The 268641-nt window shown below is 35.1% G+C and overlaps 1 long non-coding RNA gene across 7 annotated transcripts; it reads left to right on the forward strand.

Annotated features, from left to right (window-relative positions):
• The first annotated feature begins 6471 nt into the window (after positions 1–6471).
• LOC105499100 (uncharacterized) lies at positions 6472–182057 on the forward strand. Of its 7 annotated transcripts, none has more exons than XR_011610302.1 (4): positions 6472–6596; positions 12830–12926; positions 155750–155830; positions 182000–182057. It is a non-coding gene; the product is annotated as an uncharacterized lncRNA (long non-coding RNA). The 7 variants fall into 7 exon arrangements; XR_011610304.1 differs by lacking the exon at positions 182000–182057 and adding an exon at positions 173943–174029; XR_011610301.1 differs by lacking the exons at positions 155750–155830; positions 182000–182057 and adding exons at positions 23045–23263; positions 33179–33563.
• The last annotated feature ends 86584 nt before the right edge of the window (positions 182058–268641 follow it).

Raw genomic sequence — 268641 nt, forward strand, 5'->3', positions numbered from 1 at the left:
TTCTGTAACTATTACCCAATTCAAGATAAAAAAACAACAACAACAAAAAAAAAAAACATTTCTTTCACTTCGGAAATCTCCCTTATATTTCTTATAATTTCCATTTTATGCCTTTGTCCCAAAGAAGTACTCACTCTTCTGACTTCTATCAGTACAGGTTAGTATTTTTAGCTCTGAACTTTATATAAATGGAATTACACAGCAGATACTATTTTGTGTTTAGCGTATTATCCCACCAGACATAAGTCACCAAAAATCTATTTTTGCACTATTTTTATTAATTATTGACAATTTAAGTTATATAGTTATAACAACAATGACCAGTAGCAAAAATAGTTATATCATTAAGTGCAGATGAAATTTGGCCAGCACCTATGACTTAGGTTTATTTAGATAATGAGATTTGGAACATTTTGAGTTGATGATATTTAGATGAGATTTTGTAATTAGCTAAAAAAAAATGGGGATGTTAGGATTAGGAGAATAAATTTGGCACACGAGCAAATATAAATTTTGGGAGAGACATAGGGATGACTACAGTAGGTTGAATAGCACACTCCTCCAAATATTATGTCCACACAGAACCTTAGACTATAATCTTATGTAGAAGTAAGGTTTGTGCAGATGTAATCAAGTTAAGATTGAGTCTTACTGGACTAAATTAGGCCCTACATCCAATATGTCAAGTGTTCTTACAAAAAGAGGAGAAGAGACACAGACATAAACACAGGGGAGAAGGCCATGTGCAGATTGGAGATTGGAGTAATGCTAATGGTTGCCAGGTATTGCTGTGAACCAGCAGAAGTGAGAAAGAAACAGGGAAGAATTCATCCCTAGAATCTTCATTGGGAGCATGGTCCATGGACACCTTTATTTCAAACAGCTAGCTTCCAACACTGTGAGAGAATAGACTTCTGTTGTTTTTAGCCACTATTTGTGGCAATTTGCTACGGTAATCCTAATAACTAATACATATGTTTTTAATTCTGTTGTTAATTTTTTTTGCCTTTGCTACTCATGATGCTTTATATCCCAATACAATTTAAACACTGTCAGAAAAGTTAGTGTCTTTCTAGAACATCTGTTTTGAGAATAACTTTATCTAACTTAAAAGCATTTCATTTCTTAAAGCAAAGTTCATTATTCTGGAGCAAAGTCTTTTAAAATCAGGAATCAATCTACTGTGTTATTCTCATTCCGTCATTTACCTACTTCTCACTAAATCTGTGTCTTTCCCTCACCTGCTCTCTCTCTTTCCTCATTGCTACCTGTGCACATGCTGATTATCTGCCCTGCTACCCATCTTACTTTTCTATACCAAGGCCCAACTTCAAAGCATCTATACCATGAAAATTTCTGTATCACTTGCAATTGGTTTTAATCTCTTTGGTATTTCTGTTGTGATTTACACATGTTATTTCAGCACCTGCTATATTGCATTTTAATTCTTTATGTAGCACAGCAGGTTTCTTTATTCTTTATTTCTGCCAGATCATGGTATCTGCTGAGATTAAAGCAACCTAGTAGGCTTTGTTATTTAACTAAAGGCACACTGTCTCTGCTTTTTAAAAATCATATGACGTTTCAATTTACTAGCTATGCTAGTAGAAACAAAAGTTCTGGGTGAATTTTTATACAGCTTCCCTCAAACAAGCCCACTGGGGTCATACAACCTTCCTTCAAGCTGTACATCTGAAAGGTTGTCCTGCTTTCCTTTCTCCCCCATCCCTGCCCGAGATCAGAATATGACTATCACCCTCATGTCCCATTCTCCTAGGTTTTTATATGTGCATTATTCAGCCTCCTCAGACTCTCCCTCAGGACTGTAAACATAGAAATATTTTCATAACTATCAGTTATTCTACCAATGACGTTCTTATGAAGACCTCACCCAGGTTTCCGGACTACTCTCACCTGAATGGGTGACTGATAATATCCTCCTCAGAGCTGATGTCCTTGGATTTTCTTTTCTACATCTTCCTAGAATTTATCCTTCATGTCTCCCTGTCTTGAATTCCCTGTTTCTTGGGCCTCTGCACATTCTAGGAGCTCATTAAGTTCCTGGCCAAAACCTTTTTGTGTATTTTTCTCATTTAATTCACACAGTACAATCATATGTAGTAAATTGTCCTATTATCACAATTTTACAGATGAAGAAAATAAGGCTTATATAAGAGCCTTAATACTTTGCCCAAAGCCACACAGCCAGTACACTTGGAGTTAAATATAAATCAATTTCACTTCAATGTAATTCTCTTAGTCCCTATAATTGTATCAACAACAATAAAAGCACTCTCTAGAAAGGTGTTTGTCTAATTTTTAAAATTCATATTGTCATGGCAACTTAGTGAACTATGCCAAAAAATAGTTCTGGTACAAAGAAATCATGACCTAGACTCAAACATACCAATGAATACAACTTCAGCTCTTTTCTAGAAGATCTATTGCAGAATACTCATAAGAATGTGAAAAAATGAGAAGTTGCTACTTTTATAGCAGTTTTGACAGCAAAAAATGCACAGAATACATTTTTTATAATTTGCTAAACATGTTTGAATGTTTATTTTTATGTTTAAAATATTAATGTCAAAACACCATTTCTAAATCATTAAATTGCTTGAAAGCTTGAGTAATAGGTAAAACATATGTAAGACTGAATTTGCTGTTGACATTGTCTAAAAATTTGAAACATTTTGCTTATATGAAACATTATTTTTACTAATACAAAAATCCACTTTTGTTTTAAATTGTAGGACTAAAATTTGTTCAGATTGAGATGTAAAAATAAAAAATAATGCATATGAAATATATTTTTTTCTAAACAATGATAGGTCTTGTATAGTAATCCAGTAAGTGATGCATTAACTGGAAAATGCAGAGAAAAGGAAATATTAACCTATAAAAAATGACTCCACTCAGTAGAAACATGTGTTTTATTACTTTCTATTTTTATTTGTGTAGAATGGCAAACCATTAGAAGACTATATGTGCTGTTGTCTCAACATTATAGACAGCTGCATTTCCATCCCAGATGTGTATCTATCAGCTGTGTGATCTTGGTCATTTCAACTCTTTGCATAGGCTTTTTATTTGTCAAATAAATGATAACTACTTTTTTTCAGGGATGATAAGTTTAGACTGCAGTAAAATAATAGTGAAATTAACAGAGATCATGCATGCAGAAATTTATTTTTCTCATTTACAAATTTCTAGAGGTATATCATCAGACATTATAGCAGCTCTGCTCTGATTCCTGGTGTGTGACTCCAATTCTCATAGTCCAAAAAGGCAGCCCCCACATTTTATAATTGTGAAGATTTCATGAGTAATAGCTCATAAAGTATATATTACATTTAAATAAATGTCAATAAATGTTAGATTTTCATATACATCTTAAAATTCCAACTTGCAGTAATCTACTTATTAATGTGAGTTGTTAAACACAGTGAAGACTTTTTCTTCTATGAAATGACCAAATGTGTGTAACATTTAAAAAATATTTTGTTTTTCAAAAGGTCGGTGAAAACATCTTTGATCCTCCATTGACCCATTGGCCTTTGGGAGCCACCAAAATAGACCAATGAACCCCTGATGATATCCACAGATGAATTTTATTTAATTTTTATTCACTATAAAGTGTATTGTTAATTCTATATTTTTATTTGTGCAATAATCTATAGAGAGATTATATGCTAGAATTTTGTAAATATATCTAATAATAGAGAATGTGGGCATTTTGTTTACATTCATGATTACATTCATATTAAGATATATCATGATTTATGTGATGGTTAATTTTAGGTGTCCTAATTTTAGGTGTTAATTTTAGAGTCCTAATTTTAGGACTCTATTAAGGTACCCCCAAGTAGTTGGCAAAGCATTATATCTGGGTATGTCTGTGAGGGTCTTTCCAAAAGCGATTGTCATTTGAACTAGCAAACTGAGTAGAAGACCCATCTTCGGCCTATGTGGGTGGGTACCATCCAATTAGCTGAGAGCTCTGATAGAACAAAAAGACTGAATAAAACAAAAAAGGCAGTGGAAAGGCTAATTCTCCATCTGTCTCTGGAACTGGGACTCTTTTCTTCCCTGCCATTGAGAATTAGAACTCCAGGTTCTCTGGCCTTTGATATCCACAATTTATACCAGTGACGTGCAGAGTTCTCAGGCCTTCAGCCTCAAACTGAAAATTTGATCATCACCTTCCTTGTTTTGAAGCATTCAGACTTGGACTGAGTCACACTACTGGCTTTCCTGATTCTCTGGCTTGCAGATAACATATCATGGGATTTCTCAGCCTTCATAATTTTGTGAGAGAATTCCCTCAATAAATCCCTTCTTATCTATCAATCAATCTACCTATCTATCATCTATTATCTATTTCTCTATCTGTCCTGTATATATTCTATTGGTTGTATCTCTTTGGAGATCCCTAACCAATACAATTGGCAATGATTTTACAACAGTTGAGCTAGATATTGCAAAGGTGTATGTATACCCAATTAAACAAAACAAAGACAACTCTCTTGTTCTATAGCACTCAAGCCAAATACAAGCTTTGAGATCTTGTTCAAGTTATATAATTTCTATATGCCTCAGTTTCCTCCAAAGTAAGGATAATAATGTCTACCACATGAATTTGTAAAGCAAACAGAACAAGTTGATATGTTAAATGTATAAAAAGATGCGGATTTTGTCTTCTTATTTAACAATTTGCTTTACTCCATCAATTGTAGTAATTGTGATAACAACGCAGACATTTATTTTTTATTATTGGTTCTCAATGGACAGTTACATATGTTGTAATGCTAACCTTCTCTTCACTTAAAAAAACAGCTTTAGAGTGTTACCAAGACTTGTCTACTTTACACAAGCATTTGCAACTGCTCTCTGGGAGATTTTAAAGTATGAGAGCTATCACTTCCTAAAATATAATTATTAGAAACCTTATTCTCTGCATCATATTGAAGTCATAATAGAAAAATATGTTTTCTATATAATAGCATCAGAGACTTTGTTTATATATTAAAGCAAAGCAAAATTGTTTATCATATTAAAATATCAGTATGAAGCTTATTCCCTGCTAGTTTTTCTAGTACTTCCCTCTTATACTGAATTTTTAATGAAAATTGTATAATAAGTAAAATGTTAAGGAAATTATACTGTAGTAAATTAAATTTTCTACTCCCAGAAACATATTTACAAGCCTTAACTCTCAATACCTGTGAATGTAACCTTATTTTGAAATAGAGTCATTGCAGATATAATTAAAGAACTTGATATGTGATCATCTTGGATTTAGGGTGGACTCTAAATCTAAAAAACAGAATCCTAATAAAAGAAAGAATAAAGATATTTGAGACAAATCAGGACACAAATTAGAAAGCTATGTGAAGATGCAGGTGAAGATTGGAGTGATGTATCTATGAGCCAAGGACCCAGGAATAGTAAAAGCTATTAGCAATTAGAAAAGTGTAAAACACATTCTCTCTTAAAGCCTTTAGAAGAAACTAACAATGTCAATACCTTGATTTTAGACTTCCGACCTCAAAACTGTGAAAAAATAAATATATGTTACTTTTAAGTCACCAAGTATATAATAATTTATTATGGCAACTCTAGTGAACTATTACATATATCTAATATATATTAATATTTATTTACTTTTGTGGTCATAATTCAAATTAACACTGAACATTGTGATAATTTGTTTTATGATCATTAAATGGAGACCATCTTTTAGTTTGGGAACTACTGGTATGAGAAAAAAAGTACTTCTGGAAAATGTAAAATAAGAAATTATAGTAGGCTGGAAGAGTGGAAAATGGGGCTGGAAGGAACCTGGAGAACATCTCTTCCAAACTTCTTGTTTTATAGATAAAATATGCAATCAGACTTGGGATATGATTGGTTTTTACTTTACTGCCACTTAATTTGCATGGTCCCTTGCTTAATAGTTCCAAAGAGAGGTTAAAAAACTTAAGAAGCAAAGGAATGGAGTGACTGTTTAATCCATAGACTAAGTGGTTTCTTCCTCAATATCAGTTTAAACCATATCTTAATGATCACAGAAATCATTTCTTCAAAGTTTCCATAACATACAAAACTGCATTTTAAAAGAAGGAAAACAAAAAACCAAACATCTTCCTTGTCACATCAGAGGTTGCTAGATACAATATAAAAAGATCACTAATTTTTACTTATAGCCCAAAAATGCTTGTGACTTTTGTAACTGGTAAAGTTTTCTTTATTGAGATCTTTGTATACATGTGTTTCTGAAAGAAAAGATATAAGGAGAGGTATTTTACAGTAGTTTTACCCTGTAATACCCAAATACTCAACATTTTCATTTTTTGTCTTCATTTTTTTGTCTTTATAATTGATCTCCAGGCTAGTTGATCTTGGCACTAATGCACTGTGGAGCACGGGTGGCTGGTTGCTAGGCAACCTCACTTGAAACAGCAACATTGCTGGGCCTCTTACCTATGAGAGTCTTGTCTGGGGAGAATCTAAGGCATTAAACTACTTCTAATGCTTTTCTCCTTAGGTCTCGAAACAAAACCAACAAAAAACAGAGATTTGAATGAATACTGAAGGTATTTAAAAAGATTATCATGATTTTTTTTAAACTCAGAATATTAATGTCTTATTCTCAAGCTTTAGGCGATATCTTTAGAAACTTCCTTTGGCAGTTTTTAAATATCAGATTAATGTTCTATTAAGGTCTCAAAATACGAGCCAAGCCAAGATAATTTTTTTCTACCCTATATTCAAAGAGTTCTTTGAAATAATGTATTGAACAAAGTAAGCTACCTGCTTACTGTGAATAGAAATAAAATAGTTCTATTGAGATAGAACATGCCCCGTAACAGTGTTAGTAAATGATATTAATTTAAAATATAGTATAATTTACTATATTTAAGGAACAACACATTTGATTCTATTTTGAGGTTTCACTGACTATTCTAAACCACATCTTCATAATTGTTTATGTAAGTGTTATACATTCAAAGTCCATTGTGAATATTAAGAAATATTACAGGGCTGTTGTAGCATTTGATGATTCAATTTTATTGCTATTTCTATTAGGTAAATACTGATTATGATCTAGTTATGGGGAGAGAGGAAGGCTAAAAATTTGCCATTAGATTCGGTTCATCATGAAGGTAGTAAACTTTTATTCTCAATTAGAGGAAATTATCTCATCAAATAGGAGATAATTCCTCTGGGAACACATGGACACGATTTTATTTTCTTTAAAATCATTGTGCATTTCCTCCTCTTCTAGTGCCATCTCAACACAAGAGAGTTGATTTGCTAGGAAATGTAAAACACCTTTTTAAAATGTGGTCTGCACTACTAAAACAATTCTCTTCATTTGTGTGTGTGTGTGTGTATGTGTGTGTATTTTCCTGGAATCCAGGAGGTGATGAAGAAACATTCACTTTTTACTAGTAATAGTAAATCATTTACTAGTAATAGTAAAAAGTACTACCATTTATGAGTAGCAGCGAAGGTCAAACAATGGTACATATGTGATTCTACCAGGGCTTTCCCCAGAAGGATATGTGTAGATAACAGACAAACGCAATTTTGTCTATTTGTATAGCATATATATTTTTTTCTTGTGCTCATATGTATTTTCATACTCTGTTAAACTTTTGTATTTTTATTATGTACATATTTGAGAGTAGCCTTAAAATCTAGTTTATTAATATTTGTAATGGAAAGGTAATATGGGCCCTTAGTAAGGACATTTGTCCCAGTAATGGGATGGACATTTGGGTTGATTCCAAGTCTTTGCTATTGTGAATAGTGCTGCAATAAACATACGTGTGCTTGTGTCTTTATAGCAGCATGATTTGTAATCCTTTGGGTATATACCCAGTAATGGGATGGCTGGGTCATATGGTACTTCTAGTTCTAGATCCTTGAGGAATCGCCATACTGTTTTCCATAATGGTTGAACTAGTTTACAATCCCACCAACAATGTAAAAGTGTTCCTATTACTCCACATCCTCTCCAGCACCTGTTGTTTCCTGACTTTTTAATGATTGCCACTCTAACTGGTGTGAGATGGTATCTCATTGTAGTTTTGATTTGCATTTCTCTGATGGCCAGTGATGATGAGCATTTTTTCATGTGTCTGTTGGCTGTATGCATGTCTTCTTTTGAGAAATGTCTGTTCATATCCCTTGCCCACTTTTTGATGGGGTTTTTTCTTATAAATTTGTTTGAGTTCTTTGTAGGTTCTGGATATTAGTCCTTTGTCAGATGAGTAGATTGCAAAAATGTTCTCCCATTCTGTAGGTTACCTGTTCACTCTGATGGTAGTTTCTTTTGCTGTGCAGAAGCTCTTTAGCATTGCCAAGACAATCCTAGGTCAAAAGAACAAAGCTGGAGGCATCATGCTACCTGACTTCAAACTATACTACAAGGCTACAGTAACCAAAACAGCATGGTACTGGTACTAAAACAGAGATATAAACCAGTGGAACAGAACAGAACCCTCAGAAATAATACCACACATCTACAGCCATCTGATCTTTGACAAACCCGACAAAAACAAGAAATGGGGAAAGGATTCCCTATTTAATAAATGGTGCTGGAAAATTGGCTAGCCATAAGTAGAAAGCTGAAACTGGATCCTTTCCTTACTCCTTATACGAAAATTAATTCAAGATGGATTAGAGACTTAAATGTTAGACCTAATACCATAAAAACCCTAGAAGAAAACCTAGGTAATACCATTCAGGACATAGGCATGGGCAAGGACTTCATGTCTAAAACACCAAAAGCAATGGCAACAAAAGCCAAAATTGACAAATGGGATCTAATTAAACAGATTTGAATTTTTAAAAACAGCTTCCTTTGCAAAGTCTTTTCTTGAAAATTCAGTGAGTATTTATGATGTAGTAATTGAAAATATTTGACCATAATTTTGTTTTATCTGCATTGCACAATTCTTTTTTCATACAAAGTTGTACATCTCCTCTCCTTGTGGGGTTTTTTTTTTTTTTTTTTTTTTTTTTTTTTTTGACTAGAGTGATTCCTTGAGTAGTAGAATCAGTAGAATATCTGAGGTGTAGTCAAGGAATCTATCAATCATCCGTCAATCTATCCATCCATCCACACCCACATACATACTAGCTACAAGTTATTCTTCTGTCCCAAAAGGTTTATGAGTCATAGTTTATATCAAGTTAAATTAGGCATACTTTCTTTACTAAAAAAAAAAAATCACTTGGGTTTTATAGAATGGAATGAGAATTATGCAAATCTCAATAACTGGTGGTGAACAAATTAGAAGTGAGATGTAAGACATATATAATATCGAAATTCTGCTCAAAGTTGAACTATTTCAACTTTTGCTTCCAAATGGGTCCACTGGTGTTATGATGCATTTCACTTTGAAATTCTATTCTCAGTAGCATTTCCTTTGAAATTTCAAGAAACATGCTGGATAGAAGAGCCTTATGTATGTGTATTTATAGGCAAATAGAGTTCTACTTGTATTTATAAATACGGACGTTAAAATATATAGGTATGCCTAAACAGAGAAAGACAGTACTTACTATAGACACAAACACACACACAAATATAAATATACATGACTTCCCTGTTGACATAAAATTTAAGCATGCTGTTCAATAAAATTTTACTATTTATATCATGGTCAGTCTACCATCAAAGGTTATTGCATGCCTTATAGCTCCCCTTAAAACAATAAGTAAACAAATTAATGTTAACCTAATTATAAGTGGCCTATACGCTTTTCACATGTTTAACTGTAGAATTCAGAAATACATAGTTTTCTGTGAATTTCTGTATCATTTATTTTAACTCAGAACTATCCAAATATTTTTTTAAAAAAACTGAGCCAAAGTGTTTATTTTGAAACTAGAGCTGTTACTTGATTGCATTCCTCTAGAACTAAACTTGAAAATTTTAATTTGGCAAAACAATTCAGATTTCCACAAAGAGGTTTACTCAAACCTGATAAAAATTCTTCCAGGGAAGTGAATCAAAAATTATATTATGATGGATTTTCAAAACATAACATCTGAAATTATTCTCCTTTAACTCTCTGGATTTGTTGATAATATCTTAAGATGAGGGGTTTTTATTTTATAAATTATCTACTAATTACAAGGCTGTATACAGTTTGGGTTTTCAATACATTTTAATTATTATGAATGTTTTTAGTGAGCAGATATACATCCCTTGAAACTCTCTTATCTTTTAATATGTCATATATATATATATATATATATATATGCATCATGTAACTCCCCTAGCATCAGAAAAGCATATTTACTTACAATCTTTGAGTTTGTTTCTACTTATGAAAAGTGGTTTTATAGAACATTTGTGCTGAAAGTGTATTGCTACTGTCTGAATGTGTTTCTCCAAAGTTTTATGTTGAAAACTAATCTCCTAAAGTGTTGGTATTAAGAGGTGAGGTCTTTGGAAGGTGATTAGGTCATAACGGTGGAGTCCTTGTGAATGGTATTGATGCCCTTTTAAAAGGGGACTGGGGGAGTTTGTTGCCACCTTTTGCCATGTGAGAACGCACGTTGAAGTCACCGTTTTTACAAAATGATCCCTCACTAAACACTGAATCTACTGGAGACTTGATTTGGGGCTTCTCAGATTTGTGAATTTGGGAGAAGTAAATTTCTGTTGTTTATTAATTACTCAGTGTCAAATACTTTGTTAAGGTAGTTTGAATAGACTAAGACAGTGGTTAAAATCATATTTTAAGTTCTCCACTTCATTGTATTATTTTAGTCATTGAAAAAATATTTATTCTCAAGATGTCAGGAATTGAAATGCCAAGAATATGTCACTAAAACTATACTGAATGTAGTAGAATAAAAATCATGAAGGAAATAAGACCAAATGCTGTGAAGTGAATTGCTCATTGCCTTGTGATGTCAGAACAGTGGTATGTTTTATTTAGTACTGTATCTCAGTGTCTAGGCTGGAGCTTTTGTTGAATAAATGGTAAAATAACTGCAAAGCTAGAGTAAAAACCTAGGCCCAGCCCCAGTCTATTACACTTCCCACTGCCTCGTGATTGCCTTGCAGATTAAAGTATAACAGATATGAATAAAGAATTCAATGACTATTTAGAAGACAAAACAAAGCTCTCTGAAACCCATGGAAATATCCAGACGCTTAGAATTATTAACCTTTTACTACAAATTAAAGATGTTCACTAATATTATCTTGTTGTCAATCTGATTTATACTGCTAGATTGAAATAACATATATATATATATAATTATATATATATATTTTTTTCCATAGCGAGATATACAAATCTGCTAGTGTTTAAAGAATACATTTCTCTCATGTAATATAGTGGTTTCCTAACTGAGAGTTTACATGATGATCCCTTAAGATGCATGAGGAATATTTTATTTATATTTATTTTTATCTACATTATATAAAATTAAACATATCTAATAATATTTATATAGAGACTGGCACTCTCATACCCGCATGTTTTCTGCAGACAGTTTTATTATTGTCAATTTTGTTCCTATGCAAACTATGCCTACCATTGCCCCTCTTCCTCTAGGTTATGAAAGTACTTAATAATTCTGCAATGTGAGCCCAGGCTGAACCATAACTCACATATATTGTTGTTACAATGGGCATGCTTATGGTTCTCTTTCATGTCTCTGAAGCAAAACACTGCTGAAAAATGTTTTTGTCTTTTCTTTCTTCTTTCAAAGACGTTATAGTAGGCTTTAGATGCATTTCTGATTCTCTGTCACAATATAGACTGTGGAGAGTTTGGGTGAAATGATTGATCCTGAAGTAGGACCCCGTCAGTTAACTTGTCGTATGTGATATCTATCTTCAGAGCTGAAAATTCACAGGGATGACTATATAACTATTCTGAGATGCAATAGAATATTCAAATATTCAATGAAGGAATTTTCCTAAAAGAAGCACCTGGGAATAGAGGGATATTTACAAAAATTTTGTGTTTGTTCAGTAACCATATAAAATTATTCAAAATGTATGTCAAGCTACCAAACTTTGAAATTTTACTTGAGAAACATAGCCCCAAAATTATTCATTCTATGCTCTCAAAACATTAGGATTCGATAAAATATAACTTGTATTTATAAAAGTATATATATATATATTTTGTATGTCCTAATATGTGATTGTACTAAGAAGACAATAAGAAATGATCTCAATGTTATCAGTTATGTCAGCAGATATTTGTCATGCTAATGAGTTGTGGTAAGCTTGGAAAATAACATTAATATTGTTATTCCTTATAAAGCCATAGTTATCTAGAGTGAGATATAAAATCTCACACTTGGGTACATCCTTGTCCTACTAGGACTGCTAGGACTTTGACTTTTTAAAAAACGTTTTCTTTCTATATCAAGTATATTATTAATTTTTTTTTCTTATGATAGTTTTTTCCTTTAATTGTATGCCAATGTGCAATAGGGGTTCTCTCAGATTTAAGTATACGGCTGGCTACATTTTAAAAGTATTAAGATTAGATCATGTGGCATATTTAGTATATTTAATAAATGTAGAAAAACTTACCTTATTATAACATTTATTACTAGATTTACCTGTTATGGTTACAACTGAAAATTTGTTAAAATCCCACAAAGTATTTGCAAAAAGATAATGATTTAAATAAAATGGATAAAATGTAAATTAGGTCCTATTGCTCTATTTCTCTTGGAGAAGAAGTGCTAATATTGAATTTGTTCTTTATTAGTATAAGGTGCTTTCAGCATTCTTTATTTGTATATTGTGTCTGAATTTTCCATGTTTTAAAAATAGGCATTTCACAACCCAAAAACAGTAATGCCTTTTGAAGAAATACAACTCCCAGTAACAGCACAGAGTCTGCTAGACTGTACCCACCACCATCAGTGGGGTAAGTGCTTTCTAAAGAATTTCTAGAAGAGGTTGTGTGCTTTTACTACACAATAAACAGCACTGGTTTCCAATAAAACTTTATGGGCAGGTTGGATGATTCCTGGCCTTTCCTGTGGAGACATTAAGCATCTTTAGGAGAGTCACTTTGGTGCCCACTACACAGAGCTGCTGAATAAGCAGCAACATGACTTCAAAATTGATCCCAGAAAATCCAAAGAATTAGTTCCTGCTATAATTATTTGACATTCTTATTTGGAACCACTTTGGTCTTCTTTATTTATGACATATTAATGCTAGGTCAGGTCTCCTGGAGTAAGCAATTTCATGGATCTTTCTTGTTTGACTCTGTCTTTCAAGGTTGCCTAGATTGATGATGGCCTGTTCTTTGACAAGCATCCAAGGTCCCTGGATTTCTCCAGGCACTCATTAGTGTGACTGCTAATCCCTCTCAAGGCCCTGAGGATAGTTCTTTAGAGATCCAAAGTGATTATCTGGTATTCTATCTAAGCTACATTCTAAGCCAAACCATTCTAAGTACACTCAGAGTTTATAAAAATTCATCTTGTCCTTTTTATGTGATGTAATAATGGACAAACAGAAACACTTATTTGTTCGTTATCTGATTTGATTTATATACAAAAAGGATTTATATACAGACAGAAATGATATGCTTTTATTTAGGTTAGGGATCACAGAAGTTTTTCTAAATAATCAAAGTACCTTACTCAAAGGAAGTATGTCTAGTAGATAAAATTATACTTTCTTTATAACCTTGAAGTCTTAATAATATGACAATGGTTTGGGAAGTGAACACCTTTCACAAAAATATCCCAAATTATAAACGTGCTCACTCTTCAGGTATTGGCTGTTTTCTGCGTAGGATCATCTTCTCTCACCAGTTATTCTTTCTTTCAATTGTGCATTTACTCTTCCCTTGGGGTGATCTGCATATTTAATCTATGGCTGAGAACAGTCTGGTAAACAAATTATGGGGAATACGAGTTTTAAACACACAGGCTCAGGAGTAATAAGCAAGTCGGTTTACTTCACATTTGGCCTGAGTTTTAAACTAAGATTGACTTAAAATCTTCCTTCAGGGACTTACTTTATTGGAAGTACATTTAGCGTGTGGAGAGTGCTATTGGTTCAAAGGCATGGTCTGTTCAACTGACTGGAGGAGGGAGGGTATGAATCTTTTATCATGAGTGTTCCTTTCTTCTTCATTGAGAGTAGAAATAGAAAACATGAATACTAAATAGAAGAAAATATATACCATGTTATTTGTTTATTTCTATTCACCTTTCAAACTAAAATTTTCACAGGTAAAAAACCTGTTGCTTCAAACTAGTCTTTATAAAATGTTCTCAAATCACTTGAGTATATTTTGCATGCATATTTCATAGTAATGCCATGGAAAGTATTTGAAAGGAATAAATTCTAGGGAGACACTGCACAGCACATAGTTTCATATACTCAGGCCTTTGCTAAAAAATATACTGAAGAAAAATATTAATAGAGAGTCAATATAGCTTATTCATAGAATGTTATATTGCCCGTATTCAAATCACAGCACCACGACTATCTGTGTGTCCCTGGCAGGATATTCAAGCTCCGTTTGTTCCTGCATCTGTAGAATGGGATAAGAATAGCACCTACCTTAGGATTGCTTTGAGAATAAAGTATTTAATGTACAGCCCTCAGAAGTGTGTCTGCCTTACAGTAAGCACAGGTCTATCACTTTGCACAATAGGGCACCATTTGGGTTGAATTCTTTGTGATTTGTGCCTGGTGGAACACAGCATATTATGTGACTGGTGTCTTTTAATACTCTGCTACAAAACAGTCTTGTATAGCATGATGTAAATTAACTGTTATTATCATTTTGGTTTATGCTGGGGTGACCTTATTTCTAGGTTTGGTCATGACAAGTCTTGGTTTATTTCTGTCTTCCTGATTAAATTGTTAACAACCTTTTTCATTTTCTGAATCCATTTATTCAAGCCTGTTTGAAATAAATTTGCTAGCTCATTTGTTTAGAACTTTAATATACAGTATTTTACTTTTATTTAAACCTCAGTATCTCTAGATTCAGACTACAAGCCTGCATGACCTATTACACAGCAATTTTCTAAAAAGATATTCACTTGGTTTGTAGCAAGTGAATGTTTGTTTCCATTGTCGCTTTTGGTTTTGCCAAAATATTCATATTCTTATTTTATAAGGCTCAACAAAGGTATTTTGACATAATTTCTTCATTGCTGATCAATTTAGTATCCCATATATAATTATCATTTCTAGACAATTGAAAAACAGGATACACTGTTTCAGCATTACTCAAAGTTTTCAAATCATTACCCCTATGAAAAGTAATATTTGCATAGAAGATTTAACTGAAATAAAAGGAATTTGGAGGCATATAAGAAAGCTGATATGACCCCTTCAAGAAGAGCTACAAACCACCACTCAATGAAACAAAAGAGGACACAAACAAATGGAAGAACATTCCACGCTCATGGATAGGAAGAATCAACATCATGAAAATGGCCATACTGCCCAAGGTAATTTATAGATTCAATGCCATCCCCATTAAGCGACCAATGACTTTCTTCACAGAATTGGATAAAACTGCTTTAAAGTTCATATGGAACCAAAAAAAGAGTCCACATTGCCAAGACAATCCTAAGCCAAAATAACAAAGCTGGAGGCATCATGCTACCTGACTTCAAAATATACTACAAGGCTACAATAACCAAAACAGCATCATACGGGTACTAAAACAGAGATACAAACCAATGGAACAGAACAGAGCCCTCAGAAATAATACCACACATCTACAACCATCTGATCTTTGACAAACCCGAAAAAAAACAAGAAATTGGGAAAGGATTCCCTATGTAATAAATGGTGCTGGGAAAACTGGCTAGCCATAAGTAGAAAGCTGAAACTGGATCCCTTCCTTACACTTTATACAAAAATTAATTCAAGATGTATTCGAGACTTAAATGTTAGACCTAATACCATAAAAACCCTAGAAGAAAACCTAGACAATACCATTTAGGACATAGGCATGGGCAAGGACGTCATGTCTAAAACACCAAAAGCAATAGCAACAAAAGCCAAAATAGATAAATTGGATCTAATAAAACTAAAGAGCTTCTGCACAGCACAAGAAACTACCATCAGAGTGAGCAGGGAACCTACAGAATGGGAGAACATTTTTGCAATCTACTCATCTGACAAAGGACTAATATCCAGAACCTACAAAGAACTCAAACAAATTTACAAGAAATAAACAACCCCATCAAAAAGTGGGCAAAGGATATGAATAGACACTTCTCAAAAGACATTTATGCAGCCAACAGACACATGAAAAAATACTCATCATCACTAGCCATCAGAGAAATGCAAATCAAAACTACAATGAGATACCATCTCACACCATTTAGAATGACAATCATTAAAAAGTCAGGAAACAACAGGTGCTGGAGAGGATGTGGAGAAATAGAAACACTTTTACACTGTTGGTGGGACTGTAAAATAGTTCAACCATTGTGGAAAACAGTATGGTGCTTCCTCAAGGATCTAGAACTAGAAATACCATTTGACCCAGCCATCCAATTACTGGGTATATACCCAAAGGATTACAAATCATGCTGCTATCAAGACACATGCACATGTATGTTTATTGCAGCACTATTCACAATAGCAAAGACTTGGAATCAACCCAAATGTCCATCTGTGACAGACTGGATTAAGAAAATGTGGCACATATACACCATGGGATACTATGCAGCCATAAAAAAGGATGATTTCGTGTCCTTTGTAGGGACATGGATGCAGCTGGAAACCATCATTCTCAACAAGCTATCACAAGAACAGAAAACCAAATACCACATATTCTCACTCATAGGTGGGAATTGAACAATGAGATCACTTGGATACAGGAAGGAGAACATCACACACTGGGGCCTGTTGTGGTGTGGGGTGAGGGGGAAGGGATAGCATTAGGAGATATACCTAATGTAAATGACGAGTTAATGGGTACAGCACACCAACATGGCACATGTATGCATATGTAACAAACCTGCACATTGTGCATGTGTACCCTAGAACATAAAGTATAATAAAAATAAATAAAAAAAGAAAGTTGATAACATAATTTATCATTTTCTTAAAATTTATACCATTATAAGAAAAATAAATATTAAAGACATTAAATATTGATTTACATAAAACTTCCAAATGTCGTGAATGGTACTACCTAGGTTTTCTTCTAGGGTTTTTATGGTATTAGGTCTAACATTTAAGTCTCTAATCCATCTTGAATTAATTTTCGTATAAGGAGTAAGGAAAGGATCCAGTTTCAGCTTTCTACTTATGGCTAGCCAATTTTCCCAGCACCATTTATTAAATAGGGAATCCTTTCCCCATTTCGTTGTTTCTCTCAGGTTTGTCAAAGATCAGATGGCTGTAGATGTGTGGTATTATTTCTGAGGACTCTGTTCTGTTCCATTGGTCGATATCTCTGTTTTAGTACCCGTACCATGCTGTTTTGGTTATTGTAGCCTTGTAGTATAGTTTGAAGTCAGGTAGCATGATGCCTCCAGCTTTGTTCTTTTGACTTAGGATTGTCTTGGCAATGCGGGGTCTTTTTTGGTTCCATATGAACTTTAAAGCAGTTTTTTCCAATTCTGTGAAGAAACTCATTGGTAGCTTGATGGGGATGGCATTGAATCTATAAATTACCTTGGGCACTATGGCCATTTTCACAATATTGATTCTTCCTATCCATGAGCATGGTATGTTCTTCCATTTGTTTGTGTCCTCTTTGATTTCACTGAGCAGTGGTTTGTAGTTCTCCTTGAAGAGGTCCTTTACATCCCTTGTAAGTTGGATTCCTAGGTATTTTATTCTCTTTGAAGCAATTGTGAATGGAAGTTCATTCATGATTTGGCTCCCTGTTTGTCTGTTACTGGTGTATAAGAATGCTTGTGATTTTTGCAATTAATTTAGTATCCTGAGACTTTGCTGAAGTTGCTTATCAGCTTAAGGAGATTTTGGGCTGAGACAATGGGATTTTCTAAATATACAATCATGTCATCTGCAAACAGGGACAATGGCATGGGCAAAGACCTCATGTCTAAAATACCAAAAGCAATGGCAACAAAAGCCAAAATTGACAAATGGGATCTAATTAAACTAAAGAGCTTCTGCACAGCAAAAGAAACTACCATCAGCGTGAACAGGCAACCTACAGAATGGGAGAAAATTTTTGCAATCTACTCATCTGACAAAGGACTAATATCCAGAACCTACAAAGCACTCAAACAAATTTACAAGAAAAAAACAAATAACCCCATCAAAAAGTGGGCAAAGGATATGAACAGACATTTCTCAAAAGAAGACATTCATACAGCCAACAGATACATGAAAAAATGCTCATCATTGCTGGCCATCAGAGAAATGCAAATCAAAACCACAATGAGATACCATCTCACACCAGTTAGAATGGCTATCATTCAAAAGTCAGGAAACAACAGGTGCTGGAGAGGATGTGGAGAAATAGGAACACTTTTACACTGTTGGTGGGATTGTAAACTAGTTCAACCATTATGGAAAACAGTATGGCGATTCCTCAAGGATCTAGAACTAGATGTACCATATGACCCAGCCATCCCATTACTGGGTATATACCCAAAGGATTATAAATCATGCTGCTATAAAGACACATGCACATGTATGTTTATTGTGGCACTATTCACAATAGCAAAGACTTGGAATCAACCCAAATGTCCATCAGTGACAGACTGGATTAAGAAAATGTGGCACATATACACCATGGAATACTATGCAGCCATCAAAAAGGATGAGTTTGTGTCCTTTGTAGGGACATGGATGCAGCTGGAAACCATCATTCTTAGCAAACTATCACAAGAACACAAAACCAAACACCGCATGTTCTCACTCATAGGTGGGAACTGAACAATGGGATCACCTGGACTCGGGAAGGGGAACATCACACACCGGGGCCTATCATGGGGAGGGGGGACGGGGGAGGGATTGCACTGGGAGTTATACCTGATGTAAATGACGAGTTGATGGGTGCAGCACACCAATATGGCACAAGGATACATATGTAACAAACCGGCACGTTATGCACATGTAGCCTAGAACTTAAAGTATAATAAAAATAAAAATTAAAAAAAAAACTTCCAAATGAGATCTTTTTATTTTTGAAAGGAAAAACTGGGACTTGTTTATATGAACATAATTTTATACAGATTTTATTTTTTTAATGGTTAAATGTAGTTCTGATCAAAGTTGCTTAAATAATCCTTTCACTTTATTTCCAGTTGTCATCAGTGATAAATTTAACATTAGCATGTAGCAAAAATAACAAAAAGAAAAACAAATTATTTATAGTCGGGGATATCTTTCTTACCATTAATCCAAATATGGTTAAGTTTACTTCTTTAAATTATGTGTCAGGCTATAATTTTTCTTTATATGTAATATTTCATTAAAATGTTATGTTGAAATTTTTTATGAAGACGGATTTCAGAATCAATTGAACTTCTTCACGTCAATAATTTGAAAGTAATTATGATTTTGCTAAAGCATACAGTTGTTCTACTAGTCTCTTTTTAAAAAATTAATTTCAAAGTCCCTTCTTCAAAATTAGATTTCCCCCACATCTGAATTCATAAATTTCATTGGCGTATGTTAGTCTATTCTCATGGTCTTGTTTATTTCTGTTAAGTTCATGCATGCATTCAAACATGTAATTTGAGTAAATTATTTTCTTTTTTTTTTTTTTTTTTTTTTGAGACAGAGTCTCACTCTGTCACCCAGGCTGGAGTGCAATGGAGTGACCTTGGCTCACTGCAAGCTCCACCTCCCCGGTTCAAGCGATTCTACTGCCTCAGCCTCCTGAGTAGCTGGGATTACAGGCACTCACCACCACTCCTGGCTAATTTTTGTATTTTTAGTAGAGACAGGGTTTCGTCATGTTGGTCAGGCTGGTCTTGGAATCCTGACCTCAGGTTATTCGCTCGCCTCGGCCTTCCAAAGTGCTGGGATTACAGGCGTAAGCCACCGTACCCGGCTAAAAATAGCTTTATTGATGTATAATATACAATAACTACACATACTTAATGTATATAATTTTATGAGATTGGGCATGTGGATATATTCCTAGAGCTATCACCACATGAAGTTAATAAACATATTCATCATCTCCAAAAGTTTCTTCATGTCTTTTTGTTTTTGTTTTTTTACGGTAAAAACAATTAACATAAAATCTACCCTTTTAACAAATTTTTAAGTTTGCAATACTTGAAAGTACTGTTACCTATAGGCATATGTTGTATAGCAGACCTCTAGAATGTATTCACTTTGCATAATACAACTTTATACCATTGAAAACAACTCATTTTTCCCTTTCTTCAACTTCTCATAACCACTACTCTATCTGACTATTTGAATCAGAATCTTAAGGAGATATCTGCACAACACCATGTTTACTGTGACATTATGCAGAATAGTTAAGATTTGAAAGTAGCCTAAATGTCCATTTATAAATGAATAGATAGAGCACATAACTCTTGAGTATCTTTCTTCTGGAAGCAAGCACTTTGCATGAAGCAGTAGAGTGCTCATTTTGAGCTTATTTTCTGACACCAAAGTTGAAAAGAGGTAAGTCTAGCTCTTTTGGCTTTATATATTAATCAATTTCATATATTTATTAATATCTACAAGGTTATATTTACATATGAGAGCTTCTCTGTGACTAAAACTTTGTTTTATTTGCAACTCCATGTTTTCTGAATAAAACTGTAAAGACATATCTCCCTCCTCTCATTACAGCAACACTGTCATTACACACACACATCCAGATTTTCGTAATAACTCATTTTTAAAGGATTTATTTACTGCTTAAAAATTTTTGGCATATTTCTGTTGAACAATCACATTGATTTTAAATATTTCTTTTCTGGGATTCTAGCTAGCAGTATTAATTGTGCTTAGGAACTAAAAGCTGTAGATTCACCAACATGCAATGTAAGCTTTTTAAATCTCATAATCATCTGGATTTGTGTTGTCTTTATATAATTTGTCATGTTGTTGCTCCATATTATAAGAGTTTGTTTCAACAAGAAATGTATTTCTTTGCTAAATTTGTCCACAATGACTCATGCCTCTAATCCCAGCACTTAGGGAGGCCGAGGTGAGCAGATCGTGAGGTCAAGGAATCGAGACCATCCTGGCCAACATAGTGAAACTCCGTCTCTACTAAAAAAAAAAATACAAAAACAAAAAAATTAGCTAGGCGTGATGGCACGTGCCTGTAGTACCATCTACTCAGCAGGCCGAGGCAGGAGAATCAGAGATTGTAGAGATTAGATTCAACCCGGGAGGTGGAGGTTACAGTGAGCCGAGATTGCACTACTGCACTCCAGCCTGGTGACAGAGCGAGAGACTCCATATTACCAAAAAAGAAAAAAATATATATATAACATATATTGTATATTATATTTCATATATATTTAATATATAGTATATTATATATTTCATATATAATATACTATATATTTCATATATAGTATATATTATATATTTCACATATATTGTATATATTATATATTTCATATATTGTATATATTATATATTTCATATATATGAAATTTTCTTATTTATATATAAATAAGAAATTTTGCAACCAAAACATTTTTTATCTGTTGACTGTAGTATTTTCTAAACAGCTTCTTGAGTTTGATCTGAAAATGACATAACTGATCTCATAGAATTATAGCGTTTTAAATTTGTGCTTACAAAAAAACCCTGAAATAATCTCAGCCCTAAGTTTTTGAGAGGATCAGGTGCTGGTGGCCTGGGTGCCACCCTTGTTTTATTTTATAACTTTATCATATAGACAAAGTATTTTGGCTGAGGAAGAAAAGCACACTGAGAAATACAAGTCCAAATTGAGATGCTCCTCATTTATCGAACCATTATCTTGCTTAGAAGGATAGAAAATATTTTATATTTTAAAAATGTACTTAAAAAACTAAAATTGTTAAAAATGATATATATTTTATGTTCATATAATGGCTACAATTATTTTAAAAAATAATTTTCTAGAGATGTTAAGGTTCTTTATGTAAATTTTTAAAATTAATCATTTTCACATATTTTTTCAAATAAACATTAAGTGGTATTTTGAAAATACAAATGTAATTCATAATTCCATCATAAACAAGAATCTGAGTAATTGTTAATACCAATTGGCAAAATTCAGTCATCCAATATGTTCAACATACTCTATACAGAAATATCCAACACTAAACATTACTATTATTAATAAACATATAAACCATGCATTCTTTACAAACATACTGTGAAAAATTAGAGGGATTTAAATAAAACTAACCAATAGACTTTGTACATACAATTATAATAAAGAAGTTTGCTAACTGAAGTGCATCTAAAATAATAATCATACCATTTGATTGTTTCAAGGAAAAGGTCAAGTTGAAGTTCTGTGAGACCCCAGAAGAGTGTTTTCTAGATGCTAGTGCTATGACTTAAATTTTTTATGTCCAGATAAAACAAAAATTATTCAATGTAGACATTTTACAAAGGGAAGCACACAATATTGCCCAAATATTATTATAACTGTTACAAAATTTTGGTGGTTCTTAGAATCATTTAAAATATATTACTGTAAAAGTTTACATTTATATTTAATTATTTGTGGCTCACCTGAAAGTCATATCATACCCAGTTTGAGAGCTTTATGATATTTATCATTTTACATAAATAAGAAGTAGCTTAAAAGAGAAAAGTGATGAACCTTTTACAAGCAGGATATTTTAAATGTTGTATGGAGAATTTGGGTATACACAGACATCCTCAATGAACTACTGTTTCCACTGGAGTTTAAGAAATATTTGCTTTGAGTGGTTGTTTGTCACACTGAAAAGGAAAGTAGCAAAAAAGGTAGAGTATCTTTAAACTCTACTAATTATAACATGGCCAATATATGTTCATCCTGCTTTAATGTTAACAAAGTGGTTTTATTGTTATTGTGGTTTTGTTTTGTTTTGTTTTTTTGAGATGGAGTTTCGCTTTTGACTCCCAGACTGGAGTGAAACGGCGCGATCTCGGCTCACTGCAACCTCCTCCTCCCAAGTTCAAGCAATTCTCCTGCCTCAGCCTCCCGAGTAGCTGGAATTACAGATGCCTGCCACCATGCCCAGCTACCTTTCTTTTGTATTTTTAGTAGAGGCGGGGTTTTGCCGTGCTGACTGGGCTGGTCTCCAACTCCTACCTCAGGTGATTACACCCGCCTCCGCCTCCCAAGCGCTGGGACTACAGGCATGAGCCACTGCACGCGGCCAGTGGTTTGTTTGTTGGTTAAATAACATATAGGAGCCCTAGAAAATTCTTGTGAGGCAGGTGCTTGCTTTATAGAAGAAGAAATAGCCTTAGAGTAATAATTTCACTAAAATTGCATAACTTATAAGATTAAAAAATACTCTAAAATCTTAAAGTTGTCTGAATTCCATGTAACTTCAAGTTCGTTAAATACAGCTTGGTGGATTATATAAATTATCAATAAATAAGCAAAAATAGTACCAACTATTAAGTATAGAGTATTCTGAAAAAGACACTTTTTTTTTTTTTTTTCGGAGACGGAGCCTCGCTCTGTCGCCCAGGCTGGGGTGCAGTGGTGCGATCTTGGCTCACCGTAAGCTCCGCCTCCCGGGTTCACGCCATTCTCCTGCTTCAGCCTCCCGAGTAGCTGGGACTACAGGCGCCCGCCACCACACCCGGCTAATATTTTGTATTTTTAGTAGAGACGGGTTTTCACCGTGTTAACCAGGATGGTTTCTATCTCCCAATCTCGTGAATCGCCCGCCTCGGCCTCCCAAAGTGCTGGGATTACAGGCTTGAGCCACTGCGCCCAACCGAAAAATACACTTTTTAATATTCAACTCATAGGGAAAAGCAGAGTGATTTTGGTTCCAATTAAACAATATATTTTCTAGTAGATAATACTATATAATAAATAGCTCTCACCTACATACAATAGGTCCCACAATTTAGGAATATTTCATTGTACATTGACTGGTGTATTGCCCTTTCCTGAAATTAGTCTAGATAATACCTAAAATATTTTGTTGATAGACTGAGTGATAATACTACAGAAAAGTTAGCATTCTGTATATACGTGTAATATACATGAAATACATATGTATTACACACTTTAAATCTTATAAAATAATGTTAAAATCCAAATACATGTTTTGTTCTGATTTGTTTTAGACAAACTACTCAGCATTTTCAACCATTGTACAGGAAAATAATGGAATCTTGAGTTCATCTTGTCAAATTTCCTGTTACAATTCTTTCTGCTTTACCTTTAGTTACTTGGATTAAGCATCTTTTAGATTTGTCTTTAAATTAACAGACATTATCTTCCTTTCCATATTAATGCATCTAACGACAGGAAATTCATTCTATTTCTTTCTGAGCGCTGCCACATTCTCTGCCCTGACTATGGTTTTCCAATACTTCCTTCTTCACCCAAAAGGGGAAATATTGCCTCTCTGAGACAAGATGAAATATTCTTCCCTATCAATTCACGGAATCATAACTTCTGATAACTTCCTAAATCATTCTTCATCAGTGAAAACAGTCACAAAACACACACTATTTGCTCTTTCATGCCTACTTGTACATGTGTGTCATGAATTTTGAAAGTGTAGCAGTTTAATGGCCGGTAAAATATTCAGGTTCTCAAAAGAAGATAAATAGTACATGAAATTTAAACACAAGAACTCATATAATTTTTATTAAAAGCATATTTCTAATTTAAAAATATTTTATATTACAGTTCTTATTTTCAAAATAATGATTATCACAGTTGCAACCATTATCATTTTTTATTCATTTTTAACTTATCAAGTTATATAATCATTTATACCTCCATTTCTTTTTGTGTTGCTTTTTATTACCCTACTGCTTTCTAACCATAGTTTAAATACAGTCTTCCAATAGTAAAATAGAAAAATTCAGAAGTTGCAAATTCATAAGTCCCATATTTTAAAAGAGGACTTACATGGATCATAAAACATTTCACAGGTTGTACTGAAATACAATAGTATGTTTATGTTTGCTAGTGAAAGAAATTTGAAGGAACACAAAACCAAAATCTAGAAGTAGAAAACAAAATAAAAAAGGAAGATAGTACTTATATGGACATTGATAACTATTTGTGGTTTTTCTCAAGTTTTGAGCTTTAAATTATTCATAAGAAAGGCTTTTAGTAAAGATTCTAAATGGAAGAGTGTTTCTGAGGATGGCCAATACTTTTTAATTTTTGTTTAAGAAGGGTCATTATGTCATCCTGACATTATTATTCTAGCTGCAGCATTTCAAAAATAAACAAAGAAAGGACATTTTTTAACAGCTTTCCAGAAAAGGAAGTTTGAAAATCCCAATATAAGGTTGTGTTTTTCAATGGCAATACCTTTTTTTCCAGAAGTATTTTGTCAGTTATCTTGTGCTATACACAGATGGCCAATTATTCATAGGACTTGATAAAGCAATAGATTATGTAATGTGAAAATAAAGACAAAAAAAACCAAGTGTCTAAATGTCTAAGTTTTTAGGTTGTATTGGCAGATAGCAGAAATCAAAAGAAAATTAAAAAAAAAATAGTAAGAGAAAGCCTCACTCTGGATACAGGGAGAAGGACATAAAATTCCATGTAGGTAATGACCAATACAGATATCAACATAACGAGGTTTATTACAGTGAAGATTTCTGTCTGGTTTCTTCATTGTCATATCCCGTGTACTCAGAGCACAGACCATACAATATTTATTGAATGAATAGGTAAATAAATAGATAATGAATAGCTGCTGAGCCTGCTTGATATGAGCCAGAAGATAAAACTAAAAAGAACGAAGGAAATACAAAAATAGGAGACAAAGGTGAACCAAGGTAACAATGATTCCAAGATACCTAAAGTGAACTGAACAAAACTAGGCCATGAAAGAGGAGAAGCTCTGTGGACTCTGAATATCATTATCAGATGATTTTTAGTTACTTCATCTCATTAACATTCAAGTTCAGTTGTGCCTAACTCAAGATCAGCTTTAGTTTACTTGTAACTCCTAAAACAGTCTTGTGGGTATCGATCGTATGGAGGGAAGAGTAGACATAGAAAATATTTACTTTCAAAGACTAAGTATGATGACCCAAATTGACTATTTTCATTTATAGCTCCAGGGAAATCAAAACCATTCACTGTTTTTTTTACCTAATGAAATGTTACATTTGCGGCATCTCACATACACTGGAAAAAGCTCAGGTTTACTTAAGGGCTCACACATCTTCTGTGGCATTTCTGGAGTTGAGTAGGTTAAGCAAATACGGTACTAACTACCTGCCATCTTAACCTTTCTGAGATAAACCCTTTGTTTCCGTTACAGAAAGGTTACAGAAGCCTTTGAGTCATAGTTCTCTTACGGGGGCAAAACAAGCTCCAGGAACACAGAACAGTAGTTACTCTCAGGTCACAAAGAACAGCCCCAAAGGGCAAGCTTGGAAAACATACTCCAGCCACTGTGACATGTGGGGAATGACATTTGAGAGGTTTCCCTAAACAGAAAGCAACTCAGTGATTGCTTCTTCCTTCTATTCTGCACTCTGCTTTTCTTCAGGTCAGTGTTAAACTATCTCAGTTTTTGCAGTCATTGAGAAGGAGACAGTATGCCAAGTCATAATACTTTGAAATCTGTAGCTATCATTATTCTATTCTTTGGAATTATTTCTTAGTCCTCTGCAGTGGATGCTGGCCGGGTCCAGTATAGGCCCAATGAATAAGAAATAGAATGTGGATTCTTACAATTTTGGCACAGCTAAGGATTTCTTCAACTATAATGCAAATTCCCTATGGGTGAGACTTGTTAATTCACTTGTATAGCCCTTATTTTTAAAACAATGACACATACTATATATCAAGAAGTATCTGTTGAAGAAAGGAAAGTAGGTAGACCCTTGTGTACTCACAGAACCTTAACTCACAATGGTAAGACAGTGAGGTTGTTTTGACTACATGCTTCATGTTTTACAGTTCCTTACTGCACGTTATTGCCCCTCCCTATCTATTTTGTTGTTAGATAGGCAAACATATTTGCAATTCCTCTAACTGGTCACTTATAATTGTGATGTTGAACATCTGCTTGCGAAGAGAAGAAACTCACTGCATCTCAAATGCCTACCATAGTGCCTAACAGAGATGGTGCTCACAAACATTTGTTGAGAGAATAGTCAAATGTGTACTGTATATATTTAAGATGTGTTATTAATGACAATTCACAAATCTGGCCAGTATGGTTGAAAACCCAGTGTTTGCAAAGAATTACATGTGCCATAAGCCAGAGAGTAGTACATGAAAATGCAGGAATGGTGACAGTATGAGTGGGGAACTAAATGTAGTTAAGACAAACAGTTAAGTAAAAATATGAGGCTTTCTATGCAAACACTTCAGAACGAGAAGAACAGAGAAAAACTGTTAGAAAAATGTAAAGATGGACTGATCATGTTGGGCCGAAGCAGACAGAGACACCTGATTGAAAGTGAAATAATTTAAACTCACCTTCAGCGATTGTGTGGATTTGCATGCAGAGGGAGAGGAAGGGAATTGTGTAATAACAGGATACATTAGTGCCATGCTTTTTGTAGTTCAGCATACCCCAGGAAAACTTTTCTTTTTTCAGATACTCCAATAAACCAAGTTTTTTTTTTTTTTTTTTTTTTCTTTAACTTACCTAAGGGCCTTTAGCATGCAATTTTTTTTTTTTTTTTTGACCTGGAGTATACATTGCTTCTCTCCCTTCTCTGCAATTCAACTAGTTTACTTTCAGTTCTCAGCTGAAATTTTCTTTATGAAAAACTTCCCTCTTTTACCTCCCCCTCTTTACTCCAATCACTGCCATCACACTCACTAGGCCAGCTTCTTTTGTAACAAACCTTTGTAGCATTTCATAAATCTTTATGAGACATTTGCCATTACTGTAATTAAATAAATCAATTAATTTTTAATTTGCTGTTTACGGTCTTAATTGTTTTATCACTGGACTGTTAGTTCCACCCTTGAAAATATTTTATCACTCAAATTGGCCACTAGAATAAAAATACTGACATAGAGGCGACTCATTAAATTCTTATTAAGTTACTAAATGAGCATGAGATTTTCTTAAATATAAGTCCAAAGATGTCAGTGTCCTAAAAATGTTAGACTGATTTGAGTCCCACAACATCTGGGGTAAAATTTGACAGTCCACTATGGAAAGCCCTGAGCCTTGTGGCCCCTGTGATGGCCATAACAACGAACACTGAAAATGCAAGAAACTAAATTAACCTATCCATATCAGTGTCTTTTCTCCTTTGAGAACAGGCCTTTAACTTCACTCTGTCGCATATGAACAAATGCTAGTGAAGGCCTGAGGTGTGTTTGAATGAAACCAAGCCAAAGAGTCTCTGAGGAAGAAACAGTGCAGTACAATGGAACAAATAGATTTACTTCACCAGAAATAATTTAACTTTCCTCATTTCCCATAGAGCAATGCCTGGACACTTATTTGCTTTACATATAAAATACCTCAAGCTTTCATACAAAGGGTTACCTAAATCAAATAAATAATTTTGATTCCTTCATCAAAGAGAAGTCTCCAGCTCTAGTAAAGCAGACTATTACAACTTGAAAATAACAGCTTACTTGCTTAATTCATAGAAAATTTTTTTTAATAGAAAAATAAAGAAAACAGAGGAACAGAGAAAGTCAAAGTAAATAAAAAGGAAAAGCATACATTTATACTTACATTTGAAAAGCCTCCAGCAACTAACTAGGAAAGTGAAAGGAAGAGACAGGAGCCCGTGTCGGTCCAGCTGTGTCCTTCAATCCTACTTCCTGCCTTATCCCTGTACCTGCTACACACTAGACCAGATATAGAATACACATGTTTGTGTTGATGAAAATCTTCTATTATCTGTACTCTCCAATGTAACAAACCCTAGTAACGTGTCTAACAGCACTTGAAAGTTGTCTATTATATAATGAAACAATTGAATTTTAAATGTTATTTTAGTTTAATTTGAATTTAAATTTATATATCCACCTGTGGTTAGTCGCCACCATATTAATAGCATAACCAGAAACTTTTTCTTCAGGTTTCAATGCTTTTCCACTCCCACTCTACTGACTATTTACACTAATGAAATTTGAACTTTTCTGTTTTATCACCTCACCCCTGCATCATGAGCTTTATGTCATTTTCTTTTGTATCTCCAATATTTACTATAGAGTATGAAAAATACTAAATGCTGAAAAATATTTATCAGATAAGTGCTGGAGTAGATAAACTAGAAGTTACAACTTCTCTAATTCTTAAATACATTTTACTTTACTCAAAAATGTCATTGAGAAAAGAGAATGATCATGTTAAGGCAATAGAAATCTTATTGCCTATTCAAAAACAAAAGATACAATTTTGTTGTATAGCTGCTGCTTTAAGGATTATTTTGAAAATATTAGTAAAATTCCCTTAATGTGTTAAAATTAGATATTAAGATAACATAATTTTTAGAGTAAAAAATAAATTTTAAAAGATATCATAGTGCTTACTTATTTAGGTTGAGTCTATATATTTATTCATCTGTCAAATAATATTTTATGGATCATGTGTGCACCAAATTGGATAAATTGTAATCCTTCACCTAGTTGAATCCTTCAATCCAGTTGAATTGCTGGATAACTGTAATTCCATCTTTAGGAATCTATCCTAAGGAAATCATAAGAAAAAAGACAAAAATCATAGCCTACTTGATACTTATTTTAGTGCTATTTAATTATTAAATTATTATAGGTTGCATTTAGATAACAGTGAAATAAATTATTCTAACACTATGTTGAAAGATAATTCAGTCATGATATTTATAAGCTAAGGTAATAGCAAACCTTATGAATCAACTTGACTGGGCTAAGGGATGTCCAGATAATAATAATAAAACATTTCTGGGAGTGTCTTATAAGGGTATTTCTGAAAGCCTTTGAAGAACCTCATCATTGCGGGCAGGCACCGCAGCATACAATCCATTGAGGGATATTGAATAGAATAAAAAGATGAAGGAAGGGTGAGTTCTCACTCTTCTAAACCTTCAAATATTTGAGCTGCTGGTTCTTGGGCTTTTAGACTTGAGACTCTGGGATTCATCCCAATTTACCCTCATCCCACTGTCTTCTTGGGCCCGGGAGTTATATCATGGGCCCCAATGGCAACCAAGCCTTTGGACTCAGACTGAATTGCACCAATGCCTTACCTGGTTATTCAAATTGCAAAAGGCATATTGTGAGATTTCTTGGCCTACTTGCATGACCCAATTCCCATAATAAATCTCCTCTTACATATGTATTGTTTCTGCTTTTCTTTTTTTAAAGAACTCTGACTAATACATATAATGTCAACAAAATATTAAATAACATGTATAAATAAACTAAACAAATATAAAGTTAAGCCATTGCCAACATTACGTCTTGTAAAAATATGTTTCTCTTTTTTGACAAAAGCCTGGAAGATAATATGTGTTGTTAGGTTAAGAAACACGTGTTCTTATGTTAAGAGTACATTTAGAAGGGAAGTTATTTTTCCTTTTATGTATTTGATATGTTGGTAAATATATATATATATATGTAAAATAAAATAAGTCAAAGAAAAATAGCATGTTGAAAAATAAAAAGGACAATAAAATCAAATTTGTGTCAGAAATCTTATGTATGACAGATAGTAATAACATGTTTAATATAAAAATTATAAGTATCAGATTTCACTCACTCAGCTGATTTTTTAGTGATGTTTTTCTTTTTTCTATCATATGTTTTTGTAAAAATCTGAATTATTAGTTTTTGGGTCATTTTTAGAGGTAGTGTTATTTTAAGTGTGTTTATACTAAAAATTGAAATACAACCAATCCACAATTTTACAGTAACTGCTGTCACCTCAAGCTCACTATATAAAAGAAACTATAACAACACAAAGACAACATGAAATTGACTCTATAGTGTTTATTCACTATACCAACCATAGTGAATAAAACAAATGTTGCGTTCTTTTATCTAAATTGCTAATAGCATTCATGAATCATAATTTTGTTTTGTTTAGCTTTCTAATCTGAAGTTATAATTTAGTATACAAAACAGTTTCATAACAAGTGAGATATGTAAAACCAAGAATCAAGCTTTTAAAGACAGACTCCACTAAGAATTATTTAGTATAACAATTTAAGTCCATAGGCAATGCTACTCAGTGATGAGGAAAATTGATAAACAAGCATAGATGAAGTAATAATAAACAGGTTTTTAATTATTATATTAGTTTATCTACTCTCTAGTATGGAAAGAATGTGCTCCTTAGATGTAGTTCCATTTGTGGTTAACATTTGTGATTTAACATAACTGATAAAATATCTCCATCATAAAAATCAGAGTTTAATTATAGGTAAGCTTGCATAAAAGGAAGTTCATGTTCAATAGGCAAGAAATTAAACATATCATTGCAGAGATTAGGGGCAACAAATTGTACTAAGAGGAAAAAAGGAATTTCAGTTTAAAAGGAAAGAACAAATGCACTTTTGCTTATTGAGTGTAGTTTTGTATCACAATCTTCTCAATATGTTAGGAAATTCCCAGAGAGACCATTTATGATGGAACAGACTGAGCTTCACTGAGTTATGTAGGAACTCAGAGATTTGAATGCTGGCTTGATACAAAGACGGGTCAGGTAGTGCTCTTCCTGGGTTGCATTTTCAGGGCTGGGACTGAGATCAGCAAGAATAGAGCATTTATTCAATTACAGTTGCAAAGAAGTGGCAGGTTCTGAAAAATCATACTCAAAAATAAAATGACAATCAATGCAATGAGATATAATTTTGCATCTGCCAATTATTTGTTATTGTTTTATATGAACATTATTTATCACCTATTTTACTCTCACCTTCTCTCTGCTCCTCCATCCTTCAAACCCACTCAAAAACATGCACAATAATGTAGGCTTTATAAGAGAAAAGAAGTCTGCTCGATTTGCTCAGAACCCAAAACTGTGATTAAAATGCATTTAATGTCACATAAATCCCAAACTAGTTAGAACTCTACCAGGAAGCAGGAAGTTCACAGAAGTCATCTTTCTCCAGAGGCTCTAGCCTCTTATGATATTGTTGGGAACCTTTTCTCTCTGGCTGAAAACTACTAAATTTTACTATTTCTTATTCAGAAAAGGTTACCATATGTCTGTATTTTCATCTCTGGATTAGGTGCCTTAAAGGCACACTACCTCATCTAAAATGAGCTACACAGATATAAAGTTTATTTTTTCTTCTTTTGAAAGAGGAAATTTTATATTTACTGTTAAAAATGTATTTGAATTATCATAAAATAGAAATAATAGGCTTTTTTTAATCATGAAGAAATTATCTAGGGCATCTCGATTATATTATCAGGGAGAAAGAGACAAAGAGAGAAAGAGGCAATATAAAAATATGTGAGATAGTATTGGCATGTAGTTGAAACTTAGTTTTATTTTCCCTATTTAAAATATCATGTTTTTATAACAAATAGATTATTTTTTGTAATCATTTATGAAAACACAGTTATGTTTTCTCAAAGAAATACATTGAGAAGGCATAGCCCTTCAGAGCTTTCATTTATTTCCAAGGAGAAATAAAAAATGATACAATGAGATTTAAGTTAAAAGCATATTTAAAGGGTATGGATTATTTGTAATGCTACATATATTTATTATAATGTTCATTCTCTGTGTTTTCCAATAAGTGATAGCAGAAAAAAAAGGAAAAGGTAAAAATGAAAATGAAACATCTACATATACTCAGGGAGAAAAGTCAGGAAGATAGTGCTAAATGATACTAAGCCATGCCACAGTAACAAATGGATAAAATACAAGCCATTTAAATTCATCATCCAAATTAGTGTAATAATGTAATTTTCCTGGCTAGCCTATTTGAAGTGATGAGTAAGGGACTCTTGCAAATATTTCTGGGAAATAGAGTAAGTGCAGCACCAAGCACAGCCTTTATTTGTCTTATTGTCAGAACAGCTAGCCAACAAATGTCTCATCAGAGATGGCTTCTGATTTTCTCTTAAATTCTACGTTTTGTTTTTCACAGGCTCTAAGAAGATATCAACGCACATTTACTTAAATAAAATTACACAGAAAAAGAGAATAAGAAAAGAAATCAAAACTCTACAAATTACTACTATATTCTTTCAGTCTTCTGTTAGGTGTTCATTTATTTCTTAATGCTAACTTTTGTTCTGTTTAAGTTGTTTATGTTGCCTGTGTGCCCCTTTTATTCTCAAATATTCTGTGGCCAAAATTCAGTCCAAGTGACCACCATGTAGAAGGCCCTGTGCTCATTTAGCCTTTCACAACTTTAAAATGTATTTATTTTAAATTTGATTTTGGTTTCTAATTTTAGAACAAAATTTTGTAACCTTCACATAAAACATAGTATTAATTTGCTGTCTTAAGTCTAATTTGTTTTTTGTATCTGTGTAAAAGACCTTTTATTATATTTTTCTCAAAAGAAACACAAGAATATTTTCAACTTTCTATTGTACCATTTTCCTCTATTCCCACATCATTCTAGCCACAATGGTTTCCTTAATCACACCAGGCACGTTCAACATCAGTGTCTAGCACATGCTATTTCCCTATCTGGAATGCTCTAGCCCCAAATATCCACCTGGCATTTCCCTTAGCAGCTTCAGACTTACACAAATGAAAACCTCTTAGTGATACCTTCCTGGACCAATCTCTTTAAAATTGCATCTGGTATACTTCACATCCTACATAATATATTCTATTCCTCATTCTGTTTTTGTTTTTTGGGGTTTCTTTTTTGCAATTTTCACCATGATTTTTTTTAATGAACTGTGTTCCTTTATTGGAAAATAAGTTTTATAAATGCAAGAATTTCTATTTGATTTATTTATTCTGTTTAGAAGAATGCCTGAAGTTGCTCAATAAAACATATTTAAATGGCCGGGCGCGGTGGCTCAAGCCTGTAATCCCAGCACTTTGGGAGGCCCAGACGGGCGGATCACGAGGTCGGGAGATCGAGACCATACTGGCTAACCCAGTGAAACCCCGTCTCTACTAAAAAATAAAAAAAACTAGCCGGGCGAAGTGGCGGGCGCCTGTAGTCCCAGCTACTCGGGAGGCTAAGGCAGGAGAATGGCATGAACCCGGGAGGCGGAGTTTGCAGTGAGCCAAGATCTCGCCACTGCACTCCAGCCTGGGCCACAGAGTGAGACTCCATCTCAAAAAAAAAAAAAAAAAAAAACATTTAAATGAATGAACAAACTTTACTGTGAAATATGGCAATGGAAACAGTTGTGATTTAATGTAACAATCACCTGAAATCAGATGAAGAGTCACATCCTTCATATGCCATTGACTATTTTTAAGACTTCAGACAATCTATAATTTTCATTTTTTTTCTGCTATAAAATTCTTAGTTTCCACCCAGAATTGTGGATATAATTTATTTTAGGTTAAAAATACAGTCCAGATATTTCTAAATATCATTCTAAAGGGTCATTAATTATTTTGAAAAATGATTAATTTCAAGGCTAACACAAGGAAAATACAAGATGACTATCTTGTCATGTTAGAAATTAAAGGAGTTCTAAAAAGTATTAAAGGAGTACTAAAAATTAAAAGAGTACTAAAAAAAAAAAAAAAAAAAAAAAAAAAAAAAAAAAACAGGCATAGACATGATGACCCAGAATTTTCAATGGCCAAATCTGAGACAATATGACCTTAAAAATTAATAAACCTACAAAGCTGTTGAGTAAAATAAAAGCACACAGGTTTATACTGCAAGGTGGAAGGAAGGAAGGAAGGAAGGAAGGAAGGAAGGAAGGAAGGAAGGAAGGAAGGAAGGAAGGAAGGAAGGAAGGAAGGAAGGAAGGAAGGGAGGGAGGGAGGGAGGGAGGGAGGGAGGGAGGGAGGGAGGGAGGGAGGGAGGGAGGAAGGAAAGGGAGAGAGAAAGATGTAATTTTAAAAATTTGTCTCTCTCTTGTTCAATCACTAGTCATTAATTAACCTTATTATGGGTCATGAACTTTGAAAAAGATGTGACTTCTGTCCTCAAGTAGATCAATGTGGATTTGGACTGAAAATAATTCCCAGATAATGTGTTCCTATTATAGAAAATACATACCAACAAAAGGGAGTACATTTGCTGATTCCTCTGAAAAACTGACTTCAAGGTATACCAAAAAACATTGGCTTGCCTAATATCTCTTCATTTATAAAGAGAACAGAACAATTGAAAAGTACAATAATAGCAGTTTTAACTTTTCAATATATTTCAAAATGCTCAGTGATGCAAGCAGTGTTTTGAAATAACAAAGTCAATAAAAATTGATGTGCCAAAATTTTAATGTTAAAGTGAGTCATTATAAACATATTCGACATGGTTTGACTCTGTCCCCACCCAAATCTCATCTCAAATTGTAGTTCCCATAATCCCCATGTGTCGTGGTAGGGATCTGGTGGGAGCTAACTGAATCATGAGGGAGGGTTTTTCCCATGCTGTTCTCTTGATAGTGAATAAGTCACACAAGCTCTGATGGCTTTTAAGAGGGCAGTTCCCATGCACACACTCTCTTGTCTGCCACCATATAAGATGTACCTTTGCTCTTCCTTTGCCTTCCACCATGATTGTGAAGCCTCCTCAGTCATGTAAAATTGTGAGTCCATTAAACCTCTTTTTCCTTATAAATACCTAGCCTTGGGTATTTTATCATAGCAATATGAAAACGGGCTAATATAATAGTATAGCAAATGTCTCACTAGCCTCTGTAGACATCAATAGAGCTAAAATACCTTGATTAGTTTGAAATACATTTTCACAGCAAAGTTTTATTTAACAACTTACTCATTATTCAGTGATATATAGATTTAATTGCACTCACCAATTAGTCATCAATAATTATAAAATATTTTAAGGTCTTTAAGCAACACTTTATTTTAAACTTTTCCCAGTTTTAATACTGAAAAATATTGTTAAGTCACCAAAAAATTCAATGCTATAATATTTAATTTAATTATGTCATCACTAATTTATCCAACACTTAAGTTTCATAAGTACATTTATGGAAACCTTAGCTTTGGATTCTTAATCACATAAATTATAGTTAAAACGTCACTTCCCTTACACATAGATGTTTTAAGCAAGCAGTTTATCAAACTAATTTGACAGAAAGTTATCAGAAGGAAATACAGCAAAGAAAAAAGAGTAAACTGGGAATTGAGAGGCCTAAATTTTATCTTTGTTCCATTTGCATAACATTGGAAAATCAAATTTTCTCTACTTCAGAGTTTAAAGGAAATTTAATTAAAATTGTCAAATACCCAGCAGGTATCTAGTTAGTTGTATTTACTATATATATGGTTTTGCTATACAACTATAATATAGTTTTTCCTCCATTGAAGTATCAGCTTTATAATCATTTTTAACATAAAACTTCACCTGGTCTCTAACAGTGAAGTAGATTTGTCACTTGAGATAAAATGTATTTGGCATCGAATACTGAAATATTTCCAAGATCTTTCCTAATTCTAAAATTTAATGTTCTCTATTGTTCAGATTGTATAGTTTTGAGAAAACATCTAAAACAATTCTGTTTGCATTCTTTCAACTAAACTTCGAGCTTTCTGATTGATGTGAACAGAAGTCACTTTATAAGCTCAAATGCCATGTTCTCTTTTAATGATACTTAGGAAATTGTATTCTACAGTTGTGTTAATTATGTTTCCTCTCAATGGGATTAACCACAAGAAGTCAAGAGCATCTTACACGTCCTTGATTTAAATGATATTGCTTTAATGGTGGATCCGGAGACTCAATAAATGTTAACAATTTGTTAAAGTCAATACAGAGACAGAGATAATTCAATACTTTGTATAAAAAGAGTTCAAGAGTTAACTGTAAGAGTTCAAACTATGTGCTCTTGTGACTAACTCTAACCTGAAAATACTAAAACCAGATAATTTAATAAAATGTATTATGTGTAAAAAGTAAAAGAGCTAAATATTTCTTAACACTATGAACACTTGCTAAGAGTCTCTGTTTTGCTTTTCCATTTGAAATTGTATAGATACTAGCCTAGAGCTATTCCAGTATGAATCCTGGGCAAATGGAAACTGAGCACATTAAAGATCCTTTATTCTATGTATTTCACCTTCACAAAGGAAGAGACTTTTATCATAAGGCCAATTAGGTAAAAATTCAAAAATAAGGAACAGAAGATGCTATAATTTGGGCATCATATCTGTTTCTGAGGTTCGTTAAAAGGCAATATGAATAAAGAAAATATTAAAGCTAACATACATCTTTTTATAAAAATGGAGGAACTGTACAGGTTACTTAAGGAAATGCAGTAATTTACCTTTTATTAATTTTAGAAAAAGTATCATAAATATTTAATATAGTGTCTTCCTACTTGTACTATATTTTTAATATAATGAAAAATGCATTTGAACTAATTCTCATTAGAGACTAATTTTTTCAATAAAATATTAAAATAAATTTCATTAAAATATTAATGCTTATTTTTCTGTAGTGATATTATGGTGATCCCATTTAAATAAGTGTGTTACATTTGTAATCAGTAAAATAATATTACATTTTAAATCAAATATAAACTTAAGAAGTAGCTAAGATTTTAATTTAAGAGATATCAGTACAGTAATGGAAGGAAGTGAATTAAAATTAAAATGAGTCATTATTTTTTGAGTTCACAATTAGGAATATTAATTATGATGAAGATTTACTTGGAATATTTTTATCTAAATAACTTTAATTCAGTATTGGACTCATACAGAGAAAAAAATAAAAATAAATTGTAGCCACAACCAAAAAAGTACAAACTGAGCCTGTCTTCCAACACCATTTATCCTCATTTATATGTAAGCATTTATTCAGTCAGCACATACTTATTGAATGTTATTTATTGTTAGGTATTGCCTTAGGTACAAGAGTTTAAATACCTAAATCAGATTTTTTATCTTAAACTGTTGACAGCAGAAGATTGGTTGAAAGAACAGTCTCAAAAATTAAAGTGATTGATTGATATAGGAAGTGCTCTCAGAGCCTAGAATGAATAATAGATGAAAAACTTTACTCACGAGTTCTCTTTGATGCATATCCTGTGGGATGCCACTTCATACAGTTCAAGCCCTATTTCTGGCCCTTTCCCAAAGAAACTAAGGTTTTGCTTTGACTGTTCCCCCCCATTGGAATGCCTGCTCACTCTTTTCTTCCACATTCAATCGCATCCCTCTTTACATTAAGTCCCATTTCCAGTGCTACCAACTTCATGAAATATTCTGTAGACTTCACTTCCTCCCAAACTATTGCTTCCCCACAGATCTATCATCAAATAATTTCTGCTTCTCTAAACTGGCATTTCATTTCATCTGTACATCCCTTAGGTTTCCTCACTGTGTAGTTGAAACTTTATTTGCATAAATAACTTCATCTATGTGACGACCATGAAACTGTGTCACTCAGATCTACTGCAGGGAGAATATTTGAAGGCTCCACCTGCTGCCCCCCTAAATTTACCAATGTGTCCATGCAATGACTGTGCTTCCCACCTTCTTTTCCCAACCATTGACTGGGCAGAGCACTAAGAGAGGTTTGTTCCTGCAAGATGGGGAACTGTTCTGGTAGGAAACAAGCTGGAGAACTACATTCTGCCCTCTCTGAATCTTTCTCAGAACTGTGCTGCAGACCAAGATTCTTCCTATACAATCCTCCTTCACCTCACCTTTTCTTCACAGCTATCAGCACTGCAGTGTGGTGTAAAGATTTTCCCCTCCTTCTCACGCTTGCTCCCCTTTATTCCTCATGAGCCTTTTCCTCAATATAGTTCTTGCCTGTATAATTTTATCTTATCATTGGCTTTTCAGAGGACCTGAAGTAAAATGAGTGGAGCCAGGAGTGACACAGGAAGATAGGCAACAAGATGGGATTTGGTGACTTGCTCACATACCAACTCCCATGCAAAGAGGGCAACATCCTGAGTCATATAGCCCCTGAAACAAGGTGACAGAGCAATTGCAGTCACTGCTGGGGACATGGAAAAGAATGACATACATTTGATGAATCCTATAGTTAAAATATATGAAGACACCAATACAGACAAAGGCAAAAAAGTTATCTGGTTATTGCTAAATTGTTTTGATAAGAGACTGAGGTATTTAAAAAGAAGTCAAGACCTAAATGCGAGAGCCAGAGGAGCTCTTTGACAGCTTAAAGTAACTCTTTATTTCCTGAAGTAGAAAATCCAGAAAAGGTGAGCAGCAGATCAAGGATCTAATAGAGTCCCAGCGCTCTAGAGATGTATAAATGTTCAGCCAGGGTAAATCTTTTATTATAAGTTCAGGACTCTGTTTGGGAAAACCAAGGACCCTGAAACATACAAATACCTGGGTGGAATCCCGATGATGCTAGCTCAGCAGGTCTCCTTGAAATCTCAGCACGGAGAGGCTGGCAACCCTTCCCTAATAATCACTAGTGCCACTCTCTGCTGAGAGACCCTGAGAGACCCCTCTGCAGAAATCTCTCCATTGTAACAGATGTCTCCCTCAGAAACTGCCCAGATCTTCCCCACTCCCTGCAACCAGGCTGATCTGGGCAAAGTCCCAGCATACGCTGGCCAGGAACAGGCTGGCTGTAATTAGAGAAGAAATACAATATACAACAAAGGAACTGAAGAAATTAGTTTGCGTGCTTTGGCAGAACCAGGAAAATATCCTAGGTCTGGATTTTCCGAGTGCTTAATTAAGTGGGCCAGCAGTAGCCAGAAGCCACTGACTTTTGTGCATGTCTCAGCATACAGGATTTAAGCATCCTGGCAAAACCTCAAGGAACAGAGAATTTTTTTTTTCCTTGAGTGAATCTTAAAAGCCTGGAGAACTGACCAACAATGAGTGAAGTAGTATCTAAATCGTCCTGGCATACTCTAGAAGGAGAAATGAAGAGGCTGAGTGGCCATGCTGGAATGAGTACATTATGCAAGAAGAGAAGACGCACCAGAGTAGTATATTCCATTGAAGAGTTCAAAGAACACACCCTTCACTGAAGCCATCAGGAATGCTCTGTTGATAGGAGGATCAGCATCAGACAAATAAAAAAAAAAAAAAAGAATGTTTAGTGGTAACTGTCCAGTGTAGACCAGTGCTCACAGCAGGAGAGGTGGCTCAGAGTTGGGCTCATTTATATCCAGTGAAATTGTGGGACCCCATGTAATAGAGGTCACATGGAAGTGCTTAAAGGCCAGAAGCCTGGAGGCCTCAATTATCAGCAATGTTAAGCAGCAGCTCAGGGGCCTTGATCTGCAAGAAATTGTGGAAATGATTAATACAGCATGTCCTCCCTAGGGGCAAAATAAATGAGCAGCCAGCTAAGATCATACTTAATATCTACAACTAGAAAAAGAGAAGAATGATAAAACAGGAGGCTTTGAGGATAGCTCCAGTACACAATTATGGGCTTTTTCCAAATTTTTAGATCTAGAATCCATTGATTGGAGAGAATGAGAATAATTTGTACCTTAAGACCAATAGCAGTGATGAAAGCTATTTGCCCCATTACTCTCTCCTCTCCCTTTTCCAAATTTCCCCTAAGAAAAAGAGGCCAAAAGAAATCATGTAGGAGCTTTACACTCAAATATATGGAGACAATCTACATAGTTCAAGGGATAAAAGACAGTGGTCATGAAAATACACTCTTTAGATCTACATGAGTAGTTTCATTGACTGAGAGCTCCAAAAGATTCCCATGTAAATTCAGAATGGCATTTGTGACAGGATCATCCTTCGAGGACTGAGCATGTTAGCGATACTAATTCTGGACATTCCTGCATATGTAGGGTACTTTTGACATGTAACTCTGACTCAAAAACTATCCATTTGCCTGGTCAAACATTCTTAGAACTCTGGAGCAGACTGTGATCCTTTCTATTCAATTTTTCTTCCTTTTCTTTCTTCTTCAGAATTGTCAGACATATACAATGGTCTGAAGGCTCCTCTTGTGTTTTTGAGCTTTCTTCCCTTATCTTTGAAAATATTTTCCCCAATATATCTTTTGCGTATACAATTTTGTCTTGGTTTCTCCTTATCAGAATACTTTGCAGCATAAATTGTGTCTTAAATCCCTTTATATTGAACTGAATATCATGTACAAAATTTAATAAATTAACTCAAAAACATGGATATAAAGTTAAAATATGTGTAATTATTGTAACATGTGTAATTAGTTCTATTATCATTACAAACTGTGAGGTGACACAGGAGAACAGTAAACCCAAAAGTTATAAGGTAAATGAATTAAATATTCATAGAGTTCTCGCATTTAAACTATTGGAAGAAGTTAGGAGAAAATTCAGAAATTACTTTAAAAGTGGTAAATAGTTTAGAATGTAATCAGTGCTACTTAAAAAATATATAAAAATCAAGAATTGACTTTCTGACACTGAGGAAAATTATGTTAAAATATAGATCTCCTAGAGACATAAGACATTATACATGGAGTTATTTCGATAAAGTCTAAAAGGATGTCCGTATGATAACATCCAAAAAGATCTGTACCTATGGTGTCATGAATTTATTAGCAAATGTTTCTTCAACCTCAAAGATTTTGAAAATGGAGGAAAGAAATTATTACTGAAATGACACGCTCAGCAGCTCTTTATAGAAGAGGTTTTAATGCTGCAAAATCTGTACTGCCATAGCTACAGGGTACTGCCAGGCAGAACGTGAAAAATTGCCTTCAGCAATTAACAAGTATTTATTAACTTCAGCAACCCTAGTATGCATAATTATAATTTCATAGATATTGAGTGCAGCAAATTTAAGTGTGTTATTTCAGTATAATACACTGTATATTTATATATTACTATTTTTTATTGTTAGACTATTATTTAGTAAGGTGTTTGAGAGATTTTTATTTGTTTTGTGTTCATGTGTGATACAGTAAACCATCTGAGTAGTGTATTACTCTTTCTACTAATAACATGAAGTTTAATTCTAAATAGATCTTGATAATGCCAAATAATGACATATCTTATAATTTCAAAGTAGATACTTCCAAAAGATATTTGTTATTACAAAAATAATTTAGCTGAATTGAAAATAAAAAATTTCATTGACTGAGAGTTAAACAAGTTTTTAAATATAAATTACATATAAGGAATTACATCCACTTGAGGTAGATGACATGATGAATTTTGACATTTGTATATATTCATGAAACTACCACCACAATCAAGATATACTATAATTGCATCATCTACAAAAGATTCTTCATTCCACTTTGAAATCCAGTTGTTTCCCCATTCCAGCCTCAAGAAACTACTAATCTGCATTTTGTCACCATAGATTATAATATTTTCCATTTTTTTAAATGTATATAAGTGAAAATATACAGTATATATTCTTTCATGTGTGACTTCTTTCATATTGTATCATGATTTTGCGGTTCATCTATGTTTCTGTATCAGTATTGTCTTCCATTCAAATTGTTGAGTAGCAGATAATTGTATGGACAAATCAAGTTGAATTTATCATTCACCTTTAGATGGACATCTGAGTAATTTCTAGCCTTGGGCTATTGTAAATAAAACTGTAAAGAATATTAATACATGTCTCTCTCTATATATATACACACATGTATATATACATGTATATATGTCTACACACACACACACACACATATATATATATAATTTCTCTTGGTAAATAGCTAAGAATAGCTGGAAAGCCTAAACTGTGGTGTAGATATGTCTGAAAACTTTAAGAAGCTAATGATATTATCTTATATTCTTACCAATGATGTACAATTGCAGTTGCTCCGAGTTTTGATAAACACTGGATATTTTCACTCAAGAGTTTGAATTTGCATTTTTCTGACAACTATGGATTTAGAGTATGTGCTTATATGCTAATTGTTCATTCATAGATCCTAATTTGCAGAGGGTCTGTTCACATATTTTGCACATTTTTTTGTCTATGTTTGGTTGTTTTTCATGTTTAATATGCCTTACTGAGTGGTAAAACATATATATATATATATATATATATATATATATATATATATATGTACAGATATTCTGTATAGAAAACCCATGTCAGGTATATATTTTGTAAACATTTTTTTCTAAACTGAATTGTCATTTTTGTTTCCTTACAGTGTTTCTGGAAGACTTTTTTATTTTAATAAGGCAAGATTCATGCATTTTTTGTTTTCAGTTTATGATCTCTGTGTCTGTGGCCCCATCGAAGAAGTCTTTGCTTTCATCAGTGCCATAAAGATTTTCTATTTTTTTTTCTCTAGACATTTTACAGTTCTAATTTTTGCCATTAAGACTATTATTCCAACATAATTTGTGAAAAAGATGTTCTGTTTCCCATTAAGTTAACTAGATAGATACCTTTGTTGGAAATTATTTGACCATGTATATGTGAACCTGGGTTTAGAGTCTATTTTCTTCTCTATAGATTTATAGGTCTATCTTTATACCATTAACAGAGCCTTGATTTTTGTATGTTTTTATTAAATCTTGAAATCAAGTGCAAGTTCTTCAATTTTGCTCTCTTTTACACTGTTTTAGGACTTCTGGAAAATCTGTATGCACATATAAAATTTAGAATAGGTGCCTGAATCCTATAGCTGGTTCTTGGCTCCAGACAGCACTTTGAGAAGGGGTGAGTGAAGAGTTTGAGGGACTGCTCATGCTCACTGCAGGGCCTCTGGGATCCTAGCTGCAGGGACCTCATACCCCCATGGATGTATGAGCTAGCAGGGAGAGTTCCCAAGAGATTAGACAGAGGTGGAGCTGCAGCAGGCACAGAGGCAGGGACCTTTGAGTACAGGTCAGCTCTAGTGAAACATAGTCTTAAGTGTCCACACCCTAGTACTTCTCCTCTCACTCTGAGAGGCTCTGGGTTCAGCTAACCACAGGGAAAAAGCTAGCTTGTTTCCCCATGGGACTGGGGCATCTGTCCTGCAGGACTGCCTGCCCATCAGCCCCCCTTAGGGATCTTGCCTGGCCTCCCCTTGGGTGCATGTACACAGTACATCATTGGCTCTCTCATTGCAGCCTCTCTTAGGGATCCTGCCTTAGGAGCATGTACACAGTACATCCACCCCTTAGGAACATTTACACAGTACAGCGTCTGCTACCCAGCCTGGGTGCTTTGCTACACACCTCAATGCATTTGGATCTCTCACTGCACGGGAACCCAACCCTGTGCAGCTGAAGGAGGAACCCCAAGGCTATGGCCTGTGACTCAGGAGTGCTGAGCTGGGATCTGGCTCCCCACTGAAATGGATGAGGATCTCACACTCAGAAAACTGAAAAGGTTGAATTGCACAGTTTCACAGGCTGGTGTGGGATCCTAGCATGCCTCCTTTCATAGCGTTAGTCTAGTGAGAGTATGGCCTATCTCCCTACCAGACCTCTTCCCACAGGACACGGGGCCCAAAAGACCTAACAACAACAACAAACTGTGGGAACAGTGCCAGTGATCTCAGGTGGCTTCCACAAGGTCCATGAACAAACCTACTTAACAGGTCACCTATCTCCCCTTTGTACCACAGAGCACAGCTGCAAAGGGGAAGATACACAGACGAACCTCTTGGCTAACAGACTAGCTACAGCCCATTGCTCTCAAGCGCCACCCACTGGATCGCAGCCCAAATTACACCAAAAAAATAAGTGCTAATTTGCCCCTCTGAGAAACCATGAGCAATAATTCAACAACAAAGACCCTGAGCAGAGCCTTTGCTCTCTGAAAACTTCCAGAAATGAAGCCAACTGACAATATTCAATTTATACCACAATTAAAGGTATACAAGCCATCCCAGATAAGAAAGAATCAGCACAAAAACTCTGGCAACTCGAAAAGCCAGAATGTCCCTTTACCTCCAAAGGAGCTCAGTAGCTCCCCAAACAATGCTTTTTTAACCAGTCTGAACTGTCTGAAATGACAGACGTGGAATTCAGAATCTGGATGGCAAAAAGCTCATTGTGATCAAAGAGAAAGTTGAAACTCAATCTAAGCAATTCTGAACAGTTATTCAAAGCTGAAAGACAAAATACTCATTTTAAGAGAGACTCAAATTGAACTTCTTGAGGTAAAATATTCACTACAAAAATTTCATAGTACAATCAGAAATATTAACAACAGAATAGAACAAGCTAAGAATCTCAGAGCTCAAAGACCAATTTTTCAATGCAACATAGACAAAAATTTTAAAAAATAAGGAAAATTAGCAAAACCTCCAAGAAATATGGGTTCATAAAGAGACCAAATTTATGACTCATCACCATTGCTGAGAGTGATGAAGAGAGAATAAGCAACTTGAAAAATATACTTGAGAATATAGTCCATGAAAATTTCCCCAATCTTGCTAGAGAGGTAAATATGCAAATTAAAGAAATACAGAGAATCCCAGCCAAATACTACATAAAATGAGCCCAAGGCACATAGTCATCAGATTATTTTCAGTGCAAAAAAAGAATCTTAAAGGCAGCTAGAGAGAAGGGGGCAGGTCACATACAGAGATAACCCCATCAGGCTAGCAGAAGACCTCCCAGCAGATATCTTACAAGGCAGAAGTGATTGGGGGCCTATTTTTAGTGTTCTTAAAAAAGAAATTCCAACCAAAAATCTTATAACCTGCCAAACTAAGTTTCATAAGTGAGGGAAAAATAAAATCCTTCTCAGACAAGGAAGTGCTGAGGGAATACATTTCAACTAGATCAGCCTTACATGAGGTCCTTAATGGAGTGCTAAATGTGGATTTGAAAGAATGACACCTGTGACCACAAAGGCACACTTAATCACGTACCCCACAGACACTATAAAGCAATCACACAATCATGTCTATGTAACAACCAGCTAACAACATGATGACTGGAATAAAACTGCACCTATTAATAACTTTTAAAATAAATGGGCTAAATTCCCCACTTAAAAGCCATGGAGCAGCAGGTTAGATATAAAGACATGATCAAACCATTTGTTATCTTCAAGAGACGCATCTCATATGGAATGACATACACAAGCTTCAAGTAAATGGGTGGAGTAAAATCTATTATGCAAATGAAAAACAAGAATGTGCAGGGTCACTATTCTTATATCAGATAAAACAGACTAAAAACTAATGAAAGTTTTAAAAACATAATGAAGATTATTATATAATGATAAGGGATGCAAGCCCAACAAGAAGCCTTAACTATGCTAAATATATATGCACCCAACATTAGAGCAGCCACACTACTAAAGTAACTTCTTCTTGGCCTACAAAAAGACTCAGACAACTACACAGTAATGGTGAGAGACTTTAACATTCCACTGACAGTGTCAGACACATCGTTGAGGTAAAAACTAACAAAGAAACTCTGGACTTAAACTCAACACGTAACAAATTGAACCTAATAGTCATCTACATAACATTCCACCAAACACCTACAGTATATACATTCTTCTCATAAGCACATGGAGCATATTCTAAGATTGATCACGTGCTTGGTCATAAAGCAAGACTCAATAAATTCAAAAGAATTAAAATTATACCAAGCACAGGCTTAGACCACAGTGTAATAAAAATAGAAATCAATACCAAGAAGATCTCTCAGAACTACACAAATATATGGAAATTAAACAAATTACTCCTGAATAATTCCTTAGTGAATATCAAAATAGATGTAGAAATAACAAATTATTTGAAAGTAATGAAAATAACAACACAACACATCAAAATATCTGGGATACAGCCAAAGTAAGTGTTAGGAAGAAAGTTTATGGCCCTAAATGACTTCAATCCTGAAGCTAGAAAGATGTCGAATTAACAATAGAACTTTGCATCTCAAGAAACTTGGATAAAAGAACAAACCAATCCCAAAGCAAGTAGAAGAAAAAAACCCTAAAATTAGATAATAACTTAATGAACTTGAGATACAAAAATCCATTAAATGGACCAATGAAAGCAAGACTTTGTTCTTTAAAAAAATAAATAAGATAGACCCCTAGTGAGATTAACAAAGAGAAAATTCAAATAAGCAGAAATGACAAAGGTGATATTACAGCTAATTCCACAGAAATATAAAAGATCCTCAGAGACTACTATAAACAACTCTATGCCCCCAAATAAAAAAAAATACATTAAATGGAAAAATTACTGGAAGCACATAATCTCCCAAGTTTGAATCGGGAAGAGATTGAAACATTGAATAGACCAACATCAACTTTCACGATTAAATCAGTAATAAAGAATCAACCAAAAAAAGCTCAGGATAGATAGATTCACAGTCAAATTCTACAAGAACTGATGCCCATATTATTTTATGATTCCAAAAACCTGAGGAGGAGGGGCTCTTCCTTAATTCATTTAATGAAGCCAGCATTAATGTGATATCAAAATCTAACAGACATAACAAAAAAAGAAAACTTGAGACCAATATCCCTCATGAACATAGATGCAAAAATCCTCAACAGAATACTAGCAAATTGAATACAGCAGCACATTAAACAGTTAATACACGATGATCAAGTGGGCTGTATTCCAGGCATGCAGGCGATACAATTGACTTTTTAATATCGAAAATTCAAACTTGCTAAATTTACTTATTAGTTGTAGTAATTATTTTAATATGAGTTTATATTATAAACAATCATAACATCTTCAAATAAAGCTAGCATTACTTTATTTTTTCTAAACTTTATTTCATATATATATATATATATATATATATATTTGCTTTATTCACTGACTAGAACTTCCATTATATGATTAAATGGAAGAGATAGTGTGGACATCTTACTTTGTTCCTAATATTAGGAGAAAAGCATCCAACATTTTATCACTGGTTTTGTTATTTGTTGTAGAAAAAGTGTTTTCCAGGTAAAGTAATGAATATATTCAGAAGTTCAGAGGTAAGAGAGAATACACTATGCTGGTGAATCTTCAAAAGGTCTAATAAAGTCAGAGCAGAGAGCATAAAGCAGGGATTGGAGAGATGTGAGGTCAAACAATATTTCCAGACATCAGGGGACTGCTTCAGCATTTGTTCCCTATACAGTCTCTCTACTCACTTACTTGAATTGTCCCTATTTTTAGTCCCTGCCTTAATTGCTGAACATAACTTGCTTGAATTACTGAACTTACTTCTGGTTCACTAGTTCCTACAAATTCTCCCTTTGTTGATGAACCTTGTCTTCACCTATGATCTTTTTTGTATATCTTAGTCCTACCTTGTAAGGTTCGTTCAACCACACAGCTGTTTTCAACTTCTGATCAGTCTTTTATCTTCCATTTGTCCCCATGATGCAGATGTAGCCTATGGTGAAACAAAAGAAGTATTAATAAAAAGGAGAAGTAATTTGCTTCAAACATATTCTATGTCCTGTATTTTATGCATTGGCTGGTTTTCTAGGCACACCTTTTTCTGGACTCCCGTTAGACAAAATATTCAATGGTAGGCCCACATATTTTGCAGTGTGATTCTGTAGTGTAGACAGGGTCAGAGTAATTAATTAACTCCAAATAATCTGCAATGAGTCCCAACGCGAAAGCCATTCTGTCACAACTGGGTAGAACTACAGCTGCTGCCGCACTGAAGAATTCAAATATATTATTTGACAGCTCCAGTAGTGCACTAAATGCATTGACTTTGAAATGATTCACACCTGAGTCTAATAACTCAACTTTTCCACTTATTAGCTTTGTGACTTTGGAAAATATGCCAAGGATTTCTAAATCTGTTTTCTTTATCCTTATAAGACAAGTATAAATCATACAGAATACCTGTAGAGCTGCTGTGAGGACAAATGAGATAGTGCTTATTAAGTTATCATAAATGATTCTGCCAATAACCCATATACCTTTGTGACTGCACCCTTTCTGTTCAGGTCACTTAACTTCCATCTGCCAGCGGTTTTGTCTCTTTGCCAGAGGTGTTTATCTTGCATCTTTGTCTATAGATGTGGAAGGTCAAAAGACCTGGAGAATTATTCTTGGGAGTTACTGGGGTGATCAGACCCAACACCAGGTTGTGAGGGTGATGAAGTCTGGTGGAGTCAAAGGATTGAGAAAAAGACATTTTGAGAAGTAAAGTGGGATGCGGGGAGCCATCACTAGTGTATGGAGGCTGCGAAGGCACCAAGTTCTAGGAGAGCACGCTATTTATTGGTAATCCAACAGAAACAGGTGGTGAGAATGTAGAGGTCCAAAGGGCAAGTTACATTAAGCACACGATTTACAGCTATGATGGTATAACATTTGGTCTGTTACTTGAGATTATGGAGAACAGGTTCTTTCAACTCAAGATACAATCAATCCTGGGAGAGCAAGGAGCAGGAGCCAGCAAGTCTAGACCCATTCCAGAGCCACGAGCCCTGGATTCTATCCAAGCCATGAGGGATTTTATGCCCTGGGCTTAGATTACAGTGCGTCAGGGTAGCCTTCCACCCTTTAGCACAGAGCTTGATGTTCCAAAGGCCACAAGAGGTTTTAGACCCTGGACCCCGGACATGTTCCAAGACTCTTTTACATTATGTCAGACATGCAAGTCCTGCCTCAGCTTCTCCCAACACGCCCCCTGCTTATCTTTTTTTGTAAAAGAGAAGGTATCATTATTACTAGCTAATATTATTACTAGCATAAAAGGTGGCCTTTTAACTGAGCAAGGTGATTGCAGGCTGTGAAGCCCTTAATTGCCGGTTGGTGATCCAGCTTCATTTTTCGTAGCCCTTATTCAAACTGGAGTCGCTCTGGTTTGAATGCTTCCCACATATTTCCCCTTTCTCTTTTACAACAGGACCCTTCATCCTAGGAGTTGCAGAAGGATGAAGGTCCGTCTTCTGTAACTTCTTCATGCTGATAAGGGCGATGATATTCCTGCCTAACTATTAGGGTCTCTTGTATTCAGGATAGAGAGGAGCTGAGTCAAAAAGTACTGGTCCTTTAAGCATCGTGACTCTGGTCAGTCTTCGTTCCATCTTCACATTCAGATTCAACTGGCTCATGGCTTGTACTGGGGGAACCAGGTCATCATTGGGATCCATGGGTCCCTCCAGTCTCCTGTTCCATAGTTGTGCACATCTTGAGGGTATCCACACGGTTCATTCACCTCCTGCAAAAACACAAGCATACCTCCACCCCCATGTTAGTAAGTCTACTGAAACAGAGGCAAAAATGTTTGTGGCTGTAGCCGGGAGGCCACTGATGAGAAACAGGCCCCTTCTAACAAGGCACAGAGAAAGCAAATTGAAAGCCTCAATTTGTGGGTCCACTAGATGTTGTGGCTTGTGATAGATCTTCAGATGTTTGGTGGGCACCCATATAGGCGCCTGATCATCACCTGGAGAGTCACAAGCAAATCCTCATCCCTATATAATTATGTTTCCTTTTTCCCAGCTCTCTGTATGTGACTACATCTTTTTCTAAGGCCTGTGGCATTACTATGAGTTAAAGAATGGAATGCTTGTGCTTCAACAAAAGCTGCAGACACCAGTGCATCCTCCCTTCCTTCCATTAAGTTTAAAGGACCAAAAGGTCCTGTTGGAGAGAAAAGAAAGAGCATTTTTATCCTTACCTCTCTCCCCTCTATTCCTTTTATATTTGCCCTTTGAGCCATAGCTGATTTCCATAATTCAGAATGTTCTTGTCCCTGCAAATCTCTTCTAGTCTTTGCTAGTCTCTACTTTTGTACCTCTTTAGGGCACTGCCCTTATATTGCTAGTCTTCATCTACCCCTATCTGTCCCTGTCTTCTCCTATCTATCTCTATTTGTCTCTAGCTCTACTTACTTAGCTCTAGCTCTACTTACTTAGCTCTAGCTCTACTTACTGCCTAATGGAGCTGTGAGAAGAAGGCGACCATCCTCCAGACCCCAGAATGGTAGATCCGCTGACAGCTTGCATTGTGCACCTGAAAAAGATTCAGACACTCAATACCAGCCCATGAAAGCAGCTGGGAGGGGAGCTCTACCCTGCAAAGCCATAGGGGTGAAGCTGCCCAGAGCCATGGGAGCCCACCTCTTGCATCACTTGACCTAGATGTGAGTCAAAGGAGATCGTTTGGAACTTTAAGGTTTAATGACTACCCTATTGAGTTTCAGACTTGAATGAGGTCTGTAGCCATTTTGGCCAATTTATCCCATTTGGAACAGGTCTATGTACCCAATGCTTGTACCTCCATTGTATCCAGCTTGCTTTTGATTTTACAGGTTCATAGGGAGAAGGCACTTGCCTTGTCTCAGATGAGACTTTGGAGTTCAATTTTTGGGTTAACACTGGAATGAGTTAAGATTTGGGGGACTGTTGGAAGGGCATGATTGTGGTTTGAAATGTGAGGACATGAGATTTAGGAGGGGCCAGGTGTGGAATGATATTGTTTGGTTCTGTGTCCTAACCTAAATCTCACCTTAAATTGTAATAATCCCCATGTGTCAATGATGGGACCAGGTGGAGGTAATTGAATCATGGGGGTGGTTGCAATAATCCCCATGTGTCAATGGTGGGACCAGGTGGAGGTAATTGAATCATGGGGGTGGTTGCAATAATCCCCATGGGTCAGCGGTGGGACCAGGTGGAGGTAACTGAATCATGGGGGTGGTTGCAATAATCCCCATGGGTCAATGGTGGGACCAGGTGGAGGTAATTGAATCATGGGGGTGGTTGCAATAATCCCCATGGGTCAATGGTGGGACCAGGTGGAGGTAATTGAATCATGGGGGTGGTTGCAATAATCCCCATGTGTCAATGGTGGGACCAGGTGGAGGTAATTGAATCATGGGGGTGGTTGCAATAATCCCCATGGGTCAATGGTGGGACCAGGTGGAGGTAATTGAATCATGGGGGTGGTTGCCCCCATCCTCTTCTTGTGAAGTGAGTGAGTTCTCATGAGATCCGATGGTTTTATAAGGGGCTTCTGCCTTCACTGGGCACTAATTCTCTCTCCTGCCACAGTGGAGTGGCATGGTGGAGTGCCTTCCACCATGACTGTAACCTTCTTGAGGCCTCCCAGCCATGCAGAACCGTGAGTCAATTAAACCTTTTTTCTTTATAAATTACGCAGTCTCAAGCATTTCTTCGTAGCAGTGTGAGAATGAACTAATACACTGCCTTTCTTTCCTTCCGTCTCATGAGTTAGGGTGTCATTAAGAAGGTAAGACCACTCTGAGTCTTATCTTCTCATATGAAATAAGGGATTTTTTATTTTAAAATTTACAACCTTGTGAAAACTGGTTGAAAAGTCTATGGAACACTATTGCTTTTGTATTGTGTGATGGGTCTGAAGTTGTCCTAGTTCAGCAGGTCTGGAAGTCAGGAAAAGAAACCTGATAGGACGTGAGAGAAAGAGGCTGATTGGAACCCATGAATATAGATGGAAACCCACATTTGTCTCTCATTGTCTCTGTCCCCAGTGCCACACATTATCTTTAGAAAGGTTGGAACTATTTGCCATGGAAGTGTACATGTGCTCATCCAGGAAAAACCTGGCTGTTTTCACACACTCAGTGAGTCAAAAGATCAATGAAATGTGCTTGAGCGACATAAATTTCTGGCATTCTAACCTGACCCCAAGCATTAAAGCTGCAGTTTCACTTCTGCCTTCACCATCTTGTAAATATTTACCTTGTGGCCAACTTTAACATGGAAACACACAGAAGATAATTATGGGAAGTGTTGTTGACATGGTACAAAATCACCACACTTTGTTTACCCTGGCTAGTATTTCTTTCGCTGTCAAAATAAGTTATTTGTGCTGAAATCTTTGTTTCCGAGTGTAGAGCCTGCTTAAATAACAGTACCTAAGGTGTAGTAAAAATGAAAAAAAAAAATCATAGAGCAATCTTTCTTGATGATTGTTAAAATAAATATGTGGTCCTTTATCTTCCAAACACTAACTTTTCTGAAACTGCGATGGATGTCGTTTAGGACACATACAAAAATTTTAATGAATGTATTTTATATATATATATGTGTGTGTATGTGTGTTAGATGTGTATATATACACACATATACACACATTTTGATGTGTATATACACACACAAATATATATATATATATATATATACACACACACATATTTAGGTTTTTAACATCCCTTATATTGAGAATATGATTCAGGAAGGGCTTTGAGGTGTAGAAACATCTGAATGTTAAATAAACTAGATGGTTCTGATGAAGATGCTTTAGGTGCTACATTTTGAGGATATCTGATCTAGTATACACAGCTTATGTTCTCTGTAGGCCTTTTAATTTTTATTATATATAATACAATAAATGCTTGAAGTTTCTGGTCTTGGATGAGATATCATTTTTATTTCAACCTAATTCAAAGGATAAGAAGGTAGAAGAAATGAAAATAGGAAAAAAACTTTCATATTTTTCTTGCCAAGAAACATTGGTATGAATTATCTCAATGGACAAACAAATGCACTGTTATCATGTTTAAGTGTTTCATAGTGTTATTTTAAAATATTTACATGCAACAATATTTAAGAGGAAATCTGGGGTCTAACAGTAAAATACTTGAAATTGTTTAGTTCAAAATATGCACACAAACATAAACATAGCAAATGCATTATTTCTGCATTTGAGAAATATTTTAATTGCTTGGCATTGACAATGTTATTGGCAAGTTTAAAGAGAGAACCCACAAAGCTCTGCAAATTTTGGCAGTCTTCCCTCTCCCTCCCCATACTATACAAATAACCATTACAATCTGTAGAAGACAAGTTCCTGGAAGGAGGCTATAATTAAAACGGATCATTGCCCCTCTCTAAGAGACTTTAAAGGTGAATTTATTCTGCTTTATATTCATGCTAATCATAGTAGCCACAGAAAATTCATTGCTTATAGTTCATGCTTTATTCATCTTTAAAAACTTTTTGTTTTCCTATCCCATCTCCTGATGACCCAAACTTTTCCTATGTGACCCCTGGAACTCACAATAGAGCTTCATCAAAGTTATCTGTATCCTAATGTCTTTTCTGAATCTTTCCTTAACTTTATCTAACTGGAGTCTAGCTGTCCTGTGACAATACTGCATTGCATAATGGTACACTTGATAATCTTTTACTGCAAGGAAAGTGCCATATATTGTCCTTAGTTACATTTGTGTAGTACCATTATTCTCTCCTCCCTAACATCTTCCTTTCAAGCTCATTCTGTCAGGCAATATCGCCTACTATCCCACCTTGTTGCTGGATAGCGACCACTTTGGCTTCTCTTTAATTTCTGAATATTTATCTCCCTCTCTTTCCAATCCTTTGGTCTTTTAGGTCTTCAGGCTTTCCACCTCTTATGTACTTCACTTGCCTCTCCTCAAACTACCATGCTTCATTTTTTATTTCCAATTATTTTATAACTTCCAAAATATTAAATTATCTGTTTTTCAACAATTGCTTATTTTATTTTACTCACTACCTTAATTCATTTAGGCTGTTAAAATACCACAGACTAGATGACTTATAAACAACAGAAAATTTTTTCTCATAATTCTGGAGGTCAAGAAATGTCAGAGCAGGATGCCAGTAGACTCAGTGTTGGTGAGGGTCTGTTTTTGTTGTTTTTTCCAGCCTATTTTTTATTGTTTTCCATTGTAATTTTTATTTTAAGTTCTGGGATACATGTGCAGGATGTGCAGATTTGCTACATAGGTAAATGTGTGCCATGGTGGTTTGTTGCACCTATCAACCCATCACCTAGGTATTAAGTCCATCATTAATTAGCTATTTTTCTTAATGCTCTCCCTCCCACAACCACACCCTCCAACAGGCCCCAGTGTGTGCTGTTCCCCTCCCTGTGTCCATGTGTTCTCATTGTTCAGCTCCCACTTAGAAAGGAGAACATGCAGTGTTTGTTTTCCTATTCCTGCATTAGATTGCTGAGGTAATGGCTTTCTGCTCCCTCCATGTCCCTGTAAAACACGTGAAATTGTTGCTTTTTCTGTCTGCATAGTATTCCATGGTATATATTTACCACATTTTCTTTTTCCAGTCCATCATTGATGGGCATTTGGGTTGACTGCATGTTGCTATTGTGAATAGTGCATCAATGAGCATACACATGCATGTATCTTTGTAATAGAATGATTTATATTCCTTTGAGTATATACCTAGTAATGGGATTTCTGCATCAAACGGGTATTTCTGATTCCAGATCTTTGAGAAATCACCACATCTTCCACAATGGTTGAACTAGTTTACATTCCCACCAACAGGACAAAAGTGTTCCTATTTCTCTGCAACCTCTCCAGAGTCTGTTGTTTCTTGACTTTTTAGTAATCACCATTAGACTGGCATGAGATGGTATCTCATTGTGGTTTTGATTTGCATTTCTCTGATCAGTGATGCTGAGCTTTTTTTCAGATATTTGTTGGCTGCAAGAATATCTTCTTTTGAGAAGTGCCTGTTCACATCATTCACCCACTTTTTAATGGGGTTATTTGTTTTATTACTGCAAATTGGTTTAAGTTCCTTGTAGATTCTGGATATTAGAACTTTGTCAATAACTACATTGCAAAAATTTTCTCCCAGTCTGTAGGTTGCCTCTTTGCTCTGATAATAGTTTCTTTTGCTGTGCAGAAGCTCTTTAGTTTAATTGGATCCTATTTGTCAGTGTTTGCTTTTGTTGAAATTTCTTTTGGCAATTTTGTCATGGAATCTTTTCCTGTGCCTATGTCAGGAATGGTATTACCTAGATTTTCTTCGAGTTTTAAGAGTTTTGAATTTTACATTTAACTCTTTAATCCATCTTGAGTTAATTTTTATATAAGGTGTAAGGAAGGGGTCCAGTTTCAGTTTTCTGAATATGACTAGCCAGTTCTCCAAGCATCATGTATTAGATACAGAATGCTTTCCCCATTGCTTGTGTTTGTCAGGTTTGTCAAAGCTCAGATAGTTGCACCTGTGCAATCTTATTGCTGAGTTTTCTATTCTGTTCCATTGTTCTGTGTGTCTGTTTTTGTACCAGTACCATGTGGTTTTGGTTATTGCAGTCTTACAGTATAATTGAAGTTCGATAGTGTGATGCCTACAGTTTTGTTCCTTTTGCTTAAAGTTGTCTTGGATATATACGCTTTTTTTTTTTTTTTTGGTTCCATATAAATTTTAAAGCAGTTTCTTTTAATTCTGTGAAAAATGTCAACAATAGTTTAATGGGAATAGTGCTGAATCAATAAATTACTTTGGGCAGTATGACCATTTTCACAATATCGATTCTGCCTATCCATGAGCATGGAAAGTTTTTCCATTTGTTTGTGTCCTCTTATTTCCTTAAGCAGTGGCTTGAAATTATTCTTGGAAAGGTCCTTCACTTCCCTTGTTAGCTGAAGTCCTAGGTATTTTATTCTCTTTGTAGCAATTGTAAATGGGAGCTCATTCATGATTTGGCTCTCTGCTTGCCTGTTGTTGGTGTGTAGCAATGTTTTTGACTTTTGCAAATTGATTTTTTACCCTCAGACTTTTCTGAGGTTGCTTATCAGCTTAAGATGCTTTTGGGTTGAGACAATGGGGATTTCTAGATATAAGATCATGTCATCTGCAAACAAAGACAATTTGGCTTCCTCTCTTCCTATTTGAATACCCTTTCTTTCCCTTGCCTGATTGCCCTAGCCAAAACTGCCACTACTATTTTGAATAGGAGTGCTGACAGTGGGCATCCTTGTCTTGTGCTGGTTTTCAAGGGGAATGATATTACCAGCTTTTGCCCATTCAGTATGATACTTTCTGTGGGTTTATCATAAATGGCTCTTATTATATTGATTTATTTCCTTTCAATAGTTTATTGACAGTTTTTAACGTGAAGCGATGTTAAATTTTATCAAAGGCCTTTTCTGTGTCTATCAAAATAATCATGTGGTTTTTGTCCTTAGATCTGTTTATGTGATACATTTCATTTTTTGATTGGCATATGTTGAACCTGTCTTGCATCCTGGCTGTTAAGCTAATTTGATCATGGTGGATAAGCTTTTTGATGTGCTGCCATATTTGATTTTCCAGTATTTAATTGAGAATTTTTGTCTCAGTGTTCATCATGGATATTAGCCTCAAGATTTGTTGTTGTTGTTGTTGTTGTTGTTGTTGTTGTATCTCTGCCAAGTTTTGGACTCCTTCCTTTTCAATTGTTGGGAATAGTTTCAGGAAAAAGGTACCAGCTCCTCTTTATATTTCCGGTAGAATTCAGCTGTGTATCCATCTGGTCCTGGGTTTTTCTTGGTTTGAAGTTTAATTATTACTGCCTCAACTTCAGACCTTTTTATAGTCTATTCACTTTTATAGTCTATTCAACTTATTCCTGGTTCAGTCTTGGGAATGACTGTATATGTCCAGGAATTTATCTATTTCTTTTAGATTTCTTTAATTTATTTGCATAGAGGTCTTTATAGTATTCTCTAATGGTGGTTTGTATTTCTGTGGGGTCAGTGATGATATCCCCTTAACCGTTGTCTATTGTCTATTTGATTTTTCTTTATTTCTTATTAGTCTAGCTAGCCATCTATCTATTTTACTATTTTTTTCATAAAATCGTCTTCTGGATTCATTGGTTTTCTTAAGGGGTTTTGGATGTCTCTATCTCTTTCAGTTCTGCTCTGTTCTTGGTTATTTCTTGTCCTCTGCTAACTTTGGTGTTTGATCTTGGTTCTCTAGTTCTTTTAGTTGTGATGGTAGGGTGTCAATTTGAGATCTTCCTAGCTTTTTGATGTGGGCATATAGTGCTATAATTTTCTGTCTTAACGTTGCTTTATCTACATCCCAGAGATTCTGGTATGCTATCTCTTTTTTATATTTGTTTGAAATAACTTCGTGATTTCTGCCTTAATTTTATTGTTCACCCAGGAGTCATTCAGGAGTAGATTACTCAATTTTCAAGTTATGTGGTTTTGTGAGTTTTTAAATATTGAGTTCTAATTTCATTGGACTGTGGTCTGAGATTGTTTCTGATTTTAGTTGTTTTGCATTTGCTGAGAGATTTATTTCCAATTATGTGATTAACTTTAGAGTAAGTGTCATGTGGCACTGAGAAGAATGCATGTTCTTTTGTTTTGGCAAGGAGAGTTCTGTGGAATCAGTTTCACTTGATCTAAAGCTGAGGTCAAGTCCTGAATATCTCTGTTAATTTTCTTGCACATCTTTAACTTTCCTGAATATCTTTGTTTACACACACACACACACACACACATACGTACACACCCAACTATCCATATATATATACACACACACACACACATAACAGTTAACTTTCATTGTTGAATTGGCCCTTTTACCATTATGTAATGCCCTTCTTTGTCCTTTTTTATCATTGTTGGTTCAGTCTGTTTTATCAGAAACTAGGATTGCAACCCTTGCTCCTTTCTGTTTTCAAATTGCTTGGTACACCTTTTTCTGTCCTTTTTATTTTGAGACTGTGTGTGTCCTTGCATGTGAGATGAATCTCTTGAATACAGAACACTGGTGGATTTTTACTTTTTATCCAACTTGCCATTCTGTGTCTTTTAATTGAGGCATTTAGACCATTTACATTTAAGGTTAACATTATTACGTGTGAATTTGATCCTGTCATCATTATTCTAGCTGGTTATTTTGCAGACTTGTTGATGCTTATGAAGTTTAGTTTAGCCAGATATAGAATTCTAGGTTGGAAATTCTTTTAAGAATGAGAAATATTGGCTTCCAACCTCTTCTGGCTTGTAGGGTTTCCACTGAGTAGGCTATTTCTCATGGACTTTCCTTTATAGGTGACGTAGCCTTTCTCTCTGGCTTCCCTTAACATTTTTCCTTCATTTTGACCTTAGATAATCTGAAGATTGTGTCTTGGGGTTGATCTACTCATGGAATATCTTACTGGGGTTTTCTGGATTTCCTGAATCTGAATTTTGGCCTTGCTAGGATGGGGAAGTTCTCCTGGATGATATCCTGAAGTGTGTTTTCAAACTTGTTTCCCTTCTCCCCATCTCTTTCAGGTACTCCTATCAGTCATAGGTTCAGTCTTTTAACATAATCCCATAGTTCTCAGAGGGTTTTTTCGGTTTCCTTTTATTCTTCTATCTCTAATTTTGTCTGCCTGTCTTATTTCAGCAAGATAGTCTTCAAGTTCTGATTTCCTTACTTCCACTTGGTCTATTTGGCTATTGATAGTTGTGGTTGTGTTGTGATATTCTCATGTTGTGTTTTTTAGCTTCATCAGGTCATTTATGTTCCTCTCTAAACTTGTTATTCTGGTTAACAGCTCCCGTAATGTTTTATCATGCTTCTTAGCTTCTTTGCAATGAGTTAGAACATAATTCTTTAGCTCAACAAAGTTCATTATTAACCAACTTCTGGAGACGACTTTTGTTAAATCATCCATCTCAACCTCAGCACAGTTCTGTGCCCTGCTTGGAGACGTGTTGTGATCATTTGGAGGAGAAGTAACACTCTGGCTTTTTGAGTTTTTAGCATTTTTGCATTGTTTCTCATCTTCATGGGTTCATCTACCCCTGATATTGAGGCTGCTGAACTTCAAATGAGGTTTATGTGGGGTATTTTTCATTGATGCTGTTATTGTTTTCTGTTTGTTTTTCTTTTAGCAGCCAGAACCCTCTTCTGTAGATTTTTTTAAGTTCTGGAGTACATGTGCAGGATGTGCAGGTTGGCTACATAGGTAAACCATGGTGGTTTGCCGCACCTATCAATGCATCACCTAGGTATTAAGCCTAGGTGCTGCAATTTGCTGGGGTCCACTCCAGGGTCTCTTTTGCCTGGGTCCCTCCCTTCCCTGGAGGTATCACCAGTGGAGGTTGCAGACCTGCAAGGTGGCAGCCTGCTCCTTCCTCTGGGACTCTGTCTCAGAGGGGCACTGATCTGATGCTCACTGGAATGCTTCTGTATGAGTTATCTGGAGACTGCTGTTGGGAGGTTTCACCCAGTCAGGAGAAGCAGGGCCAGGGACCTGTTTCAATAAGCAGTCTGGCTGTCCCTTGGCAAGAGCAGGTGTGCTGTGCCCTTGCCTGGGATACAATACTGCAGCCACCCCTCCTAGGGGCTCCTCTCAGTTATATCAGAGTTCTGCCCATAGATCCCTGGCTGGGGAATGCTGAAATTCCCACAGGTGGGGCCTGCTTGGTGAGGAGGGATGGATCTGGTCTCATTTAAAGAAGCAGTCTGGCCACAAATGGGCCCAGCTTCTGTGCTGTGCTTAGGGGGAATTGCTCCTGGTCCAGACCACCCAGTGTCACTGGACCAGCAGCAGGGGAAAATGGCTGACTGGAGCTGCAGTGATGGTGGCTGTCCCTCCCACCCATGAGAACTTGGTCTTCTTAGGCAGTCACCAGCCTGCTGAGCTGGCCAGTGAGGATTCCAAGCCAGTCGTTTTTAGCTTGTGGAGTTCGGTGGGAGCAAGACCACTTGGCTCCTTGGCCTCAGCCCCCTTCCCATGGGAGTGGATGAATCTCCTGCTTCACAGAAGTTCTCAGAGCTAGAGGATGCAAGTACTCCTGTGTCTCAGTGCCTGCCCAAACAGCCACCCACCTGAGCAGCTGCTAAGTCTTCCCAACTCTGTTCTTGAGACACAAGGCCCAGTGGCATGGGCTTAGGAGGGGACCTCCTGATCTACTGGCTGCAAGGATCCATGGGAAAAGTGTGGTTTTCATGGAGCCGTATCACAGTCTCAGTGAGGGTCTGTTTTCTAGTTCACAGGCAGATGTCCTTTCATTGTAACCTCACATAGTAGAATGGGAAGAAAGCTCTCTCTAGCTTCTTTTATAAAGGTGCGAATTCCATTCATATGAGGCTTCCACTCTCACCTCTCAAAGACCCCATCTACTATATTATGACATTAGGGGCTAGTCTTCCACATATTAATGTTGGGGATATGGAAACATTCAGTTCATCGCACTCGTTTTAATAACCCAATTCTAAAAAAGTTTCTTGATTGGCACTTTCTGGTTAATGATTTTTCTATTGCCTATTATCTTTCTCATAATCTTATTTTATATTGTGGTTTACATTCAATGATCCTTTAATAACGTGAATTATATTCACCTATTTTTCTAACTCTGTTGCCTCACTCTATCTGAAAATTCACCTAACAAACCTCTAATCCCAGTTCAGTAGTGGTACTCTTTTTTTCCCCCATGGACTTAGAAAAATACACAGTCCTACCAACTGATTTGAATTTAAGCTGATGACCATACAGGCCATCAGAGGAGCCCATAAATTCTGCTATAATTAATCTGGTCCTCTTGACTATTCAAGGACGTTACACTAATAGTTATTCTACTTTCTCTTTATCACCAGTTTTTACTTGTTTACTAATTATCATTACTCTATACAAACACTATAATTGTTACCAAACCCTTCCGTGAATGTGTACCCCTGCCTACCTCCTACCTTCTGTCATAACCATACATCCCCACTGACTCCCTCACAAATACCACAAAGTAAACAATTTGTCTTTTCCCATAAATAGCTAACTAGTGATGAGTACTTGAAATCAGATATGGTGGTAAAAGTAGAGGGGGAGGGTCTTCATTCACAAGTTTTATGACTGCTAAGATATTAATGTTGACAGGTCAAGAACAACCCTATAGGTTTTTGTTTATATGTTTGCTTGTTTTTTCCGTTTTTAATATTACTTACAATAACAGTAAAAGAAATATTAGAGTGCACAACGTGTGGGAATTTTGTACTGTATAAATTACATTTCCCACAATTACCTTCCCTGTATGTTTCCAGGTTAAATTTGGCCACATGGTAAATATTAACAAGACTGTGAGGACAGAAGGGAAGCAGCAACTTTACTTTTAATTTGTAAGATAGTGGATAGTGATGCTATTAATTGAGACTAGAAATCATGAAATTGGAGTTGGGAATGCTAAAGGAGTTTGTTTCTGGAATTGTTAATTCTTACATATCTGTGCAACATCCAGATAAAGATACCAAACATTACTTACCAAGATAAAAAGTACGTTTTACTTTTAGGATAAACAACTCTTAATTTTCCAGAGACTGTCTTACTGAAAGTTGATCTCAGGAAGCTCCTTAGTCTTGGGCAGATGAAGAGATGGTCATCCTCGTTATCATTTTTAACAAATATAATTTTACAGGAGAGGTCACATTGCCTAATCAGTGTCCCAAAAGTATTTCTATTGAACAGAAAGTTCTAGAACAATGCTGCTATTCAATGATATAATGTGAGCCATAAATGCAAGCCACGTGTGCAAATGTACATTTTCTCATAGCTTCATTTTTTAAAAAAAGTTTAGAAAATTCAATTAGTTTTAACATATTTAATATAAATTTGAATATTCAAAATATGATTTTGACATATAATTAAAATAAAATCAATGTAATATAGATATATTTTCATAAGTCTTTGAAATCCAATGTGTATTTCACATTTATGTATCATCTCAATTCTGATTAGATACATTTCAAGTGCTTAATAATCACTTGTAGCTAGTGACTATTAGCATAAAGAACATCATATTTCTGGAGAAACCTATGACAACAGGTGTGTTCAGTATGAACTAATTGGTCTATTTGGGGCACTGAAGTAGAGTACTTAAGAGAATGGGGTATAAGATTAGACAAGTATATTTAAGTTCTACCTTACTATTTTCTGGCTGGAAGATTTCAGGTGAACATTTTAAACTTTTCCAAGTTTCAGATTGTACATGTTATGGTATATACTGTGCCTAGCACTATAAAGCATATCATTAATAGCACATGTTAGATCCTATTATTTTTGCTATTATATTTTAAAAATTGTTTGTGGAAATGGGAAGAAAAAGAAAATCTGGTTGATCAAGGGGTGGTCAACATTAAAGCCAATACTTCACAATGATAGTACAATAGCAGGCCTGTTTTACTGAGCCTTATTTCCAATGATTATGTGAATTAACTAGGCAGTAAGGAAAATATTAAACATATTGTACTCTCACGTTGGAAATTTAATTAAAATATTTGGGTTGTAAGTAGAATTCATTTTGAGCCTCTCTCATTTTCTCTCTCCAAAAATGTGAGACTTGATTATTACTTAAAACTTGTAGATATCCATGAAACAGTGTACATACTGGGTAGCAGCAACCATCATCACACATAATTGCCAATTAATTTATAATTTATATTAGTATAAAATGTGTATTATGAAGCAGTTAATAGATTATTTTAGTGATAAACACATGTATACAGACTTGTCATATATTTGTAGAATTTCAAGGGTCCATAAAGTGGTTACTTGTTTTCTTTATTCAATTTCACTGCATTTTTGACGCCATCAACTATACTACAGTTCTGTGTGGATGTGAAATTCAAAAGTATTTTTGGATATCTTGCTCTTTCCGTTTTTTTATTTGTAAAAAAAGCTATGAGGTATATACATTATTTTTTTTACATGCAATAATTACATAGTGGTCAAGTCAGGGTTTTTAGGGCATCCATCTCCCAAATAACAGTCATTGTACTGATTAACCATTTTCTAATCATCCTCCCCTCCTCCAAGTCCCTACCTTCACTTTTCCAAGTCTTCAATATGTTATTCCACTCTCTACATACATCTGAACACGTATTTTAGCATCCATTTACGAGTGAGAACATGAGGTATTGGTCTGTCTGTGCTTGGCTTGCTTCATTTAAAATGATGATCTTCAGTTCCATTCAAGTTCCTGCAAAAGACATGATTTCATTCTTTTATTGACTGAACAGTATTCTATTGTGTATATATACCACATTTTCTTTTTTTTTTAATTTATTTATTATTATTATACTTTAAGTTGTAGGGTACATGTGCATAACGTGCAGGTTTGTTACATATGTATCCTTGTGCCATGTTGGTGTGCTGCACCCATCAACTGGTCATTTACATCAGGTATAACTCCCAATGCAATCCCTCCGCCTTCCCCCCTCCCCATGATAGGCCCCGGTGTGTGACGTTCCCCTTCCCGAGTCCAAGTGGTCTCATTGTTCAGTTCCCACCTATGAGTGAGAACATGCGGTGTTTGGTTTTCTGTTCTTGGGATAGTTTGCTAAGAATGATGGTTTCCAGCTGCATCCATGTCCCTACAAAGGACTCAAACTCATCCTTTTTGATGGCTGCATAGTATTCCATGGTGTATATGTGCCACATTTTCTTAATCCAGTCTGTCACTGATGGACATTTGGGTTGATTCCAAGTCTTTGCTATTGTGAATAGTGCTGCAATAAACATATGTGTGCAAGTGTCTTTATAGCAGCATAAATTATAATCCTTTGGGTATATACCCAGTAATGGGATGGCTGGGTCATATGGTACATCTAGTTCTAGATCCTTGAGGAATCGCCATACTGTTTTCCATAATGTTTGAACTAGTTTACAATCCCACCAACAGTGTAAAAGTGTTCCTATTTCTCCACATCCTCTCCAGCACCTGTTGTTTCCTGACTTTTGAATGATAGCCATTCTAACTGGTGTGAGATGGTATCTCATTGTGGTTTTGATTTGCATTTCTCTGATAGCCAGAGATGATGAGCATTTTTTCATGTGTCTGTTGGCTGTATGAATGTCTTCTTTTGAGAAATGTCTGTTCATATCCTTTGCCCACTTTTTGATGGGGTTGTTTGATTTTTTCTTGTAAATTTGTTTGAGTACTTTGTAGGTTCTGGATATTAGCCCTTTGTCAGATGAGTAGATTGCAAAAATTTTCTCCCATTCTGTAGGTTACCTATTCTATCTGATGGTAGTTTCTTTTGCTGTGCAGAAGCTCTTTAGTTTAATGAGATCCCATTTGTCAATTTTGGCTTTTGCTGCCATTGCTTTTGGTGTTTTAGACATGAAGTCTTTGCCCATGCCTATGTCCTGAATGGTACTACCTAGGTTTTCCTCTAGGATTTTTATGGTATTAGGTCTAACATTTAAGTCTCTAATCCATCTTGAATTAATTTTCGTATAAGGAGTAAGGAAAGGATCCAGTTTCAGCTTTCTACTTATGGCTAGCCAATTTTCCCAGCACCATTTATTAAATAGGGAATCCTTTCCCCATTTCTTGTTTCTCTCAGGTTTGTCAAAGATCAGATGGTTGTAGATGTGTGGTATTATTTCTGAGGACTCTGTTCTGTTCCATTGGTCTATATCTCTGTTTTGGTAACAGTACCATGCTGTTTTGGTTACTGTAGCCTTGTAGTATAGTTTGAAGTCAGGTAGCATGATGCTTCCAGCTTTGTTCTTTTGACTTAGGATTGTCTTGGAGATGCGGGGTCTTTTTTGGTTCCATATGAACTTTAAAGCAGTTTTTTCCAATTCTGTGAAGAAACTCATTGGTAGCTTGATGGGGATGGCATTGAATCTATAAATTACCTTGGGCAGTATGGCCATTTTCACGATATTGATTCTTCCTATCCATGAGCATGGTATGTTCTTCCATTTGTTTGTGTCCTCTTTGATTTCACTGAGCAGTGGTTTGTAGTTCTCCTTGAAGAGGTCCTTTACATCCCTTGTAAGTTGGATTCCTAGGCATTTTATTCTCTTTGAAGCAATTGTGAATGGAAGTTCATTCCTGATTTGGCTCTGTTTGTCTGTTACTGGCGTATAAGAATGCTTGTGATTTTTGCACATTAATTTTGTATCCTGAGACTTTGCTGAAGTTGCTTATCAGCTTAAGGAGATTTTGGGCTGAGACAATGGGGTTTTCTAAATATACAATCATGTCATCTGCAAAGAGGGACAATTTGATTTCTTCTTTTCCTAACTGAATACCCTTGATTTCTTTCTCTTGCCTGATTGCCCTAGCCAGAACTTCCAACACTATGTTGAATAGGAGTGGTGAGAGAGGGCATCCCTGTCTTGTGCCAGTTTTCAAAGGGAATTTTTCCAGGTTTTGCCCATTCAGTATGATATTGGCTGTGGGTTTGTCATAAATAGCTCTTATTATTTTGAGGTACGTTCCATCAATACCGAATTTATTGAGCATTTTTAGCATGAAGGGCTGTTGAATTTTGTCAAAAGCCTTTTCTTCATCTATTGAGATAATCATGTGGTTCTTGTCTTTGGTTCTGTTTATATGCTGGATTATGTTTATTGATTTGTGAATGTTAAACCAGCCTTGCATCCCAGGGATGAAGCCCACTTGATCATGGTGGATAAGCTTTTTGATGTGTTGCTGAATCCGGTTTGCCAGTACTTTATTGAGGATTTTTGCATCGATGTTCATCAGGGATATTGGTCTAAAATTCTTTTTTTGTTGTGTCTCTGCCAGGCTTTGGTATCAGGATGATGTTGGCCTCATAAAATGAGTTAGGGAGGATTCCCTCTTTTTCTATTGATTGGAATAGTTTCAGAAGGAATGGTACCAACTCCTCCTTGTACCTCTGGTAGAATTCAGCTGTGAATCCATCTGGTCCTGGACTTTTGTTGGTTGGTAGGCTATTAATTATTGCCTCAATTTCAGAGCCTGCTATTGGTCTATTCAGGGATTCAACTTCTTCCTGGTTTAGTCTTGGAAGAGTGTAAATGTCCAGGAAATTATCCATTTCTTCTAGACTTTCCAGTTTATTTGCGTAGAGGTGTTTATAGTATTCTCTGATGGTAGTTTGTATTTCTGTGGGGTCGGTGGTGATATCCCCTTTATCATTTTTAATTGCGTCGATTTGATTCTTCTCTCTTTTCTTCTTTATTAGTCTTGCTAGCGGTCTGTCAATTTTCTTGATCTTTTCAAAAAACCAACTCCTGGATTCATTGATTTTTTGGAGGGTTTTTTGTGTCTCTATCTCCTTCAGTTCTGCTCTGATCTTAGTTATTTCTTGCCTTCTGCTAGCTTTCGAATGTGTTTGCTCTTGCTTCTCTAGTTCTTTTAATTGCGATGTTAGAGTGTCAAGTTTAGATCTTTCCTGCTTTCTCTTGTGGGCATTTAGTGCTATAAATTTCCCTCTACACACTGCTTTAAATGTGTCCCAGAGATTCTGGTATGTTGTATCTTTGTTCTCATTGGTTTCAAAGAACATCTTTATTTCTGCCTTCATTTCTTTATGTACCCAGTAGTCATTCAGGAGCAGGTTGTTCAGTTTCCATGTAGTTGAGCGGTTTTGATTGAGTTTCTTAGTCCTGAGTTGTAGTTTGATTGCACTGTGGTCTGAGAGACAGTTTGTTATAATTTCTGTTCTTGTACATTTGCTGAGGAGTGCTTTACTTCCAATTACGTGGTCAATTTTGGAGTAAGTATGATGTGGTGCTGAGAAGAATGTATATTCAGTTGATTTGGGGTGGAGAGTTCTATAGATGTCTATTAGGTCTGCTTGCTGCAGAGATGAGTTCAATTCCTGGATATCCTTGTTAACTTTCTGTCTCGTTGATCTGTCTAATGTTGACAGTGGAGTGTTGAAGTCTCCCATTATTATTGTATGGGAGTCTAAGTCTCTTTGTAAGTCTCTAAGGACTTGCTTTATGAATCTGGGTGCTCCTGTATTGGGTGCGTATATATTTAGGATAGTTAGCTCTTCCTGTGGAATTGATCCCTTTACCATTATGTAATGGCCTTCTTTGTCTCTTTTGAACTTTGATGGTTTAAAGTCTGTTTTATCAGAGACTAGTATTGCAACCCCCGCTTTTTTTTGTTCTCCATTTGCTTGGTAAATCTTCCTCCATCCCTTTATTTTGAGCCTATGTATGTCTCTGCGTGTGAGATGGGTCTCCTGAATACAGCAGACTGATGGGTCTTGACTCTTTATCCAGTTTGCCAGTCTGTGTCTTTAACTGGAGCATTTAGTCCATTTACATTTAAGGTTCAGATTGTTATGTGTGAACTTGATCCTGCCATTATGATATTAACTGGTTATTTTGCTCGTTAGTTGATCCAGTTTCTTCCTAGCCTCGATGGTCTTTACATTTTGGCATGTTTTTGCAATGGCTGGTACCGGTTGTTCCTTTCCATGTTTAATGCTTCCTTCAGGGTCTCTTGTAAGGCAGGCCTTGTGGTGACAAAATCTCTAAGCATTTGCTTATCTGTAAAGGATTTTATTTCTCCTTCACTTATGAAACTTAGTTTGGCTGGATATGAAATTCTGGGTTGAAAATTCTTTTCTTTAAGAATGTTGAATATTGGCCCCCACTCTTTTCTGGCTTGTAGAGTTTCTGCCGAGAGATCTGCTGTTAGTCTGATGGGCTTCCCTTTGTGGGTAACCCGACCTTTCTCTCTGGCTGCCCTTAAGATTTTTTCCTTCATTTCAACTTTGGTGAATCTGGCAATTATTTGTCTTGGAGTTGCTCTTCTCGAGGAGTATCTTTGTGGCGTTCTCTGTATTTCCTGGATTTGAATGTTGGCCTGCCCTACTAGGTTGGGGAAGTTCTCCTGGATGATATTCTGAAGAGTGTTTTCCAACTTGGTTCCATTTTCCCCCTCACTTTCAGGCACCCCAATCAGACGTAGATTTGGTCTTTTTACATAATCCCATACTTCTTGCAGGCTTTGTTCATTTCTTTTTCTTCTTTTTTCTTTTGGTTTCTCTTCTCGCTTCATTTCATTCATTTGATCCTCAATCGCTGATACTCTTTCTTCCAGTTGATCGAGTCGGTTACTGAAGCTTGTGCATTTGTCACGTATTTCTCGTGTCATGGTTTTCATCTCTTTCATTTCGTTTAGGACCTTCTCTGCATTAATTACTCTAGCCATCAATTCTTCCACTTTTTTTTTCAAGATTTTTAGTTTCTTTGCGCTGGGTACGTAATTCCTCCTTTAGCTCTGAGAAATTTGATGGACTGAAGCCTTCTTCTCTCATCTCGTCAAAGTCATTCTCCGTCCAGCTTTGATCCGTTGCTGGCGATGAGCTGCGCTCCTTTGCTGGGGAGATGCGCTCTTATTTTTTGAATTTCCAGCTTTTCTGCCCTGCTTTTTCCCCATCTTTGTGGTTTTATCTGCCTCTGGTCTTTGATGATGGTGATGTACTGATGGGGTTTTGGTGTAGGTGTCCTTCCTGTTTGATAGTTTTCCTTCTAACAGTCAGGACCCTCAGCTGTAGGTCTGTTGGAGATTGCTTGAGGTCCACTCCAGACCCTGTTTGCCTGGGTATCAGCAGCAGAGGCTGCAGAAGATAGAATATTTCTGAACAGCAAGTGTACCTGTCTGATTCTTGCTTTGGAAGCTTCCTCTCAGGGGTGTACTCCACCCTGTGAGGTGTGGGGTGTCAGACTGCCCCTAGTGGGGGATGTCTCCCAGTTAGGCTACTCAGGGGTCAGGGACCCACTTGAGCAGGGAGTCTGTCCCTTCTCAGATCTCAACCTCCGTGTTGGGAGTTCCACTGCTCTCTTCAAAGCTGTCAGACAGAGTCGTTTGTGTCTGCAGGGGTTTCTGCTGCATTTGTTATTGTTTACTGTGCCCTGTCCCCAGAGGTGGAGTCTACAGAGACAGGCAGGTTTCCTTGAGCTGCTGTGAGGTCCACCCAGTTCGAGCTTCCCAGCAGCTTTGTTTACCTACTTAAGTCTCAGCAATGGCGGGTGCCCCTCCCCCAGCCTCGCTGCTGCCTTGCCGGTAGATCACAGACTGCTGTGCTAGCAATGAGGGAGGCTTCGTGGGTGTGGGACCCTCCCGGCCAGGTGTGGGATATGATCTCCTGGTGTGCCTGTTTGCTTAAAGTGCAGTATTGGGGTGGGAGTTACCCGATTTTCCAGGTGTTGTGTGTCTCAGTTCCCCTGGCTAGGAAAAGGGATTCCCTTCCCCCTTGCACTTCCCAGGTGAGGCAATGCCTTGCCCTGCTTCAGCTCTGGCTGGTCGGGCTGCAGCAGCTGACCAGCACCGATCGTCCAGCACTCCCCAGTGAGATGAACCCAGTACCTCAGTTGAAAATGCAGAAATCACCGGTCTTCTGTGTCGCTGGCGCTGGGAGTTGGAGACTGGAGCTGTTCCTATTCGGCCATCTTGCTCCGCCCCCTCCACATTTTCTTTATTCATTCACCTGTTGATGGATGTTTAGGTTGATTCCATATCTTTGCTAGTGTGAATGGTACTGAGATAAACATAGGAGTGCAGGTATCATTTTAATGTTTTGATGTATCTTACTTTGTATAGATAAGCAGTAGTGAGATTGCTGGGTAAAATGGTAGTTCTAAACTTACTCTTGAATGCAAGTTAAAGTATGTATTTAATCAAATTTAGAGCATCCTATAGAGTACATTCTTACCAAAATTTATTAAATGCTTTCTAATTTTTCTACATTTGTTATATTCTAGAGTTACTTAAGGATGTCATAGATGAGTAAAGAAGAAACATCCATAAAATGCAGTCATATATACATATGAATATACACAGACACACACACACACACACCCCCAAAATCCTAAAACCTGTAATATCAGGTTACAAATGCTTAATTAGAAATGCTATGTGAAGCACAATGGTTTGCTGCAACCTCTAACTCCCAGGGTCAAATGATTCTTATGCCTCAGCCTCCCAAGTAACCGGGATTACAGGCATGTGCCACCACACCCGGCTAATTTTTATATTGTTGGTAGAGATGAGGGGATTCACCATGTTGACCTGGCTGGTCTCAAACTCCCAATCTCAGGTGGTCTGTTCGCCTCAGCCTCCCAAGTAGCTGGGATTACATGCATGAGCCACTGCACATCGCCCAAACTCTACAGTTTTATATAAGAAATGTTTTCCATCTACTCAGTCTCACTATTCAAGAGGTACTCACTCTTGACAGTTTTCTGATCTCGTACTTCCACATATTTCCTTTAAGTGTGTATAGTCATATGAATATAAATAAATTGAAGAATTTTTAAATTGAGTTATTTAGAAATTTGTATAGTATAGGGCGCTTAAATTATTTCATTTTTCAGGCCAATTGTGGTGACTCACACCTGTAATCTAAAAACTTTGGGAGGCCGAGACTGGCAGATCACCTGAGGCCAGAAGTTCGAGATCAGCCTGACCAACATGGCAAAATCCCATCTCTACTGAAAATACAATTATTCGGACTTGTTGGGGCACATTTGTGGTCCCAGCTACTCGGGAGGCTACTCAAGCCAAGAGAATAGCTTGAACCGTGGAGGCAGAGGTTGCAGTGAGCTGAGATCATGCCAATGCACTCCAGCCCCAGGCAACAAAGTAAGATTCTGTCTCAGAGAAAAACAAACAAAAAAAACTGTTTTGTCTTTCACCATTACAATCAGTGTGGAAAGGAAGCAACACAGGTGTGCATACCCACATGTACCCATCTAGACACATCCAACTTCCATATATATAGATTGAACATATATGTATTAAAAATATTATCAATAGAGAAGGACAGCGACCAATCAGAATATACGCTTTACTATTAGAAAAGATGCCAGGCCGGGCGCGGTGGCTCACGCCTGTAATCCCAGCACTTTGGTAGGCCGAGGAGGGTTGATCACGAGGTCAGGAGATCGAGACCATCCTGGCTAACAGAGTGAAACCCCGTCTCTACTAAAAATACAAAAAATTAGCCGGGCATGGTGGCGGGCGCCTGTAGTCCCAGCTACTTGGGAGGCTGAGGTGGGAGAATGGCATGAACCCGGGAGGCGGAGCTTGTAGTGAGCGGAGATCATGCCACTGCACTCCAGCCTGGGCGACAGAGCGAGACTCCGTCTCAAAAAAAAAAAAAAAAAAAAGATGCCAAACCAATTATAAACGATGACACTACCTACAAACAACCAATGTAAACCGCTTATGCATAACAAACTATTGTCAGCCCTCCTTCTATTAACATTTAGGGTCACTAATTCCTAGAAGTAAAACTGCTTCTAAAAATTTATGTGTATTAAATTTTTTACATATATGTCTGCATTGCTTTTAAAATTGTAACTTTTTGCATTACAAAAATAGAGTGATAAATATAAAGTTGTGAAGTATTTTGGCCTTTTTTTGAGTGAATGAATTTTCACTCATTCCATATCTTTTGTAAGTCTCTTATATTTGTTTCTAAATTTAGTTTTGGATATCTTTTTAAAATGAAGTTTTAGATATTCCTTGCACATTTAGCATTTGTGGATGATATAAATTAGTATTCATAATTTTTTACTTCTATATGTTAGCTTTCCCAGGAAGGTACATAAAATAGTTGATCATTTCCCTACTAAATTGATATGCCAACTTGATCATGTTCGTTTTTTTTTTTTTTATTTGTGGATAGTTCAGTATGCTTTAGTTTCATGGGACCAATTATCCATTACTACTGAATTGGCCACGTTTTACTAGATATTTGATCTAAATATAACTTAAAATCACACTAAAATTAAGTGTTCTAGTCTACGGACAGTTATTTTACAAACTTGAGTTTTCAACACAAAATTCTTCAGCTCATCATTAGTTGGGATACCCTGGTCAGAGGATTTATGTTTTATTCTAAGAACACTAAAGGTTAAAGAGGTGATAGTGCTGCACTGTAATTTCCAGTGTAGTTTACTAAAGAGATATGGATTTCATAAGAGTTTGGCAAAGGAAGTATGTCCTGACCTAAAGCAAATAGTCTTGGATCTCCAGCCAGTTTATTCTTTATTTGCAAGTTCTTCCCCTTCTGCCAAGATTTCAAGAGATCATACTCCAAAGATAGTCCTGCTAAGGGTTAGTGGTCTTAATTTCTCAAGAATAACAATCTTTCATATTTTCTTGTTCATGTAGTGTACAGTTGGCCATTTTACTTTTGAAGAATTCCAAGACATGTTGCATTTTTACTTCTGATCCTAGTATGTGTTTTTATATTCCCAATTATTTTTGCACAAATTTAAATATGGATAACTTGTCTTACAAAATGATCCTTGAAGGATATGATCAGCATCCAACACTCAGAACTGATAGAGGCATGAAGACTCATGCTGCCACATATGTACCCAGAGCACCCTCTAGAGAGTTTTCTTACTCACATTTTAAGATTTTCTGGAGAGAGCAAATAGGCACTCAACCTAGTGATTAGTTGTAGAAATAAAGTGAGTTTCCAGGTAAGAACCAGGGTTTATGTGGTTTGAACTTCTCCATCTGTGTCAAGAAAGGAAGTACCTGAATTTTAAAATGTTTTTCTAAAAAATATTTTTTTATTTTTAATTTTTGTGGGTACATAGTAGGTGTATATATTTTTGAGGTACATGAAATATTTTATACAGGCATGCATTGCATAATAATCACATCATGGACAATGGGGTATCCATCTGCTTAAGCATTTATCCTTGGTGTTATAAACCATCCACTTATATTTTAGTTATTTTAAAATGTACAACTAAATTATTTTGACTATAGTCATTCTGTTAGGATATCAAATACTAGGTGTTCTTTTGGCCTTTTTTATTGGCTTGCTAGATGTGAGCAAAGAGAAAAGGAGAGGAATGAGTTGTAAAACTGTTACCTCTCAGACATCAAAAATAGAATCAGAATTTTATTACTGATTCTTCTCAGTGATTTTGCAGAAAACTATTAATTACCTAAAACAAAGATTTATTGTGAATATAACACAATATAACCAATACTATAATCTAGCAGCGTATATTTTCATCATGTTAACATTAGAACAATGTACACATTGTATACTTACATAATCTAGGAGAAAAATAAAAAGAAAACTCCCCCAAAAAGTAGCCACTTAATTCCTCCTGAAGATCGTCAAAAAAAACTATGATAAGATATTTATCCATCTTTTAAGTGTTCCTTGCATCAAAGATTGGGCATTATACATGCAATTCATCAAATCTGAGGATAATTTTGGATATTCCCATATTCTGTAAACTAGCTTGTGTTCCTCTGAACTTCACTTTATATCATTCATAAAATGGATTGATATACCAACATGCAGAAAATAGATAGCGAATGTAAATGTAACCAATGCCAGTTTCACAAGTTAAATGGATATTTAGCAGAAATAATATCATGTGAAGCTATAAAATGTGTCAAATTTTCCAACTTGAAAAAATTATGAGAAGGATCTGGTATTCAGAACTGTAGGTTAATGCTACATTCTTTCAACCCTGGTCATCTGTGTTTTCTTATGTCATATTTCATATGTTTTAGTTTTTCACATTTGGCTTTTAAAAATGCACATGATGGGGAGAACATTAGGAATACTCTAAACTTGAACACTAAATACCTTCTTGTTTATTCCTCTATACTTCTCTGCAATGAAGATCCTAACACGTGTTAGCAACTTTTAAACTGGTATAAACTGAAACAGTAATTCATATCTATGATTAGAGGCAACCTCCCTCAAATCATAGGTTTCAAATCCTAGTTGTACCATAAAGATAACAAATTGTGAATACTGACTCAAGAAAAAATTGATAGTCTGAATAATCCTGTATCTATGTATCTCTTATCTAGCTATCAAAATATGAATGTACAGTTAAAAAATCTCCCTGAAAAGAAAATTTCAGGACCAGGTGATTTTACTGGGAAGTGCCACCAAACACTCGTGCAAGAACAATAGGCATTCAACACAAATTATTCCCATAATTTGAAGAAAAGTAAATAATTTCAAATTTATCTGAGACATTATTCTAATACCAAACCCAAACCAAAAAAAAGACTATAATAAAATACAGAGTAATATTCACCGTGAATATAAATACAAAAATTCTTTACACGTTTTTAGAATATAGAATTCATGAATATATAAAATAATGTATATAATATGACCAAATGGGGAGTGCCCCAGTAGTTTTCTTCTGAGATACAGTCAACAGTACATTTTCCAAAGTATTTTAGAAGATTCTGGACTCTAAGTATAAGGTAGATGCTCAAACTTTTAGCTTGTATTTTATTGTTCAGATAGTCTTCCACTACTACTGTTTCCATTACAACTTCTTAGATTTCTAATAGTTTATTTTGTTTTGATGCTATGCTGTTTGCTGCACACACTTCTCTTGGCATGTCAATATTCAATGTAGAGTTTTTCCCTTTGTCAAAAATAAGTGACCCTCTTATTATTTAATGGTTTCCACACTACGTGCTACTCTGATTAGAATATTGTAAATTAAATATTTTAAATTATAAATAAAATATTATAAATCACTTCCATATTTTAACAAATATTTCTATGGTATATCCTTGAATTGTCTTTTTTTAAACATTTATCCAATTAAGTTTAATACATGCCAACAAAAAATTGTAGCATTTTTACTAAGATATTTTTAAATTGGAAATGTAGAGCTAGAATTGAATGGGGAATTAGAAATATTATTGTTCAGAAGCCTACATCTTATTAAATCCTTCCAGATATAAGTTATGAGGAGCAGAGCCTTGTAGGCAGTGGTGGCTCCATCTTGCTTATGCCTGGATGGTGAGTTTAATTTTGTATTTTAGTAATATGAAGTCTGTTGTTATCACACTCTAAACCGTGCCCTCCAACCTAAAATAAATTTGTAAGACAACTGATATCACGTTTTACTGACCTTAATACATTTATATATTTTCACATTTTAACAACACTTAGTGGATTTCATTTTACCACCCAAGAATCATAATTATTCTCACACAGGTGGTGATTGTTAAGTAGTTGTTGTTGCCTGCACATGTGTGAAATTGGTCTGAAAATTTTCCATTGGCATCTTCTGGTAAAATAAGTAAAGTAGCAGCATCAGAACTTGCCAGAGCTTGGGAAGTAATCCTGGAGATGACAGTGAAACAACACTATTTCAGGAAGCAGGGTATATCGATATTCTTGACCACACAAAGGATGATATCATGTGAAAGGGTAGACATCAATAGCCCTTGAGTCAGAAAAAAAACTAGAAAAGTTGAACCCTGAATATGAATAAATTTCAGAATATTAAACAATTTTATTTCATACACACATGAGCAACTGTGCCATCCTTTACTGTCCTGCTTTCCTACCAAATTGTATGTACTATCTATTCTTCTCTACCCTTCTTCAGGCCCAGGAATGCTGACTTCTGTGATCACATCACCTGAACTCCTTTGCTTGGTATCTGTCAGCCTGTTCTCAAGCTGCTAATAAAGACTTACCTGCAACTGAGTAATTTATAAAGAAAAGGGGGTTTAATGGACTCTCAGTTCCACATTGCTGTGGAGGCCACACAATCATGGCAGAAGGCAAAGCTGGAGCATGTCTTATATGGTAGCACGCAAGACAGAAAGAGGAAAAGTCCCTTATAAAACCAGCAGATCTTGTAAGAACTCACCATCATGAGAACAGCATGAAGGTAACCACCTCCATGATTGATCAGCCTCCTACCAGGTCCCTCCCATGACATGTGGGGATTATGGGAATTACATATCAAGATGAGATTTGGGTAGGCACACAGCCAAACCATATTAGCACCTTTTGACTGTATTTGTCCACAGATGCCATTACTAAATCACTCCTATCTATCTCATGGTGGACACTCTTCCCTCCAGAGCTCTAGCTTTCTTTGACCTCTTTCATCATTATTTCTTTCTCTTTTCATCGCTATGGGTGGAAATACTTTCTAGCTTCTACTATCTTTGGTGTCGCTTCATTTGTTTGTACCTTTTTACTATTTCCATAGGTTATTTTTTTTTTACTATCTCCATAGGTTATTTTTTACTTTTTACTATCTCAGTAGGTTATTACTAATTATCTTCACTGGAATAATTTGAGGTAAAATAAATGTTCTGCCAGAATTCTGATTGATAATAGAATATATATTAAATGTATGTTAAGCAATTCTGTCAAAGTTTATCTAAAAGAGTTTCAATAAAAGTATCATAAAATCTAACTGCTATAAACATTGTATCATAATTTGATTGCCATTGCTTTACTAAAACAAATTATAATGCTGTATATTATGATTTGACATTTTAGATTTGAGGAAATATACTATTTTGATTCCTAAATACTTGACTATTTTTATCTCTCAAATATTTTGCATCTTGGGGTCATAAAATGGGATGTGTATAATTTATTGGCTCTACTTAATATCTAAAGGAAATTAAACCTTGTAATGAAAGACACATAATTCCACCTAGATTTTGCCTACCTGATCTTTTTAATAAAACCACATAAACTTGTCCAGTTAGCCAGCTATGTTTTAACATCATTTTTAATTCTTTAAAGCAACTTGTTTTTAATGCTGTGCTTTCCATCTGTAACATTTTTCAGTACAGCAAAATCCAGTCAAGTCAATTTATTTGGTCTTTTCTGTATTTATCTTACCCATCTTGTAAGCCTATTTTTAGTCTCTCTTATCAGAAAAGCTTTGTTTGAATATTCTAGCCCACACTGTCCTTTTAATTCTAAAGTCATTGTGAAAGACTCTTTGTATCATACATTTCATAAAATATTTAATGACAGGCATCTAATCACAATTGTTAAATATATAATAATTTGGCCCTAAGTCTTATGGAACTTAAAATGATTAATTGACATTATATCAATTCCACATAAAAAAATGTAAAATTGCAACTGTCAGAATTGCTGGAACAAAACTTCTGTCATGCAAGAACAAACATTATGCTGAATGCTAAGAGCTAAGCTGAGGCATTCCCACAGAATAGAAGATACCTAAGTGAGAGAAGGGGGTTGGAGAGTTAGGAGGTACAAGATTTTTCATGACATTGTTCCAGGATAAATGAAGCATGGTGTACTTGAATAGATAAAAAAAAGTTTTTATCTTTTTTAAAACTCCTTATTTATAATAAATTTTCTAAAAGTAGAAAAGTTCATATATTTGTCTGTTGTTTTTCTTTTTAATTTAAACCCCTGTAAAACATAAAACTAGTCACTTGGATATGTTCTTTAGTTAAATACAAGATGAATGTGATATAATTTAAATATACACATGATGTGTGAAGCCAGAAAAGCTGTCATCCAATTCTTAAGGTTCTGTCTCATTTACTATTGCTGTACATGAATATTTATGGTAACAGTTTTCACTCTTTCTAATCTCAATATTGTTAGGTGGTTGAAATCTGATAAGGTATATAAAAGTGCTTTATAAATTGCAAAATTCTATGTAGTTATTTGACATGTGTAACAGTTACTATATAAATCAGTGGTACATTTGAAGGCAGAGCTGAACTTCTGGTCTATGGGAGCTAATCACTTGAGTTCAAAAAAAGATGAAGATTAATCTTAAGTGTTATATGTACTGGTTTAATAATTCCTGCTAACTAATTAGCAAAATTCATGTGCTGCTCCCTTTAATATGGGCTCCTTTGTTGACAGAAGAAAAAAAATGCAGTTCTCAACTAGGTCTAGAAATGAACATTGAAAAGCATGGTTTTAAATTTTAACAGACTGATATTTACAACAAAGTTCCAACATTTGTAAGCTTGATATTTTTGCTAAGTTATTTTACAGCAATAAATCTCACTCTGATCTATGAAAGAAAAATAACTTTTATCTTACAGATAAATTTCTCCATTTATAAGAGGGCTCAGCCTTAAATAGTATATGCTCAATAAACTTTTAATGGTTGTACAGTTGTAAATTTGATTTTTGCATTTACGTATTGCAAATCTCATCTCAGCAGCAATTATTCTAGGACCTTATGTGAAACTTAGAACCAGCTAACCCTTTGTTTCCCAAAGGCTGATAACTATTTCTTAAATTGGAAATACATATATTCAGTTTACTTAAAACTTCAAATATATTCTTCAAATGTGTCAATTATTTAAGTCAAGTAACATTTCCTTGATGCTCAAAACATGTATGTAATTAAGTAAAAAAGAGTGGATGATTTGTAGATATAGATGGACAGATAGGATAGATAGGTAGGCAGATAGATAGGTAGATGATAAGAAAATAGAGTGGAACCTCCATTGACTGCATTGTAGAAATCATATAGTGAATATTTTATTCTACTTTGTGAAATAAAGTACAGTAAGTATCTTTAGTGATTTTTAAAATATTAATTTCTTCTACCTATAGCCAAAGGAGAAGACAAAATTTTGAGTTTAAGACTTGGCACAATTCATTAAACTTTTTTTTTTTTTTTTTTTTTGAGACTGAGTTTCTCAGGAGTCATGTGGTACGATCTCAGCTCATTGCAAACTCTGCCTCCCGGGTTCAAGAGATTCTTCTGCCTCAGCCTCCTAAGTAGCTGAGATTAAGGTGCCACCACCAAGCCTGGCTAATTTTTTATATTTTCAGTAGAGACGGAGTTTCATCATCTTGGCCACCTGGCCAGGCTGGTCCCAAACTCCTGACCTCAGGTGATCTGCCGGCCTTGGCCTCCCAAAGTGCTGGGATTACAGACATGAGCCACCGTACCTGGCCCCATTTAATCTTTTAGGCCACCTCATTTAATGCATGCCAGAGTTGGAAGGGACTATTGTTTTATTCATTTCTCATTTAGTCTGATAAGCTTAGCCTTGTATCTTAACCCATGTTAAGATAAACCTATCTCTTTATCTGTGATCTACATTTTATCCAAATAACTTAACTGTAAGGAAAATGAAACAAGTTGATGTATTTTTTAAAACCTCCTTTATAAAGGGCTTATTGTCTGCAGAAAATCAGAATTTTCTATTGCATATTATTCAATCTTTAAAACAACTTTATATTGTTCACTTCAAAGCTATTTACTAATTTCTTTCTAATATTTTAATACAATCTATTAATTTAATCTAATTTTAAATCTACTAATTACTTTTTTAAACCTATACTCTTTTCAAATGCTCAGGGTCAGCTTTTAGTGCACAACATAGTACATAAAATAACTTTTAATATTTCAAGTTAAGATGCATATATATTGAACTAAAAATGGTATACAACTTGTGATTATGGCTATGCAGAATTGTAGATGCATATATAAAAAGACTGAAACAAAAGCAAAAAAAAATTGATTTGCAATGAGATAAAACATCTACTGATTTTTTTTTTGTTTTTACTGTTGCTATGATGTCCCTAGAATATTTTTGAAATTAAACTCTATAAACGTAAATACCCATAATATACAATACTGTTTTTATACTCCCTCGGGCTCATCTAATAGGAGATTACACTAGGCTTAGAGTAGAGAAATAAATGGTAAAATCAGCAGGAAACTCATAAGCAATCAGCAAGTGATTTTTGAAAACTGCTCACCGGGCTAGGCATAGTGGGGAATATGCAATGGTGAAGAAAAAACATTTCCTTGACTTAACAAGCCTAATTCTTCAAGAACTTACAGACTTTATTACTTTAATACATTCACTTTCTTTTTACAAATATTTAAACTCATCTGCCACCTATATTTTGATTTCCACTGAAACATAAGAAGGATTAGTCATACATATAGCATTGTAAAGCTAGTAGACATGACAGAAACTGTTTTTAGTTTATCTTAGATACAATTCCCAAACCCAAAATAGCTCAGTCTTCTAGTTTTAACACCGTTGCCCTAAAGGTAATTTAATACAAGCTTTTACTTTTGAATTATCAATAATTCGCTGAAGAGCAAGTTGTTCATTTCTCGGTTTTGAACAGGACACCTTCTACCATAGAGTACAGCTTGAGGCAAAATTTAGTGTCCTTTTATCATTTGTAGTCTTGGATTTGTCTATTTAACACTTCTGTCACTCTATATTCTTATCTGGATTAATTACAATATAGTACATTAACAAGTTAGATAGCTATGCAGTTCTATTTAAGACAACTTAGATGTTAATGGTGACATTTAAATTTGTGATTTCCAGGAACAGCAGATTTTATTACTGTCATGATCTTTCAAATACAGCACAATATGCCCATAAGAGTGTCTGAAGGAAAAGAAAGTGTACATTGTTAATTTAAAACTTTCTAGCTTAGTTTACTACATAGCTGGAAAGCTTACTGACATTATAGATATCATTCTTCCTCATGTCAGATTGCCTTTTCATACCAGGACAGAGATTGATATCATTCTTCTTAAGTTTCATAATATTCCATTGTATAGATTTAATGTAATTGATTTCACTGGTCATCCACTGAAAAATCATTGAGTTGTTTCTAGCCATTTGTTATAAATTACACTGCACAACTTTTTTTGTGATTTCATGCACTTTCTCAATTTTTATCCATAAAATAAATTTCAAGAAGTAGATGTGGATGTGCATTTTAAAATTTTAAAGATATTATCATTTGTACTCTAAAAAGTTGAAGAATGTCTGATTTTACATGTTTTTCAATTCCCTTATTAATAGTAGGCAATATTAAGCACTGTGCTTTCTGTCAATTTGACAACTGGAAAGATTGGTCTTGAGGTATATTTTATTAAGTAGTTGTGAAGTTTGTTTGAAGACTCCATCTAAGAGCCCTGTATTCACATTTACCTTTGGTGCAATCTCTCAAGTTGGCTATTGTTAGCAGAGAATTTGGCAACTTAGTGTGCAATAATATGCTTTTATATTACTATAGAGATCTCATGAATATCACCCATTGTTCCCTTAATAAAAGTCCTATAAGAAATCAAACTGTACGGTATTTGTAGCTTCTGTAAAATCTAGCACATTCTGAGGAAAAGTTGTCTTCAGTGCTGACGATAGGTCTGTTGGCTTCTGGGATATAAATTCTAAATGCAAAGAACATCCTGCCTGATAAGAAAATCGGCTGTATTTAAAATGAATTTGTGGTTCTAGATAATTGAAGCCTTAAGCCATGATGCACCAATTTGACCAAATAAGATTATCTGAATAGTGACATGTATGGTGAACACCTACTTTTGCTGAGATGGGAGTGGTTGCAGAGGGAGGCTGGAGTTGGAGTTGCTGAGTCATGCAGCATTGCAAGCCCATATGACAGACCCCCAATAGAAACCAGACATCAAGGCTTAGAGCTTTTCTGTTTGACAACACTTAGCATGTGTTTTTACACATCATTTTTAGGAGAACTAAGCATGTCCTTTTGTGACTCCACTGTGAGGAGACACCTGGAAGCTTAAGCCTAGTTCTCCTGGACTTTGTGTGTCTTTTCACTTTGCTGATTTAATCTGTATTGTTTTGCTGTAAAAAAAAAAAAAAAATCATAGCCATAAGTAAAGCCACTGCTGAGTCCTGTGAGCCTTTCTAAGAAATTAGATTTGGAGGTGACCTTGGGACACTAAGAAAAAGGGTCTAAATGGAAATATTTGGTGGGTACTAACATTGTTTCTTAATCTTCAGGTTAATAAAATTACAGACATTCACTTTGTAAAAAAAGAATCATCCTGCAGTACACTTAAGTTTTATATACATTTCTGTGTTAATTATATGCTTTGATAAAAACTTTTTCTCTAAAAAATGTTTTGTTCACTGCATGAATGTGTTTTTTTTTTGTTTTTTTTTTTGTTTGTTTGTTTGTTTGTTTTTTTTTTTGAGACGGAGTCTCACTCTGTCGAACAGGCTGGAGTGCAGTGGCCGGATCTCAGCTCACTGCAAGCTCCGCCTCCCGGGTTCACGCCATTCTCCTGCCTCAGCCTCCCGAGTAGCTGGGACTACAGGCGCCCGCCACCTCGCCCGGCTAAGTTTTTGTATTTTTAGTAGAGACGGGGTTTCACTGTGTTAGCCAGGATGGTCTCGATCTCCTGACCTCGTGATCCGCCCGTCTCGGCCTCCCAAAGTGCTGGGATTACAGGCTTGAGCCACCGCGCCCGGCCCATGAATGTCTTTTTTGAGTGTTATCTGTTCATTCACATATACAGCCAACAAACATATGAAAAAAGTTCAACATCACTTATCATTAGAAAAATGCAAATCCAAACCACAATGAGATACCATCTCATGAAGTCAGAATGGCGATTATTAAAAAGTCAAACAATAGATGCTGGTGAGATTACAGAGAAATAGGAATGCTTTTACACTGTTGGGTGGGAATGTAAACTACTTCAACCATTATGGAAGACAATGTTGCGATTCCTCAATCTAGAGCCAGAAATACCATTTGGCCCAGCAATCCCTTTATTGGGTATATACCCAAATGAATATAAATCATTCTATTACAAAGGGGTGTGTGTGTGTGTGTGTGTGTGTGTGTGTGTGTGTTTGTTACAGCACCTCCTATTTACAATAATAAAGACATGGAATCAACCCAGGTGTCCATCAGTGATAGACTGGATAATGAAAATATGTTGCATATATCCCATGAAATACTATGTAGCCATAAAAAAAGCAATGAGATCATGTCCTTTGCAGGAGCATGGATGGAGCTGGGAGCCATTATCCTCAGCAAACTAATGCAGGAACAGAAAACCAAATGCTGCATGTTCTCCCTTATAAGTGGGAACTGAACAATGAAAACACATGGACACAGGGAGGAGAACACACCCTGGGACCTGTCAGGGGGTAGAGTACGGAGAGAAATAGCATTAGGAATGATAGTTAATGCATGCTGGGCTTAATACCTAGGTGATGGGTTGATAGGTGCAGCAAACCACCATTGCACACATTTACCTGTGCAGGAAACCTGCACATACTGCACATTTATCCCCAACTTAATAAAAATGTTAGAAAAATTGTGTATTTTAAATTATGTATGTATGGAGTATCTATTTGTGTCAAGAAACATACTTGATCTAGGGAAAAAGACATAATCTCTTTTTTTACATTACTCACAGTATAAGAGTAAAAGGAAATAAGGTGGACAAGAGAAATTATTCTTTAGCTAGGTTGTAACATTGTAGTCTTTAAGCCTTAAAATATGTGGTGCATCATACGAATACTGTAGCTCAGATATGATGCTGAAGGTCTAAGTTTTGACAGTTTGGCAGGCAAAATCAGTAATCTTGATTGGTTGGTTGATTGGTGAAGGAGAGTAAAGTGTCAACAATGTCTATGAAGTTGAAAGCCTGATGAATGGTGGTTATCCTAACGAGAGTAAACGCAGTTCAGAGAAGAAAATTATTTCTATCTTGAACATGTTGAAGACACCTGACTCTGTGCCATTCAAATGGAAATGTCCAGAGAAAAAATGAATGTATGGCTATGAAGCTTGGAGAAGATGTTGAAACTTGAGATCTCTATTTGGGCCTCATCAATATCCCTGTGGTTACTGTCTAGAGAATGAGGGAGGGATCCCCACAGAATATGTATGATGAAAAAAGCAGTTAACTGAGTATAGAAGCCAAAGAAATAGAAAAATAAAAAGGAGCTAAAAAATGATACAACAACTAAAGATAAGGTGATCAAGAGTGTTTTAAAGTCAAAGTAAGTGCAGAGTTTCAAGAAGGTCAGGATAGTCAATAGTGCTAAATTCAGCGGAGAGTTGCAAAGAGACGAAGTCTGAGTAGTGTCCATTCAATTTTGTAATTGGAGTGTCATTGGTGACATGGAACACTAGAAAAGGAAGCAACATTACTTTGAGTTCATGACTGACTGTGGGAGGGCACACTGTTTTTGAGCAGTGTAGATTAGAAGTGGTAAAGAGAGAATGAAAGAGCCAGGGGAGTTTGGAAAGCTGGGATAACAGAGAATGAAGATACAGTATAAGTGTTGAAAACGTTAAATGAAAGTATATAAATTAAATAGAGACAAACCCTAGGAAAAATATTGGAGAATGTGGAAATGCAAAGATAATTCAAAATTAGAGATAACAACTGAAAAAATAAAGGCAGTAAGATCTGATAATATAAAGGTCTGATGTTACTAGCAATGGAAATAGCATTCATAATCTTTCAGACAATGCATTTCCAGGTGAAAAAAAATTTGAACAGCACATTCCTTAAGTTCACCATGGACTTCTTTAGAAAAACATTCATGAAGAAAGGTGAAGAAAATGACTCAGTCACAGAGAGCTATCCCATCTAAAATATTATCAACCATTTTGAGAGAATGGTTAAAAAAAAAAGTAGTAATAATAACCCCTATTTGTTTTTTGAGATAGTGGTGATTATTTGTAACTATTTGCCTAGTGTATTTTATAACATAATGATTTTCCTCCTAAATGTATTTGTAATTTAACTCCAACAATTATAAATTTCATACCATGCATCTAGGGTCATGTACCATAATGTAGATAATATTCCTTTATTAGATATATAACTACAGTTAGGTCAGACTCTTGTGCCTTAGCTTTCTCATCTATAAAATGGTGAAAATAATACTTTACCTTTCTAACACAGAAGGCTGTTGTGAGAATCAATTGATGTAAAGATATGCAAAAGTATTCTATAAATTGTTTTCAATAGTCATTAGTTTGATAATTATAATTTTTATAAATTGGGATATTGGAATAAGAATATCTTTGCCACCTTTCATAACAAAATGGATTTTTAAACTACAACAAAACTATGTATTTTGCAATTCACTTATGTGTTAGGTTTTCCTATATGAAGTAGCTGGGAATAATTACCACACAACAGTGTTAGATCCTGTAGAAGAATCCGCCATTATCATTATGTGAATGATTAAAATTTTCTTTCCTAAATGTGAAACTCTGAATGACAATACAATCATTCAGTCCAGTTCTTTCCTTATAGGTAAAGTACTACAATTCCTCCATGTAATAAAAAAGGTATTGAATGATTGAAATAAGCATACAAGAAAAGCTATATCATATAATTTTTTTATTTAATAGGAAGTAATAAAATTTGTAGTTGGAAAACTAGAAGACTTTTTTTTTCTTTTTTTTCTTTTTGAGACAAGGTCTCACCCTCTCACTCAGGCTGAAGTCACTGCAGCCTCGACCTCCTGGGCTTAAGTCATCCTCCAGCCTCAGCATCCCAAGTAGCTGGGACTACAGGGATGCACCACCAAGCCCTGCTAATATTTGTTGTTATTGTTGAGACAGGGTTTCACCATGGTGCACAGGCTGGTCTCAACTCCTGGGCTCAAGTGATCCATCCTCCTTGGCTTTCCAAAGTGCTGGGATTACAGCCTTTAGCCACCATGCCCAGTCTCCTTTTTTTAATGAGCAGTTTTAAAACAACATGTATAAAATGTAATTTCGTCAAACATCTTGAAATACATTTTAACAGTTAAAGTACATTGCTTTGAGTAATATCTTTTTTATTTATGGTGTTTATTACTCAGGTTATTAAACACACTAGCAAAATAATCTTCATCTCATTACCTTTGTGAGTTTTTAAAATGTTTTTGTCTCCCTATGCTCATCCAATAGAAAATTCCCCACACCAATACATTCCCAGGAAAAATAATGGTTATTTTTAATTACTGCTTTGAGGCAACTCTGATTTGTTACATAATTACTTAAATGTTCATTGTCCTATCAGAATAATTACACTTCATTGAAACATGTTTGTGTGTGTACACTATTCTGATATTCATATAGACATATTTGGTCCCATATTTTCTCATATTTGTATATATTCATATTTTTTATATATTTATCAAAGGTTTAACAAATTTTTTTTGACTTTGCCTTTATATTTTCCTTTGAGAATTACAATACAATCAGGTGTTGCTGAACAACAAGGATATATGTTATGAGAAGTGCATCACTGCTAGGCAATTTTGTCATTGTGTGAATATCATAGCGTATACTTACACAAACGTAGATAGTACAGATTACTACATAACTAGGCTATATCGTGTAACTGATTGCTTCTAGGCTACAAATCTGTGCAGCATGTTGTGCTATTAAACACAATAGGCAATTGTAACACAATGGTGAGTATTTGTGTATTTAAAATGCCTTAACATAGAAAAGGTTCAGTAAAAATTTAGGATTGTAATCTGTTAGAACCACCATTATATAAAACATTGTGTTACGTGGCACAGACTGTATACATTAAATTATTTGGGTTGTAATAACAGGAGATAAGAAAAGAAAAACTTATTTTGCATAAAGGGTGAAATATTTTCTTTAAAGGCCAAGAAATTGCATAGCCTGGTTCATATTTATATGGTTAAACTAATTTGAACACAACAATTAAATATAAAATTTGTACATTTAAATATGTATAAATGAATATGTATACTGCTTATATTGGACAAAATTTGGCTCCTTTATCCCCCCATGACAAAAGCATTCTTATGGTCTATTTCTTTCATTGTTCGGGAATGCCTAAATTATCCATTTTTGTTTGGACTGTGGTCTATTGTGTCTGGCCTCTTTTACTTAGCATGTTTTCAAGGTTCATAAAATATTGGTATTCTAGAAAAATGTGAGTTGCATAAAAAAAATGAAAAAGCTCAATATCAGTAATCAGAGAAATAAAAATTAGCAATATGAGACACTATCTTATATCAGTCAAAATGGCTATTGCTAAGATATCAAAAAACATCAGATGTTTGTGTGGATTCAGAGAAAAGAAAACACTTCTACATTGTTGGTAGGTATATAAATTAGTTCAACCTCTATGAAAAACAAGGTGACAATTGCTCGTAAAACTAAAAATAGAACTACTATTTGACCCAGAAATCCCACTACTGGCTATCTACACAAAAGAAATCATTAGATATTAAAAATACACCACTACTCATATTTATTGAAGCAATATCTACAGCAGCAGAGTTACAGAATCAACCTAAGTGTCTATCAACAGTTGACTGAATATGCAAAATGTGGTATCTATTTCTCTATTTACCTATCTATCTACATATATACATACATACACACACTGTGGAATACTATGCAACCATAGAAAGAATGAAATCATGCCCTTTGCAGAAACATGGATGGAGCTGGAGGCAATTATTGTAAATAAACTAATGCAGAAATGACAACAAAAAATACTCTTTATAAGTGGAAGCTACACAATGGATACACATGGACATAGAGATTAAAATAATAGACTCTAGGGACTGCAAAAGTGAGTTAGGGTAGGAGGGAAATGAGTGAAAAAGTTACCTATTGAGTATCATATTCACTATTTGGATAATGAGTAAACTAGAAGCCTAATTCCCAACAGTGTGGAACATACTGATGTAGCAAACAAGCACATGTACCCTCTGAATCTAATTTTTTTTTTTAAATAGAACTCTATAAAGAAAAATATTGACAGGAACAAAACAAAACAGTATCAGAGTTTATATTAATTAGGTTATTTGGGTATTAATTAGACAATTAGTTTCTGCTTCAGAATTCTGGGGACAAAAAATAAGTTGAACCACTAAGTAAGTAAACAATAAGTAAGCTAGTTGTCCCCCAATATTTGTAAATAAAAGGTTTTATATTTTATGTATGAACCTTTGAGCTAATGTTACTTTGTAAATGTTATAGGTTAAAAACAGTCTGTATTGGGAAGCATTCTCTTCCTAGATCTGATTAAGATAAATGAAAAGAAAGTTTTAAAATGTAAATGCGGTAGGCTTAGTGGTGGCTATCACAAAACTCATATTTTCTCTTTAATGAATTGTCCTAGGACACTGGGTCATGTTTTAGAAGAGACTCAGTAAGAACATGCAAAAATCGAACATAGCCAATTTCACTATTCCTTAACCCACTTACATGTTTTGACTCAGTGTTCCCATCCAAATCTCACCTTGAACTGTAATAATTGTTATGTGTCATGAGAGGGACTTGGTGGAAGGTAATTTAATCATGAGGGAAGGTTTTCCCATGCTGTTCTCATGATAGTGAATAAGTCTCACAAGATCTGATGGTTTCCTAAAGGGAAGTTCCCCTGCACATGCCCTTTTGCCTGCCACCATGAAAGACATGACTTTGTTCCTCCTTTGCCTTCTGCCATAATTGTGAGGCCTCCCCAGCCATGGGGAACTGTAAGCCATTAAATTTCTTTCCTTTTTAAATCACTCAGTCCCAGGTATGTCTTTATTAGCAGCATGAGAACAGACTAATCCAGTAAATTGGTACCAAAAGTGGGGTGCTGCTCTTAGATACCTGGAAATGTGGGAGTGACTTTGAAACTGGGTGACTTTGAAACAGGTAGAGGTTGGAACAGTTTGAAGGGCTCATAAGAAGATGTGGGAAAGTTTGGAACTTCTTAGAGGTTGGAGGGCTCAGAAGACAGGAAGATGTGGAAATGTTTGGAACTTCCTAGAGACTTGTGGAATGTCTTTGACCAAAATGATGATAATGATATTGACAATAAAATCCAGGCTGAGGTGGTCTCTGATGGAGATGAGATACTTGAAGGAAACTGGAGCAAAGGTACCTCTTGTTGTACTTTAGCAAAGAGACTGGCAGCATTTTGCCCCTGTCCTAGAGATCTGTGGAATATTCAGCTTAAGAAATGATTTAGGGCATCTGGCAGAAGAAATTTCTAAGCATCAAAAACGTTCAAGACGTGACTTGGGTGCTGTTAAAAGCATTCAGTTTTAAGCATTCACAAAGAGATGGTTTGAAATTGAAACTTGTGTTTAAAAGGGAAGCAAAGCATGCAAGTTTGGAAAATTTGAAATCTGACCATGAGGTTAAAAAGAAAATTCCATTTTCTGGGGAGAAATTTGAGTCAGTTGCATAAGTTTGCATGAGTAACGAGGAGTCAAATGTTAATCTCCAAGATAATGAGGAAAATGTCTCCAGCGCATGTCACAGACCCTCATAACAGACCCTCCCATCAAAGGCCTAAATACCTATGAGGGAAAAATGGTTTTGTGGGCTGGGCCAAGGGCCCCCTGCTCTTTGTGCCGCCTGCAGACATGGTACCGTGTGTCCTAGCTGCTTCAGCTCTAGCCATGGCTAAAAGTGGCCAACGTAGACTTCAGGATGTTTCTCCAGAGGGTGCAAGCCCTAAGTCTTGGCAGCTTACATGTGATGTTGAGCCTGTGGTTGCACAGAAGTAAAAGCTGAGGTTTGGAAACTTCTGCTTAGATTTCAGAGGATATGTGAAAACAGCTGGATGTCCAGGCAGAAGTTTGCTTCAGGGGTGGAGACCTCATGGGGAACCTCTGTCTGGGCAGTGCAGAAGGAAATATGGGATCTGAGCCCCCACACACAGTCCCCACTGGGGCACCACCTAGTGGAGCTGTGAGAAGAGGGCTACCATCTTCCAGACCCCACAATGGTAGATCCACCGACAGCTTGCCCTGTGCACCTGGAAAAGCCCCAGACACTCGACATCAGTCCATGAAAGTAGCTGGGAGGGGAGATGTACCCCACAAAACCACAGGGATGGAGCTGCCCAAATCTGTAGGAGCACACCTCTTGCATCATCACAAATGCTATGTGACACACAAAGGAGATTATTTCAGAGCTGTAAGATTTTTTGCCCTGTGTATTTTGGACTTGCATGGAGCCTGTAATTCCTTTGATTTGGCCACTTTCTCCTGTTTGGAGTAGATGTATTTACACAATGTTTGCTCCCCCCATTGTATCTAAGAAGTAACTAACTTGCTTTTGATTTTACAGGTTCACAAGCAGAAGGGACTTGCCTTGTCTCAGATGAGACTTTGCACTAGGACTTTTGGATGAATGTGGGAATGAGTTAAGACTTTGGGGACTGTAGGAAGGCATGATTGGTTTTGAAATGTGAGGACATGAGATTTGGGAGAGGCCAGGGGCAGAATGATATAATTTGGTTCAGTTTCTCCACCCAAATCTCAACCTGAATTGTAGTAATACCCACATATTATGGGACAGACCTTGTGGGAGATAATTGAATCATGGGGGAAGGTTTTTCCTTTCTGTTCTCTTGATAGTGCTGTTCTCATGAGAGTTGATAAGTCTCATGAGACCTGACAGTTTTATAAAGGGGATTTCCCCTGCACATGTCCTCTTGCCTCCCACCACATAAGATGTGACTTTGCTCCTCCTTTGCCTTCTGCCATGATTGTGAGGACTTCCCAGTCATGTGGAACTATGAGTCAATTAAATCTCTTTCCTTTATTAATTAACTATTCTCAGATATGTCTTTATTAGCAATGTGAGAACAGAATAATCCACCCACATTATGTTTTGATGGGACACTTTTTGTCAGTTACTTAAAAGAAGGAAAGGGGTCCAATATATTAGGGTTTGTGAAAAAAATAAAGTAGAATTGACTCCACCTATCTATTTTCCCACACCTGAGTAGTCATAGCACCAGGCATTATTAATGCATTTGTGGTATACTGGTATAACAAACCTAATCAGTTATATAAAAGTATAACACATACAATTAGATATAGTACATAATACTTGATAATGGTAATAATTATGCCACTGGTTTATGTATTTACTACAGTATACCTTTTGTTATTTTAGAGTGCACTTTTTCAACTTATCACAAAAAAAGGAGTAACTGTAAAACAGCCTCAGGTCCTTCAGGAGGCATTACAGATAAAGTTGCTATTATCATAGGCAGTGACATCTCATGTATGTTATTGCACCTGAAGACCTCCAGTAAAGCAGGATGTGGAGGCAGAAGACAGTGATTTTGATTATTAGAACCCTGTGGAGGTCTAGGTTTATGTATGTGTTGTGTCTTATTTTTTTAATTTTTTATTTTTGAAATGGAGTCTTTGCTCTGTCGCCCAGGCTGGAGTGCAGTGGCGCTGTCTCGGTTCACTGCAAGCTCCGCCTCCCGGGTTCACGCCATTCTCCTACCTCAGCCTCCCGAGTAGCCAGGACTACAGGTGCCCACCACCACGCCTGGATAATTTTTTTGTATGTTTTTTAGTAGAAACAGGGTTTCACCATGTCAGCCAGAACGGTCTCAATCTCCTGATTCGTGATCCACCTGCCTCGGCCTCCCAAATTGCTAGGATTACAAGCGTGAGCCACCACACCCAGCCCTTGTCTTAGTTTTTAACAACAACAACAAAATTAACATGAAAACAATTAGAAATATAAAAAAATACATAGACCAAGAATATAAAGAAAGAAAATATTTTTTGTGCAGTTGTACAAGGTATTTGTGTATTAAGGTAAATATTATAAAAGAACCAAAAAATTAAAGCCAGTGAAATAGTTTAAAAAGTAAAAAAGTTACAGTAAGCTAATATTAATGTATTGTTTAAGAAAAAAAATTGTTAAATGTAATGCAGCCTAAGTATACAGTGTTTATAAAATCTACTGCTGTCCAATAATACTCTAGGCCTTCACATACACTTGTTACTGACTCAACCAAAGCAACTTTCACTTTTGTAAACTCCATTCGTGATAAGCTGTACAGGTGTATCATTTTTTTGTCTTATGTCATATTTTAACTATACCTTTTCTATGATGAGATATGTTTAAATACACAAATATTATTTTGCTGTAATTTCCTACAGTATTCAATACAGTAATATGCTGTATAGGTTTGTAGTGTAGGAGCGATAGGCTGTATCATATAGCCTAGATGTGTAGTAGGCTTTAATGCTGAGGCTTGTGTAAATGTAACTCTATGATGTTTGCATAATGATGAAATTGCCTAACAATGCATTTCACAGAATGTAAATTTGTCATGAACTGATCTATGACTGTATTAATATACTAAAAACATTTTTCAAAAGTTAAGACAGCAGTGTAATTTTGTCAGGCTTTGTTCGATCACAATGCCACTTTATAATTTAAGCTTTCTAGCATTTTAGTGTTAGGAGAATCTATAAAATATATATGAAATTGAGAAATGAAATCATTTCAAATCACTTCCTATTAGTGTCTTCAAACTCTTACCAGAGCATTAGTTCTTAAAAATCAATTACATTTTTTATAAGTATTCAGATTTATGGAATCTCCATGATAACTCATTATTCTGTCATTTTGTTTCCCTACATATTGAAGCTACATATATGGTAGTCCCTGTGTAACAAAGTAGCTTAGATTCAAAATTCATTTTGAAACTTTTTTTCCCTTTCTTGCTTTTACCCATGAAACATTCTTAAAAGCCCTTTGTTTCCCTCCTTTCCCACCAGGTGCTTTTGTGTACTCTGTTTGTCTAATTATGGGCTTGCTTAGAAATTCAAGGGGCTAATTTTGAAACAAACCAGACATGGAGACCCAGCTGCAAAATTCACGGAATTACCAGTCCATGCTTTGGATGGACCATGAGTCCAAATAACCACTGGAAGAAAACACAGACCTTGTACCCAGCACCACTCCCGCATGCCTCCCATTTCATGTTCCCTTTTTTAAGCCCGTCTTCCCAGTCTAATGTTTGGAATGGTCTCTCACTGACACGAGCCTGGCCATTTCTCAACTGCTAACATCTGAATAAAGTTGCTTTTCTTTCACCACACCTCTCTTCTGTTGTGGCTTCCAAGCAATAAGCAGCTGCACTTGAATCAGTTACACCTGGACTTAAACTACTAAATCATTAGTGGTGTCCTTTTGTGGTTAGTACAAAAGTTATTGTGATTTTTGCCGTTTAAAAGTAATGACAAAAACCAGTTACTTTTACACCAACCTAATAGTTTTTGAAGAGGTAAAAATCAACAAACTCTAAGCAACTATTATTCATACATACATTTTTAGGGCCTAGGATTATGTTGAGTGAAAAAATACTATTTCCAAAGAACAGAAGCAGCAATTTTAGATCTTTAAAGTTCATGTTAGTAACATAATTTTTTATTTTAAAATACCTTTCACTTTCATTTTTATTTGCTTAATTTAATTAAGCAAGGCATTTGAGTGCACATGAAGAATATTTTTGCTTTTACTCATATATTTTAAATTTTATAAGCTATCTATTTTATTATCACTAAAATGAACTAATTTTCAACAACATTTAACAAAACTATTTTTCCTTTGTAGAACTCAAACATGCCAGAATACGTTGGTGGCTAAAGACTTAAATATGTTAAATTATATTAGTGTGTATTACCTGCATTAAACACCTATCTTTAAGGCTGATTAAAATTTATTTGAATGTTTTACCACAGTTCCCACTAACAAGAGCAATTTTAAAAAGATACTTAATTTTTCTAAACTTTGTACACTGTTTGCTTTTCCCAAATAATCAATTTTGGGAAGACTAAGCAAAAAACCACCCAGAGATTATGCATGTTAATTTTAGAGTAAATTTTAATGTCTTCTTTTCGTTGAAACAGTTTTTCTGATGGAAGTATTTATTGAGAGTAGCGTGTGCTCAGAGAATGTGTTTAGAACCTTTTCCTCCACAATATAGCCATCAGTCATGAAGAAAACAAGCCATTAAAAATAAAAGTTTCTTTGAGTATAGCTTATAAATATAATTTTTTTCTTCATCTCTAAATTAGTTTCTACAACTTATTATTAAAAAAAAAATGACTTAGGGCTGGGCATGTTGACTCATGCCTATAACCCCACCACTTTGGGAGGCTCAAGTAGGAAGATCAGCTGAGACCAGGAGTTTGAGACCAACCTGGGCAACATAGTGAGACCTTGTCTCTACTGAAAGAAAGAGAAAGAGAGGAAAGCAAGAAGGAAGAAAAAGAGAGAGAGAGAGAGAGAGAGAGAGAGAGAGAGGAGAAAGAGAAGAGAAAGAAAAGAAAGAAAAGAGAAAAAAGAGAAAGAAAAAGGGAGGGAGGAAGAGAGGGAGGGAAGGAAAGAAGGGAGGAAAGGAGTGAAGGAAAGTAAAAGAGAGAAAGAAAAAGAAAGGGAAATAAAGAGAAAGAAAGAAAAAGGAAGGAAAGAAGGAAGAAAGGAAGGAAGGAAGGGTTATCTAGTCTGTGTAGTGACATACACTTGCAGTCCTAGCTACTTGGGAGACTGAGGCAGGATGACAGCTTGAGCCCAGGAGTTTCAGGCTGAAGTGAGCCCTCCAGCTAAGCCAAATAAGTTAGACCATGTCTCTTAAAAAAATGACATGCAAATTATTATTCATCTTCCTATAGATTAGTGTTCATTAGAAATATTTTAAACTATATCCAGACTACATAAAAGTAATCTCAGTATTTTCAACAGTATAAATAGTTGGAAAACTATTACATACCTTAAGCTCTATGTTATATAGAACTTGACTTACATACCTTAAGCTCTATGTTATATAGAACTTGACTAAAATAAGAAAAAAAATGTGGAGGACAAATATAGGAATACGCCTTTGAAATAATATTGCTACCAGCAGTTATATTCAACATCACAAGAATCATATAACCATATGATAACATAGAGATTTTTTTTTTTAGTATTTCTTTGGTCTTATAAACCTGCTTTTCAATTCAATAAGAAAATCAATACTTTTCTTGAGACCTAACTACATGTCAGACATTGTACTTTATTGTATTATCTTACTCGATGTACCTCAAATTCTAAAAGATACATATTATTATCACATTTTATTGATGAAGATTCTTGGATATAGATATATTAAGTTAATCCAAGATCACACAGTTAATGAGTGCTAGAACACTGGTCAGTATATCTGCAAAGCCTGTATTCACCCTTAGAATGAATTCACTTAACAAAAAGCGTTACATGAAAAATATCCTTTATTGTTGATACATAAAATCATAGACTCACACACTTAAAAGGGAACTTAATGTTTACCTGATGAAATGCTACAAAATACATGCTTGAATTTTACCTAATAACATATACCCTTAAAAGGATGGACGAATATTTCCAAGGACAGATGGGGGTCCTTCTGTAGCCCTTTCCACCTCTGAGCATCTTAACTGTAATGGGAGGGACATTACTATTAGAGCCAGACAAAGTTTCAGCCCAGAAGTTTCAATGATAAACAGGAAAGGTCAGGTTGCCGTTCTTATGAAACTTTCATATTAATTAAAAACATATCACGAAACAACATACTCAATGTTTCTAATGGCTTTGAAGAATCCAAAAAAATAATGTAATAAAGAGTGAGTGTGGTTCTATTTTAAATTGGCTGGTTAGAGGCCTTTCTAAGAACGTTTATGCTAAATCAGAATTATATGGAAATTCTTAGTATATGAAGATAATTAAAAAAAAATCCATTCAGTGGGAAAACAGAAAAACAAAAGCCCAAAAGCAATTCATGCAGATTTCCTAAGGCAGGAAACAAGCATGAGCTATTGTAGGAAAGGAAAACGGGTGTTTCTGAAGAAAGGAGACTGTCAGGGAGCCATATGAGATGGGTGAGGGCTGGGCAAGGGCATATGGGGCTTTTGACATCTTGAAGAGGTAGGGTTTCTTTCCAAGAGTAGATGATTTTACACAAGGTAGTAAGATTAACGGATTTTTATTTTTAAGAAACCACCCTGGATGTAAAATGATGAGCCATTATCAGGCCAGAAGAGAACAGAGAAACTGGTTAGGAGGCTGTTGAAGTTAGACAGTGTTATTAGACAAAATTTTCAGCAGTAGCGATGATGTGTCAATGATACAAAACACGCTTTGGAAGTAAAGCTCGCAGGGCTTGCTCATAGATTGCATGTAGAAGGAAAAGGAAAACATAAGCAATTTGCTCTTAAGTTTTTTACTTGAGCAAAAGAATGTTGATTCCATTTACAAAGATAAGGGTTGACATTCTTAGTAAATTACTTTATTGATCAAGAAGAAAATTGAAGTTCAGTTTGGATATGTAAGATTGAAATATATGTGGGATACAGGAGATAAATATCTCTCATAATGTTTTCTATCCAATTTGTTCTATATCTACTCTTTTAGCACCAGAGTCATAAAGATTAACATCTGTTCTGAGTGGCAGCATTTCATATGTGAAGTTTTTTGTTTTGTTTTGTTTTGACCCACTACCATCGATCTTACTTCTACTCTTTATCTTAAGACATGTTTCTCACACCATTCTATTTTTTCTCCTGTATGTTTTAATTTGCTTGTATCAATACTAACTGGAGACCTAAAAACAGAACATAACTGGACAGAACACTGGACACTTTGGAGACACTTTACATAATTTTATTGCTCAAATCATAATGTTCCAAACTCCCTTTTCTAAGAAGTAACAGATGAACATATTCTAACATCAAAAAACTTTACCTTGTCTCATTTAAGAAATACGCATTACTTGACATTGTTAGTTTAGAACTGGGATAGGTTGGTAGGTGAACAGGCAGAAGAATACTCACCAAGGATGGTGTCTTGTAGTCGTGAACTGAAGAGAAGATCCTGAAGTGCCAAATTAGTCTGCGAGGCTACTATTAAAACATGACCCAAACTGGGTGACTTCAAAAACAAAAACAAAAAATTATTTTCTCACCGTTCTGGAGGCTGGAAGTTCAAGGTCAGTGTTCTTCAGAGGCCTCTATCCTTGTGTTGCTGATGGTCCTCTTCTTGCTATGCCCTCACATGGCTTTTTGTTTTTCTGCACATCCCAGGTGCCAATGGGACAATTTCCAGTCCTGAAGAGGCAAATATTTAAAAAATATGATAAAGACAAGTGATACTGTACAGCAGAAAGTTCCAGGTTTCTTTAGTGTAGAATAAAGTGGAACAATATCTACAGCTTCAAGACTAAAAAATATTTTAGTAAAACATAGTATATATTATCATCCACTCAGAATTTTAGTCTCCATTTTAAACTAAAAAGTTAATCTCAATATGAACTGGAAATTTTCAATTTTGGATGTTGATCTTTGTCTAGGCAATGGGGAAAGTTAGCGACATAGTGCCAGGGATAGAGCCCTGGTATCCGAATTTTTACACTCTCTCAACTGAATTTGTGCCTAATTCTAGTACCTTTCTCTAAGAAAAGTAATTGGAATTTAAGCACAGTTAAGTTTGACAAAATTACATCATAAAAAAAGACTCTGAAGCAACTGGAAATATTTAGCCTGCAGAGAATATACAGAGGAGAAATGATGTTTATTTTCAAATGTGCAGAATTTGCTCTATGAAAGAGAAATGAGCCATGTTTTGTGTGCAGAGGGTATAACTCAGACAATTTGATGGGAGACACAGGGAAATTGTAAAGAGGACTATTCTAATAATTGCAGTTATCCATCAAGCTAATGCATTGCATTGTAAGAATGAGATTTTCAAGTCTGCTGGGGTATTAGTAAGTTGGACAGCCACTTGGAGAAAAAAGCACTTTGGGAAATCAAACACTGAACAGATATTTGAACTGCATGATCTGTAAAGTTCGTTCCAGCTCTGAAAATACAACCTTCTAAAAGAAGTCCTTCATAGTTTAATTTGACAACTAAAAAAAGACATTGAAATACAGATTTATTGAGGCACTAACGAGGGACAGAGATTATATTATTCAGTCATTTCAGCCCATAATTGAGAACTTAAAGTTGTCCAATCTGCAATCAAAACAAGTTTTGTTCCGGTATCAAAAGATCTCTCCTGAAACTTAATAAAATATTACAAGAATATCATTATGAATTTTTTTCTTAAGTTTGAAAAGTAAGACTTTTAGCATATACAGATAGGGTTCAGAGACTATTTCAACTTAAAATATTTCATGAATACGGATACTTTTTAGTAGTTATAAATATGATTTGAATTATTAAACTTGTTTCTCTAAAACAAAGTAGTTTATCAAAAGTAATTAAAACTGTATTTTATAACATTATAGAATAAAATAAGACTATGAGAAATTACTTTCCTTCTCACCTCAGCCACTCAAAACTACACATATGTTAGAGTAATGTGGAAGAAGAAATAAGAGCTGCCAGGAGTTGGGGAAAGAGGAGAGAAATTTATGAAAATACCGCTGAAGCTTACACCTCTGACTGCCCACTGAATAGATGTTTTGCAGATATCAATGCTTTTGGATCTTTATCCATGAGGAAACATTACTCACTTGCAAATCCATTCTCACTTGCAAATATGACAGAGAACAAATTCCTTCCCTGCAAGTTACGCTGAAACTCAGGTGTGGGAACAAAATCTGAGGAAATTCATAAACACCAGACCTGTCTTCTGTGAAATGCTACAAGGAAGTTCTCCAATCTGAAATAAAAGGATCATATCCTGTAACAAAATATCTGAAGTTGTAAACTCCACTGGTAAATGTAAATATACAAAAAATTCAAAATACTCATAATACAGGGGTGTGTGTAATCACCAATATCTTTAGTATGAAGACTAAAAGACCAAACTACTAAAGAAAGTAACTACAACAATTGATCAAGAGGCAATATAAATGTACACTGAGACTTCAAAAAGTCAAAATGTGTGGGAAAATGTGTTAAAGCGTATTATGATTTTCATTAAAGAGCTGAGCTAGCTTTGTAACTAAAATGAATAAGCCACTTCAATTTTTGTGAGAAATTAGATGAGATTTCAATAAAGGAAAGTATTATCTTACATAAATAAGTGATTCATCTCATTTACACAATGGTTTACTGGCACTAAAATTAAAGATTTATGTGACTTTTATTGAATTAAATTATGCAGTATAAAAAATCTAAATTATTAACTAAATTTCCCCCTTAGATTTGCTGTATATGTTTAATGCACACAAGAGAAATATCTGAAAACATGAGCATTTACATAGATTCTATTGAAATTTGTGCTGTCTGCTTAACTAAAGAAAAGCTTACCTATATGAAGGCAAACAAATTAACAGCATATGCCTCAGCTTCTCCTGGGAACACAGAAATAGTTATCTCTGCCACTTTATAAGTGCTTGCTATAATTGAAAGTTGTTTCACTGCACATACATTTATTGGAAAAAAATTAACTTTTTAAAGGTTATCTTCAGTAGAATAGAGAAAATCTGACCATAAATACTGCTAAATGTTTCTGATCATAAACCTTGCAAAATAAGGAGAACAGCAAATGAACTGCAACATTGCCCTCTTGTAAAGGGTTGTCAAATTTTCATAAATTGTTAATATGGAAAAATCCTAGTGTTCACATTTTTGTGGATCATGTAAAAATATAACGTGATGGTTATCATTAATAGTAATTTATTATGTATTTAAAATGTGCTACGAAAATATATCTTAAGTTTTCAACCAACACAAAATTATAAGTATGTGAGGTGATAGATGTGCAAATTAGCTTGATTTAACCATTTCAGTGTATACACATGTCAAAACATCACATAATTTTTATTTTTAACTTTAATATAAAAAATATGTAAAAATATTGGAGATGATCTGTGACATGATTTCATCTATTTATTTTGTCTAATAAGTGGGTTGACTGAGATTCCTCTCCACAAATGAAACCTGCAAGTTAGAGGAATTATAGCAATAAACCTTGAATTATTTCCCTTTGAACATTCTATTATGCAATGTAGCCTACTTTCTGAAAATGTTTTATTACTTATTAAGGTACATCTAAAATATGTGCTATTCTATTTCAATGAAATGTAATGATATATTGTTTTAGATTATTTGGGTTTGTTCAAATCAGAAATAAATTCAATTAAATATAAATGTAATTAACACAAGAAACAATGCCAAATATTTTTATCATGTCATTCTTTCCTGAAACTATAAAATCTCTTTGAAAAATCATATCAGTAATATTAACAAAAATAGACATAATAGAGTTTTAAAAGATATGATTGGCCGGGTGCAGTAGCTCATGCCTGTAATCTCAGCACTTTGGGAGGCCGAGGCAGGTGGATCACGAGGTCCAGAGATTGAGACCATCCTGGCTAACACGGTGAAACCCCATCTCTACTTAAAAAAAAAAAAAAAAAAAAAAATTAGCCAGGCGTGGTGGCGGGCGCCTGTAGTCCCAGCTACTCGGGAGGCTGTGGCAGGAGAATGGCATGAACCCAGGAGGCGGAGCTTGCAGTGAGCCGAGATCGCACCACTGCACTCCAGCCTGGGTAACGGAGCAAGAAGACTCCATCTCAAAAAAACAAAACAAAACAAAACAAACACACACACACACACAATATATGATTAACCTGATTGTAATGAGTGAAAAACATTCAAAGCAGATCAAGTTAACTGGCATTCTTGTCAACACTTGGGGTTGTCAGGCTACTTTTCCCCCATGACTAACATACAAAACGTTTTAAATGTGATTTAGCTTTCTCTTGATTTAAACCATCAATAAAAATTAAAAAAAAAAAAAACTATTTAGCTTTTATCTTTAATGACAAATAAACCTCAAGTAGATACATGTCTGCAGATTTTCTTCTTAGCCAGTATGTCAAATTCTTACAAAAGTGGTGTGGACACATATGTAATCCTTAAATTCTACCATAAAAACAATGTTTATGGCCAAAAACTTTGACACTTTGTAAAATAAAAGTTGATATTTATGTAGATGTTACCACATAGATAAATCAAGAATAACTTTCGCCTCAAAATCACGTATGTTGGATACATTTCACAATGCCAGTTATATATGTCCATTGCTATGTATTTATTGTCTGAAAAAAATGATTGACTGTCATTGAAATAAAATTCTCACCCTGAGTAAAAGAACTAGGTAGTTCACTCAATCACAGGTTTGTAATATAATCTATATCAGAAAGATGTATTTATGTTTACTATGTATTTTGGAGTGGAAATACTACGTATAATTTCTTAAGATTATTGATAAAAAGTAACTTTATAGTAATGTAGTATAATAACTAACATAATAAAACATTGTATGTGGGTATCTATGTGTATGTATTATATATAATATTTGTTAAATACAATAACTGGCAATGATAGTCAAATGTTTACTGAGCACTCATAGTATGTCTTAAAGGTTCAGCAATTATGTAATGTTTGCTAGGAAAATAATGTAACTTAAATGGTTTATGTCATGTTATGTATGTTAAATTGTTATAAACAATCTTTTCAAAAATTTAGACAACTTTTATAAGACAAATAAGTTTCTTTAAAAAGTTAATTTACCTAAATTAACACTAATTACTATAAAATATAAATAAAATCATATTTATCACATAAATTCATAAGATCTTTCCATAAATAAAATTCTAGGCCAAAATAAGTGCCTCAGTTAATTCTACCAAATATTTAAAAATAAATAATAATTATCCAAATTATTTCAGAAAATTGACAAGTGAGAATAACTACCCATTGTATTTATGCAGCTGTATAACCCTGATACTGAAATCTGACACATATCATATTCAAAAAATTAAACCAATCATAAGCATGGATGCAAACTGACTACAACTGTAGGATAGACAGAATATCATAAACAAGTTGGCTTTTTAAAATCAGGAATGAATGACTTAATTAACATTCAAAAACAATTAATTATAACAAACCTGATATTAATACAAAAAAATAGAAATCCAAACCACTTCAATAAGAATTTGACAAAATTTATTACCATTTCATAAATAAATTTATGAACAGAAGAGAATTTCTCCAAACTGATAAAGGACAGCTTGCAAAAAACAACAATACAGAAACTTAACAATTAATATGCAGTATAGATTCAACAGAGTATTGGTATTCCAAGAGGATAATTTGAAGAAATAGAAAATTCCAAAGTTTATTTGAATATGCAAAGGATCTAATATAACCAAAGTAATCCTGCAAGAGAAGTATAAAGTTGGAGAGTTTAAACTACCTGGTATCATGACACACTCTAGTGCTACAGTTACCAGCAAAAAGGTGATACTGGAGTAAAGACAGAAAAATATATCAATGATACAGCATAGAGAGTCCACAGATAGACTCACGTGCTTCATTTTCAGCAATTTGCCAAGTCACTTTGATGAGACAGGAGACAGTCAAGGTTCCCCGGCGAATCCTGGCTTTCAAGCCTGAAAGACCCTGAAGGTTGAAAAACTGAGCTGATGGTCCGGGATGAAACCCACCTTTTCCCGGCTAAATTCTCTCTGAACATTTCCCACCTGGGGTCTGGGAGGACAAGGTGAAGCATTGGGGATTTTGCAGCATTTGCAGCAGGGAGGATCCTGGCCTCTTTGGTTCCTGGGTGGTCACTTGGGATTCAATCTTTGAAGTGGGAAACCTGCTAGCAGGATTCTTTCTTGCTTTGTTGAGAGTTATTTTTTCTTTTTCCTTTTTGCCCAGTAAATTCAATTTTCCTCACCCTTCTATGTGTCCATGAGCCTAATCTTTCCTGGTTGTGTGACAAGAGCCCAGTTTCAGCCGAACTAAGGAGAACGTTCTGCAACAACTTCAAGGGCGATGGGAAAACTTTCAAAAAAGATATATGTTGCTAGAATGACTTGAAAATGTTGTAGGAGGAAGGAGTAAACTTATAGTTGTACCTTATGATATACACATAAATACATTAGAGAAGAACAATGGACCTAAACATAAATCAAATTTCTGGAATATGTATGTTTTTTACACATTAGATACACAGGGCTTTTTGTCAGACACAAAAAGCACAAAACTTCAAAGTAGTGATTAATTGGATTTCTTGAAAATTAGAATTTATGTGTGTAAAAGACACAATAGATACTGAAAGAAAATCTTTGCAGTATTTAAATATGATAACTTGTATGTAGAAAATATAAATAACTCGTGTATAAAATGGATAAAAATTTAAAATGGGCAAGGTTTAAATAGATACTTTATAAAAGTAGGCACATATATGACTTATGTGAACTTTAAAGTTGCTTAACCTCATTGGTCACTAGGAAAATGCAAATGAAACCATTAATAAGTAAGCACTTTATAGCTGCTAGAATAGCTAAAATTTTAAAAACTAAAATCTGGTATCATCTATATTGGCAAAGATAGCAAAACAACTAGAACTTTTATCAGTTTTTGGTAGTGTAAAAACTGCTTTTAAACAGACATTTGATCATAACACTAGTTCTACTAGTAGTTTTTAACCCAAGGTTTAAAAGTATCATATACCCTCAAAAAAACACACAACAATATTTATAGTAGTCCTATTTATAAAAGCACAAACTTGGAACCAATCTAAATGTCTTTCAAGGGGAAAATGGGTAGAGAAATAGTGGTTTGTGCATTCAATAGCATACTTTTCAGTAATTATTAAAAAAGAACAAATCTCAAAACTGTATATTAAGGAAAATATGTCAAACATAAAATAGTAATACATACTTACAGTACATTTATATGGCTCCTATCTGCAGCCAAATTAATCTAAAACAAGACAAATCAGGATTTTTGGAAGGGTACCCAACTACAAAGGGACATGAGAAACTCTCCTGATGAGTTGAAAGTAGATTATATTTTATTATGGGTGACAGCTACAGAAGTGAATGCAGTTATCAAAAGTAAATTAACTAAATTAAAAACTATAATTTTGTTAAATATGTATTACGTATATCTATTTTTAAATATATTAGATAAAAAGCACTCTCTAAACCATTATATATCTTTTTGAAAGGTAACAAAATATATTAAAAATAAAAACAATTTCATAGGTAAATTTATATGGACAATTATATGGTTTTTCAGAAGGATAGATGCTATAGATATCAAAATTTAAAAAGGCAAATATGAAAAACATCTCGCCTCATTTTTGACACTGGTTTACTATGTAGTATTTTTAGCTTACAATTAGACCCAAGTGACTCAGCTAGTGTGAAATAGCTCTTTGGTAATAAGAATTAAGTTATGTGCTATTTTGCTGATATTCAAATTTGAGCCCAACACGAGAAGCTTATGTGCAAAAGCCACTAAGTTAGTGGAATGGTTCTTTACTGCAAATATGTCTTCATTTTGTCTTTGACCATTGCACTTCTCTTAACTACTGTGGCATATTGAATATTGTGATCTCTTTTGGCAAATATATTCCAAAAAGAAGGAAACTTATAGGCAGAAGTTGAAGAGAGAGAATTTAACAACATAATAGTCAATTTGTCTGGGTGATCTTAATATCTATCAATAGACCAATTTATCTTTCATATACTGTTGTAGCATTGTATGTCTTTTTAAAATTACTTAACAAAATTTTAAATTATAGTTTTTCAGGGTATGTTTTTGATTAACCATTTTGAAGACATGACTGCCTCTTTTTCCTTCATCATTAGCATCCTAATCACTGAACATAGTATCTGGCACATAATGAGAAAACAGGAATGTTTTCGAATAATTTTTAATGAATGAAAACTACTGCTTCTTAGGGAGCAGCAGGGATGGAAATGTCTCCCCCTCCTCTCAGCTTCATATGTTGAACTCCTAACTTCAATAATATTATATTTCTATTTAGAGCCTTAAAAAATTAAGGTTAAATAAGGTTTTAAGAGTAGGGCCCTAATGCAATAGAATTGGTGTTCTTATAAGAAGAGAAAGGTTTGGGCACATTCACAGAGGAAAGGCCACGTGAGGACACCATAAGAAGGTGACCATCTGCAAGCTAGAAAGAGACGCCTCACTATAAACTATCTAGCACACCTTTATTTCAGAATTCCAGCCTCCAGGAGTGTGAAAAAAATTATTCAGTTTAGATTACTCAGTCTGTTGTATGCTGTTATGGCAGCTCCAGCCAACTAATATAAGGAGAAAACGTATGATTAATTTACAAAATAGATGCTGATTTTATCTCAGAATTTTGAGAGTAGAAAATGTGGTATTTATTCCTCAAACATCAAGTATATTGATTTTGTATTAGGAGCTAACATCACTTTTCTGTAAACGTTTGTTACATGTAGAGTTCAGACAAAATTCTACATAGCCCTTTAATTGTTTTCTTCCTTTATTAGTATCAGATTGAGCTACGTAAATGGGAGAAAATTGTACTGTTAGCAAGAGTAAAACTACTATTCTCACCATACATGTTTCAGAAGACAAAGGTATAAGACAAATAGCTTGTTACTTCTCATAGAGAAATGCAGAGGTTTATATGTGTGTGAATAAATGAAAGTATTTCAGTCAACATTTGTTTACCATCTGTCTTTGGACAGTGATTTGTAAACATTGATGGTTCAGTGCAGCAATAAGAGTTTTCTACCACTTTAGAATAATAAATAACAAAAAGATACCTCTACGATTATTGAAGATACAGAGGAATAAAGAAGGTCTTGACTCTATTTTGCATCTGAGATGACAGAAAGCATCCTAATGCCTATTCTTTCTTCCTATTTGTATATGGATATTTTATAAATAAAATATTCATGTTACCAATATCTATGTGTTTTAGATGAAGATCAAGGTTTTAGACAAAAAACAAATTATTGTTTTTCTCCAATAATAACTGAAGTTTAAAATCTATGTCTTCTATAAGTGAAAAAGAGAACTGCAGGTAACCACAAAATATTTGTATTCAAATGCTAAATATTTCACCTGGTTTGGAAATATTTCTAATACACATGAAATTTTAATTGCTCTCCTAATGCCTTAAAAACAATGATGTTTTCACAAAACAATGGTCATTTTTAAAATGCTTTTTGAGTCACCTTCTCTAGAATTTACAGCTAAAGAAACACTAAATAATGCATGAGGTACAATTTAACATGATAGATTATTTATTTGGAATTATTTATTTGAGGAGATATAAAAGGTTTGTATCTAGATCCATTTTGTGCAAAGTTAACATATTCATTTCAATCTTGTGTGCATATTTCTGAGATTATTTTGAAGCTTTCAATTTTCATGCCAACATAAAAATAATTTTTACATTGTGATGAAAATAAATTGTTAGATTACCTTGATGCTCTTTAATTCTATCTATATGGAAATTTACTAATGTATTTTAAATTTGTTTTCAGAAAATGGATATAAGAAGATAATTTGGGCACTTTGTACTTCTCAGAATTATGAATATTGGTATATTTTATACACACTTTGCTTTGGCAGAATTGAATTGAATGACTTGATATAAATAATTATATATAATGGCCTCTTGAAATGTGTTATTGTAATTTACCTAGGGTGTTCATTTTGACAGTGTTCATTTTAGCACATTTTACTATGATATTTACTATGATTGTTTGTTTTGTTCATTTTTTCTCATATTTTAGAGTAGATATTTTATAAGTATTAAATGTAAATTATTTTGACTTGTATAGTTTTTTACATGCTCTAAAGGAACCCATCCTGTCAAAAAGACAGAGCATTCAGAAAAATATGGAGAAACAATTTTTAATCTGTGTGAACTGCTGAGGCAACCAGAAATAGAAGACTAAGAACTGGAAATATCCTTAACAATTAATCTAAGAAAATATGCATGAACTCTACATTTAAAGTAATAAAAGAAGACCATTTCACTTAATATTTCCTATAAAAATCCCTGGATATAATACATGAAGAAATGATTAAATGACTCTGAAAGATGCAGAGAAGAAGGTAGTCTGTCTAGGGACTCTGGGATTTGAGGAATGACCCAGTCAAGTTCTTGTTTGTTGTTCATTTTGTTGTTTGTTTTCTTTTCGGTTTGGGGTATTTTTGCATCTAATATATCCAACAATAAACTGAGTCAGCAAGTAACATATTAAATCACATAAGTTGCAATATCCCCTATTTATAATTTATCAAAAAATTATAAAATGAAAATTATTCACTAGAAAAAACTGATTATATAGACACTTCCTATAATAATCTTCCATATGATATCAATATGAGTAATTATTTGAATATGCTTTAACTCACTAACCATCAGGAAAATGCAAATCAAATCATCGTATGATGCTGCTCTACCATCTACAGAACAAAAGAGGATGCCAAGCATTGTTGAAGATGTGAAGCAATTTGCCCTCTCATAGATTTCTTGTAGAAGTGGTACAACCTCTACGAGAAAGCATATGACAGTATCTACTAAAACTGAGTGTCCACGTAAGGCAGAGCCCTGGAACTCTATACCTAAAGGGTACATATCCAACAAAAATGCATATGTATGTTCATCAAAACACATACCTTTGAATAACAGCACTACATGTAATGGCCTCAAACTGGAAATGAAACGCTCTTCAACAGTTTATGAATTATTACATTGTCATATACTTATATAATACTGTACAGCAATGAGAATGAATGAATGAATGAACTACCACTACCTGAAATAACATGAAGAAAGCTTCACACAACATCAGCATTCTATCATTTCAATTAAAGAAATATCAAGAAAAGCTAATAGCATTCTATGATGTTACAATTTAGAAGAGTAGTTAGTAGTTTTTTTGTTGTTGTTTTTTGTTTTGTTTTGTTTTTTTGTGTGTGAGAGGGAGTCTCTGTCGCCCAGGCTGGAGGGCAGTGGTGCGATCTCGGCTCACTGCAACTCTGCCTCCCAGGTTCAAGTAATTCTCCTGCCTCAGTTTCCTGAGTAGCTGGGATTACAGGCACATGCCACCACACCCAGCTATTTTATTTTATTTTATTTTATTTTATTTTTTTATTTTATTCGAGACAGTCTCGCTCTGTCCCCCTGGCTGGAGTGCAGTGTCGCGATCTTGGCTCACTGCAAGCTCCGCCTCCGGGGATGACGCCATTCTCCTGCCTCAGCCTCCTGAGTAGCCGGGACTACAGGCGCCCGCCACTACGCCCGGCTAATTTTTTTGTATTTTTAGTAGAGACGGGGTTTCGCCGTGGTTTCGATCTCCTTACCTTGTGATCCGCCCGCCTCAGCCTCCCAAAGTGCTGGGATTACAGGCGTGAGCCACCGCGCCCGGCCCATTTTTTGTAATTTTAGTAGAGATGGGGTTTCACCATGTTGGCCAGGCTGGTCCACCTCAGGTGATCCGCTTGCTTCGGCCTCCAAAAGTGCTGAGATTACAGGCGTGAGTCGCTGCATCTGGCCAATATTAATTCTTGAAAGCTTCCAGAATGCTGGTAATATTTATATTCATGATATGCTTACTGGTTACACGAATGTTCATTTGGGGATGTTTATTGAGTTGCATACTTATGATTTGTGCCATGTGTCGTTCATATGTTTTAATTAAGTAAAACCTATATTTTAAAATTTATTTAAGTTTTAGGTCTCCTCAACCAGTATAAAGTGTTGTCATTAGCAGAAACATTGAAATAATAGTAGTTTGAAAATCAGCAGAGTATCTCTCATTCTCAGTGAACAAACTACTGTGGCCATTTTAAAGGTAGCCCGCTAGTTATAAGCATTTAGTGAGTAGTGCGTATTAATTAGTATGTGTTTCTGAGGATATGAAGAACATTGGTTTATTAGCAAAGTCAGGGATGAGGGATTCTATTTAATATAGTAATAGTTGTAATAACTCTCATTTTTGATTTCCAGTTTGGGTATACTGAATAGTTTATGTATTAAGTTTTTCACACAAAATTTAAACTGGATCAAATCATGTATCTTGATTCTGATTTTGAATGATCTATTGATTTTAAATGTTGGATTTAAGGAGCCAAAATTTTTTGTTGATTTGAATGAAACAACAAACTGGTTCAGCCTCATGATACGTTAGTGAGAACATACTGAGTGTTTACTTTATGCTTAGCAAGAATAAACCTTCATGAAACAATTTAAAAATAAGTAATGCTATGCTTTTCTCAGGCAAACATTTTTAAAATTATAGGTAGAGAAGCATGGCTTGGTATGGTAAAAGATAAATGCTTCCTAGTAAAGATAGAAAATGAGGGGATGACCAAAAGATAGTTACAGAGCAAAGTAAACTAGAGGTGAAGAACATTCTTATGTGTTTTTGTGTTCCTTCGTTTATTTTTTAATAATGTGATAAAGGATAGGCAATATAAATCATCTAGTCTTCACATTCTTTAGTTACAAAATGGGGAATAAAACTAGTATCTATTCCATTTTGAATTATGATAGTTTAATAAGATAAACATATGAAAGTCATTTACATAGGACCTGCAATTAGTAACCCTTAAGGAAATTAGTCTAGTGAAGTCATCTTCTCATTATCTCTAACATAGAGATGTGTGTGTATATATCTGTCTCTGAAGAATAGTAGTAAATTTAGTTTGAAGAAGACCTCATAATGATGAGAAGAGTTATATTATAAAGAGACAGGCTATTCTCCAGGTTTAAGTGAATAAATGTTTGGAAAAGGAGAGGGAAGCATTTACATAAAAAGGTGTTAATTCCATTAGATTCTCTGATAACAAAACATTTATGTAGTTAATGCAATTTTTTTGTCCAGAGTCTGATCTCCCAATATCATAAGAATTCCTTTTTTAGTAATAAATGATGTCTATGTGAGATGAATAATATTAATCTTTCTAATATTCAAATAGAGAGGAAAACAATCACATACAATATTTATAGCACAATAGCTATAAACATGACAGCATACTAACAATAGTACGCTCTAAACTCTTTGTGTAAACATCTATTTTACTCACATCCACTTACTTAATAGAAAGATTAGAAGCACTTTTAATAGACCAGGAAATGATGTTTTGGCTAAACTTTTAAGAGAATTTCATGGAAACATTGGACAAATTAATGATGTTTGGAAAAAACAAAACAAAACGTATTTTCTGTTCTTTAACTTGTACATTTTTATACAATAAAATATACTGGAGGTTACATTGTTATTAATATTTTTTATTTTGAAAGTAACACAGAGCAAGCAAAGTACATTAAAATATTCTCACAACCAACAAAATTACTTATGAAATTTTATCTTCTGTTTTCCTGTTATCTCATCCTCATAAAAAGTATCAGTTTGTCTACACTGCTATGATAACACCTTTAAAATAAAGGACCAAACCTTCACTTCCAACAAATTTTCTAACCCTTTATTCCCTGCACTATTACTTGATGGATGGATGGATGGAAGGAAGGAAGGAAGGAGAGAAGGAAGGCAGGCAGGCAGGAGAGAAAAGAAAGAAATGTGAGGGAAGGAAGGAAAGAAGGAAGGGAGGGAGGGAGGGAGGGAGGGGAAGAAACAAAAGAAAACATGCATCAAAAGCTTTTCTTTGCATAACGGCTAAACTCAAAGCCATAGAGCATTGACTTTGATCTTGAATCCATAAAATCTTACCAATTCAACCCCAAGTCGTACATTCTGTCTTAGGTTATAGCAACGTGGAATACTCCTATTTCTCCGAACACTACTTTTTCTCTAATTGGTCAGAAGTTTAATTCTTTAAATCTGCAAGCATGCATTCTCAAATTCAGAAATTCCAAAGAGTAGACACAAGGTAAAATGAACCAGGAGGCTAATATTCATTTGGTTGCTGCTTGTCACCCTAAAAATGGGACTGGTATAACGTTTCCATTGCAATATTAGAGTTCTGTGTATTTGGTGAGTACTTAGAGTGGGGCCAGATTGCAGAGGGTTTTGAATGTCAAGCTAAAGTGTTTATGAAATGTTATGCATTTTTATGTTGTTGTTGGCAATGGGGAGATTTGAAATATTTTGATGAGGAGAAGGCAGGAAAAAAAAATTTACTCTTACAACCAGCTGAGGAACTCACTACTAACCAGAGTCTGTGTTTGGTTGCAAGGAACAAAAATAAGACTCATTCTCTGTCACTAACACTCATTCTAGCTTGGTACAGAAAGATACGCACTGATAAATTTGGAAATGATATTCTAAGTGCTATAAATGTGGATTAGCAACTATAACACACTAGATGATTCAATTCTAGTTTTCAAAAGGTATTCCTTATTTAAGATTAATTTGTATGCGATAGAAAAGATGGATTTAGAGAAAAAAATGAATAGCTAATTGTAGTAACACAAATGTGAATTAATAGCTGTGTGGATTTGTGGTATTCCAATTATAATTTGGCAAAAGATGTAAAATATTACTATTACAATCTTATTTGTATTTCCAAATTAAATTTACCATCCTTGTTTTTTTATTACATAAAGTGCATTTCTATTAAGACATCTTCAGTTTAAGCCTGGTAATTATTTAAAAACCAGGAGCTGTCCACAGAGGATACTATGCTTTGGCTAGGTGAACCGCAATGTTCTATTTCTTGTGGCTCATTTACTCAAGGGTTAGAATCACAGGTTATTGGCTTAAGACCTAACTCGTTATTCAGGTTCCATCACTGAAGAGCAATGTCTCAAGACCACACTTAAATAGTTTGCCACATCTTTCACATAGATCAGGCAACACTTGTGCAACTCATTCTTTATCTGATTTTTTTCCCAGAGTCTGCTATGTGCCAGATATCTGTTTAAGTTCTAGAGAAGCAAAATATAGTTTTTGTTTTCAATTAATTATATATTTTATTAGAAAAGAGAAAAATTAAACAAATTAAATCACAAATTCTACTATGAAAGATGCATATAGAAATCTTGGATCATTATTTTGGGTGTGAAATGGTATTAGATGGGATGCTCAGGAAATACAGCTATCAGGATGGGACATGTAAACAATGTGAATAAAAAGAAAACAAGCAACATCAGACAAAAATTTTATCTTTAAACAGTGAAAAAGAGACCCCTATAGTTGAAGAAGGGCAAGAAGATGAGGATGCGGTAGAGGTTTAAATATATAGACCAGATCAGGCCAACTCTTACAAGTAAATTGATTATATGATCCATTGTGTCACTAAGACTACAAGGTCATGGCTAGTTTACTGACATAATTATAAACAGCACCTCTTTTTAGTCTTACGGGTACCCTAATTTGGATTAAAATAATATGGTTGCATGTTGTGCACATGTACCCAAGAACTCAAAGTATAATAAAAAGAAAGGATAAAAAATATTGTCACTTCACATATGGGACATAATAAGATACTTGAAATGTATTTGACATAGAGCAGGAACCTACTGAAGTTTTCAACATATCTTTTAAGCAGATTGCTCTAGGAATTATGTTTAGATAATTAAAGGGGGAGGACAATCAAGATGGGAAGACAATTTGGAAAGAGTTTGTTGTCCAGACAAGAGATAATGGTCTGATTCAGGAAAATAGCAGTTAATATGAAAAAGATAACTGGACTTTTTACAATTTTAATTTTGTTAATTCAATTTTAATTTTAGATACAGAGAGTGTATGTGCAGATTTGTTACACTGGTATATTGCAGGTGGGTAGTGAGCATTGCACACAAAATGTAGTTTTTAATCTCATACACCTCTCGCTCCCTCCTCCCAAAAGTAGTCCAGAGTGTCTGTTGTTCCCATGTTTACATCCATGTGTGCTCAGTGTTGAACTCCTATTTATAAGCGAGAACATGTGGTATTTAGTTTTCTGTGCCTGTGTTAATTTCCTTAGGATTATGGCCTCCAACCCCATACATATTGTTGCAAAGGACATAATTATTTTATTTATTTATTTATTTATGGAGAACAGGGTCTTGCTATATTGCCCAGGCAGGTCTCAAACTCCTGGGCTCAAGCTATCCTCCCGCTTCCACTTCTCTGAGAGCTGGGATTACAGCCGTGATTTTTTATGGCTATCTAGTATTTGATGGTATATACATACCTCATTTTCTTTATCCAAGCTACCATTGATGGGCACCTAGGTTAATTTCATGTTTTTACTATTGTAAATAGTGCAGAAATGAACGTATGAGTGCATGTGTCTTTATGATATAAGGATTTATTTTCCTTTAGGTATATACCCAGTTAATGAAATTGCTGGATTGAATGGTAGTTCTATCTTAAGTTCTTTTAGAAATTTCTATACTGTTGTCTGGGCGCAGTGACTCACGCCTGTAATCTCAGCACTTTGGGAGGCCAAGGCGGGTGGATCCTGACGTCAGGAGTTGGAGACCAGCCTGGTCAACATGGTGAAACCCTGTCTCTACCAAAAAATACAAAAATTAGCTGGGCATGGTGGCAGGTGTCTGTAATCACAGCTACTCGGGAAGCTGAGCCAGTTGTATTGCTTGAAACCAGAAGGCAGAGTTTGCAGGGAGTGGAGATCGTGCCATTGCACTCCAGCCTGGGCAAAAGAGCCAAACTCTGTCTCAAATTAATTAATTAATTAATTAAAATTAAGAAATTCTACACTGTTTTTCACAATGGTTGAGCTAATTTACATTCCTACCAGCTTTGTATAAGTGTTCCTTTTTCTCTGAATCTTCACAAATATCTGTTGTTTCTGACTTTTTGATGATAGCCATTTTGACTTGTGTGTGATATCTCATTGTGGTTTTTATTGGCTTTTCTCAGATGATTAGTAATGTTGAGCAGTTTTCTATGTTTCTTGGCTGCTCAAATCTCTTCCTTTGAGAAGTGTCTGTTCATGTCATTGGCTCATTTTTAATGAGGTTATTAGCGTTTGCGTGTTGACTTGTTTAATTTGATTACAAATTCTGGATGTTAGACCTTTGTGACATTCATTGTTTGCAAATATTTTCTCCCATTCTGGAAGATGCATGTTTATTCTGTTGATAATTTCTTCAGCTTTGCAGAAGCTTTTTAGTTTAATTAGATGGTCCCACTTGTCAATTTTGTTTTTTGTTACAATTGCTTTGGGGACTTAGAAGCTTTTAGTTAAGGCTGATGTCAGGAAGGGTAGTTCCTAGGATTTATTCTAGGATTTTTATAGTTTGAAGTCTTACATTTAAATATTTAATTGATCATAAGTTAATCTTTTATATGCTTAAAGTTAAGGGTCCAGTTTCATTCTATTTTATATGGCTAACCAGTTATTCCAGCATAGATTATTGAATAGGGAGTCCTTTCCCTGTTAGTTGTTTTGTCAGTCTTGCTGAAGATCAGATGGTTGTAAGTGTGTGACTTTATTTCTGAGTTTTGTAGCCTGTTCCATTGGTCTATGAGTCTGTTTTTGTACCAGTACCATGCTGTTTTGGTTACTATAGCTTTATAGTAGCTTGAAGTTGGATAGTGTGATGCCTCTGGCTTTGTTCTTTTTCTTAGAATTGCTTTGACTATTCAGGCTCATTTTGTGTTCTATATTGTATTAGGGTTATCCAGAGGGACAGAACTAACGGGATATATATTTATATGAAAGGGAGTTTATTAAGGAGAATTGGCTCGCACAATCATAGGGTGAAGTCCCACAATAGGCTGTCTGCAAGCTGTGGAAGAAAGAAAGCAGTAGTGGCTCAGTCTGAGTCCAAAAGTTTCAAAAGCAGGAAAGTTGACAGTGTAGTCTTCAGTCTGTGGCTGAAGGCCTGAGAGTCCCCGGCAAACCACTGGTGAAAGCCCAAGATTCTAAAGGCCAAAAACCCTGGAGTCTGATGTCCAAGGGTGGCAGGAATGGACTGAAGCATCCAGAAAGGAAGAAAGATGAACCCAGAAGACTCAGCAAGCCAGCTCATCCCACCTTCTTCCACCTGCTTTGTTCTATCCACACTGGCAACCAACTGAATGGTGCCCACCCACAAGGAGGGTAGATCTTCCTCTCTCAATCCACTGACTCAAATGTCAATCTCCTCTGGTAACACCCTCACAGACACACCCAGAAACTATACTTTATCAGCTATCAAGGCATCCTTCAATCTTGTCAAATTGGCACTTAATATTAACCATCACAAACATGAATGTTAGAATAGATTGTTCTAGTTCTGTGAAGAATGACATTGGCAGTTTGATATAAATAGTGTTGAGTCTATAAATTGCTTTGGGCGATATGACCATTTAACCATATTTATTATTCTACTACATGAGTACAGAATTTTTTTTTACCACTTATTTGTGTTGTGTCTGATTTCTTTTAGCAAAGTTTGTATTTATCTTTGTGAAGATATTTCACCTCTTTGTTTAGCTATGTTCCCAGGTATTTCATATTATTTGTGGCTATTGTAAATGGTTTTGTGTCCCCGATTTGACTCTCAGCTTGGACATTATTAATGTATAGAAATGGTATTGATTTTTGTACATTGATTTTGTATCCTGAATCTTTACTAAAATCATTTATCAGTTCTAGTAGCTGTTTGGAGTATTTAGGATTTTCTACATATAGAATCATATCGTTAGGGAAGTGAGATATTTGACATATTCTTTTCTTATTTGTATGCCATCTTTTTCTTTCTCTTGCCTGAATTTCCTGGCTAGGACCTTCAGTGCAATGTTAAATAGGAGTAGTGAGAGTGGACATCCTTGTCTTGTACTAGTCCTCAAGGGGAATGCTTCCAACTTTTGTCCATTTGTTATAATGTTGGCTGTGGGTTTGTGATAGATGGCTCATTATTTCGAGGTATGTTCCTTCAATGCCTATACTGTTGAGGGTTTTTATTATGAAGGGATGGTGGATTTTATCAAAAATATTTTCCATATCTATTGAGATGAGCATATCGTTTTTGTTTTTTATTCTGTTTATGTGGTGAATTACATTTATTGATCTGTTAAGTCGGAATATCCTTGCATCCCAGGAATAAAGCTTACTTGATTGTGATGTGTTATGTTTATGATATAAATCTGGATTCCATTAGCTAGTATTTTGTTGAGTATTTTTGCATTTAGGTTAACCAGGGGAATTGATCTGAAGTTCTCCTTTTTTGCTGTGTCTCTACCAGATTTGGGTATTAGACTGATGCTGGCTCCACAGAGTGAGCTAGGGAGGAGTATCTCCTCAACTTTTTGGAATAGTTTCAGTAAGAATTTAGTACAACTTGTAGAATTCAGCTGTGCATCCATCTGGTCCAGAGCTTTTTTTGTATGGTAGGGATATATATATATGTATGTGTGTGTATATAAAATATATATAAAATATATATAATATACATAATATTATATATATTATACATATATATAACTGATTCAATTTCAGGGCTCAACATTGATCTATTCAGGGTCTCAATCTCCTCTTGATTCAATCTTAGAAGATGTGTGTTTCCAGAAATGTGTCTATTTCCACTAGATTTTCTAATTTGCTTGCATAGAATTCTTCATAGTTTTTTCTAAGAATCTTTTGCCTTTTGGTGGGATTTGTTGTAATATCATAATTGTCATTTCTGATTTTACTTATTTGGATTTGTTTTAATCTAGCTAACAGTGTATTAACATTGTTTATTTTGAATCAGCTTTTGATTTAATTGATATGCTGTGGAGATTTTTGCATGTAAATTTTATTTATTTTCTAAATTTAGTCATTTCTTTTCTTCTACTAGCTATGGGATTGGTTTTTTTCTCCCCTCTTAGTTCTTTTACGTCCAAATTGAGTTTGTTAATTGAAATTTTTCTAACTTCTTGATGACAGCATTTGGTGGTATTAACCTTCCCCTTAACACTGGCTTTAGCTGCATCTCAGATATTTTGGTAAGTTGTGTTCTTATTTTCTTTAATTTCAAAGAATTTTTTAATTTCTATCTTAATTTTTATGTTTAACAGGGAGTTATTCAGGAATAAGCTGTTTGATTTCCATGAATTTGGATAGTTTTGAGAGAGATTCTTCATACAGATTTCTAATTTTATTTCAGAGTAGTCCAAGAGTGTGCTTGATTTTAATTTTTTAAATTTATTCAGACTTATTTTATGACCGAGTATGTGGTTGATTTTAGAATACGTTGTGTGTGCAGGTGAGAAGAATATATATTCTGTTTGTTGGGTGGAGCTTTCTGTAGATGTCTATTAAGTCCAATTGGCCAAATGCCTAATTTATGTCCACAATTATTTTGTTAGTTTTCTGCCTTGATGATCTGTCTAATGCTGTCAATGAGAAGATGAAGTCTCCCACTGTTATTGTGTGGTTCTCTGTGTCTTTTTGTAGGCCCAGAAGAACTTGTCATGGGGTGTGTATATATTTAGAATAGTTATGTCTCTTGTTGGGCTATTATTAAGTAATGTCATTCTTTGTCCTTCTTCATATTTATTGGTTTAAAGTGTGTTTTATCTGATATAAGAATAACAACTCCTGCTCTTTGTTGTTTTTTATTTGCATGGTAGATTTTCCTCTATCCCTGTACTTTGGGCTTATCTGTGTCATTCCATGTGAGATTGGTCTTTTTAAGGTAACACATGGTTGAGCCTTGTCTTTTTATCCTGCTGACCACTCTAAGCCTTTTAAGTGGGGTGTTTAGTCCATTTACATTCGGGGTTAGAATTGCTATGTGAGATTTTTTCTTGATATTGTTAGCTGGTTGTTATGTAGAATTGACTGTATCGTGGCTTTATATTTCCTTTGGGAAATGTGCTTAAGTATGCTTTTGTGTTAACAGTTGGTGGTCTTTCAGTTCCATGTTTAGCATTCCCTTAAGTACCTCTTGTAAGACTGGTCTAATTGAAATCATTTTCCTCTACATCTTCTTGTCTGATAAAGATTTTAATTCTCCTTCATTAATGAAGTTTAGTTTGGCAGGATATGAAATTCTTGGTTATAATTTTTCTTTAAATATGATGAAAATATACTCCCAATCTCTAATGGTTTATAAAGTTTCTGCTGAGAGGTCTGCTGCTAGCCTGATGGCATTCCCTCTGTACATGACTTGACCCTTCTCTCTAGCTGCCTTTAATTTTATTTTTTTAATTTTATGTTTTTGCATTGTCCTTGGTGAATGTGATGACTACATGCATTGAAATTATCATCTTGCATAGTGTCTAGCCAGGGTTCTGTCTATTGCTTAGGTTTGTGTATCAATCACTGTAGCAAGATTGTAAACATTTTTATGGACTATATTTTCAAACGTAATTTCAATATTGTTTATCCTCTCTCCTCAGGAATGCCAATGAGTCCTAGATTTGAACTCTTTACATAGTCTCATATTTCTTGGAGGTTTTGTTCATATTTCTTAATTCTTTATTCTTGATTTTTGTCTGATCGAGGTAATTCAAAGCACTTGTCTTCAAGTTCATAGCTTCTCTTTCTTTGTTTTGGTATATTCTGCTGTTAGTAGCTCTAATTGTATCATGAAATTATTTTAGTATACTTTTTAACTCTAGAAGATCAGTTCAGCTCTTTTTTAAAGTGGCTATTTTTTTCTTTCAGCTCTTGGCATTTTACTGGATATCTTGAATTGGGTTTCAACTTTTTCCTGAATCTCAATGAACTTCCTTGCCATCCAGATTCTGAATTTAATGTCTGTCACTTCAGTCACTTCTTCCTGGTTAAGAACCATTGCTAGGGAGCTAGTTAACTCATTTGAAGATAAAAGAACACTGTTTTTATTTCTTTATTTTTATTACCAGAGTTCTTGTGCTGATTCTTCCTCATCTGAGAGAATTGGTGTTTTTTAAATTATGCTGTAACTTGAGTGTAGTCACTTGGCTTTGCTTCTGGATTTTTCAGAGAGCCAAGACTTTGTGCAGGGTCTTTATTCGTGTTTGAATCCTTGCCATTGGTTGCACAGGGGAAAATATTAGCAAAGCGACTTTGGGGTTGTAGTTTGGACTTTTATCCATTAGATGACACTTAAAAATAATGGATAATAGATAGTTCTTAGCCGCATAGCTCCTTTGTATTTCTGGTGTTCGCGGGCGCGCTCTGGAGTGCAGCAGAGAGAGTGGTGACGCGCCTCACCATGTTCACTCTTGGACCTTAAAGGAGCCCCCTCCAGTTACTGGCACTGCACTTGTGTGTCCTTTGTTAGGTGTTCCAGGCTATGGAGCTCCCTCGACAAGCCACCGCAGGGAGATAAGCCATACCTTTTCTGGGCCAGTCCTGTGGAGGGAGGCAGTTCTGGTTCCTGGAGCAGCCTGTGGACGCATGAGCCTCATCCATCTCAGTGCACTGAGAGTGAGGGCTCCTCTCCCATTTGAATGTTTGAGTGCTGGCCACAGATGTCAGCGCTGCAGCCCTGGGACGAGCTCAGACTTTTTGTTCCCCCCGACCACAAAGTTTGAGGCAACGGGGCAGTGACCTCAGCAGTCGCAATGGCAGTGGGCCTGTGAGTTTTCTCTGGGAGTTCTGTGCCATAGAAACAGATTCATGGCTGATCAAAGTGTGATCAGCTGGGATAGGACAATTACGCTGCGGGCCTAAGCCATGGGGCCCTGCCTGGTGAAGAACAGGGGGTCTGGGAGCTCATGGGGAGAGCAGTCTGTCCTCCTCTCCTTAGGACAGTGAAAGCACACTATATGAGCACAAAAACAGGGTGTTTGTTTCCTCTCTAGCTGGGGGAAGCAACAATGAGTACCACTGTGGCAGCAATGACAGACGATCCTTTAGTTGTCTTTGGGAGCTCCATCCCAGAGAAATGCAGGACTGCTACTGATTTAAATAATCAAGTGTGATGGGGCAGTTGTACTGGGGGCCTAGGCGATAAGGCCCTGCCTGGAGAGATATAGAGGAGGAGCAAACTGTAGTCCGTCTGCTTCTCAGCACCATAGATATAACCCCTATCCGGAGGTGCACACGAGAGCCTGGGCGCCCTTGTTGCCAGAGCTATTGCTGTTGGCACCAGGATACTTAGATATCCAAAGTCAATGGGGCTCCATGGAGGCTTGAGCGGTGGCTCTGTCCAGACTCCAGGCAGCCCTGCATGTGGTTCTAGAGACCAGAGGGTTCATGAGGGATCTTCTGAGCCAAGGATTACAAAGTTCCTTGGCAGAAGTGTGAGTCCCCAGGGACACTCACTCACCCCTTCCCTACAGCAGGGAGCTCCCCCGGGCTCTGTGCCAACACCTGTGGGCAGTTCTCCTGCCTTTCTCTTTTCTGCTCTCTGTGGGTCACTATTGCTTCCTTGATGAATTCCAACACAGCCTCCTGGGCGATCCACTTGAAAAATTAGTGCTTATTTGTCATTCTGTCTCTTCTCTGTAAGAACGGCATGCACTAGCTGCTTCTAATCAACCACCTTAGCTTTTCTCATCACTGGATATATTTGAAATATTATTTAACAGGCAGAATTATAGGCCTTGTTGTTGGATTTAATATGTGGAATAAACTCATAAATGTTTAATGTAATTTTCTTCACTCTTATGACATTCTTTGAAATGCATATTTCATTATCAGGTCATGAGAATAAATACCAGAAGAAAAATGTATGGTTTTAAGTGTCATATCAATGTAAGCAGGATGGGAAAGTACAATCCAGCATGGATTTTCAAAGCTAAATAATAGTCCTTCTTCAAAGGGCATGTTTTTCTTTTTAACGTCTGAAGAATGAGCTTGACCTAAATCACCAATGTGGAACTCCAGAGAATAATTTAAATATGAAGAAAATTTGATTAAACAAAAAGATTTTGTGTTTATTTCATAACAGAGGTGCAGGCAAACATTTTAATTAAGCCACTTATTTTCACTTTGTGCTTTCTCTTTCTTCCCTAGTCATCAAATAATTTTACTGATGCTTCATCTGTTCTGTTCATTTGATTTTTCCCCACACATGGTAAAGCAGGTGTTTATGCTTTCTTCGTCCCAATTTTTTTTCAGGTGACTGGATTCACAAGGAGTGTATTTGTTTTTGCTATGCCCAAGGCCCTCTTTTCTTACATAGAGTTTGATAAATCGTGGTTGATGCCTACCAGATGCTTGATTACATAGTATCTTCCTTTTTATATGACTTTCTTATTTGTGAAATGATTGTTATTAAAAATGCATATGCAAGACAAATAATTTGTTGTCCTGAATAATATTGAGACCCTGCGTTCCCTGCGTTTCATAAGTCTGAGAAAAGTCATTTTTAAACAAAGGCAGGTCACAAAATAAGAATTCAGAAGGCATTTTTTGAACCAGTAATAACCATCACTCTGATATTCAAGTTTTGGGGGACTAAATAGAGAAAACAAGAACACTATTCCTTAAAGACCTGATTGACAATTAAATAATGTGATATGAATAATATGAAAGGGCACCTCAAACTGTATTTTACAGGTGCCTCCAAATATGTACAGTGTCCTTATGCTGTCCTTGGAAGTGTTATAGCACACTAAGATATATGAAGTGACAGTATCACATTTATTGAAGAATCTACATAATATTGAACGGGATTAAAAGTAAGTTGCTAAACTACATTTTCACAAGAACTGTTTTATTGCACACTGCAGGAAGTATTATGGCATCTAGCTTAACTTCACACTTCTAACAGAATGGGGCTTTTAATTCAATTCTATATCCCCTTTTCTTATCAAGTAGAAAAAAGCTGACACTTTGAGTACAAAGCTGCTCAAGCAGTTATCATGCACAGAGTTTTGTGCTTAGAGTAGCACTTTTCAATCAGGAATGAATATCGGAATTACCTAGTAAGCTTCTCAGGCTGCACATACCATGGACACATCCCAAAGAATGTAGTGACAAAGAGGATAGTTTAATTATTAGGAATATGTTTTCTCAAACGAGTTCACCTAGTTTGAATCCTGGCTTTCTCATGATTGACCCACTACTCATGATGTATTGATTACTTAATGCAAAATGAATATGATCATGGCATCTATAGCACTAGATTGGCTGTTTTATTTCTTTCTAGCTATAAATAAAGGTGCCTTTCAATTAAACGTTTTTTTTAATAAAGTCATTCTGGGGACATTGCTTATAAGAAAAAATGTATATTGGCTCCTTGTATTAGTATTCATTTGTTATTGTGACAAATATCACAAAGCTAAGCAACACAAATTGTCTTCGTATGTTGTAGGTTAGAGTATGACAAAGGTCTTAAGGGGCAAATATCAAGGTGTTTTCAGGTCTGTGTTTCTTGTTTTCAGGTCTGTGTTTCTTTCGGGATCTCGAAACAAATTTTGTTTTCTTGTCTCTTCAAGCTTCTAAAGGTTCAGTTCTTTCATCTCCAAAGCGAGTAATATTGCCTCTCTCTGTCCCTTTTTGTCATACTCCCATGTCTCTCTGATTTTCTTTCACTTTAAGGCACTTTGTACTTTGTGATTGCACTGCATTCACCTAGATAATCCAGGATAATCTTTTTCCCTATTTTTAAATCTGCTGATTAGGAACGTACTTTTCTAACAGCAACCAGAATCCCCCTTTGCCATGTAAAATATCATATTCATCAACTCTAAATATCAGCATGTGAGCATTTTGGAAGAACAATTATTTTGCCTTCTTTTCTTTTTTTTTTTCTTTCTTTCTTTTTTTCTTTTTTTTTTTTTTTTGTTAAGAAGTCTCGCTCTGTTGCCAAGGCTGGAGTGCAGTGGCGCAATCTCGGCTCACTGCAAGCTCCACCTCCGAGGTTCATGTCATTGTCCTGCCTCAGCCTTCTGAGTAGCTGGGACTATAGGCTCCCACCACTACGCCCGGCTAATTTGTTTGTATTTTTAGTAGAGACGGGGTTTCACCATGTTAGTCAGGATGTTCTCGATCTCCTGACCTCATGATCCGCCTGCCTCAGCCTCCCAAAGTGCTGGGATTACAGGCGTGATCCACTGTGCCCGGCCGCCTACTTCATTTTTTAAGAAATGACAGGTCTTGGCATCCTAGGCAAACTCTCAATATTTAGAGGGCATTGTGAATTCCTGTGGCAGATTACACTATTGCAAAAACTGGCATTTTGTGGGGAATGTGAGTGGATAGCTGTGGTGAACAAAGTAGTCCTCACTCAGAGTATGGCTAAGACTCCTGCAGTGGTTACACTATATGAAAGTTTTCCTTAAAATTGTATTATCTTGGCTGGGGATGGTGACTCATGCCTATGATCCTAGCACTTTGGGAGGCCAAGCTGGGTGGATCACCTGAGGTCAGGAGTTTGAGACCAGCCTGACCAACATGGTGAGACCCTTCTTTACTAAAAATACAAAAATTAGCCAGGTGTGGTAGCGGGTGCCTGTAATCCCAACTACTGAGGAGGCTGAGGTAGGAGAATCACTAGACCCAGGAGGCAGATGTTGCAGTGAGCCAAGATTGTGCCACTGCACTCCAGTCTGAATGACAGAGCGAGACTCCAAAAAAAAAAAAGTCTTATGTGCTTCAGAAAGGTTCTTACAATGTGCACACAGTAACTTCAGAATGTATTACTCTTAAGTATGCATAATAAATTGCATGAAATTCTCATCACAGGTTCTTGTATTTTGTTCATCTCATATAATTAGAATTTAAATCATGTTTTAAGGTATTGGAAGAAGATAGATAGATAGATAGATAGATAGATAGATAGATAGATAGATAGAATCTGCAGGTATAATACTAATTTTCCTGATCACAAAACAAGTTCCAATATTCAGCTTAGAAAAAAACATGTATTCATTAATTTTTGTAGAATTTTAAAGAGGCAGTGTGTGATAATTAACCTACACAGTAATCAGAACTCCATGATAAATATGACAACCAGAAGAAAATCATAAAGGAATTGAGATATTGACTTCGTTATTAACTACAATGCAAATGAATTTACTCTTTGCAGAAAATGAGACTGTGAATCCCAGGTAGAGATATTCCTCTCCCTTCCACTCCATACTAATAGCTTGGTCAATTTTAATATAATGACTCATTCCATTGTTTAGTTTTACATACGTTTGTTCTCTTCAACTTCAAGGATTTTCACTTTGACCTCACTTCAGTAAATGATTACTATAGCCATACTTAAAACGCATAGCTCACAATATATCAAAAAGTTACCTCAAAATGAATTAAAACCTAAATGTAAGAGCTAAAACCATAAGAATCTTAGAAGAAAACAAAAGTGTTAATAACATATTTTAATTGAACATTTTTGTAATTATAATAAATAAAAATAGAATAAATGTTTCTGTTTATTGAAAAGGCACTCTGGATGGTATCTTGTCTCTACAATGTTGAAACCCTAACCCCCAGTGTGACTATTTGGAGACAGGACTTTTAGCAGTTAATTAAGATTAAATGGATGGAAGGAACCAAGATGGCCAATTTAACACAGCCAGGAAGAGCTTCACCCACTGAGACAACAGATCATTAAGAAGATGGGCACTCTCTGAACAGATCTTTGGAAAGAAGACGTTGAGAGTAGACAGAAGGAAGACACAGACCCTGGGCTGAAAGAGAAGGAGGCTGGAAACCCTGCACAGGATTGCCAACTAGCAGGAACAGTTGCAGCTGATCAGGCCATGGGCGCCCATCCCCTAAGGCTTACCATACTCCTCTAGAAAACTAGGGTTTGTTGATTGCCAGACCTGGACAGAGTAGGGCTATATAGCCTGTTAGATGGGGCAAGTCTGATCTGAGCAATCCCTGTCTGCTGGTCTATCTCTGGGTCCCTGCCTGGCCATATTCACTTGCAGTGAAACCTCAGATGCCTCAGAGAGGAGCTTGTTGGTAGCCACCCTCGTACCTCTTTTGCCAGCAGACCCTGCTTAACAGTCTGAGAGCTTTTGCAGGCAAGTGTCTGCTAGGGGGCACTTGCCCTCAGCTGGTCCCTGCTGCTTTACTGGTGCACACACACACTAAACCCATTGCTGTCCCACCACTGAAGTGCAAGCACACGTGGGACCCACCATCACCCCACTGGTGGTGCACACCTGCAGGAGGACCCATGCCATTCTGCCAGTGCTGCGCTGAGGCACTTTTGCTAACAGCCTCCCGTCACAGTGTTGTTGTCAGTGGTCTGGGAACACCTCAGCTCCTCCAGAGCAGTACGTATTTAACCTTGAGGGGCCAGGGGAAACAACAACAACAACAAAAAAAAAAACAAAAAACTGCAGGCCTGGTCACAGTCTCTTAGGATAGATCAGGAAGCCAAGGAATGCTGAGTTGAGCTTTAGTCCCTGAAATCACTTAGAAACAAAGCCAGTTGAAAACCTAACTTTTACCATAGTCAAACTCTCAAGGGCATCAAAGAATATAAAAGTGAAAAGGTCCCTTTATAGGACAGCAACTTCAAACTCTAAAGGAACATCAGCCCACACACATGAGAAAGGATCAGTGCAAGAACTCTGGCAACTCCGAAAAGCCAGAGTGTCTTCTTACCTACAGATGACCACAGTAACTCCTCAGAAATGGTTCTTAACCAAACCAAAATGGTTGAAATAACAGACGTAAAATTCAGAATCTGGATGTCCATGAATATCATTGAGATATAGGAGAAAGCTAAAACCCAATCTAAGGAGTATAAGCAATCCAATAAAATATAAGAGCAGAAAACTGAAATAGCCATTTTAAGAAAGAACCAAACTCACTTCTTAGAACTGAATAACCCACTACAAAAATTTATTAATAGAATTGTAAATTTTAACAGAAGAATAGACCAAGCAGAAAAAGAGCCTCAAAGCTCAAAGACTGGTTCTTCAAATCAACTTATTCAGAAAAAAAAATTTTAAAAAGCATCTAAAGCGTGAACAAAACCTCCTTGAAATATCTGACTATGTAAAGAGACCAAACCTACAACTCACTGGCACCCCAGAAAGAGAGAGAAAGAGCAAGTAACTTGGAAAACATATCTGAAAATTTATCCACAAAAATTTCCTCAATCTCACCAGAGAGGTCAACATGCAAATTCAGAAAATTCAGAGAACTCCTGCAAGATACTGTACAAAATGATCATCCCCATGACACATTGTCATCATATTTTCCAAGGTCAACACACAAAAAAATATTAATGGCAGCTAGACAGATATGGAAGGTTACTTATAAGAAAAATTAATAGCAGCTAGACAGATATGGAAGGTTACTTATAAAGGTAACTCCATCAAGCTAATAGCTGGCCTTTCAGAAACAAACCTTACAAGCCAGAAGAGTTTGGGGGCCTATACTCACCATTGTTTAAGAAAAGAAATTCTAACCCAGAATTCCATATCCATCCAAACTAGGCTTCATTAGTGGAGAAATACAATCCTTTTCAGAAAAGTAAAAGTTAAGGTAATTTGTTACCACCACACCTGTGTGTGGTCATAATAAAAGACCTGCCACCACAAAAACACACTTAAGTACATAGCTCTCTGACATTATAAAGCAAACATACAATCATGCTTACATAACAACCAGCTAACAACATGATGACAGTGTCAAATCATCCCATATCAATATTAACTTTGAATGAACCAGGCTAAATTCCCCACTTAAAAGGCACAGAATAGCAAGTTGAATAAAGCAGCAAGACCTAACTTTATGCTGTCTCCAAACACCCATTTCACATGCATTGACACACATACGCTAAAAGTAAACGGATGGAGATCTATCAAGCAGATGGAGATCTATCAAGCAATTGGAAAATGTAAAAGAGCAGAGATTACTGTTTTTATTTCAGACAAAAAATCCTTTAAATCAACAGCAATTTAAAAAACAAAGAAGGGTATTACATAATGATAAAGGATTTACTTCAACAAGACTTAACTGTCTTAGGTATATATGCATCCAACACGGGAAAACCCAGATTCATAAAACAAATTCTTAGAAACATGAAAAAGACTTATATAATCACACAAGTATAGTGGGAATCTTCGACACCACACCAACAGTATCAGATACATCATTAAGGCAGAACACTAACAAAGACATTTGGCACCTAAACTTGACACTATCAAATGGACCTAACATACATCTACTAAACAAGCCTCTATTAGTCCATTCTCTAGTCCTATGAATAAATAATCTGAGACACAGTAATTTGTAAAGAAAAGAGGTTTAGTTGCCTCATAGTTCGGCAGGCTGTACAGGATGCATGGCAGTATCTGCTTCTGGGGAGGCTTCAGGGAGCTTTTACTCATAGTGGAACGCAAAGCAGGAGCAGGTGTCTTACATGGCAGGAGCAGGACCAAGAGAGAGAAAGAGGTGCTACACACTTTTAAACAACCAAATATCATAACTCACTCACTATCATGAGAACAACACCAAGGGGATGGTGCCAACCCATTAATGAGAAACCACCCCCATAATCCAATCACCACCCACAGGGCCGCACCTCCCACATTGAGGATTACAATTCAATATGAGACTTAGATGGGGACACAGATTCAAACCATATCAATGCCACACAACAACATTTTTTCTCATCTGCACATGGCATATACCCTAAGATTGACCACACGTGCAGTCATAAAGCAATTTTCAACAAATTCGAACAAACTGCAATCATATCAACCCACAGTCCCGGAACACAGCACAGTAAAAACAGAAATCAATACCAAGATCTCTCAAAAACATAAAATTACATGAAAATTAAACAACCTGCTCCTGAATCACTTTTGGACAAAGAATGAAATTGAAGAAGTCAAAAAATATTTTGAAAAAAATTAAAGATACAGCATACTAGAAACTCTGGGACATGGCTGAAGCAGTGTTAAGAGGAAGTTTATAGTGCTAAATGCTTATATCAAGAAATTAGAAATACTGCAAATTAACAACGGAACATTATACCTAGACAAACTAGAAAAGCAGGAGTAAATCAACCCCAAAACTAATAGAACAAAAGAAGTAACCAAAATCAGAGCTGAACTGAGTGAAATAGAGGCAAGAAAATCCATATAAAAGATCAGTGAAAGTTCATGTTTTGAAATAAGAAATGAGATATATAGACTGCTATTCAGGCTAATAAAGAAAGAGAGAAGATTCAAATAAACACATTAAGAAATGACAAAGGTAACATTACCACTGACCTCACAGAAATATAAAACACCCTAAAAGCTATCAAGAAAACCCCTTGGTCTCTTTCCAAAGGCTCCTAGACCTGATAAACAACTTCAATAAAATGTCAGAATATAAAATCGATGTGCGTAAATCAGTAGCATTTCTAAATACCAGTAACATCTGAGCTGAGAGCCAAGTCAAGAACACAATCCCATATGCAATAGCCACAAAAATAAGAAAACACATAGTAATACACCTAACCAAGGATTTGGAAGATCTCTGGAATAAGAATTACAAAACACTGCTGAAAGAAATCAAGATGATACAGCAAGTTGGAAAAATATCCCATGCTCATGCTTAGGAAGAACTAATATCGTTAAAAAATAGTGACACAGACCAAAGCAATTTACAGATTTAGTTCCATTCCTTTAAAATTACCAATGTCATTCTTCAAAGAATTAGAAAATCACATTCTAAAATTCATATGGAACTTGAATTTTAGAGTTCCTCAAAACAGCCTGAATACCCAAAGCAATCCTAAGCAAAGAGAATTAAACTGAAAACATTGCATTACTCAACTTCAGACTATACTACAAGGCTACAGTCTCCAAAACAGCGTGGTACTGCTATATAAACAGACACATAGACAGCTTAGAGAAACCAGAAATAAAGCCACGTGCTTCTAATTATCTGATCATTGATGAAGTTGACAATATCAAGCAATGGAGAAAACCTATTCAACAAATGGTGCTGGAATAAGTGGCTAGCCATATGTGGAAGACTGAAGCTGGATGCCTTCCTTTCACTATATGAAAAAAATCAATACATGATGAATTTAAGATTAAATGTAAAATCTAAAACTGTAAAAACCCTAGAAGAAACCATAGGAAATTCCATTCTGGTCATTGACCTTGGCAAAGATTTCACGATGAAGATTTCAAAAGCAATTGCAATAAAAACAAAAATGGACAAATAGTATCTCATAAAACTACAGAGCTTCTGCACAAAGAAACTATCAACAGAGTAAATAGACAACCTACAGAGAGGGAGAAAATATTTGTAAACTATACATCCAACAGATTGTAATACCTACTATATATAAGGAACTTAAACAAATTACCAAAAGAAAAACCAAAAAAGAGAAAAAAAAAACATCTAAAAATGGGCTTGAACAGACACTTCTTAAAAGAACATACAAGCAGCCAAAAAGCCCATGGGAAAAAAATCACTAATTATTAGAGAAATGTAAATCAAAACTGCAATATGATACCATGTCACACCAGTCAGAATAGCTATTAGTAAAAAGTCAAAAAATAGTATAGCAGATGTTGGTAAGGATGCAGAGACAAGGGTATGCTTATAAACTACTGTTTGGAATGAAAATTAGTTCAGCCATTGTGAAAAGTGTTTTGAAAATTTCTCAAAGAACATAAACAGAACTAACAATCTTATTGTAATGACCCAACCATCTCATTACTAGGTATTTACCCAAAGGAACATAAATTGTTCTACCATTTATGTATTATAAAATTTTCTGAATTTGTCTATCATAATAATACAGAAATAAGAGAATAAGACAGATAAAAATATAGAAAGCATATCTACATGTATAAATATAGAAGCTCAGCTCTCAAATCATATTTTAAATAAAAAAGATGCATATGAGAATAATTTTCTTCTGTTTAAAATGGGGATGTGTATACATACATATATTTATATTTATAAGTGTAATATATTTCTTTTAAAAATTCATCTTTCAAAAAGATAAAGGTAAATAAAACCAAAGTAAAGTAACTACACACAGGCAAACTTGTGTTTTCAATTATTTCACTTCTTGTTACAGCTTCTGTGGCTTGATTTTGGTTTCTCATTATCTTCTGCCTGCATTATTATATGCTTCATTGTGTAACATGTTATAACAATATTACTCTAACCATCTCACTAAATCTAACTTTACTCTTCCTATATTTATGACACTGCTAACACTTTGACATACCAACAAAAACAGAAGAATGACTCATACTTTTATTAGCTTTTCTATATGAAAGACTTTAAGTGATTTTGATATATTAATTCGATTCTCACAACTCAACGATTTGGGCAATATTTTATTCATCATTTATAGATGTTAAAATTGATGCACAAAAAAATTATATAAAGTAAGGTCTGATAATTTGTTATTGGCAAATGTGGTTTCCAAATCCTGGCAGTGTGGATTCAGAGCCCATACTTTTCACCACTCCATCAAGGGTCATGCCACCAAACTGCTGAAAATCCTATTATGGTTTTCAATATTCACAATATAACATTCTTAAGCATGAAATACAATATTTTTCACATCATGGCCCATGCCTATCTCATAGAGCTAATTACCCATCAAAGCAGGAAAACACTTCCCTCACTTCAGTTGTGTTTCAATGATAATATACAGCTTCTTTATCACTCCAGATGCTCTTTTTAACTGTACCTTTATCAACAAGGCACATTCTATAAAGAATATCCAGGCTAAAGTAATCTCCTTAAATAATATTTCCCCTGTGAAATACTGTTAATCAGTCTTTTAAAATGCTATTTTGATAATCTTTTACATTAGTATTTCATTATTCTGTCATTAGGTATTACGATTTGTTTGCATAATAATTTCAACTAACAAATTATTTAAAAGGATTATTTCTTTTTAATTTGTTTCTGTATCTTGATTATTTAATATGAAGCCATGCATATAGTAGGCATATCATAAATGCTTTATTGTACTAAAAATAAGCACACCGGGAATTTTTAGAATTGTTTATTACCCTCAATATTAAGGTACTGCTTTAATATTTGTATCTGATTAAATGTGGACTGCTCTATAGGAAAATAGGTTGATTGCAAGAATAAATTCATTGTATTGATTCCCTTATCTATTGATACTTTTATGTTTATGAAATGTTTACATTGTTCAACCTAAAGTTATATAGATTTAAAAAGTTTTAGAATAAATTCAATTAATTATCATATAACAGAAAACAATGTAGGCTCTAAGAAATATCCAGTTTAAATTTTATGAAGCTTCAAATAAGAGAGTGTTTTTATTTAGCAAGTAGAAATGAGATAACTTCTTAAGTATGGTTTATTCTACAAAATGTTCTAAAGGTCCAGTCCAATGCTTAGGGCATAATATGTTCCCAATCATTGTGAGTAAGTTATTTAGAGACGTGGTTATATGGAACAACATTTCATTCAAAGAGAGAAAAGCATTAAAATAAAAACCTTCAGATGCAAACTATTGAGGTATGAATGGAAAACAAAGCTTTATTTATTGTAAGTGTGTATATGATGGGGGTAGGGTAGGATAGATAATGTAACGAGTGACAATAGGCAAAATACAATAGGAAGGGAATATACCTAGAAGAGCTACTTATTTTCTGTTGATGTATACAAGTGAGAAAATAAAAAATCTAATTTTCAATCCTTGTTTTGCTTATAATATTTTCCATCACTATTTTCCCATTACACTCTAAAATTTTGAGAATTAATAAGTAATCTTTAAAGGCTTCCCCTATCTCAGTTGTCTAATTTCTGTTAAAGATGCTTAACAGTCATAGCAGGGACATGAATAAATACCTTCAGGCTCAAACACACACATGTGCACAACATGCACACATGCCCCCATGTATTGCCGCACTAAAATATCTTATTTCTAAAAAATAAATAGCGGCCGGGCGCGGTGGCTCAAGCCTGTAATCCCAGCACTTTGGGAGGCCGAGGCGGGCGGATCACGAGGTCAGGAGATCGAGACCATCCTGGCTGACACGGTGAAACCCCGTCTCTACTAAAAAATACAAAAAACTAGCTGGGCGAGGTGGCGGGCGCCTGTAGTCCCAGCTACTCGGGAGGCTGAGGCAGGAGAATGGCATGAACCCGGGAGGCGGAGCTTGCAGTGAGCTGAGATCCGGCCACTGCACTCCAGCCTGGGCGACAGAGCGAGACTCCGTCTCAAAAAATAAAAATAAAAAAAAATAAATAAATAAATAGCAAAAGAAACATTAAAATCTTGGCCCCCTTTTACACTCAAATATTACTATTTGTGATCTCTAAATAAGATTTTAAGAAGACTTTTGATCCTCAAGTCACAGCATATACATTGCTGCACTCGTCTCCTCTTATATCCGAAATATGAAGACCACAGAGCTTTGCTAAGGAAGAGCACAGGAAGAGATTGTATTTTTGGCCTGTGACATGGCAGGACCGCAAGGGCACTTGCGACATCAGGAAGTCATGGGAGATTCTGAGAGCCTGTCTCCTCTGTGAGCTCCTGTGAGTTTTGAAAATGCTGGAGCAAAAATTCCTGGCAGTGAGCATTAGCCTGGCCCTTTTTCCTTGGGGATGCTGTCAATTCTGCTAGTTCTTTAGGTTTTCTTCCTGACTTCTACAGCCTCATTCTTGAAGGTCTTTTAGACCTTCTCTTAGAACTTGAGCTATTGTCAAGACGTTTTCTGAAATTATTGGTGGCATATGAATAGTACTAAACATAATGACTGTAGCTATTTGAGTTAAAGAACCACTGCAGGGAAAGTTCACATAAATTCTCTCTTCTAAGCTGCCTTCTATAAATTATTTGAATAACAGTACATGGCTCATATATAGCTATCATGAATTGAACAAGTGTAAAAGGAGCCAGATGCTGTACTGAGTCACTTACTAATCAGGAAATTGCTGAAACATTGCTATTACAGACCTTCTAATTGAAGGAAATGAGGCTTAGAAAGGTTAACTTGTTCAAGTTCACTCAGTTAAAATGAAAAAAACAAAACAAAACAAAACACTGAGACTATTGTGAAAAATTCATTGTGTAGGGATAATGTTATCACAATAATACCATTTTTATGATATTTATATAATTATTATTTTCCTCCAACTAAGATTTTATCAGCCTCATGATCATGGCTTCAGTAATGAGATTTGGTAGAAAGAAAAAAAAATAAAGAGTTTTTCTCGTTTTGGGTTTGAAGCCCTGAAGCCTTAAGAAACTCTAGGTAAGAGAGAGATTTGGGAGAAACATAAGAAGTGGAAATAGGACTCCTCCTCCTTCTATATGTGCTGCCGAAGCGAGCTTGGACTCCTCCTTCTAATGCCCCACTTCCTTAAAATAAAAGACTGCACAGGGCCGGGCGCGGTGGCTCACGCCTGTAATCCCAGCACTTTGGGAGGCCGAGACGGGCGGATCACAAGGTCAGGAGATCGAGACCATCCTGGCTAACACGGTGAAACCCCGTCTCTACTAAAAGTACAAAAAAAAACTAGCCGGGCGAGGTGGCGGGCGCCTGTAGTCCCAGCTACTCGGGAGGCTGAGGTTGGAGAATGGCATAAACCCAGGAGGCGGAGCTTGTAGTGAGCCGAGTTCGCGCCACTGCACCCCAGCCTGGGTGACAGAGCAAAGACTCCCTCTCAAAAAAAAAAAAAAAAAAAAAAAAAAAAAAAAAAAAAAAAAGACTGCACAGAGCTACAGAGAAGGGAAAAGAGATGAAAAGAGACAAGTCCTATCTGCTGTTTCCTAAATACGGCCCAAGGAGGCAGCAACACTTTGTGATAGAATGCCTGACATGAAAAGTGTGTAGACACAGTTTCGAACAGCCTCACAGATATTACTTATATTTATCATTTTGGATAGCAAATTAGACTTTCAGTAATGGTGGTACCAAAATCAACTCGTGCCTTGTTGAGGGAGTTCACGTTTGAAACTATGTTTGGATTACATTCCTGCCAGCTGGCTGTTTTGCTCATGAGAAAATTAAGTCCTGCGCTGAGTGGAGAAGAATACTCACAAGTATATGAAAATTGGGTTAGCTTGTCCACTGGGTTAGTAAGAACACTTTTATCATGGAAAATGATCTTGTATTCATTCAGAAAATGCATTAAAAAAGAAAACCTAACTTAAACAGGTAAAATGTTTTAAAATACTCACTGAAAAAGAGGTTTCCAAATTAGTGATAAATATAAGAAAAAGTGTTCAATTTCATTAATCACCAGAGAATGCAAATTAAAATCAAACTGCTATACATATACCAGTACAATCACACAAAAATGACTAAATGAAAATTCCTACTATGAACATCAGAGTTGAACAGATGAAATGTTCTGAATTTTCATACATGGTTTGTGGGAATTTAAATTAGTATAACCAATTTATAAAATGGGTTTGTCAAAACTGCTCAAATATTCTCTACCATAGAATGGATTAATGGTATTCTCATACAAGGAAATACTATAGTATACCGAGAGAGAATAATTTACAATATATACAACAATCTTGCTAAACTTCACAAACATAATATGTAGTGAAAGGAGACAAACTCAAAATAGTATATATTATATAGTTACATTGGTAAAAAATAAAAAATAGGCAAAACTATTATAAATTAGAATAACTAATTATAAGTGAGAAAATCAGTTAAGACAGGGAGGGAGAAGTAATTGGAGGGGAGCATAAAGGGAGATCCTGAGGTTCAGTTAATACAATATTTTTAATGAAATTAAGTTCTGGTCAATGACCATACTTGGTATCATATTTATTATTTCATGTGTATTATGATTCTCTATAAATTTAAAAACCCAATTCAGAGAGTATTTTTTCAGACAATGATGATATAAATATAAATTTTTTTAGTTCTAAATGGGACAAAAGTAGACTTAGTTGAGACTTTTATCTCTTGTCCTCCTATAATTTCTTTTATGGACCCGTCGGGACAAGTATTCCATGTTCTTTGGACTTAATATGGAACTGGATTAGGTACTCAATAGTTCTACATAGCTATGGGTTTTAATCTTTCCCCAGAACAGAAATACCCACCTTCAGTCAAGTTGTTCTGGGTATTACAGAAGATGGTGGTACCAAACCCTCTAGCGTAGGGACTGATGTCATAGGTATGCTATGTTAATCATATATTCTTATTAGTTTGCCTATTGACTTTATCATTTGGAATCACTAATTTAACAAGTTAAAACCTGACTCTTCTATGTAATAAAACAATTTTAGATATCTGATTCTTCTGCTAACTATGATAAGTACCGTTACTACTTTCCTTTTGGTGGAAAACTGTAGCCACCTCTGCTTGGCAATCCTTAGTCCCTTCCAGTACAATTGAAAATTGGGAGCCCATGTTTTAATTGAAGATCTCCCCACCAGCATACACAGTATGGTAAAACAGCATAGGACTATTAAGATTCTGACACACAAACAATTCCTCCAAATTAGAATGAAGGACAAGTCTTTAAAATCTCTCTCTCTCTTTTTAAATGAGTCATGTTTAGAGGGAGCATAAGCACATGATGAATCCAAAACATTTCCATCTCCCAAGTTTTTAAAGTAGCTTTTACTATATTATGTAAACACATTTCTGTCCTGCAATATCTGTGGTACAGATTTAGATCTAACTTTGCTTTAGCTAAGCCAGAAAATAAAACTGCAGATTGTCTACCAGAGCTAGATCGCTGCAAACATAACATTGTGTTAGGACATCTGTATCAATATATTCTGACTGAAGCAAAATTAAACTCAGTTTTCCTTGGTCCAGCACACTCGGATACTATTTGCAAGATTGTAGATAATACAGATGGACCAGTGCCTTTGGGGTATAATCTTTCACTTATCTACTATAATTTTCATTTTAATACCCAGACTATGTTAGGCTTAAAGTCCAGCAATTGTGTGAGCAACAAGAGGTTGTAGAAATTAAATTAGTTCAACCATTATGGAAAACAGTATGGCGATTCCTCAAGGATCTAGAACTAGATGTACCATATGACCCAGCCATCCCATTACTGGGTATATACCCAAAGGATTATAAATCATGCTGCTATAAAGACACATGCACACGTATGTTTATTGCAGCACTATTCACAATAGCAAAGACTTGGAATCAACCCAAATGTCCATCAGTGACAGACTGGATTAAGAAAATGTGGCACATATACACCATGGAATACTATGCAGCCATAAAAAGGATGAGTTTGTGTCTTTTGTAGGGACATGGATGCAGCTGGAAACCATCATTCTTAGCAAACTATCACAAGAACAGAAAACCAAACACCGCATGTTCTCACTCATAGGTGGGAACTGAACAATGAGATCACTTGGACTCGGGAAGGGGAACATCACACACCGGGGCCTATCATGGGGAGGGGGAAGGAGGGAGGGATTGCATTGGGAGTTATACCTGATGTAAATGACGAGTTGATGGGTGCTGACGAGTTGATGGTTGCAGCACACCAACATGGCACAAGTATACATATGTAACAAACCTGCACGTTATGCACATGTACCCTAGATCTCAAAGTATAATAATAATATAAAAAAGAAAGAAATTAAAAAAAAATGTATATTGAATTTCTTGTCTTCATTCATATGTACTTTTTAATACTATAATTTTATTTATATTCTTTCTGCAGGGGTATGATAGGAAAAGGGCTATGATTTTATCCATGGGAATGTAATCTTCATTCCCATGGTGACTCCCAGGTGCAAGGTAAGCAGAAAAAAATGACTTTATCAAAGGATTTAAAACCATCGTCATTCGTTTTCTAGGCCTAGAGACATGGCAGTTCTGAGTGAAATTGGGCTTTTCTGCAAAGTGGAAGAAAAAGTGTAGGGTAATATTATAGGCAATGAACAGTGTCTGCAATATCATGGCATTTATATTTATCATGTTCATACAAGGGAGGGAGAAGGCAATATTGAGAAATCTTGTGTAGAATTTATTATTCACTTATGTATTTAATTTCCCATCAATCATAACCTTCATTTCTTCATTTGATATAATGGATTTCAGTGAGTATTATTGTTATTATTATTTTTTTGAGTCAGAGTTGCAGTGGCACGATCTCGGCTCACTGCAAACTTGGCCTCCTGGGTTCAAGCAATTCTCCTGCCTCAGCCTCCTGGATAGCTGGAACTACAGGAACACACCACCATGCCCAGCTAATTTTTGTATTTTTAGTAGAGACAGGGTTTCACCATGTTGGCCAGGATGGTCTTGAACGCTTGACCCTGTGATCTGCCCACCTCAGCCTCCCAAAGTACTGGGATTACAGGCGTGAGCCACCATGCCCAGTCGAGTTAGTATTAAAATATTTTCCATCTTCTTTGAAACTACTACCCATGTACATGTTGCCAAAATTATAATAACAGGATATTATTTTTCTGTCCTTTTTACTGCAAGTTGAGTGTGAAGTTTGAGGACTGCATGATGTGAGTTGACAGATTCACTGATGGAGAATGCAGTTTGCTGTGGAATCTGGGCTCTGTGATGTCCCTGATTTTTGAAATGCCGTGTACTAGGAATAACTTCACAAATCTGATGATAGAGTTTACTGATTCTCCACTTCAGTGCTATTCCCTAAAAGAAGGAAAGCTTAATGGCCATTTTTATCCCTGATGAGGTACAATGTAGGTATGCAGAATGTTCTCAAAGGTTTGCCCTTGACTTATGTGCTAGTTTCTATGTTGATGGGGGAAATGTGATGATTCTGTTGACTTACCTTCTTTCCCAATTTCTGCTTGTTTGAAACCACAGCTTTTCTATATGTTAACCTTAAGGTTAACATACATTAACATTTTTCTGCTTCTTTCCTTGGCAAGAAGTTTAGGCATAGATTTATAAATATTTCTTAGTTTATAATATTCTTGCTCTTATTATTTCATTATTACTGTTACTATTTTGGTTAGTTTTAGTTACTTTTTTATTACATTAAATATTCAGGGAAATAAATGCTGTCAACCTGCTATACATCATCATCTTTGCAAAACTGTCTTCTGATCAAATCATTTTTCTGTGTATTTTAATGAATAATAGATTAAACAGAGTTGCAGATTTGTTGTTAAAATACTTTGAAATTCATCTCCTTGTATTCCTACTGACAACATTCTAAAAGACCCTTTAACTCAAAACAAGATATGTGCAATGACTTTCTGAGAGTGCTGCATGCTTTAAATTTTTTTCCATTATTCCTCAAGATCTGTAATAATTTTATTGTTCATCAACTAAATTTTTAGCTTGGAATTTATAGACTTCAATAGAACTTGCCTTCTCTTGCTTTATCTCCTGTTGTTTTTCCCTCCCAAGGAAGGCAAGAATATAGTAATTTGCATGTGAATTCAGCACACTTGATAAGGGTACTTTAAGTGCTGTGATAAATCAGAACCTAGGTCATATGAACAAATAGCAATAATGAGCACTGAAATACAGTTATAACACATTCTGCTGAAGCACTAAGGGGATATATGCATACTACCACACTTTTCACTACTGTTTGTATCTTAATTGTAAACTGCCTTTCATCCAAAGATCTACTTGAGTTGTTTCACTCATGAAACCTATTTGAATTGTTACAAATTCTGAGCCATTTTCTAAACTCCTGTAAACATTATGTGTCTAAGCCACTTATTTGATATTTATCACATGTTCTCTTTTATGAATATATATTGTTATAAATATACGTATAAGTATATAAATTTATGAATACATATATATTTGTGAGCTCTTTTTCTTAACATGTGCTTTTTTTTTTTTTTTTTAATTGCAATGCTATGTGTCTTAGAGCTCTGTGATATTTTCAGATTCTAACAGTAGACGTTGTACACAGTTGGTGTTTGGCCAGTATTTACTGATGATGAAGCTAATACATAGTTTTATTTTTCTTCTGATGGAGAAATGAGTATGTCCATAAATAAAAACAAAATGTCTCTAAAAACATATATAATATTCACATTAATGAAAAGGACTTGAGTGGGAACATTAAACTCTCAAATTCTTATTTTTTATCACTTTAACTTTTGGGACATCCTTATTCCTAAGGTACTCTAGAGTTAAGGGATAGTGGTTTAGTGGATTAGATGTATAACAAGGGCAGAAATCTTTATGCTTATAATAAGCGGAAAGAAATGTCATTTTTTTCCTATGATGGTAAAATCACAGATCTCATGATATTGTAAACTTAAAAATAGCATAAGAATTTTCTCAGGAAACTTTTATGAAGTATTACTTAAATACACTAAAATACGCCTTCAAAGGGGCTGAAGTAGTGATGAGTAAAAAGTCTCCCCCCCAACAACAAGAAAAAAAGAAAAGTGAGGGATGTGGATTTAAGGAAGGATTCAGCTATATCACAAACCCAATATGGAGAGAATAATCAGTGACTAAAACCAGAAAATAAATTATTTGGAAATGTGGTTAATCTTTCCATTTGCACAAGCAAAGCTACCAGGCATGGTAGTGCATATCTGTAATCCCAGCTACTTGGAAGGCTAAAGCAGGAGAATCACCTGAACCCAGGAGGAGAAGGTTGCAGTGAGCAAAGATCATGCCACTGCTCTCCAGTCTGGGCGACAGAGTGAGATTCCGTCTCAAAAAAAATAGTGCCTTCTTTTCCTTATCTCTTTCCTTATCTCTTTCTTATTGTCACTCTTATTTTACAACTCTCTCTTTTGTTGTTGTTATTTCTCCTTATCCTCTATTGAAATATTAGAAATATTACCTTTAAATAATTGTTCTATGAAGGGAAAAGAACACAATATGTCTCTTATAAAACAAATTTTCTTTAAAACAATTTTTTCCTTAATATTAAACCCATGCATTTCTGTTAAAGGGAAATAATCCTAAGAAGAGATGCAACTAATATAATCTTAGGGTTTAGAGAATGAGAGGTGTCATTTATTTGGATGGTGGGGAAAGAAATAGGGAGATCAGAAAAATTGTATAAAAGGGCATTATTAGTGGTTTTCCTTGAAGGAAAATAAAATTGAAATATGCAGAAATTGATTGCTACATAGAAAAAGGAAGGTCATTCCAAATAGAGCCATCAGTCTAGAAAAGGCAAAATAAAGGAAAAGTTCATGTCACATACAAGGAAGTATTCCATTAGGCACTGTTATGGGTTGAATTATGTCTCCCAAACAAGTCTTACACTGAAATCTTAACCACCAATAACTCAGAATGTGACCATGTTTGAAAATAGGGTCTTTACAGTGGTAATTAAGTTAAAACAAGGCCATTATTGTGGGACCTAATCCAATATGATTTGTGTCTTTAAGAGGATATTTGGACACACACATGAGCAGAAGGAAGAGGAACTTCAGGGAAAAGATGGCCATTTACAAGCCAAGAGGAAAGGCTGGAAACAAATTCTTTCTTCGCAGCCCTCAGAATAAGATAACCCTAGCAACAATTTGGTCTCAGGATTCTAACCTCCAGAATTGTAAGAAAATAAATTTATGATGATTAAACCACATGATCAATAGTATTTTGTTGAGACATCCCTACCAAATTAACACAAGCACCTTAGGAGATGATTTTAAGTGGTACATGGCTATCCATTTTTAACTCAAGTTTATGTGTTTATTAAAATGTATACTAAAAATCAATGAATAACTGTGATTTCAAACCCAATCTAAATTAGAATGTTACTAATGCTATTGATTTTAACAAGGCAATGGTAAATAAAAGTAGATGGAGGGATTTATCTAAAATCACATAAATACAAATATCATATAAACTATAAAAAATGTTACATAAATAGTAAAGCTCTTGAGGATGGTAATGCTAATAAAATGCTTAAAATTCTGGACACAGTTAAAAATATTAAGGGTAATTCAGTCTATATCCAGCAATCTTAGAATTAATGATTTTAATTTTGTATTTTAAAATAGCACTAAATGTCTACCACAGGTAAGGATTTGTAATTTGTTAACATACGAATCTGAGTCACATGTACTGTGAAGCCAGTAGGTACAAATAAGATAATAGACTAAAGAAGAAATATAACACGCTGACAGGATTGGCATATAAGGGTTGTTATAATACTCTTTAAGCCTCTTTAAGACTTACAATGTCATATAAATTTGTATGTAAGCTTTAATTAATTAGATGTCATCAGCATATTTGTCAATTTAGAAATTTAATGGATCCTTTGTTTTTCCTATATTCCACTGCTTAGCACAATGCGTAGCTTGATTCTTTTGTCTTAATTGAATTGAAGAAATATATCTAATTGATATGAGCATCTACTATTTTGATTTATAGGAATAGAAACTGTTACTGAGAGTAGCTTATAATGATGTCCAAATTATAAACTAGGAAGTTTGGAATTTAATATTTGTTCAATAAAATGGTTGAAGTTTCTTTTCAGCGAAGGAAGCACATATTCGCAGCTAATGCAGAAACTCTGATGCAATATGACCTGTGATGCAATATGTCAAAGATCACAGGGAAGAAGCTAAGTCAGATGATAAAAGGGCTGTTGAATAACATAGGTGAGGCAAAGAGTTTGAAATCATTATATTCTGATGAAAACATAGGCAAGAAAGTTTGGAGAGTGTCTTGAACTATATCCTGGTACTCTTCTGGGGTAGATGACAACAGAGTATAATAAAAGATCTATAGTATCTGTGAGCTGGGAGAAGGAATGGACAAGGAAAGAGAGCTAAGAAAGAGCCAAGGGAGAGTAGAGGTGCACTGTGGTTCAGCAAAATTTGTCTTTTGTCTGGAGCTGCTTCAAAACCTAACTGTAGACTGATAGAAAATAAAACATGGTTTATACACTTTAATACAAACTTAAAATACTTCTACTTCTGTGGATTCAATTTTGTCAAACTCAACAAGGAAAAAGAAAGTTCCAATAGAAAAATTTACCCTCTTTTTCTTTTCCTTTCTCTCAGATTTTAGCACGTGGTTCAGAGGAAAAATGCTGCAAAAAGTTACTTGGCATATTTAATTTCCTCAATCCTTCTATGTGGGTGGTTACTATGACTATCATTATGACATTATCTATTATAACTGTGATTAATGCAATTCATTTGAAATATAACCTAAGCTGTTATTAAGTTCAAAATCTCATTTACAATTGAAGTGGAATATTTAACATTTATTTAACGGGTTACTTACAATCTCTCAAGAGTATCATGGAGAAATAAAATGATAACATAGTTATTAGAATTCAGACTTAAAGTTATATCATTAAATATTACCTGATGATGATAAAAACTAATAAAATGCTACACATTTGCATCACACTTATAAAACATATTTTCATATTGAATATCTCAACTAATTCTCATAGTAAAACAGTAGTATAGTCCTCACGTCCATTTTATTTGTAAGAAAACAAAAGCTCAGGGAGATGTTGCATGTCCAAGGTAACACACCTACTAAGTGGCCAACAAGATTGAAATCCCTGCCTTCTTATTCCATAGAAGCTCCAACATCCTTACAGCAATAATGTAAAAACATTATTGCTTCAATAATTTTAAATTTTAAATTTAAACTTAAATACACAGGCAAATTTTGAAATACGTTTTTTGGCATTACACTATTTCCATTTCTCTTTTCTATAAACAATTTTCTGTCTATTTTTTCCAGGATTCATCTTCCTTTAATCTAACAAAGATGCATGCATTCCTATCCAAAACTTTCTAAAGTAACATAAAAATAATATTGGAACCGATAGCCACCTTTAACTGGCTGCAGAATTGATAGAGTTGAGGAATTGCTGTGACACATTTGTGCTTTCCTTCCTTGCTCACACTGATTTTTCAACTCTAACCATAAAAGTTTTTGGCCTGTTAATAGTATTATAAAAATATTTTGTTTGGATGGCTTTCCATGAACTTTCTTTTCTCTATTTCTTCATCTACATATGCTACATAAATAGTAACACGCTAATTAAGATTGTATTTGCATAGTTGGGTCACTAAATCTAACTAACCTTATTTTAGTTACTAAAAGACTACAAAACAGAAGCCCAAAATAAGCTAACCAGATACTCAAATACAAACACATATATTTGGAGCTGATTTCTGGGAAAACATCGTAATTAAATCAGAAACCAAAAAAAAAGTTTGACCAAATGAAAGTAGAGACATAACCTACCAAAATATTAGGAATACAGCAAAAGTTGTGCTAAGAGGAAAGATTATAGCACGAAATCCTGAATAAAAAGTTGGAAAGATCTCAAATTAAAAACCCAATGTCATACATGAAGAATCTAGATAAACAAGGACAAACAAAACACAAAGCTAGTGGAAGAAAAGAAACAATGAAGATCAAAGCAGAGCTAAATTAAATTGAGATCAAAAAATGTACAAAGAATCAATGAAATGAAAACTTGACCCTTTGAAAGGCTAAACAAAATTGATAATGCACTAACTAAATTAACGAATAAAAAAGGAGAAAAGATTCAAATAAGCACAATCAGAAATGGAAAAGGAAACATTGCCACTCATACCACAAAATTAAGAAAAAAAAAAAGATTTATCAGAGACGTCTATGAACATAACTATGAGCACAAATTAGAAAACATAGAGGAAATGGCTAATCTCCTGGAAACATACAATCCCTGAAGATTGAATCAGGAAGAAATTGAAATCCTGAACAAACCAGTTGTGAGTAATAAAATTTAATCAGTAATTTAAAATATACCAACAAATAAAAGTCAAACACCAGAGAGATTCACAGCCAAATTTTATGAGATACATAGTGAAGAGCCTTTACCATTCTTGCAGCAGAAATTCCTCCCTAATTCTTTTTTTTTTTTTTTGACTTTTATTTTCAGAAACTACGTCTTGCTTTGTCACCCAATCTGGAGTGCAGTATGCAATCATAGCTCACTGTAACCTTGAAGTCCTGGCCTCAAGCTATTCTTCCCTCTCAACTCCTGAGTACCTAGGACTACAGGCATGCACTAGCATGCCTGGCTCCCTGGAGGGTTTTTTGTTTGTTTGTTTTATTCCAGTAGTTTTTGGGATACAAGTGGTTTAGGTTACATGAATAAGTTCTTTAGTGACTCCCTAACTAATTCTTTAAAACCAGTATAATACTGATACCAAAATCTAGTAAGGGCACAACAACAACAATAACAACAACAAAAAAAAAAACAGAAAACTGCAGGCCAATATTTCTGATGAACATAGATACAAAAGTTCTTAAGGAAATACTAGCCAACTAATTTCAATAGCATATCAAAAAGATATCACAATAAAATAGATTTCATCCACTTGATCCATTATCAAATGGGATGCAAGGATGGTTCAACATATGTAAATCAATAAATGTTATTCACCACATGAACAGAATTAAAAACAAAAACTCTATGATGATCTCTTTAGATACTAAAAAGCATTTGATAAAATCCTACATCCCTTTGTGTCCAGAATTGGTTCCTTCTGGTGGTTTATTGGTCTCACTGACTTTAAGAAGGAAGCCATGGACCCTGGTGGTGAAGGTTACAGTTCTTAAACATGGTGTGTCCAGAGTTTGTTCCTTCAGATGTTCAGATGTGTCCAGAGTTTCTTCCTTCTGGTGGGTTCGTGGTGTTGCTGACTTCAAGAGTGAAGTCACAGACTTTCACAGTGTTACAGCTCTTCAAGGTGGCACAAACCCAAAGAGTGAGCAGCAGCAAGATTTATTGTGAAGAGCAAAAGAACAAAACTTCCACAGCATGGAAGGAGACCCAAATGGGTTGCCACTGCTAGCTGGAGTGGCCAACTTTTATTCCCTTATTTGGCCCCACCCACGTCCTGCTGATTGGTCCATTTTACAGAGTGCTGATTGACCCATTTTTACAGAATGTTTATTGGTGCATTTATAAACCTTTAGACACAGAGCACTGTTTAGTGCATTTTTACAGAGTGCTGATTGGTGCATTTACAAACTTTTAGCTAGACACAGAGCACTGATTGGTGCATTTTTACAGAGTGCTGATTGGTGCATTTACAAACCTTTTGCTAGACAGACAAGTTCTCCAAGTCCCCACTCGACCCAGGAAGTCCAGTTGGCTTCACCTTTCACCTTCATAATAAAAACCCTCGAACCCTAAACATAGAAGGAACATTTATTAAAATAATAAGAGCTGTCTATGAAAAACCCACAACCAACATTTTATGGAAGGGGAAAAGTTGAAATCATGTCACTAAGAACTGGAACAAGACAAGGATACCCACTCTCACCACTCCAATTCAACAAAGTACTGGAAGTTCCAGTCAGAGCAATCAAGCAAAAGAAGAGAAATAAAAAGCATCCAAATAGGAAAAGAGGATGTTAAATGATCTTTTGTTTTGCTGATAATATGATATTATGCATAGAAAACACTAAAGATTTCTCCAAGAAATATATGCTAGATTTGATAAACAACTTCAGTAAAGTTTTACAACAGCAAATCAACATATAGTAATAACTTGCATTTCTAAATGTCAACAGCACTCAAGCTGAGAACCAAATCAATAACTCAATACCATTTGCAAGGGTCAAAAAAAGAATACCTAAGAATACCTTTAACCAAGGAGGTTACAAAATCTATACGAAGAAAACTACAAACACTGATGAAAGAAATCAGAGATGACAGAAACAGAAGGAAAAAAAAAATACATTCTCATGAATTAAAGGAATCAATATCATTAAAACAATCATACTGCCAAAGAAACCTACAGATTCAATGCAATTCCTACCAAATTATAAAGGTCACTTCTCAAAGAATTAGAAGAAACAATTCTAGAATTTATGTGGAACCAAAAAAGAGCCCCAAAACCAAAGTAATCCTAACAGAAAAGAACAAAGCCAGAGAAATCACATATCCAACTCCCAACTATTCTACAAGGCAATAGTAACAAACTCAGCATGGTACTGGTACGAAAACAGACATACAGATCAATGGAGCAGAATAAAGAATTTGTAAATAAAGCCATATAACTGCAATCAACTAATCTTAGACAAAGTGGACAAGAATAAAGAATGAGCAAAGGACACCCTATTCAAAAAATTGTGCTGGATACATTGACTAGGCATATGCAGAAGAACAAAACTGGCCACTATCTTTACCATATTCGAAAATTAACTCTAGATGAATTAATGATTTGAATATTCTCACAATAATGGCACTAATCAATTCACGAAGGCACATCTGTCATTACCTAAATAGCTCTTAGAGATCCCCCATTTCAACACATTCACTTTGGGGATCATGCTTTGAAAACAGGATCTTTGGAGGACACATTCAAACCATAGCAGGGACCTTGAGAGTGCAAGACAAGACCTGATGGAAGTTCAGTGATTAACTTCTACTTCTAGGTGTCACCTTCTTCATATATTTTACAGGAATTGAGAGTACAGTTTGATTGATCTTTCTAAAATGGTAATTAATTTTGCAATTTTCATATCTCTGGGGTAATGTGTAGTTGATCCCACAGAAGCATGGGGAAACTTTATAGAAGTAGTTTTGATAAAAAGTATTACCTTTGAATATTTTTATTACACTTACTTTTCGCTTTTAATTAGACTTACAGCTAACAAGATCTGTTTTAGATATGCAACAGGTCACAATTTGAATCTCATTCAGAACATTTTTCGGCATTTTTCTCATGCAGCTATTAAATATAACAAAAACTCAGCAGATACATCTTCACCATAAATTAAAGACAAATCAACAGTTATCTGCCTCTAATTAATACACAGGTGATTATGCTGATTATGCTAAAGTTTTATTGTTTTAGTCATTTTTTTTACAGGTGGGGTATTATGCATGTGTAAAGTTTCTTTTCCTACTTTATTGTCAGATATCCAACCTAAGGAATCTACTAGATAAATTCAGCCCATTTCTAAATTGCTCAATGTGCTACAATGCACCTCCCATTATAAGTCCAAAAGCATTATGTTAAAACATTTATGTTGTTTTGAAATTATTAAAAACACTTGTATATCTTTATTCCACAATTATTTATTGAGGGTTTGTAAGTACTACGCTAGATTGTAGAGATATTATGTGGAAAAAATCCAGCCAGAAATAGTTCTTGCCTTCAAAAAATTTGCAGACTAGTGGAGAGTAACACATTAAGTAAATACTTACAAAATAAAGTATAATTACAAATTTATGTAACTGCAATGATAGAAAACTTCAAGAATTAAGTTAAATTGGGAAATATTGGGAGACAAAAGACAGGAAGACTTCTTTCCCTAAGTGACAAAGGAACTATATGTGTTTAGTAGGAGAAGAGTGATGGGGAAAATATTTCAGTTAAGGAGACTAGCGCATGCAAAGTTCTAGAAATTTAAAGTTCTTAACATTTTGGAGAAAATGGAAAAATTTTAGCCTAGGCTGATGTCTACTGAGAGATGTGGAAGGCACTGCAAAATGAGAATGGTGAACAGGCAGGTCATTGTAAAACACATGAAGAAATTTTAATTGTATCTTAAGCTAACATTAATGATATTTAGATAGGAAATGTTTGATCTTATTTCCTGGCTTTGGGCAGAATGGGAGAAGAGCCATTAATGTCATTAGGAGATATTCTAGGCAGAAAACAGTAGCTACCTATAATGGAGTAATAATGTGAGAATTATGATATATATGTGGATTTGAGAGGCATTGAGGATTATTCCTGGATTTTATGGTATGGACAGGCAAATCTTGGTGAAATTTATTAAGAAGAAACACTTTAGCACATCTCTTGTAATCTAACACAGAACAAATACATATCAGATAAAACTCTGAACTTTGATAATAAAAGATATATCTCCCTTTCAAAGTACTTTGGCTATGCATAAAAATGGACTGCACTGTAGGCCACATACTAAACCCTAATGAACTCCCTAGAAGAAAAGTAAAAAAAAACATTGTTCTCCACATGTAAAGATACAACTAAAAATAATAATAGAAGTAAAATAATCACATGCAGGTTTTCTTAAAAAGGAGATATTAATGAAAATGTACAAAAATTAAATTTCAAAATTTATGTTAAAAGTGATAATGAAAATCAAATAGAATCATGGGGTAAAGCTAAAGAACTATCAAGGAAAAATATAATTGGGTCCATAAAATAAAATAAAATGAAGCATTAATAAGTGCTCAATTAACAACTTTCAATTAAAAACAATAAAGTAAACTGAAAAAACACAAAACAAATGCTATAAAAAATTAGAAGCATAACATCAAATAATTGTTAAATGTTAAATATCAACAAAGATAATTCAGGAACAATTGAAAAATTACACATCATGACCAAGTGAAGTTAATTGCAGAATACAAGGGTACCGTGAGGTGAATATATTATAATTAATAAACTTCTTCATTGTAATAGAATAAAAAATAATATGATTATATAGCATTACAACAGATACTTGGCAAAATTCAGCATCCATTCAAGTAAAAGACAGTTAAAATAGAAGCTAATAATTTTTTAACAAGAAAACTATCTTTTAACACATAATATGCCTCTGCTGAAAACACAGTATCTTACTTAAAGAAGAAACATTAAATAATCTTTCACCAAACACAGGAAGAAGAAAAGGAAACCCATTATTTCCATGGCCTTTTAACATTGTTTTAGAAGAAATTGCCCGGCATCTAAAACAAATAATAATGTAAAAACCTAGAAGGAAAACAAAAAGTAAAAACTACTTTAGTTACAGATGATACAATCAGATACTTGTATTTTATTTTATTTATTATTATTTATTATTTATTTTATTTATACATTTTATTTTATTTTATTTTATTTTGTAGAAACTCCAAAACAATCTTAAAAAAAAAGCTAATCCTTTTCACAATAAGAGAATGTAGTAAAGTAGAAGGTAATAAAATTAGCATACAATCAATAGTCATTCTATATTCAAATGAAAATCAGGAGATATAATGGAAGAGAAAGTTTCATTTATGACAGAAGGGAAATAAAACACATATGGATAGCAAAACATATATGAGACAAAAATATAAAAGACTCCTGAAGTACTCAGAAAAAAGTTTATCAAATGGACAAATATGTAACACTTGTGAATAGCTGAAGGAAATGACATAAAGATGCCATTGTTTTCCAGGTGATATTACAGTTAAATCAATTCTAATAAAACATTAACCTATATTATATGATACTAAGATGAACATCTATGTTGTATAGTAGCCTGCAAATTATTTTACTTTTAATGATTAAACTCGAGAGTTCAAAGAAAATCTGTTAGAGATGTGGCCGGGCGCGGTGGCTCAAGCCTGTAATCCCAGCACTTTGGGAGGCCGAGATGGGCGGATCACGAGGTCAGGAGATCGAGACCATCCTGGTTAACACGGTGAAACCCCATCTCTACTAAAAAAATACAAAAAAACTAGCCGGGCGTGGTGGCGGGCGCCTGTAGTCCCAGCTACTCGGGAGGCTGAGGCAGGAGAATGGCGTAAACCCAGGAGGCGGAGCTTGCAGTGAGCTGAGATCCGGCCATTGCACTCCAGCCTGGGCGAAATAGCGAGACTCCGTCTCAAAAAAAAAAAAAAAAAAGAAAATCTGTTAGAGATGTGTTACTCCTGGCTCTGCCCAGGGACTTAGTAGGAGGGTACAGCTTCACTCATCTCTGCTGTTAGCAATACTTCAAGGGGGAATATATGGAAAGCACTGCCTTCAGTACTAATTTTATTTCCTTCATCTTTCTGCTCCCTCATTTTCATTTCAAAGTAGACCCTTTCAGTTTTTCTTTCCCTGAGCCGTGGGAGAAGGGATTTGTTTCCTCAATGGATGAATTGCTGAGAAGCCTGAGACTATTAATTGAATGAGTTAAGAGCAGGCATGAGCAGAATGTTGTAACTAATACAGGAAATACTCAGCGAATAATCAGAAAAATGAAGACCCTGCAAGATTAAACCAAGGGAAATTTCTATTTACAGAGGGTTTAATTCTGGGCAGAGAGGCAATAATTCCTTATTGACTAATTTAGCCTTACATATCCTCTGTGCATGTAAAGCCTACAGTGGCTTTATGTTTTTCCGTTGTCCCCTCTAAGTGCATTTTTTCAAATGTTCTGTGAACCACAAGAGACGGAAAGTGCAGATACCCCTAAGTCACATCAGAGTTTCTGGATATGAGAATTTCCAGCCACAGGAGTCATACAACAACATGGGTGGTTTGGTTCATGGTGATTTGTTTTAAATATAGCAAAAGAAATATTTTCGTGAAATCAATCAATCAGTAGTTACCAAAATCAAGTGAAGTTTTCTGTATATTTAATAAAGTAAAATTCTGGAGTGTACCAGCTGGAGGGAGATTTCCATCTTGGTAGGAGTGGATCCCATCTGATTTCACCACTTCTGTGTATAAAAATTCCTGCCAATTCCTTCTCAATCCAATTTTTCCCTTCCACTGAAAGTAGTTAGGGAACACGGCCTCCCTTCTCATATTGTTGATTAATGGGAAAGAGATTTAGAGCACTGATGAGCATTGGAGAATGGTCAATGCAGCTGAAACTAGTTAAGTGAAGTGGAAAGTGAAGGAATACATATGGGTTGTGGTTCGATCATGGCTGGAGAGAAGCAGCTGCCTTGGGTAGGTATACAAAAAATGGAATGTGTATTTATACTTTCTTTTGATATATTTGTTTAATGTGGTCTTAAGCATAGATACCTATACCATGGTATTTTAGCTGTAAAATATATATTCAAGAAATGGAAATACAGGTGATTCACAAGTAAATGGTCCTATTTAGTATATTTTAAGAATCAGAAAGGAATTCCTTTCTAAAATCCTACACTTCTCTCTTACATGTAGTTCTTAACTTTCTAGGAGATAATGTATACATTTATATAGTATAGAGATCCAAAGGCTAAATTTTATTTTGACTCTTTGTTGTTTATAGTTTTCCTTTAAGAGGTCTTACATTATTGTTGTATTAACTGTTTCTGTATCTCCAACTATCATTAAAAGTTGTAAGCTGGACTTGGTGGCTCATGCCTGTAATCCCAGCAATTTGGGAGGCCAAGACGGGTGGATCACTTGAGGTCAGGAGTTTGAGACCAGCCTGGCCAACATAGTAAAACTCCCTCTCTACTAAAATTAGCCGGGCATGGTGGTGGTTGCCTGTAATCCCAGCTAGTCAGGAGGCTGAGGCGGGAGAATCACTTGAACTCGGGAGGTGGAGGTTACAGTGAGTCGAGATCACTCCATTGCACTCCAGCCTGGGCGACAGAGTGGGACTCCATCCCCCTGCCCCCCACAAAATTAAAATAAATAAGTAAATAATATTTAAAAAGCGGCAGAGAAATACTGTTTAATAAATGTTGAATAAATACATGATTTATGGAAAGATGAGTGATTACATGAAGAACAGACAAAAGAATGGAAGTGCAAGTGCTCTGCAATTGCCAGATGTGTTCTGTTTCCTTGGTTCTCATTATATATTTTATCTAAATATCGTTAGTGAGAATTTTGCAATGATTCTGTTCCTTCTATACTGATAATACTTTATTTTAAAGCAAAGACATGGTGCAAAGCTACAGTAATCTTCCAAGTTGGATTCACCATTCAAAACCAGTCGCTATTGAGCTATTAAATTATAGAAAATAATAGATGCAGTGTAATCCGCTATTATTTTCTTTAAATTCTTCCTTCAATGAATATGTAAGTGCCCACTGTGTCCCAGGTCCGGTCATGGTTATGCATAAGCGAAAAGACTAACTTACTCTTCTTACTTTATGGAATAGCAGAGAAAACAATGCAAAACAAGCAGCTTCAACATAACAGAGTTGAAGTGAGAGTGAAGCATAGAATTGTACCCTTCTAAAAGTGGTCAAATGATTTAAAGTCTCAGGTTAAATATTAAAATTAGGGCACATAAATTTTAGGGAATGTATTTCTAAAGATATTTACACTGGAAAAACTTTCTTCTCTTGTCTCTATCTCAATTTCTATCTCATCTCTATTTCCATTTCTCTTCAAGTGTTTCTTCTCTAACTGAAATTACCATCACTTCTATTGACACCAACTGAGATGTCATGAACAAAAAGTTACTGATTCACAAAGGCATCATCTGTGGTGTCAGATAAGTGAATAAGGACCAAGAAGACATTTTTTTCATACAAAACTGAGAACAATGAACCAATGGATGATGAGATAGTGTCGATGAAGTATGTCTGCAGAAAAGCCTGTCCTAGGGGTTCTCCTCCAGGACAACTGTTAGTCTCAGAATAAAGAGGTGGTAGCAGTTCACTGTCAATAGTGCATGTAGAATATCCTAATATTAAATACACAAAAAATTTGCATTTTCAGCACTTCTTTACCAACATTGATATTTTAAATTAGCTACTCATTAAACTGAATGAAAGTTAACTTATTCTTTAGGTTTGGTTAATTTCATTGTGTATGTTTCTATCCGGTTATCCAGCCAAATGTAAAAAGTTCCTAATTATATTTTAGAACATTCACCAGCTCTATTACTTAATTTTGATAATAAAATAATTTACAAAATTTAAAAAGAAAGAAATGTTTCCTTAACACATTTCATTTATATTAAGGGCTGAATATAACATAACTTTAATTTGTTAATAATTCAATTATCAAAAATATACAATCTGTTTAAAATAAATTGTATATGTGTTACAAAAGAAATTTTCCACACTCTCAAGTTCTCTATCTAGATGGATATCGATACAGACACACATCTCTCACCCTCACATACACAAACAGATGTGGAAGAAAGAGTGGACAAGAGAGGAAAGGGGATTCAGAGAGAAAAAGGAGGAGAGAGAAGTAAAGATAAAAGATAGAAACATAGAGTAGAGAGAATAATAATGCAAAATAGGAGAACTTGGATACTAGAAGGACTTTAGGATATTTTCTCTCATTTTACAAGGAAGGAAAATGAGGCTCTGGAAGACTAAGTGGGTTATCAGAGGACACGCAGTGAAGTACTGGCAGAGACAGAGAACGAAAACTTTCTTATTTTTAGCCGAGTGTTGGAATTCTTGGAAACCAGGGATGCATTTTTGTTATTCTGGCACATTACTGTGTAATTATTCCCTACTCAATTTGTATTTTTTAATTTTTCATTAGTCATTCAAAGTACTGTGAATTTTGTCATTATTCAACCGAGTTTGACAATCCAACAGCTGTAGGAGACAATCTGATTCAAATTGATAAAAACCTATTACTTCATTTTGCCAACATTTAAGAAGACTTATTTTACCATTTTCACCATATATGGGTGATAATTTTTTTAAACATACAATAAACAATCAAGTTTTTCCTTTTAAAAATGGTTTCTTATTAAGAATATTCAGTAAGTCTTTAAATAATTCTTTTAAAAATTAAAAATTATTCCTCCATATCTCTATTTACATTTTATTTCAAAGAATGTAATTAGATCTGAAGAATTCTACTGTGACTAATAATCCTCACAACAAAATACTTTCAAGTTTTGTTGTTGTTTTTAACACATATGGTTGGATATGCTTTGCTTATCTTTATGTAACTGTATCTCCCAGGGATAAATATTAAGGAATAGTAAAGTAATGTATTTGGTACCTGGCTACCATAATCTTTCCAATTTAAGGTGACATTTTCTCCTCCAGGTTTGAATTATGAGAGGAGCACAGGGACAGTAAGCCAATAAGTGCATTTTTTCTGTTTTTATTGTCCTAAAAATCTCAATGAACTCATAGATATTTTAATCTGAAATTCTTGTAGCAAGATCTGATATTAGAAGTGATCTGTTCAGTTATCCAAACTGTTTCATTAGTATATCCTGTATCAGCAACCATTTAACTCTTTGCTGACAGTTCTACAGCATTTTGAGAGTTTGCTTTAAAAATATATGCCTGGTCAGATGCAGTAGCTCAGACCTGTAATCCCAGCACTTTGAGAGGTAGAAGTAGGCGGATCACCTGAGGTCAGGAGTTCTAGACCAGCCTGGGCAGCATAGTGAAACTCTGTCTCTACTAAAAAACAAAAATTATCTGAGCGTCCATAGTGTGAAACTGTAGTTCTAGCTACTCCGGAGGCTGAAACATAAGAATTGCTTGAGCCCAGGAGGTGGAGGTTGCAATGAGTCCAGATCACACTATTGCATTCCAGCCTGGGTGAAAGAGCGAAATGCTCAAAATAAAAAAAAAGTTAAAAAATAATAATAATAAAAAAAAAAAACAGAGAGAGAGAGAGATATGTGCATGCATGCCTACAAATTGGGAGAAATGCCACAGTTGTTATTAAGTTGTTATTTATGTTGAAAACTCATGTCGTTTTAAAGATAGATTTTATCAACTGGTATATAAAACAGATATGAAAGAAGAAATATGCCAGTTCTATTTCACAGTGATTAATAAAATCATGTTTTCTATACGTGAATGGTAAGACACAAAGCAGCTCTGTAGGCAGGCAAGATAAACAACTCGCACAGTCATTAAATCACATTTTATTTACATTTCTATTGATCATCATGATAGTTTTGTAGTTTCTACATAATTATATTCCACACATTTAAATATCTGTATAAAAAATCAGATAACTTCTGGAGCAATATTAGGGGAGTTAAATTTTACACTGAAGTATATGTAATGTCAGAAATACTTAAGGCCTTGAATATATATTTCATTTCAAATTTTCATTTAGCAGTTTATTCTAAATGCAGCAAAATATGTGATTGCCTGGGACAGCAGAGGTGTGAAAGGCTGCTATCCCAGTACCAAGTATGCCTCTGTGCTCTACAAGAACTGGCTGATATGCTGAAATGGCCAACTCAATAATTACTTGTTTTTGTTCTCTAATATTGTTCATGTCTTGTGCAAAATCATTAAAAATGGTTATAGTATACATTCAGAGAGAACATTCCAGTATGCTACAGTTTCTTGATGTTTCTTTTCACACTGTTTATAATCTTTATAATGTCCTTTGACTGCAAAAGATACTGTTTAAAACTGGGAAAAAAATGTTCATATACTGAAGATTATTCTGAGGAGTGTGTTATGTCGGTCTCAATGTGGGTTATTTAGCTAGTGGTGAAATTATTTTTCCTGTTTTCCTCATATATCTCAAATGTCCATGTTCTCTAAATAATGGTCAGAGATAAATCAATTTTGTGTGTTTATTTATCTTTAGGGAATAACATTTTCAGAACATATGTCAATTAAACTTTTCTGTGAAAAATAAATGAAAATTTATACTAGCGATTTTCTGTAAACTATTCCCATGACAATAAATTATTATACAATCTTAAAAGCTTGGTTTTACTAGGAATTACATGCACAACAGTAGATGCCAACAGAATAATTTGTGTTTTCTTTGATTCAAAAATTATATATTTTTTACTAAAATAGAAATGTTAGAAAGCTATTATAGAAATCATTAAATTATGAATAGGCAAAATATCAGTTGATGGATTATATAGTCCAAATGAGATATGACATAAGGTATAAAATTCTAAATGCTACCTCAAATTGTTATATATTTTCTTTCTCAGTATTGACCTTTCCCCAGATAATGCAAAATTATCTCCCATTTTAAAGCAATTTTTAATTTATAGAAGAGTCTTAGGAGTCAGGTCTTAGGAGTCAGGTATAGGCTTGGGTTCAAATCCCAGATCACTTTCTAATAACGGTGTGATCTTCTCAAATGTTTCCATTCTCCCCAGGCCTACATTTCCATATGTGGATAAAATGAACATTTTATTGTTTACTTCAAAGGGATAAGATTTGCAAGTTAAATAGCAAGATGTTTGATATATAGTAGATGCTTAATCAGTGTTAGTCCCAGTTCCTTTCTAATGTACAATTACAGTTTCACTTGTAAATGTGAATAAGTTCATGATTATTTATTCATCGCTTCGTTGTGTTTTAATAGCTCTTTGATCCTATTACCCATTCTTAACAGTGATTGTATATATAAAATCCCAAACCATTTAGTCATTTCAGATAATTACTCAGATGTCTTTGTTTGCAGTATGCTGATCAACAATTAACTAAATTTGATGGTATATTTTTGGTACCAAAAGAACCAAAGATTCTAAAACAAGGGCAAAAGTTCACAAATAACATTAAGTTGATCCCTAGACCTGTTGAATATTGAATCACTGATAGACTGGCCTACAGGTAAATTTGCATCCAGTTCTAAAATTGCTGTTCAAATTGTTGCACTAATGATAATTCCTCACATGTAGTCTGATGGAGATATGGTGAGAAATAAGGCTGAAGTTAATTAGGAGTCAGAACTTGAAGTTTCTTGTAAGTATGTCCTAGTGAAGTTTATTAAGTTATGGGTTAAATTAATTCTGCTTTCCTCAGTTGACCTAATTCTCTGAACAATGTTCTAATCCCACTGTATCTTTCTATCATAGAGTAATCTACAAAACCTACTGCCAGGCATGGGAAGCTGGAAGCTGGAAAAGGGAAGCGAGAATTCATTTTGTATTCTGGATGTAAGTACTATGTCATATATACAATCTGAAATATTTCCTCCCAGTCTGTGGCTTTCCTTTATATTTTACTTACAGTGATTTTTTAATAGCAGAAATTTTAAGTTTTAATGAGGCCAAGTGTATTATTTTTAAAAATATATTACCTTTTCATGTCCTGTTTAACAATCCTTTCCTGAAGACATTGTATATTTTTTCTATGTTTATTTCTGGATGTTTTATCATTTTAATCTTATATTTAGATCTCATTGATTTTGAGTTAATTTTTGTTTTTGTTGTACTTGTATTTGATCAAAGATCACTTTTTTTTGCATGTTCATGTCCATTTTTTTCATTGAAAATATCTTCCTTTCTTGTCAACCTTGACATCTTTGTTGGAAATCAGTTGACTGTATATGTGAGGCTTCATTTTTTGACTCAATTTTGTTCCATTGGTCTGTGCCTCCATTTTCTTGCTATATTTTAATTAAATTTTTGTTTGTAATTATTATGGGTTCATAATAATTAGGCATATATATTTATAGGATGCATGTCATATTTTGATACAAGCATATAATGTGTCATCAACTGCATTTTTTTGCTATTTTTAGTTGAACTTTTTGTTTTTATTATTATGGGTTCATAATAATTAGCTATATATATTTATAGTGTACATGTGATGTTTTCATACAAGTATATAATGTATAATTATCAAATCCAGGTAATTGGTATCTGTTACATCTAGATACCATTTCTCATTTCTTTGTGTTAGGAACATTCCAATTCCACTCTTTGAATTATTATAAAATATACAATAAATTATTATTGGCTATAAGACCTAATATTTTATAACTTTTTTACAACTATCACACTTGATTATTCTTGAAATAAAATAGTATGTGTTCTCCAACTTTATTCTTTTTGAAAAATTTAGGAAATTTGAGTTCCTTCATTTCACATATAAATTATAGAATTAGCTTATTTTTTAACATAAATTTTATTGTGTATATTTGAGGTTTATAACATGATATTATGAAATACATGTAGATAGAAAAATAGTTACTACAGGTTTAGCATCTGAAATCTAAAAATCTAAAATCTGCATTATTCCAAAATTTGAAACTTTTTCCTTTCTTTCTTTTTTTAAAGCCTGTTTTTGCTTTTTTTTTTTTTTTTTTTTTTTTTTTACTTTATTTTTGGGGTCTCACTATATTGATCTGGTTGGTCTCAAACTCCTGGTCTCACGTGATTTTCCCATCTCAGCCACCCAAAGTACTAGGATTATAGGTATGAGCCACTGAGCCTGGCTTTTTTCTCTCTTTTTAGGGATAGAGTCTTGCTATGTTGTCCAAGCTGTAGTGCAGTGGCTACTGACAGGCACAATCATAGCTCACTACTTTCCTGAACTCTTGGGCTCAAGTGATCTTCTTGCTTCAGCTTCCTGAGTGCCTGGGACTACAGGCTCATGCCACTGAACCTGGTCACATCTGAAACTTGTTTAGTGTTAACATGACATTTAAAGGAAATTCTCATTTAGAACATTTCCTATTTCACATTATCAGATATAGGATGTTTAACCAGTATGTGTAATGCAAATATTCCAAAAAGCCAAAAAGATCAAAATCTGAAATATTTCTGGTTGCTAGCATTTTGGGTACTCAACCTGTATAGTAAAACAGATTAACATGTCTGTCATCTTATAATTATTATTATTATTTTTTTTGACAAGAGTAGCTAAAATCTAGTTATTTAACAAAAATCCCTAAAACAATAGTTTTATAAATTTTAGTCCTCATGTTGTACATTAGATCTCTAAATTGTGCAACTTACATATCTATATTTTTATCCTTTGACCTACATTTCCAAATTTCCTGCCACTACTCACAGTAACCTCTACACATGGTAACCATTGTTTCTTTCTCCATCTCTGTGTATTTGAGCGCTCTCTCTCTCTCTCTTTAATTCCACATATAAGTCAAATTGTGCAATAATTTTCTCCTCTTTTTGGCTTATTGCATTTAGCACTAAGCTAAATGTCCTTCGGTTTCATTCATGCTGTGTCAAATGACAAGATCTTCTTTTCTGAGGATAAATAATATTCCATTTTCTATATATACCATGTGTTATTGTCTATTTTTCCATCAATAAGCATTCAGGTTGTTTTCATATCTTGACTATTTTGAAGAATGCTGCAATGAACATGGGAGTCTAGATATATGTATAGGATTGTGATTTCATCTGTTTTGGGATAAACCCAGAAAAGAGATTGCTGAGTCATATGATAATACTAGTTTAAATTTCCTCAGGAACTTCCATACTGTTTTCCATAATGAATGTACTGCCCACAGTGTACTAGAATTTCCTTTTTTCTATGCTTTTGCCAATATTTATCTCTTGTCCCTTTGATAATAGCCAACAGGTGTGAAGTGATATTTTACAATTCTACTGAAATTTCAATTTATATGCATTACATTTATAGGACAAGTTGGAGGTAATTCACATATTAGTCATGTGAAATATTTTGATCCACCAACAGAGTACATCTCTCCACACAAGCTTGATGGAGTCCATAGTATTACTCAGGTTGCTGACTTGGGCATTGTTTTTTTGTTTGTCTGTTTTTTGTTTGTTTGTTTGTTGCCTATCGAATATCTTTGTATTCCCTTTTTTACTTGTATAACCTAGATTTTGTTTTAGATAGTATTGTGCTCAGCTATAGACTTCATTTCTAAGACACCAATGTAGGTAGGTATAGCCAATTTCCTTAGTTTTTACCAAAGATATATATTAGATATTTAGATGTAGTTTCTGGAAAAACTCTGGACTTCCTGATTTTCTTTTTTAATAAAAGTGGTCATCAGGGCTCTATTACTTTGCCTTATATGCCTGCCCCCCTTCTTTGGGTGGGAATAATGAATGCTTGGTAAACACGAATTAGCATGTGACTTTGAAGAATAAGTCAGTTTACTAAAAATCAAAAGGGAGAAAATAAGAGGAATATGGTTCCTAATAAAATGATTGATTGTATCAACCTAACTTACGTCTTTCTAATTCTTGTCACATGAAGCCACCTAAACCAATTGTCAAAGTCACTACAGACATATTTTCTGTTGCAAGTAGCTAAAATCAGCTTGGATACAATCTAGAGAATCATTGGAATCATTCATTATTATGTGAAAGAAAGAACAAGAAATAAATGTCTAACATCATTCTATTATGCCATACCAAAGTAGGTGTAAATGCCTTATTTATGGAAGTGTAATTTAGAATAAAGGAGTCTATTGCTGCAGGTTTAACATTAGAGACTAAAATTGGAGTTCTGTTATTATACATAAAGCTTCACACATTTTGATTTTTGCTAGATGTATATTTATCAAAGAATAAAATCATTTCAGAAAGCATACATTACATTTTAAATACAAGAAAATGCAATCAATTTGTTCTTTTGGGGTGAATCACTTTCATGTATAGGTCTTATCTTCCTTGGAAAAGGAAATTATACACCTACCATGTATTTGTTTTCTGCATATCATTGAGTTCTGTGAATTCTAGAGCTCATTGTGAATCGTTAATGTCTGTGCTTTAAGAATCAATCATTTGCATTATTTTTCATCACATTTCAATTTCACCATCGCAATTTTGGAATGTATCATTTCAAAAGGACGTATTTGTGCATTTTCCTGTCTATAACTTCATACTTTCAAAGTATCACCTAACTTCTTAGAAAATATGCATTCTAAATATATCTTTACTTTTCAATCTTGAATGTAATAATATTTTTGATAGAGAAAGGTAAGGAGTGACAATTATAGAACTATTAATAGAATGACATAAATAGAAAATCACATTAAGCAATATCAAATAATTTCCCTGGATTCTATGTGGAAAATATGGGAATTAAATACAACCACTATCTGAATCTCCAATTAAGTAGAAGTAAGGCTACCATAACATAATTCATGCTTAATATCAGGATAAAAATAAGTTATAGTCCCATTACATTTACTTTCTAAATTATGTAGTTTTATTTTGATTATAAACTGAATCCTTTCAGTATAGAATGATGTCTCAGTTCTTCTTAGTCTTAGAAGTGCTTCTCATTATTTAATGCTAAGCCGCAATGATGTAAAAATATCCCCAGACTCCAAGTCAAAACGACTTGCTTTTTCTCCCGTAGTATTTTGGCTATATTTTATTACCATCTTCTTATTGCATTTTTCCTTGTGCACTACTTAGTTTAGTGTAAGTTTTTCTTATTATGAAGTGTGTTACTTCAAGGTAAGACCATGACCTCCTTCTCTTTCTCCCTTTTGTTTATATTTTCTTTTTTCCTTATTATATACTTTTACTGAGAGTATTTGACAGATTTTATTTTCTACAAATCTACTATTATACAAGATGCAGATAATAATAATATGTATATAACTACATGAACCACTTAATACTGTCATAAGCATCATTATTTTGAAACTGTTTTCTTCATAGAGTAGAATAAAGCAAGAACGAAATTATGTTAATGGTTTTTAGAATCAATAACTTCCATTGCTACAGAGGACATAATTACTATTAAAGAAATTGAGGTAAAAACTATAGTATTCAAATTGGATTACAAATCTGACTTTGGACTCCACAGTTTAAAACATGTATTTCTTCTCCTTTTTTCCTCTGAGATGTCTTGGAAGCAATGTCATTTCAGCAGTAGTGAGCACCCCTAACCTAACCATTTTCTTTGCTAATTCCTTCCACTAAAAGAAACCAGAATTGCTTAAGAGAAATGTCTAATTCTAGATGTGACTCTTCTGTCAGCGCTATTTCAAAGGGTATGCCCTGGTCTAATTGTACATCTTGGTCTTTTATTCTCAGGCTCCAAGTCTAAGTGGCTTCTTTTGTTGTTAATGTTTTGTTTTGTTTTGTTTTGTTTTGTTTTGCCTGCCTCTGTGGTGGTGTTTCCTCAACTGTAGAACTAAAGCTGGTATTGAAGTACCTAAATAAGCAAATCATTTATTGTCCACTTAGGCACAGAGACAGAGAGAGCCTCTCTGATCTCAGATTTTTGGGTAAAAGCACCTGTCTCTTTTCCAATATTCATGTTTAAAAACACTTTATTGCACAAATCCCATACCACCTTCACATGAGGGAGGTATGAGGAAGAGAAAATAGAAAATTCTTCTCTAGACTATACTCTGGTCACAGGCACACACAGAATTTTTCAGAAGGAACTCACAGGCTTCTGTAAGACAAGCCATCATCGTAAAAGCATGAAAGGGGAATCTTCATCTGAGATCTGAGGTAAAGCAAAGTCCTCTTTCTACTACTGTTCTATGGCTTTCTGTAAATCTGAAGAAAAATACAATTTCATTTTTGCTCTCACTTTGGCAACCTGATCACCCAAAAATAATTGTAAACTCTTGATGGACTCATTTAGGTCATCTTATCAATGTGCCAATCCCTATGTTTAATACCTCCCCTCTGTGGTATTATTACACACATTGGTTGGGAGACAGAAACATAAATTCAAGATATTTCAAGAGTTCTTTAGATACTTGTTCAAAACGTTTAGCTTTTTTTCGTCGCATTAAATATGTCATATATATATCTCTCTGACTATATTTCATATGTTCACTTTTTATATCATTGATCATTTTCCTATAGATTAATGGCAAAAGCACGTGTCTATGCATCCTCCCTTGAGTGTCAGCCTCAAGTAAACCCAAAGAAAAAAAAGAAACTTGCTGTCCGGATTTTCAAATTAACTCTCTTTACCTGCCTTCAATGTCTAGCAGACAATTTCCTGAAGCATTAGAGAAGTGAAATGGAGATAAATCAGTCATGGCTAAAGAAGTAATGTTAGTTAAAACTAATGAGAAAGCTAATTGCAGTCATTTATCTTCATGTCAGGTACATTCATATACTATGGCCCATCTTTGTGTTAAAGTGGTCAAAGTGTCTATGTGAATAAACAATTTATCAGGTTCTTGTATTGTTGAAATAAGAATGTTAAAACAGAACTTGCACATTGTTAAGAAGATCCTCAACTCCATATAAAATTAAATGCATAACTCCTCTTGATTTTTCATGTTTTAAGGTAAACTTCATATTTCTAAACACTCTCCATTAGATATGTAATTGAACTACTTGGGTTATGTGACTTTGTGAAGCAAATTCTGTTTCAGGCTGTTGAAGTCATTTTACTCAGACACATTATTTCTCTCCTGTTGAAGTGTTTCATTTAGCATTTGAATGGGCATTGTGAGATAAAATTTAAACTTTTAGTATATTATATATTTTATTTCATGCCTTTATGATATAGCAAAATCACATGCTTTAAAATATTTAATTTTAAAAAAACCCTCTTTTCTCTGAATATTGAATCATAATTCCTTTACAAATAAAATATTCCCCGTTAGTATTTGCCTCAGCGGATTGAAAAATAAATTGAGCTTCATTACAGGTCATGTAACATAATCGTTCTCAATCTTAGCTGTGCTTTCAAATAAGTTAACCTGAAACATTTTTATTTTTAATTGGAAAACAGGTGCACAGAATGGATTGGCGATAATCACTGGTACTAGATACAGAGTCATGTTTGGCCTACATTTATTCGTTCACTTTGTTAATATAATGAACATTTGTGAGCTCCTTCGTTACCCCTATATTATATATATGTATATACATATACCTTTGTTATAGTAATTCTGTTTCCTCCACACAAAACCGACCCTCTGGATTGTATATATTTTTCACACGTGTGTACATTGATATGCCTAAAAATGCATGTTTTTGTTTTACTTGCTTTTGAACTTCATAAAATGATAGTTATACCCATATTTCCTTACTCCTTATTAGATTATTAAATGGCATTAATGTTATTCAGGTACCTGTAACATATTTATTGTTACTAACAAAAACTGTTCTATTGCATAAATATAGTGACGTCTGGATATTTTCAAGATCTTTTTGTTGTTACTTTTTCCTTTTTCTTTTCTCTTATTTTTTCACCTTTTCTTACTTTTTTTTCTTCCTTTTATTTGTTTTTGAGTAATGCCACTACCCATTTTTCAATATCTTTTTTTACAACTTTCAATTGGGAGCATGCTTAGAAATTGCAATGCTTCTCATCAGAAAAACTCCTTTTATCATAGAATAACTAGTGTAGGGTGAGTGGAATCAACGATGGTTGACCGAAGAGGAACCTAACCAATATCAGTTATCACGTCAGGATAAACTACAGTAGCTAGATATAGCTGATCATTCCAAACATTGTATTGAAAATTATTCTGTAGAAATTGTGAGTAATCATCACTTTGAGAAAACTCTAACAGGACACAGTGAACTTCATGTAACAGGGGAATGGATCACAGAAGTGCAGAGTTAACTATAGAAGACTCACACTTGTGACTATCTTTGAAGGTCTGCTTTTCACCTATTCTAGTCACATTTATTATACATGCAGAGATGCAGAAGTATCTGAGTTTGTACTAATCTAGAGAAGTCCTTAGCCAAGAGTGTCTTGGATTTGGGACTAAACCTAAGACAAAATGTACACCCAGAAGTCCCCAGCATGATGAAGCTGAGGGTAAGATTTTGCTTGAAATAGCAACTGTGTTTAGATTTCTCTTCTTTCCTGCTTTCTTCACTCCTCTAATAGTTTCTTATGAGAGCACTTCCTTCATGAATTACTTGATTCAAATCCTCATTCTATTTTCAGCTTTTGAGAAACTCGACTTGAAGAAGCATCCTAAAAAAAGGATCCTAAAATGCGAGAACCTACATTTTTCAAGTTTAGAATATATTGGTAAAATATTCTGCTGCTTTATTCAATGCCTGTAAATGTAGAGTAACCTTCACCAAAATTCATGAACAGGGACTGAGAGTGGGTAGAAACATGTGTTGATAATGAAAGCTGTAGGGAACAGAGGTGAAAAGTCAACATTTCTCTTTAAACGTTAAATTTGGCATATTCAAAATCAAAAGTTAGCTTTGTTTACAAATATGCTTATGCTCCGTGATAGATTTGTTAGTGGCCCTTTCCCAATCATTTTCTAAACCTGTAAAATACTTTTGTTAAATGGCTCACATTTAACCCCCTTCTAGTACAAATATTATTAGTTTCCCATATTTGAATTGTTTTCATTATTGTACTTGAATTCTTATTTGTTTTCTATCTCCAGGCTTTTCTCTCCCATAATTCAATCTTTACTCAGATCTGAACTCTTTATGTACCTTATAAAATTTAACATTTAAACCAGAAATACTTAGATGTAGTAAACTGTTGTACCATAGTGGCTTGAACGGTGCCTCCTACCTCCACTCCAAGCAGATCAGTCCACCAAGAACCTGGAAATATGTTTATTTGGAAAAGGTGTTTTTAGAGATATAACTAAGTTAAGGATGAGACCATCTTGAGTTAGGGTGGGCCGTAAATGTAGTGGCAAGTGTCCTTGTAAGAGAAGAACAGCAGAGAAACCTGGAGAAGAAGACCATGTGAAAAATCTGTGTAAAGGTGAAGGAAGAAATAGGAACCACGCTTCTACAAGTCAAGGAATGCCCGGAACTACCAGAATCTAAAAAAGGCAAGAAAGGATATTTTCTCAGAGATTTCAGAGGAAATGTACCACTCTCAGCACCTTGATTTCAGACTTCTAACCTCCTTAACTGCAAGAATGAATTTCTGTTGTTTTAAGCCATGAAGTTCATGGTAATTTGCTATGGCTGCCCCAAGAAACTAATTTGAGTAACTTAACATGAGGAAATACAATATAATTCTTAAAGAAACTATTTTAAAGAACATAAAAATATTAAGGAATAATATTAAAGAATACTAAAGGTATACAAATTGATTTACCATGTAACTATGATCATGCATGTGGAACATAAAAAAACCCGTTTATGTTACTATTTTTATTTGCTATGTAGTTAATTATAATGCAACACAATCTAGCCTATCCTAATTAATCCAACCTCCGATAACACAGAACAATAAAAAAATTATAATTAAAAAAAGCTATTTTATATGATTAAGTAGAATAAATGGAAACTATGACTTCTGAGATTTCAAATATATATACAATGTATGTGGATTAATTTTCTGATATATTACATTAAAAGTCAACTTATTCTTATGCTTTCTGTGAATCCACGTTGACTATCTCCAAGGACATTTATTTGCCTGTCTGCTTTTCCTTCTATGATATTTACCAGAATCACACTATTCTGTAAACACAATTTATTATAATGCTATTTCTATAATTTATTTATCTATGTATGTATTCATTATTTCATTAAATTCTTCATCGAACAATGAATTATTGCAGTTCTTTCACAAGTCAGGCTCTGCTCTGGGCACTCAGGAAACAATAATAGCAAAGCTAATGATAACACTAATTATTAGTTGCTGAGGGCCTTCATTGTGTCAAGAATAATCAAAGTACTTTATATGATTTAATAGTCATAAGAAATGAGATAAGTCTGATTATTTTCATATAAGAAAACTGAGACTCTGAGAGGTGGTAAGTATATTGAATGAGATCACTTACAAGAGGGAGTATAAGAATTCAAACTGGAATAAATCCAAAGTACACTCTGATTTTGATATTTTTGTATTTTTTATCATTTCAAATTTTATTTTAAATTCAGGGGCCACATCTGCCAGTTTGTTACATGTGTATATTGTGTAATGCTGAGGTTTGGGATATTAATGATCCTGTCACCCAGGTAGTGAACCTTGTATTCAACAGTTAGGTTTTCCACATTTAGCCCGCTACCTCCCAGCCGGCACCCCTCTAGTAGTTCCCGGTGTCTATTGTTGCCATCTTTACATCCATGAGTACCCAGTGTTTAGCTGCCACTTATAAGTGATAACGTGCAATATTTGACTGTCAGTTCCAGCATTAATTCACTTAGGATAATGGCTTCCAGTTCTTTGTACAGTCTACTGATGATGGGCACCTGGGTTGATTCCACGGCTTCGTTATTGGTGAATAGTGCCACCATGAATACATAACCTAGTGCCGCGAGTGCACGTGTCTTTTCAATAGATGATTTATTTCCTTTTGGATATTTACCCAGTAGTTCTGTTTCAACATCTTGGAGAAATCTCTAAACTGATTTCCACAGTGGCTGAACTAATTTATCTTCTCCTTAATAGTGTATTAGCATTCTCTTTTCTCCATAGCGTTGGCAAGATCTGTTGTTTTCTGACTTTTTAATAATAGCCATTCTGTCTGGTGTGAGATGGTATCTCATTGAGGTTTTCATTTCCATTTTTCTAATGATTAATAATCTTGAACTCTTTTTTTATGTGTGTTTGCTGCATAAATGTCTTCTTTTAAGAGATTCTGTTCACATCTTTTGCCCACTTTTAAATGTGCTATTTGCTTTTTGCTTGTTGACTTAAGTTCATTATGGGCTTTAGATATTTGACATTTGTTGGATACAGACTTTATGAATATTTTCTCCCATTCTGTAAGTTGTCTATTTTCTCTGTTGATGGTTTCTTTTGCCGTGCAGAAACTCTTTAGTTTCATTAGGTCCCACTCGTCAATTTTGGTTTGGTTGCAATTGCTTCTGAGGACTTAGGCATATTTTTTTTTTTCCAAGGACAATGTCCAGGAAGGTGTTTCCTAGGTTTCTGGGATTCTTATAATTTGAGGTTTTACATTTAAATCATTAATCCATCCTGAGCTAATTTTTGTGTATCACGAAATGTCAGAGCCTAGTTTCCTTTTTCTGCATATGGCTAGCCAGCTATTCCAGCACCAGATATTGTATTGAATAGGGAGTCTTTTCCCCATTGCTGATTTTTGTCAAATTTGTCCATGATCAGATGGCTTTTCAGTGTGTGGCCTTTGTATCTGGATTGTCTATTCTGCTCCATTGATCTATGTGTCATTTTTTGGTACCAGTACCATACTGTTTTGGTTACTGTTACCTATAGTATAATTTAAAGTCAAGTATTGTGATATATATTAGTCTGTTCTCACACTGCTATAAAGAATACTACCTGAGACTGGGTAATTATAAAGGAAAGAGGTTTAACTGACCACAGTTTTGCAGGCTTAATAGGAAGCACAGTTAGGATGCCTTAGGAAACTTACAATCATGACTGAAGGCAAGGGGAAGCAGGCACTTTCTTGACAAGGTGACAGGAGAGAGTGTGTGCCAGAACAAGAAAGTGACAACTTTAAAACCATCAACTCTCATTAGAACTCACTCCCTATGAAGAAAACATCATGGGGGCAACTGCTCAGTACAGACTGAGGTGGTCTCAGATAGATATGAGGAATTTCTTGGGAGCTGGAGCAAAGGTCACTCTTACTATGCTTTAGCAAAGTGACTGCAGCATTTTGCCCCTGTCCTAGAGATTTGTAGAACTTCAAACTTGAGAGAGATGATTTGGAATTGGAAAATATGTTTAAAAGAGAACCAAAGCATAAGGGTTTGGAAAATTTGCAGCCTGATGATATGATAGAAAAGAAAAATTTATTTTCTGAGGAGAAATTCAAGCCAGCTGCAGAACACTTTATGTAACTAGGAGCCAAACATTAATAACTAAGACAATGAGGAAACTGTCCACATCATTATCTATATTTTGGTCAAAACCATTCAATAAGTCTCTAGGAAGTTCCAAACTTTCCCACATCTTTCTGTCTTCTTCTGAGCCCTCCAAACTGTTCCAACTTCTACCGATTACAAAGTTCCAAAGTTTATTCCACATTTACAAGTATCTTTATATCAGTATCCCACTCCTGGTACCAATTTACTATATTAGCTTTATATCAGTATCCCACTCCTGTTACCAATTTACTGTATTAGTCCATTCTCACACGTTGATAAAGAATACTACCTGAGACTGGGTAATTATAAAAGAAAAAGGACTAATTGACTCACTGTTCCACAGGCTTAACAGGAATCTTGGATAGGAAGCCTCATGAAACTTACAATCATGACAGAAGGCAAAGGGGAAGCAGGTACCTTCTTCACAAGGGAGCAGGAGAGAGTTTGCACGAGCATGAGGAAATGCTATAATTTAAAACCATCAATTTTTGTGAGTACTCACTATCACAAGAATAGCATGGGGGAACCACCCCCATGATCCAATTACCTCCCACCTGGTCCCTCCCCTAACTCATAGGGATTACAATTTGAGATAAGATTTGAATGGGAACACAGAGTCAAACCATGTCGTGATGTCTGGCATTTTTCTTTTTGCTTAGGATTGCTTTGGCTATTGAGGCTCTCTTTGGTTCCATATGAAATTTGTAATTAGAATTATATTGTTAGTTTGAAAGGAACAATGTTGAATATTGACTCTTTCAGTTCATGAGCTTAGAGTGTTTTCTCCATTTGTTATTGTCATCTATGATTTTTTTTCAGCCATGTTTTGTAGTTCACCTTCTAGAAATATTTCACATCCTGGGTTAGATGTATTCCTCAATAATTTAGTTTTTGTTTCTGGTTATTGTAAATGGGATTGAATTCTTGATTTGGCTCTCAGCTTGAATAGTATTTGTGCATGGAAATGTTACTAATTTTTGTATACCAATTTTATATCCTGAAACTTTACCAAATCCTTTATCATTTCCAGGAGCTTTTTGTTAGATTCTGTTGGGAATTTCAGAAAATGATATGAAATTTAGGAAATTTAATATCATTCATATTGAGAGATAGTTTGACTTCTTTTCCTATTTGGATGTCTTTTATTTCTTTCTCTTGCCTGAATGTTCTGGCCATCCCTTCTAGTACTATGTTGAAAATGAGTGAGGAGAGTGGGTATCCTTGTCTTGTTCCAGTTCTCGGTGGGAATGCTTCCAGCTTTTGCCATTCAGTATAATGTTGGCTGTGGGTTTGTCACAGATGAGTCTTATTATTTTAGTATGTTTCTTCTATACATAATTTGTTGAAGATTTTATATCATAAAACACTTTGGGATATTATCAAAAGCTTTTATCACATCTATTGAGATGATCATATTGTTTTTGTTTTTAGCTCTGAATCACATTTATTAATTTGTGTATGTTAAACAAACCTTGCAGGAATAAAGTCTACTTGATTGTGGTGAATTAACTTTCTGATGTGGTACTGAATTTGGTTTGTTAATATTTTCTTAAAAAATTTTGTGTCTATATTCATTAGAGATATTGGCCTGTAGTTCCTTTTTGGTTGTGTGTTTACCTGGTTGTGGCATCAGGGTAATTTTACTACAGAGAATAAATGAGGAAGTGAGTCCATCCTCCTTGAATTTTTGGAATAACTTCAGTAGAGTTGGTACTAGCACTTGTTTGTATGTCTGTGAATTCAGGTGTGAATACATTTGGGCTTGAGCTTTTTATGTTTGGCAGGTGTTTTCTTATTGATTCAATTTCTCCCCTCAATATTAGTATGTTCAGGGTTTTAATTTCAGGAGGATGTGTCTTTTCAGAAATATATCAGTTGTCTATAGATTTCTGGTTTGTGTTCTTAGAAGTGTTTATAATAGTATCTGAATTTTTTGTTTTTCTGTGGGATTGGTTGTAATGTCACTTTGTCATTTCTGTTTGTGCTTATTTGGATGTTCTCTCTTTTTTTCTTTCTAAATCTGGCTCTCACTCTATCAAACTTGTTCACATTTTCAATAACAAACTTTTGATTTCACTGATTCTTTGTATGAATTTCTGTATCTCAATTTCATTAGGTTCTGCTTTGATTTTAGTTATTTCTTTTTTTCTAGGTTTGAGGTTAGTTTGCTTCTTTTTCCTAGTTCCTCTAGATATAATGTTAGATCATTAATTTGAGGTATTGATTTCTATTTTTATTCCACTGTAGTCTGAGAATGTTTGTTACAATTTTAATATTTTTAAACGTTCTGAGACTCACTTTATGGCTGAGCATATGGTTGGTCCTGGAGTATATTCTTTGTGCAGATGAGAAAAATGTATATTCTGGGATTGATGGACAGAGTATTCTGTAAATGTCTATTAGGTACATTTGTTCAAGCATCAAATGTAATTCCGTATTTTCTTTGTTAGTTTTCTGCCTCAATGATCTGTCTAATGCTGACAACAGGTTGTTGAAGTCCCCCACTATTACAGTGTGGATGTCTAAGATTGTTTCTTTCAGGTTTAGAAGTAGTTGTTTTATGAATCTGAGTACTCCAACATTGTATGTGTATGGAGTTAGGATAATTAAGTAATATTTTTGGATAGAATATTTTATAATTATGTAATGTTATTCTTCATCTTCTTTTAATGTTGTTGATGTTTGATGCGATGTCTGTTTTATCTCATATAAAAAGAGTGATTTCCACTCTTTTTTGATTTTCATTTGTGTGATAGATCTTTCTTCTACCCTTTGAACCTGTGGATATTATGGTGTGTGATATGGGTCTCTTGTAGACAGCAGATGTATTTTTTTTTTAATCCAACTTGCAGCTCTGTGCCTTTTCAGTGGAGTGTTTAGATCATTTATATTCATAGTTAATACTGATATGTGATGCTTTGATCCCATCATAATGTTTTTAGATGGCGGTTTTGTAGTTTCTATTGTATTGTTTCTTACAGGGTCAGTAGGCTATGTACCTAAGTGTGTTTTTGTGGTAGCAGATATCATTCTTTTGTTAACATGTTTAACACTCCCTTAAGGATCTCTTGAAGAAGCTGGTCTAGTCATTAAAAATATTACATTAACACTTACTTGCTGGAAAGATTTTATGTCTCCTTCACTTATGGAGTTTAGTAAGATAAGAAATTCTTAATTCCAATTTCTTGTCTTCAACAATGTTGAAATTAGGTTTTCAATCTCTCCTGACTTGCAAACTTTGCTAAGAAGTCTGCTGTTAGGCAGAAGAAATTCCCTTTGTCCATGATCTGAGCTTTTTTGCTAGCTGTCTTTGATTTTTTTTCTTTAATGTTGACTTTGGACACTCTGGTGACTATATGCCTTAATGATGTTCATTTTGTATACTACATCACAAATGTTCTCTGGATTTCTTATCTCTGAATTTCTAATCTCTGAATGTTTACCTCTCTAGCAAGATTAGAGAAATATTATTGAATTATTTCTTCAAATATATTTTCCAAGTTATGTACTTTCCTCCTTATCTCTTAAAAATGTCAATAATTCATAGGTTTGGGTCACTTTATATAATCTCATATTTCTTTAGTACTTTGTTCATGTTTTAAATTTATTTTTATAATATTTCATCTGAACAAGTTCAGAAGATCAGTCTTCAAGCTCTTAAATTATTTTTTCTGCTTCTTCTTATCTATTGATAAAGCTCTCAGTTGTAGTTTGTAATTCCCTAAGAAAGTTTTTCAATTCCTCAATCTCTGATTGACTTATTTTTAATATGTGTATATCTTCATTTCCTGGGTTGCCTTAGACATTACTTTGTATTGATTTTCAACATTTTCTTGAATCTTATTGAGCTTCCTTACAGTCCTTTCTTTGAATTCTTTATCTGTCATTTCTGAGTTTCCATTTTGGTTAAAGACCATTGTTGGATAGTTGGTGTGATCTTTTGGAGGTGTCATTATATTCAGATTTTTCATGGTACCAGAATTCTTGCACTGGTTTCCTCATATCCAGAGATGCTGGCACTTCTAAGTTGGAAAACTATTTTCATGTGGATGATATCTTTTCTTTTTTTTTCTTTTTTCTATTATATTATTGGTTCGATGTTTCTTTAATTTTCCCTTTCCCTTCCTCCCTAGGAGAGTGTGACTGTAGATAATGTTAGGTAGGGTCTTTTGGCTTTGCTTCTATAGACTTATGAATGTCTATTTTAGGTTTTATATTGGGCTGTGCAGTTTGATCTAAAAGCCAGTATGTGCCACTTATGGGTAAGAGCTAGCCAATGTGGTTGGGTATATACTTGATCCTTATTTACTGGGAGAAGCTCTTTGTTGTCTCAGGCAATGGCCTGATATGTAGAGTGCACAGAGATCTGAACCTCCTACTCATCCCAGGGGATATAGGCTGCAAGATGGGCAGGACCAGATCTGGCAGGCCAAGCTACAGATTATCCGAAGGCAGACAGAAGCACCAGAACTGAGAGAGAATCCAGTGGGCAGTCACCAAGCACCCAAAAGTGTGCCGAGGCATACAGCTGGGAAACCTCCTTGGAGCGATGTTCTGTACATAGCTGGGAAGCCTAAACTCCTAATCCCAGAGAGTAGGTGCTCCAGATGCTTGGAGATCTTCCTGTGCTTGGAGCTGAGGTCTGATTGTGCCACAATCTCTGCATAGAAAGAATGGGTGACTTAGCTCTGCTGATCTGGGTAAGCAGATGTCTGAATGCCTGGAAATCTGGTTGGGCATGGAGCAGAGAGAGTCCCGCTGCACCTGGATTTCTGCACAGGGAGGGCGTGACAGCTCAGGCTGCCAATCTGTGCAAGTGAGTACTCCAAATGCCTGGAGATATGCCTAAGCATGGAGCAGAGAGAGAACTTCTGAACCAGGATCTTTGCCCAAGAAGTGTAGATTGGCTCAGGCTGGCAATCTGGGTGAGCATGTGTTTTGAATCCCTATAGATCTTCCTGGGGATGAAGTATGGGGGATCCCACTATACCAAACTCTCTGCACAAGAAAAGTAGGGCTCTTCAAGCCTCTGGTCGAGACACATATGTGCTCCGAATGCCTGGGGTTCTGCCTGAGGGTGGAGTGGAGAGGTCTCTGTTGCACTATGACCTCAGGGGTGCAGCCTGGAGCCTATAGCAGTGACACACACAGACCTGTTCCTGGACACCAAATTGTCTCTGGCTGCAAATCTCATCACCTCGGAGAAACTGCAGCTTTAATAGCTTTCCTCTCACCCAAGTCCTGTGACAAGGGAGAGAATAATTCCAGTGTCTACTGTTGAAGTACTTTCTACAATTCTGGCTGTGGAGGCTCCAACCCTGATATAAATCAAGCGCCCCAATCTTTGCCCCAAGACAGAAATGTATGACCACATTGTCAGGTCGCCACAGTAAGAATGACTTATTTTGTATACAATTGAATTAAAAATGGCATCCTGGCCCCAGTTCTGGGTCTGAGAAAATGCCTGCAGCGTTTCCTGGTATCTTTCCATCTCAGTCCCTCCAATCCTCTGCCGGAGTTCCCTCCAGGGCTTGGGAGAGACAAAGTGCTCTTCCTTGGCCCAGGTTACTCGGATCCCCAGTGGAAAGGTGAGTCACAGGAGGGGCTCTCTGCCTCTCTCAGGTACTGGCTCTTCACTCACTTTTATCAGCCAGATGCCATCATAGGGGCAATTTTTCCATGTTCTCCTTTCTGGGGTCTGAGGTGTCCTTCACGACTCCAGTGGATTCACATTTTCTTTCTTGTATTAAATCTCACAGAGTTTATATTTTTGTACTGTCTTGCTATTTCCAATGACTGAGGCACGCAAAAATGTCTAATCTGCTGTGTTGGAAAAAATATGTCCTCTGCCCAGAATTATTTTGATGTATACCCTTTGTCATATTTTGATTACCACTAGTACCTCATTCCTTTCAAATGTGCTCTAATTTCTGAAGATATTTTAAGCTTTCAACCTAATATTGCTACATTGCAACTCATGGTCTTTGCTCAGAATGTAAAAAGGGACAGTACCAATATGTGCAAAGATACCTTTAGGTAATCAATGTGAAAATGAAATTGTATGTCCAATAGAGTTTCCTTTTTTTAGTCTTTATTTTAAAATAAAAAAGAGCTTTAGAAAATTATACTATAGTTAGTAAGAAAAAAAATTACCTATATGAATGTTATGGGACAATAAATATATGAAAGGCAAAAATCAATATTGTTTAGAATGCACACTATTATATTTCACACTGTTAATCATTTAAATCTTGGTTTTCTTTTCCATTAATACATTATGTAACAGTTCCCACAAAGATGAGATCAGCTGGTAATAGGAAATACAGATATTGACTTCAGAGGACTATCCTCTGTAAATAAGGCTAATCAGTCTCTTTAAAACTCTAGGTGGTTCTGTGTAAACATATTTTGTGGCTACAGACACTAGAGTGTTTATTTCCTTCAGAATATAAGTCAATTCTGTAGTAATGCCCTAAAATGAATAGGTGTTTCAGAAAATATGAGATTTACATGAATGTGACATTTGTCTATTGGAATCTATTTTAAAGTAAATTTAACAGCTACTATATGCTCTTTAAAGATCAAGATGAAAGTCCAACTCTAAGAAAGAAAATTGAACTTGGAGAGCTGTAATGAAGGAATCAGACCTAAAGAGACTAAACTATTCTTGAACCTAATTTTGATGGTAAGTTCCTAGGCCTCTAGCCTGGGCCTAGTACTATAATACATGATAATTTGACAGGTTTCCTGGGGAGAAAGTCTGAATGCATTTTGTGTGATCAAAAGAAAATAAACTGTTTTGATTAGAGGGCAATCTAGCTAATTGTATTTCCCAGTGATGGTTTCAACCATTTATTTTATCCTCCATACACTTCTTAAAATGTAATATTGATACTTTTTTACTGATATATGAGGTATCTCTTCTTTACATCTAAATAAGGGTAGGCTTATGACTGCAATGAATTGAACACTATGTAACTGTTGAGGTTAAGTTTTTAAAAAGTGGCAAAATTTACTCCTAGTCTTCCTGAGATGTTTCATGAGGAAACCAGCTACCATGCGGTTAGGAAGCCAGGTAGGCATATCACAAAACCATTTTTAAGTGTTTCTTTTATAGTCCCAGCTAAAGTCCCAGGCCACAACCAGTGTGAGTGGCCAGACATGTGAGTGACTAAGCCTTCAGGTTGAGCTGTCTCTATTGAGACCTGGCCAGATTGCAGATCTGTGAGCAAAATGCATATTGTTATTGTTTTAAGCCACTAGATTTCAGATTGGTATTTTATGCATCAATATATAATTGAAAAAGATCATATAACCAAAACCATCTGATATGCTAGGAATTAAAAAAAGATATTGATGTGATCAGTTTATCTATATGAAAATGTCTTTGGGGAATAGTAAATTTGCAATCTTTACTTTAAATATAAAATAAGTTTCTAAAATGTTTTAATAATAAAAACTCGCTTTCCTACAAGAAAACTACAATCACTAATACAAACTATTGGTCATTAACTGTGTATTAGTAATAACAATGACCAATGTTTTAAACATATTATCTGCTAAATGTTATAATTAACATATTAGACAAATGAGTAGACATTTGAAAGTACATGGTAACTTCCAAATCCAATCATTTGATCACTATATATGACAGAAAGACAATATAGCTTATTGTTTGGCAAAATAGTGGAGAATATATTGGAGGATCCTATGGAAGAGACTGATTAAAGAAAAAAAAAACTAATAAAGAAGCTATTTTTGAATGCGGAAAGATGTAAATAATAAAGAAGCAATAGATGTATTTCCAAGGGCAAACTATGATAGTTTTTCAAGAGCATAGAATGTGAATACACAATAGTATCATTACATAATAGAGCTCCTGAGCCAAAATGTAACTTACTTAACCTTTTCTAATGTATATGCTTCCCAGAAAGTGATATCTAATTACCAAGCCAGATTGAATGATCCTAGCCAATGGTCTATAATAACCTTGATTTTAGCTTGAGGATATTTACCAATATATCTCTCTTCAGTGTGCATTCCTCCATAAAGCAGAAGGCTCTTATTTATCAACAACGAAAAATAGTCTCATTATTAAGAGGTCCTTTGGGTTTCAGGTTGAGTACCCCATCTGCGAGTTGTAATCTCAGAGTCACAATTTGAATAGTATCCCTGAATTGAATTTGTGTTTTACCTGTCGTCCAGGGACTAAAATCCTCAGCCAGGGATATGTGCAGTGAACTATATGAGATATGTCTCTCTATACTAATGAAAGTGTAATAGAATCATTTTTCACATGTCACTAATAAAACAGGTCTTGTTACTTACAGCAAACTTGCATATATATATATATTGCATCTTACAAAGTTGATTAATTGGAATTACCAGAATTCTAAGATAAAAAACAAACACAAAATAATATTAAAGAGATATTTAAGCAGATTTTTGGTTTGATAAATGCGAAACAACAACTACAAAAGAAAATAAGGAAAAAGAAGAGGAGGCAGGTAAGGAGGGAGGAAGGGTGGAAGGAAGTCAGGAAAACTATAGCTTAATTATCTGTATTTTGGTAGGAGAAAGATTAACAATGACCTGGGAGTTATAAGGCTGAGTTTCTGTGCCAATTAAATTTTTATACTCAGCTGTGTCATCTTTGTAAAGCTTTTATCCTCTTTGCAATTCTATTTTTTTCTTTGAGAAAATTATCATGAGTACTTTATTTGTATGACCGTAGGAGAAGAAAAATAAACGTCAGCAGGTTTTGAAATGCTAATACTAACATGTAGAATGGTAATAGCTAAGTTATTTTGCCTTACTGTTTGAACTAAAATAAAAAAAACATTAATAAACTGGGAATAGGGTTTCATTCACATGTGTCATTATTACAAATATTGGCAAAATTATCTCAGTGGTAATTATTTTAAATTATGTTTCTTTCAGTAAGTATTTTATTATTTTCATCTTTTTATCTGCTTTGTTTCTTCATCGCTCCCTCTCCTCTGCCTCTGTATAAAGATTAATGATGAGAGAAAAGTTATTTAAAGAACAACCCACAAAATTGTGTAACTGCTTTTAATATCCAAAAGCAAATTATTATACAAATCTAGTAAATATGGTGAATAATACATCTAGGAAATGTGATTTTAGATAAAAATCAAAGTAACATCAGGAAATAATTAGACTGATTTCACATTTGTTTGGATCACAATCTAAACCTGCACATCACAAAATAAGGTTGCAGCATGGTCTTAATAAAGTTATTCAAAAGGTTGCTGTTATTATAAGTCAATGACTCTGTCAAAGGGAATACTTATTTATAGGGATACCTTTCTCACTGATTTACTTAAGTAAAACATTACTGAATAATTGTATCTTTATTATTTTTTAAATATGTGCCACTCTCTTCCTTATCCTTTCTAACTCTGTCTCAAATGCAGTTCCTCCAAACCTTTCAGGAAAGCACGTTTCCCGGTAGACATTCTTTTTGCAGCCTCCTTCCCCTCAGTTAATGCACTTACCCCAATCCTCATCTTTGTCAAGCACTGGTTCTTTCTGAGGGACATAAAATTTGCTATAAGACTCTCCACAGAGAGTGGGGTATGAATGGGGGGGGGGGTCTTAATTGCCAGTCTCTAGATAGCACTTCTGTGATTTTTAATTTAAAATATAAAAAGCAGAGCTGGAGAAAGACCTGTTCAAGTGTTTTGCCTATTTTTAAATAGGATTACTTTGTTTTTTGCTATTGAGTTGTATGAGTTCCTTATACGTTGTGAATATTAAATTCTAATCTGATATATGGTTTGTAAATATTTTCTACCATTTCATAGGTTGCTTTTTCATTTTAACTTTGCCTTTCCTGCGCAGAAACCTTTTGGTTTTATGCAGTCCCATTTGTCCTTTTTAGCTTTTGTTGCTGGTTAAGACAGATAAATGATCAACAGGTGCTCAATATTGCCATTATCAGGTCAGTGCAAATGAAAACCACAGTGAGATATCCTGCCATACTTGTTAGAGTGGCTACTATGAAAAAAATCAAAAGATAACAAGCGCTGGTGAGGATGTGGAGAAATTGGGACTTTTGTAAATTGTTGTTGGGAATATAAAATGATGCAGCCATTATGAAAAAATGGTAGAGAAGTTCCTCAAACATTTTAAAAATGGAAATACCATGGGATCTAGCAATCCCACTTCTGGATATGTAACCAAAGCAAACAAAATCAGCATCTGGAAGAGATGCCCCATTCCCATGCCATTACAGCATTATCCACAATAGCAAAGGTATGGAAGTAACTCAATTGTCCACAGATAGATAAATGGATAAAGAAAATGTTGCGTATATAGATGCACACGTACATACACACACATATACACATGCACACATACACTATATGGGATATTATTCGGCCTTATTAAGAATAGAATCTCTGTCATATGGTATAACATATAAAATCCTGGAGGTTACTATGCTAGATGAAATCAGAAAGTCACAGAAAGGCAAACACTACATGATCTAACTTACATGAGGTATCTAAAATTGTCAACATTATAGACTCAGACAGTAGAACTGTGGTTGTCAGGAGTTGAGGAAAGGAGAAAATGGAGAGTTGTTATTCAATGAGTATAAAGTTTCAGTTTTGCCAGTTGAGTAAGTTCTAGAGATCTGCCATACATAGTGCTTATAGTATTGTACAATATGTATTATGAACTTCAAACTTTGTTAAGAGGATATATCTGATGTTCTTACCACAGTTTAAATAAAAGGAGAATAATGATAAAAAAAAATGCACACTAATATATACTACTTGAAGTTCCTTGAATTATTGAAGAAAATAATATCAAATTCAATTTATGTTTCTTAAAAAGCAAAACTGAGCTGTGAATTCAGAGCTATCTCATTCTTCAGTCCACTTTCTTAATTAATGGGAGGCTCTTCCCTTTAGATGATACAGTAAAATAGTAAACTGGTGGTGATAACATGCAGCACACTAATTCGCACTTCAGTGCATTTTTTCCATGCTCTTCTCAGGCTGGAATGCCTTTGCAAATCCATTGTAACCCAACAGTTAGTTATACTCTGAAATTTAGTATATAAACCATTCCCTCCAGAAAACTTTTCCTGCCCCTCAATCTAATTGGAGGAAGTTTCCAACATTGTGTTTTCAAGGCTCCTTATGCATGCCCAAATCACTGTTCACCATAGGCTATGGTATACTACAAAAAGTGTACCTTTGTGTTTTTGTTACCTACAAGTGCACTGTATTATAAGTTAGAAACTACAGCTTGTTTTTCTTTGTTTCTACAATAAGCAATGCATGGTACTAAACTGGTATAAACTGTTTTCCCTCCTGTAGGCCAGAGTCTTGTTTCTTTCTAAGGTCTAGATGATGTCTTGTCTTACAGAGTTTAAAGTTCCATAAGATAATGAAACTAAGATTACAAAACAGCTTTTCCATATGACTAAAACTTTTAATGGAATGCTTGTACACATGCCTGTCTTGTTATTACTCTTCTCCATCAGGTCAACTTGTTTCTTAGGGACTTCATTGTTGTTTGCAAGTTTTCCCCAACTTTTTAAATAAATCATTGTGAGTTTCTTTATATGTAAGTGTGCTTTTTACAAATCTGAATTATCATTATTTTTTGCACATGTACAACGGTTGTATTTCATCAGCCATTTTAGATATTTTTTTCCAAAATTTAACAACACAGTTCAATTGCACATATAAACTCTAAGCATAGAATATTTATTTTCCTTTTTTTTTTTTTTTTTTTTTTTTTTGAGACGGAGTCTTGCTCTGTCTCCCAGGCTAGAGTGCAGTGTCGTGATCTTGGCTCACTGCAACCTCTGCCTCCCAGATTCAAGCGATTCTCCTGCCTCAGCCTCCCTAGTAGCTGGGACTACAGGTGCATGCCGCCACACCCGGTTAATTTTTTGTATTTTTAGTAGAGACGGGGTTTCATTGGGTTAGCCAGGATGGTCTCGATCTCCTGACCTTGTGATCCACCTGCCTCGGACTTCCAAAATGCTGGGATTACAGGTGTGAGCCACCGCACCCGGCCTAGAATATTTATTTTCATCATTTCTTTCATTATTAAAATACATTTTGCAAGTAAAATATGCAACTTATTTTTCAAGCTTTTAAGGTAGGCACAGATCAGACAAATCTCTTCAAATCTTCTTTAGTGGTCCTAAAACATTTGATAAATTCATGGTTAATATTCAATTATTTTTCATTTCTTGACTTAATCTTCTTGTTTAGAAGAAACTTCTTTCATTTATTCTACATAAGAATCAAAATGGTTCAGTTGCTAATCCCTCAAATCCAGTATAACTTTCCTTATTCCTGCCTTTCTTGCTGGGTCCACTTCTGTCCAGAACATCCAGTTGCATTTTTGCCTATTAAAGTCATTTTCTTTCTTCAAGGCTCAGATTTTCTTCATGTGAATTATTTTCCTCATCCAAACCTGATATGAGCTGCTCCTCTCCCAAACTGCTGTAGTTTCCATTTTATTTGCTCATTATATTCTGTCCTGTAATTTCTACAGATGCCTTGCCCTTACATGAAATAAAATACATGTTTACACTAAACCACTTAATTTTCTAGCAAATTTTGTTTTGTTAGAAATGCTTTTTTTAAAAGGAGGGAGGTGCTATTTTAATTCATATAGAGTTATAGATAATCTTTCATAAAAAGTAATAAGGACTTTAGAAATAATATCATTTAAATATAAAAATACAGAATCTCATAAGCAGTAAACAAAAATATTACAGGTAGAGGGGATTGGACACAGAAAGTTGTGGCACTTGTTTAAGGAATATGGAGTGCTGTGATTTTTCTAGAGAGAGTCTGTGTTTGTGAGTCTACTTCAGTGTTCTGATTACTTGGCAACGTTTAAATTTAATCATTATTCCCTCAGAATTGCCTGAGGATCTCCCTGCCATGTGCATACAGTGTCCAGAGCACTTGTAATTGCCAAAAGGACAAACGCATGATTGCCTTGCCTGTGGAGCCAAGTGGCTTTGTCAGAGATTCCCTTGGAGCCTTTCCCTTTGCCTAAGTGTTATTCCTGTGGTGACTGCATCTGCCTCTGATCCCATTTTGTCTGAGATTATTTAATTGTTCCACATGTTGGAAGTGTTTATTCACCCACCAGACACCTGCACTTCTTTGATGTTGTCTTTTTGATTCTTTTATAAACAGCGAAAAGAAAATCACATTGTGGGTGAAACACATTTGATGTCCAGTGAAAATATGTAGCAATCACAGAAGATAACACATTGTTTTAATTTCACAGTCCATTGGAAACATTAGATCATTAACAAACTAATTACAGAAGAGAAAAAATGGTGATTTAGGATAGAGGATATTGTTAACTTTAGTCAGCATGCAGTTACAGAACCCAAAGATCTTTAACTGTTAAGCACAAGACAGATCTCTGCCTCACCTCCCTCAGTGCCTGACCCTCTTAGATTAGTACTTTCCTCTTTCACTTTTGTGTCACAGGAAATAAAACAGTTTCCCTGATTAAAGGTGACAGGATCAGTTTTATATTTCAGGTTAGTTTTGTGTCTTGAAAATTGAAGGGAATGATGCAGACAAAATAAATTCACTTTTTTTTTTTTCCCTCTTGCCCTCCTTCCTTAAATATTTCCTGAGTGTTTACAAGGTGTGAGGCTTGAGGGAGAGTAGACTCTCATTTTGCTCTAGAAAGCAGATTTCTAAAGAAATGATTTACAGTAAAGAGTGATCATTGTAATGACAGTTCTGGATGATACAAAGAAGTGGGAAGATGAGAAGACAGTGAGGAAAGGCTTCCTGCAAAAGGTGATTATTTAAGTTACCCTCTTCATTTTTCTTTTTATATGCAAGATAAAATTATGAAAGAAATTGTATGTTTTTCTGTGACTGTAACCCTATGAAAAGGAGTTTTAAAATAATAGTAATAATAACACAGGTAGCTAATATTAATTGATTTTTTCTTATGTGCCTGGCACTGTTCTATGGGTCTTGTGTGAATTAACTTACTTAATCCTCACAATAGTGCTATGCAGCAAGTACTACTTTTATCATTTTTATTTTTCAACTGAAGAATTAGAAGCCCAGAGAGGTTATTTTCTCAAAATTAAGTAGCAGCATCAAAATTCAAACTCAGGCAATCTAATTCCCATGCCTTTGTTTTTTCTTTGTGTGAAATGGAAAGGAGATCTCTTTAAAAAAGGATATAGACTTTTGCAATGGAATATATTCATTCAGGGTCCAATTAGGAGACAGATAATAGCATTTTGAATAGGGAAATTTTAACATAAATAATTATCTATAAAGAGGGGTTAACTTAGAGGAGTAAGGAAAACTCTTAAGAGTATAGGAATGAATGACAGATGCAGGGAGCAGTGAATTCTAAATGAAGAATTTAAAATCTACATTTCCTTATATCATCAACGAGATAATCTAAGGAAAAACAAAGAGAGCCTCTGCTCACACCACACCTAATAGATTTACCTTATTGGAGACATTGTGTCTGAGGTCCACTCTATAGTAGAGAATTTCTCTGAGATGCCATAAATGAGCTGGCAAAGAAACCACCTCCCAGGATGCAAGCAGAACTCACTGAGAAGGCGCCTGTTTTGTGTTGCAGGTAAAACCTACTGAGGTTATGGACTATGGATTTTCCCATGCACCACTAGCCGGAAGCGGTAAGAAAAGATCTGGATCAGTTAGAAAAATCCATTCTACTTTCAGTGGTCCTTTAAGAGCTTAACTCTATGTCAGTTAGCAAAACGGAAATGTTTACAGTATCTAGCTACAGTACCATAAAAGCAGGGCAAAAATGGGTGGATCTGTAGCCAAGTGGCAATAAGCTGATAACTGATATATAGCAACTGAAGATTTTATAAGCCCTAACCATATAATAATATAATGCCCAACCATATGCTATTCAACTTAGCATACTTTATATAATACTTTATATAAAGCATGATACTTAATAGGGCAATACAATGATATTTTATATAAAAACTTAATGACAAATAACAATGTTTTGGTTTTCCCTTAGTGCCTAGATTGATATGTTTACAAGTACACATCTATGAGCGCTCGCGCGCGCACACACACACACACACACACACACATCAAGTATCAAATTATTTCAAACAAATGTTTTGTGCTCCTATTTACGTGATTTAAGCATGTACTTTGTTTTTCTGTTGGAGAATCTAGCAATGAAGACATCTCCAGTTTCAAGATTTAGAATATAGGTAAGCAATGCAATTCCTATAAAACATCTCTCCATTTACCTTTTCTTTCTTTCTTGTTTCTTTTTTCTGTTTTCATATCTAGGGGTGATTTATCAATCTTAATGCTTGAACTCAATTTAAATTGTTGCTTCCCCTATATCATAATCCAGGTGTTTTAAAACAAAATTCTAAAACTGAAGCATTATGTTATATTTATGTACATGTTGTCTTCTTTCACTCTTTCAAGAGTAAGGACCATGGGTTGTTTGTCTTTTTCCTTTCCCCAAAGCAAATTCAGAAAGGCTATAAAAAAGTTTACTTTTAAAAGTGTATGGTTTACTTGTTCTTATCTACTCCATAGAACATCAATATCTCCCAACAATAATCCCCAGACTCTAAAACAACAAATTAACTCACAAAAGGATAGAAACACAAAAATACAGCAACCAAGTTTTTTTCTGTCTTGTAGTTGATAACTTAGTCTTTAATTAGGATGTTTGGTCTTTCAAATTAGAAAAGTCTTCAGGTTTCTTTGTCATTCTGAAGGATATCATTACTTTTTTTATCTTCAATTTATGGAAATGAACTATACCAGAAAAGAGAACTATACCAGCAAGTCTGAGGATGAGAGAGAAACCATAATTACAATTATCATGGTCTGTATTTATTACAGGAAAAATAGAATAAGTAAGAATTTGTTCAAAGAATACACATTAATATGTTTTAATTTTTTCTGGAGAGGTTTTAACATTTTAAAAGAAGGAATAATTTGAATTAATCACTGCTAAGTTTCTTCTAGCTCAATTTCTATGATTCTCTTACTGAACAATGGGATAACTCATTTTTTAATGAGCTAATAACACAAACTAGATATTGATGCTTCAGTTACTCAGTACCATATAAAAAGTTTTAGGACACTGAAAAATCATATCCATGAGGCTGAGTTTAATATACTTCTGATTATACACAGAGATATTAAAAAATAGTGTAAAATGGTTTTGTTTTGGAAATTGAAGAGTATAGCTTTTATTTCCAAATAGCAAAATTCCACATTCTACAGGACCAAAATTATACTATAATGTGCAACAACCTTCCTCATGTTTTACAAATTTAGTCTACTGAGTAGATTATAGAGTTCTCAAAATTTTTTTACCAAGACATAATCCCATGGTTTAAATGCAATATGTTATTACAAAGAGCATACATTATATTTTACACAAGAAAGAATTGAAGTTTAGAGAGATTAAATGATTTGCCTAAGTTTATTTAAATGATAATAAATGGTAGTTAATAATCAAACCTAGAATGAGTGATTCCATATTTTATAGTTTTCCCATCACATCAAACTCTCTCTCATTGCTTGCTTTTTTTTTTCAAGGCAAAATAAAACTTTTCAGTCTATAGGTCTCTAATCTCTAAGAAGTAGATTATTAATTTATTAAAGAGCATATAAAGATATGTTATAAGAGACTAAAGTATTTTCAGGAATTCTTTAATGTTTACATAATGCAAATAACAGTTGTTATTGCAAAGGACAAACTGTTTCCAATAAGAGACACCTCAACAAGCATCATATTAACACACTTAATCTTTACTCCTTATTATTTCTTGAGTATTTCTAGGCTGAAAGTTTACACTAAGAGTGAGAATTCTTAATGCTTAGTAATCTGTAAACACTCAGCTTGTTTAATTTAATTAATTAATTCTTGAGCTGCCTCAAAAAATTTTTATATTGTCACTTAGGATATTTTATAAAAATTAAATTAGACTTTGGATTCTAGAATAAAAAAGAACTGTTTATTTGAGAAAGATTGTATTCCCTGTGTTACATCTGGAAAAGATTTATCATTAAATTCATCCAGCATTATGATGGGCATAACTTCTGGCTTTGGAGGTCTTAGTTTGGTAAAAGGTCATAAAATTTCAGTTTAATGTACCGTAATTCCATTACTTATTTATTTAGGGCATGCCATGACCCTCACCTAGTAAGGTCTTACATCTAATTCACACTAAGCAGATATCATGTAAATGCAACTGTGTAATTAAAATTGGGAGATACCCCTGAAAAGGAAAAGAACTCAAAGACTATTTGAAGGAGCTGCTTAATTCAAAGAATGTCATGAATATTGGTCTGAGGCTGTTCTTGAAAAGTAAAACTAAATGCATACTCTTAGAAATAATTTTCTCTAGGACATAAATGACCATATGGGATTATTTTTTCCTAGCAAGAGTTCTCATCCCATTCAACATAAAGCTTTTCTAGGATTTATAAGATATCATTCTTACAGATATATTTTTCTTTGGTTTGAACTTCATGTACATTACAAAGTTTAACTCTTGATCTCTCTGTTGCTAGATTTGGAACTAGTACATTGTAGTTTAATAATAATTTTCCCATAGAGGTTCTAAAACACTACTTATGTTCTAATGGAAAAATTAACTACCTAAAAATAATTAACAATAGTTCATTCAGAACTTAGAAGAAGCACAATAAATAGTATATTGGTTGTAAATAGTAATAAAATTTTAGACAGCTGTTATAGAATTCTACATCTAGAGTGCAGAAACATTTCAAAATAAAAATCATCACGTTATAAATATGAAAGACATTAGTGTTAACAAATAATTTCTTATCACTTCAAAATTATTAAAGCAATGTGTGATTTATAACCAGATGAAAGTACACTACTCTGCTATTGAAATTTTGAGAAAAATATATGAGAAACTCAAAATACCTAAACAAACGATATATGTAAAACTGAATAACAAAATATCAGATAATTTATCTAAAATATGACAAAATTAAAGTTTGATTCTTAACATTTATTGAGATAAATTTCATTTTAGTCTGCATGACTCATACCTATTTTTTGTTAATCTTCAATATTCAGCTTGATGAATTTGTCACAAAGTGGAACCCATCTGCTCAAGTCAGGAATAACTCAAATAACTACCCTCCTTCATCTCCCACAACCTAACTACTATTCTGCTTTCTAATGGTGTAGTTTTGTGTTTTCTGACAGTTTGTATAAATTGAATCTCACACTGAAAATATTCTGTATCTTTTACTCAACATTATGGGAGACCCATCCATATGTTGCTTCTCACTTTCACAACTGTGTGAATATTCTATGCATTGTATCCTACTTATCAGTGCTATGTAACAAAACTCCAAAAAACTCAGCAGAACAAAGCAATAATTTAATTACTTCTGATTCTGTGTGGTAGAGGAATAGAGACAGGTCACACTGAGGATAGTTTGTTTCTGCTGCACAGATGTCAAGGGCCTCAGCAGGGAATACTTAAAGGTCAAGGGTGCCTGAATAGCTGGGGTTGGAGCCCTTTGGAGGATTCTTCACACAAAATGTGCTTAACAGTTGATGCTGGGCGCGGTGGCTCACGCCTGTAATCCCAGCACTTTGGGAGGCCGAGGTGGGTGGACCATGAGGTCAGGAGACCGAGACCATCCTGGCTAACACAGTGAAACCCTGTCTCTACTAAAAATGCACTGCACTCCAGCCTGGGCGACTAAGTGAGATTCCGTCTCAAAAAAAAAAAAAAAAAAAAAAAAACAACAGTTGATGCTGGTAGTCAGCTCGAGCTCACATTGGGAACTTGTCTGAAATATTATATGTGGTCTTTGGGCAGGCTACTTTGAGTTTCCACATGGCAGGGTGACTGTTTTCCATGAGTGATTTCCTAAGAAATCAAGTTGAATCCATGACATCTTTATGATCTAGCCTCAGAAGTCACACAGCATCACTTGCTCCGTACTTTACTTTCAAAGACAGCAACAAAAGAACAACCAGATTTTAAGAGAAGGATTTACAGAAAGCAACATTAGATTGGAGGTGTGTCAAGATCATGTTGTAAGAAGGGCACGTGTGATAGAAGATACTTTTGCAGCTGTCTTTGGAAAATACAATCTGTCACATCCTGTATTCAAATGAACTATTAGGAGTAATGCTGTTATGAAGATTCTTATACTTATCATTTGCTGTACAGTGTATACATTTTTTGGTAAGGATAGCCTAGAAATGGAATTTCTGGGTCATAGCATGTTTCAGATTGTGTTCTGAAAAACAGAGACTGGAACAAATATTCAAATACATTTGATTTATGTAGGGAGTGCATTTTAGAAACTCTTACCAGGTAGTGAGGGAAGCAGAATAGGGAGGGGTAAAAGTCAATCTAGAACGTCATCACAAATTAAGTAATGCCTTGGACTCATGCACAGGAAGGTCTGAAGTATATGTTGCATTGCAGAGTTGTCTCCCCTTCAAGACAAGGGAGGCAGAATTCTGTAATATATAAGATGATCACCTTCTGTGAGTTGCCTGCTGCATGGAGTGTGGTGAAGGGACTGGCAGCAAGAGAGACCCTCCCTGCAGAGGTGTCTACTGTCAGGTAAAGGAAGGCAACTCTCCAAAGAAAGAAGTGATTGAGAACCAATAGGGGGCAATACTCACACTATCTGGAGAGGGAGGATGGGGCGGGCATTTACAGTCCTCACAGGGAGATCTAGGAGGAAGCACTAATTTCGTGTACCATGGAGCACTCTTTCCACTTGAATGTCACATTAAATATATTTTATTCACAACAGTATCTGGATTCTAGTTTGTCACAATTTTTAAAAAAATAATGAGAGGAGCATGAGTGATATGACCTACCAGATCCTGCTGTGCAGTTACCTCCAAGGCTCTGGCTATTGCTTATCTCCTCTTTCCCCCACCCCCACATACTCTCAACCCCTTTTCCCCACTCCCTTGGCTAGAACTTCTAGTTTCTGTGGCTTGCCTGGTGTAGTCACCCAGGTGCTCATCTCTGAAGTGTCAAGGACCCCCATTATCATACACTTTGCATTATGTTGCTACATTCACCAATTTTCAGTTACAACCGATCATGGGGGTAAAAAAAAAAAAAAAAAAAAAAAAAAGCATCTCTGTTGATAACGATAGCAAACATATTCCTCCCTGCCTGCATTATGCAGCAAAAGCCTTATCCTGTCCTGAGTGTCAGGGCTAATTACCCTTGTCAGTGTGGTAATTTCTTCACTCTTTAAATCTGCTGCTCTACTGACTCAAAGTGAATGACCAGGCAATATCCAAAATTTTAAGTTCAGTGAACTTCTTACTATTTCCTCTGGTGGAAGCACTCTCTTTAGAAAACCAAGATTTTCTGCCCAAATGATAAAAGTACAAATTCCCTGAGTCACTGGAAGTGATGTTAAGCCATGCCACTATTACTTACGGTCTTTACTTCTTACACTTATGCAATCTACCTACTGAGTCAAACGTTTCATTTAATGGTCATTGGTTTAGGAAGTATAGCTGATCCAGGAGAAGAGTGTCTTATTTTTGATGGTGTCATTGTTAAGCTGATGCCTCAGCTTCATCTTTATGAGGCTATTACACTACTGTAATAAGCCAGCATCTACTGGTGGGTGTGGTATTGGGAAGAACCAGTGTATTTTATGGTTATTGTTGGCATCTTTTTTGCTATAAGGTACACTTTGTTCCGACGTGATGCTATGTGGAATTCCATGTAAGTGAACCAGGTAGTCAGAAAGCCCACAGATAGTGGTTCTACATGAAATGCAAATCAACACTGGAATTCTGTCAATTCTGGTCAGAATTGATGGCTGATCAAACTTTGCAGGATGGAAGGAGTCTGATGAAACCAACTTGACAATAGGTTACTGGCAATCTTCTGAGGTATGAATCCAGACCTGGGGTTCAGCATTCATCACCACTGTTAACTTCACAGACATTCAGTAGGGGCAAATTATCTTTGGTGAGAGGGATTCCATGTAGTTGGGCTCATGTGTAGCCTTCAACTCTGGCATCATGGGTACTCCATTCACTGTGCTCACTGTGCCTAGGTGAAACTGGAGTCTGGACCACTTGTTCATGTGGCTTAGTTGTCATGTTCTGGAAAAGTCCCGGCTGGGTTTCAGATGTACTATCTCTGTCACAGCCCGAGTAAACATCATGGGAGTGGGTGGGACAAAAAGTATGTGTATGTTCTTATTTGGTAGAAAATGCCTAGACCAATGTATAATCCAATTACAAGAGTACACGAGTCAGACCGGGCGCGGTGGCTCACGCCTATAATCCCAACACTTTGGGAGGCCGAGGCCGGCAGATCACAAGATCAGGAGATCGAGACCACCCGGGCTAACATGGTGAAACCCTGTCTCTAATAAACATATAAAAAATTGGCTGCGCATGGTGGCGGGTGCCTGTAGTCCCAGCTACTCGGGAGCCTGAGGCAGGAGAATGGCGTGAACCCGGGAGGCGGAGCTTGCAGTGAGCCGAGATCTCGCCACTGCACTCCAGTCTGGGCGACAGAGCGAGACTCCGTCTCAAAAAAAAAAAAAAAAAAAAAAGAGTACACGAGTCCTATACACTCCACCAAAATTCATCAGAAAGTCACCATACCTGGTTAGCCTTTTAATTTTAGTTACTGTGATTGGTGTTTAAAGGTATTGCTTTTTGTTTTTATTATAGTTCTCTGTGGTTGTTATATTCTCTTCGGCCTATTTAAATAATCTGTTTTGTAATGGCCTGTTCATATCTCTTGACTATTTTTCTAATTGTATTCACTATTCCTTTTCACTGTTTTGTAAGTGTTCTTGATATATTCTGGATACAAGGCCTTTGTCATTTAATCATGTTGGGAAAAATCTTCTACCAATATGTAGCTTGCCTTTTCACTCTTTTAAAAATGCCTTTTAGTGAACAGCAGTTCTCAATTTTAATTTGGTGCAACCTTGTCAATCCTTTTACATACAGTTATTATACTTTATCTTGTGCTTAGGAAACATTTGCCTACTCAAAATCATAAAGATAATCTCCTTTACCTTTATTGTTTCTGTGGGCAAATATTTATGCAAATATTTTAGTTTTATTTTTTATATTCAGACCTACAGCCCACACAATTTCACATATCTTAGGGAGCTTTAAGTAGAGGCCACATATGAATGAATTTGATAAGTAATATATTTAGTATGCTCTTATTAATAAAATACTCCTCATTCTATTTTAACAGATTTTAATGGCAATGTAATTCAGCAATTTGTAGGCTAATTTGAATTGACTATGATTTGTCGTGGCTACTTTCTGATAAGGAAACCTGTTTGAGTAAGTTAGAAACCCTCCTTTCACAATAGGATAGATTTTGGTAATAATAGGCAATTCATGCATCATGTACTACGGATTTTCTTATATCTCATCCTACATTCTTACTTTCAGGTAATGATTTTTCAGTTTGTAGTATTGTAGGACTCTATATTGACTGTACTCATTTTTTTAGACAAAACAGAAGCAAAAACACTAATTTAAAATAAAAAAGTAAAAACCTTGGCTTTTTTATTTTATAAATAAATGGATACTCTTGTGAGAAAATCTTCTTAGGTTATCAAAACCAATAATATGTTTAACATATCTTGACAATTCAAAATTTGTTAACAAACTAACAAAAACATACAACAGGGTATTATAAACATTTGGAATTTATTATTTTCAGAACTTGGTTTTAAATGTCACTGCTTTAGATGCTATTGCTTTTGTCAATTAAATACAGAAAGTTTATTAACAGTAGGATTATATGATTTGTTAACACTGAGGTTATGTATTTCTTATGATTGTTATGATTCCACTGTTGTTATTGGTAAGTACTGGACTCTCAAAGCAGTATGTTACAAAGACACTGTGTTGAATCTATGAGAATGAAACAGGGATATCCTAAAATACTGTCAGGGTATAGAGGGCTGTTTCCAAGAAATAAATACCTTAAACTATTCCAGTTCTTTATCCTCTATGCCATCTACCCGTGTATTCCTTTTTGTCAGCATACCATGTAGAGCAACCTAGTCACTCTTACTTCCTCATATTTTACATTTTTCATAGTATAATCCCAGTCTTAATGAAAAATTACTGTATGTACAAATCCACTCTGATAACTTCAACGCAATGCTGGTATATGCCTTCCTAGCATTGTGAATGGCAGTTTTATTTCTGATTTTAGTTACAATCTTCTAGTTCGATGTTAAAAGAATTCCCTACCACCACACAATTCTGATAAATTATGACAGGACATTTGTGAGCTCTTCAGGCTTCTGTAGGGCTAATGCCCATTCCACTCACATAGGTACATGAGGAATTTATTGCTCAGTAACATTTCTGGCTCTAAAGTACCTGTCACTACTTGTGACATTGCATTTCAGACTAAAGATCAGCCTGGAGCCTTGAATCAAATGGACCTTGAACCTCCTGAGAGTGGTTCTGTTTCACACAGCTGCACTTCAGGCTTGTCTGTCCCAGGTTAGGGCTCTCCTGCCTCTTAGATTGCATTGCTCCAGGCGAGGCTGTCATTATAGTTGTTTCGGCTGAGTGAAGGAAAGGAGGCCTCAACAGGCAGTTTTTTTCAAAGCATGTAATTATAGACCCATTTAGAAAGTTAACTCTATTATTGGTTCTCTGCTTTACCCATTTTAATGTCAGACTTTGAAAGCATACTTATCAAATGTTCAGATTGCAGTATCCATCTGATATCATCAGACTCTATAAATAATGTGATTAAAGACTAAATAAAAGAATGGCTAACTATGACAAAACTACAAAAATAATATTGCATAAAACTCAGGATCCAAGTGGCTAAACTTTTGGATAGTGGAAAGCTATATGATAACATAATGTGCTACAAAAATAGTTCCGCATTTTGATGTGTTTTTCATGTCAGTTCATATATAGATTATTGATTTTCTTACTTGCCAGAAAATCATAAATAAAATGTGCCCAGTCAAGAACGTGTCTAGGGCAGATGAAGGCCCTGGAAGCCATGATGTGTGAGAAACAGTCAAAAGAAATTATGTTAAGATGAGATCATCCACCATGTATAATTTTGAATGGATATCTTAGCTGTTTTTAAACATTTAAAATATTTTTACATGCAATAAACAAAAATAAATCAGTTGGCAGTGTTGCCATGGAGCTAGATTTCCTTATAAACACTAAAATCCTGTATAAATGGGAGATAAAGAGTTGCTTTTGAAAAGAGTTTAAGAACTAGCTCATTGAGTACTATTACAGAGAAACAGACCTTGAATAGTCAAAATACAACCTAAATTTTTGGTGTGTAAGGGCTCTTTTAAATCTAAGATTCACGCTACAATAAGACTTTTGAAATTTTAATTGGCAAGTGCTAGGTAAATGTAATGTCCTAAAACTATATATATGCTTCTGATTCCAAATCTCACTAAAATTATAGTAAAGGAAAATTTTTTAAAGACAAATCCACCAAGAAAGAAAGTATAAAAAAAATGACAACAGAAACAAAATATTGGAGCACAAACTAATACCAAATGATAGAAAGAAAAAAAAAAGATAAGATAATTAGAAATCCATTTTGGGAGAGGTAGTATCTAAATAATAGGTGTCCGAGGGTTGGGGGGGCAAAAAACAAAACAAAAAACAGGAATCATTAGAACAGTCAGTTTAAAGATAATTGCAGACTGAAGAACTTCAATTTCTAACTTGAACTAAAACCGGTCCAGAAACATACATATTTGATATATTAAATATATACAATGAAAAATTTTTTAAAAGATTGTATTTCTAGATTTTTTTAAAAGAGTTGCATGGTGTTTACAGATACTCTTGTATTTCTGCTATCACTAAAATAAGAAAATTTCCCAGTTATCCTGCTAATCCAAGAAAAATGAGGAAAATGTGGAACAGATATGAACCTAATCTGCAGCATATTGAAAACTATATTTTTCAGGTACTTTCAGAAAAGTACTTCTAGTGAGATATTCCATTTATTATTTGAGAAATTAGATGTTTCAATCATAAGATTGGTTAAAATCCTATCTCAACTTCAGACAAGCAGGATGACTTTTCCTAATACGGGGTACATCAAAAGTATTCAGTAAGATCACTGTGATTCTTCATTGTATATTCTGGATAAATCACTTTCCATTACATTCACTATCTCGTTCTCATTAGCATTTTAATGTTCTCCATAGTCACACCTCCTATGTTTGGGGAAAACTAACCAACTTCTACTTCTAAGCCACTTGCCAGGGAAGGCACTGTTTTATTAATGAGGTGTTAATTAAAGGGACTCCTTATTATGCATACTTCTGAGCAAGATGTAAGGCACACAGGATTTGGGAATTTGGTATGTTATTTATGCACTACTAAAGGGAAGAGGAGACAGGCAGTTCCAGCAAGAATTTTCAAGAACAGTTTTGAATTATTGATTTCTGATTATGAGTGAAGTAAGAAACAGGTGTCAAAGGGGATGGACCTCAGACCCAGAAATCTGGAAAGACTAGGTTTGCAGGTTTCGTCTGGATGCTTATGAAAGTCATCTTTACCTTGACTCTCTGAGGTTGCTACAAAAATACTATTTCTGTCCAATTCTATAAATACTTTTATATGTCTCCTGGGAGCTATAGTGCACTGGTCTTCCTTGCAACCACAAGATTATGAATATTAGAATTTGTTTTTGTCATGGAGTTAGTTTCTTAATACTTTTCTAGTCTTAACTTTAGCCCTGTTTTTCCTCTGTGTTTTGTGTATTCACAGAAGTGTCTTAGGCATATCTAAGTTTTGGTAGAACACATCTGAAGTTGAGGCTTTATTTTTCCATATAAAATATATCATGGATTAATTCGCTTCTCCAAGGACTCCATATACGAGAAAAGATTTAGATCTTATACATTGCTTTGTCAGTTTCAGGAAAGGATACAACATACCACTTTTATTTTCTTATTTCTTTATCAATTTTTCTTTAGTTTTCATCCTCCCTTTGTCACAGTATAATACTCTTTTATGCTGACATTTTGTTGAAATGTCTTATTTTCCATAATACTGTTCTCCATATACCTTGCTTTCTTTATATCCACTTTCTAATTTATTTCCATTTCCTCCCTATTTTACTTTCCATTTAAATGAAGTGCCATATGGAAAGGGGAAGAAAGGCTTATAACTTTGAGGAACCTGCTATGTGCCACACCTTACTGTGTAGTAGACATCATTCTACTGCACAATAATAGAATTTTTTAATGAACAGACTCAGAGGTGAAGTAGCATGTCAAACTGCTAGGCCGTGATGGAGAAGCATCACTCGAATAAGGGTGAGGTACAGATCTAGTGAATGATAGCAAAAGTGAAGCAGATAACCCAGAAGAGACTGCCCTTTCTCTTTAGATTTCAGGGAGATTTTAAAGTTTCAGGATTTTTAAAATTAAGATGGTAATGGTTCTACAAAGAAACCAAAAGATGTTTTTCCCTGACAAAAGAATATTGCATTCAAATGGAATTTCTAACGGATGAAGTATGAAGAAAGCATCAGCTAGTTGGGAGGACACTAAGCAGTGCCGCCCTAGAGATGACAGTCGCTTGTCAAGAGGAAGCATCTTTGAGCTCCCTTTGGTGACTATGAGTGACTGCCTGGTGCTTCATGAACTCTTTCAATAGGTAGACTCATTCTGTGTCACAAAATCATGTAGAAAAGACTTTCAGCTTCTTACCATAATTCATCTTCTATTTTGTCATCAATCCATGGTCTTTCTGACAACCGACCTTGTAACTTGTCTTCCCATTCTTTGTTTTGTCTTACTTTTCAGATTTTATACTCAGCCATACATCTTCAACTAGATTTTTCCTTTCATACCTCAACCATGAGTATGTTCTCTTTTGTAATTGCTCAAGTCAGGATGCTTGATGCACAAAAGTCAAAGCATGGAAAGTGAGGTGTGGTAAAAGGAAAGCAGCTTTTATTGGTCAAATACCAGCAGATAGGAGAATGGCCAGGATCCAGCCTCAAATGAACCATAAGAAAAATGTGTCAGAAAAATTTAGTAGTGAAAAGGGGGTGCAGGTCTGCATGTCATGTTATGATGGTCATCTCACATAATTGCTTATCCAGAGGTCCAATTTGCACCATTCTGACTGCAGCCCAGTAGTGGCGGACTAACTGTAACTCCCCCCTGAGCTGGAGGATTCCACAACTGGGTCTCTCTGCTTGGCATGTTTTGAAATTGGCCTTTATAATTAATTTAATTTAATTTAATTTAATTTAATTAATTAATTTGTTTATTTGACACTGTCTTGCTCTATAACCCAGGTTGGAGTGCAGTGGCACAATCTCAGCCCACTACAGCCTCCACCTCCCAGGTTCAAACTATTCTCCTGCCTCATTCCCCCTGAGTAGCTGGGATTACATGTGCGTGTCACCATGACCAGCTAATTTTTGTATTTTTTAATAGAGACGGGGTTTCACCTTCTTGGCCAGGCTGATCTCGAACTCCTGACCTCAAGTGATCCACAAAGTGGATCAGCCTCCCAAAGTGCTGGGATTGCAGGCATGAGCCCCTGTACCTGGCTGCCCTTGTAATTTCTAAGCAAGCACATAATTAGATAAGCAAGCACTATGCATGGATGTGCATGGTGTGCACAGAGTCTCACAGTACAAGGCCACATTTGAGATTAGGAAGGAAAGAAAAAAAAAAAAAAAAGGTTTCAAAATGCAATTAAAAGATGAAATTTTTGGTTATACTCTGAGCCCATACTGGTTGATTCTGGCCCAGAATCATGAAATAGATATTCAGCGAAGGCTCAGCGAATAATTCTCCTCAATGAGTTTGCTCTGGACTCAGAAGTGTCAACAAGATATAGAGATAAACCCCATGCATTATGGGACTTCTAGTATCATACAGAAGTTGAAAAACTAACACGTGATGCTGATATTTCCTGTTAAACACTTTGCACAACATTTGTAAGAAGAGTTTGTGGAAACTGTTGAAAAGTTAAAATATTCAAGAAGCAACATTTTCTTATTACATTGGATGGGGCTACAGCCCTTAAAAAGTGATACGAACCTTTTTGTGTGAAAGTGTACTGTACTAGGAACCTAAAGATTGCTCAGCTATTAGTAAATGGTTGAAATATATATTTTGAGCTTTCCATGGTGTGGTCATATGGACACACATTTCAGCAAAAGGTCAAACTTGTAAATGTTTCCAGACTGAATATTCTGTGACTATGTATCTAAAAAACTGTAACCTTTCCACAGTGTTTATTCAGCTAAAGCAAAATAGACTCTTAAGAAATTAGGCTGTTACCATTCTGCTAGATTTCTGAGCTCGTCTACTGGTGTCTGCCCTGTGCATATGCCCTTTGTTGAAAGACGCTAGTAAGAATTTTTTTTTCCCGTAATGTTTGTGTGAATACACACATCCATAATTCATCAAAACAGCCATTCGGAAAATGAATAAAACATACCGACCACACTTCTGAATCACAGAGTTCCAGGATTGCTTATTAAAATAACAATTACTTCTTTCAAACAGGTGTGGATTGCAGTTCTAGTCTATGAATTATTTTGGAAATATCTTTCTATATTTCTCATTTAAACCTTCCGTTTCTTTTCTAATGAGATACGCATCTAGAAGTCTTTTAAAAGAATAACATTTCTTGACCAAACTGATCATTTATAGCTAAATATATTTCAATATATCAAAGGACACATCTACCATGGAAAAAGAAATGCACTGTGAATTAAATACAGAAACATTTTGAATAATACTATTTTACAAGTCTGTGGAATAATTTATAAAAGTGACTATGTTATAGACAGGGAAAATGGAAAGTTTTTAGAAGCAACACACAGAAGGGGAAGGTTCATTGTAGTTGTGGAACAGTCAATAAGTTAAAAGAGGAAAACTCAAATAAGAGAGACTCTATAATAAGATTCAAAGGAGATTGTGTGTGTGATCATGAGGTCAGGAGATCAAGACCATCCTGGCTAACATGGTGAAACCCTGTCTCTACTAAAGTGCAAAAAAAATTAGCCAGGCGTGGTGGCACGTGCCTGTAGTCCCAGCTACTAGGGAGGCTGAGGCAGGAGAATTACTTGAACCCGGTAGCGGAGGTTGCAGTGAGCCGAGATCGTGCCACTGCACTCCAGCCTGGGTGACAAAATGAGACTTTGTCTCAAAAAAAAATCTTTTTCATGGGGGCAGTCCCTGAATTTCCATGTGCCCTTGGACCTTAGACAACTCATTTTGCTTTTCATCAACACAAAATTGTTTGCACAATAATTGTTTCTATTAGTTCAATAAGTACATTTTTCTTATATGTACACATTAAGAAATATGATAACTTAGATAATCAGAGCATCGATAATGTAGTAGCTAACAAAATCCATCCAAGATGGGCTATGCTTGAAAGGGGGGTTTCTCTTTTCTCTAGGGGCAAATATTCCCTCAGAGAGTTCAGTAGAAGGAACACTCCTAAAATCTCTATACCTGCATTGTTTGGTTCAGTTTCATAAAAAGGGCTGACTCAGAATAACAGTCTAGGCTCCTAGAAATTTATTGTGAACTTTGTTTTTCACTGGAGGATGATACTTCGAGAGGCCTATTGTATTTCAGGTTTTATAGAATCAGTTGTCAATTGAGTATCCTGTAGTAAAGCTCCTAGTAGCCCAATATATTAATATTTTTGATAAAACATCACTTTTTGTCATAAGATTGCTGAACAATTTAACCCTGCTTACAAAATAACAAAATGTTCAGGAAATTTTAATTTCTGACAATTGATGATATACACATGTGTATTTTTGGATATATATGTAGATATGACTATCTGTGAAAATATTAACAAGTTGAATGAGGATAGAAAACTGCAGAATGTGAGGCAGGAGAATAGGGCCTGGAGCCGGGGAACCTAAGGACTTCCTAGAACTAAATCAAATGGAAACACTTCAGCTATGACAGGAAATATCCTCTTCCTTTAGATAGGGCATACCCTAGTAGATGACTTTGTAACTTTACTTCATTCTCTTCATTTACATAGGGTGTACACAAAGTAACTAAATCGGGTATTTAAATCCTAGAAAATTCTGTAACTGGGCCCTTGAGCTGCTTGCTTGGGCCCGCTCCCACCCTGTGGAGTGTGCTTTCATTTTCGATAAATCTCTGCTTTTGTTGCTTCATTCTTTCCTTACTTTGTTTGTGCGTTTTCTCCAAATCTTTCCTCAGAACGCCAAGAACCTGGACATCCTCCACCGTTAACAAATATAGTTACCCAAAGAAGTCTAGTAAGAAAACACATCTTTTGAATTTCTTGTTGTTATGCCTCCTTTCTCAGGCTGTATCAATTACAGAGAAAAGAAGCTCTTATACATTTAAGCTACATACCTTATGTTAACCAGTATACAGTAATACATCCTAGGAAAATGAAATGATTCAATATTTTATGAAGACTTCTGTTGTCAAAACACAGAAATTCGGGGTTGGAAAGGGCTTCAGAGTTTCTTCTAGTCCTCTCCTTATCTAGTCCACTATGTTGTAGGACGTAGAACTCTATTGGGAGGCATCAGTTGTGCCTATGAATTGTTGTTTTTAGATTCATCCTAACCCTTACCTGGCTGTGCTGTTTATCCCAGGGAATCAAATTCTCATCACCTGGATAGCCAATTCTAGTTATTAATTTTTTTCTCTGCAAATTCCAAGAATACTTCTATTTCTCTACTTGAAACCTTACTGTACAATTATGTAATCTCTTTGAAAATGAATATTAGGACAGCTCTTTGTTTTAACTTAATTTTACTCTTGAAAGAGGTATAGTTAATCTCTTTCATTTGTATGCTGGGTTAGCATGGTTTATGAGAATTTTAATGAGTTAAGTAATTAGGCACTTTGTATTTTGTATTTACACATTAGGAAAAGCTTCCTAAATCTAATTTTACTGCATATTATCCCTATCAGTTTTCCCACTAATGTTATTTACAAATAGTTATATTTGTAGTTGTATAGAAAAGCTTCAGCTAGTTGGAGTTATGCATGTGCAATTGCATTCTCATTTCATTGTAGATTTTAAAAATTATACTTAAATTGTTGTAGCCTCCTAAAATGTCATAACAATTTAGTTATTTGTAATATATTATGCTGTAAGCATATTCCTTATTTCAGATCCATCAATGTAATTAAAAACCATACAATTATTATTTAGAAATCATTTAATGATGGGGGAATGACTTCTAATATTGCTCTTTAATGATTAAATTATTTGTTTCCAAAGGAGAAAATAGATTGCAGATAATTATGCTGGACCATTTCAACTCTAACTGAACTTGTAGTTTAATGTTTGAAATCTCAGTGCAGCTATAGATGGAAAAGAATAATTCTATGTTCCACACTGAAGATGACAAGACTATAAAGAGCCAAGTTTCATTAATCACGATAATATTAGCTGATATCATGCATCAACTTGAAATTTCAGTGGCATATTTGTAGGCTCTCATATTTAATTATATTAAATAAGTAAATAATAATTTAACTTATATGATGTCAACACATCTTTCTCATTTCAGCTGGCCTCATGTAATTTCTGGTCAGTCAGAAACTATAGACAACTATGTCATTCAGAGTCCACTAACACTTATTGCAACTGCACAATATAATTTAAATCCTTGACTTCAAACAGGCAGTCCTGAGAAGAATATCCTCGTCTTTTTCACTTGTATCTTTACTGTTATTGCTAACCATTCATTATCCTTGTTTAAATCATTTTCCCTGACATTATTCGTGTTTTCATTCACATTCAGTCAACTTAATTTATGGTGCTTTTGTGTTTCTTTAAACATTGTAAACGAAATTGTATATATTTAAGGAGTACAACGTGATGCTCTGATATATATATACATAGTGAACTAATTAATACAGTCAAGCTAATTAACATATTCCTCTCCTCACTGCCTTTGAAGCTTTATGTTGGCAGTGATTTCTTCTCCCTCATTTTTTGCTGACTTATGGAGGCCTTTTTAATGTTTGAGTTTTTGTTTGTTTTTTCCCAGGAGCCAGCATCCTTGCATGTTTGTGATAGAAGATGTTCCTCATTGTCCAAAGTCATCATGACCACCATTCCTAATTCCCATTCTTTGAATACATTTTTATGTTGGGACTGCCAAGACATGAGTGTCTTTCATCACTCATGCTGTGTGAAAACTCCTGACATACTGATTATGTATTTCTTTCCTGCCATTCTAGCCATAGACCAGAAAATCACAGTTAAATGAAAACTGAAAAGAGCATTTATGCCTTATACATCCTATAGTAACATGATTCATGTTGAGCTTTCTGTGCTAGTATTGTGTGAGACAAACTATTTGCATACACATGAGGTTATTATTGACCAGCCTAGATGTTTGAGCAGCTCTATGTTCTCCCCCATTCTACTGAGTGGGAGAGAAAAACCTTTTCATATGTATCTAGGAGTAAACCGAACAGATGGTACAAATTCATTTGCATAAAAATAAGGGGCCTTGTGTGTACAAGTGAAGTACTAATTAGATTCATAAAAAGGAATCAGCACCAACAATGATGAGCTCCACAGCTTGATACTTGACCTTCTTTAACTCTGCTAGTTGCATTAGTTAATTTTGTCAACACCATTTCCTTTTCATTCCTACTCCTTGGCTATCTGGAGTAAATAAACACCACTTATTAGGGATGTTGAAGCTTTACCTTGTCCGTTACTTCCTCCCCCTGCTTTTTTGCTGCCTTACGGATGCAGTTCATGCTCTAAATGGTTAACATGTTTTCATTAAGAGAGTATTCCTCTTTAAATACATTAAATACTTTCATGTACTTAAATTCTTAAAAGAATATGAAAATCAGAAGCTTTCTGAGATGTATTAAAATCAACATTAGTATATTGGTAAAAATCAATTTGAGACCATCATTTACCTGTTGAGTCAGCTGTCATATGGAATGATTGTTTAAGCAAAAAGGGGAATTGTTTTTATAGTTGAGTAATGTGAAAATTCACTATTAGGGATATCTATGTAGCAAAAAGTGACATAAAGAATAAAATGCTATATAAAAACACGCTGGCTGGGCACCGTGGCTCACGCCTGTAATCCCAGCACTTTGGGAGGCCGAGGAGGGTGGATCACAAGGTCAGGAGATTGAGACCATCCTGGTTAACACGGTGAAACCCCGTCCCTACCAAAAATACAAAAAATTAGCCGGGCTTGGTGGTGGGCACCTGTAGTCCCATCTACTCGGGAGGCTGAGGAAGAAGAATGGCCTGAACCTGGGAGGCGGAGCTTGCAGTGAGCTGAGATCACGCCACTGCACTCCAGCCTGGGAGATAGAGTGAGACCCGTCTCAAAAAAAATAAATAAATAAATAAATGCTTAAATATGCTTAGGCTGCTCAACTAAAAAAAGAAAAAGAAACAAGGGAAAAAAAGCTACAGTTTCAGGGGCGTAATATTTGATTATTTGTTTTTCCCAAAACTCTGGAGAATAGAATCACAAAGTTTGAACTACACTCAAGAAAACCTACTTCATTTAAAATGCGTTAAAATTTCAACAGTAGTAGAATCCTCTATTTTTGAAAGGGTTCTTATATTTTGACCATTGTCCACAAGATTAGTGAACTAGGAAGCCCTGATACAACCAGACTAGAGGATTTTCTGGAAAGCAGAAAATAAGTAAATACCTAAGTAAATACCTAAGTAAATACCACATTTCACAATATTTTAAGAGAAAAAAATTTCATTTTAACTGCCTTGTACAATAAACCAAAACTCCCTTCTCTCGATAATACTCTCAGGAGAATCAATAAGAACAATGTGGATTTGGGAGATACAATGATGAACCTTCATTATTTTATTTAACATTCCCAGAGAAAAAGTATCAGGCATTATTCTGCTTTCTCTGGGGGTTAGCTAAGTACCAAGGCATTCAGAAAAAATATCTCACTGTGCTTCCAGTGAGAATTGAAAGGAAGCAGATGTCTCAATTAAAACTCAATTTTTAAAAGTAACATGAATTTATAATTGTAATTGAAGTGACAGTTTTTATATCTTTTTACATTTTTATTTGAATAATGTAATAACTGATATGGCTTAAATTTCTTTTTGCTATCTAGTATTAAAGAATAATTTGGAAGATGGAGATGCACAAAATGAAACAGAAAATGTTTAAGTTCAACTATAATTAATCTAATAGTGGCTCATTTTAAAAAATTAGAATAACCAAATTATTTGTGGTAATAAAGTAATGTGCACACAGATACATTTTTTTTATTCAATGAACATTTAATAGTCACTTATTATATGTCAGGCACTGATATTTTCAGCTATCATAAAAACATAATGTTCAATATAATAAGATGGGTACTATCATGGAGTTGTACATGTTTATTATGAAGTATATGGTTTGTAAGCCTGCAGCAACTATTATCATCTGATGTCTATAAAATATGCAGAATCTAAGATAACACCTGAAATCTACTGAATCAGAATACATAAGATCCCCAGGTGACCCATATGCACATTAAAGTTTGAAAATAATTGAAATAAAAGATACAGTAAAAAAGAGAGTTTAAAAGGTCCTACATTTCACTATAAGTTGCCACACTCAAAGTAAAAAATTGACTTCCTTATAGTTGAAATGAGGAATTTTACCCCCTTATTTACTTTTTGGTAGTTGTTATTTGCATTTTGTAATTCAGTAACTAAATTCCCTTTAGATGTCACCTGCATAATCTACAACTTGACCAACAGGTATTTCGTAGAGACCCAGGTTAAGGTGAGAGTTCAATGGGTGATTTAATATCAATTTGCATGTTGGCTCTGTATTTGGCCTAGACCCTGGATGGAAGCCATGTTATTATACTTTCCAGTCTAGTGCCCATAAACAATTAGGAAAACATGTCCTGGACTGTTAAATTATGGGCTTCTGGAGAGGAGGCACTGTGTCCTTTTTTTTTTTTTTTTTTTTTTTTTTTTTCAATCCAGAGAGTCCAGCATTTTACTTGGCTCAGAGTAGAAGTGCAATGAAAATGTATAGATAAACCCACATATGCTTTCAGAGCTAGGTACAAATGGAGTTTTGAGAATGACGATGGTTTATTTATCATAAAGCTCTCCCTAAGAACTGCTTCTTTCATCTCTTTATCTCTAAAGTGTCTTATAGATATGATTCTATCTGAGATGAGAAAATAGGTACTATATTTTTCTCCTTGGCAGGCATCTAAATTTCAAACATTTGTCAAATGATTAGTTGGCCTAAAGGAATTGCATCCAATCTTTTTCACTCATTTTATAATGACTATTTTTGAAAAATATTAAAATTATCTGCTTTAGTGACTCTTTAATATTTTCTCAGAATATTTAAGGGAAGATCAAATTTGATAAAGAAACATGGCATTATGATCACAAACTGGACTTGGCATTACAGGAACTGAATATAATGTGAGATTATTTTCTTCATTAATTTTTCCAGATGCCAATACATTATTTCAATACATGATTTTACAATCATATATTTTGTAAATACATGATTCTTAAAAGTCTCTAGTGTCTTCTTTATAAATTTACTGTAAATACCTCTTTGTAATTTGCCCATAAACGCTTTTTAAAAGTGTTCTACATAGATTTCTATCTTGCTTTAAAGACTTGATGATCAATAAATTGCTTCTTAAAGAAGCAGGTTTAAACCATTTAGTTGTTTTGTTGTAAAACTAAGATAGGAGGTGGGACCCTACTCCAGAGGCAGAGTTCAAACACTGGACCAATTTGGGGATTAGCTAAAGCAAATCTGGAATGAAAGCAGCTTTCCATAAGACACACACACTATTGTGCCATGTCAATTTACCATTGCTATGAGAACACCTGGAAGTTACCACAGGCATCCTAGGAATTAATGCACAAACTACCCCTTATTGTGCATATAATTAAAAATGGGTATGACTTTAGAATTGCTTCTCGGTGACTACTCTGGGCACACTGCCTATAGGGTACCCTATTCTGTAGTACTTCTGTTGTTGCTGTACACGTCCATTTCAATAATTCCACTGGTTCATCCTTGAATTCTTTCCTGGACGAAGCCAAGAGCCTTCATGGGCTAAACTCCAGTTTGGGAGCTTGCCTATCCTGCATCAATACAACTAAAATATTCAATTTTTAGTTTTAATTTTTTATATAAAATACACACGTATTTTTAAAATTCCTTAGAGACAGGAAAGCATGCATTTAAATATGCATAATATTAATGTGCATGAATATATAACAAATGATATATATTATAAAATATACTGTAACACTTTACCTTAATGCATTATTATTAATGGAAGGAATAATAATCAGAAGGCTACTAAAATTGTACAGATAAGAGGTGGTGACAGCCATTATGAGGACAAGGGTGGTAGAAATAAAAGAAGAGTTAGATTTGAGAACAAATTATGGCCTCTCTCCAGTATAATCAACTTCATATTAGCTGGGCCACATTTTATTTCTACTGATATGGTACCTTCTGAGTGTTGATATTCTTTCTGTTTTGTGTTTCAACATGTGAAAAACAAAATTATAAAATATTTTCTGAAGAAAATTATTGTGGAACTGACATTATAAAGTGTTCTTAGGAAGAAAGAATACTCATTATTTTTCTTCTGACATCTTTGATTAGGTCCTAGAAATTGTGACCAGTTATTCTTTTTTATTTTTTGAGACAGAGCCTCCCTCTGTCACCTACCCTGGAGTGCAGTGGCACAATCTTGGCTCACTTCAACCTCCGCCTCCGGGTTTCAAGCAATTCTTATACCTCAGCCCCCCAAGTACCTGGGATTACAGGCCTGTGCCACCACGCTCAGCTAATTTTTTGTATTTTTAGTAGAGGCAGGTTTCACTATGTCAGGCAGGCTGGTCTCAAACTCTGGCCTCAAGCGATCCGCTCGCCTCAGCCTCCTGTTATTTTGTTTTTATTACAGAAATATTTGTCATTTAAAGAGTTAAATAAACAACAAAAACAAAACCCTCCAAACACATATTTAACCCCAGATATGACAAAATCCTTGTATTTTAAACAATTCAAAATTTCTAAAATCTGTAAGGACATTAGATCAGAAATAGTCTTTCTTCTCACTAAGGCCAAAAGAAGAAATGCCTTTTCATGAGCCAAAATGTCATTTTCTGCTTTCTTCACAGGCACCAATCAGTAATATAAATTATCTTGAGTTTCAAAGCAGAATATAATCAGTTGCACACAGGCTCAGAAAACAAAGTATCAGTCAAGCAACAACAAAATCAATAGTAATATCAGCTTCATTCAAAGCTCGAATAATCTCATGACAAGAAACATGTCCTTAAAAAGGAGAAGAAAGATATGGCTTTATAACAGAACCTTTCGATTTTCGAGCTGGAACCATTAGAGTCGGGAGGTCTTCTGGTCTATTACTGTTTGTATCATTTGAACAGGTCGTGCGGCCTGGATGCTTACGAGTTGATATGCTAATTATTCAAAGCCAAATGTCTAAGCACACCTTCATGTTCAGAAACCATACACATTAACTATCCTAATGCTCCTTGAGAGCCACTTCCTCGTACACAAAATGTTCACCTGTCACATATGAAATATGTCTGTAAATGCACGTGTTGTTCTCGGATCCCCTTATTTAGAGGAAAAAGCAATTCTGTAAGTGTCTATGAATGTGAAAAATTTGAGAAATTATGAATTAATGAAGTAAGCAATGAATAAGTGTATGCCATGAAAATATTACTAATTTAAAGATGTACAATTCTGTTATTGAACTGTTTTATACATCCCAATTTTATATTGTTTTATCTAATGTAATATTTTATAATAGCAATAAGCCAATATTATTAATGCCAATATGGCATTTTTATTTCAACTTAAATGCAAATCCATTTCTTTTTTGTGAATTGAAAGACTATTTGCAAATAAACTTATTTAGTTCTCTTTATGATAAAATCATTTGAAAGACTGGTATAAAATAATGATTATCTGTCTACCTTTTCAGTTTCATTTTCTGCCATTCAGGCTTTATTCCCTTCTGTAAGCATATCTGGGAAAAGGAAGTCTCTGATTTTACTCATTTACTTTCTCGGTCTCTGGTGTCCTTCCCATAAATTTACTGCAAGAGATGGGAGAGAGCCACCTAGAATTTTATTTCATTTATGAAGTTTCTTAGAATTTTTCTCTCAGAACTGATTACTCCATGCTTTGTGCTTTCTCACTAAAAATTAGTTTAACTGTGATTGGATATAACTTATGTGCACCTTGCAGGGCAAGTTCCCTGAGGTGAAAAGATCATGTCAATTCATTTGTTTATAACTTTCACAGTCAGTGTATTGGCTGTATGCATATACAAAAAAATGCTCATCAAATTGGATGTTGCTACTGAACCACAGTGATGCAGTGCATTCCAAACTGTAGCATCACTGTAGCACATCTTCTAAAGACAGCTTCTTATATTAGAAAATTTCAGTTATCTCCTAGTGTTTTTTGATTGCACTACCACAGTTTTCCTACTGGTTTACCAGGCCTCCTGCTAAGATCGTACAGGCAGGAGTTACACATCTTTCCAATTTGTGTCAGAAAAATGTTGAAATGTTGCCTTTTCTTTGGTGAACTAAACAGCAGGGGCTCTGAATAGTTACTCTGGTAACAGGGGTGAAAAAATCTAAAAGAGTCTGGCAAATTTGATTGGAGAGGTAAGATGGCTGAGTCTCACTCGCAGGTGAACTGAAACATTCCCCAGGGCCAAGTGCTTTCCTCTTCTAGTTTAGAAACTTAAGGCTCTTTGTAATGAGAAAGCTGTATCCTCACTCAGCCTAAAAGGATAATTACAACCACTCTAGCTGAATCAATCCATGCTGACTTAGTAAATGATGTGGCTTCTTCCTAGACATTCTTCCTGATGTTCCCCTTGCATCCGAAGAGACAGAAAAATTTTAATCATTCAAAGCTTACCTTGAAAAGGATGACTTTCTCAGCAACTGCTGCTAGCTGCATTCAAATGCTCTTGCATTCACAAGCAATTCAAGTCCACAAGGTGACAAGATTTGAATTTTACAGTTCACAGGAATTTGGATTATAAAACTTCCAAGATCAATAACAATTCAGTCTTGTAGAGCTGGGTTGGAATGGTCTTTCCAGAATGTCTAGAGAGTTGTGGAGAGAGACAAGACATTATTATATCCTTGAGAAAATGCTGTAGAAAACTTAATCTTGAAAGTACGTAAAACAGACTGGGCAATTAATTGCATGATCTTTCTGTGAGAACTTCTTCTTGTCTTTACAAGATCAAATATGAAAATACTCACCTTCTTGCTAATTTCCAACTATAATTTGGTAATTAAATTTTACATAAGATCTCCTCTGTTTTAGGTTTTGTGAACTATAGTTACTTCCAAAGGTGTGGTGACTTTGTGATAATTTATTGATCTATACCTCTAAGATGATAAATGCATTTTGTGTGCTTAAGAATCCATAAGAATTTTAAATGTGATATATCTCCTTTACATGTAGATACACCACTTATAGTGACGGGGTTATATGGGATCAATAAATGAGAAACAAGTTGTAGAATAAGTATACAATTATCCCATTCTGGAGAATTCTATCTCTCTCTCTCTCTCTCTCTCTCTCTCTCTAGCTACTATGAAATATTTAACAACCACTTCTTGGAGTGGTAATAGACAATTTAGGAGAAGAGAGTTTTTCTCTATGTATCAAACAAATGAATTTGATAAAGGGTGGATTTGGAATTATTCCAAAATAAGCCTAGCTTAGCTTTTATAAATGCACAATATTCATAACAAACAAAATTCTAAATAAAAAAAAGAAAAAAGAAAATGCCTTGTTGATCTTCTCTATTCTGTTTCTTTCTTTAGTTTCTGTTTTAAATTAGAACATACATAACATTATCTCCATTATCATTGTGTATTTAGTTTGCTTCTTTTTTTTTTCCCACTATTTAGGTGGTCTTTTAGGTCATAAATTTCTTATTCTTTTTCCCTAAAAATTGCATTTATAAGCTATATAAATTTCACTCTATTGATGTCATTGCCTGTATCCCACAAATTTCTTATTTTATACATTTTACTTAAGTTCATGTACTAAAAACTACAAAAAAATCATAGTAGTAGGCCTCAATTAACTTTGTCATAGAAAACACAACCGTGTAACTCGTACCAAGATGAAAAATCAAAGTTACCAAGATGCCTTGGTATCTCTCCAAAAGCACCTGGATCTTCTCTCAGTAATTTTCACTCACACCCAAGGGAGCAATACTATCCAAATTTTAAACTCTGTACATCAATTTTGCATGATTTAAATTATATACAAATGGAGTCATACAGCATGTCCTTGTGAAAGGAAAATAAAAACTTGGGACTCCAATCCACTATGCCAAAAGACAAACAATAAGCTGAAAGCTAAGTCATCAAGAAGGTGCCTTTCCTTTTCTACCTAAGCAGATAGCTACAGATACGAAGTTAAATATCTCCATAGGTAGCTACTCCATAGGTGTTCCCTCTACCTTAACAAGGTGCTGATTTATTGAGGATTCTTTGAGGGCAAGAGGTTTACATAATTGACTATTTGCCTGCCTGCTCCTTTTCTCTTGCAACGTTTCGTCTTTATTTAAATATTTAAATATTTAATATTTAAATATTGAAGGCCTCAAAATCATCTTTATAAAAAGGCACAGATCTGAGACTTTCTATGATTCTATGTTTCTTTCTTCCAGGCATGTCCTTAACTTTGTCAAAATAAACTTCTAAATTGATTGAGACTTGTCTCAGATACATTTCAGTTTACATCTTATTTGTGCCTGGCTACTTTGACTCAATATTATAGTTGTGAGAGTCTTTGATATTTTGCTGTATAGTTTAAGTTCATTTGTTCTTGTTGATACATACCACAGGAATTTATTAATATACTGCAGTATTATATTCATTCTGCTTTAGATGAGCATTAGAGTATTTACAGTTTGGGATATAAAAATAATTCTCTTCCGAGCACATGTGTATGTGTATGTGCATGATCAAAAGTAGAGATATATTTTCTATATATGCTCAGAAATGGATCATATGTTCAACTTTATTACATACTGGGAAATAGTATTAAAAAATGTTTACACCAATCTATACTTCCACAATCAATTTAGGAGCACTGCAGTTGTTGTGTGTCCTGACACATGGGTAGTATTTTCAATTTCCAAGTTAGCCACTATGGTTTTAAATTACATTTTCCTGAAGGCTAATAAGATGGAGCAATTTTTTTTCTATTTATATTACCTATTTGCAAAATCTATTTCTTGAATCACCTATTCATATTTTTGCACATTTTTCTATTAGTTGTCTATAACTCCCTTTTTGGTTTGTAGTTATTTTTTATATATTTTGGATATTAATGCTTTGTTCAATATATTCATTGCAAATATCTTGTTTTATGCTACAGCTTGATTATCACCTGCTTGATTATGCCATAAATATATTTAGTATAAAAGAAAAAATAATTGAAAATAAAAATTTAAACTTTTATCTCAGAAGTTAATAAAAATCAGCAAATAAAAATAAAATAAATTAGAAAGCACAGAATAATAAATATTAAAAATCAATGAAATATTAAATAAAAGCTGTTCTGTATATGTATGGATAGACTGTTTGATAAGCACAACTAGACTGATTGATAAGCCTAACTTTACAAAGATGACAGTAGAAAAATAGAAAATGTGGAAAATCTGAATTATCTGATTTCAATTTAAAAAAAGTTATTCTTTTTTTTTTTTTTGTGGTGGAGTCTCACTCTCTTGACCAGGCTGCAGTGAAAATGGCACGATCTCGGCTCACTGCAACCTCTACCTCCCAGGTTCAAGTGATTCTTTTGCCTCAGTCTCCCGAGTAGCTGGGATTACAGGCACCTGCCATCATGCCCAGCTAATTTTCGTACTTTTGTAGAGATGGGGTTTCACCATTTTGGCCAGGCTGGTCTCGAACTCCTGACCTCAGGTGATCTGCCCGCCTCAGACTCCCAAAGTAGTAATTCATTCTTTAAAACCTTCCCAACATGGAAGGTCAGGTGATTTGTTAGTAATTTATTCTAAATATTTTAAGAGAAAATGAAATAACTCAGAAACTGTTCTAGGAAATACAAAAGAGGTAAACTTTCCAAGTTAATTTTATGATGTCGAGAACAAAGTTGCTCTTAAAACTTGAAAAAGATAGAAGTAAAAAAAAAAAAAAAAATTGGGACAAGTTTTTTTCTTAAATGCAGATGCAAAATTTCTGAATAAAATATTAACAAATCAAATATAATGATAAACAATAATATATTAATGACTAAGAGGGTTTATTTCAGGTATGCAAAGATAATTTCTCATTACATTATAATGTAATTTGTCACAATAACAGTAAAGTAATATGATTATTTTAATAAATATAGACTGAGCATGTACAAAAATTAACAATTCTTATAAGCAAGTTAAACAAAATTGAAATTGAGGAATTTTTTTTTAACCACGTACATACACACACACACACACACACACACACACACACAGAGACACGAACAAATCAAACAAAACTAAACAAAAACCTAACTAGAGAGTCAATGAACTTAATGGGGAAGCATTGAATATGCCTCTGAGGCAAGGAGTATTTGGCATCCTAAAAACTTAGTAGTCATAAATGTTTTTATAAAAAATAAATGCTGGACTGGGCACGGTGGCTGATGTCTGTAATCCCAGCACTTTGGGAGGCTGAAGCAGGTGGATTACCTGAGGTCAGGAGTTCAAGACCAGCCTGGCCAACATGGTGAAACCCCATCTCTACTAAAAATACAAAAACTAGGGCATGGTGGTGGGTGCCTGTAATCCCAGTTACTCAGGAGGCTGAGGCAGGAGAATCACTTGAACCTGTGGCGGAGGTTACAGTGAGCCAAGATCATAGCATTGCACTCCAGCCTCGGTGACAAGAGTGAAACTCCATCTAAAAAAAAAAAAAAAAAAGCTGAGTAGCTCAATAATTTAGAGTATGTATGGTGGTCTACTGTTGAAAAAATATAAGACTTTGAACAGGGTTTTTATTCTTAAGTCTAAGGTACTCTATAAAATACCACAATCAATCAAAGATCAATTCTTGAGTACCTTGTATTCATGTTCTATGCTATGTAACAATTTACAACACACTGAGAAGCTTAAAAGAGCATACTTTTTAAATCTCAGTTTTGTTAGTGAGGATTCCAGGTGTGAATTAGCAGAATCCTTTCATCAGCATCTCACAAGGCTTAAATATAAGCGTCCACCAGGCTGAGTTTATTTCTGCATCTCTGAGTCCTCCTCCAAGCTCATGTGGTTATTTGTAGAATTCAGGTTCATGTGGTTGTAGCATTGAGGGCTTCACTTTCTTGTTGGCTGTCACTCACAGGCTGATTTCAGCTCCTAAGGATCCCAGAGTTGCTTGCAGGTAGCCCTCTATAGATACTTTCACAATATGGTAGCTTATATTTTTCAAAGTAAGCAAAAGGATCTCAGTTCTCTATGGTCTTTTTGAGTAGGCATCCAGTCCAATTTTTAAGGGTTTTTACCTATTTGAGTCAAGATTACCCAGGTTAATCTCCTTTTTGATTAATTCAAAATCAACATATTTGAGACCTCAATTTTATTTTCAAAATCTCTTCACTGTTGTCATATAACATAAGCTAGTCAGGGAAGTAAAATCCTCTCTTATTTGTAGGTCCTTAACACAGTCAATGGGAGGGAAATATACACCAAGGGGGCAAGAGTCTTGGAGGCCACCTTAGAAGTGGCCCACCACAAAACCCAGAGCAATAATTTCTCAATTCCAGCCTGTTCACCAGCAACTTTCTAGATACATATGAGTCACCTGGGTGAATGGGGTAACATACATATTATTGGTCTCATTCATTTATTCTTCCTGAAAATGGTTAGGTTATATATTTTTCTAAGTGAAATAAATCAACATAGGCAAAATTCTCAATATTCTTGCTTTTAATAGAGGAAAGAGATACTATACCAGCAAAAAAATAAGATACCATTATATATTGCTAAGTTTATGACATAAACAACCATCTACAGAGCTGTTGTTTTAGAAGAACTGAGATAGAGTTTTGGAATCATATTTGATAAAATAACAACAACCAAACAACAACAACAACAATGAAGACTGAATGGATAACATTTAACAGCATGATCTGATTGGCATTTAGATTAAATGTCAGATAAAACATGATCTGATTGGCATTTAGATTAACAAAATATTATATTAGGATGCTATTTCGTGTACTGGGGAAAAATTAAAGAAACTAGACCCTTGAAAGGAGGAAATTTAACAAGCTTTGTGACATTTGTGGGTAAAAGTAGAAATCATTGTGAGTTTCTATCTTTATTAAGAACCTTGAACTTTCCTGTCACAAAATACTGTCGAGCCATTTTGTTACTATTGCTATTGACATGTGGGCTTGATAAAAGTAGTGTAGTTGTGATTGGGTACCAATTCATTATTAAATATATAAACTATGATAAATCATTAGCTGTTTTTCTGTGATTTATAATGAGTTAATGAACGTAAAATGTTTTGGTGCATAGCAGATGGTAAGCACTAGCTGAAACCAGATGGATTTACAACCACTTGTAATTTATATAAGTTTTTTGGTGGTGGTGTTGTTGTGGTTGTAGTTGTTGTTGTTTTGTTTTGACAGGATCTTGCTCTGCCACCCAGGCTGGAGTGCAGTGGCAGGATCTCAGTTCACTGCAAACTCTGCCTCCCAGGTTCAAGCAATTCTTGTGCCTCAGCTTCCCGAGTAGTAGGGATTACAGGTACCTGCCACCATGCCCAACCAACTTTTGTATTTTCAGTAGAGGCAGGGTTTTGCCATGTTGACCAGGCTGGTCTTGAACTCCTAACCTCAAGTGAAAATCCTGCCTCAGTCTCCCAAAGTTTTATGATTACAGGTGTGAGCCACCTCATCTGACCAATTTATGTAAACTTGAGCAAATTATGTAATCTCCCTAAGCCTTGGTTTCCTCACTAGAAACATGGGGTAATAAAAAAATAGCATGATCCATTGAGAAATAATAATTCACTATTGCCAGTATTCAAAAAGAGGAGGAGGAAAAGATTTATATTATGAAGGGAATGTATTTTGAAAAGGCATTACTACATACATGTGCATGAACATATATATTCATTGAGAAATTATAGCTCATGGCCATTTGCTCTCAACTAGTGATGAAATATATATTCACTTGGCTAGTTTACAGCATTGACTAATATGAATAATATTGATGTTGCACATACCTAGAAGCGGAAGTACTATGTAATAGTCATAACTCCATATTACTACTAGGTGAACTAACTCAAAATTCAATTAGCGGTGTGGGAATGTTCTGTGGTATCTCATTGGAATTTTAAATATTTTCTTGATAACTAAATATACTGAAATATTTTATTTTCATAATAAATGTTTTCATATTCAGATGTTTTCATCTCTTGGGATGGCATTTATGCTTCATCTTTTTTCAATACTTTATTATTAATGTTTTAAAATATAAGCAAAGGTTAATGGATTTTGACAGTGATATCAAAGATAGCCATTACTTGGATATGATCATGAACATTTTACTGTATTTGCTTTATCATATTACCTCTCTATCCTTTCACCCCATAACTAATTATTAATCTATTCTTTTTATTTTTTGTATTTAAAACTAAATAAGACATCATTATCATATTCACTTTTCAAGATTATTTTTGATGATTATAACGTTTTACACTTAAAGTTTATTCATCATTTGAACAATACTTTCTGTTTCTCTTTTTTTTTTTCTTTTTCGAGACAGAGTCTCATCCCTCTGTCACCCAGGCTATATCATTTTTTTATCAATCACTTACCCTTTCTTATTTTGCTACATTTAAGACAACATTTTTTTTAACTGCCTTGAAAATTTTCTCTTTGGGTTTTTATTTTCAGCATGTTTATTATAATGGATCTGAATATTGATTTCTTTGAATTCACACTGCTTGAATATATTGTTGATTTATAAATACCTTGCTTGAAGTACTTCATATGTTTTAGAAAATTATTATCGTATACCTCTTCACATAGTGCTTCTACCTCATTTTCTTTTTTCTTCTTTTTAGGCACTGTAATTACACTTGATGGAGCCCTTTGTCTGTAAGAACATTGTTCCTTTTTTATTTTTTTCTATCTTTTTTGCCCAATATATATATTTTAACCTGACTTTGTTCTTGTTTTGTAGCTCACTGCTCCTCTGCTTTGTTGTCTCTAGTTTGCTTTTAAACTTCTCTTTGTTAAATCCTTAATTTCAACTGTCACATTTTTTTCAATTTTATGTCTTCAGTTATTTTTAAAAATAACTTCTGTTCTTTGAGGGAAATTTCTCAACTGTACTATGTATTTTCTTAACATTTAATTATAGATGTTTTAATGTTTATTTCTTAAAACTGCAGTAACTAGCTCATCTGTGTATGTTTCTTTTGTCTTTTTTCTTAATTCAGTTTGTTGTTGCATTTAGAAATTTATAATGGGAAAGAAGATATCATTTATAAAAATTGTGGAGATCTGGAGTGGGTCAGGAGTGAGGTCAGGTCACATAATCCAATAAGGAAAAAAAAAAAAAAGAACAAGTTGTAGAAGCTGTAGTTGGTGACAGTCATTATAGAGTCAATGACTACCTCCTGTTTGCACTCTCCAACTGCAGACCTGCTATATCTGCTAGAAACTCTCATTCTTGGTGGGCTTTCAATTTCACTTTTACAATACTAAAATCCTCTGCTAAAATCTACTGTCTTTTACCTATGTCTTGGTCTCTGGTGCAGGGTAAGACTTCAGCAAGTTTCTCAAATGGAAGAAAATGCAGTCCTGAGCTGACTTATTTATACTCTCTTTCTCTGGGAATCTTGGAAATCCTGGCTATCTTGGTAGCCCCAAACTCTTTTTATTATTTCTCCAGGCTGTGAGATGGCCAAAAGCTATGCTAGTTTCTCTGCTTCCTAGTTGAAATTTTCTCCCAAAAATCCTGCCAGTATCTCTCCCTTTTCTAATACTTGGCCAAATCTCCAAGCTTTCAAAATGCCATTTTCCATTACTGCAGTTGCCTTTTCTCAGGGCTCTTCCATCCACAAGCTCCAATTGTGTTGAAAGCTTCCTGTGATATTAAAACATTATATATACATAATATTTGGTACTATATTCAGCTTCTTTTTTCTTCTTAAAATATTGATTTTCTGCAAGTAAACTTATTATAATTAAAATTAGAAAACCAGTGATTTAATTTACATAAAAAATATGAGTTTAAGGCTGGGCACAGGCATGTAATCCCAACACTTTGGGAGGCAGAGGCGTGTGGATCACCTGAGGTTAGGAGTTCAAGAGCAGCCTGGAAAACATGGCAAAACCCCGTCTCCACTAAAAATACAAAAATTAGTTAGACGTGGTGGCGCATGCCTGTAATCCCAGCTACTCGGGAGGCTAAGGCAGAAGAATCGCTTGAACCTGGGATTTATGTTAGATAGTTCCTTTTCTTCCTGCTCTGTGAACTCCTAACTATACAGATAGGATGGAAGCCAAAAGCTGAATGATATATTTTCACTCAGTTTTTGGCAAGTGACAAAGTGCAGGAGTTAGAAAAGAATGGTGGTTATGTGCCCCTGACACTGCAGGAACTCAGTGGAATACAACTTGATTTTTGCTACTCAATCCCTGTTGTCAGCGGTGGCAGTCATGGTAGCTTTTTGTTTTATGTTTTGATTGGGTAGTACTGAGGACCAGAATCCTTAGCAATGGCATTAGGGCTATTGTGCAAGTTATGAGTAGCCCTCAGAATTCAAGTGGCTTTTTGGACAGAAGGCACTGAAGAGAACTCCTGACACCAAATTTATAATAAGGATGTTGATGAGCACTTGTAAGTTACAATTTGGGACACCAGCAGGCTAGTTGGGAGATGTCATGGCATAAGAGGCAGCAATGCAATGGCATAATAGGTAGCAAGTTTTGGTGAAATTTGCTAATATGAAGAGATACTCAGTTTAAACATTTTTATTTTTAATTTTTCACATTATGACTTAAAAATCTATTTCATTCAAGCAGTATATTTCAAAAGACCTTAATGACTTTTTATCACAACCCTTTCCCCATTGAATATTATAGAATTTGTTTCATGCATTTCTCAGATCGTAATTTCTGTCTACATGACTAGTCCACACAATTTGGGGGATACGGTTTATACTATTTCCCTATTGTTGTTATAGTAAATTACCAATAAACTGTGCTTTAAAACAACACAACTATATTAAGTTCTATAGATCAGATATATCATTCAGTTAAAATCAGGGTGTCAGTAGGACTGTCCCTTTTGTAGGCTTTAAATGGATATGTGATTCCTTGTCTTTTCCAGCATTCAGATGCTACCTTTTTTATTCCTTGGCCCATGGCCGTGTGTTATCTGACCTCTGCTCATATCACATCATCACATTTCTTTCTCTGACTCATCCAAATTATTAACGATTTTTTTATCTCAAGGTATTAATCAAATCTACAAGATATATTTTTTTCATATATAGTTGCTTATTCACATATTTCAGCCATTAGGACAACATTGGGAGGTCATTATTTTACCTACCATAGCGAGTATATGTTCCTCCTAAATAACCTAATATACGATTCTGAAAAGAATTAAATGTACAGAAAATAGTTGTCTTATTAAAATAATCTTTAAAGCTTAGTAGATACTTGAAAATTTCTTGGAAAATATTCACTGACATAGACTAATGGTTGACATGTCATAAGCACTGAATCCCAGAAAAAATATGAGTAGTCACCAATGACCATTTGACATACAAATGTGTGGGTTATATTTGACATACTTAGAAATAATATCTCTAGGAGGGTCTGTAAAATGAGCACATAAAATATGTTCAGAGAACGAAGATTTCCAGTTGAGTATAATAAGATTTTATTACTTGTCCGTATAGATCTTTATATACCCTGGGCTAAATGATATACTTCTAGCAGGATGATCTATATAATCAGGATGATCCTATTATATTTCTTTAATGATCCATTCTGTATAATTTTCAGCTAGAAGTAGTGTAAAAGCTCTTGAACATGTTCAACCATATAAATATATATAAATATATGTAATATTCATTCCAATCCTATGTTTAAATACACTTTATTCTTTTTAAATTAAATTACTTTTTCCACTCACCATCTGGCTTCTTAAAAGAGGTAATTTCCAGCAAAGAGCCAGCACTATTTTTCAAAAAGAGAACATATTTTACTCATCTAGTTACCTCATAAGACTGGTACCATTAATTTAACACCACATTTACATGGAGTTTTTGTTGTTGTTTAACGAATTAGACTATTAACATTGGAACTACAAACATTGCAAAGAGCAGATGGTGATATAGAAAATCCTCATTTGCCTTAACAATTTTAAGATTTGGTATTCAGTATCTCCCAGTGTCAAAAATATAATAATAAGGAAAATAACAATTATTTATTAAAACAGATTTCATTTGAATGGGAACACGTACCTATATTTAAATGTGAAAAGAATGTTTATGACATCAGATTTTTATATCCTTGTTCAAATCAGATTTTAATGTTATTGAAGTCAATAATTTTGTTTTTTATCAGAACAGAGCCTCCACTGTTTCAGTAATTAACTAGTATGATGATAATAGTGGTATTGCTTATTGCCAGAACACCTGGATAATATTTTTTTCATTTTCCTTTAAAATACTTCTTGTGTCAGCTTTTCAGAGTGGTAGATTGACATTGTATAGAGGAATTAAATTATACCATGGAGGAAAAATAATGCAAGTGATAAAAGTCACAGCTCTTGTATTGATTGAAAAATAATATTCCAGCCTGTGAAGTGTTTAGCTATACCATTTAATTAAAACCTCACAACTAATCAAAGGAATCAAATATTAAAATCTCCATTTCACAGATAAGTGTGCTGAGGTAAAGGGAGGTTATTTGTCCAAAATGATCCTGGTTTTGTATTGTTTTGTTTAAATTTTAAAATAGTTAGATTTATAAATTATAAACAAAAGATGGTCTTAACATTTCCCTCAGCTTGACTAAACGTTGGACAATCTTTTTCATGACTGTGTGCCCCTGACTTCCTTTTTCGTTAGAGCATTTACTTTATAAAACCTGCGATTGTACATTCTTTCTCTGCCCTGTAAAAGGTAATGTTTCTAAAAGCTTTTTGCCAGTTTTACAATTTAGGACTATGTTTCTCAAGGAAATCATTCTTTTGAAATGTAATTACTAAGGATGACAGTACCCTATCTCCCACTCTCTGAAGGATGGTAGGAGCCTATGTTTGGTGGGTGACTTCCTCCGTGATGTACAACTCACCTGCAATGAAGATACAAGAAAGTTTAATTTTGCTTTCGGTGAGGCCAATTAGCAAACAATGCAGTGGGCCTACAATTTCTCCCTGCCCAGCTCTCAGAAACCCTTCTGCTTTTTGTTTTGGTGGAGTTGAGTTCAGACTGTGTCTGGTCTCTCCCTTTGCAATACCCTTAAATAAAGTGTTCCTTTCCTGTTTTACTTTGCCTAGTGCAATTTTTGCTTTGATATTGTTAAGGCTCATTTTATTAATCAAAAAGCTCATACAACCTTTCCAGTATGATTACATTATAGAAAAATTATCTTTCTTCAAAAAAATAAAGACATCTCTATATCTCACTGTTTTGAAGGTAAACATCAAAAATATTTTGGACTGGGTCGTAGAATTAGATGTCTTCTTCCCGATAAATTACAGAAAAATATTTTCTCAAAGCTGTGTATTTCTATATATAATGATCTGTGTGCGTGATTGTGTGTGTGTGTGTTTCAATCCCCAACTACATTGTAACGTCCTTGCTTCTACTCAACAACCTAATGCCTTTTTATAGTGTGTCTGTACATACACACACACAAATCAAATAACTTTGCAGATATAGGTTTGGCATAGATACTAAAATTACAACAGAGATAAAATAGAGAATAATGCATGTTTTTACCATGTGACAAGCAATTTTAACAACTGTTTTTAAAATTCATTTATTTTTCCCAACAAACCAATCACTAACTCACAATTTAAAGATTAACCTACATTGTGAGTTATGGATGAAGAAATTGAGGCACAGGGAATTTTCTAATCCATTTAGAAAGTAATTAAACCAAAGCAGATAAATGTTAGTAAATTCTCTAAGTTTAAAAAATCAGCAAGTGATACAACTAGAATTTGAAATCCCAGTCAGTTTACCTTCAGGATCTGTCATGCTGTCACCTCTCTTTCATCTATATACACAACACTTTCACCAAGCACAGTGCAGAGACCAAAAACCTTACTGAGAAGTGCACTCATCTTGTTCTTGAATTTGTATGCTTATGCAACAATAATACTCCATGATTATCTTACAAGGTCAAATAATGCAAAATAAATTGCTGACACCTCTGAAAAAATAAATTCTAAACTGAACTTACCTACAGAGAGAATTAAACTCCTAGTAAGAAAGCAAGAACATAATGAAAGATTTTCAGGAGTTCAGCCACTCCTTTGAGAAGCAGATACTGAAATGTAGTCACTGCTCAACTAAGTTGTTTCACAAAAATAATTCTAAATTGGGTTTTATAAAATTCTTGCCCAGAGGTCACAATGAAAACAACTCTAATTGAATAAAACACTTCTTAATTAGGATTATCTCGGTGGATTATATTTCATGAGTCCATACATAATTTAACAACAACAACAAAAAATAACAATATGGATAATTTTCACTGGAGTAGTCAGAAATACAATTTCTCTCATCAGTTGGGTCAAGTAAAATGAATGATGAAAGACAGGATTCCTCATTCAATCTAAGTGATGCATAACTGTAGGATGTAGGAGACAGGAGTCAAATGTTTCACATTAGGAAGTGAAAACACTGAGTTTCATCTGGCAGTATATGCAATATCTCTCAATGGTGATATGCCATACCCACCCACCTTTGAAATAGCAAATGACATCATAGTTGAGAATGCTATGTAAAAATAGCATCTTAATAAGTTCTGGCTGCTATAACAGAATACCATAGATTGGGTGGCTTAAATAACATTTGTTTCACATGGTTCTGGAGGCTGGGAAGTCCAAGTCAAGGTGCCAGCAAATCTTGCATCTGTGAGAGAACTCTTCCTGGTTTGCACACAGCTGTCTTCTCATTGTATCTTCACATGGCTGAAAAAAGAAATCATATATCTTGTGTTTCAGTGATCCCATTGACGAGGTCTCCACCTTTATAATGTAATCACCTTCCAAAGTCCTCCTCTTCTAATACCATTACCTTGATGGTTGTGATTCTAACATACAAATTTTGGGAAGACACAGTTGGTCCATAACAAATAAGTACCAGTCTAATCTGTAGCAGTTGTCAGAATATCCTTAAGATGATACAATCATTAGAGAGAACTACTCTCTAAGAACTATATAGATAAAACAGAACTTATTGAAAGGAAACTGACTATATGTGTCAAAACTGTTTAAGGAAAAAATTGAAAAAACAGGGATAAAGTACAGTCTGGGAAAGTAGATTTGTACAAGAAGGTCTAACATTCTGTATGGCCTAAGTCATGATCTGGTTATAGTTGTTGGAAGCTCTAGGGAAATATATATTTTTACAATTAGAGCTGTTGGTGGAATGGACTACCCCCAAAAAATGAATAATTTGTTCCTCAAGGTTGTCAAGTCTCACTTTACAACATAAAGATATCATATATGGCTGAAAATTTAGGTGGAACTCTATGACTCATTTGTAATATCACACCCATGCCTTGGATTCTAGGAGGGTGAAATAAGTGTAACTACTGTAGGTAGATAGTTTCTTACTTTTATGTCTTGAAAAGAAAAGAAATTAATGTAGGGGATATAGTCATATAAATTGTTAGGATAAAAATCAAAGGAAAAACTAATGATGGTAAAGCAGATACAGTAGTAGTGAGGTAAAAGTGGTGTTTCCTCTTAGAAAAGGTCAACTGAAGGAGTTTTCGTGGCTTGGCTTTAAGAAAACAATAATGAATTAATTCCTTTTAATTTCAACTTTTATTTTAGATGCAGGGGCTACATTTGCAGGTGTGTTACATGGGTATATTGCATAGTGCTGAGGTTTGGGGTATGGATCCTTTCACTCAGGTAGTGAGCATAGTACCCAATGGGTAGTTTTCCAATCCACACTTCTCTTCTCCTCTCCTTTAGTAGTCCCCAGTATCTCTTGTTCCCATCTTTATGTTTGTGTGTGCTCAATATTTAGCTCCCGCTTATAAATGAGAACATGCAGTATTTAGGTTTCTGTTCCTGCATTAATTTGCTTAGGATCATGGCTTTTCAAAAGCTGTACTTTAACTTAATGAATTTCCCAAAGCTCTAGTGATTCTCATCCTTGTATTGAAAAAGGTTGACTAGAATCACCTCTACCCACACTCATAAGCATAGACTTTATGTAAGCTTTTCGGAAGGCAAAATAGCAAGAAGATACATTCCTGGTGAGTAAAGGATTAGAGCAAATACAGGGATGTGGAATAGTCTAAATTTAATGTTCTAATTTAGTTACTTTCTTCTTTTGATACCATGTTTCTTAAATTTTATAATCTAGATTTTTTTTTTCTTCTTTTTTTTTCAGACGGAGTCTCGCTCTGTCACCCAGGCTGTAGTGCAGTGGCGCAATCTCAGCTCACTGCAAGCTCCACCTCCCGGGTTCACGCCATTCTACCTCAGCCTTCTGAGTAGCTGGGACTACAGGCGCCCGCCACCACACCTGGCTAATTTTTTGTGTTTTTGGTAGAGACGGGGTTTCACCATGTTAGCCAGGATGATCTCAATCTCCTGACCTCGTAATCCGCCCGCCTCAGCCTTCCAAAGTGCTGGGATTGCAGGAGTGAGCCGCTGCGCCGAGTGCTAATTTTTTCAGTGAGTTCAACAAACTACTTATATCTCCTCCCATTGTCTATGTATTTGTCTAGTTTAAATCTCAGAGGTCAACTCTATTTTCTTTATTTCTGATTTTTTTTTGCGGAACATCTCACTATCTTTTATGTACTATTTACAAAGAACAACAGAAAATATGGAGTCCAACAACAGAAACCCATTTAAGGGCTGTGGTAATGCAAATTATTACTTCCATTACTTTTCTCCTGAAGGAAATATCTCATTCTTTCTGATAAACATATATTGTGAATAAGGGAGATAAATATTTTTACCACTCAGTTTTTTAATATATGTTTTAATCAAGTTACAGTAAAAATCTAAAGTGCATCATAGACCCTCAGGAACCTTTACTAAGGTAAGTTACTAAGGTGATTGTATTGTGCTCTTGGCCTGATTATTTTTTTTAAGTGAAATTTATTTTCTACAGAAATTGCTTACCTGGATAAGACTATGCCCTCATCTTCCTGCTAAGTCCTTGCATTTGTATTGTGTTCAGAATGACAAAACCATTTCTCTTCCTTAGTGCTTCATCAAGGTTTTATTTTAGCCAATTTGTTTCAAAATTTACATTAAGTTTTGTATTATATGACTTGCTGAACTATGCAAAATCATGCAGGATAAATTTATAATTCCAATTACCTTCTAGTACTTTCCTTTTCATTTAAAATTCAGTAATGACATATCAAGGACTACAATATGATGGGCACATAGGGTTACACAGAAGAGCTCACTGGTTAGCATGGGAGGAGAAATGCTTAAATATAAGCTCTTTCCTGGCCATTACAGTAGTATATAAACACAGAGAAGAGGAAGTAACCATAACAAAGTGAGTAGAGGGCATGGCAAAGAAAACTTCTAGAAAGAGAAATAGTCTTTTGAGCTGAGGCTTAAAATGCAGGGATAGAATCAGAGAAGGGTGACTTTGGCAGAGGGGGAAGCAAATTTGAAGGCACAATGAAAGTGTATAGCATGCTTAGAAAATAGTTCAAATTGAAAACTTCTTAAAACATAACATTTAGTATTTTTAAATCAAATCTAATTTAATGCCGTAGATGGTGCATTTGTAATAGTATGTGTAGTTCACATTTCTGATCAGAAAGGGAAGAATGAGGCAGACCCAGGAAACATGGCAGAAAAACAATATTTGGAGCTATTTCCATGTTTTTCAGAAGCCCTAAGTTGAGATTAATGGCAAAGATTAGAGGGTAGGGTAAGGTCCTCTAGCCCAGGGTATTTCTATTTCTTTTGCTGTTGCTTTCCTCTTTTTGGAGAGAAACAGAATTAGAGAATCTCTTCCCCAGGAGCAAACCTTTGGTGTCTCAAATAATTTGTCTGATGTGGCAACTAACTCTTCATTCTTGATTGTTTTAATTTTGTTACTTTAAGAATCAACAATTGGATGTTTACAGTTTGCTTATATTAAGTATTCTCTATTTGTACTCAGATCTCAGCTTTACCATTCATTAAAAATTGTGGCAGTTCACTAAGCACTAGTTTCTTCAGGAAAAAAAAAGGAAATATGGGAATACAATAAGTCATCTATTCTGAGACATCTTTGACTATAAGACATTATATCCTTAGTGTACATCTAAGGGGAAAAAAAGTCAACTAAACTTTATCCTTAACAAATTTCTTATTTTGTACTTATTGAAAGAGTTCCTTTAATCCATATTTGATAGAAGTTTCATTACTATAACACACTGGTTTATACATAAAAAAGAAAATGCAAGCAAAATATTGACTAAATATTCTTAAATATTTTCATATTCAGAGTCTGGTGCTTCAGCACAATTTTCAATTCTTTAAATGAGGGCTTAGACATTAACTGGAGAAAGGATTATAATACAAGGTCATACAAGAGATTCAGAAGACAATAAAAAGATGGTTGATAAAGGCCTATTGACGGAGAAGAGAGGCCTCTGAGTCTGAACAGAAACTCTGATGGCTGAATTAAAGGAAATTCATGTGGTAGAGTTATACTCAACAGCATAAGGCTAAAAAAGAAATACACAATAATAAAAACAAACAAAAAGTTGAAACTCATCCACTTATGAATTGTTCATCTGCTACAAGCCATCTAAATCTGCTTAAATCTGCCTGGACACTTTCAGGTGGATCCCAAATACCAAATGTGTCATTGGAGAAGACTTTTGATCCTCTTCTTTCATTTTCTTTTTCCTTTTCTTCTCTCCTCCCCAGTAATAGAGAAGTAGGTAGAAAGATGAGGATAAAATTATAACTAAATTTGAAATCTTTCTTTTTTTTTTCTTTTTTCATTAGAAAAGCATAAAGTTACTTTATATGGGGTAGGGAAGGCAAAGAAGAGTTTAATTCTTAGGAAATTTTAGTTAAAATTAGGAATCACCTATAATATTTGGTTTAACAAGGTTAGAGATAGGATCTAACAATTAATGATCACTTACTCTATGTCATACATTCTTCTATGTGAATAACTTTATGGGGTTAGTACTACTATAGTTATCCTCTTTGAAAGATTAGCAAACTGAAATATAAATTGATTAAGTGTTTTGCCTAAGACCTTCTAGCTAGTAAATTATTAACTAAGATGCTAATCTAAGCAGCATGATTCCAAGTACTAAGTGACTCATCCCATTTACAAAGTGATTTCAATAGTATAAATAGGACACAATATACTACTTAACATAGGAAAATAGAGCTTTGTATAATTGTTAAATGTTCAAATAAATAAAAATATGCCCTTTTAAGCTCTAAATGTTACAATTCTAATACTACATGTGTATGCCAAGAAATTTTCAAATTTACCATCAAAAAGCAATTCCGATAAAACGTATGGTTGAAAGCTTACTTTGTTTTTATTTAACTAGTTACTATTTAGAATCACACTAGATATGGTTTTGCTCTGTATATGCTCCCAAATCTCATGTCGAATTGCAATCCTCATTGTTGGAGGACGGACCTGGTGGGAGGTGACTGGATCATGGGGGCAGACATACCCCTTGATCTTCTCATGATAATAAATAAGTTCTCAGGAGATCTGCTTGCTTAAAAGTGTGTAGTACTTTCCCCTTCACTCGCTCTCTCACTCTACCATGTGAAGATATGCCCACTTCTCCTTTGCCTTCCACAGTAATTGTAAGTTTCCTGAGGCCTCCCCAGCCATGCTTCCTGTACAGCCTGTGGAACTGTGCATCAATTAAACTTCTTTTCTTCATAAATTATCTAGTTTCAGGTAGTTCCTTATAGGAATTAGAGAAAATACTACCACAACACCCTTCTCTGGAAAATTAGATATGGTATAACAGTAACCTTTCTCGGAGTAGGTAGAAAGTCATGCAAAATTCAATAGATTTCATGATAGCCTTCACTCTAGTGTTTTGTTTGTTTGTTTGTTTGTTTGCTTTTTCTAAGTTCAGAAACACTGTTAGTCAATATTTTGTAACCCAGAACTGCCTTCTCATTGTCTATGTTGCTAGGCTTTTAATAATGATTTAATGCTATTATGATGTCTTGCAAGTTATCAAATAAATTTTAGGACAGGAATTAATTTTATCCTGAGGATCACATTCTGGCTGTATCTTCACACAATGGAAGAGGTGAAAGAGCTGTCTCAGGCCACTTTTATTATGTCACTATTCCCATTCATCAGAGCTTCATTTTCATGACCTAATTATCTCCCAAAGGCCACCTCCTAATACAATCAATTACATTTGGGGTTAAGTTTTCAACTTCCGAATTTTGGGGGGAGGTGGAACACATGTTCATACCATAGCACTTGGGGATTATATTTAACATACTAAAGCTATACCACACTAATTTGAAGTTATGCCAGTTTAACTTTAATAATATACAAAAATTATATTCCTTTAATAGTTGTAACCCCGACTCCTTTTGTTGTTATTGTCACAAAATTATACCTTAATATATTCTGTGCTCAAAAACTTAAACTAATAATTCTTTGACACCCGTTGGTTTCTTAAGTTATATTGAAAATATGGAATTTCAAACCAATTGTAATAATACTGTTTTAGACTAATAATTTTCTTTATAAAATGTAATAATCTCTTACATCGTGTAGAAATCTCTTACATTTAGTAGAAAACTAAAAGTGCAATTCGAAACCATAATACTAGCCTTTATAATTACCCATGTATTTATACTTACTGAATTCTTTATTTACTTATTTATTTATTTTTGTAAAACTTCAAGCATTTTCCAGGACTTCTTTGAGACAGAAAGTTTTAGTGGCAATAAACTCTCTTAGCTTTTGTTTACCTGGGAATGTCTTAAGTTTTGCTCTCACTTTTGAAGGATAGTTTTGCTGGGTATATAATTCCTGATTGACAATCTTTTACTGTCAGCATTTTGGGTATATTGGCATACTGCCTTCTGGCCTACACAATTGTCAATAACAAATTTGCTGATAATGTTATCTACAATTCCTTGTATGTGAATTGTTTCTCTTACTGTTTTCAAGATTCTTTGTCTTTGAGAAGTTTGATTATAATGTGTTTCAGCGTGGATCTCTTTGAGTCCATTTTACTTGGTTTTCATTGATTTTCTTGAATGTTTATGTTTATGCCTTTCATCCAATTTCGGATGTCTACAGCCCTTATTTCTTCAATATTGTCTCTACCCCATTCTTTCTCTCTTTTTCTTGTAGGATATGCACAGTGTGTATGTTCGTCTGCTTAATGTTGTCCCACAGGTCCTTTAGGCTCTGTTCATTTCCTTTACTCTTTTTAAGATCTGTGTTTCTCATACTCAATAATCTTATCTTAAAGTTCATCTTCTGTCTGCTTAAAATTGCCCTTGAATCTCTGTGTTACAAACGTCATTTCAGTTATTATACTATTCAGTTCTAAAATTTTGGGGTTTTTATAAGTTTTCTCTCTCTTCATTGATGTCTATGTAGTTCATATATCATTTTCCTGACTTTCCCCTCATCTTTCTTTAGTTCTCTGAGCATCTTTAAGATAGTTGTTTTAAAATCTTTGGTAGATCTGTCATTGTGTCTTTTTCAAGGATAGTTTTCATTCACTTATATTTATTCCTTCAATAATGGGTTATGCTTTCCAGTTCCTTTGTATCACTAGTGATTATTTGTTTAAAAACTAGGTTTTTAAATCTAATTATTTGCTACCTCTGGAAATTAGATTCCCACCCCTTCTCTAGAGTTTGCTTTTTTTTTTTTTTTTCTTAATTGTTGTAGTCTGTTTCTGTGCCAAAGGTCAGCATGGGGTATAAACTTAACGTCTTTTCCGGTTTTTTTAAAGGCTGCATCATTCTCTGGGAATGTGGAGTTACTTTGTAATTTTCTGAATTAAAGGCTAGTTGTCCTACACGTTAATGTCTCAGTCCCAAAGGGCAGAAAAGAGGGAAATGAAGGGGCAAAAAAAAAAAAAAAGGGTGATGGCCATTTAAATAGCCTGCAAGTTAATTCATCTGAAAGAAACAGGGGCTGCAATAATACCAGGAAGTGTAAAAACAATGGCCATGTGCTTCTTTGTCTGTACCTCTGTGATTAGACACAGCAGTCAGAGATCCAGGCACAGATCCCTGATATTTGGAGGAGAGATTCCTTTTTTCCCCACCCTGGCTCCTGCAAACTGTGTGCAAACTGCTCCATGGAGACACGTTCAGCTGCCTACCTTAGGGCTAGGGAGGGTAATGGGTAGCTACTATTGTTCTGAATTGAGATTGACAAAAATTACAGCAACTTACCTTCCAAGCCTTTGCCTTCTGAGCTCCAAATACTTACATCAGAAATATTTTGCCAGTATGATTGTTGTCTATGTGAGTAAACAAATCCTGGTGCTTCTGATGCTGCCACCTTCCCAGAATACCTCCCTCCACGTAACTCTTAAGCAAAGCTAACAGCAAAACCAAATTTATTTTATATACATTTTTTAAAATTTAGTACACTTAGTTGTTGTTTTTGCTTTGATATGCTCACTTCTGCTCATAAGAAATATTAATTTTAAGGGGATACATTTTACATTTTAAAAAATATTTCATGAATACAAGAAACAGTGAAAAGATCTTCTGTCGAAATCTCTTGCATTTATAACATTACACCATGAAAAATCAAAAGGATTAGTACCCTATCCAAAAGTGCTCTGAAATCTCTATTGTCATCTACCACCATCAATTGAATTGTCAGAATGAAACTTTGTTCAGATGATGATATTATCTCCTATAAGCTCCTAAAGTATCTGTGCCAAGGTTGTAAAAAATCAATTACCTGGGAATTACAATTTTTATAAACACTTTCTTCTTCCAAGATGAGTCAAGGAGCTCTCCTAAGAAATTATTACAGCATAAAATTGATGAAAATATGCCATACTCTGAGGAAATTGTTACATCTTCTTTCTCTCAAATCCCAAGTAACTCTTTGAAACAATTATTTTAACATGTCTTAACTTCTGTTTATTTTTGTACAAATCTTTTCTTACAAGCAAAACATGAGCTCTTTGATATTAAGACCAAATCTAACTCAAAAATATCTGTTGAAAAAAATAAAATATTTCATGCAAGGATACGGAATTAAATTTTGTGGATAATAATTTTAAAAAGCAACATTTTTATACATAACAATATGAGGTTCTAAGGCAAATTTTAAGCCTCCAATATTATTAACATTAATATAATTTATGTATAAAAGATATAGTTAATGTAAAAAGGCAGATTAAATGAATGGTCATTTATTAATGCATTTATTTATTTATTTTTTTATTTATTTATTATTATACTTTAAGTTGCAGGGTACATGTGCATAACGTGCAGGTTTGTTACATATGTATACTTGTGCCATGTGGCTGTGCTGCACCCATCAACTCGTCATTTACATCAGGTATAACTCCCAATGCAATCCCTCCCCTCTCCCCCCTCCCCATGATAGGCCCCGGTGTGTGATGTTCCCCTTCCTGAGTCCAAGTGATCTCATTGTTCAGTTCCCACCTATGAGTGACAACATGCAGTGTTTGGTTTTCTGTTCTTGTGATAGTTTGCTAAGAATAATGGTTTCCAGCTGCATCCATGTCCCTACAAAGGACACAAACTCATCCTTTTTGATGGCTGCATAGTATTCCATGGTGTATATGTGCCACATTTTCTTAATCCAATCTGTCACTGATGGACATTTGGGTTGATTCCAAGTCTTTGCTATTGTGAATAGTGCTGCAATAAACATACGTGTGCATGTGTCTTTATAGCAGCATGATTTATAATCCTTTGGGTATATACCCAGTAATGGGATGGCTGGGTCATATGGTACATCTAGTTCTAGATCCTTGAGGAATCGCCATACTGTTTTCCATAATGGTTGAACTAGTTTACAATCCCACCAACAGTGTAAAAGTGTTCCTATTTCTCCACATCCTCTCCAGCACCTGTTTTTTCCTGACTTTTTAATGATCGCCATTCTAACTGGTGTGAGATGGTATCTCATTGTGGTTTTGATTTGCATTTCTCTGATGGCCAGAGATGATGAGCATTTTTTCATGTGTCTGTTGGCTGTATGAATGTCTTCTTTTGAGAAATGTCTGTTCATATCCTTTGCCCACTTTTTGATGGGGTTGTTTGTTTTTTTCTTGTAAATTTGTTTGAGTTCTTTGTAGGTTCTGGATATTAGCCCTTTGTCAGATGAGTAGATTGCAAACATTTTCTCCCATTCTGTAGGTTGCCTGTTCACTCTGATGGTAGTTTCTTTTGCTGTGCAGAAGCTCTTTAATTTAATGAGATCCCCTTTGTCAATTTTGGCTTTTATTGCCGTTGCTTTTGGTGTTTTAGACATGAAGTCTTTGCCCATGCCTATGTCCTGAATGGTACTACCTAGGTTTTCCTCTAGGATTTTTATGGTATTAGGTCTAACATTTAAGTCTCTAATCCATCTTGAATTAATTTTCGTATAAGGCGTAAGGAAAGGATCCAGTTTCAGCTTTCTACTTACGGCTAGCCAATTTTCCCAGCACCATTTATTAAATAGGGAATCCTTTCCCCATTTCTTGTTTCTCTCAGGTTTGTCAAAGATCAGATGGCTGTAGATGTGTGGTATTATTTCTGAGGACTCTGTTCTGTTCTGGTACCAGTACCATGCTGTTTTGGTTACTGTAGCCTTGTAGTATAGTTTGAAGTCAGGTAGCGTGATGCCTCCAGCTTTGTTCTTTTGACTTAGGATTGTCTTGGCAATGCGGGCTCTTTTTTGGTTCCGTATGAACTTTAAAGCAGTTTTTTCCAATTCTGTGAAGAAAGTCATTGGTAGCTTGATGGGGATGGCATTGAATCTATCAATTACCTTGGGCAGTATGGCCATTTTCACGATATTGATTCTTCCTATCCATGAGCATGGTATGTTCTTCCATTTGTTTGTGTCCTCTTTGATTTCACTGAGCAGTGGTTTGTAGTTCTCCTTGAAGAGGTCCTTTACATCCCTTGTAAGTTGGATTCCTAGGTATTTGATTCTCTTTGAAGCAATTGTGAATGGAAGTTCATTCCTGATTTGGCTCTCTGTTTGTCTGTTACTGGTGTATACGAATGCTTGTGATTTTTGCACATTAATTTTGTATCCTGAGACTTTGCTGAAGTTGCTTATCAGCTTAAGGAGATTTTGGGCTGAGACAATGGGGTTTTCTAAATATACAATCATGTCATCTGCAAACAGGGACAATTTAACTTCTTCTTTTCCTAACTGAATACCCTTGATTTCTTTCTCTTGCCTAATTGCCTTAGCCAGAACTTCCAACTCTATGTTGAATAGGAGTGGTGAGAGAGGGCATCCCTGTCTTGTGCCAGTTTTCAAAGGGAATTTTTCCAGTTTTTGCCCATTCAGTATGATATTGGCTGTGAGTTTGTCATAAATAGCTCTTATTATTTTGAGGTACGTTCCATCAATACCGAATTTATTGAGCGTTTTTAGCATGAAGGGCTGTTGAATTTTGTCAAAGGCCTTTTCTGCATCTATTGAGATAATCGTGTGGTTCTTGTCTTTGGTTCTGTTTATATGCTGGATTATGTTTATTGATTTGTGAATGTTAAACCAGCCTTGCATCCCAGGGATGAAGCCCACTTAATCATGGTGGATAAGCTTTTTGATGTGCTGCTGAATCCGGTTTGCCAGTATTTTATTGAGGATTTTTGCATCGATGTTCATCAGGGATATTGGTCTAAAATTCTCTTTTTTTGTTGTGTCTCTGCCAGGCTTTGGTATCAGGATGATGTTGGCCTCATAAAATGAGTTAGGGAGGATTCCTTCTTTTTCTATTGATTGGAATAGTTTCAGAAGGAATGGTACCAACTCCTCCTTGTACCTCTGGTAGAATTCAGCTGTGAATCCATCTGGTCCTGGACTTTTTTTGGTTGGTAGGCTATTAATTATTGCCTCAATTTCAGAGCCTGCTATTGGTCTATTCAGGAATTCAACTTCTTCCTGGTTTAGTCTTGGAAGAGTGTAAGTGTCCAGGAAATTATCCATTTCTTCTAGATTTTCCAGTTTATTTGCATAGAGGTGTTTATAGTATTCTCTGATGGTAGTTTGTATTTCTGTGGGGTCGGTGGTGATATCCCCTTTATCATTTTTTATTGCGTCAATTTGATTCTTCTCTCTTTTCTTCTTTATTAGTCTTGCTAGTGGTCTGTCAATTTTGTTGATCTTTTCAAAATCCAACTCCTGGATTCATTGATTTTTTGGAGGGTTTTTTGTGTCTCTGTCTCCTTCAGTTCTGCTCTGATCTTAGTTATTTCTTGCCTTCTGCTAGCTTTCGAATGTGTTTGCTCTTGCTTCTCTAATTCTTTTAATTGCGATGTTAGATTGTCAATTTTAGATCTTTCCTGCTTTCTCTTGTGGGCATTTAGTGCTATAAATTTCCCTCTACACACTGCTTTAAATGTGTCCCAGAGATTCTGGTATGTTGTATCTTTGTTCTCATTGGTTTCAAAGAACATCTTTATTTCTGCCTTCATTTCGTTATGTACCCAGTAGTCATTCGGAAGCAGGTTATTCAGTTTCCATGTAGTTGAGCGGTTTTGATTGAGTTTCTTAGTCCTGAGTTCTAGTTTGATTGCACTGTGGTCTGAGAGACAGTTTGTTATAATTTCTGTTCTTGTACATTTGCTGAGGAGTGCTTTACTTCCAATTACGTGGTCAATTTTGGAGTAAGTACGATGTGGTGCTGAGAAGAATGTATATTCTGTTGATTTGGTGTGGAGAGTTCTGTAGATGTCTATTAGGTCTGCTTGCTGCAGAGATGAGTTCAATTCCTGGATATCCTTGTTAACTTTCTGTCTCGTAGATCTGTCTAATGTTGACAGTGGAGTGTTGAAGTCTCCCATTATTATTGTATGGGAGTCTAAGTCTCTTTGTAAGTCTCTAAGGACTTGCTTGATGAATCTGGGTGCTCCTGTATTGGGTGCATATATATTTAGGATAGTTAGCTCTTCCTGTTGAATTGATCCCTTTACCATTATGTAATGGCCTTCTTTGTCTCTTTTGATCTTTGATGGTTTAAAGTCTGTTTTATCAGAGACTAGTATTGCAACCCCTGCTTTTTTTTGTTCTCTATTTGCTTGGTAAATCTGCCTCCATCCCTTTATTTTGAGCCTATGTATGTCTCTGCGTGTGAGATGGGTCTCCTGAATACAGCAGACTGATGGGTCTTGACTCTTTATCCAGTTTGCCAGTCTGTGTCTTTAACTGGAGCATTTAGTCCATTTACATTTAAGGTTAAGATTGTTATGTGTGAACTTGATCCTGCCATTATGATATTAACTGGTTATTTTGCTCGTTAGTTGATGCAGTTTCTTCCTAGCCTCGATGGTCTTTACATTTTGGCATGTTTTTGCAATGGCTGGTACCGGTTGTTCCTTTCCATGTTTAGTGCTTCCTTCAGGGTCTCTTGTAAGGCAGGCCTGGTGGTGACAAAATCTCTAAGCATTTGCTTATCTGTAAAGGATTTTATTTCTCCTTCACTTATGAAACGTAGTTTGGCTGGATATGAAATTCTGGGTTTAAAATTCTTTTCTTTAAGAATGTTGAATATTGGCCCCCACTCTCTTCTGGCTTGTAGAGTTTCTGCCGAGAGATCTGCTGTTAGTCTGATGGGCTTCCCTTTGTGGGTAACCCGACCTTTCTCTCTGGCTGCCCTTAAGATTTTTTCCTTCATTTCAACTTTGGTGAATCTGGCAATTATGTGTCTTGGAGTTGCTCTTCTCGAGGAGTATCTTTGTGGCGTTCTCTGTATTTCCTGGATTTGAATGTTGGCCTGCCCTACTAGGTTGGGGAAGTTCTCCTGGATGATATGCTGAAGAGTGTTTTCCAACTTGGTTCCATTTTCCCCCTCGCTTTCAGGCACCCCAATCAGACGTAGATTTGCTCTTTTTACATAATCCCATACTTCTTGCAGGCTTTGTTCATTTCTTTTTCTTCTTTTTTCTTTTGGTTTCTCTTCTTGCTTCATTTCATTCATTTGATCCTCAATCGCTGATACTCTTTCTTCCAGTTGATCGAGTCGGTTACTGAAGCTTGTGCATTTGTCACATATTTCTCGTGTCATGGTTTTCATCTCTTTCATTTCGTTTATGACCTTCTCTGCATTAATTACTCTAGCCATCAATTCTTCCACTTTTTTTTCAAGATTTTTAGTTTCTTTGCGCTGGGTACGTAATTCCTCCTTTAGCTCTGAGAAATTTGATGGACTGAAGCCTTCTTCTCTCATCTCGTCAAAGTCATTCTCCGTCCAGCTTTGATCCGTTGCTGGCGATGAGCTGCGCTCCTTTGCCGGGGGAGATGCGCTCTTGTTTTTTGAATTTCCTGCTTTTCTGCCCTGCTTTTTCCCCATCTTTGTGGTTTTATCTGCCTCTGGTCTTTGATGATGGTGATGTACTGATGGGGTTTTGGTGTAGGTGTCCTTCCTGTTTGATAGTTTTCCTTCTAACAGTCAGGACCCTCAGCTCTAGGTCTGTTGGAGATTGCTTGAGGTCCACTCCAGACCCTGTTTGCCTGGGTATCAGCAGCAGAGGCTGCAGAAGATAGAATATTTCTGAACAGTGAGTGTACCTGTCTGATTCTTGCTTTGGAAGCTTCCTCTCAGGGGTGTACTCCACCCTGTGAGGTGTGGGGTGTCAGACTGCCCCTAGTGGGGGATGTCTCCCAGTTAGGCTACTCAGGGGTCAGGGACCCACTTGAGCAGGGAGTCTGTCCCTTCTCAGATCTCAACCTCCGTGTTGGGAGATCCACTGCTCTCTTCAAAGCTGTCAGTCAGAGTCGTCTGCATCTGCAGGGGTTTCTGCTGCGTTTGTTATTGTTTACTGTGCCCTGTCCCCAGAGGTGGAGTCTACAGAGACAGGCAGGTTTCCTTGAGCTGCTGTGAGCTCCACCCAGTTCGAGCTTCCCAGCAGCTTTGTTTACCTACTTAAGCCTCAGCAATGGTGGGCGCCCCTCCCCCAGCCTCGCTGCTGCCTTGAGAGTAGATCACAGACTGCTGTGCTAGCAGTGAGGGAGGCTCTGTGGGTGTGGGACCCTCCCGGCCAGGTGTGGGATATGATCTCCTGGTGTGCCTGTTTGCTTAAAGCACAGTATTGGGGTGGGAGTTACCCGATTTTCCAGGTGTTGTGTGTCTCAGTTCCCCTGGCTAGGAAAAGGGATTCCCTTCCCCCTTGCGCTTCCCAGGTGAGGCAATGCCTCGCCCTGCTTCAGCTCTTGCTGGTCGGGCTGCAGCAGCTGACCAGCACCGATCGTCCGGCACTCCCCAGTGAGATGAACCCAGTACCTCAGTTGAAAATGCAGAAATCACTGGTCTTCTGTGTCGCTCTCGCTGGGAGTTGGAGACTGGAGCTGTTCCTTTTCGGCCATCTTGCTCCGCCCCCCATTAATGCATTTATTAACTCATTTAAGAAGTACTAGAGTCTCTTGTGTTAAACACATTTTGCTAGCCCCAGGTCCATTAAAGCTAAAATTAACAATATTCTTGCTGTGAGTACAAAAGATATGAGAAAAATATATACCCTCACCAAAAAAAAAATTGGAGAAGAAATGTCTATAATCCTTTTATTTGAAAATTATTGTCAAGGGTCCTCTATATGATGGCATGCAGAACAGAAAATATAGCCTCTTCCAAGCAGATGAGAGTCTCATGAATGATTTTAGTTGGCATGAGTAAGATTCTGTCTTTGCCAGTTTGTAATTTTCCAGGCTTTCAAGAAATAGTTCAAATAGTTAGAGGGGGCAAACGATGGCATTTAGAAAAGATATACTATAAATTAGCACAGAAATTCTAAGCAAATGCTTCTTATTCATTGGGAATTCATCTTGGAAATTTACATATGAACTAATCAGAGTCTGTATATAGAAATTTTACCGCAACCAAAACAAACTTACAGGGGTGGGGATAAATTGCTTATCTTTTCCTTTTTCTTCTTTAAAAATAACAAAGTTAAACAAACTCACTCACATTAAGTCTGAAGAGTACCATTTGCTTATATGCCAGTCCTCCTTTCTTGGATCAAAAACTGAAGAGAATTAAATTACAGTGGAAAATTATTATGGAAAATGAAACACAGATGTTCATTGACAGACACAAAGATTAACAGAAGCAAATCTGTCAATATATATTGAGTTACTTCTTAAAAAATGAAATAAACATTAACCTAAAATAGAAGATAAACAATTTTAAAACTTCAAAAAATAAGTATATACAGAGTGATATTACAGAGCTAAAACTAAACAGTAACAAATTAACATTTTGAAAAATAACAGAATAATATTTTGATAAATCTGGTTAAATATATATAATGGTACATTTTATGAAGAAAGAGGGAAGAAGAAATACTATTAGGAATAATTTTTAAAAATTAAACAGAAATAATATCTAATATTTCCAGAAAAATAAATTACCAAATGAAGAAATAAAGTGCTATGGAGAAAACACAATATGGAATTATTTTAAAACTTATCAAGAATTATCCAGTAATGGCCAACTATAACCCTACAAGATTTTAATGCTGACTTCTGTCAAACTTTTAAAGTGAATATAATATTTATGCTGTATAGACTATTAAAAAGGTATGCAAAAACTACCTCAATATGCTGTTAACAGTACAGTTGTATTCCTAACATACCTAACTTTATGCAAATATATATTATTAAATACAACTAATTCAGTGAGAAAGTACGGGGCTATGGGCTTGACAATTCAGATTTTATTCTACAAAAACAATATTTTCCTGCAGACATTTTTGTAAAAAGTTGAATTTTTGTAGTAGTTTTCTATGTATAACAACAAAGTTAAGGCATCCTTCACTGAATTATACTTGATTTCTTTACATTTTACCCAAGTAATGGACTTTCTTTTTTTATCATAAGCTATTTTATCTTCAGCATTGCCCTTCTTAAACACTGTCCACATTTACAGCAACTTTCAACCTGTATTGCTAACTGCTATGGTGAATAAAACTTAAAACCTATCAAACAAAACAATAGAAGTGGAGTTAGCATGTAACTAATCCCCTTATGTCTGTTTTTTAAATTTTCAATGGTTGGAACCTCCCTGTTTTATCATGTATAATGCACAATAGTCTACTTAATGGATTAAAAAATTGTGTTTAATACCAGTATTTTGGGAGGCCAAGGTGAGTGGATCACATGAGGTCAGGAGTTCAATACCAGCCTGGACAACATGGTAAAACCCTGTCTCTACTAAAAATACAAAAATTAGCCAGATGTAATGGTATGCCCCTATAACCCCAGCTACAGCTACTCGGGAGGCTGAGGTGAGAGAATCACTTGAGCCCAGGAGGCGGAGGTTGCAGTGAGCTGAGTTCGTTCCATTGTACTCCAACCTGGGCGATAGAGTGAGACTCCATCTAAAAAAAAAAAAAAAAAAAAAAAAAAAAAAAAAAAAAAAAAATTGTTACCTAGATTTTTAGTTATGCATTAGCTATTCAAGTTATGTAAAATAATATTTTAAGTTTATAGAGATTTGCCAATACTGATAGGAACCTGAAAACCACAACAAAATAATTGTAATTTTTAATATGCAATTCAAATAAGAGCTCAATTTTTTTTAACCAAATACCTAACATTTCTTATTAGCAAATTACCCAGATTGTTTTGTGTTTCTAAAAATATGAATCTAGCTGACTAGCTGATGAGAGCACAGTGGCCTAGAGGAGACATGACAGATATCAGAAAGATATCAGTTTCATTTGGCTTAGAGGATGGTAACAATAGAGAAGAAAACAAGTTGACAGGTTATGGACATATTTTAAAGATCCATGTACTAAACTTCTACTGAATAATGGAGACGCAGATGGGAGGAAATAAGAATGACTTCTAGGTTTCTCGTTTCTGACTGGTGTCATTTTCTAACATTGGAAACATGGAGAGAACTAGATTGTATAAACTGTATTTTCTTTGTTTTCCATGTCTTTACAGTGAACATAAGTGATTTTTAAATCATAAATAAAATAAATAATAAAAAATAATAATCTAAAGAGTTTGCCTGCTTATTTTATCTGTTTATATTGAACATAATTTTTATAAATACCAGTCATTTATAATTTCTGTTTTGCATATTTCAAATATAAGCTTGGTATGGTTAGGCTTTGTGTTCCCATCCAAATGTCATTTTGAATTGTAATCCCCAAGTATTGAGAGAGAGACCTGGTGGGAGGTGATTAGATCCTGGGGACAGTTTCCCCATGCTGTTTTCATGATGTGAATGAGTTCTCAGGAGATCTGATGCTTTTATGAGGCAGTTTTCCCTGTTCTCTCTTGCACGGTCACTCTTCTGTCTGTCTCTACTGCTGCCCTGTGAAGAAGTTGCCTGCGTCCCCTTCTGCTGTGATTGTAAGTTTCCTGAGGCTTCCCAGTCACATGGAAATATGAGCCAATTATACCTTCTTTAAAAATTACCCAGTCTCAGTAATTTAGGTTTTCTCATATGGAGAATATCATGAATTTTGATCTCAGATCATGACTTTGTGTAGGTAACATAAGTTGAAATCTCAATATCCTCACCTATAAAGCAGGTTAATAATGCTTAACTCACAAAATTAATATAATACTTAATTAAAATTTTAAACATATCATACATACATCATAGATTGTCATTTATATATAACAGATGCTCAAAAATCTTAGTTCCTTTTCTTCCTCCCCAATACCTGACACAGAATTGGAATTCTGCTAGTATAGATGTATTTCTTTTCGTTAAATAGTGCCCTCTTTAAAAATTCAAGAATGTGTTAGAAAATTATTAACATTTTTTATAGTGAAGAAAGAAGAATATATTTGGTTTATTGGTATATAGGATAAATTTAAGGACATACTAGAGCCCAGAGTAGCTGAGAAACTAGACAAAAAACAATAAAATACTTTTCAAAATATAAGGTACATGAGACACAGATATTTGAAAGAAACCTTCCAAGCTTGGTAGTCTAAATTATCCTCTCTTTCTTTTCTATTATTTCTATATACTCACTAAACTAATTACCTTTTTACTTAACAATATATTGCATGTCAACTGCTTTATTTTCACAGAGTTTGATTCTGGGTAAATTATTGTCTTAAGATATCCATTAAGTCAGTCATTACACATTGGCTACAGCTTTTAGAATTCAATTTTTAAAATTAATCATGAAAATTAATTGATTATCCTAAAATGTCTAATAAATAAAAAGTCTATTACAATTGATGTTCTATTTAATGACACTACACTTTTAAGAACCATATGTAATTATGATGATAAGAACTGCAAGTTATACTTTTCTTTTGCAAATAAGCACAAGTATTTGTTCATGAAGAGAAGTTTTAAAATGTGAATATACTTTAATACTAATTTTTATTTCATTTGGGCCTATATCTATTCTGTGCCTCTCTAATCATCCAGTGTTAAATGTTCTTCCCAGATTTATATTTCTAATTGTAAAATTTATACTGCAATTTTTAGAATAGTATGAGTTTTAAGACTTTGTTTCTTTTTTAGAATATTGAAAAGTTGCAAAGGATTCTGTACAGGAGACCAGCATTCTAATTTCTTCTCTCTACATAATTCAATATTTATATGGTTTGGATTTTTGTACCTGCCCAAATCTCATGTCAAATTATAATTTCCAGTGCTGAAGATGGGGCCTGGTGGGAGGTGATAGGATCATGGGGGTGGGCTCCCCTCTTGGTGCTTTTCTCTTGATAGTGAGTGAATTCTCCTGAGATCTGGTTGCTTAAAAGTGTGTGGCATCTCCACCCTCTCTCTCTTGCTCCTGCTCTGGCCATATAAAATGTGCCTACTTTCCTTTAGTCTTCCACCGTGATTGCAAATTTCCTGAGACTTCCCCAGAAGAAGAAGCTGCTACGCTTCACTGAGTCAATTAAATCTCTTTTCTTTATAAATTACCTAGTGATATGGTTGGGCTGTGTTACCACCCAAATCTCATCTTTAACTTTAGTTCCCATAATCCCCTTATGTAATGAGAGGGACCTGGTGGTAGGTAATTGAATCATGGGGGTGGTTACCCCCATGCTGCTGATCTCCTGATAGGGACTAAGTCCTTATGAGATCTGATAGTTTTGTAAGAGGCTTTTCCCCCTTTGCTCATTCTTCTCCTTCCTGTTGCCATGTGAGAAAGGATGTGTTTGCTTCCCCTTCCACCATGATTGTAAGTTTCCTGAGGCCTCACCAGCCATGCTGCACTGTGAGTCAATTGTCTTGGTTATGTCTTTATTAGCAGTGTGAGAATAAACTAATACACCTGGTCTCATGTATTTCTTTATAGTAGTAGCAGAACAGACTAATATAGATACGAAACACTGTTGTATTAGTCCATTTTCATGTTACTGATAAAGACATACCTGAGACTGGGCAATTTACAAAAGAAAGAGGTTTAATGAATGCATTAGGATTCTCTAGAGGAACAGAACTAAGAGGATAGATATGTGTATACAAAGGGGAGTTTATTAAGGAGTATTAACTAACATGATCACAAGGTCCCATAATGGGCCATCTGGAAGCTGAGGAGCAAGGAAGCCAGTCTGAGTCCCAAAGCTGAAGTACTCGGAGTCTGATGTTTGAGGGCAGGAAGCATCCAACACAGAAGAAAGATGTAGGCTGAGAGGCCTAGCCAGTCTAGTCTTTACACATTCTTCTGCTTGCTTTTATCCTAGCCACAGTGGGAGCTGATTAGATTGTGCCCACACAGATTAAGTGTGGGTCTGCCTCATCCAGCCTACTGACTCAAATGTTAATCTCCTTTGAGCACCCTCACAGACACACCCAGGATCAATACTTTTCATCCTTCAATCCAATCAATATGACAATCATATTAACCATCACAGTGAACTTTCAGTTCCACATGTCTGGGAAGGCCTCACAATCATGGCAGAAGGCAAGGAGGAGCAAGTCACATCTTACATGGATGGCAGTAGGCAAAGAAAGAAAACTTGTGCAGGGAAATTTCCTTTTTTAAAGCCATCAGAGCTCATGAGACTTATTCAATATCATGAGAACAGCACGGAAATGATCCATCACCATGATTCAATTACCTCCCACCAGGTCCCTCCCATAGTATTTAGGGATTGTGGGAGTTACAATTCAAAATGAGACTTGGGTAGGGGCATAGTCAAACCATATCATTCCACCCCTGGCCCCTATCAAATTTCATGTCCTCAAATTTCAAAACTAATCATGCCTTCCCAACATTCCCGCAAAGTCTTAACTCACTTTAGCATTAACGCAAAAGTCAACAGTCCAAAGTCTCATCTGAGACAAGCAAGTCCCTTCCACCTATGAGCTTGTGAAACTGAAAGCAAGTTAGTTACTTCCTAGATACAATGGGGGTATAGGCATTGAGTAAATATAGCCATTCCAAATGGGAGAATTTGGCAAAAACAAAGGGGCTACAGGCCCCTTTCATGTCCAACATTCAGTGCAGTAGTCAAATCTTAAAGCCCCCAGATGATCTTCTTTTACTCTATGTCTCACATCCAGGTCACACTGATACAAATGGTGGGTTCCATGGTCTTGGGCACCTTCACCCTTGTGTCTTTGCAGGGTACAGCCTCCTCTCAGCTTTTCTCGCAGGCTGACGTTGATTGTAGCTTTTCCAGGCACAAGGTACAAGCTGTTAGTGGATCTGCCATTCTGGGGTCTGGAGGACGGTGGCCTTCTTTCACAATTCCACTAGGTGTTGCCCCAATGAGGATTCTACGTGGCAACTTTAAACTCACATTTGTTTTCTGCACGACCCTAGCAGAGGTTTTCCATGAGCACCTTACCTCTGCAGCAAACTTCTCTCTGGGCATTCAGGCATATTCATTCATCTTCTGAAATCTAGCTGGAGGTTCCCAAACCTCAATTCTTGACTTCTGTACCTTCACAGGCTCAACACCATGTGAAAGCTGTCAAGGCTTGGGGCTTGCACCCTCAGAAGCCATGTTCCAAGTGCTATATTGGCCCTTTCAGCCATGGCTAAAGCTTCTGGGATGCAGGGCACCAAGTGTTTAGGCTGCACATGACCCACAAAACCATTTTTTCCTACTAGTCCTCTGGGCATATGATGGCAGGGGCTGCTGTGAAGACCCCTGACATGCCCTGGAGACATTTTTCCCATTTTCTTGGGGATTAACGTTCATCATCTTTTACTTGTGCAAATTTCTGCAGCCAACTTAAATTTCTCCTCCAACAATGGGTTTTTCTTCTTTATAGCATCATCATGCTGCAAATTATCTGAACTTTTATGTTCTGCTTTCCTTATAAAACTGAATGCTTTTAACAGCACCCAAGTCACCTCTTGAATGTTTTGCTGCTTAGAAATTTCTTCCACCATATACCCTAAATCATCTTCCTTAAGTTCAAAATTCCAAAACCTCTAGGGCAAAGGTAAAATGCCATCAGTCTCTTTGCAAAAATATAACAAGAGTTAACTTTGCTCCAGTTCCCAACAAGTTCCTTATCTCCATGTGAGACCATCTCATCCTGGATATCATTGTCCATGTCATTATCAGCATTTTTACTAAAACCATTTAACAAGTTTCTAGAAAGTTGCAAACTTTCCCGCATTTTCCTGTCTTCTTCTGAACCCTCCAAACTGTTCCAACCTCTGCCTGTTACCCAGTTCCAAAGTTGCTTCCACATTTTTGATTATCTTTTCAGCAGTGCCCCACTCTACTGGTACCAATTTCCCATATTAATTCGTTTTCACACTGCTGTTAAAGACAAATCCGAGACTGGGAACCAGACTGCTTCTTTAAGTGGGTCCCTGATCCCATTCCTCTTGATGGGGTGAGACCTTCCAATGGTGTCTTCAGATACTTTCTACAGGAGTGTTTGAATAGACATCAGGCTGGTGTCCCCCTGAGATAGAGCTCCCATAGGAAGGAGCAAGCTGTCATTTCTGCTGTTTTACAGCCTTCACAGGTGATTTTAAAAATCACCAAAATAGTCTTATAATGTTTTGAGAAAGTTAGTGAATTTGTATTGGGCTGCATTAGAAGCCATCCTGGTTATATTTGTACAGGAGGGAGTGGGGCAAGATGGCCAATTAGAAGCCACTGCAGTCACCTGCTCTCACAGAGAGTAATGAAAATGGTGAATGAATTCTGCACTTTCCACTGAGGTATCAAGGTTATCACGTTGGGACTGACTAGGTGGACAGTTCAACCCACAAAGAATGAGGAAGAGTGGGGGTGGGGGTGGAGGGGTGATGACAGGAGGGACCCAGGTGACTAGTGTCTGAAGCAGACTCCCAGCAAATTGCAGCCCTATGAAAGAGTGGTCTGTTAAAAGAAAAACAAACAAACAGAAAGTGACAACGTCAACAAAAAAGATTCCATTCGAAGGTCAACAATCTCAAAGATCGAAGGTAGATAAGTCCACAAAGATGAGAAGAAATCAAAGCAAAAACATTGAAAAATCAAAAAGTCAAAGTGCCTCTTGTCTACCAAATCACCACAACATCTCTCCAGCAAGGGCACAGAAATGGGCTAAGACTCAGAGGGCTGAATTGACAAAAGTGGACTTCAGAATTTGGGTAGTAACAAATTTTGTTGCTCTAAAAGGGTATGTTCTAACCCAATTCAAAGAAGCTAAGATTTATAGTAAAGCAATGCAGGAGCTGATAACCAGAATAGCCAGTTTAGAAAGGAAAATAAATGACCTGCTGGAGCTAAAAGTACGAGAACTTCAGAGTACAATCACAAGTATCAAGAGCACAATAGACCAAACAAAAGAAAAAAAAAATCAGCCTGAAGACTATCTTTCTGATATAAGACAGACAAGAATAGACAATAAATAATGAAAGGAAAGGAATAAACAATCCCTCTGAGAAATGCGGGATTGTGTAAAATGGATAAACCTGTGGCTGATTGGGATACCTTAAAGAGATGGGGAGGACAAAATCAAGTTGGAAAATATACTTCAAGATATCATCCAGGACTACTTCCCAAACACAGTAAGACAGGCCAACATTCAAATTCGAAAAATGCAGATAACCACAGTAAGATACTCCATGATAAGATTTACACCAAGACACATAATCATCAGCTTCTCTAAGGTCAATATAAAAGAAAAAAAAAAATGCTAAGAGCAGGTAGAGATAAAGACCAGTTCACTTGCAAAGGGAAGCCCATTAGACTAACAGTGGACCTCCCAGCATAAACCCTACAAGCCAGAAGAGATTGGAGGCCAGTATTGAACATTATTAAAGAAGAGAATTTCTAACCCAGACTTTTACATCCAGCCAAACTAAGCTTAAAAACAAAGGAGAAATAAGATCCTTTACAGACAAGCAAAGCTGAGGGAATTCATCACCACCAGGCCTGCCTTGCAAGAGTTCCTGAAGGAAGCATTAAATGTGGAAAGGAAAAACCATTATCAGCCACTACAAAAACACACTGAAGAATACAGACCAGCAACCATATAAACAATTCTACAAAATAACCAGCTAACATCATGATGACAGAATTAAATTCACACATAAAAATACTAACCTAAACGTAAATGTGCTGAATGCCTCAATTAAAAGACACAGAATGGCAAACTGGATAAAGAACTAAGACTCATTGATATGCTGTCTTTAAAAGACCTATCTCATGTGTAAAGACACATAAAGGCTCAAAATAAAGGGATGGAGGAAACTTTACCAAGCAAATAGAAAACAGAATAAAGCAAGGGTAGGTAGCAATCCTAGTTTCTGACAAAACACACTTTAAACCAAAAAAAATTTTAAAAGACAAAGAAGGGCATTATATAATGGTAAAGGGTTCCATTCAACAAGAATATCTAACTATCCTAAATACATATGCACCCAACACAGGACTACCCAGATTCATAAAGCAAATTCTTAGAAAGCTACAAAGACACTTAGGGTCCAACACAATAATAGTGAGAGACTTTAACACCCCTCTGACAATATTAGACAGATTATTAAGATAGAAAAATAACAGATATTCAGGATCTGAACTCAGCTCTGCATTATATTTACTGGATAGACATCTGTGGAACTCTTCACCCCAAACCAATAGAATGTACATTCTTCTTATCTCTACATGGCACTTATTCTAAAATTGATCACATAATAGGAGGTAAAACACTCTTCAGCAAATGAAAAAGAACTGGAATCATAACAATCAAGTGTCTCAGACTTCAGTGCATTCAAATTAGTACTCAAGATTAAGAAACTCACTCAAAACCACACAACTACATGGAAATTGAACAACTTTCTCTTGAATGACTCCTGGGTAAATATGAAATTAAAATAGAAACTAAGAAGTTCTTTGAAACCAATGAGAAAAAAGAGACAATGCACCGGAATCCCTGGGACACAGCTATAGCAGTGTTAAGAGGGAAATTTATAGCACTAAATGCTCGTATCAGAAAGCTAGAAAGACCTCAAATCAACACATTAACATCACAATGAAAAGAGCTAGAGAGGCAAGAGCAAACTAATCCAAAAGCTCTCAAAAGACAAGGAATAACTAAGATCAGAGCAGAATTGAAGGCGATAGAGACACAAAAAACACACCAAAAAATCAACAAACCCAGGAGCTGGTTTTCTGAAAAAATTAACATACCTCAAAATAATAAGAGACACATATGGAAAACTCACAGCCAGTATCAGGCTGAATGGACAAAAGCTGGAAGCATTCCCCTTGAAAACCAGCACAAGACAAAGATGCCCTCTTTCACCACTCTCATTCAACATAGTGTTAGAAGTTCTGGCCAGGCAATCAGCAAGAGAAAGAAATAAAGTGTATTTAAATAGGATGAGAGGAAGTCAAATTATCTTTGTTTGAGGATGACATGATCCTGCATCTAGAAAACCTGATCATCTCAGCCCAAAAGCTTCTTAACCTGGTAACCTACTTCAACAGTCTCAGGATAAAAAAAAAAAAAAAAAAAAAAAAATCAACATGCAAAAATTGCTGCATTACTATACACCAACAACAAGCAACCAGAGAGCCAAATCATTAATGAACTCCTATTCACAATTGCTATAAAGAGTATAAAATACCTAGGAATACAGCTAGCAAGGGAAGAGAAGGACCTCTTCAAGGAGAACTGCAAACCACTGTTCAAAAAAATCAGAGAGGACACAAACAAACGGAAAAATAGTCCATGCTCATCTATATTCACTATCGTGATCATGGCCATACTGCCCAAAGTAATTTATAGATTTTATGCTATTCCCATTAAACTACCATTGATGTTCTTCACAGTATTAGAAAAACTATTTCAAACTTCATATGAAACCAAAAAAAAAAACCAAAAAAAAACAGAAAACAGAGCCCAAACAGCGAAGACAATCATATGCAAAGGGAACAAAGCTGGAGGCATCATGCTACTGTACTTCAAACTGTATAACAAGGCTACAGTAACCAAAACAGCATGGTACTGGTACAAAAATAATCAAATAGACCAATGAAACAAAATAGAAAACTCAGAAATAAAACCATGCACCTACAACCATCTGATCTTCAACAAACATTGCAAAACATGCAATGAGAAAAGAACTACCTATTTGATAAATCATGCAGGGTGAACCGGCCATTCATATGCAAAAAAAAAAAAAAAAAAAAGACTGGACCCATTCCTTACACCTTATACAAACTTTAAATTGAAATGGATTAAAGATTTAAATGAATAGCTCAATACAATAAAAATCCTAGAAGAAAATCTAGACAATAAGGTGATGGGCACAGGCAAAAATTTCATCATGAAAACATCAAAAGCAATTGCAAGAAAAGCAAGACTTGAAAAATGGGATCTAATTTAACAAAAGAGCTTTTACACAGCAAAAGGAACTATCATCAAAGGGAACAGACAACCTGAAGAATAGGAGAAAATTTTGGCAATCTATCTGTCTGACAAAGGTCTAATACCCAGAGTATATAAGGAACTTAAACACATTTACAAGAAAAAAAGAGACAACCCCATTAAGAAGTGGGCAAATGTCACTAACAGACACATCTCAAAAAAAAAAGATATTTATGCTGCCAACAAACATATGAAGAAAAGCTCAGTATTATGGTTCATTAGAGAAATGCAAATCTAAACCATGGTGGGATGCCATCTCACACCATTCAGAATGGTGATAATTAAAAAGTCATGAAACAACAGATGTTGATGAGGTTGCAGAGGAAAAGGAACACTTTTACACCATTGCTGAGAGTGTAAGTTAGTTCAAACATTTTGCAAGACGGTGTGGTAATTTCTCAAAGACCTAGAAGCAGAAATACCATTCAATCCAGCAACCCCATTACTGGGTATATATCCAAGGGAATATAGATTGTTCTGTTATAAATATAATTACACACTTATGTTCATTTCAGCACTATTTACAATAGTAAAGACATGGAATCAACCCAAATGCCCATCTGTGATAGACTGGATAAAGAAAATGTGGTACAATACACCATGGAATTCTATGCAGCCATAAAATGGAACAAGATCATGTCCTTTGCAGAGACATGGATGGAGCTAGAAGTCATTATCATCAGCAAACTAATGCAGGAATAGAAAACCAAACACCAAAAGTTATCACTTGTAAGTGGGAGCTTATTGATGAGAACATGTTAACACATGGCACAGACAACACATACTGGGGTCTTTTGTAGGGGAAGGTGGAGGAGGGGGAGCACTAGGAAGAATAACTAATGCATGCTGGGCTTAATACCAAGGTGATGGTTTGATCTGAGCAGTAAACCACCATGGCACACGTTTAACTATGTAATAAACCTGCACATCCTGCACATGTACCCTGGAAATTAAAATAAAAGTTGAAGAAAAAGGAAGGAAGAAAGGAAGAAAGAAAGGAAAAGAAAAGAAAAGAAAAGGAAAGAGAAAAGAAAGCCATTCTGGGTCAATGCAGCCTGCAGGTGCAGGTTGCACAAGCTTGTACTAGACAATATATGAAGGTCTATCAATCTCTGGCATTCTCTGTCTGTGTGTCTCAAATACTGTAAGAGTTTTCATAGCTCCATAAGATTCTTGTCGTGTGTGTGTGTGTGTTTCAAGACTAGATCTATGTAGAGACAAAGAGATCTTGCTTACTGTGTGATAATGGTGTGACTTTCTAGGCCTTCAGTACCTTCCCTTTGGACTGAAAAGAAACAAGCCTTGAAATTAATTTTTAGCTTTACATGCCTTTAGTTTACATATTTAAATATGCTTGCATGTAAATAAAACCAAATCAGTTATTGACATGACAGATGGGAAAAATCCAAGATCAGTTTATGTTAGAGAAAAGTGATCGAAGATGTAAGGATCATCATTAGCAAGAAAAAGAACGTGGCATTTGTATAAGAAAAAGACCACTAGTTACTCTACATGTGTGTTTGATTATGTTTAACAGATTATGTTAGATTCTGGTATTCCACCATGTCAATGAAATCCTACAGGGGTAAGTTAAATTCATGAAAGAGTAGTCATATCTCATGTCAAACACATAAACAAGAAAACAAAACTAAACAAAAACCTCACACACCTTTTTAAAGCCAGTATCATAAGAAAAACTAGTAAAATGTATAAGAAAGGTCTCAGATAGTGGGTTTAATATCAAAATGCATGCACCAAGGCAACCTATTTGGTGATACTGAGAATGACCACTAATGGAAGCTTCCCACTTTACTGTGGAGGTGACCATCATGGAATCAAATCAGTGCTGGCCATGCACCCAGACTAGATTGTTATCTTTCTCATAGTGCAATGAGAAAAAATGCAAATTATTTTTCTGGTTTCAGAGAGAGCACATGCCTCAAGTTCTTGAAAGCTGACATGCTCTATTGTTTACATGGTTCTTAGAAATTTCATGAGTGAGAAAAAGCACTCACATTTTTCCTCCTTGGGGTTATTTTGCTGTGTGTGATATAATGGGACTTTTGCTGTGAGTGAAATTAAAAGTTGACAAAAAGATTACTGGCATTGTCAATGTCACAAAACGTGTCCAGGAAACTCAGAAGGATAAATTGATATTATCTACTCTTTCTTTTGACAATACCAGCTCCCCTAGTCTCAATCAGTGGCAGGAGAATAATCCCTGAATCAATGTCTCAATTTTCGCACTCTAGTTTTCTTTTGTCAACTGTCTTGGTTATATCCACAGGGGCTATGCACATTCTGATCTCTGCCAAGGATGCTCTTTCTTCTCCTTTTCAACTATCTGCAATAGGTACCCCTATATTTTAGCTGTAGCATCACATTCTTTTTATAAACCTATCCCTACAAATAAATCAAATTCCCTGTAACTCAGAGCATTATATATCATCGCTTTTTGAAACAGTCATAGTTCTAATTGATAATTCAAGTGTGGTTATTTGAAGTTTAGCTCTCTCTTTAGATTATAAATTCCATGTGTAGAAGAGAACATCTGTTTTGTTCCTTCTACCATGGGCATGGCTAAAATATAGCCACCCAAATCATTCTTAAATAGCATGAATGAATCATCTGTAAATGTAGCATAATAGCTAACCTAGGTGTGCTGAATGTTATATCGTTACATATGGTTTTATCCCATGTAGATTCATTGTCTCTATGTTTTTTTCAGTATAAAGAAAAATAGAATGGCTAAATAAACAGACTGAACACCCACTTCTAAGCTTGTTATGGTTCTTTCCCTTGTAACATTTGTATTCTATCAACCTGAAATCTATTTTATCCTCAGAATTTTGCAAAGTTAATAATCTACAAATGGCCTAAATACCTGTGTAAGCTTCTGCGTACTCCAAGGACGCTCTATATTTTCCTTGTATTACAAAACCCAGCATATAAAGAAATGATGACTCAAAACTACTGAGCAATGAAATTGATTAATCTTTTTTTTTTTTTCCAATAACCTCTCTAAAATTTTTTCCAAGGATATTTTTGCTCAAAATAAATGTGCAAAGACATGAGCAGGAACTGGACATGATGTAATAAATGTGCTAAGACATAAGGAATAGCTAATGTGCAGAGGAAGCAGGAGTAGGTGGGTAAATGTCCCTGCGCTCTAGCTCATGATGAAGATTAGATCACATGAACACAGCTCTCATCTGCTAAGGGCAGGCCTCAGCCTTCCTACTCCATCATAATCGTTAGCATTTTCCTTGGTTCACTCAGGAAAATCCATGGATTTGGAATCACAAAAGCCAAAAAAAAGTCAAGTCACATTTTTTCCCTCTGGTCTACTCATCAAGCTGTGCCAACTGCTGCTGCCTCTGCTGTAAGTGTCTCATAGAAATATTGCTCTATAGAGTAAAGCCATCCTGAAATGACAGCACAGTTTATAGTGAATCTCAGAAACAGTTTTATTGGTTTATCTTCTTTAGGTTCCGGTTATGATATTTCTTTTCTAGACTGCTTCAAAGTAATCTTTTTCTTTTCTTTTTCTTTTTCTTTTTTTTTTTTTTTTTTTTTGAGACAGAGTTTCACTCTGGTTGCCCAGGCTGGAGTTCAGTGGTGCAATCATATGAGCTCACCGCAACCTCTACCTTCCAGGTTCAAGGAATTATCCTGCCTCAGCCTCCTGAGTAGCTGGGATTACAGGTGCCCGCCACCACACTGAGCTATTTTTTTGTATTTTAAATAGAGACAGAGTTTCACCATATTGGCCAGGCTGGTCTCGAACTCCTGACCTCAAGTGATTCACCCACCTCAGCCTCCAAAGTGTTGGGATTACAGGTGTGAGCCACCGCACCCAGTTGTCTTCAAAGTAATCCTTCAGACTATGTAGAAAAAATATTACTTTACCTTTTGTCTTTCTCTTTATTATTTCTCGTTGTGTTGATGGAGGGGTTGCCAAATTCTTTCTCCTTTATCCTCCAAATCCCAAGTCTATCATACTATACATATTTTGAAATATAATTATAGTGGGTACAGCTATGCAACCAGAACTTTTATATGAGATTGGGCTCTGCTTGACATCTCTCAGAAATTCAGACTTGGTGGCCAATAAAACAACCTGTGAGCTAAAGCAAAGAGACATAAATCATAATATTAGCTACATAGGAGGTCTATGAATTTAGATGGTAGGTTTCATCTAATTACTTAACTATACAGACTGAGAAAAAGAGGCAGGAACCGCAATAAAGGTGTGAGCAATAATTGATGATAATCTAGTCTAAGAGGGTGGCAACATAAATAAGGTGTCATCAGTATCCTAGTCTGATTTTTTGAGATCTTGTGTCCAAACATGTTTAATTGAAACTACTAGTTGTTACATTAAATATATTATTGACTTTCTAAGTTTTTAGATATTGAAGATCTGCAGCTGCTGTGATCTGAATGGTTGTGTCTGCTAAAAATTTATATCTTGAAACCTAATCATGAAATCACCAAGGTGATGGTATCCGGAGGTGGAACCTTTGATATTTGTTCCTTTATAAAAGAGCCCAGAAGTCTGCCTTGTCCCTTCTACCATGTGAAGACACAGCAAAAGGGTGTACTCTCTGAATCAGAAAGTGGACCCTACCAGACACAGAATCTTCTGGCTCCTTGATTTTAGACTTCCTAGCCTTCAAAACTGTGAGAAATTTTTACTGTTTATAAGGTACCCAGTTTACGGCACTTTATTATAGCATATCAAACAAACTGAGACAGTAGCTATGACATATTCATTTTATTCAAATACATTTAGTTAAATTTAATTTGGCACAACAGTAATAAAATAGTGTAATAGATAACAAAGCTTAGAAACAATATTAGCTACTGGAAACAGAAATTAAAAAGCCAGGTTATTTTTACATGTGGACATCTACCACAGATAAACACAATAATTAGCATAGCATAGCATATATCCCATCTAGTGGGTGCATAATTAGAAATGAATCATCAAATTAGTGAATGGGTATTAGACCATGTGTTTTACTTTGGTAGATTTGCATCAAAATTAGCCAGTTTCACTAGTTGTGACACTTCTGTCTTATTTTATATTACTTTTGTGAAGACACGATAATTTGCAGCTAGGTTGAAAGGGTGCTATTTATGAATTTATTAGTAAATTAAGAGGTATAATTTCAAAGGGAAAAAGTTAACATTCTGATTGTGGCATACATAAAATATATTGCTTTTGTAAGTGTAAGATTGTTGTACTCACACTTCTTTTGAATTGGTTTATTATAGTGACTTGAAGCTGAAGAATGAACATGTAGACATAAACAGGATTTTTGTGTAATATTCTATGTTAAGTATCCCATAGAGATATCATAAGCTGCTAATTAGAAAGTAAAATCATCAAATAAGAGTAGTATTTTAAGTTATTTTGGGAAACCTCCATACTCTTCCCCATAGTAGCTGTACAAACATACACTCTCACCAACAGTGTGAGCATTTTCCTTTCTCCGCATCTTCACCAGCATCCATTATTTTTTATCTGTTTGACATAAGCCATTTTAGTAGGGGTGAGATGATACCTCATTGTGATTATGATTTGCATTTTTTTGACGATTAGTGATGTTGGGCATTTTTCACATACCTGTTGGCCATGTCTTCTTTTGAGAAATGTTCATGCAGATCATTTGCCCATTTTTTCAATGTGGATTTTTTGGATTTTGTTGCTATTGGGTTATTTGAGTTCCTTATATATTCTGGTTATTAATTGCTTGTCAATTGAATACTTTGCATTCTCCCATTTTTTAGATGGTCTGCTCATTTTGTTAACTTTTACCTTTCTTGAACAGAAGATTTTTTGCTTTATTTGATCCCATTTCTCCATTTTTCCTTTGATTGCCTGTACTTTTGAGGTCCTATCAAGAAACCTTTGCCCAATGTCCTGGAACATTTTGTCGATGCTTTTATCTAGTAGTTTCATTGTTTTACATTTTATATTTACTTCTTCAATTCATTTTGATTTAATATTGTATATTGTGAGATATAGGGATCTAGTTTTATTTTTCTGCATATGAATATGTGGTTTTCTGTAGGATCCAGCAGTTCCACTGATGGATGTATATTCATAAGAAAGAAAATCTATATAATCGAGTTTGTTACTGAAGCTCGATTATATGGATTTTCTTTCTTGTGAATATACATCCATCAGTGGAACTGCTGGATCCTACAGAAAACCACATATTCATATGCAGAAAAATAAAACTAGATCCCTATTAATTCAAGATGGATTAGAGACTTAAATGTTAGACCTAATACCATAAAAACCCTAGATGAAAACCTAGGTAATACCATTCAGGACATAGGCATGGGCAAGGACTTCATGTCTAAAACACCAAAAGCAACGGCAACAAAAGCCAAAATTGACAAAGGGGATCTCATTAAACTAAAGGGCTTCTGCACAGCAAAAGAAACTACCATCAGAGTGAACAGGCAACCTACAAAATGGGAGAAAATTTTTGCAATCTACTCATCTGACAAAGGGCTAATATCCAGAACCTACAAAGAACTCAAACAAATTTACAAGAAGAAAACAAACAATCCCATCAAAAAGTGGGCAAAAGATATGAACAGACACTTCTCAAAAGAAGACATTCATACAGCCAACAGACACATGAAAAAATGCTCATCATCACTGGCCATCAGAGAAATGCAAATCAAAACCACAATGAGATACCATCTCACACCAGTTAGAATGGCAATCATTAAAAAGTCAGGAAACAACAGGTGCTGGAGAGGATGTGGAGAAATAGGAACACTTTTACACTGTTGGTAGGATTGTAAACTAGTTCAACCATTATGGAAAACAGTATGGCGATTCCTCAAGGATCTAGAACTAGAAGTACCTTATGACCCAGCCATCCCATTACTGGGTATATACCCAAAGGATTCTAAATCATGCTGCTATAAAGACACATGCACACGTATGTTTATTGCGGCACTATTCACAATAGCAAAGACTTGGAATCAACCCAAATGTCCATCAGTGATAGACTGAATTAAGAAAATGTGGCACATATACACCATGGAATACTATGCAGCCATAAAAAGGATGAGTTTGTGTCCTTTGTAGGGACATGGATGCAGCTGGAAACCATTATTCTCAGCAAACTATCACAAGAACAGAAAACCAAACACTGCATGTTCTCACTCATAGGTGGGAACTGAACAATGAGATCACTTGGACTCAGGAAGGGGAACATCACACACCGGGGCCTATCATGGGGAGGGGGGAGAGGGGAGGGATTGCATTGGGAGTTATACCTGATGTAAATGACGAGTTGATGGGTGCTGACGAGTTGATGGATGCAGCACACCAACATGGCACAAGTATACATATGTAACAAACCTGCATGTTATGAACATGTACCCTAGAACTTAAAGTATAATAATAATAATAATAATAAAGAAAATCTATGTAATGAAGAGATACCTGCTCTTTCATGTAATTGCAGCACTGTTCACAATAACTAAAAATATGGAGTCAACCTTGCAGTGGAATAATTAAGGAATCAGAAACCGAGGAGTTGAGGAGGGATTATTTAATTATTTAGGCGCACCGACACTGTAGGATTAACACCCACAGGACTGAGCCCCGAACAAAGAGTCAAGCTACCTTTTAAGCTTTTTGTGGGGCGAGGGGAGATTTGTGCAGGGGGAAGCGTATTACAGAAGCGAGAAACAAAAGCAGTTATTCAATTAAGACATGCATTACATTATTTCTTATTTTTCAAGGAACAACATGTTTTATGACTTGAGATTATCTGTTTAGTGACCTTGCAGCTGCACAGCTAGAGAAACAGAGTCTTCACAACGCCTGGGAAAGGGAGCGATAAGGCTCACTAGCCACAAAATTTTTAAAGGACTTTAGCTCTTTCTCTTCCTCAGGGGGAATTGGTTTTTCTTACATACAACTGAGTTTTTTTTTTTTTTTTTTTTTTTTTTTTTTTTTTTTTTTTTGAGACGGAGTCTCGCTCTGTTGCCCAGGCTGGAGTGCAGTGGCCGGATCTCGGCTCACTGCAAGCTCTGCCTCCCGGGTTCACGCCATTCTCCTGCCTCAGCCTCCCCAGTAGCTGGGACTACAGGCGCCCGCCACCTCGCCCGGCTAGTTTTTTTTTTTTTTTTGTATTTTTTAGTAGAGACGGGGTTTCACCGTGTCAGCCAGGATGGTCTCGATCTCCTGGGGTTTCACCGTGTCAGCCAGGATGGTCTCGATCTCCTGACCTCGTGATCCGCCCGCCTCGGCCTCCCAAAGTGCTGGGATTACAGGCTTGAGCCACCGCGCCCGGCCACAACTGAGTTTTTGCTTATACATTTTTAAATTTCTTTTAATTCCTATTCCAAACTAAGTGTCTGTAAGTTGATGAATTAATAAAGAAAATTTGGTACATATACACAATGCAATATTACCCAGCCATAAAAAATGAAATCCTGTTATTTGCAACAACATAAATGGGACTAGAAAACATTATATTAGGTGAAATAAACCAGGCACAGAAAGACAAATATTGTCTGTTTTCTCTCATATGTGGGAGATAAAAACTTAATTTTATGGAGGTAGAGAGAATTATGGTTACCAGAACCTGGAAATATAGTTGGGAGGTGGGATACAGAGGAGTTGGCTAATGGGTACAAAAAGTATAGTTAGATAGAAGGAATGAGGTTTAGTGTTTGGTAGCAAAATAGAGCAACTATACTTGACAATAATTTGTTGTACATTTCAAAATTACTAGAACAGTAGAATTGAAATGTTCCCAACACAAAGAAATGATAAATAGTTGAGGTGACAGAAATACTAATTGCCCATGTTTGGTCATTATAAATTGTATACTTGTATCAAAATATTACATGCACCCCATAAATATGTACAACTATGTATTCATAAAAATTAAATATTTAACGTTTAAAAAAACCCAAAAAGTTATGTTGAATAGGAGTGGTGAAAGAGGGCATCTTTGTCTTGTGCAGTTTCCAAGGGGAATGCTTCTCCTTGAAGGGGCGTCCTTCCAGCTTTTGCCCATTCAGTATGGTATTGGCTGTGAGTTTGTTGTATATAGCTCATACTATTTTGAGGTATGTTCCTTCAATACTTAGTTTATTGAGAGTTTTAAATATGAAGCAATGCTGAATTTTATCAAAGGTCTTTTCTGCAACTATTGAGATAATCATGTGATTTTCATCTTTAGTTCTGTTTATGTGATGGATTATATTTATTGATTTGCATATGTTGAACCAACCTTGCATCCCAGGGATGAAGCCAATTTGATGACGGTAGATAAGTTTTTTGATGTGCTGCTGGATTTGATTTGCTAGTACTTTATTGAGGATTTTTACACTGATGTTCATTAGGGATGTTGGCCTGAAGTTTTCTATTTTGTTGTATCTCTGCAGGTTTTGATATCAGGATGATGCTGGTCTCATAAAATGAGTAGGGGAGGAGTCCCTCCTTTACAGTTGTGTGGAATAGTTTCAGTAGAAGTGGTACCACCTCTTCTTTGTAGCACTGGTAAAATTCAGCTGTAAATTGGTCTCATCCTGAGCTTATTTTGGTTGGTAGGTAATTTATTATTGCCTCAATTTCAGAACATATTATTGGTCTCTTCAGGGATTCATTTTTTTCCTGGTTCAGCCTTGGAAGGGTATGTATTTGTCCAGGAAATTGTCCATTTCTTCTAGATTTTCTAGTTTATGTGCATAGAGGTGTTTATAGTATTCTCTGATGGTTGTTTTTATTTCTGTGGGGTCAGTGGTTATATCCCCCTTATCATTTCTGACTGTGTCCATTTGATACATCTCTCTTTTCTTCTTTACTTGTCTAGTTAGCAATCTATTTTATCTTTTTTTTCCAAAACGTCAGCTCCTGGATTTGTTGATTTTTTGAAGGTTTTTTTTTTTTTTTTTTCTCCCTCTGTTTCCTTCAGCTTGGCTCTGATATTGGCTATTTCCTGTCTTTTGCTAACTTTAGGGTTTGTTTGCTTTTGTTTCTCTAGTTCTTTCAGTTGAGACACTAGGTTGGTAAATTGAGTTGTTTCCAGCCCTTTGCTGTGGAGAGTTAGTGTTATCAATTTCCCTCTTAACACTGCTTTAGCCATGTCCCAGAGATTCTGATATGTTGTCTCTTTGTTTACATTAGTTTAAAGGAACTTCTTGATTTCTGCCTTAATTTCATAATTAACCAAGAGTCATTCAGGAGTAGGTTGTTCAACTTCCATGTAGTTGTGTGGTTTTGAGTTAATTCTTAAACCTGAGTTCTAATTTGATTGTGCTGTGGTCTGAGAGCTCTTTTTTTATAATTTCAATTCGATTGCATTTGCTGAGGAGTGTTGTATTTCCTATTATGCTATCAATTTTAGAGTAAGTATTGTGTGGTGATGAGAAGAATGTATATTCTGTTGTTTTTGAGTGAAGAGTTCTGTAGATCTATCCGGTCCACTTGATCCAGAGCTGAGTTCAGGTCCTGAATATCTTTGCTAATTTTCAGTCTTAATGATCTAATATTGTCTAAGGAGTGCTAAGGTCTCCCACTATTATTGTGTGGGAGTCTAAATCTCTTTGTAGTTCTCTAAGAACTTGCTTTATAAATCTGAGTGCTCTTGTATTGGATGCACATATATATATTTAGGATAGTTAGCACCTTTTTTTTTTTTTATTTGAGATGGAGTCTCACTCTGTCACCCAGGCTGGAGTGCAGTGGTGTGATCTCAGCTCGCTCAAGCTCCGCCTCCCAGGTTCACACCATTCTCCTGCCTCAACCTCCTGAGTAGCTGGGACTATAGGTGCCTGCCACCATGCTCGGCTGTTTTTGCATTTTTTAGTAGAGACAGAGTTTCACCTTGTTCGCCAGGATGGTCTCAATCTCCTGAACTCATGATCCCCCTGCCTCGGCCTCCCAAAGTGCTGGGTCTACAGGCATGAGCCACCGTGCTTGGCCAGCACTTCTTAATGAATTGAACCATTTACTATTATGTAATGCCCTTCTTTGTCATTTTTTAGCTTTGTTGGTTTAAAGTGTGTTTTGTCAGAAACTAGAATTGCTATCCCTGCCTGCTTTATTCTGTTTTCCATTTGCTTGGTAGCCTATGTGTGTCTTTGCATGTGAGATGGTTCTCTTGAAGACAGCATACTGATGGGCCTTGAGTATTTATCCAGCTTGCCATTCTGTGTCTTTTAATTGGGGCATTTAGCCCATTTATATTTAAGGTAAATATTGCCATTTGTGAATTTGATCCTGTCATCATGATGCTAGCTAGAAATCTTGGCCAGGGCGATGTGGCAAGAGGAAGGTTAAAGGGTATTGAAATGAGAAGAGAGGAAGTCAAATTATCTTTGTATGCAGATGATATCATCTTATATCTAGAAAATCCCATCATCTCAACCTAAAAACTTCTTAAGCTGATAAGGAACTTCAGCAAAATCTCAAGATATAAACTCAATTTGCCAAAATCACTAGCATTCCTATTCATCAACAACAGGCACACAGAGAGCCAAATCATGAATGGACTCCCATTCACAATGGCTACAAAAAGAATAAAATACATGGGAATACAGCTAACAAGGAAAGTGAAGGGCCTCTTTAAGGAGAACTACAAATCACTGCTGAAGGAAATTAGAGAAGATGCAGACAAATGGAGACACATTCCATGTTCATGGATAGGAAGAATCAACATTGTGAAAGTGGCCGTACTGACCAAAGTAATTTATAGATTCAATGCTATTCCCATTAAACTACCACTTACATTCTTCACAGAATTTAAAAAAAAAAAAAAAAAACACTTTAAAAATCGAAATGGAAAAAATGAAAGACTGAATAGCAAAGTCAATTCTAAGCAAAAAGAACAAAGTTGGAGCCATCATACTACCTGACTTCATACCAAGGCTAAAGTAATCAAAACAGAATGATACTAGTACAAAACAGACACATGACAGAATAGAGAAGCCAGAAATAAGACCTCACACCTATGGCCATCTGATCTTTGACAAACCTGATAAAAGCAAGCAATGGGGAAAGGATTCTCTATTTAATAAATAGTTCTGGGAGAACCAGCTAGCAACATGCAGAAAATTGAAACTGGAACACTTCCTTACACCATATACAAAAATCAACTCAAGACAGGTTAAAAACTGAAATGTAAAACTCCAAACTATAAAAAGCCTAGAAGAAAATCTAGGCGATACCATTAAGGATATAGGCATGGGCAGGGCAAAGATCTCATGACAAAAACGCCAAAGCAATTGCAACACAAACAAAAATTGACATTTGGGATTTAATTAAACGAAAGAGCTTCTGCACAGTGAAATAAATGTTAATCAGAATAAACAGACAACCTAGACAATGGGAGAAAAAATTTGCAATCTATTTATCTGACATTGGCCAAGTATCCAGACTCGATAAGGAATTTAAATTTACAAGAAAAAAACCCAAACAACCTCATTAATAAGTGGGCAAAGAACATGAACAGACACTTCTCAAAATAAGACATATGTTCAGCCAACAAATATATTTTAAAAAGCTCAACATCACTGATCATCAGATAAATGTAAATCAAACCCATAATGAGATACCATCTCACACTGATCAGAATGGCTATTATTTAAAAGTCAAAAAACAACAGATGCTGGTGAGGTTGTGGGAAAAAAAAAAAAAAATGACACTTTTACACTGTTGTTGAGAGTGTAAATTAGTTCAACCATTGCAGAAGATGGTGTGGTGATTCCTCAAAGACCTAGAAGCAGAACTATCATTTGACTCAGAAATCCTGTTACTGGGTATACACTCAAAAGAATATAAATCATTCTATTATAAAGATACATGCATGTGTATGTTCATTGCAGCACCATTTGCAATAGCAAAGTCATTGGATCAACCTAAGTGCCCATCAATGATAGATTGGATAAAGAAAATGTGATACATATATACCATGGAATACTATGAAGCCATAAAAAGGAATAAGATCATGTCCTTTGCAGTGACATGGGTGAAGTTGGAAAGCATTATTCTTAGCAAACTAACACAGTAACAGGAAAACAAATACCACATGTTCTCACTTATAAGTGGGAGCTGATTGATGAGAACACATAGACAAGTGGGGGTAAACAACACACACTGAGCACCTGTCAGAAGGCATCGGGAGAGGGAAAATATCAGGAAGTATAGCTTATGGATGCTGGGCTTAATACCTGGTGATGGCATGGTCTGCACAGTAAACCACCATGGCACAGCTTTACCTACGTAACAAACCTGTACATGCTGCACATATACCACTGAACTTAAAAGTTGAAAGAAGAAAAAAATAAAAACCACAAAAGTGTTTTTATAACATTCCAACTCTTACTTAAATGTGGTCGGTTACCATTTTCTTAAATTTACTATTTTATTAGCTATTTATCTTGTTATTACTAAGTTCATCCTAAACTGGCAGAGAGAAAGATATTGTTCTGGAAAATGTCTGATGAGGGCTGACAGCAACAAATTGCAGCTGTTCATGTAATTCATGTGTGTCTGAAGGATGCTGTTCTCCACATGAGAAAAATGATTATGATTGATCTCAGAAATTGTCATCAGCACCAAAAGTCTTATCTCTTAGGTCAAACACAGCTGAACCTAGATTTTCAACACTATTATCTAAAAAGGCAGGGCATTAGGCACGACTGGAATCTACACAACATTTCTCACTAAGACTTCATGGTTATTTTAGTTTCACTTATATTGAACAAAAATACAAGAAATTCTAGATTTTAAAGTTTTCACTGTGACATAATGGAGCATTGTTTTCATTTTTAAATATGTATTTATTGTAAAAATAATTTATTTTCCACTGTAAACAGCTGAAGCAATACAGAAGTGTGCCCTACTAACTCTGTATGTTACTTTCTTGAGTCACCGTTACCATTATAGTTAATGTTTTTCCAGACATTTTCCAGGGCACACATGCACACATAAACCTTCACGTATACTCTTGCTATTTTAAAGCACATATTATATATATTCTTATGCAAAATGTATTTTTCTTTTAAATGTTTCAAGTAACCTGTATGTCAGCCCACATAATTCTATTACATTTATTTTAATAGTATCTTGATGGGTTTGAAACTCCCATCTGTGTTCTTATCCTGTGACCTACTGGATGACAGTAGGTCATCCTATGCGTGTAGGAGGCAGGAATTCAGAATTCACACCACTACTTTAATTAGGGAAGCCACACCTATAGATTTTTTTTTTTTTTTGGTACAATAGAAAGTTTCGTAAAATTGTATTTAAGTGAAGAGTTTTATTTCTAGCAGCTGATGTAAACCTAGACTTATTAGAACAAAATTACTTTCAGAAAAAATATATGTGGAGAAATACAATAAGTTTAGATTTGGGGATGATATATGTTTGAATTAAGGCCTTCTCTCCTTATTTTTACAGGCTTTTTAAAAAGACAGACATTTACTTCACAGAAATAGGGAGGAAATGTTCTTTGGAGACCCAATTCATTAATTTTCCTATGTGAAAATTGATGCTAAAATTATACCTCTATACTTTTTACGCTTAAGTTGTATCTTCTGAGAATGATACATGAAAAATGAAAAAAATATGAAAGTCTTGATAAAATAAGGGTCTGCTCATTTTAGCTCCATATATGAGAATTTTTATCAATCAGGGATTTTCATTTTATTTTAAAATTAGGTCATGTTCTGTGTCTCAGGAGAATAAATTATTTAATAGGTATAGTGTCATTAGCTGGATGCTATGGATAATGTTGATGGATTTATAATAGATAATCTATTTAACTGTGTAAAGTTTTTGTTTGTTTGTTTGTTTCTTTTGCAAAGTTTGATTTTTGAAAACTTGACCACTTTACTTCACATTAAAGAGAAATGACTACTTTCCTTGGAAACTTTTTATAACCCTTGTTTCTTCAAGACTCATCATGATTAAGGTTCTTGAGTAATGATCACCAGAATGTTTGAGTTCTCACTCAACATTGACTCTGTGAAGGCAATTCACCATCATGAATGGGTATGTGAATTCTGTAAACAGAGTGCCTGGATATGAAACCTAGCTGCAACTTTCAGCTACTCAAATTCTTAAGTACCACAATGGCAACTACTACAAAGGTGTTCTATGGGTTAAAAGAGTTAATATACATAAAAAAATCAAATACTACCCAAGACTTAGAACAGTCTCATGATGTATTATCAATACTTCTTATTCTGGGATTTTGTGCTTACCAACCCAATCAAGTAAACGCCCCTCTGTCATTATAATCATTGTTTTTAATTACCATCATCAACCTCATCATCAAATCATCATCATCAATTATCTCTGACATTTACTATTGGCTATGTCACAAAAATTGTGCTAAGTGAGTTAAATGTATAACTTGTTTAATCTGCATTGTTATATTTGAGATCTATGTAATTAATGTGACCACTTTATAGGTTAAAGGAAAAAAAATAAAATTTGAGAGATTATACAATGTATAGGCGATCTCATAGCTTGTATGCAGAAAATCAGCAGAGATTTGAATCCAGATCACATCAATATTCTTAACCTGGTACAGAAACATTCTACCATGAGATGTATTTTGCCCATTCTATAATCTATCTATTCTAAATGTGTCTTTGCCAGATCTTATCTCTTTTAAGTGGTGGTATTGAGCAAGTGCCACTTTGTTAATTGTCTAGTCCTACTGTCATATCTCAACATCCTGGGGGCATCTTTTCTCCACTTTTCCGCAAGCATTGTTTCCTCTTTTGCAGTCAATTTTCTGCCTTACCACTTTCACTTCTGTTGCTTCCATGGTGTTGTTAATATTTTTAGGTCAAATGGCCACTTTCACTGGATCAATTGTAATTGGACATTGGCCAGGCTTTTTTTCCTTCATTTTTGTATTCAATTTTATTAAGAAAATTTTACAATTATTCTCAGACCTGAAGTAAGGGGATTTATGTGTGATGAAACCCTCATTCACTTCTAAGCAATGTTCTTCCTGACCATAGATAATCCTAGGTCTTACATACGGGTCCCGGCCCTTAGCTTCTTCATTTTTCTGAATAGGTTATTAACCTTCTGTGTCTATGTCATCCTATTTCTTTCCTCCAGCAGCAATCCCAGAACATCATTTGTCTGCCATCTTTGCTCAGAAAACTTTATCTCAGTGTTTCGGTTTCCTAACTTTCAGCCCTTATGTCCTCATCACTATCTCACTAGTGTGGTAAGTGGAAGAACAAGAGCTGCACTTTCAGTCAATTTTTCAATTTTATTTATAAAATAACTTTAGGAAGATAACAAAATACACATATATTACAATAATATAAAAAAATAGATGGGGGCAAATGTTAAAATAGAACCAGAATAATAATGATGTCTGAATTGTTACTTAAACACATAAAAGCATGTAATAAAATCTCACTCAGCATGCATGTGTGTGCATATGTGTGTGCACGTGTGTTTACAATGTATGTGTGTGATATATGAACCCATGATTATTTTTATTTGCAATGGGACAGAAGTAGATAGCTCCATTATGTACATCCTACAGAGAGATCATGGAATAAGAGCTTCTTCCTAGTAGATGTGTGGAAATGATACAAATCCTGAGAACAACATATAAATTATCAACACTTGGAAAATACACTTTTCGTGGTAAAGCCCAAGCCTAGTGGCATAGGATGCAAGGTAATTCATAACCTTATCTCATAATTGGACTACCTAACCTGCTTTAGTTCTTGTCACGTTTCCTTTTGCTGCCTACACTACTCCCTTATTATTCCCATCCAGTATATGTTTACATGCTCTATATACACTATCACAATAAACTTCATTTATCTAGATTTCTCTAAGTTGCTAGACCAGTCTGTGATTTACTTAATGGTTAGGACTTTATCTTATTCATTTTTGTACATGCAAGTTCTAGCACACAGTAAGAGTTCAGTAACTATTTTAAATATAAGGGGCATACCACTGTGATTTACTCTTTGCCTTCCTAACATTGTTCTTATAAGAATAGATTTACTGGAAATGTACACTGCAATATGTATTCCTTAAATTTGGCACATTGATTTTCTAATCTTTGATAATATTATCTTGTAACAGGCTAAAGAAAAGTGAGAGAAATGCCCTTAAGTCGGGCTCTACTAAATTATAATGTTTAAAATGCCTATGTCATGGTGCTTTATAAATTGCTGAGGATAAACTTGGATTTGATCCTTATGTAGACTCAGAATAGAAGCTTAAAGCCAAGTGAATAAAGTAGAAACTAAAAAGGTATAAACAGTAATGTGCTTGCAGTTATACTTTTCAAGGTAATCATGCATAAAGACCATTATCAATTTCCCAGTGAGAGCTCATCTAAATTGCCATGAAAAAAATGCTGCATTTAGGCAAGATAGTTTTTATCACTTTATTTCCCCTTTTATAGGGGTATTATAACTTTATATCATTGCCATTTCCTGGGGAATATCTCAGAAATGTTGTCTTTCCTCTTCTTTTTTTTTTTTAGCCAGGTATTCCTCCCTGTCACCTAGACTAGAGTGCAGTGGTGTATTTACTGTTTTCTGCAGCCTTGACCTCCTGGGCTCAAGGGGTCCTCTCACCTCAATCTCCTGACTAGCTGGGACTACACACATATGCCACCATGCCCAGCTAATTTTTAAATCTCTTTTGTAGAGACAAGGTCTTGCTATTACTCATGCTGTTCTCAAACTCCTGAGCTCAAACAGTCCTCCCATCTTGGACTCCCAAAGTGCTGGATTGCAGGCGTGAACCACCACACTCAGCCTATTTTCTATGCTTCTGTAACATTAGCACAAACTTAGTGGCTAAAAACAAGAATTTCTAATCTTACTGTTTTTCAGGTCAAAGTCTGACATAAGTCTCATGAAGTAAAATCAAGTTGCCAGCCTGGCTGAGTTCCTTATTGGACAGTATAAGACAAAACCCATTTACTTGCTTTTTCCAGACTCTAGAAGATGCCCACGTTCGTCGGCTAGCAGTCCTTCTCCTCATGTCAAAGCCAGCAACATTGCATCTTTCTGCTCATAACCAAATGAAGTTTACTCTAGGAATAAAAGGTATGTTTTACATCTAAAGCTTAATTAATATAACACATGATATTAATAGAATAAAAGAAACCACATGATAATCTCAATCAGCACAGAATATAAAAAAAATCCATTATTTTCCCAACAGATTTTAAAAAATTATCTGTCATGCATGCTATGTTCTAATCCAAGAATTTCCATCGTATGTAAAAGCTTCTCTCATCTTTTAAATGAGTCTGTGTCACAATAAGATATTTTTATTAAAAGAAAGCCAAACACAAACAGGCACATCTTCAACCCCTAATACAGTTTTTCCAAGAAAATGATGTTTCCAAAACCTCAAACATACAGTAATTTAGAATTACATTACTATGTTTTGAATATCAAATACTGTATGTAGGCTTGATGTATCTGACGGTAGAACATATTCAGCAAAATCATAGGAATAGAAATAGAATTTCTTAGATAATCCTTGCCAAGACATGAGATAATAAGCCTTTGATAGCTTTCTAGAATTCCAAGTTTGTAATTTTAACTTAAATTCCAACTTTTTGTTATTTTTACTTATGAAACTAAACTAAATAGAAAATTTTGAATGAGAGATCGATTGTTGTGTTATATTTACTGTATTCAGGTCAACAATACAATTATTCAGAGAGCTTCCTTTGACAGAATAGTACTTGAGACAAATTTTGTTTTCCTCAAATTCTAAACATTGCTATGCTCAAATCCACACTCCAATTTTATTGAAATCCCCCTTTTTTAATGTACATTAATTTCTACTTTCCCCTTTTAAAATTAATATTTATTCTCTATAGTACTATTAGAATAATATAATGAATATTAAATATTTGAATTATGCAAAAGAGCTTATGAAAATTTCTGTCCCACTTCTTAATACCACATACATTTCTATTTCAAAGGCTTCCACCTTTTTGTAGATTATAACTATTTCTTTGGTAGAATTATGACAATGTTCTTTCTTAAATTATTTATGTTGGAGATTTTGATATTCTGTGTTGGCTGTCTGGCATGACATATGAGGATTTATCTCTCTTGCGTGAGCAGCCCACCTACTCTAATCCAAAGAGATAGGTGGTACCTATCTTTTTTTTTTAACTGAGATTTTTGTTTTGCATAGGATTTCTACTTTTAAAATGTTTTTATATTCTAATTATGGAATGCTGTACACATCAAAAGGTGTAAATAAAAGATTTATAAAATGTTTAAAGAATCTGCATCCTTCAACAAGCTTAATGAATTGAACACCATCACAGTTTGTTTTAATTTTTTATTTGACATTTAAAAATATCTTTATTGGCATATAATTCACATAGCAAAAAAAAAAAAAGACGTATTTAAAGTACACAATTCAATAGTTTCTAGTATATTCACACATCATCACCACAACCAATTTTAGATCACTTTAATTTCAGCAAAGAGAAACCCTATAACTATTAGCTGTGATTCCGCAATTTCTTCCATAACCACTCTGCCACCAGTCCTGGGATACAATGAACCTTCTTTGTCTCTATAAATTTGCCTGTTTTGGACAACTAATATAAATGGAGTCATACAGCCTGTGGTTTCTTTCATTTAGCATGTTTTCAAGGTTTATCTATCATAGCGTGTGTCAATACTTCATTCCCTTGTACTGCAAAATCATATTACATTGTAAGGATACACTACATTTTATTTATGCATCCATCAGTTGATGGAGATGTGTATTTTTTTACTTTTGAGCTCATATAAATAACATTTCTATAGAAATTTTTATCCAAGTGTGTTTGTGAATTTCCCTATTCTTGGCTATATACCTACGAGTGGAATGCCTGGGTCATATGGGAGGTCTATGTTTAACAATTTAAAGAACCTCCCAATTATTTTCCAAAGAGACTGCACTGTTTTACATTCCAGACAGGAATGAATAAGACTTTTGGTTTCTCGATATCTTTGCCAACACTTGTTATTTTCTTTTTTATTATATTCTAATGAGTGTGATGTGGTGGCATTTTCCAAATGGATAATGATAATACATATCATTTCATGTGCATGTTGGTCATTTTTATACCTTCTTTAAAGAAATTTCTGTAAATATGCCTTGTTCATGTATTAAATTGGGTTACTGATCTAACTTACGTGGAATAGTTTTTTATATACCTGAGGTACAAATATCTATTTTGATATGTGATTGGCAAACAGTTTCTCTTATTCTTTTGGCAATCTTTTTGCTCTTTGACAATGTTCTTTGATGCAGAAAAGTCTGTTATTTTGATGAAATGAAACTTATCTATTTTTAAATTTTGACACTTGAGCTTCAGTGTTGAAGAAAGTGCTTAACCCAAGGTCACAAAGCTTTACTCCTAGGTTTCTTCTAAAAGTTTTCTAGTGTTAGTTTTTACATTTAGATCAATGGTTCATTTTTTTAAAGTTTCATTTTGTTTTTAATTGACACATAATAACTTTATATATTTGTGGGATATACTATGATGTTTTGATACATGTGTATACATTATATAATCAAATAAGAGTAATTAGCTCATTCATTACTTCAAATATTTGTCATTTCTTTGTGATGAGAATACTCAAAATCCTCTCTTCTAGCTGTTTTGAAATATGTACTACATTATTGTAAGCTATAGTCATCCTGCTGTTAATAGAACACCAGAACTTATTCCTTCTAATCTAGCTGTAATTTTGTACTGGTTGACTATAGACTAACCTATCCCCAACCACCCAGTGCCCCTTATCTTCCTCAGCCTGTGGTAACCAATATTCAACTCTCTACTTCTATAAGACGCACTCTTTTAGATTTTATATTAGTGAGTTCATGCTGTAGGTGTCTGGATTAAGTCATTCTTCCATTGCTATAAAGGAACACCTGAGACTAGGTAATTTATAAAGAAAAGAGTTTTAATTGGCTCATGGGTCTTTAGGCTGTATATGCATGGTGTTGGCATCTGCTCAGCTTTGGGGGAGGCCTTAGGGAGCTTTTACTCATGGGAGAACATGAAATGGGGGCAGGCACATGGGCAACAGCAGAGAAAAGTGAGAATGGGGGAAGTACCATATACTATGAACAGCCAGATCTTGTGAGAACTCACTATTGGAAGGATAGCACCAAGCCATGAGGGATCTGCCTCCATGACTCAAATGCCTCCCACCAGGCCTCACCTTGAACACTGGAGATTACAATTCAACATGAGATTTGGTTGGGGACGAATATATTAACTACATCATTTTGCACCTGCCCCCTCCCAAGTCTCATATCCCTCTCACGTCACAAAATACAATTATGCCTTCCCAATAGTCCACCAAAATCTTAACTAATTTCAGCATTAACTCAAATGTCCCAGGTCTAATTCAAAAGTCTCATCTGAAGATGAGTTCCTTCCACCTATGAGCCTGTAAAATCAAAAACGAGTTATCTACTTCCAAGATACAATGGGAATATAGGCAAGGTAAACATTCTCATTATAAAAGGGAGAAATGAGTCAAAAGAAAGAGGCTACACAGGCCCCATGGAAGTTCAAAACCCAGCAGGGCAATCATTAAATCTCAAAGCTCCAAAATAATCCTTGGCTCCATGTCTGGCATCCTGGTGTGAGGTGTGGGCTTTCAAGGCCTTGGGCAGCCCCACATCTGTGGCTTTCCGAGGCACAGACCATGTGGCTGCTCTCTCTTGGGTTGAAGTTGAGTGCCTAAGACTTTTTCAGGCACAAGATGCAAGCTCTTTGTGGATCTACCATTCTAGGGTCTGGAGGACAGTAGGCCCTTCCCATGTCTCCACTAGGAAGGGCCTCAGTGAAGACTCCATGTGGGGTCTCCTACTCCATATTTCCTTTTGGCATTTCCCCAGTAGAGATTCTCTGTCAGGGTTCCACCACTGTGGCAAGCTTCTGCCAGGGCACCCAGGCTTTCTCATATCTACATCCTCTCAATTCTAGGTGAAAGCTGCCAAGCCTCTTTTGCTCTTCCACCTTGCATTCATGCAAGGCTTAACACCATGTGGAGACCACCAAGGCTTATGGCTTGTGTCCTCTGGAGCAGTAGCCCAAGCTGTAACTGGGCTCCTTTGAGCCATGGCTAGAGTTGAAGCAGTGGGGAAGCTGGAAGCACCTCACCAACCTGAGGTGGTGCAGGGTTTTGGCATTCTGGATCTGGCCCATAAAATCATTTTTTTTTTCTCATAGGCCTCTGGCACTGAAATGGGAGGAGCAGCCTAGAAGACTTCTGAAATTCTTTTCAGACCTTTTGCCCATTGTCTTGGATATTAGCAATCAGCTCCCTTTTAGTTATGCAATTTTCTCTAGCAAGTGGTTGTTCTATAGCTCATCTGAATTCCTCTTCCCCCAAAAAACTTTTTGTTTCTCTGCCACATGGCCAGGCTGCAAATTTTCTAAGCCTGGATGCTCTGCTTCCTGCTTAAATGTAAATTCCAAATTTAAGTCATTCCTTTTCTCCCATATCTGAACATAGGTTGTCAGACGCAGCAGCAGTTAGAAATTTCTTCTTCCAGATACCTAAATCATAACTCTGAAGTTCAAACTTCCACAGATCCCTAGAGCAGGGGCACAATGCAGCCAAGTTCTTTGCTAAGGCACAACATGTATGACCTTTGCCCCAGTTTTCAATAATCTCCGGAATTTCATTTGAGACTTCATCAGCCAGGACTTCACTGTCCGTATCACTATCAGCATTTTGGTCATAACCACTTAACAAGTCTCTAAGGAGTTCCAAACATTCACTCTTCATTCTGTCTTCTTCTGAGACCTCCAAATTTTTCCAAACTCTTCTTCTTATCCAGTTCCAAAGCTTCTTCCACATTTTCAGGTATCTTCATATAAATACT

Source organism: Macaca nemestrina, chromosome 12, assembly GCF_043159975.1.
Source record: "Macaca nemestrina isolate mMacNem1 chromosome 12, mMacNem.hap1, whole genome shotgun sequence".
Classification (NCBI taxonomy): domain Eukaryota; kingdom Metazoa; phylum Chordata; class Mammalia; order Primates; family Cercopithecidae; genus Macaca; species Macaca nemestrina.